We start from the raw sequence: 220,443 nt of genomic DNA, 5'->3' as shown, positions 1-220,443 counted from the left end.
ATATCTGAAGTTCTTTTCTTTTTTTCTTCTGTACCATCTGCTTCAAAATTTTAGACCCATTACAGGCGTTATCAAAAAAAAAAAAAAGAAGAAAAAAGGAAAAAAAATTCTAGATCTTTAGAGACCCTGTATGGTGACTTACAGGTTTGATTCCCTTTGTGATAGTCATTTTAAATGTTGCCTGTTTATATGGTCATGCAAATCTTTGTCCTGTTTCGAACTTTAGAATTTATTTTAAAGATCATATTATATCAATCATCTCTTGCCTTGTAAGTTTCTAAGCTTTTCTTACCCTAAAATATTTGCTAAAAACTATTTTAATCAAAACCTTCTCTTGAAAGAATAATTTAAAAGGATTTCTACCAGATTCTCTTTTCATTGCCTGTATTGACTGGGGATAGCCTTCCCCTTTTCCAAAGTTCCTTTAAAACCTACCCGTTTTAAAGGTATAAGCAAGAGGTACTGGGAATCGAGGTCCCTATGTTATAAGTTGTCCCCCAAGATTCCAAACGTTGTGACTCAGGGTTCAAGAGAGAAGAAATTAGTGTCCTCCAGCCATGGCTCAGAATGTGAACACAGCAACATTCATTGCAAGGTAAAGTCATGGTTTGGCATTTTTAAAGCTCATAGCCTTTTTGTCCAGATAAAAACCCAAGATGAAGAAAAACACTGAGACCATGTCAGCATGTGCTTCCTCCGCTTTATAATTCATGCTGTGCTCTTGTTGAAAGTAGAGTTAAATCAGTGCAACGCATCCAGCAAGCAAATGTTCCTCTAATGATACAGTCAATGGGAATGAATTCAAGTTTTATTTTGACCGAAGAGGGAGGGAGTTCCTGGGAAAAGTCTGCTCTCCTAGGATGTCAACGTTGTGTGTGAGGGATGAAATCTGCTAGGAGATCTGAGAGGCTCTGGCATCGGGACATTTTGCTGTTTAAACAGATGTCTAAAGCTTCGTAAGTGTGATTGAGGTCCTCCATCTATTTGTTAAAAAGAAAGGTTGGATCATGGCATTCAGTAGGAGAAATATGAGAAAAGTTTTTCTTGCCTGCTGTAAAGTTAAATAAGATATTTAACTTTAAGGATATTCAGTAAGGAGGGGCATTCTAAATACTGATGTTTTGAAGGAAATTATGTTTGTGTTGTCTTATTACTAGAGGTGAAATCTAGCCTAGACTAGAAAGAAGTGAAACCAGACATAGCCTGTAGGGCTCCTAACTGCCGTGTAAGGTCATTTGCACTATTCTCTGTGGACTCTTGAACCGAGAGTTTTCATGTGGACATGAAAAACTGTAAGTTCTTGTTGGAGATCCAAATATGTTTTAATTCACTGCTGGGTCTCATTGCTTTATTTACATAAAAGAAAGAAATGATCAACTTTGGCATCAAAATGTAAATAAGCTTCTCATCCATCATTTTGTGAAGGTAAAACTACATTTTAAGCAACATGAGTAAACATAAAATTTGCTATATTACATAATCCAATTCCACTGTATTAAAAAATTTTAACTTTTTATTTTGAGGTAATTGTAGATACATGTGTACTTGTAGAGAGAATGCCAGGAAAAAAAAAAGAGAATTCCAGAAAAACTTTATTGATTATGCCAGAGCCTTTGTGTGGCTCACAACAAACTGTGGAAAATTCTTCAAGAGATGGGAATACCAGACAACCATACCTGCCTCCTGAGAAATCTGTATGCAGGTCAAGAAGCAACAGTTAGAACTGGACATGGAACAACAGACTGGCTCCAAATTGGTAAAGATATGCAGATGACACCACCCTTATGGTGGAAAGGGAAGAGGAACTAAAGAGCGTCTTGATCAAAGTGAAAGAGGAAAGTGAAAAAGCTGGCTTAAAACTCAACATTCAGAAAACTAAGATCATGGCATCTGGTCCCATCACTTCATGGTGAATAGGTAGGGAAACAGTGACAGACTTTATTTTCTTGGGCTCCAAAATCACTGCAGATGGTGACTGCAGCCATGAACTAAAAGATGCTTTCTCCTTGGAAGAAAAAGTATGCTCAACCTAGACAGCATATTAAAAAGCAGAGACTTTACTTTTGCTGACAAAGGTCCATCTAGTCAAAGCTGTGATTTTTCCCGTAGCCATGTATCGATGTGAGAGTTAGACTATAAAGAAAGCTGAGTGCCGAAGAATTGATGCTTTTGAACTGTGGTGTTGGAGAAGACTCTTGAGAGTCCTTTGGACTGCAAGGAGATCAAACCAGTCACTGGTAAAGGAAATCAGTCCTGAATATTCATTGGAAGGACTGATGCTGAAGCTGAAGCTCCAATACTGTGGCCACCTGACGCAAAGAACTGACTTCCTTGGAGAAGACCTTGATGCTGGGAAAGATTGAAGGCAGGAGGAGAAGGGGGCGACAGATGATGAGATGGTTGGTTGGCATCACCGACTTGATGGACATGAGTTTGTTCAAGCTCTGGGAGTTGGTGATGGACAGAGAAGCCTGGCGTGCTGCAGTCCGTGGGGTTGCAAAGAGTCAGACACAGCTGAGCAACTGAACTGAACTGAACTGATGTACTCATAGGAAATATCACAGAGAGGCCATATACCCATCACTCAGCTTCTCCCCATGGTAACATCTTACATAATTTATAGTACAATATCATAACCAGGAAATGAACATTGATATGCACTATTGACCTTATTCAGATTTCAACAGTTTTACATGTACTCGTGTGTGTGTGTGTGTATTCAGTTCCATGCAGTTTTATCACATGTGTGTAATGGTGGGACCACCACCACATCCAGCATAGAGAACAGGTCCATCACAAGGAGCCCTTGTGCTACTCTTTTACGACCACAGCCACTCTGCTTCCTGCCCTACTCCATAACTCAGGTTACCACTAATCTGTTCTTTATCTCTAAAATTTTATTATTTTGAGAATACTATATAGATAGACTCCTACAGTATATAAGTTTTTGAGATTTTTTTTTTTTCAGTTCTGTCATAAGTCTCTTGAGATCCTTTCAGGTTTTTACCTGTATCAGTAGTCATTCCTTTTTATTGCTGAGTATTAAGGCACTAGAAATGGCAGGAACATTTAGAAGTACCTCAACATATCTGGTGGAAAAGGCAATGGCAACCCAATCCAGTACTCTTGCCTGGAAAATCCCATGGATGGAGAAGCCTGGTAGGCTGCAGTCCATAGGGTTGCGAAGAGTCAGACATGACTGAGAGACTTTACTTTCACTTTCATTATTCCATCATATGGATATACCACCACTTGTTTATTTTCTGATTGAAAAGCATTTGGATTGCTTCCACTTTGGTGATATTATGAGTAAAGTTTTTTTGGGTATTTGTGTACACATTTTTGTGTGAATATAACTTTTCTTTACTCTGCGATAAATGCCTAGTAATAACTGCTGGATAACATGGTAAGTGCCCAAGGATAACTGCTGGATCAAATGGTAAGCACATGCTACTTTTTGTAAAAAATTACCCTCCTCTTCTCCAGAGAGGCTCTACTATTTTACATTCCTACCAGCAGTGTATGAGTGATCCACATTCTCGTCAGCATTTGGGGTTATCACTATTTTTTACTTTAGCTATTTTGGGAGGTGTGTAATGATAGCTCATTGGGGTTTTAATTTGCATTTCCCTAGTGGCTAATGGTGGAGAAGGCGATGGCACCCCACTCCAGTACTCTTGCCTGGAAAATCCCATGGACGGAGGAGCCTGGTAGGCTGCAGTCCATGGGGTCACTAAGAGTCGGACATGACTGAGCGACTTCACTTTCACTTTTCACTTTCATGCATTGGAGAAGGAAATGGCAACCCACTCCAGTGTTCTTGCCTGGAGAATCCCAGGGATGGGGGAGCCTGGTGGGCTGCCATCTATGGGGTCGCACAGAGTCGGACACGACTGAAGCGACTTAGCAGCAGCAGCAGCAGCAGTGGCTAATGGGACTGAACATTGTTTCGTGTGCTTATTTGCCATCTGTTTATCCTCTTCAGTGAAATGTCTGTTCATGTCTTTTGCCAATTTTCTAGATGTTTATTTCTGTTTTTTTTTTTAACTGAGTTTTAAGTGCTCTTCATGTATTCTAGATACAAGTCCTTTGTCAAATATGTGGTTTGCAAATATTTTCTTCCAGCTTATAGCTTATCTTTTCATCTTCTTCATAGGATATTTTACAGAGCAGAAGTTTTTTTTTTTCTTTGCTTTTGATGAAGGTTTTTTTTTCAATTTTTTAATCAATTTTTCCTCTTATGGATATGTTTTGATATCACACTTTATTTTTATCCCCGTCTTTTTTCTTGAGTTACGTGTATTTGCAGCTAAAAGGAAAACTTTGAGTAAGGCATTATTGTGAGTTACCTGTGTTTCCATACTTTCAGCAATTTACGCATGTTGGGTAGATTTAGATTATTTGCTTTATAGGAGCTGAGCAGTGCAGGTAATGAGTGGATTCTGGAAAGTACAAACTACATTTATTAAGACATTTTCCTCCTTGTTCTCACAACTGATATTCTTTCTCAGGCTTTGTAGCAGTCCTGGTTTTGGGGATTGCACTAGTTGGTCTGTGCTCCAAGCTACAAACCTAGGAGATGTACAAAGGCTGTTTTATTTTGTTGTAAGGAGTCTCTGTAGCATAGGGGAAAGTGCACGCATAGAATTACACGCCCAAAGGCAGTCATGCCCAAACTTGAATCTTCCAAGCTGTGTGGTTTCTCCCTGCTTTTTCTCACCAGGAAAGTGGGGATAGCAATCTTCACTACTGCATAAAGTTGCTGTGAGAAGAAAAGGAAGTAGTAATGTATGCAAGGCATATTACAGAGGATCTGATATGCAAATGTGCTAAATGAATTACTGGTTATGACATAACCTTTCCTTTCTGCATGCATTCATGTTCAGATTATTTCCATCTAAAGTGAAAAATTTCAAAGTTCCATAGCTGCTACCAGTCCTTTATCGAGGAGAACATGGAGATCTAAAGGAAAAAGCTCCACCTGTATTTGGTCCCTTAAGGAGGAGATGAACAAATGAATTTACACATGAGAGAGGAGTGAATCTACTTTGCTTATTTACAGAAGGGATGTTATCCAGTAGCTACCTCTTCCTTTGCAATTGTTTAGCAGAATATACATCCCCAACAAGTGTGTACCCCTCAAAAACAAATCTGAGATAAGAATTGAAGTTTATTTGGAGTATGATCAAAGCAAACACTTTGGAGGATTAGGCAAATGAAAGAAGAAGGAAGTGAAAGTGAAGTTGTTCAGTTGTGTCAGACTCTTTGCGACCCCGTGGACTGTAGCCTACCAGGCTCCTCTGTCCATGGGATTTTCCAGGCAATAGTACTGGAGTGGATTGCCATTTCCTTCTCCAGGGGATCTTCTCAAACCAGGGATTGAACCCGGGTCTCCCACACTGTAGACAGACACTTTACCGTCTGGAAGGGTAGCCCAAAAAGGATGTGTTATCAACAGGATACCACCCAAGGCAATAGGAGTTTAATTCCTCGGAGAAGCCTGTGAGCTGGTGGAGAAGCTGAGACTCAGAGTTATCTCACTGGAGGAAGGAGGGATATGAGTATTTGTCTGCCAGTTCCCCTTGGTATTGGAGGATGGGTGCTCCAGGGTGGGTTGGTTAATTCCCTGGCACGTCCCACATCTCTGCAGAGTAGAAAAAGCCCTCAGGCGGGGTGCTGACAGTTGAGTGAAAGAAATGGCTGATTCACGTCAATGTATGGCAAAACCCACCACAATATTGTAAAGTAATTAGCCTCCAATTCTAATAAATAAATTAAAAAAAAGAAATGATGTCAAGGGGGTGCAGCAAGGCCTTGATGGTTTCTGCTACAGTCAGTTCTTTGCCTCTCAGGTGTCTCATTTTAACTTTATCTCATACTGTTTCTTCAAGTTTGAGGCTGGTCACTAGGAGTCAGTGGACAAGCTATGATCCCTGCTGTTGCCCTTGGTTTCAAGGACATAACTGCTATTTATCATCTCCTTCCTTCATCGTGTACTCTAGATCTCCCTTAGCTAGCACTTGAGAACATGGAGGTTGCTTAGAGAGTTGGGGAACCCACACCTTCATTTCCTAGAGTCTGGGCCCCTGGTTAGAGTCTTAGTGCTTCAGTAGTTAAAACAGCTTGTTTACACTTCCTGGGCAGCATGGACATATCAAGAGGGACTCTGATGAATTCTCTGGGTTCTAGACCTATTCTTTCATGCACCATTATGTAGCAACAACCCCAGCTACTTATAATTATCAGAGACAGTGAGCTCTAATGATGTAGACACTCTTTTCTTGACCTGCTCAGGAAAAGAGAGTTTGGTGGAACCTTTACTGTTTCTTCTGGTAGAAGCCTTCCCATCACCATTGGCCCATCCACATTCTTACTCACAGACCTAAACTAATGTGGGAGTTTTATCTAGGATAAGGATATCATCTTAATTACACACTTGGGAATGGAGACGACAATCCACTGAGAGACAGACTTGAGCCAGTTCTCCATTTGTCACCTAGTTTCCTCTTCGCTGCCTCCTCCCTCCTAGGGGGTCATTTGGTGATTCACTCAGACCCAGTACCAAGCAGTCTTTGAATGATCTGGTCACTCTCTTCTCCTCGGTGTACAGTTATGTGGGTAAATGGCTATAGGTCCTTTTGGGATAGGATTAGGGGAACTCTTCTTGTGTGCTTGCTCTGGTTTTTCAGGTCAAATGCCTTTAATGGCTTCAATTGGTTGGCTCTGGATCTGAGAGCTGATTGGTCTAAAAATGAGGCCTGAGTTGGAGTGTCTGTTCATCAGCTCCTGTCAGTCATTGGTTGAAGACTGTCCTGGGGGAGCATCAATACCCTGGTATTCCTGGTTGGCCCAGCAGGAGCAGAGAAGGTTCCTGTGGTCAGAGAAAGCCCTCAGGCAAAGAGCTGTGGTGTTGGCGGTGGCAATCTGAGCAGACAGGCAAGGAAATGGTTAGCAAGGAGGATCCACCGGGTATGGGTCACCAACCACATTGTTGACAAACTTATTCCTGCCAGTTTGGAATAATTTGCACATAGTATTACCCACTAGTATCAGAGAATTCAGTGGATTAATCTTTCAGCTAACTTCAGGATTTATCTTTCCCTACAATCCCAGTTTGTAAATACTTGTGGCTTAGAATTATTTTTTCCCCTCTAAATTAAAAAAAAAAAAACACAAACCAGCTCACTAATAAAAATCATTATAAAAGCCAAGTAAATTAGAAAACAACAACAAAAAAGAGACAAAAGTAAATCGAATATACGTCAGTAAAGTTTAAAAAAATACATAAAGCAACACATAAATCATTGAGAAAATACTGTAATGCAGGCATGGAGTAAGAGGCATAAGTGCACTGGAGATAATTTATTATTATGATGAACAAGTTAAAGGAAGGAAATAGGCAGAGACCTTGAGTATCTCTGCCGATTCCCTGGTGTCTGGCCTCATGTCCTCCAGCATTAGAACATCTCCAGGAGAGAGAGAAGACGTGGAATATCATTCTCACTTTATCAAAAGGGAAGATGAATAATAAAAAGTTAATATGTTTGAAGTTACATCGTGAATTTTAGGAATACAACTGTGCCTCTTGATTCCCAGTTTAGTATCCTGAACTGTTCTTTATGTCACTGCAACTGTGATCTCAAATTACATCGGTAAGCTCATACGCCACAGTCTGTTTTCTCTGGGGGAATGGAGAATGACAGCCTGTCTGTCATCCATCTTTGCTTTAGAATGAAATGTGACTTTTATGTAACTGCAGTAATATATGTACACTATAAAAATGCCTTGCAGTCTGAAAATGCTGCAAATAAATTGGGAAATGAAGACAAATGTGCCACTGAAAGGTTATAATTTTCAACTCTTTTAGCATGAGTCAGACTCCATGTGCCAATGTTCTCTTGAAATGGGGCTGACAGTTCTTCAGTGTTAAGCAGAAACATGATAGAATTAATCTCACACATCATAAGTGTCTCGTACCCACCACCACAAATGACACATTGGAACTTGGGACCTTTTGTTGGAAACGTGAACCCAAAATGTAGCCCGAGAGCAATGTCTTTCTGTTAATTTTGTTCATACAAAATTTGTTCTTACTGAAATTTTCCTTTCAGGAGTATTTTACATCAAATGGCCCTGGGATGTACTTTCAAGTATATTCCCATGTAGAATGCTGGGGGAGACTTGTGTACTGGGAGTGTCAGACCTTTATTCTCAATATTTAAAGTAGGTTTAGCAAAAGCTGCCGTGTATTTGTATATATGTATATATGTATACATATATAAATGTGTGTGTGTGTATAAAAATTAAGTTTTCAAGTGCTTCATCTACTGTGTACTTATAGATGAGGACTTGGGGCTGAATGCTTATAATCATTCAATGCCCAGAGAGTTTCAACTGCTCAACAGCAACGGTTTTATGGATCTTTGCTCCAAATCCTTGCTTTCTGTGCAGACATGGAGTGAACGTCCACTCCCCTTCCTCTCTACCCACCCCGAAGGAACGGGTTTGATTTCGTCTGTCAGCTCCTGGCCAGCCACGCAGCCATGGCAGCACTAGTAGACTGCATTAAGCCTTCTGTTTCTCTTTGGGTATTTAAGCCACTTAAACCTTGTGGCTCAGACAGTAAAGAATCAACCTGCAATACAGGAGACCCAGGTTCAATCCCTGGGATTGAAGGAAGGAAATGGTAACCCACTCCAGTATTCTTGCCTGGAATATTCTATGGACAGAGGAGCCTGGCGGGCTGCAGTCTGTGTGGTCTCAAAGAGTCAGACACGACTGAGCAACTTAACGCAAACACTGGAGCTCGTAGAATCCACTCCTTTATTTTGTGAGAAAGGGGATTATAATTATACTTTTTCTTCTCTGATTCCTCAGAGGTTACCAACAGCAGTTCTCTGGGATCCCTGCACTGTTCTTTGTCTGCTTGAAACTCATTTGGAACACCTAGGTCCTCATCTACAACCACCTGATCCATCTGTGATTTCAATTTCCTTTTAACAATGTTAGTTTCACCTTTCCCAGCGTGACAACAGTGCTTTAGGTGGAGTAGATGGAAGTAAAGCAGAAGCGGAATGAATGCATTTCTTTTTGTGGTTTGCTAGTATTAAATCTTTGCCCCTAGAGCAGATTTAAAACAACTTATTTAATAACCTAAAACAAAGTGAGCAACAGAAAATTGAAAAATAAAAAAGTTATTACCAACATCTTCTCCCTTCTACCCCCACACCACAATTTGAAAAGAATCATCATTAGCTAATCAAAATATTCATTTCACTTTGGCTCTTACCTGTTCTTATTTATTAGTTACAGTTCTTAGTAAACCATTCCCCAATTATACATTTTTTAGTTTTCCCATTCTACTGAAGAATATTATGCCATCTTGCTTTTTAAATATTTTCAAAGCCTGCCCCTGATCCATTTATTTATTTTTTGATCCATTTATTTTGAATAATGATTAGTAATTGAAGCTGCTGAATGATTAGGACTTTATTATTCCAAGCACGTGCTTTGGAATCTAAAAGACTATCTTCTCTGTTTTAAACGCTTGCATAACCTTTAGCAGACAGAGCAACATCTTTGAACTTTGGTTTCCTCCTGTATAAATAAGCTGTGAGGATTCAGTGAAATAAGGCTCCATGTGCCTTACACAGGATAGAAAATCTGTGAAGTATCATCTTTCCTCTGCTTTGAATAAACTGTGATGAGATTGAAGCAATCAATTTTTATTATTTTTTATGGGAATATAGTTGATTTGAAAGTGAAAGTGTTCATTGCTCAGTCGTGTCCCACTCTTTGTGAACACATACACCAGGGAAGCCCAAAGCCAGCCATTTCCCCAGCAAGCAGGGTTCGAACCTGCATGGGGAGACTTCATTGGATTTCAAGTCTAATGCTTTAACCACTGAACGATCACTGCCGCCAAGGGGCTTCCCTGGTGGCTCAGATGGTAAAGAATCCACAGTGCAGGATAACTGGGTTCGATCCCTGGGTCAGGAAGATCCCCTGGAGAAGGGAATGGCTACCCAGTCCAGTATTCTTGCCTGGAGAATCCCATGGACAGAGGAGCCTGGTGGGCTTCAGTCCATGGGGTTGCAAAGAGTCAGACATGACTGAGCAACTAAGCATGCACACATAGATAGTTGATTTACAATGTTGTGTTAGTTTCAGGTGTATGGCAAAGTGGTTTATTTATGCATATATTGGTTTTGTTTTTTCCCAGAAGGTATTTCAGAGTATTGAGTAGAGTTCCCTGTGCTATACAGTAGGTCCCTGTTGATAATCTATTTTATATATAGTAGTGTATATATGTTAATCCCAATCTCCTCATTTATTCCTCCCCAACCTTTCCCCTGTGATAGCCATACTTTGTTTTATAAGTCTGTGAGTCTGTTTCTGTTTTGTAAATAAGTTCATTTGTACCATTTTTTAAAAATTCCACATAAAAGTGATATTATATGGTATTCGTCTTTCTCTGCTGACTTACTTTAGTTGGTATGATAATTTCTAGGTCCATCCATGTTGCTGCAAATGGTATTATTTCATTCTTTTCCATGACTGAGCAATACTGCATTGTTTGTCTGTCTGTGTATGCTACATCTTCTTTATCCATTCCTCTGTCAGTGGACATTTAGGTTGCTTCCATGTCTTGGCTGTTGTATATAGTGCTGCAATGAACATTGGGATGCATGTATCTTTTTGAATTGTGTTTTTTCCAGATACATGCTCAGGAGTGGGATTGCTGGATCATATGGTAGTTCTATTTTTAGTTTTTTAAGAAACCGCCATATTGTTTTCCACAGGGGCTGCACCAATCTACATTGCCACCAAAAGTGTGGGAGGGCTCCCTTTTTTCCACACCCTCTCCAGAGTTTATTGTTTGTAGACTTTTTGATGATGACCATTCTGACTTCTGTGAGGTGATACCTCTTTGTAGTTTTGATTCGCATTTCTCTAATAATTAGCAATATTGAGCATTTTTTTCACATGAAGCAATCAATTTTGATCATTATGGAGAATTAATTGTTTTTATAGATCTTTATCTGTAAAATAAAGGCAAGAAAACTAAGGCAGCTTCATGGATCATTATTCTGAATATTTTGAATTCTGAAAAAGTGTCAGGACTTCAAGCTGTCAAGATGTATTACCCAATTTTTTCCTAACAAGGCTCATTTTTCCAAGTTTATAATTTATAATGACTGATATCAACACTGAATAATTTGTCAGAGAGCCTTTTAATCAGTCTGTACTCTTTCTCATAACCAGTTCATACATCAAAGACTCGGATAGTTAAGGAAATAGTTTTAATTGCCAGATCTACCAAACTAACATACTTCACCCTGGGAAATTTTCTCAAAGGATGTAGAATGGAGATTGGTTCTGATCTCCTGTTATTGTTATAAATCAGGCTTGTGGGAAAATTCCTTCTTTTGTCTAATATGTTATTTTCATTACCGAACTAGAAGTATCCTAACACAAATATCTTGTGAATTTAACACAAAATGAGACTTCTTTTGAGTAGAGAATGAGTGAAAAAAGTAAACTTAAAATTGATACTTTAGCTCTTTAAAAAATTGCTGATTAAAAATCCAGTTCATACCAGGTGAAATAAAAAGACATTTATTGAAAGGGTACCGGGGTACTCATGGGAAAAGCAAGCCATGTGGATGGTAGAAGTGCCATTAAGCCTTAGGAAGTAGCAGCTGGAAACAAGGACTGAAACACAGTCAAGACTCAACTGCTGTCTTCAATCCCTGATTCTCTGAGTCTCATCCTTTTCTCTTGCAATGACTCACTTTCTCCACATGGCATAAACCATGAGCTGGTAACTCCTGAATTTATATCTTACTGCTCCATCCAGCAAAGAAAGAATAACACTGCTCTCATCACCTTGATGGAGAAGGCAGTGGCACCCCACTCCAGTACTCTTGCCTGGAAAATCCCATGGGTGGAGGAGCCTGGTAGGCTGCAGTCCATGGGGTCGCGAAGAGTCGGACTCGACTAAGCGACTTCACTTTCACTTTTCACTTTCATGCATTGGAGAAGGAAATGGCAACCCACTCCAGTGTTCTTGCCTGGAGAATCCCAGGGACGGAGGAGCCTGGTGGGCTGCCGTCTATGGGGTCGCACAGAGTCGGACACGACTGAAGCGACTTAGCAGCAGCAGCAGCAGCAGCATCACCTTGAAGACCTATAGTCCTAGGGAACGTGGTCATTGGTGCAGCTTGGGTCAGTGCCTGCTTCAGGACTAATCAACTGTAGAGAGGGAGTGGGATCTGGTGAACACAGGGCAGGTACTATAAAAATCATTTAGGTACAGTGAGAGGCAGGTTGGTGGTTACTGGGTAGAAAAAAGCAATAGGTATCTTTATGACTTGGCCCTGCTCTTTTTCCACAACTATCTCTTGTAGCCTTCTTATGCTTTTAGCACTGTGAATACTGCCCTCGTGTCTTTCATTCATGGGCTTTTGCTCATAATGATCTTTCTGCTTGAAGTACTATTTTTCTTCCCTTCTCCTAGTGACTCCTACTTCCCCTTTTATTTGCCACTTAAATACACTGGCCACAGAAAGCTTTCTGTGACCCTTAAGTTCAGGTTTCAGCCTAACCTGTGCTGCTGCTGCTAAGTCGCATCAGTTGTGTCTGACTCTGTGCGACCCCATAGAGCCTGTGCAGCCCAACAGGCTCTTCTGTCCCTGGGATTCTCCAGGCAAGAACACTGGAGTGGGTTGCCATTTCCTTTTCCAATGCGTGAAAGTGAAGTTGCTTAGTCGTGTCCGACTCTTCATGACCCCATAGACTGCAGCCTACCAGGTTCCTCCGTCCATGGGATTCTCCAGGCAAGAGTACTGGAGTGGGGTGCCATTGCCTTCTCCGTAATCTGTGCTAGGTGATGCAATTATAGCCTGAATTTCTCACAGCAATTCAAATATCATACTGTATGGTCTTTGGTCTTCAACACTAAATAGGCTATAAAATCATAAGGGTGGAGAACCTATTTATCATGTTTATAGCTATGTCTTTAGCCTTTGGCCCAACATCTGGCAAGAATAATTGTTCCATAAACAATTGTTAGGTAAATGAAGGCATAAACAAAGGAATAGGGAATGAGCACAATTTGAGAGCTGTGCTAGCCTGGAGAAAGGGGCAGTCATGGTAAACTGCATAGAGAGTTCGAGGGTTTCTTGGATAATCCTTTTAGCCAGTTTAGAATACGGTATGTCTGGCACTGGGCCCAAGACTTAACACATACTATTTTATTTAATCTCTATGGGTTGGTTTTAGAATTCTTATTTTACATTTGAGGGAGCTTAAATAATGTGCTAGTGATTCCACTCGGAGAATACACAGTAGCTGGGTTTAAAGCTCAGTATCTGCCTCCGATTCCTATGTTCTTAACCATTACTCTGCCTTGATTCCTTCACTGGCAGTTCCAGGTGAGAGAATGGATTCCTAGGTCTTCCAGCCCTTGAAGTCCGTATGTCACCCTTTTTTTAAGAAGGAAGTAAGTTTTCCCGATACCATTAATATATTGACCTGTAGGTTCTTTGGCAGTTGAATAGATTGTTAAATTCTTATTCTTCCTGGTCGTGATTGAGACTGTGAAAAACAAATTAGCAATCATAGTTTAACCATGAGAGAGAGCAAGAAAAGTTATTAACGGATTGGTCATTTGCTGAAGCTTGCTGAATTTCAATAGGTATAAATTATGTAGAATAAAAAATCTGCTAAATTTGATAATTATTTTCATTCTCTGATTCTATTATGGGCAGAAGTAAAACTTTCCAGAATCTCATAAATGACAAGTATGGAATGATGCTTAATTTAGAAACAATGCCATAATTATCTAGGTTTTGAAATTTTCTCTACTTTCAGAGTACATGTTTACATATAACAATCTTGTTTTAGGTAAAGTGACTCAGGTGACTCCTAAGTATCTGAAATTCTTCCAGTTCTATTCTTGATTCAATCTGATGGAAAATTTGTCTTGAGTAGCTTCCCTAGGAGGGAAGTTTCTTCTATTTCCCTCTGTTCTGTCCATATGACGGAATTCAAAGCGCAGGTGGGACAAGTGAAAATGTAGCCCATTATTCAGATGCCTTTTCTTTTGGGTGCTGGGTAAATTCAGCTCTAGAATAAAACAGACTGATGAGCCTGCCATTCAGAGTGACATGCCATTATATAACTATGAAGGATAAAGATGGGCGTGTGAATCGACTTCCCTCTGTGCATTAATATTTTTAACTGTGATCATTTCCTGATCTTGTAATTATAAACCACTGAGTTGGATGTTTGAGTGTAATTTACTAGAGGTATAATTCTTGCTGAAACCGCAACAAGCACAACAGCCTCTTTTATTAGAGTATGCATTCGTGTCAGCGATCAAGCATATGAAGTCACATTTATATTTATCTTTGTTTTTGTCCCATCTCAGCTATAAGTTCATAAACTTTAAGAGAAAAAGATTCATCCCATCCATTTCTTTTATACTCTGTTTCACAGCATTCCCCCTGGTTGTGCCTTAGCTCCCAAAGGACACTTGATAACAGTGAGTAACCAACACGTCTCTCTTTGGGGTGTAGCTGACTTTGGAGAAGTAATGTGGGAGTCCCAGTGTCACGTTCTAAGTGTGACACTAATCCAGAAACTTCCATATGACTTGACAGTAATTTCCTTTATTTCTCTCTCTTTTTTTTTTCCTTCAGCTGCCACCACCAGTTCATTAGCAAGTCTGGTTAGTTCTGCCTTTAACATAGATCCAGAATCTTCACACTTCTTTCCTTCTCTACTGTTATTAACCCAGACCAAGTCATCTTCTTAGGCTTACGTATTAGCTTTTTTCCCCCTCCGCCGCAATGCCCAGAGGCTTGCAGGCTTTATTTCCTGACCAGAGATTGAACCTGGGCCCTCAGCAGTGAATGCGTGGACTCCTAACCACTGGACAACCAGGGAATTCCCTATGTTAGCCTTTTTTTTTTTTTAGTTTATTTATGGTTGTGCTGGGTCTTCATTTCTGCATAGTTTTTCTCTAGTTGTGGCAAGTGGGAGCTACTCTCATTGTGCGTGGGCTTCTCGTTGTGGTGGCTTCTCCTGTTATGGAGCATGGACTCTAGGGCATGCAGGACTTCCATAGCTGCAGCACCTGGGCTCAGTAGTTGCAGCTCCCGGGCTCAAGAGCACAGGCCCAGTAGCTGTGGTGCACGAGCTTAGCTTTTCACAGCATGTGGAGTCTTCCCAGATCAGGGATTGAAACTGTGTCTCCTGCATTGGCAAGCAGATTCTTTACCACTGAGCCGCAGGAAAGCCCTGTATTAGCCTTTTTGTCTGCTTTCCATGCTGGTTCTATTGCTTCCCTCCACCCCTCAGTGCACCCTACCCAAACCCTTTCATTTTTTGCACAGCGGAAAGAGAATGTAAATCAGATTCTCACTGTGCATCAGATGTTTCAGGTTCATTGCATCCTGGAGCCTTTTCACCTATTCTTTCTGCCTGGACAGTTTGGGAAGTTCTCCCCTTCTATGGCTGGCTCGTACTGTCATTTACATCGAGCTCAAAAGTAATTTCTGGGAGAGATTCTGAAATCTTCTTTTTTCTCTTGCAACTCTTCTGTCATCTTTGCCTACTCATAAATATATATGTCATTCACTTAGTCCTATTTCAAGCAGAGAATAGTGAATTTCAGAGGAACTTACCTTTCAGTACTTTAGAGCTGAAAACAACATAAAAATTTTTTTCTAGTTGTAATATTAATCCATGCTTATTAAGGAAATTTGAAAATAGAAAGTTAAAAAAAAAAAAGAAAAGAAAATAGAAAGTAAATGAAATAATTAAATTACCTGAAACTCTACCTCTACCTTCTAGTTGTTCAATCACTAAATTGTGTCTGACTCTTTGCGACCCTGTGGACTGCAGCACACCAGGCTTCACTGTCCTCCACTATCTCCTGGAGTTTGCCCAAACTCATGCCCATCAAGTCAGTGATGCCATCCAACCATCTCATCCTCTGTCATCCCCTTCTCCTGCCTTCGATCTTTCCCAGCATCAGGGTCTTTTCTAATGAGTCAGTTCTTTGCATCAGATAGCCAAAGATGGCGCTTCAGCATCAGTCCTTCCAATGAATATTCAGGACTGATCTCCTTTAGGATGGACTGGTTTGATCTCCTTGAAGTCCAAGGGACTCTCAAGAGTCTTCTCCAACACCACAGTTCGAAAGCATCAGTTCTTTGGTGCTCAGCCTTCTCTATGGTCCAACTCTCACATCCATACATGACTACTGGAAAAATAATAGCTTTGACTATACAGGCCTTTGTTGGCTAAGTAATGTCTCTGCTTTTTAATATGCTGTCTATGTTGGTCATAGCTTTTCTTCCAAAGAGCGAGCATCTTTTAATTTCATGACTGCAGTTACCATCTGCAGTGATTTTGGAGCCCAAGAAAATAAAGTCTGTCACTGTTTCCATTTTTTCCCATCTATTTGCCATGAAGTGATGGAACTGGATGTCCTAATCTTAGTTTTTTGAATGTTGACTATTAAGCTACCTTTTACACTCTCCTTTTTCACCTTCATCAAGAGTCTTTTTAGTTTCTCCTTGCTTTATGCCTTTAGGGTGGTGTGATCTGCATACCTGAAGTTGTTGATGTTTCTCCCTGCAATCTTGATTCCAGTTTGCAATTCATTCAGCCTAGCATTTCCCATGCTGTACTCTGCATATAAGTTAAATCAGCAGGTTGACAATGTACACCCTTATGTACTTCTTTCCCAATTCTGAACCAATCCGTTGTTCCATGTCCATTTCTAATCATTGCTTCTTGAACTGCATGCCGGTTTCTTAGCAGACAGGCAGGGTGGTCTGGTATTCCCATCTCTTTAAGATTTTTTCACAGTTTGTTGTGATCCACATAGTCAGAGGCCTTAGCATAGTCAGTGAAGCAGAAGTAGATATTTTTCTGGAATTCTCTTTTTCTATGATCCAGTGGATATTGGCAATGATCTCTGGTTCCTCTTCCTTTTCTCAACCCTGCTTGTGCATCTGGAAGTTCTTGGTTCACGTACTACTGAAGCCTAGCTTGAAGGATTTTGAGCATTACCTTGCTAGCATGTGCAGTGAGCACAATTGTACAGTAGTTTGAGCATTCTTTGGCATTGCCTTTCTTTGGGATTGGAATGAAAACTGACCTTTTCCAGTCCTGTGGCCACTGCTGAGTTTTCCAAATGTGCTGACATATTGAGTGCAGCACTTTAACAACATCATCTTTTAAGATTTGAAATAGTTCAGCTGAAATTCTATCACCTCCACTAGCTTTGTTCATAGTAATGCTTCCTTAGGCCCACTTGACTTCAGACTCTAGGATGTCTGGCTCTAGGTGAGTGACCACACCATGGTCCTGGTTATCCAGGTCATTAAGACTTTTTTTGTATAATTCTTCTGTGTATTCTTGCCACCTCGTCTTAATCTTCCCTGCTTCTGTTAGGTCCTTGCTGTTTCTGCCCTTTATTGTGCCCATCTTTGCACAGGTTTATCAGGAGACAGGTAAGGTAGCCTGGTATTCCCATCTCTTTAAGACTTATCCACAGTTTGTTGTAATCCATACAATCAAAGACTTTAGCATAGTCAGTGAAGCAGAAGTAGATGTTTTTCTGGAATTGTCTTGTTTTTTTTATGATTGAGCAGATGTTGGCAATTTGATCTCTGGTTCCTCTGCCTTTTCTAAATCCATCTATAGTCTATAGATAGAGCATATGCTCTTTGCACAGAGCATGTAGTGATATAGTATTTCATCCATCCATCAAGCGCTCAGTTGTGTCTGACTCTTAGCAACCTTACGGCCTATAGCTTGTCAGGCTCTTCTGTCCATGAGATTCTCCAGGCAAGAATACTGGAATGGGTTGCCATTTCCTCCTCAAAGGGATCTTACCGACCCAGGGATTGAACCCATGTCTCCTGTGTCTCCTGCATTGCAGGCAGATTCTTTACCACTTGAGCCGTCGAGGAAGCCCAATGCAGTATTATTGATTACTAAATATTAAGTCCATGTTCTCTCCTTCTTCTTTCTTGATATTTTCTCAGTCATGTTTACTCTGAAGAATGAAAAGAGTTAAACAGTGATACATATACCATTCCTTTGATTGCTCAAATAGCTGTTTTAAAAATACATAAATATGTTTTGAAATTTCATCTGAATGTTGCATATGTAATCAGTGCGTAGCATGTGTTTTATTGTAATGACAAGCGGCATCTGTTAAAAATGATTCTCCATAATGCCATTCCAGCTTGCCTAAATCTTAATGTATTCAGCATATTTCTGTTCAGATAGTGCTGTGCTTCACTATGGAAGTGCTGACCTGATTACTCACTCCTACCCCAAAAGCAGCCCGTCCTTGGTTTCTTGTCCCTCGGCTCTCCCTGTCTGTTCTACTGCCGAGGAGCTATGTTCTCAAGCCTACCTTCCCTCTCCCCATTCCCGGTCCAAATCTTGGCTCTCCAAGAGGCCTCAGGTGAGTAGCCAGACCTGAGCCAGACCTCAGGTGAGTAGCCAGGCAGAGGGTCAAAGCCAGCTACAGGGGAGAGAGTCACAAAGACCATTCCAAGTCTGTGTGTGTGCATAGTTACTCAATCATGATGGACTTTTTGCGACCCCATGGATTGTAGCCCGCCAGGCTCCTCTGCCCACGGAATTTTCCAGGTAAGAATACTGGAGTGGGTTGCTATTTCCTCCTTCAGGGGTTCTTCCTGACCCAGGGATTGAACTCAAATCTCTTGCGTCTCCTGCCTAGTGATTCCTAATTTCTGAGAGTGGGCTTTAGGAATCTGAATTTAACCAGGAGCTCCATGGGATTCTGATGCAAATTAATGTTCGAGAGCCATCAATTAATTTGCCAAGATGGGTATACAGGATGGCTCAGGCTGGCCAAGCACTGCGGTGTTAGAATTACGTCAGGTGAGCGTCGCAATGGTTACACAGACTTCTTGGGCTGGCTGAAGGAGGTTTTGTTTTTGCAGCCCCTTCAGTTTTGTGCCCCCGCAGGGAGTCCCTCACTTGCTTCACCCTAGTCCTGGCCCGGCTTGGAATCTGTACTTCCAGAGAAGGCATGATCAAACGCTGCTAAAGGGCATGGGACCGGTGGCACTGCCGCCTAGCTGTATTACCTGCTGCTGCTGCTAAGTCGCTCAGTCGTGTCCGACTCTGTGCCACCCCATGGACTGCAGCCTACCGGGCTCCTCTGTCCGTGGGATTTTCCAGGCAAGAGTACTGGAGTGGGTTGCCATTACCTTAGGCAAGTTACTTATATACTCTGTACGCCAGTTTTTCCCTTGGGAAAACAGGAGTAATAATGACACCAACTTTACAGAATTTGCTGTGAGGAATAAATGGAATAATCCATGTGAAGAGCTTAGTATGGCGCCCATTAGAGAGCAGGGTACAGGCCCCGTTGGCTGCCACACTGCTTGTCCTATGGGCCAGTTTTGTTTTCCTCTATGGGAAACTCGGCCTGACTTTCACAGGAGACATTCACATGTTTCCAGAACGCAACCCATTCATAACTTGGGGATGTCCAACCTAAATGGTTTTGGCTTTGTCACTGTTTGGAGGAGTTAATCAGAGGCCATATTATTCTCATGCTAATTAAAAGAATAAAGCCCCAGGCAGCAAACCAACCCCAGCTGCCTGTGGTTGCTTTTATATCACCCAGCATCTTTCTTTAGAGGAGCCCTAAAAACTCAACTGATATTGTCAGCTTAGTAAACAACCTCATAAAGCCTCTTTGAGGAAGATGTATTATTAAAATTGAGATTGTTTAAAACAAAGCCTCTTTCCAAATAGGATAAAATGTAAAAACTCCAAAAAATATACCAAAAAAGGAAAGCCAAATCAAAGAAAATTTGAGCATATAGGATCAGTGAGAGAAAAACTGTTTCAGTCTAGTTTTTCTGTTACTTTATTGTTAATGAGTAGAAACATCAGTAAGAAATTACAGATAATTTCAGAGGCACACTGAAGATAATTTTAGAGGCAGAGGGAATTGTGGGTTTATTTCTTTTTGTTGGCATCTGAACGGCCCTCTATTTTGTGTTCCCATAGGCCAGTCCTACGGTCTGTATCTGCCTTACTTAACGAGAGACCATTTCCCCAGACTCTCCCTGTCTCATTCTGCACAAGCTCTCTGGTGATCATCCCGAACACCCTCAGTATAGATCCCACTCCCACTTCAGAATCTTACCTTAGGGGCATCCTCTCTGAATTCTGACCTGCACCAGGAATGTGCTGCCTCCTCTTTCTGGCTTTCCTTCTCTGTCCCAGCCTGTCTCCTGTAGCACCTGTTATCTGGGGTGATTTCTAATATCCGTTGCTACTTTTCTCTCTTGAAGCCCCTTCAGAAGAGGAAGAGGGCCTCAGGTTTTGTTGTATTCCCAGCAACCAGTGTCCTAGATGCTCAATAAACATTTGTTGATGGTGATGATAATGATGTTGACTAAAAACTGGACTGATTATCTGGACTCTTCTTGTGATTAAATTGTGAATTAATTTCAGGTTTATTACAGCAGTGAATGAAATGGAAATCGCTCCCTACTTGGGACAGCAGGGCTGTGATGAGGTAGAGTAACCCCCAAACAAGTTCTAAGTTAGTTTCCCTTTTCCCTGATGCTAGTTTGCACCAGGATTTTGAGAAAATTCATGGACCTGCCACAAGAAGGTTTTTTGCTATTTACTACCATGTGCTGCCAGCTGATGGTTAAACACTAGATAATTTTAAAGTCCTCCCAAGAATTTCCGATTCCTTTCTTTGTCTCACTTGCAGCAGGACACTAGTCTTAATTTGCTACTTTCCCCTCATTGCCCCCTGATTCACAAGGATAAATTTAAGAGGGGAGCTGGCAGGGACTAATTTGTACAAGTCAAAGGCATGTTAAAAGTTAATGTATTTCCCTAGCCAGGTTGGGGACTAATGTAGCAATAAATTTAATGAAGATGACAGATGGTTTACATAATGAGAAACCAGCTAATGTGGAACTAGAGAACCCTTTGTTTTTCTAGGGGGGAAGGACAGGAGCTAAGCAGTGTTCGACGTTTGTTTACAAAGCATCCACAGTAGCACAAGAATCCAAGAGATGGGGAAGGGTGCCTTTGTTGTCAAGCTATCCCCAATTCAGTCTCTTCCTCTTATAGTCTCACTGCTGTTTTTGGATTTGGGGTCAGCATGCCATGTTCCAGCTGACATTCCTGGGCACCTATGGAAGCTGGTGCTTCAGGCCCCTGGTTCCTGTTATGTCAGGGTGGAGACCGAGAGTTTTTAATCTCAGTCTTCTTACTTACTGACTCTGATAAGCTGTTCACCCGCTAGGTCTCACTTTTAGTCCTTTGGGACTGAGTACCCCATTGGAGTTGTCAGGATGAAATATAGTCATAGTATAACAAGGAAGGGTTCCTTTGCCCGCAGCACCGAAAGCCAAACTCTGACAGCAGGTATTTGCAGCAAAGTCAGTGTTTATTTGCCGGAGAAGGCGATGGCACCCCATTCCAGTACTCTTGCCTGGAAAATCCCATGGATGGAGGAGCCTGGTGGGCTGTAGTCCATGGGGTTGCGAAGAGTCAGACACGACTGAGCGACTTCACTTTCATTTTTCACTGTCATGCATTGGAGAAGGAAATGGCAACCCACGCCAGTGTTCTTGCCTGGAGAATCCCAGGGATGGGGGAACCTGGTAGTCTGCCATCTGTGGGATCGCACAGAGTCAGACATGACTGAAGTGACTTAGCAGCAGCAGCAGCAAGGGTTTATTTGCAGGCTCCAAGCAAGGGTGTGGGAGACAAGTCTCAGATCTGCTCCAACTTGGTCTTTGAGTGAGAGGTTTTTAAAAGAGGAAGAACAGAGAAGCTGGGGCTGATCATCATCTCGTGATATTTTTGTGATGTTTCTTAATTGTAGTTTGGGGAGTCAGGATGTCTCTGGTTTAGGATTATCAAGCCATGTGGTCCGTGGCTTAGGGGTCTGTTTAACTCATCTTGCCCTCGAAAGACAATCTGTTTGTATGTTAATAATGTTATCTGTAAAAGCAATTTTAGTACTTTCATAATGTTATCAACAACAGCAGTTTTGGTCATCTGACTCTGACTGATGAGGGTTCATTTAGCATGGGTTTGGAGACAAGAAAGTTTCGGATAGAGATGTTAATAAGTAACTCAGTAAGGGAACTTCATTTTAAAGGGCTTAATTTCAATAGCTGGAGAATGTGTAAGAGTGCCCAATTCATGGTATATTCCCAATAAATGGTAGCTCTTTTTACTGTTACTATTGAAGAATTTTAATCAACTCCACTCCTTCTGAATTGATGAAGATTCTGTATTTTCTCCTTCCTTTTTTTCATTTTCCGTTTCTCCTTGTTTCACTTCATCTCTTCTTTAAGTCTTAATAAATCTTCTAGGCTTCCTAGAGAAATAGGATATGTTACAGGGTTGGGTTTTATTTATTTTTTTGTTACTGTTGAATGTAATAATAAATAAATGATGATAGTGTTGCAGGGTATAACAGAATGGGCTAAAATTTCACTTCAAGAAACTTAGGGCAGCTGTTACACAGATCTTCCGACCGTGAGAAGAAAGGGAGTGGACCCTTTCTGGACCTTGCAGTGTCACCTAAAATAAAAGGCTGAGCTAGGTAATGCATGAACAGAGAAGACCGTCACCCAGAACAAGAGGGAGAAGTCACAACCCACTGCAGTTGCCGAACTACAATGCCCCATGAGAGGAATTCAGGATGAAAAGCAGGATAAGGCAGTCTGTGCTTTGGATGTATGGGCCTCTAGATAGTTAGATGCCTATTTAGGGAAGAATTTCAATGACCTTTGATTCTTGTGTCTTCCCATACATAGAAGAGCAGTAAAATCATTACCTTGGGATATTTGTTCTTTGTGACTAGCAGTAATCTTTTACCAAGATGTAATCTTGACTACATGTATTTAGTAGCCAAAAAAAGTCATCCATATATTGGCCCTTCCCCTACCTTTCAGAGCAGTTCCTCAACATTAACCGAGTGGCTGTTTCTCAGCCTATAGTGCTTAGGAAGACCCTGAACAAAACTTAAATACACAACTCTTGTGTTGTGTGTTTTTCTTTAAGTTAACACTTGTAACAGGGCTTCAAATGTGTCGGTATTTTCCCCTCAGCAGGAGAAGGCAATGGCAACCCACTCCAGTACTCTTGCCTGGAAAATCCCATGGACGGAGGAGCCTGGTAGGCTGCAGTCCACGGGGTCGCTAAGAGTCAGACACGACTGAGCGATTCACTTTCACTTTTCACTTTCATGCATTGGAGAAGGAAATGGCAACCCACTCCAGTGTTCTTGCCTGGAGAATCCCAAGGACGGGGGAGCCTGGCGGGCTGCCATCTATGGGGTCGCACAGAGTCGGACACGACTGAAGCGACTTAGCAGCAGCAGCAGCAGCAGCAGGAATGGGTCAGATGTAGTGATAAATTGTACTGAGTCAGCTCTGACTCTTTTCATAAGAAACTACTTTAGGAGCATCCAGGGATCTAAAGTGGAGAAGGCAATGGCAACTCACTCCAGTACTCTTGCCTGGAAAATCCCATGGACGGAGGAGCCTGGTAGGCTGCAGTCCATGGGGTCGCGAAGAGTCGGACACGACTGAGCGACTTCACTTTCATTTTTCACTTCCGTGCATTGGAGAGGGAAATGGCAACCCACTCCAGTGTTCTTGCCTGGAGATTCCTAGGGATGGCAGAGCCTGGTAAGCTGCTGTCTATGGGGTTGCAGAGTCGGACACAACTGAAGCGACTTAGCAGCAGCAGCAGGGATCTAAAGAGGCTTGGAAAGGGCAAGCCCTTTCCTGGAGAGTTTTCAGGTGAGGCTGGGCTTGACCTGCAGGGGAAAAGGTATAATCAGTTACCAGCAGTGAGCTGGTTGTAGTGAAGCCCTCTGGGCACCAGGGGGCAGTCAGCTCCTCAGAGGGCTGCTGAATCAGGGTCTGAAGAGCTTGTGCCTCTTAGGGATGGACAAATGGATGCACTGAGGCAGGAAAGGAGCTGAAAGCAAGAACAAGGGCTTCTTCAGAGCTGACTGCAGGGAGGTCGTGGAACACTGCTGGTTAACGTGTCTGTTGAGGAAACCGCGGGGTCAAGCTTGAAGCTGACTAAGAGCTGAAGCCACAGGCTGTGTGACCAGGTAGCTGCAACCAGAGCTCCTGCCCCTGGGACAGACCACTGCTAACCCGTACCTCCACAGGAGACTCAAACATAGGTCTGGCTCCGTCTCTGCAGGATCTCTGGGTTCTGGTGCGTACAAGGTTTTGTTTGAGCCGCCTGAGCATGTCTGGCTGGTATGGGGTTTGATTGTAAATGCGATTTTGCCCCTTCTACCATCTTGCTGGGGCTTCTCCTTTGCCCTTCGATGTAGGGTATCTTATTTTGGTGGGATCCAACATTCTCCTGTAGATGGTTGTTCAGGAGGGAGTTGTAGTTTTGGAGTTCTTGCAGGAGGAGATGAGCGTACATCCTTCTACTCTGTCATCTTGCCAGAGTCAGTAACTGGACATGGAACAACAGGCTGGTTCCAGATTGGGAAAGGTATACGTCAAGGCTGTATATTGTCACCCTGCTTATTTAACTTATATGCAGAGTACATCATGCAAAATGCCGGGCTGGATAAAGCACAAGCTGGAGTCAAGATTGCCGGTAAAAATATCAATAACCTCAGATATGCAGATAACACCACCCTTATGGAAGAAAGTGAAGAGGAACTAAAAAGCCTCTTGATGAAAGTCCAAGAGGAGCGTGAAAAGTCTGGCTTAAAACTCAGCATTCACAAAACTAAGATCATGGTATCCTGTCCCATCACCCCATGGCAAATATATGGAGAAACAATGGAAACAGTGACAGGCTTTATTTTTGGGGGCTCCAAAATCACTGCAGATGGTGATTGCAGCCATGAAATTAAAAGACGCTTGTTCCTTGGAAGAAAAGCTATGACCAACCTAGACAGCATATTAAAAAGCAGAGACATTACTTTGCTGACAAAGGTCTGTCTAGTCAAAGCTATGGTTTTTCCAGTAGTCATGTATGGACGTGAGAGTTGGACCATAAAGAAAGCTGACTGCCAAAGAATTGATGCTATTGAACTATGGTGTTGGAGAAGATTCTTGAGAGTTTCTTGTACTGCAAGGAGATCAAACCAGTCAATCCTAAAGGAAATCAGTCCTGAAGATTCATTGGAAGGACTGATGCTGAAGCTGAAGCTCCAGTACTTTGGCCACATGATGTGAAGAACTGACTCCTTGGAGAAGACCCTGATGCTGGGAAAGATTGAAGGCAGGAGGAAAAGGGGATGACAGAGGATGAGACGGCATCACTGACTTGATGGACATAAGTTTGAGCAAGCTCCGGGAGTTGGTGATGGACAGGGAAGCCTGGCGTGCTGTAGTCCATGGGATTGCAAAGAGTTGGACACGACTAAGTGATTGAACTGAATTGAAGAGCTGAAACATCCCTGAGGTGAGAAGCAGCATAGTAAGAAGAAAAGGGATTATCTTAATGAAACAGGGAAGGTCTGTCCTGCCTTGGCTTCTTAACTAAACCAATGGGAAGCTGTTTTATTGTTTTGGCCTTGGCTTCTTGATTTGTAAGTTGGGAACACCAGCCTTTCAGAGCTGTCGAGTGTGGGAGGCAATGCGTACCTGGCGATGTGCTCACAAAATGAAAGTGATTATTGACAACTCCTTCATTTTTCCAGGTAAGAAAATCAATACTAAAGGAAGCTATCAGTTTGTGAGCTACATCAGTGTGTTTCCAACTGGAAAATGCACAGAAATTGCCTGGAGAGCTGGTTTAAATTGAAGAATCTGGCTTAGAAGGCCTGGGTGGGGCCGAAGATTGCAACTCTTAACATGCTTCCAGGTCAAGCCCACACTGCCTATCCTCGGGCCAAATTCTGGATGGCAACAACCTGCAGAACACAACCTGCCAGAGTTGTGGTGAGCTTTAAGTGTCATGTAGATAAAAGCCCTTAGCAAATAGTCTTCTTAGGGAGGCCTCCAGTGAATTTGTTTGAGGAGCTGTGTGCCTTTAAGTCTGAGCAGAGCTGGGAGGAAGATGCTGCAGAGTAGAAGGAAATTGGTGGAGACCCTCTCAGGCAGGGTCCCCAGGTGGTTTCTACTTTGAGTTCTCTGGGGGGAGAGTCATTTAATGGGTCTGTCTATAGCAGCTCCAGTTGGTAGGATATAAGCCAGGTTGGGCAGTCAGTGCTATTGGAGAAGGTTTCCTGAAGATGGTGCCTGAGAGGCCAAGGGAGAGGAAGGCCCACCAAAGGAAAGGATGGCCCTCTTTTTTGGACCTCCACATCAGCAAGTTTATGACCCAGCAAAGTGCGGACTGTTCTCTGTGGGCCCAGCAAGCACAAATTTTTGAGTTTTATGAGGACATTCCAGCACTTACAGTGATTTTAAAAATTTAATGTCTGTGCTTTGCTCAGCGAACAGTGTTCTTTTAGAAATGGAACTAGATACCAGCCCAGGCTTCTCAGACATGTGCTTAACTGGCACCTGTTTAGGCCCTTCTTGCGGCGGGCTGCTGCTGACTGCTTAGGGCAGACACTCATTTGCTGTCTGGCCTTTGCTCATTTCATAACGCCTTCACCCTCCACAGATGTGGCCGAGCACTAGGAGGCTCCTTTCAAGGGTCAGCTTATGGAATAATTTCCCGTCATCTTTTATCCCAGTGTCTTAATGGAATTCTCAATGTGTTGTTCTTGCTTTCTGTTAAGAGTCACAGCAGGATTAAGGGAAGAGTCTTGAATGTACTTCACCTAATAAGATCAGGTACCAAGGGCATCTGACATAAATAGGAGAGACTCATTGCTTTTCAAGGCAATTGATGAGCTTTTAGGCAAAGGCACTGATTATACAAAAATAAATTAATCCCTGACCCAAACGCAAGGCAAAGTTATAAAGTCAGTGAAACCCAGGTTCTGTGTTTTGTGCTCCTATTTTCAGTAAAACCAACCTTAAGAATTGAATTCTTTTACATTTTTCCTAATATCCTAGCTCCGTGTTTCTCAGAGAGTGGCCTGAGGAACCCCTACGTCAGAATCACCTGTGTAGTATTTATAAATAGTGGATATCACCTGGCACCAACCCCAAGCCATCTGAAGTTGTGGCAGTAGAGTCCTCAAGAGACCTGTGTTTTCAGCCCCTAAGGTTTGAGAACCACTGACATATTCTTTTTAAAAAAATTTTATTGGAGTACAGTTGATTTATAAGAACCACTGACTTCTTTAAGGGCATTAGCTGGGTTGGTTAAGAGGAGACTATGAATGGACTTTTAGCTGTAGTTTATCTCTTTATCTACATAAAATTTTATTTGCAGAAAATGTTTCCATGACTAAAAGAAGAATTAGAAAAATCTCTGGTTGTAGTGTATAGAGAATGGGTTTTCTTAGGTTCAGATCCTGACTGCCAATTTTTTGCCATCTTAGGCTGCTGCTGCTGCTAAGTCACTTCAGTCGTGCCCGACTGTGTGACCCCATAGACAGCAGCCCACCAGGCTCCCTGTCCCTGGGATTGTCCAGGCAAGAACACTGGAGTGGGCTGCCATTTCCTTCTCCAATGCATGAAAGTGAAAAGTGAAAGTGAAGTTGCTCAGTCGTGTCCGACTGTTAGCGACCCCATGGACTGCAGCCTACCAGGCTCCTCCATCCATGGGATTTTCCAGGCAAGAGTACTGGAGTGGGGTGCCATTGCCTTCTCCGCATCTTAAGCTGGAGATTGGCAAATGACTGCTGGTTGCCAAAGGCCAGTCAACCTATTTTGGTCAATAAAGTTTTATTGAAACACAGCCTTGCCCATTTATTACATGTTGTCTATGGCTATTTTCAGCTATAATGGCTGAGTTGAGTAGTTATGACAGAGATTATAAGGCCTGCCAAGTCTAAAATGTTTGCTCACTGGCTTTTTAAGAAAAAGTTTAGCAACCCTTGGCTTAGGTGAGTTAAAGCCCTTCTCAGCCCCAGTTTTTCTCATCAATAATGTGAGATTAATAGCACCTATCTTGTATAATGTTGAAATAATTAAATGATATAATGTAAAATTTCTTGTCTGGCTTCTAATAATAATATTGGCTAAAATTTATTGATGGCTATGTGGTAGGCAAAAATTTAAACACTTTACATGGCTCTTCTCATTTATTCTTTATTATAATTCTGTGAAGTCTAATTATTATTTCCATTTTTCTGAGAAAAGTGGAGGCCAGGAGACTGAGTTGTCTGTCCACGGTGACACAGACTACAGTTGGCCGAGTCTGGATTTGATCCCAGAGCCTGTGTTCTTCATCACTGTGCTGAATTTCTTCCAGTAAAGTTAGTTTCCTACCTTTCCCTCCCCCTCCTGAGGTTGGTCCTGCTTGTACCTCTCCTCGCAAATCTTAATCCCAAGAGGATTCTGAAATGGGAAAAAGACTGCAGAGTTTATTCCACAAAACTCATTGTTTTAAAGTTGAGGAAACTAAGGCCTTGTCCAAAGCCCCATTGTCAGATATGTGTAAAGCCAAGACTGGGGCCCAGGGGAGCCCTTGCTCACCAGTCAGCTGACAGCGCTGAACCATGGACTAGCTCTCCTCTGTGCTGGAAAGCATGGCTTGTTCTTTGGAGAGCTGAGTAAGAAGTAAACACTTAAGTGCTTACTGTCCTCAAGGTTCATAACTTTCAAATACATATCAGTATGTAAGTATTGGACGGCCTTAATTTTAAATGCCTGTTAAACCCAGGCCACCTGCTAAGGTGGCCATATTGTGTTTCTCACATCTCTGTTTCTCCCCACTCGAAGGGATTCCGAATTTATAGCAGTATGTACCAGTCTAGCCCTACTGGTTATTGAAACATTGAGATATTTCTGTATCCATTCGAAATCATGACTTTCCTGAGTCTGCCTGGTGCCCTTCAACTGACCTATCTTAACCCTCTCTCCACTCAGCTTCCCGCAATCTAGCAATTAAAGAGTTAAGCCCAGACAGACCAGTGGTTTAGAGGACCTTGCTCTAGGCCTCTTGGGCTGTGCAGTGCAGGTGTGGAGCTCATGGCTAAATTCAGTCCTTTGACTGTTCCCTGAGCCTGGTGTTGGCTTCTTCGGTTCAATAGGATGAGCTGAGTCAATGATATACTCTCTCTCCAGAATTTGTACCTAGAAGACAGGACAGTGGGACCTTTAAGTGGGAGTTGGAACAGCAGGAGGATTGTGAAGACGGTCGTGTCCAGGGTGGGCTCCAGGCAAGGCTGAGATGTGAGGGAGCTGAGGAGGGTGGAGGGAAACCCAGAGAGAGACCGACAGCATGAGACAGAGCAGATGGCCAGGAGAGGGACACAGGGAGCCGTGGGTCCCAAGACCCACTTCGGTTGTTGAATACGTTCTAGGTCCTAAGACTCCCTACATGTGCCCAAACCAAACCCCTTTTTCCTGAACACGTCTGTTCTTGAAATACAAGAGCCAGAGAGATAAGAGTTTCAAGCCAATAGTCATTCATTCCATTGAAATTAAACCACAGCAAGAGACCCGTTTAAATCCTAAGAGCTATTGCAAGCGACACCACGCCGCGGAGAGCATCTGCATGACTGGCCCAGCCTCTGAGAAGATAAAGCTTCACTGTGATGAGGTTAGATGAGGTTAGCAGCTGAAACCTAGCGGCCTGAAGAATGCTCTCCTCTCTCAAATTGGCCTTGATTCAGGGCTGCTGCCCGTGAGCGTGAAGGATCACTTTTAATAACCAAATGGACATTGAAATGGTAATGAGAACATTATGGTTTTCCAAATGAAATGCCTCAATCTAATACATTTTCCTTTGAAAACACTAATTTGAAAATAAAATCATAGTTAATTTAAGCTGAGTTAATTACAAGGAACCATGGAAAGTAACCAGCAAACGCCATGTTTACCACTGCTTCCATATACCGGTGCTCAAGTACCTATAGAGTCTATAATTTCTGATTTCCTGGGAAACTGAGGGTGGCTGGCGAGAGTTCTGTCATAACTGAATGTTTTCAGATGATTATAAAATGTATTGGAAGAACCACAGACTGATGGGGAATGAGAAGAGTTTAAGTAGGAATATGGATCATAGGCAAGACGAGTCCAAAGGCTAGGCCAGAAACGGAGTAGCAAGGTGGTGTGTCAGCAGGAGAGAGAAAAAAAATCCTTTAACGTGATACTCAAAGCCCAGTATTCTTTTTCACATGCTCTGAGCATCAGTCTCATGAACAGTCCTGGGGTTCATTTGTCTGTCTCTACTTGTTCATTCCTTCTGCTGAGAAGGCTGAAGTCTCTGATGGAAATTCTTTTGAGTCCTTCAAACCTACGCCCTCATACTTTCCTAATTCCTGTTCTGCCTCTAAATTTTTATTACCCTGTGTATGGCCTCCTGCCCCCATGATATTTAAAATATATTACCTTGTTTTCCAACATTTGACATACATGTTTCTGCTTTTACTATATGCTCCCTTGAACTTTTGCACTTTTTTTTTTTTTTTTTTGCCTTGTATGCCAGGAATATCTATGTCCTCCCTTCTCCACCATTTCTGATGAACTCTTGTTTATCTTCAAGGAACTGTTCAAAAGACACTTTTCTGGGGAGCCTTCCTGGACTTCTTAAAGTAAGGTGCCCACATATCTTCTTGTTTTCTTTTGGTTGATATTTGTATAATTGTCTAGTAAATGTCTATCTCCCACTGTAGACTGGCCAGGGCGATGTGAGGCATACAGATTCCCAGTCCCTGGAGATTCTGGTTCCGTGGGTCTGGGGTCGGTTGTGGGGGCCTGGGAATTTCTGCATTAACAAGGATGCAGGTGATTCTTATCATCAAGAAAACTTGGCTGGTGTAGGTCCCCAGAGACTCATACTCAGTCTGGAGCAAGGCCTTGGCAGAATGTGAGAAGAGATAATATTTTCCAAGTCCAGTTTCTATTTTAGTTTCATATTTTGTAGGAAGCCTTGCCCTGTTTTTTTCCCATAATGTGTTACTTTTAGAATCCAGACTGATGAGCGTATCTAGCTGCTGGATGAGAAAGAGACTCAGAGCAACGACCTTTTCTCATTAAGGGCCTGGATCATGCCTGTTCTACCCGATATTCCTTCCTGTCCCTGCACATATGCTGGTAGGTATCCTCTGCATTTGTAGAGTCCGTTATAGCTGAGATCTGCCCCACGTCCCTCCAGATTGTGCACTCGGGGAGCCCTAAGTAAGAAATTGGGGCTTTTGGTCAAAAGAACTTGGAGAGAGTTTATTGACGATAGAGTATTTCCCAAGGAATGGGCACTAAGCAATAGGCTGGGCTGAATCTGATGTGGAGAGACAGCTTTCGGAGTGATTTTAAAAGCTTATGTAATCACTTTCCAATATCCTACCATTTCCACCTCCCTCTTAACACAGAAGGGTCAGTGAACACATTTGAGTGATCAATGAAGGATAGAGAAGACAAGACTTGAAATCTTCAATATTTGCCTGAACAGCTGAGTCTACCTTCCCCTTTAGAGTACTTATATTTTCTGCCCTTCTGCCTCTACTCATAAACACTGAACCCAGAAATGAGTTTCAGATTTTTGAGTAGCCAGTTGCAGTACTTTTCTTTGAGCTATCTATCTTATCCAGTTTTGGCTGCATCGTGCAGCAAGTGAGATTCTAGTTTCCCGACCAGGGAACCTATGCCCCTGCATCGGAAGCTTAAACTCTTAACCACTGGACCTTAGGGAAGTCCCCTTTGAGATATTTTGATTAAAAAATTTATTTCCATTTTGAGCACATTATTGAGATTTCTCAGAATTTGTTTTTCAGAAAAAATTCAAATTACAACCTAAACTTCAGATTAGTGACCTTAAACCATCTACTCTGATAGTTGGAATTTTATGTGTGTGATGATTTAATAAGACATTTATCAGAAGGCAAATGTTCTTTCATGAATCACCACTATCTTTTATATCAAAACCCATTACAGATAAAGAACTCAATGTACTTGTTTTTCCCAAGCATCTTTAAAGCAGAGCAGGTTTGTCTTGAACATGGTGTTTCTTTTCTATCAGAGCTTGTGGCTCTCATCTCTGCTGGGACATTAAGTGTCATTTAGGTTTCCTTCCACTTGGGGTCAGTATTGTGCTCCTGATAGTCACTGTGTTCTTGTTTTTGTTAACTTAAAAATGTTAATTTGGGCATTTCAGTGGAAATATCCACATAGTAACAAAATTGGAAGATGCCAGGGCACTCGAGCCCTGGCTGCTGCCACCCCTTTGATGGCCAGCTGCAAACTCACATTGTAACAAATGCAGTGACCAATTCATTATAACTCCTTTGTCCCGATATCTTATTTTAATATTAATATCTTCTGAACCTTTTGAATGCTTTAGAGACTCCACCAGCAGCGACAGCTTATCATCACACAATGGTGACAAAGGCTCAGCAACACGGGGGCTGAGAAGACAGTATTTTACCTCCAGCTGTTTCCCCTTGTTGCTCTTAGCAAAATCCTCTGGATTTTTCCTTAAAAGAGAGCTATTACAGTTACTCATTTGAGGGTAGAAATTAGACACAAAAAAAGTGGTTCTCATCCTTAGCTGCACATTACGATCACCTGGAGAGATGAAGTGAAATGCTGATGCCTTAATGTAGGACAGAGATGGAAATCTCTCAGAGGAGAAGGAGCTTGGGAATCAGCATTTTTAAAAAGCTCTCCATATAACTTCAGTGTGGAACCAGATTGAGAACCACTGACCCAAAGGAAAATTTGGAGTGTTGGAGCTACAAGTAAATACGGAAAAATTGCAGAGTTTTAGTACTCTTGCCTGGAAAATCCCATGGACGGAGGAGCCTGGTAGGCTGCAGTCCATGGGTCACTAGAGTCGGACACGACTGAGCGACTTCACTTTCACTTTTCACTTTCATGCATTGGAGAAGGAAATGGCAACCCACTCCAGTGTTCTTGCCTGGAGAATCCCAGGGACGGGGGAGCCTGTGGGCTGCCGTCTATGGGGTCACACAGAGTCGGACACGACTGAGTGATTTAGCAGCAGCAGTAGGTTAAAATTAAGCCCGAAATCAGAAAATCTGGTTTCTAGTTCCTTCTCTGAAAGGTAGAGAGAAGAGGGTGGACTGTTTAGGGACCCCAGGATTCAAGGAATGACATGACAATGAGTTCTCTGGGTTTTCTTTTTCCCTCTTATGTATGCCAGACTTCTTTCTCGAAAAGCCCCAAAGCTAGGAACTTCACTGAGTACAAACAAAATCCCAGGAAAAGTCTGCTCTCTCTGTTGTTAAAGGACTGGGAAGTGTGCAGCCTGACAAGAACTTTTGACAATGGATGCCCTCCTCTAGGGAGACAGCAGGGAAGAAACCATGTCACGCCCTTACATTGTGGAAAATATTGAGCATTCTGGGTAGAGGACCTAGACTTCCGCCCGCTGGGCTGGACTAATGGGTGTGCACTCTTGCCCCTCATCCCCCAATGCTGAAGTGGTGTTTGTGGAAGCCAGGGAGGGAGCCTGTATTCCTACCCCGTCCTGTAGTGATGAGGCAGCATTCTCTATACCCTCCACCCCCTGCATTGTTCAGTGGAGGCCATCCATGGAACTACAGCTGGTGGTATTCACTGAGGGAGTCTGGACTTTTACCTCCTTCCAGTGGTAAAGAGGAAGAGAGAGAGTGCCTTCCTGCCACCATCAGCCCAGTCTCAGTGTAGGTCAGCTAAAGCAAAACATTTAAGTAAGGTCTAGAGTCTTAAGACTTATATAATACTCAGAATGTCCAAAATACAGTTTTAAAAAAATCACTCGTGCCAAGAACCAGGAGAATCTTAATGTGAATGAGAGAAGAAAATCAATAGATGTCAAGATGGAGGTGACACACATGGGGATTTTTGATGAGTATTTTAAAGCAGATCTCTTAACAATACTTCAGTTAGCATCTATGAACATGCCTGAAACAGAGGGAAGCAAACTGTTCAGATGACTTCTGTGCACCCTGCTGTTTGAAGATCACCAGTTCAGAAAGTTTAGGCTTCTTTGAAGACATGAGGCAGGCAGCTGGCCAACCAGGTCTTTGTTTCTTAAACTCGAAACATTTATTTCTGCCAGAGCCTAAGCCTGCTTAGTCCTAAATGTTTCTTGAATGCTTTTGACTTATTTCTTGTTAGTATCATGTAAACCTAAGTAGGCTGAATATCAGCAAATAGAAGATCCAAACTCATTGATTTTTATGGCTAAAGATTTAAGGAACCAAGAATTACTATCGCTTTGTAGGCCCAGAATCCAGGGATGCCGTCTCTGACTACTCCTACCTACCTTAAACTGCGTCTTTTATTAAGGGTGGGACCACCGTTTCATTTCTCTTTCATATTGGCTGCAGCTCCCATATGCTATCTGTGCTCTGCTTACTGCTTCACTCCAGGGTTGGTTTAGGGGAGTTTGGTGGGTGATTTGGTGGTAGCTGTTCCAGTAGCATTTGGTAAAAAAGGGGAAGAAGGATAGGGGTTTGGGTGCCCCTCTTTCCTCTTCTACTTCTGCCATCTTTAGCAGGAGCCCTAACAGCAGTCCTTAGCAGCTTCCATGCTTCACTTTTGTTGAAGTCTTCCACCCACCCCAGAGCCCCATCAACTGCTCTTTACAAAAGTCCCAAACTCCTACGATAAAAATGCCCATGAAAGCTTGCGGCTGGGTTTTCTTTTGAAATGTAGGTCCGTGTTATTAACCCAATCAAGCATAGGTCCCATTCATAAAACACCTTTCATCTGGTGTCCTCCTCCTTTAGGATTCAGTAAGAAAAGGAAGAGAGGAGTGAGTTCCATTTTAGTTTCCCACCTTTGATGGTAATAAAATTGAGGAAAAACCTGAAAGGACTCCATGCTTGGGCAGAAAGGAACAAGCCTGTCACAGTGCCTCCTATCCTCTCTCTTTCCAGTTAGGACCAGAGCCACTGTTCTGTTGTCTTTTCAGTAATCCATAGTCCCTGTGACTAAAAAGGTTCCTTCCTACCATTCTAGGGAACATGGTAGGTCATTGAGAAGCACTGATGTTTGCTGATGTACCTGGACAAGTTGTTACCTGGATACCTCACGTTCTCAATCTTCTGAATTTCCTGCCATCAGGTTATGGGGTGAGGACATCGGTTCCTGTCAAATGTTTCTCAAACAGAAGTAGAATTGTTCTTAGTCTTGTCAAGCCCCATGGTGATTCCTAAGGCTCTGTTGTACAAAATTTTCTGGATAATCAGCGCTTCTCTAAACAACTGGCTACTCTTCCAGAGAGGAAGCTGGGGGTCAGTTTAACCCATTCTGATAATGTTCCTCTATCAGACTCTACTCGATAAGTACAGCTAGTTGATTGCTGATCTTGCTTATTCTTATAGTTGCTGTTTTTGGCAAAAGCCTAAATCTGCTTTTGAATCTGCTAACAGGAGCAGGCAGGATTTAGGAACAAAAAGAGGAAGCAGTGCAGTTGAGGCTCATGGGTCTGTTTTTTCCCCCAAGTCTCTCTGCATATGGATATTTGCATATGCAGGGATGAATGACTAAGGTGATTCTTCCTCTTTTGTGACACAGGGCTTTGCTGAGCCTGTGGCAGCCATAGCTTTGGATTCCCAATTCAGTGTCTTTCCTTTACACCATCAGGTGGATCTTCAGAAAATCGATAGATTGGAGGAAATTTGTGGTGGGGTTTTAAAATGTCATAAGCTGTAGCTTCAAAGAGGAGAGAGTAATGAACTAGGGACTGTCATGATCCAGACTTAATGGGAGATGAGATTATCACTGAGAGCATGAGGACAGTGTTGGTTAATGTGATCACACAGGGGATGAGGGCTCGGATAATGAGCCACGTGAATAAAACATAAATGTCACACAGTGATATATTGTTTCAGGAAAAAAATCGAAGACCTCTTTAGTAGAGAGTTTTAAGGAATGTTCTAGACAGGCAAGCGTGGTTATTGAGGATATGTCTTACTCTGTCGGATGTAACAGGAATCCCCAGAAAGGGAGGCTGAAATCTCTAGAGTCCCCTATCTTCCCATCCCATCCCTAGTAACCAGTGGGAAAGTGCGGCCACAGCACCGCACCTGTCCATTTCACCCTCGCCCAGGAAATTGTTTCTGGTCATGAAATGTGGTATCAGCCAACAAATGGATTAGGGTTTACCCTGAGTAATTTTCCAAGTGAGCATTATCTAGAAGTTGAGTTGTCTGCCTTGGCAAATACAAATTATAATTAAAAAGACAGCGTACTCAGGTTGAGTTCATTGGCTAATGTGAAAAGATGTGTTAAACCTACACTTGGAACCAGGGCTATAAAACATGTAAGAAGTAAGATCCAGGAGCTGGGAACAAACAGATGAGTCCCATTGTCTGTTCCTTTGCTCTCCATCGAAACCGTGTGTTTTGTGCTTGTAAATTAATCGCTCTCATGGACATCCACCTCTGCACAAAAGCCCATCATTTTAATGCAGTTTTTTTTGTTATACTTCACCTTTGTGAAATCTGGTCTCTTTTCCTTTGAGAGGATAGAGAACAGATGACAGATGATCATTCCCCTCTGACTAAATAATGCTCTGTATACAACATTCTTAACAGAATAATGCTGAGATTCTGCTTCAGAATAAATAATCCCTCTCTTTCTTTGTCCTTATTTAACTGTCTCTGTTCCATTATTTAATTTAAGATTGAGAAATCAGACTGAACGTAGAAATGAAATAAGAGAAATGAATGCAAAAGAAAAATAACCTGTGTGAGTGTATATTTCCAGGTACAGTGTTAGGAGCATCCTAACTTAATTCTAAGTACCATACGAGACTTTCCTAATTTCTACACATAGTCAGTCTGAGTTACTGGTATATTCTGAATTGATCTTTAAAAAATAGCTTTATTGCAGCATAATTGACATTATAATGAATGACATAGTTAAATATGTAAAATTTGATCAGTGTGAACAAATGTTACACCTGTGAAACTAGCACAGCCTCAAGATAATAAACATAAGCATTATCTCCCAAAGTTTCCTTTTGCCCCTTGGTAACTCCTTTCTTCTACTCCTACCTGCTTCCCCCACCTACCACTGATCTATTTTCTGTCCCTATAGATCGTTACATTTCTCAGTTTATTTAAGGTGCTTTTAATTTATTTTGGTGATATTTTGTAGTTTTTAGGATAACATCCTGAACATCCTTTCTCAGATTTATTCTTGAGTATTGCACATTTTTTATACTATTGTAAATTTCTATGTAAATTTTTTATTTTAGTTTATTTCTAGTGTATAGAAATATAGTTGATATTTCTACATTGCCTTGAATCTTGGAATCTTTCTAAATTCCCTCACTGGTGCCACTGCATTTTTTGTAGGTTCCACCAACTTTTTCTATATGGACAACATATGTCAGTGAATCAAGGAAATGACCTTTCTTCATTTTCAATTTGGCTGTCTTGTATGCTTTTTCTTGCCTCATTGTGTTAGTAGGGATCTCCAGTACAGTGTTGAATAGAAGCAAGGAGAGTGAACACTTTTGCCTTGTTTTGGATTTTTTGGGGAAAGCATTCACTCTTTGACTGTTAAGTGTGATGTTAGTTGTAGGGATATCAAAAATGCTCCCCTTTTCAGGCTGAAGAAACTCTTTTTTATCTCTAGTTTGTTGAATGTTTTAATGAAGAATGGATATTGGGTTTTGTCAAAGGTTTTTGGGCTTATGTTGAGTCATCATATGGTTTTTCATCTTTTTAGACTTTGCATTGTGATTTTCATCGATTTTTCAAAACTTACATTGACACCCCATAATTATGATATATAATTCTTTTAATATATTTCTGAGTTTAGTTTGCTAACCTTTAAAATAACCTTAGATATGTAGATGATACCATCCTTATGGCAGAAAGCAAAGAGGAACTAAAGAGCCCCTTGATGAAGATGAAAGAGCTGGCTTAAAACTCAACATTAAAAAAACTAAGATCATAGCATCTGGTCCCATCGCTTCATGAAAAATAGATGGGGAAACAATGGAAACAGTGACAGACTTTATTTTCTTGAGCTCCAAAGTCACTGAAGATGGTGACTGCAGCCATAAAATTAAAAGATGCTTGCTTCTTGGAAGAAAAGCTATGACCAACCTAGACAGCACGTTACAAAGCAGAGACATTACTTTGCCGACAAAGATCCGTCTAGTCAAAGCTATGGTTTTTCCAGTAGTCATGTATGGATGTGAGGTTTGGGCCATAAAGAAGGGTGAATGCCAAATAATTGATGCTTTTGAACTGTGGTGTTGGAGAAGACTCTTGAGAGTCCCTTGGACTGCAAGGGGATCAAACCAGGCAATTCTAAAGGAAATCAGTCCTGAATATTCATTGGAAGGACTGATGCTGAAGCTGAAGCTCCAATACTTTGCACACCTGGTCCCAAGAGGCGACTCATTAGAAAAGACTCTGATGCTGGGAAAGATTGAAGGCAGGAGGAGAAGGGGATGACAGAAGAGGAGATGGTTGTATGGCATCACTGATGCAATGGACAGGAGTTTGATCAAGCTCCGGGAGTTGGTGATGGACAGGGAAGCCTGACGTGCTGCAGTCCATGGGGTCGCAAAGAGTCAGACCCGACTGAGTCTGACTGAATAACAACTTTTAAAAAGAATTTTTGCAATCTGTGTTCATGAAAGATACTGGTCTGTAGTTTTCTTTCTTGTAATGTCTTTGGTTTGGTATCAGAGTGTCCTTATAGAATGAGTTGAGAAGTGTTCCCTCCTCTGTGATTTTTCTGGAAGAGTTTGTGTAAAATTGGTATTATCTCTTCCTTTGGGGGAATTTACCAGTGAAGTTCTCTGGGCCTATAGTTTTCTTATTAGAATGTTTTATAACTGCAAATTCAATGTATTTAATGGATATAGGACACTTTAGGTAATCTAATTTTTTCCACATTATTTTTTCTAGTTTTATTAAAATATAATTGACATACATCACTGCATAATCTAATTCTTCTTGGGTCACCTTTGGTAACTTGCCTTTAAAGGAACTCATCAGTTTTATCTAAGTTGTTAGTTTTATAGACATAAAGCTATTCATATTATTTACTTATCATTCCTTTAGTATCTATAGAATCTGAAGTGATATCACCTTTCTTCTTTCTGATATTGGTAATTTGTGTCTTTTCTACTTTTTTCCTGATCACTTTGGCTAGACATTTGTCAGTTTTATTAGTCTTCTCAGATACCAATGTTTTGGTTTAATTAAATTTCTTTATTGTGATTGTTTTGTATTTCATTCATTTCTGTTTTCATCTTTATTTCTTCTGAGTTTTATTTGCTCTTCTGCTGCTGTTTTTTAAAGGTGGAAGCTGAAGTTTTTTATTTGAAAACATCTTTTCTAATACAGGCATTTAATACTGTAAGTTTCCTAAGTACGGATTTATTTGCATCTCACAAATTTTGACATGTTGATTTCATTTTAATTCTGCTTATAATAGCTCATAATTTCTTTTTATTTCTTCTTTGTCTCATGGGTTGTTTTGAATCATGTTTTTTTTAGGATACAAGTATTTATAGTTTTAAGTAATTTGCTCCTGATATGCCTTGTTGCAGTTTCCTTCATGTTTTATTTGCTTGGACTTGATTGAGCTTCTTGAATCTTTGGGTTTATAGTTTTTGTCAAATTTGGGGAAATTTCAGCCCAATATTTCTTTAAATATTATTTTTCTGTTCTCTTTCCTCCTTTGGGACTTCAATGACACATGTATTATGTGGCTTTGAACTCTCCCACAGTTCACAGATCCTCTGTTTATCTTTTAGTGATTTTTTTGGTTATGTGCTTTATTTTGGATAGTTTATATTGCTGTCTTTATTTTTTTCTTTTTCCCCCCACAATGTCTAGTTTTTAGTTCTATCCAGTGTATTTTTCATCTCAGATACTGTAGTTTTCACCACTAGAAGTTCAGTTTAGATTTTGTATGTCTTTATCTGTTCAGTGTTTCCTTTAGCTTCTTAAATATATGCATGTAGTTCTAATCACAGTTTTAATGTCCCTATCTGCTTATTTTATCATTGGTCGCTTGTGGGTTCCTTTTTTTTTTGATGGAGTTTTCTCCTGATTCTGTATCATATTTTCTTTCTTCTTTGCAAGCCTGACTTTTTTTAAATTGGATTCACATATTGTGAATTTTACAGATGCTAGAATTTAGTTAAGTTAGTTGAAAACAGTTCAGTCCTTTTAGGTATTGCTCTTTGAGACATTTGACTGGAACCAGAGCAGCATTTATTCTAGGGTTAATTTTTTCATGACTGAAGTAACCTATACTTTTTTAGTGCATTGCCCAATGCACCTGTGGATTTTGAAGCTTTTCTACTCTGGCGGCTGTGAACAGTCACCATTCCTGGTCCTATTTGAATGCAAGAGATTATTCCCTCTCATCCATTTGGATAGTTTTTTCCTCTGGCTTCAGATAATTTTCCACATTTCATGCACTGGTCAGTACTCAATGAATACTTAAGGGCAACCCTCTTCAAGTATTCAGAATTCTCTCTTTGTGTATCTTTCTCCTGTTTTTCACGGGACTTAACAAACTGTACTGCTGTGATCTTCTCAGACTCAATTCAGTTTTCCCATCCCATAAATAATGCTAGCCTCTGCTTGAGTCTCTCTTCCCTGCTCTGTGAACTGGAAACTCTCCCCGGATTATTATTACTGGGATTGTTGGGATCACTGTCTTTTGTTGCCTAGTGTTAAATGTCTTGAGAACCATTGTTTCTTATCTTTTGTACCTTTTTTAGTTGTCTCGTGTGGAAGATTGAATGGTATCTTTGTTGTACCATAAATCTGCAAAATGCTAATCCTTTTCAAAAGTTACAAACATATGTGTCTTAGTGCTTATGGGCTGCTATAACAAAGTACCATAGACTAGGTTGTTTATGAACAACAGAAATTTATTTCTCACAGTTCTGGTGGCTGGGAGGTCCAAGATCAAGGCACTGGCAGATTCAGTGTCTGGTGAGAACCCTCTTCCTGGTTCATGGATGGCACATTTTATCTGTAACTTCACATGGCAGGAGGGGAGAAGGATCTCTCTGGAGCCTCTCTTGTATGGACACTAATCCCATTCACGAAGACTCCATCCTTACTACCTAATCACTTCTCAAAGATTCCACTTCTATATACTGGGGGTTAGGATTTCAACATATGCATTTTCATAGCAGTATGCAATTAAAATGAATGCTGAATATACTTCACTCTTTATTCATCATTAGTATGTAAATTGTTCACATACAGAGTAGGGGCCCCTTTATCATGATGCAAAGCAGCAAAACAGAATAAACAAATGGAATCAAGACATATGCTGCTCAATGAGGTGAAGCCAAATTCCACATTCACCAGGTCTGATTCTTAGTTCTAGGCTTTCACACAAACTGGGATAAGATCACCTACCAGCCTGGTGGGTTTGCTTTTTGAGTTTTTCAGACAGTCTAAATACATATCAGTGACCTGAAGGTAGGTAGGAAGTTGAGAAATGATAAAGAGGTTCCTCTCTAATATATTATTTCCTAGTGTGTGTTCCATGAACCTAGTGTTTCACGTGATGTTAACAAGTATTCAGGAAAAATACCAACACAAATTAAATGTTATATTCACATAAGACAGGGGAATTTAGAAATAATTTTGTCCTCATTGAAGATTCAGTGCACTTGAACTTTGAGAATTTCCACAGTTAACTTTATGTCAGATAACCACAGTTCATTCACTCAATATTTATTGAACACCTTTCATGTGTCAGCTCATGTACTAAGCAGTAGATATATAAATATCTAACTAAAACTCATCTCTGAATCATGAGTTTGCAGTCCATGGGAAATGATATTAAATAAGTAATCATCGCTCAGTAATCCAGAAAGACTTGTTAGTTTACTCATGCACAGATATTTGAGAACCTACCATGTACCAAGCACTGTTCTGGGATCTGGGAGATGCAGGGAAGTGTCTGTCCTAAGGAGCTCATGATTTGATGGTGGAGACAATTTAGAAAATGATTGCAAACCTCAGTGAGCAGAAGAGGAAACGGAAACCTACAGAGGCTATGTAGACGCTAGCTCGGAGAAAGAAGATGGGTACCATGGGTGTATATATGCTTATGTGGAAAGACTTGCATAGGCCTATCCTGAAGGTGGGAAGGAGGATGTCTGTCCACCAGAGGATAAACAGCTGGGCTAGAGTAAAAAGCAAATAACAAGGGGCAAAAGCTGGAGAAAGAGATGGGCTAGGTCATGTTTAACTTGCAGGGCAGATGAAGGATTTTGGTCTTTACCTTAAAAGTGGAAGGTCAAAAGAGAACATCAGGAGCAGATTTGCTTTTTAAAATGGTCACCCTGTAATTGTGCTGCGGTTACATGAGATAATGTCTCTGTCATAGGAAACACACTCTGAAGAGTTTAGTTAATGGGCCATGATGTATGCAGTTTACTTTTAAATGATTTTGAAAAAATGCACACGTGTATGTGCTTGTAGGAGAGAGAGAATGGGTGTGAGTGAAGGGACAACATGCAAGCAATTGGCGCAGCCGATGAAGGATATATACAAGGTTTTTGTACTGTTCTTGCAACTTTGAGTTTGATCCTCTGTCAAAAAAATTATACAAAAAAATTGCTTTGATTGTGGCACAGAGTAGACTGTCAGGGTTGAAGGTGTGTCAGTGGAAAGAGAAATTAGGAGGCTGTTTTTGTCAGTAACAGGCAAGAGGAGCCCATGGTGTAGGGTGGTGGTGGCCGTGCTGGGGAGGTCACTGGAATGACAAGTGCTGGATGTGAGGAGGAGGGTGGGGTGGGTCTGTGAAGTTGAACAAGTTAGTTTGGCCACAAGGAGAAGGACCAGGAGGCAAAGAGGTGGGTAAGTCAGTTAGACACAGGTCATTGAAGAAACAACCATAGCATTGTTCACACCACACATTTTGGAAGGTGTTAGTGTGAGTCCTTCTTTCTGTGAGAAGAAGTAATGCTTAGGAACATCTCAGTATCAGCCTTGGTTTTTCACATTGCTCTCTCAGCCCTCCTTCTCCCTCCTCATGAATAGAACCCATTTTAGTGGCTGGAGGAAATGGTGGGCATTCTCTAGAGTGTTCTGAGAACTCTGACCATGGAGAACTAGCTCCTTGCAATGATCACTCCTCAGTGGCCTGATATTTCTGGGGTGATCAATATTCAACAACCATTGTGAGGTATAGTCAAGGCTGTATATTGTCATCTGCTTATTTAACTTATATGCAGAGTACATCATGTGAAATGCCAGGTTGGATGGAACACAAGCTGGAATCAAGATTGTCGGGAAAAATATCAATAACCTCACATATGCAGATGACACCATTCTTATGGCAAAAAGCAAAGACGAACTAAAGAGCCTCTTGATGAAGGTGGAAAAGGAGAGTGAAAAAGCTGACTTAAAACTAAACAGTCAAAAAACAAAGATCATGGCATCCGGTTCCATCACTTCATGGCAAATAGATGGGGAAACACTGGAAACAGTGACACTTTATTTTCTTGGGCTCCAAAATCACTGAGGATGGTTAGGCATACAGAATCACAGTTATTTTTTTTAATGTTTGCAGTGGTGGTTTAGTTGCTAAGTCGTGTCTGACTCTTGTGACCCCATGGACTGTAGCCTGCCAGGCTCCTCTGTCCGTGGGATTCTCCAGGCAAGAATACTGGAGCAGGTTGCCATTTCCTTCTCCAGGGAATCTTCCCAAGCCAGGAATCAAATCTGGGTCTCCTACTTTGCATGCAGATTCTTTACTGACTGAGCTATAAGGGAAGTCTGCAGAGCCCCTTCAATAAATCATATCCTTCCACTTTCATCCTTCTCTCTATTAAAGTTAAGGAAAGGGAATTCTCTGGTGGTCCTGTGGTTAAGGCTCAGAGCTTCTACTACTGTGGGCCTGGGTTTGATCCTTGGCCAAGGAACTAATATCCCACAAGTTGCACAGCATAGCCAAAAAAATAAATAAATAAATTTAAGGAAAATGAACTTATATGCAGAGTACATCATGTGAAGTGCTGAGCTGGAAGAAGCATAAGCTGGAATCAAGATTGCTGGGAGAAATATCAATAATCTCAGATATGCAGATGAAACCACCCTAATGACAGAAAGCTAAGAGTGACTTAAATAGCCTCTAGATCACAGTGAAAGAGGAGAGTGAAAAAGCTGGCTTAATACTCAGCATTCAAAAAACTAAGATCATGGCATTTGGTCCCATCACTTCATGGCAAATAGATGGGGAAAAAGTGGAAACAATGACAGACTTTATTTTCTTGGACTCCAAAATCACTGTGGACAGTCACTGCAGCTGTGAAATTATTTCAGGCAAGATGAAATTTCTTCCCTGTGTGGCCCCTGACCTGTTTTCTGTGATACAAGGAGACAGTGCCAGGATTTCCCAGTAGCTCATATAAGGCAATTCCAGCCATGAGTGGGCTGTGGGTTTATCTTTCAGCAATTCCATGCCCTGCTGCCCAGCTCTGCTTTGAGTTTATTCAGTGTGTATTTCCTCCCCCCTTTATCAGGACTGATCACTACAATCAGCTGTCAATGCCATAGGACAGATGGAGCTGATGGCAGTGAGCATCTACAGCCTTTAGCACAGAGACTGAGCCTGTTACATGCTTGTTGAGGCCACCCCAGACTTCTTGTAGGCATCAGGATCAAAGGCACCGGCTTCCTGCAGCTCCAGATCACTGGTTACTCCTCCATCATAGTCCTCTATGTCTCCAGGCTTGATGCCTTCCTCCTCCTCCTCTGCCCCTTCTTCCTCTTCCTCTTAATTTGGGCCAGAGTCCTCTTCATTGCTTTTACATCCCTGGCTATTTGTGTTCTGGGACAAGTTAGGGACCAGCTAAATTTCAGATCAGGAATGTAGTTTCTTCTTCCCACCCCTCCAAATTTTGCCAGTTTCTCGAGTGTGTTAATCATTCTGTCCTATGCAGTCCTTGAGTATCTTTCAGGGAGATGTCACTTTGTTATTCTGTGTCATACAATTTCCAACTGGAGCTTTAACCCCTTGACTTTTGAGCCCACACAGGCCGACCCGGGCCTCAGGTTGGGACACAGTAGCAGAGGCATCAGGCTGACGTTGATACAGGCCAGTGCTGCCTCTCTGCAGTGCTCTTTGAAGGAGGGACACAAGACATTACAGCTGATGAGTCCTATGCCATCCTCCTCTCCAACAGATTGAAGACAGTAGGAGAACAGAGCCCATTTCCTGCCTTGCCCTTTGTTCTCTCATAGTTTCTTTTCTAATAATCTTCTTTAGAAAAGTCCTCAGTAAACATTTATTGCAGTGAATAATGATGGTTTGTATGTTCTTTATGATCCTAAAATCTTTTCTGAATCTATCATGTAGAATTATACAGCTGGAAGGAACGTCAGAGACTTTAAAAATTCCCCATGATTTGGAAAATGACAAAATTGAAGCCCAGAGCAGTTAAGTATCTTGTCCCAGATCACACAGCTAATTGGTTACCAAATCCGACCCTGGGAGCCTAGTCTTCAGGCTCTTGGTTTGGTGCTCCTTAGGAAGACTGAGCGTTAATTGAGACTTCTCTCAAGTGCCAGCTTCCATAGAAATAGAGCACAGTGAGGCTTACCCACCACAAATTAACCAAATGAAGGCATTTAGCCAATATTTGCAGTCTTTCTGAACAGTTATTGTACAACGTTGCAAATTCAACTAAACTTTTTCAAGAGATTTGAAAATATTCTTGAATGACACTAAGGACTTGAACATTTTGCAGTTTATCCATCATGAGTGTTTTGATGCTGCTATAGCTCAGAGGTTGAAAGATTATTCTGAGTTTGGAAGGTTATTCTTTTGAGAAGAAGTAGAGAAGATTGGAACAATGAGAAATGTTAAATAGTTAACAGTATGAATCACACAGAGTCATCTGGAAAGTATCCTGAAATACTCAGAAAACTTTTTAGGGGCTTGATTGCTGGAAAACCTGTGATTGCAGAGGGCGTCTCTTTGTATGTTGTGCGAGGGAGATAGAGAAGCAGGAAAATGGAAGCAGCCGTGGGAGATTGTCACCATCCTATGAGTAATGAAGGAGGTAAAAAAAAAAAGAAAAGTAGAGAAAAAAGCCAAGAACACTCAATGTATCAGCAGAGACTGAGTGGGAGATTGAAATCAGAAAATCAGAAAGTTCACAGTCGTTATCTCCTTTTCTCGCCAGCTAAAAATAAGATATGACAGAAGCAGCTCTGCTTAGCGCTAGAGAAGTGAAAACCCTGTGAAAGAAATGACTGATTTTGTACACTACCCTTTATCTCGATGTAAACATAAGTCAATCCTTGAAGATAACCCTGGATGGTGTCCCTAGTTGCGAAGATCAGGGTGGGAACATGGCATCACAGAAGCTCTGTTAGTCTTGATAAGTCTCCGAAGCATCATGCATCTACTTTTGAAATACCAATGCACACATGTAGATAAGACACTCATGTTTACTTCAGCAAGCCTTATTTCTAAAATGTTGGTCTTGGGGATCTTGATAAAATTTTGTCAATGGCTAAATGAGACGGTGATATGGAGCTGGGTTTTGACAAGAGTTGTGAAGTGCAATGGGGAGGGTTTCAGCCTGGGAAACAACAGATGGACTTGAATTCTGCTGCTGATTCCTCTTCTTATGGTGGTGTGTCCTGGAGGACAAGTCTCGTGACATGCCTGTCATGTCCGTTTTCTTTTTGGATCATGGCATTGGGTGGAAGAGATGACCTCAGGTTTCATCTGGTTCTAACATTTTATGGCGCTTTCTTCTGTGCCTTTTCTGTGGACTGTGGTAATATTTGATCCACAAATTAAAACCGGACATCCACTGTCCTGGGTCTTTGGTTGGTTGGTTGGCAATTCAACTGGTCTTGAAATTCCCTTAACCCTACTAAGCTACCCCTCCATCGATAGGTTGCTATTTTGTATATTCGTTATTTTGACAGATAGGAAAAGGTCTAGTCAAATAAGCAGATCCCTTTTAATGAATTGGCCTTTCCCTGGTGGCTCAGAGGGTAAAGCGTCTGCCTGCAATGCAGGAGACCTGGGTTCGATCCCTGGGTCAGGAAGATCCCCTGCAGAAGGAAATCACATCCCACTCCAGTACTCTTGCCTGGAATATCCCATGGACAGAGAAGCTTGGTAGACTACAGTCCATGGGATTGCAAAGAGTCAGACATGACTGAGCGACTTCACTTTTAGCCAATTAGTGTATTGCCTCCCTAAACGGGGTAAAAATTATTAGTCTAGCATATGATATATTGATTCTGGAAACTTAAGGCAATAGTATAGGGGCGTATGTGTGTGTGTCTGCATGTAAGTATGTGTTGCTTATGAGGGAGAAGAATATTACACAAATCTGGGCAGTCAAATCAAGTGTTACTACAGTACTTAAGCAAGTGTGAAGGTTTTAGTTTTTGTAAATTTGTGACTCTTTGGTTATGGAAACCTATTCAAATTGGCTCCTGTAAAGTAGGTTTAAGAATTTATGTTTAGGAGTGTTCTTCACCACTTCTGGTTTGCCTCTGTCTGATTTGAATCAAATTTTGCTCAGAAAAACTCTTAAAAGGGCTTCCCTGGTGGCTCAAAGGGTAAAGCAGCTGCCTGCAATGTGGGAGACCCGGGTTCGATCCCTGGGTGGGGAAGATCCTCTGGAGAAGGAAATGGCAACCCACTCCGGTACTCTTGCCTGGAAAATCCCATGGACGGAGAAGCCTGGTAGGCTACAGTCCATGGGGTCACAAAGAGTCGGGCACAACTGAGCAAAAACTCTTAATATGCCTCAGTTTATCTTTTAGCAGTTATGGTGTCAGAAAAATGAATTAAAGGAGACCCAGTTGGTCTCTAGGAGCAATAAGCAACAGGTGTGGGTACCTGCTTGATTCTTGCTCACTGTCTCTGGAGGTCATGGGTAAGACCCTCTAGGATCTTGGATAGTAGGTCCACGGCTTTTGCAATATGAGCTTTCAGACTATTTGAGCATTTCCTTTTTGACTGATCCTGGAAACTAGCTAAAGGTGAACTGGGGTCTGGATTTGGATTGGTTCCAACTTAAAAACTGGCCTGGGTGCAAGGTCAAACTGTGTCTGACTTGAACTGGGGTCAGTGTGAGGCCTCAGATGAATCAAATTTTGGTATAAGGCTGAACAAATAGGTTAACTGTACCAAAGATTGTCTTGAATTACAGCAGTCACAATGGAGGACTTGTTTGGTGGGAGTTTTATTTATTACAAATTCATTTTCACTACCAATGATCAGTTTGTTAAGTCTGTTTCTTCCTGATTTAGTCTTGGCAAGTTGTATGTTTCTAGAAAATTTCCCATTTCTTCTAGATTGTCCAGTTTGTTGGCATATAACTGTTCTTAGTATTCTTTTATGATTTTTTTTGTGTGTGTTTCTGTGGTGTCAGTTGTTATTTCTCTTCCTTCAATTGTTATTTTTTAGTTCTCTCTCTTTTGCTCTTGATGAGCCTGGCTAAAGGTTTATTAATTTTTTTGGCTTCCCTGGTGGCCCAGATAGTAAAGTGTCTGTCTGCCTGCAACGAGGGAGAACTGGGTTTGGTCCCTGGGGTGGGAAGATCCTCTGGAGAAGGCAATGGCAACCCACTCCAGTACTCTTGCCTGGAGAATCCCATGAATGGTGGAACCTGGTAGGCTTCAGGCCAAGGGGTTGCAAAGAGTCAGACATGACTGAGTGATTTCATTTTCAAAAGAAGCTCCTGGTTTCATTGTTTTTTCTATTTTTTAATCTCTATTTCACTTATTTCCTTTTTAACCTTTATGTTTCCTTCCTTCTGCTGACTTTGGCCTTTGTTCTTTTTTCTAATTCTTTTAGATGATAGGTTAGGCTGTTTGCTTTTTCTTGTTTCTTGAGGAAGGCCTATATCATGATGAACTTCTCTCTTAAAACTGCTTTTGCTGTATCCCATAGATTTTAGAAAATTGTGTGTTCATATTCATGTGTCTCAAGGCATCTTTCTAATTTCCTCTTTGATTTCTTCATTGACTCTCGTTTTTTAGTACTCTGTTCTTTGTGTTTGTTCTCCAAGTGTTTGTGTTTTTCCTGTTCTTTCTGTGATTGATTTCTAGTTTTATACTGTTGTGTCTTGAAAAAATAAATGCTTGCTATAATTTCTATCTTTCTACATTTGTTGAAACTTGTGACCTAGCCTGTGATCTATTCTGGAGAACATTGCTTGTGTACTTGAAAAGAATATCTATTCTGCTGTTTAGGATGGAATGTTCTCTCTCTCTCTGTTTCTCAGTCTCTCTGTCTCTGTCTCTCTATATATATATTAATTTCAGCTGGTATACTGTATCATTTAAGACCACTGTTGCCTTATTGTCTGTCTGGATGGTCTGTCCACTGATGTAAGGGAGGTGTTAAAGTTCCCTACTGTTACTGTATTATCATCAGTTTCTCCCATTGTATCTGTTACTGTTTGCTTTATATATTTAGGTGCTCCTGTATTGGGTGCATATATGTTAACAAGTGTGATGTACTATTCTTGTACTAATCCCTTAGTATAAGGCCCTTTTTTTTTCTTATATACTTTATAAAACAAAATTATATACTTTGTTTAGTATAGTATATAGTATAAAGTTATAGACTTTGTTTTAAAGTCTATTTTGTCTGACATAGAATTGCTACCCCTGCCTTCTTATCTCCTTTTCATTAGGTTTTTGTTGTTGTTGTTGTTGTTTGTTTTTTTAATTGTTCTTTCATTGTTCAGAGGGTAAAGCATCTGCCTGCAGTGCAGGAGACCTGGGTTCAATCCCTGGGTTGGGAAGATCCCCTGGAGAAGGAAATGGCAACCCACTCCAGTATTCTTGCCTGGAGAAACCCATGGACAGAGGAGCCTGGTAGGCTACAGTCCACGGGGTCGCAAAGAGTTGGACACGACTGAGCAACTTCACTTTCAGTTTCATTTGAAACAAATGCATCTGTCTTCTCACTTTGACTGACTTTATCTGTCTCTATGAAATAAGGTGAAACAGTTACCTATCCCAGTCATGAAGGGGTGTCCTATGTGGGAACATCCCTAAATAGTCTGTGCCCAATGGCTTTGTTAAGGGAGATGATCTGAGGTGAACAAGCACCCTGTCTCCCCCCAGGATGTGCTGGCAGCTGTTGCCTTGGGGAAGGTAGGCTAGGGATGGAGGGGTTAGAGTCAGAGCCAGAGTCTCCTGTGCTCAGTTCCTGACACCAGTGTGTTGGGGGTGGAGTGGGAGTCTCAGGGTCCTGGAATGGAGCACTTAGGTTTGGTCTGAGTGGTTCCCATCCCCTCTTAGAAGGAATGTGTACTCCCTACCCCAATGTCGGCATTTTTGGCCCACTGTGGAGCAGCACTGGAGCTGGGGGGTCCAGAGTAGGTGTTCAGTGTGGTCCTTATTGTGTGCTGGGTTAGTCCTGGCACACTATTCAGAGATCCAGACCACCTCCAACCTGATGCCTCTACAGATGCCAGTAATGATCACCCTCTCCCTGTTCAGTGGTCGTGCCAGGTCCAAGCCAGCTCCAGTCCCCCAACTACACACTATCCTTGGCAGTGGTACCCTTTATCCTAGTGAGCTGTGCCAGTACTCGAGGGCTAAAGTGGGTACTTGGTTTGGCTGGTGTGCATGCTCGGGTGATCTGAGTCCCAGGCTGTTTCAATCTGCTTCCTCCACCTTGCACCTGGGATTAAGCAAGCATTTGTGCACTCTTTACAAATAGAGTCTAGGTTTCTAGCAATCTTCTTGTTAGTCCCACTGGTTTGCAAAACAGCTAAGGTGACTTGTCTTCCTGGTTTTGAACTGCAAGGCTGGGAGCCTGATATGTGGTTTTAACTGCTCACTCCCTGCGGAAGATCTCTAAACCCATGTAATCCACCTTCTCTTATGTGTCCCCTGCCAGGGGCACAGCTCTTAACCTGATTGCTTCTCTTCCCTTCCTACCTTGACACCATGCTGATCTTTCTTTACAGCCTTGGTTGTACAGGAGTCATTCAGCCAGTCTCCAGTTTGTTTACATTGAAATTTGCTCTGCATGTAGATGCATATTTTTTAATAGTACAATGTATTTGATAAATGGATGTTACAAAAGCCATCCCGTAAAGGACACTCATAATGTGTTGAACAGGATCCTGGGAAGAGGATGATGAGAAACGTTGCTGTTGCTGACATCATTTGCTCTTTGGCCTCTGAGGTTCAACCTGCTCAGCCTTGCACATTGGTTAATTTGCCCTCTCTTTCCTTCCAAACATGAGAGATTAATTTCAGTGCTAAAGTCTCATGTGGCCATAGGGCTCTATGTCTAAAGAGATAGAAGAGGAGCCTTTTGACAAGTCACCTGTAGCCATGGAGATTACACAGCCATCTTGAGATTGACCTGCTTTTTCAAGACAAAATTGGAAATTCAAATATTGTGTTGCAGTCCTGTGTCTCTGTGCCGCCACCCACCCTACCTCCTTCCTTGCCCTCTCTTTCCACATGTAGATTTATTTTTAATGCATTCTTGGGGGATAGGTGAGCTCAGCACCCTTCTGCTCTACCATTTTGATCTCTTCTCTCTAGCTCTCTAGTTTTCCGGATTTAATGAAATCACTTTCTTTTTTTTTTTTTAAGAGTCGTCCAATTTTTAATTTAATTAATTAATTTATGGATGTCGCGGGTCTTCATGGCTGTGTGGGCTTTTCTTTAGTTGCAGTGAGTGGGGCTACTCTTTAGTTGCAGCGCACGAGCTTCTCATGGGGGTGTCTTCTCTTGTTGTGGAGCACACACTTTAGGGCACTCGAGTTTCAGTAGCTGTAGCACATGGGCTCAGTAGTTGCAGCTCCCGAGCTCTGGAGCAGAGCTCAATAGTTGTGGTGTATGGGTTTAGTTGCTCCATGGCATGTGAGATCTTCCTGGATCAGGGATCAAACCCAGGTCTCCTGCATGGGCAGGTGGAGGCAAGACAATGGCGATAACACTGAGCCACCAGGCAAGCCCTGAAGTCATTTTCTTTTCTCTTAAGCTGTATATGACTTCCAGTAATTTTGTAAAGTATATATAAAGTATATTTCTATAAATGAAACCGAACCATCTACCTTTTCTCCCTATTTGATTCCCCCAGAATCCAGAAGCTTATTGAGTATTCTTATTTTTATGGCACTATAGTTATTTGCATAAGTTCAGTAGGAATCCGTGCTACTTGTAACAGGAGACAATTGGAATCATTGGTTATATCACTAAGGCTTTTTGACTGGAATGTCATATTTGAGAATATGCATAAAGTCAGATATGACCAGATAGTTTTGAGGAACTAAGGTTGATTTTATGAAGTCAATAAAAGCGCCTTAGAAAAACTGGCTTGGTACCTTGCTTAGAGGGTTCCTAGCAGCCTTACCCCATAAGTAAGGAAAGTCACTTCCTGGTAAGCCCATGAACATCAGAATATTTTGAGTACCATGAAAAGAGAGGAATTTGCCCAGATCTGTAGTATTTCAGATGGAGTCTGATGGTGAATTCTTGCCTTGGCTTCTTAGCCTGAGAAGGCTTTTTAAAAAGTCCAATCTATGATTCCTTCTGAAAAGTCCTAGAAAAGCAGATTTTAAAATGTTTATATGGTCAATCACTGTAGTTGCTACATTTAAGTGATTAATCAGGTCAAATTTAATGAGACTAGGCTTATTTTGCAGACAGATTAGTCTTACTGTGATTATTTTTGATAGATTTGAGGATGACTGTAGAGGAAAGAATGTTTAAATAAAATGTTATAACATAAACTTGTGTTTATCAGATTCTAGCTTTGTTCATTGTCTTTAACGTTTTATTGTATATCTGTAAACTGAACTAAATCCTGAATTCTAGTTTTCTCATATATCTGGTTACAACTCTGCAAACTTACATTTCCAGTATTCTTCCACCCTTGTTTTATGGAATCACTAAGAATAAAGACTGCCCCAGAATCTTTTTGGACGTGACCTTACCAGATACTCCTCACTACCCGCCAAATGGCAGAGATTTGAGCCTTGTGTCCACATTCCCTAATTAAAAAGGGGTCCTCCAGACTTGAAAGTGCATACCGATTGGAAATCTAAATATAAGTTACTAGGACAATTCCTCCTCAGAAGCAGACAGCATCCTGTGGTAGACAGTTCTTCCAAGATCATGGATCAAAGTCTTCATCTCCAGTGTAAAATATTTCTTCCTTTTGCCTTTTTTGCTAACTTGTTTTTTTTTTTTTCTTTATTTTAATGCACAAGAAGACATTGTACCTTAACTCTGGCAGCTATTGCTGCTAAGGCCATAGCTGCATAACAGAAGTCCCTGTGTTTTCTTTTTAAGGTGATTTTAGAGGATAGAATTGTCTTGTTATTTACTGACTGAACAAGAAATAGTCTGTGCTGTGGAATATAACCTGATTGATCAACACCTCTGATATTGTAGCAAATACAAAAGAAGATAACAAACAAACCACTTGGCTAGAGGAGGTTGATGCCCCTTTGGGTACATTCTTTGATTTATTTGATAACCAACTGATTTGGTTCATGGGGTCCCTGGCTGAGGCGTGTACTTCAGTCTCTTGGTATTATCCTCCTAATAGTTTTCATCATAGTCTCCATGGTGCACTATGTTCTGCCAGAGGTCTTAAATGCATGTTCATAACCATCAGCAGTAAATCAGATGGTCTCACTGTGCTTAGTGAAACCAAAACAAGATGAACAATGAGATAAATAGCAAAAACAGTTTTTCCACAGATTTATCATAACCTATGAGTTTCGCAGTGAGGAAAGAGCAACTTAACTCTGTTAGTGACTTATAGTGATGCTAATAGCACATTTGGGGCCAGTCTCTCACATAGGAGTGGATGATCCAAAGCGGGGAATTGTTAAATTAATTAAACAAGGAGGCCATTAGACTGAGGTGGCTCTAATGCCTTGGCAGCCTACATAAACAAACCGAAATCTCAGCCTGTAATCACCTCAAGGTTTTGAAATCAAAACACCAAGAACAGCCAAATCACAAACAGCCAGCCAGGCTTTAAGCTATAATTTAAGCTAGAATTAATAATTGCCTTACTTTGATTCTGCCTTTCCTCTATGAAAGTTTCTCTCCAAGTTCCTATTCGTGGGACCTCCTAACCACTTAGGAGGTATTGCCCAATTTGAGTCAGTTTTTTTGCTTAAACTCTTAAGAAGGTAATTTACTTTGAGTGATTAGGGGTTGTTAATCAATAAATTGAATAAACAACTTTATTAATATAACAAAGAACCAAAATAGCAGTGGAGAAGACCTAGAGGACTATTTAGGAAGTAAGATAAACAGGACTGGTGAGTCATGTTTCCTGCAAGCTTTGGAGAGATTTCCTGGGTCTTCTACTCCAGTGTTTTGCTCTCAGTGGAACTCAGTTACCCTCCTCACATCTCTTTTCTGTTCTTATACCAACTGACTTCTCCTTCCTCATGCTTCTTGACCAGTTCAGTCCATCTGGACCTTTTTGCTACAGTTCCCTCTACTCACACACTATTTTTTTTTTAAAAACTATGTGTCTTGGTTCAAATTTCTGGGAAAGTTGGTCTGATTTATCTAGTTTCTTTTTGTGAGCAGGCCATACAGGTCTTTGCCCAGACCTTGGAGTGGTGGTCCTTTGCATCAGCTGAATGAGAATGTGAAAGTCAGTAGGGTTACATGAAAAGACATGGCCACCTGTTTAGTAGAGGCTGTGGGTAGGAAAGTGTCCCTTAGAAGGACATAGAGGGAGGGCAAGCACACTGGCTGTTACATCCACTTAATCACCCGGGGTAAGTTTCATGATAAATCAAAATTTCCAATGACAACCTCATTTCATCCACATTAAAACATTGTGAGGTATGCTTGGTTGGTTGGGATTATCTCCATTTTGTGAATGAGAAGACAAAAGTTCAGAGAGAATGGTTTGTAGAGATGAGTACAGCATTTTATTTGTACATTTTAGTCTCAAAATATTAGAGATGGACAATAAGATTCTGGTCCAGCCATCTGTCCCTTCAGTTCAGTTCAGTTGCTTAGTCGTGTCCGACTCTTTGCGACCCCATGAATCGCACCACACCAGGCCTCCCTGTCCATCACCAACTCCCGGAGTCCACCCAAACTCATGTCCATTGTGTTGGTGATGCCATCCAACCATCTCATCCTCTGTCGTCCCCTTCTCCTCCTGCCCTCAATCGTTCCCAGCATCAGGGTCTTTTCAAAAGAGTCAGCTTTTCGCATCAGGTGGCCAAAGCATTGGAGTTTCAGCGTCAACATCAGTCCTTCCAATGAACACCCAGGACTGATCTCCTTTAGAATGGACTGGTTGAATCTCCATGCAGTCCAAGGGACTCTCAAGAGTCTTCTCCAACACCACAGCTCAAAAGCATCAATTCTTTCATGCTCAGTTTTCTTTATAGTCCCACTCTCACATCCATACATGACTACTGGAAAAACCATAGTTTTTGACTAGATGGACCCTTGTTGGCAAAGTAATGTCTCTGCTTTTTAGTATGCTGTCCCATCACTTGGACCAAATACCCTCTTTACATGTATGCAGAGACCCAGAGAAATCACCATGAATTGTCCACTGTGGAATCTATTAAATTTATTTGAAACAAAATGAGTTTCAGATTTCGTTTAGTGTAAACCTTGGGAGAGTAGCAGGAGTTCACTGTTTTAACAATGTTGGCTGAATTATAATCCTGTTCTGTTTCTCCTTATACCATTTTATCGTCCCTTTACAAAGAAATCACTTGAGATTACAGAATGAAAATTTGAGACTGCAGTAGAATTTTCCTGAATTTTTCAAGAATTTTTAGCTGCTCTGTATTCCTAATCCTCAATTTAACTACTACAAGGCTTTGTTCTTCCCCACCAAGTTCCTATAGCAATCTCAAACATTCTGTGATATTGATGCTACTGAGAAATCCTGTTTCTGTAGACAGCAGGCACTTTTCAAGGTCAATGACTAGACAGTGGAGAGAGAGCCCTGAGAAGGAATCCATCAAATGAGCCTGGAATTTTCACTTCAGCCACTGTTTAGATAGTTCTTTCTTTCTGCAACTCATCCTCCTTTATTATATCACAGTCTCTAGGTTCTCACAATACCACAGAAAATGGAACCAAAACACCGTTTTAAAAGCATGGGGAAGATTTCTATTTGTAAGATTTCCTTTTGAGACTTGGATTCAGAACAGCCATGATGTCTTTTTTATTTTTTTGTTATTTTTTGGCTGCACTCAGTGGTATATGGGACCTCAGCTTCCTGACCAGGGATTGAGCCCACACCCCATATACTTGAAGTGCAGAGTCTTAACCTCTGGACCTCCAGGGAAGTTCCCTATTTTTTCTTGATATCTTGTGTGGATTTTATGTCAGTTTCTCTGGTTGCCACTCTCTTTCAGGTTTCTTTTAACACAGACTACATGGGATACACAGAGGAGCATGTGGCTGCCAATGAATATGGGGCTTCTGGCCTGTCAGATAAAACAGGTAAATAACAAATTCTATAAAGTGTGTTCTTTTTTTTTTTTTTTTAAATAGCAAAGCTGAAGTTGCTTGCTAAATGTGAGTGAAATTAAGAACTTAGGTGGAGTGTGCTGAAATAAGATTCATTTGGTTTTACAAAACACATGAGATCATCTGCAGTAATCTAGGGATTAGAGCTCAACAGTTGGAAACTACTTGGTTGGGTGTGTCCCTAAATTTTGCATGTGAAAAGTGAAGGAGAAGAGTGGAATGTAGACTGCAGTACAGGCTGTAGTCAGGGATTTCGGATTCTAACCATGGTTCTGCTGGTAACTGGTTCCCTCACCTAAATGAGGGAACTGACTTAATTTCTCAAGGCAAGTGTTTTTGGTGATAAAAATCAAGGGTTTTGCCATATATCAACATGAATCCGCCAATTGTAAAGTTATAAAATAAATTAATTTTTAAAAAAATCAAGGGTTTTGACTAGGTGATCACTTAAGGTCTTCTTCAGTTCAGTGATTTATGACATTTGTCACAGGAAAACCATCTTCACATTTTCTTCCTTCAGCCTGATTGCAATTTCTGAGATCATAAGTAAAACCTAATTAGCTGGCGTTGAGAAGATTATTCACAGTACACCCTAATCATCCCAGACATCTTGTTCTGTTGTTTTAATCTCTCCTGTTTTTCCCTCTGAGGAATTTGAGACTTACTCAATGCACTTCATAAACTGAGAAGTGGTACATTTTTAAAAAATTGAAATCACCTTTAAGCATTTTGCAAAAATGTATATAATTCAAGAAAGTGAAAAACTAATCTTATTTATACTTTCTTTTGTATCAATATAATAATTTAAATGCAGCACAGATTGCTTATTGTGACTCACGAGACAAGGTAGACAAGAACTATATTTATGTACTTATCTTGCCTTTAAATTAACTGCCCTCCCCCCACTTTTTGCCTGAGCCTTTGGTTGCTATAGAAACTGACATGGCCTCCAACTGAGATTCCCAGGAGACTTAATTGCAGTCCCAATTTCATAAACTCTCTATTAACCTTTGCCTAACAAATAGATATGTATACAGTGTAAAACAAGTTGGATGAATAGTTTAAAGTGATGCGTATATTTTTAGGTTTTGTGTGCCCAATGTTCTCTTTCAGTCCGTTAAACATATTTATAATCCGTGTGTTAGTGTTACTGTCTCTTCCTTTTTAGAAAATGCTGGGTTTAATATATGCATATCTAAGAGATCAGGATATTTCTCAGGAAAGGTTCAGAATGGAAATTGAATGTGTCTGTATAGATTTGGATATATTTAGATATGCTGTGTGTGTGTCTCTACAACGTGTGTTTGTCTATGTTGGGCACTGTGCTTAGCATTTAATGTGTCATCTCATTTAGCTCTCTTGTCAGCTTTATGTAGCAAGTTTGGGGATGTCCACTATTTCACAGCTGAGGGACCCGAGAGGGAGTGACAACTCCCATGGCTAGTAAGTGTCAGAGCTGGAATGAGAACCCAAACTATTAGACCCCGTGTGTGAGTGCTTAGTCACTTCAGTTGTGTCCGACTCTCTGTGATGCTATGGACTGTAGCCTGCCAGGCTCCCCTGTCTATGGGGATTCTCCAGGCAAGAAGACTGGAATGGGTTGCCATTTCCTCCTCCAGGGGGTCTTCTCAGGGATCGAACCCACATCTCTTACGTCTCCTGCACTGGCAGGTAGGGTATTTACCACCAGTGTCATCCGGGAATCCCTGTTGGAGCCCAGCACTCTTAAATGTTCCATATGTATCCGTTTCTATGTTTCTAGAAGCTGCTTGGGGATTGTGTGCAGGGTTCCAGAGAAAGTCTCCTTTTCCAAGTGAATCATTCATTCATAGAGGCAGGGCAGATGGGTAAACAAGGCATAGTCCTTGGTCTCAAGGAGAGCCTGGAGGCAGGGTTGGGTTTGAATGAGAGGAGAAAACAGACATGAAAGTATAATTACAAATTGCTAAGACTTAGGAGACAGATGTCACTAGCTTAAAACCTTAGCCTTACCACTCAGTCATGTTCAGAGACACAATAGCTTGAATGTGAAATGACTGAAAAACCATTTAATCTCTATGGAGGTTTCTCTAAGAATGCCAAAGGCAGTCCTGTTTGTACAGCCTAATAACAGCGTGTTTCCTCCCCTTCCCCTACATCTCACACCTGAATTAGCTGCCATGGCATCAGGGTACAACTAATGATTCAGCACCATTTGTTGAAAGTTCTACCCTCTTTCACTGTAAGTTCCCCCAGACTGTCTCACAAACTTGGTGTGTGCTGTCTGTCTAGTTGCTCTCCAGTCCCCTCTCAGACTCATCTCTCTATTAACATCGATTGGCTTAACCTCTCTGATGACTTTCACTTTCCTTATTCTGCCATCACTCAAGTTTTGTACAATGGCTTGCTTGGGAACTGGCTAAAGGCTGGGGTTTTTCCTTAAAGGAGAGATGGGTTAGGGGAGAAGATGGCAGACACAACTCAGTATCTTAAAATCTGTGTCACAGAGGAATAAATTTTATGCAGTGGGAGACAGAGAAGGGCAGACAGACATTCTTACCTGGGGAGTGAGAGGGAGGGATTCACAGAAGCTGATCTTTTGAAGGATGATTGGGAATTTTCCAGGTAGCAAGGGGAGAGAGGTGAGAGGTCAACATATGTCAGAGTTCATTGGCATACACAGGTATAGTGTGTTTGAAGAATGTATAAATGATTCTTTTTGAGAAAAGTTGCAAATATTTAGAAGTAAGAGAAAAATATAAATGAGTTATTTTGAAAAAGACAGCTGAACTAAGAGAATGAGAGGGAATTTAGTCCAGCCTTCTTCATTTTACTGTCTAGGAGATGGAGACCTAACAATGCATTATTTTTATAATTATTGAAAAGTAATCTATTTTTCAAATGCTTTTTTAATTGAGGCATAATTAATGTACAGTTTTATATGTTTCATAACACAGTGATTCACATTTTTAAAGGTTATATTCCATTTATAGTTGTTATAGGATATTGGCTATATTCCCTGTGTTGTACTGTATATGTATCCTTGTAGCTTATTTATTCTGTACACAGTAGTTTATTCCTCTTAATCCCTTACTGTCTTGCCCCTTCCCCCTTCTTCTCCCTATTGGTGACCATTAGTTTGTTCTCTGTATCTGTGAGTCTGTTTCTTTTTTATTATATATGCAGTAGTTTGTTGTATATTTTAGATTTCACATATAAATGCTTATCATAAAGTATTTTTTTTTCCGTCTGCCTATTTTCAGTTAGCCTAATACCCTCCAAGTCCATGCATATTTTTGCAAATAGCAAAATTTCATTCTATTTTATGGCTGAGTGACATGTATAGTGGGCTTCCCGTGTGGCGCTAGTGGTAAAGAACCCTCCTGCTAATGCAGGAGCCTTAGGAGACGCAGGTTCAATCTCTGGGCCAGGAAAATCCCCTGGAGGAGGGCACGGCAACCCATTCCAGTGTTCTTGCCAGGAGAATCCCGTGGACAGAGGAGCCTGGAGACTACAGTCCATGGGGTCTCAAAGAGTCGAACATGACCTGGTGACTGAATAACATCAACAACCCAGGAGTATAATTATTGAGCCATATGGTCATTCTATTTTTAGTTTTTTGAAGAACCTCCATACTGTTTTCTATAGTGCCGGCATCAATTTACATCCTCACTATTAATGTAGGAGGGTTCGTTTTTCTCCACATCCTCACCAGAATTTGTTATTTGTGTTCTTTTTGATGGTAGCCATTCTGACAGGTTTGAGGTGATTTCTCACTATGGTTTTGAATTGCATTTCTCTGATGATTAATGAATGATGCTGGATGTCTTTTCATAAACTTATTGGCCATCTGTATGTCTTCTTTTGAAAAATGTCTGTTCAGGTCTTCTGCCTCTTTTAAAATCAGATGTGTGTGTGTGTGTGTGTGTGTTTCTGATGTTGAGTTATATGAGCTGTTATATATTTTACATATTAGCCCCTTGCCAATCATATTATTTAGAAATATATTCTTCCATTCTGTGGGTTGTCTTTTCATTTTGTTTATGGTTTCCTTTGCTGTGCAGGTGGTTTTAATTTTAATTAGATCCCATTTGTTCATTTTTGTTTTTATTTTCATTACTCTAGGAGGTAGATTTCAAAAGATATTGCTGTGATTTATCTCAAAGAATATTCTTCCTCTCTTTTCCTCTAGGAGTTTTATAGTATCTGGCCTTGCATTTAGATATTTAATCTATTTTGAGTTTATTTTTGTGAATGGTATTAGAGGATGTCCTAATTTCATTCTTTTTCATGTAGCTGTCCAGTTTTCCTACCACCACTTCCTGAAGAGACTGTCTTTTCTCCATTGTATATTCTTGCTTCTCTTGTTGTAGATTAATTGATCACAGTCACATGGGCTTATTTATGGGCTTTATATCCTGTTCCATTGATCTGTATTTCTATTCTTGTACCAGTACCATATTGTTTACATGACTGTAGCTTTGTAGTATAGTCTGAAGCCAGGGTCTTCAGATTATATAGTATAGTCCTCCAGCTCAATTTTTCTTTCTCAGGATTGCTTTGACTATTTTGGGTCATTTGTGTTTCCATACAAATTAAAAATTTTTTTTGCTCTAGGTATGTGAAAAATGCCACTGGTAATTTGATAGGGATGACATTGAATCTGTAGATTGCCTTGGGTAGTATAGTCATTTTGACAATATTGATTCCAATCCAAGAACATGGTATATCTTTCAGTCTGTTTGTGTCATCTTTGATTTCTTTCATCAGTGTCTTACAGTTTTCAAAGTACAAATGTTTTTCCTCCTTCAGTTCAGTTCAGTTCAGTTGCTCAGTCATGTCCGACTCTTTGCGACCCCATGAATTGCAGCATGCCAGGCCTCCCTATCCATCACCAGCTCCCGGAGTTCACCCAAACTCATGTTCTTCGAGTTGGTGATGCCATCCAGCCGTCTCATCCTCTGTTGTTCCCTTCTCCTCCTGCCCCCAATCCCTCCCAGCATCAGAGTCTTTTCCAGTGAGTCAACTCTTCGCATGAGGTGACCAAAGTATTGGAGTTTCAGCTTTAGCATCAGTCCTTCCAAAGAACACCCAGGAATGATCTCCTTGAGAATGGACTGGTTGAATCTCCTTGCAGTCCAAGGAACTCTCAAGAGTCTTCTCCAACACCACAGTTCAAAAGCATCAATTCTTCAGCGCTCAGTTTTCTTCACAGTCCAACTTTCACATCCATACATGACCACTGGAAAAACCATAGCCTTGACTAGATGGACCTTTGTTGGCAAAGTAATGTCTCTGCTTTTGAATATGCTGTCTAGGTTGGTCATAACTTTCCTTCCAAGGAGTAAGCGTCTTTTAATTTCATGACTGCAATCACCATCTGCAGTGATTTTGGAGCCCCCAAAAATAAAGTCTGACACTGTTTCCACTGTTTCCCCATCTATTTGCCATGAAGTGATGGGACCAAACGCCATGATCTTAGTTTTCTGAATGTTGAGCTTTAAGCCAACTTTTCACTTTCCTCTTTCACTTTTATCAAGAGGCTTTTTAGTTCCTTTTTACTTTCTTCCATAAGGGTGGTGTCATCTGCATATCCGAGGTTATTGATATTTCTCCCGACAATCTTGATTCCAGCTTGTGCTTCTTCCAGCCCAGCGTTTCTCATGATGTACTCTGCATATAAGTTAAATAAGCAGGGTGACAATATACAGCCTTGATGTACTCCTTTTCCTGTTTGGAACCAGTCTGTTGTTCCATGTCCAGTTCTAACTGTTGCTTCCTTGATCTGCATATAGGTTTCTCAAGAGGCAGGTCAGAGGTAGGCTTATTCCTTGGTATTCTTTCTTTCTTTCTTTCTTTTTTTGCCACTCCATATGGCATACAAGATCTTAGTTCCTCTGTGGGGAAGTCCAGAATCTTAACCCCTGAACAACCAGGGAAGTCCACCTAGATATTTTATTCTTTTTGATGTGATGGTAAGTGGGATTGTTTCCTTGATTTCTGTTTCTGATCTTTTGTTTTTACTGTATAGGAATACAAGAAATTTCTGTGTATTAATTTTTTATCCTGAAATTTTACTGAATTCTTTGATGACCTCTAGTAGTTTTCTGGTAACATCTTTAGGATTTTCTATGTAAAGCATCATGTTATCTGTAAACAGTGACGGTTTGACTTCTCTTCTAATTTGGATTCCTTTTATTATTATTATTATTTTTGTCTTCTCTGACTGTCATGGCTTTGACTTACAAAACTGTGTTGAATATAAGTAGTGAGAATGGACATCCTTGTTTCATTTCTGATCTTAAAGGAAATACTTTGTTTTTCAGTATTGATGATGATGTTATCTGTGGGTTTGTCATATATGGCTTTTATTATGCTGAGGTAGATTCCCTCTATGTCCATTTTCTAAAGAGTTTTTAATCATAAGTTGGCATGGAATTTTGTAAAAGCTTTTTCTGCATCTTCTGAGATGATCTTATGGTTTTTGTTCTTCACTTTGTTAATGTGTATCACACTGATTGATTTGCAGATACTGAAGAATCCTTACATCTCTGGGATAAATTACACTTGATTATAGTGTTTTGTTATCCTTTTACTGTATTATTGGGTTCAGTTTGCTAGTATTTTGTTGAGGATTTCTGCATCAGTGTTCATCAATGATATTGGCCTGTAATTTTCTTTTCTTGTCATATCTTTGTCTGGTTTTGGTATCAAGGTAATGGTGGCCTCGTAGAATGAGTCTGGATGTGTTCCTTCCTCTGCAATTTTTTGGAAGAGTTTTAGAAGGACAGGGGTTAACTCTTCTGTAAATGTTTAATAGAATTTGCCTGTGAAGCCATCTGGTCCTGGACTTTTGTTTGTTGGAAGTTTTTAAATCACAGTTTGTATTAGAGTACTTGTTATTGGACTGTTCATTTTCTTTTTCTTCCTGGTTCAGTCTTGGAAGGTTGGTTACCTTTCTAAGAATTTGTCCATTTCTTCTAGGCTGTCCAATTTTTTGGCATGTAGTTGCTTGTAGTTGTCTCTCATGATCTTTGTGTTATTGTGGTATCTGTTGTAACTTCCATTTCTGATTTTATTGACTTGAGCCCTTTCCTTTGTTTTCTTGATAGGTCTGACTAAAGGTATTTTTTCCTTTTTCTTTTTTTATTGAAGGATAATTGCTTTACAGAATTGTGTTGTTTTCTGTCAAACCTCAACATGAATCAGCCATAGGTATACATATATCCCCACCCTTTTGAACCTCCCTCCCATCTCCTTCCCCGTCCCACCCCTCATACATATATCCCCACCCTTTTGAACCTCCCTCCCATCTCCTTCCCCGTCCCACCCCTCTAGGTTGATACAGAGCCCCTGTTTGAGTTTCCTGGGCCATACAGCAAATTCCCATTGGCTCTCTATTTTACATATGGTAATGCAAGTTTCCAGTTACTCTGTCCATACATCTCACCCTCTCCTCCCCTCTCCCTGTGTCCATAAGTCTGTTCTCTATGTCTCTTTCTCCATTGCTGCCCTGTAAGTAAATTCTTCAGTACCATTTTTCTAGATTCCATATATGTGCATTAGAATATATTTATCTTTCTCTTTCTGACTCACTTCACTCTGTATAATAAGTTCTAGGTTCATCCACCTCATCAAAATTGACTCAAATGTGTTCCTTTTTATAGCTGAGTAATATTCCATTGTATATATGTACCACAACTTCCTTTTCCATTCATCTGTTGATGGACATCTAGGTTGCTTCCATGTTCTAACTATTGTAAATAGTGCTGCAATGAACAGTAGGATACTTGTGTTTGTTCCTTCATTTGTGTAGTATTTCTCTGCCTTTTCATTTTTTAAAAAATTTATTGTGTTTGAGGTCTCCTTTTCCCAGGCTTCAAGGTTGAATTCTTTCTTCCTTTTGGTTTCTGCCCTCCTAAGGTTGGTCCAGCAGTTTGTGTAAGCTTTGTATGGGGTGAGATTTGTGCTGAGTTTTTGTTGTTTGTTTTTCCTCTGATGGTCAAGGCTGAGTGAGGTGGTAATCCTGTCTGCTGATAATTTGGTTTGTATTTTTTTATTATTATTTTTTTTAATTAATGCTTTTATTCATTGAAATCTATTATTTCTCTAATGTATTTGTTTTCTTTTTTCTTTTTTACTTTACAATATTGTAGAAAGCTGTGGTACATATACACAATGGAGTATTACTCAGCCATTAAAAAGAATACATTTGAATCAGTTCTAATGAGGTGGATGAAACTGGAGCCTATTATACAGAGTGAAGTAAGCCAGAAAGAAAAGCACCAATACAGTATACTAACACTTATATATGGAATTTAGAAAGATGGTAACGACAACCCTGTATGCGAGACAGCAAAAGAGACGCAGATGTATAGAACAGTCTTTTGGACTCTGGGAGCAGGGGGGGATTATTTGGGAACGGCATTGAAACATGTATGATATCATATAAGAAATGAATCGCCAGTCCAGGTTTGATGCAGGATAGAGGAAGCTTGGGGCTGGTGCACTGGGATGTATTTTTTTGTTGTTGTTTAGATGAGGCATCCTGCACAGGGTGCTATTGGTGGTTGGTTGATGCTGGGTCTTGTATTCAAGTGGTTTCCTTTGTGTGAATTCTCACTATTTGATACTCCCTAGGAATGAAGCACAATCTGGAATCAAGATTGTCAGGAGAAATATCAATAACCTCAGATATGCAGATGCTGCTGCTGCTAAGTCGCTTCAGTCGTGTCCCACTCTGTGCAACCCCATAGACGGCAGCCTACCAGGCTCTTCCGTTCCTGGGATTCTCCAGGCAGGAACATTGGAGTGGGTTGCCATGTCCTTCTCCAATGCATGAAAGTGAAAAGTGAAAGTGAAATCCCTCAGTCATATCTGACTCTTCACGACCCCATGGACTGCAGCCTACCAGGCTCTGTCCATGGGATCTTCCATGCAAGGGTACTGGATTGGGTTGCCATTGCCTTCTCCAGATATGCAGATGACACCACCCTTAAGGCAAAAAGCGAAGAACTAAAAGAGTCTCTTGAGGAAAGTGAAAGAGGAGAGTGAAAAAATTGGTTTCTGAGTTCAGCATTCAGAAAACTAACATCATGGCATCTGGTCCCATCGCTTCATGGTAAATAGATGGGAAAACAGTGAGAGACTTTTTCTTTTGGAGTTCCAAAATCACTGCAGATGGTGACTGCAGCCATGAAATTAAAAGATGCTTGCTTCTTGGAAGAAAAGCTATGACCAACCTAGCTGCTGCTGCTACTGCTGCTAAGTCGCTTCAGTCGTATTTGGCTCTGTGTGACCCCATGGACAGCAGCCCAGCAGGCTTCCCCGTCCCTGGGATTCCCAAGTCAAGAACACTGGAGTGGGTTGCTATTTCCTTCTCCAATGCATGAAAGTGAAGAGTGAAAGTGAAGTCGCTCATTTGTGTCCGACTCTTAGCGACCCCATGGGCTGCAGCCCACCAGGCTTCTCCGCCCATGGGATTTTCCAGGCAAGAGTACTGGAGTGGGGTGCTATTGCCTTCTACAGCATATTAAAAAGCAGAGACATTACTTTGCCAACAAAGGTCCATCTAGTCAGAGCTATGGTTTTTCCAGTAGTCATGTATGGATGTGAGAGTTGGACTATAAAGAAAGCTGAGTGCCAAAGAATTGATGCCTTTGAACTGTGATGTTGGAGAAGACTCTTAAGAGTCCCTTGGACTACAAGGAGATCCAACCAGACCATCCTAAGGGAAGTCAGTCCTGAATATTCATTGGAAGGACTGATGCTGAAGCTGAACCTCCAATACTTTGCCCACCTGATGTGAAGAACCAACTCATTTGAAAAGACCCTGATGCTGGGAAAGATTGAAGGCAGCAGGAGAAGGGGATGACAGAGGATGAGATGGTTGAATGGCATCACCGACTCAAGGGACATGAGTTTGAGTAAACTCTGGGAGTTGGTAACGGACAGGGAGGCCTGGCGTGCTGCAGTGCATGGGGCACAAAGAGTTTGACATGACTGAGCAACTGAACTGAACTGAGGGTTAGTTCTCTGGTAGTCTAAGGTCTTAGAGTCAGTGTTCCCACTCCAAAGGCTTAGGTCTTGATCTCTGGCCAAGAATGAAGATTCCACAAGTGGCTTATTATGGCATTAAGTGAGATTAAGACAAACATCCAAAAACAGGAAACCAAAGATGAACCCCAGACAAATGGCAGTTACAAAATCAGGCAAATAATAATTAAAATAATGGAACATACACATATACATATATACCGATGAGCAAAGTCAAAACAGTCCAACAAAAATAAAGTACAATAGATTGACCTGGAGAACAAAGGAAATCAAAAATTATATTTACCAGTTAATAGCAAGACTAACTAAAGCATGAAGTGGAAAGCAAATCTAAAGCAAGATGCCAAGTGGGTAATAAAGCAATGAAAACAAAACTAACAAATATGTTGAGAGGAAAGGAAAGAAAGAATAGATGTGCAAAGGTAAATAGAGGTAGATGAAGAAGATTTATAATACATTAAAGATTAACTAGAAGGGGAAAAGAACAGTAGGAAGGCAAACAAAGAAATAAATGTAGAGAAAATATAATAGGTTTAAAAAAAATTAAAAGTTAAAATTATAAAAAAGAGAAAAGAAAAAAAATGGAAGAAGAAAGAAAATAGGGGGGGAAAAACCCTCCACAGAACTGCAAAAACCCAACATAGATGCAGAAGTTTATAACAACAATAAAAATTGTGCCTGAATATACACATACACATATACACCCATAAGCAAAATCAGAACAGTCCAACAAAAGTACAATAGATTGACACAGTGAATAAAGGAAACCAAAAATTATGTCTATCAGAACAAAACTAACTAAAGCACAAACTGGAAAACAAAACTAACACACGGTGCCAATTGGGGAATAAAGCAAGGAAAAGAAAACTAACAAATATGTTTGAGAGGAAAGAAAAGAAAGAAACAATAGCTATGCCAAGTTAAATAGAGGTAGATAAAGAAGATTTATATACATTAAATATTAACTGCAAGGGGAAAAGAATAGTAGGAAAAGCAAACAAAAGAATAAATGTAGAAAAAAGAAAAATATGTTTAAAAAATTAAAATTAAAAAAAGAGAAAATAAAAAAGGAAAACTCCTCAGAACTGCAAAAGCCCAATGTAGAGGCAGGAGTTTGTAACACCAATAAAAAAATGTGAATGAGGAAAAAAAAAAAGAGAGAAAGAAAGCTCAAAAGCTTAATTAGATTTCATAGTGCCAATAAAATCAACAACTACAACAGAGGGGGAAAAAAAGGAGAAAAAAGAAAAAAATCAAAAAGAATCTATGCTGCTACTGCTAAGTCGCTTCAGTCGTGTCCGACTCTGTGCGACCCCAGAGACGGCAGCCCACCAGGCTCCCCCGTCCCTGGGATTCTCCAGGCAAGAACACTGGAGTGGGCTGCCATTTCCTTCTCCAATGCATGAAAGTGAAAAGTGAAAGTCAAGTAGAACCAGTCAAAACATAGAATAATAAATGTTTTTCTTGAGTCACTGCTGTCAGAGTCCTTCCCTTGCTGAGAGTCACAATCTACCTTACCTCCCTAGGATGCCCTCCAATGCTGTGGTGATCTCTGGACCTGTTGTGGGGGCAGCTCAGATTCTAATGTGGTCCTACTCCTCTGTGTTCTTGTCTCCAGTGTCCACAGCTATCAGAACTAGTGAGTTTTCTTTTGTGGGAGCTCTCAATGACCTTTTATATATTCCATAGACACAGAGTCTGCCTAGTTGATCATGTGGATTTAATCTGCAGCTTGTACAGCTGGCGGGGAGGTTTTGGGTCTTCTTCCTTAGCCACACTGCCCCTGGGTTTCAATTGTAGCTTTATTTCCACCTCTGCATGTGGGCCATCCACTGGGGTTTGCTCCTGAGGCTGCCCGGGAGGACTCGGGTTTGCCCCTGTGAGGTGTGGAGGTGGTGCAGCTGCTTGGGTTGCAGGGGTTCTGGCAGCACCAGGTACTCAGGGGAGTTGGTGTCTAGGGCAGCAGGAAATATAGTGCTCTAGAGGGTATGGCAACCAGTATTGGCTAATACACTCCAGTATTCTTGCCTGGAGAATCCCCCCGGCCTCCCTGACAGAGAAGCCTGGCAGGCCACAGTCTACAGGGTTGCAAAGAGTTGGACACAACCAAAGCGACCCTGTGTGCATAGATGCAAGACTTTTTTTGCTTGTGGCAGCTCTGCCCCAGTGAGAGTTGAGCGTGAAGGTGGCCCAGCTGCTTGGCTTGTGGGGACCCTGGCGGTGCTGGTGTGCAGGGACACGCACTGCTTTCGCTGCAGGAGTTATGGCCCTATCAGAGTCTTTTTTCGAGCCTCTTGTAGTTGGTGATCAGAAGGCCTCTTTGGCCAATCTTTCTCAGTAGCTCCGCCCATTCAGGCACATACAGGGCCCCCCCGACTGGGGTCCTACTCTGTAGTTCAGTGTATCGGGCATTTAATGGGCCAGCCTCTATTGTTCAGCTGCTAATGCTGGCGTGTGGGGGGACAGAGGCTATGGTGATGGCTCCATCCCCTACATGTGACTCAGCAGTATCGCCTTGCTTCCATGGCTGCCCAGCTTTCCTCCACAGGCATTTCCCACCACAATCTCCTCCCTCACATCCCCTCTGTCAGTCTCTCCGCAGTCAACAGCAGCCCTCACCCTGGGATTGCTCCACAATCCCTAAACTCTAGCTCCTAGCTGCTGCACTTTCCAGGGGATCTATCCCTGGAAATATCTATCCCTGGTTCTCTGAAAAGATAAAAAAAATTGATAAACCTTTAGTCAGAAGAACAAGATGGCGGAGTAGGTGGATGGGATATTTATCCCTATCTGGGGTATGTATGGCTGCAGCAAGGACTGTCTGATTCTCATTCCATTTAGGCTGCCACAGATCAGCTGTTTCACACTCAGCCTTAAATGTTTCTCCTCTGACTCAGACAATTGCCCCAATGTGGGATCAGACCTTTGCTTCAGTTCCCCCACCCACGGAGGGCAGGTCCAGTCCTGCTAACACTCCTGGTTTGCCCCCTAGTTCTTTCATTCTACTGAGTTTTGCATGGGTCTATATATTCTTTTCCTCTGCAGACAGGTACTCTCAGCTGGTGTTCTGCATGCACGTCTGTGTCTGAAGGTGTATTCCTGATGTAGCCATGGAGAGAGACGTACTCCATGTTCACCTACTCCTCTGCTGTCTTGTTCTCCTGACTAAATGTTTATCAATTTTGTTTATCTTTTCAGAGAACCAGCTTTTAATTTCCTTGGCTTCTTTTTGTTGTTGTTGTTTTCTTGATTTCTATTTCATTTATTTCTGCTCTCATCTTTATGATTTGTTCCCTTCTACTCACTTTGTTTTTTTTTTCCCCCTCACTTTGGGTTTTGTTTATTCTTCTGAATCTAGTTGCTTTATGTAAAAAGCAATACTTTTAGTGGGGTGATGAAAAACTGCTTTAGAACTGTAGTAAGTTCAGAAAAAATCAAGATGACTTTAAGTTTTATCTGATTTACATTCAGAATGAGAACACCTTATTTGAATCCTTTGGAAAAAAATGTATGTTTCTACAACCAAGTGTTTTGCAGAACTAAACAGAAGGCTGCCATTAGAAAATAGTCATTATTTTTTGAGCCACTGAAATCTTAACATATCAGCATATTTGAGGTGTAGGACCATTGGAAAGTTTTTCAGATTCTTCATTTAAAGAATGATTGAGCATGAGAGGAAACCAGATGGGCTTCATATAGTCTACCCTTTGGATGTCATAGATACTAAAAATTAAACATTACTATCAAACTTCAGAAACATTACTTTGCTGACAAAGGTCCATCTATTCAAAACAATGGTTTTTCCAGTAGTCATGTATGAATGTGAGAGTCAGACCATAAAGAACGCTGAGTGCCAAAGAATTGATGCTTATGAACTGTGATGTTGGAGTATACTCTTCAGAGTCTCTTGCACTGCAAGGAGATCTGACCAGTCCATCCTAAAGGAAATCAGTCCTGAATATTCATTGAAAGGACTGATACTGAAGCTGAAACTCCAATACTTTGGCCACTTGCTGTGAAGAACTGAGTTACTGGAAAACACACTGATGCTAGGAAAGATTGAAGGTAGGAGGAGAAGGGGATGACAGAGAATGAGATGTTTGGATGGCATCACTGTCTCAATGGACATGGGTTTGGGCAAACTCTGGGAGTTGTTGATGGACAGGGAGGCCTGGTGTACTGCAGTCCATGGGATTGCAAAGAGTTGGATATGACTTAGTAACTGAACTGATCTATTTGTGATTCTGATGCTTGAAGAACTCCACTTCTATGAAATACGAGGCCTTGAGAGCAAAGTTATGTAAACAATAGAGATAGTACAAAGGAAATTAGCATAGATGCGGTCCCTGTTATTACCACATGTGTAAACTCATGTGTAAACAAAAATTTGAACTTGATTTTTTTTTCCCTTCTCAACTGAAGAAATAAGAAATGGATGATTCAGTGGGGAAATGATTGTGCATTTCAGCAGTCTGCCTCCCATGAGAAATTTGTAAGGTCTAACAGAATGTCATAGCATTGTTGTAGCTGAGAAAAAAAATATTAAAGAAATATGTTACTATTGTTGTTTTTCAGTCGCTAAGTTGTGTCCAGCTCTTTACGAACCTGTGGACTTCAGCACATCAGACTTCCCTATCCTTCACTATCTGCTGGGGTTTCCAAAACTCATGTCCATTGACTCTGATGCCATCCACCACCTCATCCTCTGTCGTCCCCTTCTCTTCCTGCTCTCAATCATTCCTGGCATCAGGATCTTTTCCAGTGAATCTGCTGTTCTCATCAGGTGGCCAAACTGTTGAAACTTCAGCATCAGTCCATCCAATGAATACTCACTGTTGATTTCCTTTAGGATTGACTGGTTTGACCTCCTTGCTGTCCAAGAGACTCCCAAGAGTCTTCTCAACCACTTCAGTTGGAAAGCATCAGTTCTTCAGCACTCACCCTTCTTTATGGTCCAAGTCTCACATCCATACATGACTAGTGGAAAAACCATAGCTTTGACTATGCAGACCTTTGTCAGCTAAGTAACGTCTCTGCTTTTTAGCTTGCTGTCTAGGTTTGTCATGGCTTTCCTTCCAAGAAGCAAGCGTCTTTTAATTTCATGCTGTTGTCCGTGTCCACGGTGATTTTGGAATCCAAGAAAATAAAATCTGTCACTGCTTCCACTTTCCCCCTATCTATATGCCATGAAGGGATAGGACTAGATGTCGTGATCTTAGTTTTTTGAATGTTGAGTTTTAAGTCAGCTTTTTCACTCTCTTCTTTCATCTTCATCAAGAGGCATTTTAGTTTCTCTTCCCTTTATGCAATTAGGGTGGTGTCATCTGCATATCTGAGGTTGTTGATATTTCTCCCTGAAATCTTGATTATTCATTCAGCCCAGCATTTCCCATAATGTACTCTGCATTTAAGTTAAATAAACAGGTGACAATATATACCCTTGATGTACTTCTTTTCCAATTTTGAACCATTTTATTGTTTACTGTCTGGTTCTAACTGTTGCTTCTTGACCTGCATACAGGTATCTCAGCAGACAGGCAAGGTAGTCTGGTATTCCCATCTCTTTCAGAATTTTCCATTGTTTGTTGTGATCCACACAGTCGAAAGCTCTAGAGTAGTCACTGAAACAGAAGTAGATTTTTTTTTTTTTGGAATTCCTTTGCTTTTTTTTATGATTCAGTGGATACTGGCAATTTGCTTTCTGGTTCCTCTACCTTTTCTAAATCCAACTTGAACATCTGGAAGTTCTTGGTTTACATTACTGCTGAAGCCTCAGTTGAAGAATTTTGAGCATTACCTTGGCTAGCATGTGAAATGAGCACAGTTGTACAGTAGTTTGAGCATTCTTTGGCATTGCCTTTCTTTGGGATTGGAATGAAAACTGACCTTTTCCAGTCCTGTGGCCACTGCTGAGGTTTTCAAATGTGCTGGCAGATTGCGTGCAGTGCTTTCACAGCATCATCTTTTAGGATTTGAAATAGCTCAGTTGGAATTCCATCACCTCCACTGGCTTTCTTCATTGTAATGCTTCCTAAGGCCCACTTGACTTTGCACTCCAGGATGTCTGGTTCTAGGTGAGTCATCACACCATGGTCCTGGTTATCCAGGCCATTAAGATCTTTTTTGTATGGTTCTGTGTATTCTTGCTACCTCTTCTTAATATCTTCTTCTTCTATTAGGTCCTTGCTATTTCAGTCCTTTATTGTGCCCATCTTTGCATGAAATGTTCCCTTGGTATCCAGTTTTCTTGAAGAGATCTCTAGTTTTCCCATTCTGTTGTTTTCCTCTATTTCTTTGCATTGCTGACTTTAGAAGGCTTTCTTATCTCTCCTTGCTGTTTTCTAGAACTCTGCATTCAGGTGGGTATATCTTTCCCTTTCTTCTTGCTTTTCACTTTTCTTCTTTTCTCAGCTATTTGTAAGGCCTCCTCAGACAACCGCTTTTCCTTCTTGCATTTTTTCCCCTTTGGGTTGGTTTTGGTTTCAGTCTCCTGTACAGTGTTACAGACCTCCACCCATAGTTCTTCAGGTACTCTGTCTACCAGATCTAATCCCTTGAATTTATTCATCACCTCTTCACTGTATAGATTATAAGGGATTTGATTTAGGTCATAAGTGAATGGCTTGGTAGTTTTCCCTACTCTCTTCAATTTAAGCCTGAATTTTACAATTAGGAGCTGATTATCTGAGCCACAGTCAGCTCCAGGTCTTGTTTTTGCTGACTGTATAGAGCTTCTCCATATTCAGTGCAAAGAAAATAATCAGTCTGATTTTGTTATTGACCATTTGTTGATGTTCATACTTGCTCTCATGCATGCTAAATTGCTTCAGTCATGTCCAACTCTTTGTGACCCTATGAACTGTAGCCTGCCAGGCTCCTCTGTCCATGGGATTCTCTAGGCAAGAATGCTAGAGTGGGTTGCTATGCCCTTCTGCAGGGGATCTTCCCGACCCAGGGATTGAACTCCTGTCTCTTACATGTCATGCTTTGGCGGGCATGTTCTTTACCACTGGAGCCATCTGGGAAGCACTGGTGATCCATTTTAGAGTCATTTCTTGTGTTGCTGGAAAAAGGTGTTTGCTATGACCACTGTGTTCTCTTGACAGAACTCTGTTAGCTTTTGCCCTGCTTCATTTTGTACTCCAAGGCCCTTGCCTATTACTCCAGATATCTCTTGACTTCCTACTTTTGCATTCCACTCCCCTATGATGAAAATGTCTTTTTTTGGTGTTAGTTCTAGAAGGTCTTGTAGGTCTTCATAGAAGGTCTTGTTGGTCAACTTCAACTTCTTTGGATTACTGTGACGTTGAATGGTTTGCCTTGGAAAATGAACCGAGATCATTCTGTTGTTTTTTTGTTGCACCAAGTACTGCATTTCGGACTCTTTTGTTGACTGAGGATTTCTGATTAGTTACAGGGAAATGCTAATTTCTGTGGAAGCACATTAATCTTTTGACTTTAAAGCTTCTGAAGTGATGCACCGAAGCCTACAGAAATTGAGGCTAAATATCTATGTTTTACCCTGCGGTTGGAACTTTTCTTCTTACCTCTCCTCAGAGTGCTGATTAAACTCATCATCATTATCAGTTTCTGCTTAATCAAATATTTATTGACCATTGAGTCTGTGTGAGGGATGCAGAACAATATTTTTTAAGACACAATCTTTTAAATAAATGATTTTATAATATAACTGAGGAGATGATTATACTTGGTTGGATAGTATTCCTCCCATCCCCACCCCAAATGTCCTGAAACCTCTGAGTGTGACTTTATTTGGAAATAGAGTTGTTACAAGTGTTAATAAGAAGTCATATTGAAGTGGGCTGGGCACTTAATCCAAAAACACTGGTGTCATTATACAGCACAGAGACACAGAGACATAGGGAGGGGTGCCATGTGAAGAGGGCAGATACTGGAGTGATGAGTCCATAAGCCAAAGAATCTGAGGTTTTGCTGATCACAACTGGTACTCTGAGAAAGGTATGGAACAGATCCTGCTCTAGTGCCTTCAGAGAGTGCATGGCCCTCAGGACACCTTGATCTTAGACTTCTAGCTTCAACCCTGTGAGAGGAAATATTTTCTCTGTTTTGAGCCACTAAGTTTGCGGCACTTTTGTGATAGCTGCCTTAAAAAACAAATACAATAGACATAAAAAATAAAGCTCCTATTATTAAGCACTGGCTCTACTCCAGGTTCCCTGTGTTCTAGCTGTTTTCTGCTCTATGGTATTATCACCATCACCCTTGGAGGAGCAAACTGAAAGTTAAGAGATGCTTAACAATTTTTTCAGTATCACTCAGCAAGTAGTTCGGAGAAGGCGATGGCACCCCACTCCAGTACTCTTGCCTGGAAAATCCCATGGACGGAGGAGCCTGGTGGGCTGCAGCCCATGGGGTCGCTAAGAGTTGGACATGACTGAGCGACTTCACTTTCACTTTCACTTTCATGCATTGGAGAAGGAAATGGCAGCCCACTCCAGTGCTCTTGCCTGGAGAATCCCAGGGACGGGGAAGCCTGGTGGGCTGCCGTCTATGGGGTCGCACAGAGTCCGACACGACTGAAGCGACTTAGCAGCAGCAGCAGCAGCAGCAAGTAGTTCTAACCCTTGTCACCTAACCATGGAAAGAAGCCCATGTGGGCAGGCAGGAGGCAAAATGACAAGCAGGCAGGGGTAGACCTTAAAGCTGGCAGTAGCCTAGGTTCCATGAAGAGTGATGAAACTAACTGAAGTTAGTGGAGAAACTAACTGAAGTCCGTCTATAGGACTGGCCATTTCAGCAACACAAAGGATCAGATTGTGACAGCAGGCAGCTGCATGGACACATCTCTAGTGCGTTCTGCTGAGTGAAAGAAGCCACACACAAACGAGTACGTATACGATTTCATCTATACAAAGTTCCAGACAAGGAAAAACTAGTCAGTAGTGGAAGAAGGTAAAAGCAGTGGTTTCCAACTCTGTAGTAGATGCTCTGTTGGGAATTTGACAGCGAGGTCCCTGACAAAAGGAGGGTGTGTGCCTAATCTTAGGTGGTCTCCTAACCTGGATGAGCCTGATCAGGGTGAGACCCTTTAATCTTGCCTCAGGTGGTTTCCTTGCTGCTTCTCCTTTGATTAGCAACTGTTCTACACTTTGGAACTCAGAGAAGGTCATGGAAGCTGGAGTCTGGCCTACAAGGAATGGGGGACAAAAGGCTTCCATGCTCAGGAGCCTTACAGGGCCCTGCTTGGCATTAATCTGAACATAAAGCACAATTCACATGGTAGAGTCTGCACGAGCCATTGACCTAGCGAACTCATGCTGAAAGTTTGGAACTACCACAGGGACTTCAGCCTCCACTCCCCTCAGGACTCGATTGGGACTGAAATCTCAATAACAAGGCTGACCCTTGGTGAGGCACCATGGATCCTGCAGGGGAGTGGGAGGTGGGCAGCCAGGGACCCTGTAGGGGATGGCTCGGCGTTACACTGATGGGTTCAGTTCAGGCGCTCATGTATGTCCAACTCCTTGCGACCCCACGGACTGCAGCATGTCAGGCTTCCCTGTCCATCACCAACTCCCGGAGCTTGCTCAAACTTGTGTCCATCGAGTTCGTGATGCCATCCAACCATCTCATCCTCTGTTGTCCCCTTCTTTTCCCCCCTTCAATCTTTCCCAGCATCAGAGTCTTTTCAAATGAGTCAGCCCTTCGCATCAGGTGGCCAAAGTATTGGAGCTTCAGCGTTAGCATCAGTCCTTCCAATGAATATTCAGGACTGATTTCCTTTAGGATGGACTGGTTGGATCTCCTTGCAGTCCAAGGGACTCTCAACAGTCTTCTCCAACACCACAGTTCAAAAGCATCAGTTGTTTGGCGCTCAGCGTTCTTTATGGTCTGACTCTCACATTCATACATGACTACTGGAAAAGCCATAGCTTTGACTAGATGGACCTTTGTCGGCAAAGTAACGTCTCTTCTTTTTAATCTGCTGTCTAGGTTAGTCATAGCTTTTCTTCCAAGGAGCAAGCGTCTTTTAATTTCATGGCTGCAGTCACCTTCTGCAGTGATTTTGGAGCCCCAGAAAATAAAGTCTGTCACTGTTTCCATTGTTTCCCCATCTATTTGCCATGAAGTGATGGGACCGGATGTCATGATCTTCATCTTTTGAATGTTGAGTTTTAAGCCAGCTTTTTCACTTTCCTTTTTCACTTTCATCAAGAGGCTCTTTAGTTCCCCTTCACTTTCTGCCATAAGGGTGGTGTTATCTACATATCTGAGGTTATTAATATTTCTCTGGGCAGTCTTCATTCCAGCTTGTGATTCATCTAGCCTGGCATTTCACTTGATGTACTCTTCATTTTTAAGTTAAAAAAGCAGGGTGACAATATACAGCCTTGGCATACTCCTTTCCCAATTTGAATCTATTGTTCCATGTCTAGTTCTAACTGTTGCTTCTTGACCTGCATACAGGTTTCTCTGGAGACAGGTTAAGGTGGTCTGTTATTCCCATCTCTTTCATAATTTTTCACAGTTTGTTTTGATCTACACAGTCAAAGGCTTTGGTGTCAAGGTCTATACTCTTTCTGTTCTTTAATTGTGCTCATCTTTGCATGGAATGTTCCCTTTGTATCCAGTTTTCTTGAAGAGGTCTCTAGTCTTTCCCATTCTATTGCTTTCTTCTATTTCTTCGCATTGATCAGTAAGAAAGGCTTTCTTATTTCTCCTCGCTGTTCTTTGAAACTCTGCATTCAGATTGGTATATCTTTCCTTTTCTCCTTTGCCTTTTGCCTTCTTTTCTCAGCTATTTGTAAGGCCTCCTCAGACAACTATTTTCCCTTTTTGCATTCCTTTTTCTTGGGGATGATTTTGATCATGGCCTCCTGTACAATGTTGCGAACCTCTGTCCATAGTTCTTCAGGCACTCTATCAGATCTAATCCCTTGAATCTATAGTGTATAATTGTTAGGGATTTGATTTAGGTCATACCTGAATGGCCTAGTTGTTTTTCCTACTTTCTTCAATGTAAGTCTGAATTTGCCAATAAGGAGTTCATGATCTGAGCCACAGTCAGCTCCTGTTACCACACAGTTGAGGTTTCTTTGTCTGCCTGCTTGATGTGTTTGAGCAAAGACTTCGCAAGTGAAGCATCGCTGAAAGGGTAACCCAATGGAGGTCTGTTACTCCTCTCACCACAGAATGTCAGGGAAACTGGACCTTTTCTGTGCCAGGAATCAGCACCTCAAGTTGTGTGGGCCACACTGTATCCCACCAGGGAAGCCGTTCCGTCTTGAAGGCCCGAGCCTCTTAGTCTGCTTGCAGGTTTCCAGACATCGAATCTGGACAGACAGTACCTCCAACAGAGCTGCTGTGTTGGCTTGTTTAGAGGTGCATCTGCCAGAATAGGTGGAGAAGAAATTTTCTTTCAAGTTTGGGCCTTACAGGCTTTTGTAGCTACGGAGCCTTGTCTAATGAAGAAGGACTAAGGCTTTTCCTTTCAGCTGGTTTTCAAAAAGAGCAGCAATCTTTCTGTTTCTGCCAACACCAAAGCCTCGTCAGTAGTTCTGTGTTTTGCCTGCCTCTGAGAAGTATAGAATATGGCTTGAGATAAAAAACAAATGTCAAGATTGTTGAGCATGGTGAGGAGGTTTGTCTCAGGAGTTATTTTCTATCCTGCTCTATGGTGTCCTTGGGGAAACTTCCGGATGCCCAGCTTCATAATGTCAGTCTTCCCAGCAATGGCCTGAGTTCCCCAGCTGCTCTCATTCTACTGTCTGAGATTGTAACAGAAAATTTACATTTTAAAATTGGATACTTGCTGATTTAAAGAACAGAGAAGCCTGGCGGGCTACAGTCCATGGGGTCACAAAGAGACAGACACAACTGAGTGATTAACACTTCTTATTGGAGTCCGAGTTTAGGTGAGGGTCAGAGAGGGGGAGATTTTATTGGGAGAGTTTCCACTAGACCAATACTCACATCTCAGAGCCACAACTTATTTTGCTAATCATTAAGATGACCTTGACTTTGATTTCTGAAGCTACTGCATTCATACTTTCCAGTGGGGTCAGTATTTGTATTGAAAAAACTCATTCTCTGCAGTAAAACCTCTTCCCAACTTCCTTTTACTGACTTAATGGCTTTTTCTAGAGCGGATGATAGATGAAGCCAGAGAACGCAGTTTGTCTATAAAGGACATATTGATTCAATCAGATTTGCCAGAACACAACTGCAGGGTAAAATCTAAAAAGTGACTCGAGAAATCAAGCTGCTGCCGAGGCAGTTTCTCAGCCAGGAATTTTTTTGGCTGCTTCTTGTTTTAAATTCCTTCATTTTGCATTTCGGGAAATGACTCTCAAATGAAAGCCAAAATCCTAAGTGCAGAAAGATAAATCACGTGTTGTTGGCTATGAATTCTGATTATTTCCCTTGAAGGAGTAGCCAAGAGCTTATTTCTCACATAAAAATACTTTTCGCCTGTTAATGAGAAACAGAATTAATTGGGTTCTACAGAGGCCAATTTTAACTGAGTTAAAAGACAAATACTTTAGAGTAAGAAAGGACCTTAGAGACACTGAATTTAATACCTTCTTATAGGACCAGAGAGGGTGAAAGCCTTGATCAAGAACGCAGAGCCACAGGGGAAATGCAGTGCATAGGGAAGACTGCGTTTCGTCCAGTGGTCACTCAGGTGGGTCCATTCTCTGACCTTTCTGACTATTACCAGCAAGGCTCACTGCCATTATTTACATAAGAATCTCTTAGGGATGAGGTTTTATTTTTTAGAACGAAGAGCTGAACATAGATAAATCATGTCACATGTGTAGCACCAGCACCCAAAGGACCTCTTTGTTTAAATAAAATGTGAAAGCCAGTGTGCTGTTTGAATGAATTCACCCAATGGCCTAGCTGACCTTGTTTTTGAAGAGAGATTTCTGTGATCTTTGCATGGTGTGGAAGTCTGAATCACCAGTCACAGAGCACCGAACCCAGAGAAAGGCCCTGTCAGAATGAAACATGAAAATAATGTTGAGATCGTATCAAGGAAGCTGAATGGTAAACATTAGCAGGGCTTGCTGCAACAGGATAGCATGTGTGGGGATGGAACAGCGTGTTCCTCAGTTGGCATGGCCCAGGGCATGGGAGGGACCAACCCCCAAAGCCCGTTAGAAAGCTCAGCCTCTCCAAACACTGAACTGAGCCACAGTGCTTCCTGCCCCTGTCATTTGGGAATTGTATGTGGTCAGGATACAAATGATGGCCAACCTTCTGGCCACAAATGATTAGCATAATAATTCAGCTAATGGATTAATTTTAGATTGCTGCAAGTGATCAGATTCATGTTTTCATTTGCATTTTTACTAAAGAGACCAGTTTGCTCCAAACACTTTTCTATTAATATTCATATTGCAATATAGAATAGGGATGTTTTGATTATTTTACTTTAAGGCTTATATTGAAAGAAGTCTAACATCATTGCTCTTCCCATCTATTATTCAGTGAGTGTTTTCCAGCTGGACAGAAAGACAGATCTATCCGTTCAGACAGATCTGTTTTCTGTCTGACTCACTGTTGCTAACAGAGAAAGCAGAAACTTTCTCTGTCGATTGATGAGTTCCAGCTGTGCAACTTTGGAAATCATATTTCCACTGAAAAAATGTTTAGTGACTTTTTTATAATGTTCTTCCATTAAAAAAAAAAGTTTGTTGTCATGGGATACCACTTTTCAATTTTTCAGAAGATTTAAAATTGATGATGAGTTATGGCTTCCCTGGTAGCTCAGACAGTAAAGAATCCACCTGCAATGCAGAAGATCTGGGTTCAATCCCTGGGTTGGGAAGATCCCCTGGATAAGGGAATGGCTACCTACTCTAGTATTGTTGTCTGGAGACTCACATGGACAAAGGAGCCTGGCAGGCTACAGTTCATGGGGTTGCAAAGAGTTAGACATGACTGAGTGACTAACACTACTTTCTTGCAACCACAACTGAGTTGTATTGAAAGGAGGTTCAGATCCTTAGATAATTGCCAGGCTTCATGCCAAAGCTTTCATGGTGGCTCTAGGTACCTAACCTCTAAACCCAACACTGATATTTAATGCACTGAAAGCACCAACAGCTCCTTTTTCTTTTCCCCCTATTCCTATTCCTCATTTTAAATACAGCTTTATTGAGATATAATTCATAGAGCATATAGTTTACACATTTAAAGTGTACAGTTCAGTGTTACTTTAGTATTAGAATTGTGTAACCATCAGTTCAGTTCAGTTGCTCAGTCGTGTCTGACTCTTCATGACCCCATGGACTGCAGTACCCCAGGCTTCCCTGTCCATCACCAACTCCCAGAGATTACTCAAACTTATGTCTGTTGAGTCAGTGATACCATCCAACCATCTCATCCTCTGTCGCCCCCTTCTCCTCCCCTCTTCAATCTTTCCCAGCATCAGGGTCTTTTCAAATGAGTCAGCTCTTCGCATCAGGAGGCCAAAGTATTGGAGCTTCAGCTTCAGCCCTTCCAATGAATATTCAGGACTGGTTTCCTTTATGATTGACTGGTTGGATCTCTTTGCTGTCCACGGGACTCTCAAGAGTCTTCTCCAACACCACAATTCAAAAGCATCAATTCTTCAGCGCTCAGCTTTCTTTATAGTCCAACTCTCACATCCATATATGACTACTGGAAAAACCAAAGCTTTGACTAGATGGAACTTTGTTGGCAAAGTTGTCTCTGCTTTTTCATATGCTGTCTAGGTTGGTCATAGCTTTTCTACCAAGGGGCACGTGTCTTTTAATTTCATGGCTGTAGTTACCATCTGCAGTGATTTTGGAGCCCCCCAAAATAAAGTCTGTCACTGTTTCCATGGTTTCCCCATCTATTTGCCATGAAGTGATGGGACCAGATGCCATGATCTTAGTTTTCTGAATGTTGAGTTTTAAGCCAACTTTTTCACTCTCCTCTTTCACTTTCATAAAGAGGCTCTTTAGTTCTTCTTTGCTTTCTGCCATTAGTGTGCTATCATCTGCATATCTGAGGTTATTGATATTTCTCCTGGAAATCTTGATTCCAGCTGTCCTTCATCCAGTCTGGCATTTCTCATGATGTACTCTGCATATAAGTTGAATAAGCAGGGTGACAATATACAACCTTGATGCATTTGTTTCCCAATTTGGAACCAGTCCATTCCATGTTTTGTTCTAACTGTTGCTTCTTGACTTGCACACAGATTTCTCAGGAGGCAGGTCAGGTGGTCTGGTATTCCCATCTCTTTCAGAATTTTTTCCAGTTGGTCATGATCCATACAAACTGTGGATGGGCTTTAAATTATTTGAGTTTGAGTTGTTTCCAATTTTTAGTTATTTCCATTTTTGGCTCTTATAATCAGTGCTGCTATAAACACTAATGGTCAAGCCTGTGTGGATGCTTTTCCATCTCTCTTGTAAACGCTTCTAGGACTGGAATTGCACCATCATATGTTAGCTGTGTTTAACCTTTTGAGAAACTGCAAAGTGACCACACCATTTTATGTTCCTACCAGCGGTGCGTGTTCTGATTTTTCCACATTCTCTCCAACACTTGTTATTATCAGTCTTTTTAAAAAATTATAGCCATCCTACTGGGTGTGTAGTGGTGAAGCCTCCTCTGAACTATTTTGAAAGTATTTTGGTGATGGATTCAGCCCAGATGGATTCTGTGTGAGAACGGAAAGCAGATTGCACCAGCCCTCCACGTTTCTGCAGGAGGATGGTGACTTTGTTTACTGCTCTGCCTCCAGAGTCTAGAACAAGGCTTAGCACTAGTAGGCATGGAGACATTTGTAGAATGAATGCCTAAATGAGTTCACAAAGAGCCTACTGTGTGCTAGCATTGGTGTAGATACAGAGGTATACAAGACATGGCCCTGCTCCCAAGGAGCTTCACTTTTTGAAGGAAATAGAATGAAAGTATTCCTGAAAGGGAGTTACTGATGGAGAAGGGCACATGCTAGAGGAAAGTGTACTCATTTCTAAGCAACTAAAGTATAGATGACGAAAAAGTGAACTCCTTTGGTCTTAGGCTAATTTATAAAGTCTGGCTTCCAGAAAATGGTAGGGGAAAAAATATCAGTCACTCAAACTGCAATGAGGAAGGTAGCCTTCCACATAATACCAGAAGCCTCCCCAGACGGTACCACATTGCAAACAATCACTCACATATAGTCTTTCTCTCTTTCTCTATGTGTGACTGTGCATCAGAATATGATATAATTCTTCTCTTTAAGTTCAGGTTTTTGGTGATTTGCACATTTTGGTCATTTGCCTTCTATCTTCCTGTCTCCCCCCATTCCTCTTTTATCTGTTTATCTTTTGTCTTTGCCGCTTCTCCAACAACAATCTCACCTCACCTGCTCTAAGGTATATTTTACAGAACTTTTTGCAGATTTAATGCAAAATAACCAGTCTAGGTGAATGTGCCATCATTTCCTTAATTCTCTTGCTATTCAGGTTTATTTCCATTTTTGTTATAAATAATGCTTCAACAGAACCTATTCATGACTTTTCTTTCCAAATTTGCATAATTTAAAAAAGGTAACAGTCCGAATGAGTTCCTGATCTTTAGGCTTTCCCCTCATGGTGATTCAGGAACCCAGGCCCTTCTATCTCTGTTGCCCATCCCCTCAGACCTCTGGGACTGCTTCCAGCTGACAGAAGGGGCAAGAGCATGGATACTTGCTTCCTAACCACATGGCCAAGTAGTGGTACCCAGCCTCTCTGTTTCCGTTCCTCTGATGACAGCTTGCCATATAGCATAACTGGGTGTGGGAAGTTCTGGCAGCGTAGTTTCTGGCTGGGCAGACACTTTCCAGAAACAGCTATATATTTTCCTTGGAGGACCATACATTTTGGGTGGACAGTTAGTCTTCTCTGCCATTATATATTTTTATAGATATGATCACTGTTCATTTTGATGACTTGGTACATTTTGCCCAAAAGTCCCCACCCCTCCATCCCCACTGAAATGTTTTAATTTCTTTCTGATTATTAAGGGAGACATACATTTGGTCTTAGCCAATTCCAATAATTTATCCATGAGACTTTATTATATGTAGAACCAATGTGTCTGCTACTACAATTTTTTCTTCTACTTGTTACTTTTTGTTTTAGTGCTCATATTACTTTGGTTAATTATTTTGACTCATGTTACAATATGGAGAAATTGGTGGAGAGTTTATCAATGGTGGCATGTGAAATAACAGAGGGAGAGGAGATTGGCTCAGTCTCTTTCAAATAGTTTAAAATGGAACCAATAATCAAGGAAATTGGCTTTCCTCCAAGGAGACTGCATGACTGCAGAAATATCCCAGCTTAACTATAGGGTCTTATTAAAAAACAAACAAACAAAAAACCTTAGTATTATCTGGAAATATTTTCATTTTTCATCTTTCCTGAGCCAGTTATTTTGTATATTTCTGCTGTTGCTTTCAAAAATAATTATAATTAAGATATCATTCTTTTTAGATGAGTTTTTTTTGAAGCCTCTTTTTCAGAGTCTCTTAAGACTTAAGCTTTGGTTTAGAATACTGGCCCCCACTTGTTCTACCCATCCCCACCTCTCCCTCCCAAAATCTGAAAATATAATAAAAACGTTTTAAATATTAGTATTACTGTTATAATGCTAAAGAGATGGAATTTTTGCTCAGCCAACTTGACTCTAAATTGATCCAGTCTTTTTTTTTTTTCCTTTGGGGAATTAATGAGGTATAATAAAACCTAATAAAGAAGAAAAAATTTTGATGTCAGCTATAGATATTTAATTGAAATATCTCCTAAAGTTCACAGTTCCTTCCTACGGGAGGAAAACTGACGAGGTGGAATAAGGAAATTATGCAGGATTCATTCATGCATTCAATTCATTTGTTCAACAACTATTGAATTTCCTACACGTTCTGTTTGGAGACTATCTAGATGTGTCTACGGGTCTAGATGTCTCTAGATGCATCTGAGAATAAAACAGAAAGATTCCTGACTTTGAGAAGGCCACATTTTAGCAGGATGAAGTAACAGAATTAATAATAAACCACATGGTAAGTTGAGTTGTGATGGGTCTTACTCAGCTTCATGAAGAGGATGCTATTTATAATTTGTGGTTATATTTTAAATGTATCCTCTCAGAATAAAAATTAGCATGGGGCTGAAAGTTTAAAATAAGGGAGTCAGGTTAGGCCTCATTAAGTAGTTATGTTTAAGACCCAAAGGAGGGGACCAGCTAGGCTTCTATCTAAGGGAGGAGGTTTCCAGGAAAAAGGAACTGGCAAAGGCCCTGAGGCTGAGGTGTACCTATAAATTTAAGTACAGGAGGAAGTTCAGTGTGGTTGGATTGGAGTTAGGGTAGATGGGGAGATCAAGGGGTGAAGAAAAGAAATGAGGGATGTTAGACAAACAATGTAAAGTCTTGTGGATCATTGCTCATTATAAGGACTTTGACTTCATTCTAAGAGAAATGGAAACCCATTAAGGGTTTCAGACGGGATGGGGGTGTGTGTGATTTGATCTGAATTACATTTTTGCAGAATTATTTGTGATATCATGGGGAGAATGGACAGTAAGGAGACAAGGGCAGAAACACAAAGGCCGGTTGATGTACTGCAATATTTGGGCCAAGGAGATGACAGTGAAGGTGATGACAAATGGTTGCATTCTGGGTATATTTTGAAGCTAGAACCTACAGGATTTTCTGATAGAAGAGTCTTACAGGAAAGAAAGAGTTGAAGATTCTTATAGTACTGCCAAAATATTTGTTGACCCTACCTATGAGGTTTGTCCCTCCCAAAGACTTGGACATGGGACTTTCTCTGGCCAGTGAATTAGATGTGGAAAGTAATGTGCCTTTCCTGGCAGAATCTTTAAATGTCCCTGTGCTGGACCTATTCTTGTCTTCACCAGGAGAGAATCCACTGTCCTGGATGGGCTGCTCTTTTAACCTGGACCCTGGAGCAAAGGACATGAAACAGAGCCAGAGTCCCACCCTCTGCTGATATATAACTTGAGCAAGTAGTAAAAGTGAAGTCGCTCAGTCGTGTCCGACTCTTTGCGACCCCATGGACTGTAGTCTACCAGGCTCTGAGGAGCCTCTCAGTCCATGGAATTTTCCAGGCAAGAGTACTGGAGTGGATTGCCATTTCCTTCTAAATTTCCAAGTAGTATAGCTTCAAATCATGCTGAGATTTTGTTGTTGTTGTTGTAATTATAGTAATATAATTCAGTGAAAGCTCATGGATACAGATACCTGAGCAACAGAAAGAATAGAATTTTCATTGACTGGGGTGGAAAGATTATGGGAAGAACAGGAAAGGCAGATTAGGAGGTTAGTTTTGGACATGTCAAGTTTGAGGTGTCTGTCATAACACTCAGGTATGGCTGTTGAGTAAGCAATTAAATTTAAGAATATAAAGGTCAGGATAGAGGTAAAAATTGGGGGAGGCAGTCATCAGCATAGAGTTGGTAGGATTTTTAAAAATTTCACTGAAGTGTAGTATACTTACAATATTGTATTAAATTCTGCTGTACAGCAAAGTGAATCAGTATATACATAGCTCCGTTTATATATATATGTTCTTTTCCATTATGGTTTACCATAGGATATTGAATATAGTTCTCTGCGCTCTACAGTAGGACCTTGTTGTTTATCCATCTTATCTATAATAGTTTGCATCTTCTAATCCCAAACTCTCAGTCTTTCCCTTCCTCACCCCCACCCACCTTGGCAACTGCAAATCTGTTCTCTGTCTGAGAATCCGTTTCATTTTTGTTGATAAGTTCGTTTGTGTTACATTTTAGAATTTACATATAAATGATATCACGTGGTATTTGTCTTTCTGTCTGACTTCATTTAGTATGATAAGCTCTAAGTCCATCCATGTTGCTGCAGATGGCATTATTTCACTTTTTTAAATGACTGAGTAGTACTCCATTGTGTATATGTACCATCTTCTTTATCTGTTCACCTGTTAATGGGCATTTAGATTGCTTCCATGTCTTGGCTATTGTAGATATAGCTGCTATGAACATAGGGCCCTATCTTGTATGTATCTTTTCAGCTTATAATTTTGCCTGGATGTATGCCCAGGAGTGGGATTGCTGGATCATATGGCAAGAGCTGATAGTTTTTATGGTCATAGGATTGGTTGAGATCATGAATGGAGTAATTATATAGAGAAAGAGAGGATGCCACAAGAGGTCATGACCCACCTCATCATGAATGTTTGCTCTTAGTAAGGCAGGCTCGTGACAATGAGCTTGAGAAAAAATATGAACACAGAAATTGGCTACAGCAAAGATAACTAATTCTTTTGGGCTTTTTTCTACGGGAGAACCAAGAAATGGGCAGTTTCTGGGTCAGAAGTTGGATCAAGTGAGGGTTTTCTAATAGAATAAAAGCATAACATGGATGTTTTTCGTGAATATTTGAGCACAACCCTTTCATTTCCCATGGGCTGTTACTCCATTTTAAAGAGTGAAAAGAAACCAGCATTTATTATGCATTTAAAATTTGCTGTACATGGTACTAAGCACATTCACATGGTCCTTTCTCCTCACAACTATCAATACATTGTAAAGTAACTGTGATTGCTTTTCAGGGTCTCACAATTACTATATAGGGGAGTTGAGATTCAGTCCTTCATCTTGCTCTTGACTCAAAACCTGTGCTCTTTTCTCCAGGGTAATTGCCTTCCAAAAAAAGTTTAAATGTTCTCTGGGAGCAAGTTTCATGAACGTTTCCTATATTGCTTCTCAACTAGCAAGGTATAAGCTAAAATTGCTAATAGCCATTGAATTTTTGTTTCCCACACCGTTGTCCAGTGTTGACCACTGAACTATGCTCTGCTACTATTGACTCAAATTAAAAGTTCTTACCCAGCCTTAAGTGTGACTTTAAAAACTCACCTGTGGTGCCTTTTAGAAAACCCCAAAGCCAGCAAATCAGGTGAAAATATCAGTCTCCTTTGTTCAGGGCCAGGCAACCGATTACCAAACTAGCAAGTTGCTTTGAGGTTTGCTGGAAATTTCATAATTCATAATGATAATTAAATACACGTGATGGAAAGTTTCAAAGTGGTGTCGGTACAGAAGCTACTTCTTGTGTTGGCTTGTTTAATTCCTGCCACCCACGATAAACATATGGTTCAAGTAGCCATGGCTGGGTTCTCATAATGTTAGCTTCTGTGATAGTATTCTTTAAAAAAAGAGTCTCTTAATGAGTTGTGTACTTGGAGGCCTAAAAACTCGTCATACATTTTTATTTTTAAAAGATACAGCAAACCCCAGTTTTTGTTGAAATATAAAGAAATGTATAAGGATATAAACTCATACGTTTTTGAAGATTATAGTAACTCCTGCTACTTTAATGTAAACAGTGGTTTCTGATGGCGCATGACAGATAGCGCATGGAAAGGAGTCCAGGGTTTGTTACAGGGCTGTGCCTCACTGCGGAGCCTGAATTTGCAATGGGGACATAGTGTAAAGGCTGGTGAGTTATCAGAAGATGTGGACATTTGCTTAAGATTCTTCACATCCTGAAATTATGTGGTATACCTAGTTCGCATGAGGGGAACAAAACGAACCTTCCATTTGCAGTGGACTGTGATGGCTAACTGGACCTGTGCATCAGGCCTCTCAATCTCTGTTCTGGGAAAGGTTCTGGCCACAGAGATGGCCATGTGACCCAAGCCAGGACAGTCAGAGGGCTTCCTTGAGATTACATTGATTTTTGATGACTGGAAGAACCTTCTTCTTTCTGGTGGGGTTTCCAAACTCTCAGTGGCTGTGTTTCTGCCACCTTCCTAGGGAAATCCTATCTGCAATAAGAGGTAATGAGATTGATGAACACATAAAAACAAGTGAAGATGAGGTGAGATAAGAAAGAAGTATTGACTTTAGTCCCCAGTTGCAATTACAGAAGCCAGGCTTCTGAAATGTGTCCTTAAATTCTGTAATGATTAACTTTTCAAAAATTGCTCTACTGTTCACTAATTTTCATACTTCAACTACAATCCAGGGAAAATAACAAGTGCTCAAATTACTACTATAAAGAAATCTGGTTTAGTTTGGCAACTTAACTTATGCTACTATAACAAAATAGCATAGACGAAGTGGCTTTAAGCAATGGAATTTTATTTCTCACTGCTCTGGAGGCTGGGAAGTCCCAGGTCAAGATGCCAGTAGGTTTGGTGTCTGGTGAGGACTCTCTCCTTGGGTTGCAGATGGGCATCCTCTTGCTGTGTCTTCATGTGGTTCAGTTCAGTTCAGTTCACTTCAGTCACTCAGTCGTGTCTGACTCTTTGCGACCCCATGAATCGCATCACGCCAGGCCTCCCTGTCCATCACCAACTCCTGGAGTTCACTCAGACTCACATCCATTGAGTCGGTGATGCCATCCAGCCATCTCATCCTCTGTCGTCCTCTTCTCCTCCTGCCCCCAATCCCTCCCAGCATCAGAGTCTTTTCCAATGAGTCAACTCTTTGCATGAGGTGGCCAAAGTACTAGAGTTTCAGCTTCAGCATCATTCCCTCCAAAGAACACCCAGGATCCATCTCCTTTAGAATGGACTGGTTGGATCTCCTTGCAGTCCAAGGGACTCTCAAGAGTCTTCTCCAACACCACAGTTCAAAAGCATCAATTCTTCAGCATTCAGCTTTCTTCACAGTCCAACTCTCACATCCATACATGACCACAGGAAAAACCATAGCCTTGACTAGACAGACCTTTGTTGGCAAAGTAATGTCTCTGCTTTTGAATATGCTATCTAGGTTGATCATAACTTTCCTTCCAAGGAGTAAGCGTCTTTTAATTTCATGGCTGCAGTCACCATCTGCAGTGATTTTGGAGCCCCCCAAAAGAAAGTCTGACACTGTTTCCACTGTTTCCCCATCTATTTCCCGTGAAGTGATGGGACCTTATGTGGTGGAGAGAGACAAAGACCTGCTCTCTCTTCCTCTTGTTATAAATACACAAATCCCATGATGAGGGGGCCATCCTCATGACTTTATCTAAACCTAATCACCTCCAAATACTATCACATTGGGCATTAGGGCTTCCACATTTGAACTTTGGGAAGACACAAATATTCTTAACACTTGGGAAGAGACGCTAGTAAAATAAAGGAAGGCAGGCAGAAAGGAAGGAATAAACAAAGAGAAGAAGGAAGTGTAAAGATAAAAGTTTCTATTGCCGTCAGAAATTTTCCCTCCCAATTCGTCGGTCAATAAATTCTCTTTTGTTTCACCTATTTTAAATTGGGTTTTGGTCACTTGCAACTAATTAATTTACCATTCCTTTGAAGGTGTTACATAGAGTATTCCAATGTGTGGAATTATATATTTAAGGAATTAGGGATACATTTGTGATGGAAATTTCTCCAACTCTTGTATTTAAATAGAGATTCTCTCTCAAATGCCATAAATGCCATCTATGATCTCCATTCTTCCTTGGATAAACATGAGGAAGACATCATATTGTAAACTACCAGAAAAGAGCTGATGAAAATTCAAAGTGAAATAAAAGGAAGTAATTACAACTTAATCACTAATTGAAAACAGGGACCAATGACGGTTCTAGGAGATGCTGATTAAAAATGAAAGTGATGTAAATGTAGGAAGTTGTAAACTTTTTGGGAAAATCCTTCATTTTCTCACAAGTAAAGTTAATTTTACGTTCCATTTCGGTACAGCCAGACTCTCTCTCCTATATTTCTCTCATTAATTTTTTTTCATATTAATGTCCTACTCTGTTTCACAAAGAGGATGTTATTAATAATTCGTGGCTGCATTATAAATGTATCATCTCAAAGTTTGGGATTTGATTAATGTTCCTTCCCAGGGTTAAGATCCTGCCTGCTGGTTTCTTGCTTAGACAAAAAGAAAGTGAGCTAAGAGCATGGTGAATGAAGCAATGTAATGTTAAAAATGACTGCATCTTTCTGGTTTTGATTTGAGTTAAATAAGAGAAGGAAAATTGGAACTGTGAGAATATTTAGAAAAACATAAGCAATAGATAAAATTCCAAGCAAAATTAAATGTGTAATCTAAGTTGATGCATGCAATTACAGAAAAAATTGAAAGATTGTTCCTAGTTCAGAGAACACTTAGTAGAGTAGATGCTGATTTTTCAAAGCATGGCATTTTCCCGAGCCCGTAAAAAAAGACAGAATGTCGTACTTGTTTATCATTTCTCTCCTTATTGAGATGATGTTAGCTGTCCTTTGGTTGCAAATAAGTTCCAATGTGCCCCCACCCTGCTTAAGGAAGGATGAATCAGACAACTAATGGTGTTGCAGAGGTGGAGAAAATTCAGGCCAGAGGCCAAAATGCAGCTTGACAGAGCTTCTTTTCCTTCTCAAATGTTACTGAGTCTCAGATTATAGATTGCATGTTCTAGCATCCTTTTAAGGCTAGGATGATGTGGTGAGAAAGGTCTTGTTTTTTCACCCCACTGGGATGTGAATTCTAGCTTTCCCCTCTCGCTAGTTAGGTGTATTTTGCAAATACCTTAACCTCTCTGAACCTCTGTTACCTTTTTATAAAAACAAGGATGACATTTTCCCCATCCCACCCTCAAGCTCGAAAGATGTAAACCGCTGTGAGCTGCTATATGATGCTAAATGTGCAAGATGACTTCTTTATTTTGTAAGTCAAATCAGGCTCTGAGCTCCACTTCCTAAGGTGTCTACAAGTCTAGTATTAAGACAGTGAGGGTAGAGGCCATGTGTTATCAGTCTGTTATCATCTTTACTGGAGTTTATGTGGGTAACTGGCTCTAATCATACTAAGACAACTGCTTTATGCCAGGGTGGTCAGAGGGACCCTCACTAATGCTCCCCTGGGATTCTTGCAGCTCCCATTCCAGAGCCTATGTCCCTCTGTAGGACTTGCAGCCCTCCCATTCCTGTCCCCCAAATTCTCAGGGGAAACCCCATTGACTGGTTAGGCTCCGTTTAACCCTTTAATATCAGAGCTTCCTTCCTATCTACTCAGGCTAATCAAAGATCTTTTCAGAATAGAAGAGACCTGATCATTCTTCTCAGGAGCTAAGAGATCTGCAGTCTCCAGCCCCTCCCTCCAGTTCATGATGCCAAATGAGAGAACAAAGTAGTTAACTTTTGAAGCAGGTCATTCAGTCATTCCTTAACTTTAAGGAAAATTGCCCTGCTGTGAGAGCTACAAATTTTCCCATGCTTTTCCAGCTAACGTCCAGTGAGAATTAGTGTCATTTAAATCATAATTTTGTTTAGGAAGACATTTTTCAGTTAGAGGACAGGAGGAAGAAAGGGACAGAGAGAGGAAAAGATAGAGAAAAAGAAGAACAAAAAAGGAAAGAAAAACAAGATAGAAGAAAAGGGTGAAATTTCTATTCCCCTTAGAAATGTTTTATAATGTAAGAAAAATTAGATTTTAAAAGTAAAGGAAACTTCATGCATTGCTGGTGGGAATGTAAACTGGTATAGTAGTAGTGGAAAACAGTTTGAAAAAGTTAAACATCGTCACCATATAATGCAGTATTTCCACTTCTAGGTATATTGCCAGAAGAGGCAGAAACATATGTCCATATGTACACGAATATTCTTGGCAATATTATTCATAATAGGTGAAAAGTGAAACAACCAAATGTCCATCAGCTGATGAATGGACAATGAGAAAATGTGGCATGACTATACAATTGAATATTATTCATCCATAAAAAGGCATGAATTACAGATATATGCTGCAGCATTGAAGAACCTTGAAAACACTGTGTTGTGTGATGGAGGCATACACAAAAAGCCATGTATTATATGATTCCACTTATATGAAATGTTCAGAATAGGCAAATCCATAGAGACAGAAAGTAAGCCATTAGTTATCTAGGATTGAGGGGATGGAGGGAAAGAGGAGTGACTTTTAGTGGATATGAGGTTTATTTTTAAATGCACTATAATTAAAGTGTAAAATGTACTAGAATTAAATGATGGGTGATGGTTGCACAACCTTGTGAGTACACTAAAAACAATTGAATCAGACAGTTTAAAATGGTTAATTTTATAGTATGTGGATTATAGCTTAATAAAAAACTATAGCATAGTTTAGAATAGAATATATAGAATAGAATAGCATATATTTTTGAGTTCCCACTAAATTAACAAAAACTGCATTTAGAAGGGACCTCAGCTAATAACAGTTATCCATTGCTAAACTTCATGTTCTCTTCCATAAATGAGAAATGGAGGTGTCTCTGAGAGGATAAGTGGCTTGTCTGAGATTTCTCCATTGGAAGCTGACTCTAGACCTGAGATTAATGAACTATTCTTGGGAACACAGGCCTTGTGAATTCTACTCTGTTGCCATGTCTTTGAGTTCAGTAGGATCTTACTCAACATACCAAGAAGAAACAGTTAGACAGCTGCTTTTACACCCCTTTCCGACCTCATGGATGGAGGCCACCTGCCTTTCAGCATCCTCCCCTGCACACCCCTAAGCTCAGTTGCCTGTCAGAATTTCAGCCTTCAGGAAGTGACTTGGCAGGAGAATTCTACAAGTTGAGAATTCTCCTACAAGGTTGTATTGTTATTTGGAAAGTGAAGTGATGAGCAGACTAATTGTCATGATGGATTTGGAAATTAGCATCAAGGTTTTGTTGAAGAGAATGTGGAGTCAACATAATGCTTGTCAAAATTGCCTTTCTCTAATAACAAGCAATATGTGCTTCTGGGTTGCTGAGAACACTGCAAATTATTTCCTTCTTTTTGAGGTACAAGTTAAAATGTTCATCTTGGTTTGCTGCATGTTATTAAAAAGTGTGTTATCTGGGTGATGAGTCTGTAAGTAATGAAGGATCATTTGAACCATGAGAAAAGCCACAGAAATGGAGACAGACTGGTATCAGTGGGACACTAATGAGGTAGAAATAAGTATATCTGAGGTCAGGAAAGCCAAAGGCATACTTTTCCAGTAGCTTTCCTGTGCTCTCCGATACCTGGTCATGGTACTGAACTTTGCATTTCTATAATAACCATCAGCTTTCAAGATTCTTGAGACTTCCTCAAGGAGAGGAAGGGGTGAATAGAAAGGAGAAGGGAGGGTCAAGCAAAACATCCATGATGATGGCTTAGAAAAAGGAAATATAAAATATATTCTTTTTGTACCCTAAAACAGAGTAAAGCAACAGGATAGAGTAAAGCATGGGTCTTAAATGATTCATTCATTCATTGAACACTTGAACTATGAATTAGATCCCTTTCTAGGCATTGGAGATGCAATTAATAAAGCAGAACAAGACCCTGCCCTCAAGATCTCATTGTCTACAACTACATATTTAGAATTGATTTGTTTTAGAATTGTCCTAAAATTAGACCTGTATTTGTCTTCAATTAAGTGGATTTTTTTTTTTAATGAGAATTTAGCTTTTCTCAAAATCTGTACAGAGACAGAAGTACTTATCAAATGCTCTGGGAAAACCAAGAAGGGAAAAATTGCCTAGATAGATGGAACAAATAGAACATTCTGCACAGAGACACAGAGGACTGGTATGTCTGTGAGAAATGCTAAGCAGGTCCTTTTGGCTGATAAACAGTGGGTGGAAACGTAAAAGTTGTAAACTGTATATTAAACAAACAGACTCTCTGTTAGTGGAAAGGACGGAAACGATGACTTTAACCTGCTGTAGGAGGAAAATTTTCTGTTGAAAAGCACATCTCAAGACATTACTAAAATTTACTTTCAAATTTGCATTTATCACCTGCTTTTGGTTTTTGGTGGCTGCAAGCTGGCTGTGAAACAGCTTTTGGCAGGAGTAAATGAGTTGGGATTGTAGAAATCCTTCACTATAATAAAGCAAAGGAATTGCTTATGGTCACAAAGAGATTATATATATGTGTGTTTGTGTGTATGTGCGTGTATGTATGTTTATATGTATATATATATTTTTTCTGACGTAATATAACATGCAGCTTTTATGTTTTAGTTTTACTTAAAAAGTCTGCCATGGAGCTCAGGATAAAGTACTAATTACAAATACAGCTTAACGTGGAGGACATCCTCAGGGTTCCTAGCAGTTTGTTGAACATCAGTTGGTCGTTGGAGAGTCTATCCCTGGCATTCTGCCACACCTTGTCCTAAGTGTCAGAGAGGCTATTGTTCTGGGTTTGTCTGAATTACTTCCTTGCTTTTCTTCTACTCTTGCTATCCCCCTCACTCCATACAGGGGAATTTGAGACTGGTCTTCTGAGTCCTAATCACACACTGTCTTACTTAGTCTCCTTCTCAACTTATTTCTGTTTCTTTCAAGTATAAATCTTAGTCCACAAATCCAGCTTTGAATGGAATTTTTAATTAGCATGGTATTAAGTCTGAGCCTGTAAACCTGCAAGCAAGGACAAGTTAAACTTCAGTTCCCACTGGGGAGCTCCCGTCAAGGAGTTGCCATCTGACACACCCCAGGGAAATCCCATGGCCATTCCATGCTGCCAGCCCCAGGGCACTGCCAGGGTGTGGCCCCAGGTCTCTCCAGACCCAGAGTCTCTCTCCATGTTGTCTTCATCCCTAGAAACAGGGAGAATTGCCTTCCTCTCTCTTGAGATTCCTGCTTGCTTCTCTCCTCAGGAGTATACAGCATACCTGATAAGTGAGTTTAGGCTTTTGAAAACAACAGTCAGGAAAAGAGAGGATCTTGAAGGCCATAAATCTCCTCTGAGCAAAGGGTACAGAGAGCCTGCTTGTCTGTGCTGACTCCTTTTCTCCTAAGCTGATCTCTCAGGGCAGCTGTGACAGCAAATAGGGAGGAGACAGCATGGAGCCATGAATGCTTGCTCTGTTTCCTAAAGATGGAAGCAGCCCGCTTGTCCATCCGCTGAGCAATGGTTAAACAAAATATGGGACCTCCATGCAGCGTCAGCAGTTTATTCATCCAAGAGAAGAAATGGAATACTAGACGCACTACAACATGGAGGAACCTTGAAAACACGTGGAGTGAAAGAAAGAAGCCAGAAACAAAGATTTTATATTGTATGATACATTTAAATGAAATGTCCGAAATAGGCAAATCTATGCAGACAGACAGTAGATCAGTGATCAGCCAGGGCTGAGGGGATGGAAGATGACTGTTGAAAGGTACGGGCTTTCTCTGTGGGGCGATGAAAATGTTCTAAAATGGGCTGTAGTGATGATTTCACAACTTAAAAAAAAACTTTGTTATTATCGGCTTTGCTGGGTCTTTGTTGCTGCATGCAGACTTTGTCTAGTTGCAGTGAGGAGGGGCTGCTCTCTAGCTGTGGTGTGTGGACTTCTCACGCGGTGGCTTCTCGTTATGGAACTAGGGCTTGTAGGCTTCGGTAGGTGCGGCTCTCGGGCTCTAGGGCGTGGGCTCAGTAGTTGTGGCACACGGGCCCAGCTGTCCTGCAGCAGGTGGAAACCTCCCAAACCAGGGATCAAACCCATGTCCCCTGAATTGGCAGGTGGACTCCCAATCACTGGACCACCAGGGAAGTCACACAAATTTTGAATATACTTAAAAAAAATCATTGAATTGTACATTTAAATATGTGGATTGTATGGTATGTGAATTCTATCTCAATAAAGCTGTTACCAAAAAAAGGCATTGGGTTGTAATTGGCCTACTCCTACAGTCCATGGGGTCACAAAAGAGTAGAATACAACTTAGTAACTAAACAACAACTACAACAGCAACAATTCTGTACACTTGGGTTTCCATGGTGGCTTAGTGGTAAACAATCTGCCTGCCAAGCAGGAGATGCAGGTTCAATGATCCTTGGGTTGGCAAGATTCCCCAGAGAAGGAAGTGGCAACCCATTCCAGTATTCTTGCCTGGGAAATCCCATGGACTGAGGAGTCTGGTGGGTTACAATCTCCATGGGGTCTCAAAGTCAGACAGGACTTAGCTACTAAACAACAACTCTATGCACTATAATCAAAGAAGTGAATGTTATCTTTTGGTCATGTGTTTCATTAATATTAATGTTTCATTGTCATGAATTCCTGATAACTGGCTGCTCTTCCAATAAATTCCCTTTTGAGGATGCAAAACAGTCTTTTTTCCAAGTATCTCTCAGAACAAAGTGAGAGATTTCTCCCCAGGCTCTTGAAAGAAGGGAGGGAGCAATTTCCAAGTTATACTCATGGAGCTTACTCTGAACACCAAAGAGCCAACTTTAATTTGCTCAAGTTTTGTGACTTTGATGATATCTAAGTCATCTATCTATGAATCTTGCACTTGGAAGACATCCTAGAAACAATCCAGCCCAGTGGTTTTCAAATTTGTTTAGTAGAATCTAGAGCTGCAGAGCAGGGACCTCAGGAGCAACCACAGGAGGAAACTGGGGTGGGGGGTGGGGTCAGCTGTGTGTTCTAAACTGGGCTGACTGAGCTCTGTCTCAGCTTCAATCAAGGCATCCCTGATTTCATCTGATGTAATCACTGGGCTTCAGCAAGATTTTGTTTGAAGAATTTAGCAGCTAACATGTTTAAGGCTCCTCTGATTTCTAGTTCTATGGAAAATGGAGACAAGATCCTGGGAAAAGACTCAGAGTCTCTATATCCATCTGGTGAGAGAGCAGGATCTGGAATCATAGATTCCTGAGGATGGGCATGGTGGTTGGGATCACTGAATCAAGCATGTGAAGCTTGACTTCTCACGACTCCACCACTCCTGTCTAGTGAAGGCAGGAGAGCATGATGGACAAACCTGTGGACTCTGGAGCCAAGTGGCCTGTACTTGAACCATGATCCACCACATCCTAGCTGTGTGATCTTGAGCAGGAAATTCATCCCTGCCCAGCCTTGGCTGCTCGTGTGTAAAACCGGGCTAATGGCTGTATCTACAGCAGAAGATTAAGTGAGGTGATGTCAAGTGTCTTGCACATAACTGGGGCCAAGTAAATAGTAGCCACAATTATGACATGTCAGTACAGACTATCCACATGCTTTGCTCTCCACAATTTCAGTGGCTAAGAGGCACATCCTGTGAAATTTCTGTCTCCATCTGCCTTGACTGAAAAATCAGTGTTGGTTTCACATGGCCATTCTCTGTACCCTCATATGACCTACCTGTAAGATTTTTCGTTTGTTTCAGTTCAATTTCACCTATCTGTTGGGGTCATTTAACTCAGACTGATGGGCTGTTTTCCAATCCTAAGTGTGAGAAGACTGTAGCCAGGTCTGTCTGACAGCTTGGTCTCAATAGGAGTCTGTACTTGGTCTCAGAGTTTCTGCCGGCTTGTGCATAAGAATGCTATATGGTAGATGGTACTCTGTAACTCTTCTTTTTGGGGAGCATGCTTGAAATCGCTCAGTCGTGTCCGACTCTTTGTGACCCTGTGGGCGGTAGCCTACCAGGCTCCTCCCTCCATGGAATTCTCCAGGCAAGAGTACTGGAGTGGGTTGCCATTTCCTTCTCCAGGGGATCTTCCCAACTCAGGGATTGAACCCAGGTCTCCTGCATTCCAGGCAGAAGCTTTAACCTCTGAGCCACCAGGGAAGCCTCACTCTGTAACTCTTCTTTTTGGGGAGCCATGCTTCAAATTGTGGCTTGCTGTTGACCCTTAATTTTTTTTTTTTTAATTCCTGCTTTGTTCCTCTCACCTGAGGCCCAATTTCAATTACTTTGTCTTTCTGCTTTATTTTCCAAATATGGTCTTTTACGTCCCCCCACTCCCTCCTCCCTGAATCCCCTACATGGAGTCATCTCTGTATAGACCCCTTCTGAGCATGACTCCCTTTAAACGTAACACTTGTGAATTTCTCCAGTAAGGTGTAAGCAACCCTGCCTGACACTACCTGCCTGACCCTACCTGACAGATTCTGTACACTTAACTCTAAATATGTTTTCTTTATATTCAGGACCAAAAATAAAGCCATTGAACTACTATTTCTCAGCTTTGGGGACTCTGCTAATATTTTAAAATGTCTTGATTTACAAATAACATATATCCCTTTGTGAAAATAGAAGATCATCCATTCCCACATGTATGCCAGAGTTGTAATGCAAATTCCATAGACTCACACACCCACAGTTCAACTGAATTTTTAAATAAAAATACAGATAAATCAGTCTTCACCCATTATGATAATGATTTTAGTTAGTTCCCTGTGCCATTGAAAGTGTCTTCATTAAATGACTCAGTACATTGCTTTTCTAAAGGGCACCAATCGATGGCCTCAGCATCCCAATTAGTGACTTTTTTAGCTTTAGAGAACATTAGATTTGGAGCAATCATAAAGGGCAGGTCATCCACATACCTTATTTTGCACATGGGAAAAGCTACTCCCTGAGAGGATAAAACTGAGCCAAGATCACACAGCATTAAGCAGCAGGGCCGAGAGCAAGTCTTTGGTGTCTCGATCAAGTCCCAGCAGATCCCATATCTACATTCTAACCACCTAGGAAGCTACTTAAAAACAGCAACAACAAGAAGAAGCAAACAGATGCCCTGGTGAGCTTGACATGTTCTGAAGTAGAGGAGGTCTGGAGTAGGGTTGGAAAATGTGTGTTTTAGAATACCTCCCACAAGGGTGGCAATACACTCTGAGGTTTAGGCATGACCATTCAGGAATGCTCTCTGAGCAGAATTCAAAACAAGTGTTGACCTCAAACTTAAGAAAAAACTGGATTATATAAAACTTCCCCACCACAGTTTTCCTAAGGGGAAAGAGGCATAGCATAGGTCACTTGACCCATATTCAGTCCAATTCCCCAAACTGAATGACCAGGAAAAATGCTTCAGTAGTATGAAGTCCATGAGGTCGCTAAGAGTCGGACACGACTGAGCGACTTCACTTTGACTTTTCACTTTCATGCATTGGAGAAGGAAATGGCAACCCACTCCAGTGTTCTTGCCTGGAGAATCCCAAGGACGGGGGAGCCTGGTGGGCTGCCATCTATGGGGTTGCAGAGTCGGACACAACTGAAGCGACTTGGCAGCAGCAGCAGCAGTATGAAAGCAATATATATGTATATGAAGAAGCAGACTTCAAGAACTTCTGCTGGACAGATCCAATAACTCAGCAGAGAGATCTGCAGAGTAGGCTTGTAAAGGCATTCGTTTTGTGAGCTGGAAGCATTGCATACATTGTGGGGCCAGTAACCACAGTCAAGGCCTTAGCAGCTTGCCCTGCTTCTCATAGTGTGAGTTGTAGTTGCTGGTTTACCTCCCCTCACCCCTTCCTTCACTTTTTCTTTCTCTTGTCAATTCTTTCTGGTGAAAGGAGCACCAAAGCAGAATGAATGCTCTGTTTACCACCTAATCTTAGGCCTTGGTGACCTGTTTGGAGCACATTTACTCAGCATACAGCTTGAAAGTGAAAGTGAAAAGTGATAGTCGCTCAGTCATGTCTGACTCTTTGAGACCCCCTGGACTGTTCCATCCAAGGAATTCTCCAGGCTAGAATACTGGAGCGGGTAGCCTTTCCCTTCTCCAGGGGATCTTCCCAACCCAGGAATCAAACTGGGGTCTCCTGCATTGCAGGTGGATTCTTTACCAACTGAGCTATCAGAGAAGCCCTGAGTGCAGCTTAGAAGCTATAAATCATGTTATGAATTTTATGAATCATAAAAATGTTATGAATGCTGGGTAGTGTGATGTCTCACCGTTATCCATCTAATTTCTGACCAGGTCAAATATTGTTGATTGCTACCACTGCAAATTGTCGCCATGAATTTTGCAGAGCATAGTATCTCAAAATGTAGAAAAAATTGGAAGGTGTTTGTTGAAATGGATGATTCTTAAGACATCAAAAGGATAATCTATATCATGTCAGCATCTTCATCAGAATCATTTAAAAGAGAAATGGAAGAGCATGTGAAGGGGATTTGGAGTTGTCTTATTTCTTTTGGGCTGCTAAAACAAATTACTATAGACTGAATGACTTATAAACAAACATTTATTTCTCATAATTCTGGAGTTTGGGAAGTCCAGGATCAAGGTGCTGCCAGATTTGGCATCTAGAGAGAGCATTCTTCCTTGTCCATAAATGACTGTGTTTTTGCTGTGTCCTCATGTGGTGGGGCTATAGTCCATGAGGTCACAAGAGAGTCAGACACAATCTATCGACTAAACAACAATAACAACATATGACAGAAGGGGTAAAGGGAACTCTCTGGAGCCTCTTTGATAAGGGGCTACCCTTGATGAGGGCCCTATCCTCATGACCTGCTCACTTTCCAAAGGTCCCACCTCCTAATATCACTGCATTCAAGATTAGGCTTCCACATAAATTTATGGGAGACACATTGAGTCTATAGTAGGAGTGCTCAGTGTTATTTTTCTTTTTTTTAAATTTTATTTTATTTTTAAACTTTACATAATTGTATTAGTTTTGCCAAATATCAAAATGAATCCATCACAGGTCTAAGTATTCACTAGATTAAACCCAAAATAATGAATTGGTGGGAAAGCTTCAATTCATTTACATTCTTGTCTCTTAAATGTAGTTGCCATTAACATGTGATTGATTGTCCTTTTAAGAGAAAGGGGAATATATATCATGGTAAATTCTTGCACATGTTCTTCACAAGATATTTTTTTAAAAAGTTGAAAAGCTTTATTTTTTGTCCCTTTATTATTAATGATGAAAGTAACTTTGAAAAATTTAATCACTCCCTAATTTTACAATTCAAGAAAGGAATCTGAGCCCCTGAGAAGTTACATGTCTCACTCAAAGAATATTAATTTCTGACTGACTGATTCATAATTTAGCATGTGTTTCCTCCTACTGATGACTTCTCCTCCTGCCCTTAATCTTTCCCATATAAAAGCTATATATTATGTCAGAAAAAATGCATACGCATAGGAACACACACACATACACATACACACACACACACACACACACACACAATCTGCTTGTGACCATAAGTGATTCCTGTGCTCTGGGATAGTGATGTATTTCTATAATCCCAACTAATTTACTTCTGCCAAAGCCTATTTCACAGCTAGCTTGCAGACACCAATGAAACAACTTGAAGTTTTGAAATTTTGTCAAATGTTTGTTTACAAGATAGGAGTATTTTTTGACAGAATCTGCAAGTTATTTATTTTTTTTATCTTTACTTTTAAAGTAATATGTTAAACATTCTTTATTTCGCAACTGGGCCAGCTAGAGTTTAGAATGAACAGATGTTTAACAGTCATTAATATTACAGTATAGTCTCTAATCAGCTTTGAAGGTGAGACTCTGTTGACTTCACTGTTTTCTCTTGATGAAAGTTATTAAAGTGACAGATTATGAATAATTAATATTGGTATAGATTGAGCACTCACTGTTGGTAGAGACTTAGAATATAAAGTTCACAGTGGCCACCTTCTGTTCCCTATGAAGAAAATTACACATGCGCCATGTGAAACTCAAGGTCCCTTGAGCTTTGATATCCATTTACACACAAAGGAATGGTGGTCGTGAGAGAGGATGCCTGATCATCCAAGAGGACCCGAAGTATCAGTTTCTATCCTTTTCAAGTAAGCCACTGCTGAGGCAAGAGTGTTGGCATTTGGGACCACATGTAATCTAATCATAAGGTTTGCAGAAGTCAAATTCCATACTGTGCAGTGTTGGCTGGGTATGAAATCATGTGCAGTCTGGTTATCAGGTCATGCAATCATAGGTTTTTAGTTACTTTTTCTTCCTCAGTTTTGTCTCATACAGTAACGAGTATTTATTGGATGCGTAGGGCCTCTTGGGGAAAATAATTTATATTTTCTTCCTGTAACTGGCTTTACAGTCTCATTATCTCTTTTCAGAGACTTCTTTATTTATTTATTTTTTTTGCTCTTCAGCTTTTGTGAAGTTTAGTTGATGAAATTGTAAAATATTTAAAGAGTAAAACAAGATGATGTGATACACACGTACATTGTGAAAAGATTCCCACCATCAAGTTAGTTAACATGTTTATCATAGTTACTTAGTCATTTGTTTTGGTGAGAATATTTATATTCTACTCTCTTAGCAAATTTCGATTATACAATAGCGTGTTATCAGCTGTAGTCACCATGTTGCATATTAGATCCTTAGACTCTAGTTATCTTATAACTGAACATCCGTACCCTTTTACTGTCTTCTCCTTATTTTCTCCTCCTCCTCCTCCCAGTCCCTGGCAACCACTTTTCTACTCTGTTTCTATGAGCTGACTTTTCTCTTTCTTTTAGGATTCACTTATTAGTGATATCATGTAGTATTTGTCTTCCTTAGTTTGGCTTATTTCATGGCCTCCAAGTTCATCCATGTTATTGCAAATGGCAGAATTTTCTGGATTTTTGCTGATCATATGGTAGTTTTATTTGTTAATTTCTTGAGGGACCTCCATACTGTTTTCCACAGTGGCTACATGAATCTACATTCCCAGCAACAGTGCACAATGGTACCCTTTTTTCCACACCCTCACCAACACTTACTACTTTAGTCTTCTTTGAGCATAGCCATTCTAACAGGTCTGAAGTGATATCTTATGGTGGGTTTGAGTTGCATTTCCCTGACAGTTATTGATGTTGAGCACCTTTTCAGGTACATGTTGGCACTTTGTATGTTTTCTTTGGGAAAAAATGTCTATTCAGGTTCTGGGTTATTATTATTTTTTGCCTCTGAATTGTATAAGTTCCTTATATATCTTGGATATTAATGCCTATTGGGTATATGATTAGTAGATATTTTCTCCCTTTCCATAGGTTGCCTTTTTATTTTGTTGATGGGTTCCTCTGATAAACAGAAGCTTCTTAGTTTAATATAGTCCAACTTGTTTATTTTTGCTTTTATTGCTTTTGCTTTTGGTGTCAAAAAAAAAAAAGTCATTGTTAAGACCATTGTGAAGGAACTTACTCTCTATGTTTTCTTCTAGAAGTTTTATGGTTTCTTGCCTAAGTTCAAATCTTTAATCTGTTTTGAGCTGATTTTCATGTGTGGTCCAGATTTATTCTTTTTCATGTGGATATCCAGTTTTATCAGCACTATTTATTGAAGAGACAGTCATCTATCCATTGTATATTCGTGGCTCCTTTGTCAAAAATCAACTGACCATATGTGGATGGGTTTATTTCTGACTTCTTTGTTGTGTTCCATCGATCTATGTGTGTATTTTTATTCCAATGCCATATTACTTTGGTTAGTATAGCTTTGTAATGTAGTTTAAAAACAGGAACTATGATGCCTCCATCTTTGTTTTGGAGGATTGCTTTGGCTGTTTGTGGTTGTTTGTGGTTTAATACAAATTTTAGAATTTTTTTTCTATTTCTGTGAAAAATGGCATTGGAAATTTGATAGAGATTGTATTGAATCTGTAAATTGCATTCAGTAGTATGGCAATTTTAACAATATTAATTTTTCCACATAAGCATGGACTATCTTTCATTTATTTGTTTCTTCAGTTTCTTTCATCAGTGTCTTACATTTTTCAGTGTACAGATCTTTTCGCTCATGGTTAAATTTATTGAGTACTTAATTCTTTTCAATGCTGTTGTAAATGGGATAGCTTTCTTAATTTTTCTTTTTTATATAGTTCCTTGTTAGTGTATAGAAATGCAACTTATTTTTGTGTATTTATATTTTATCTTATAACTTTACTGAATGCATACATTAGTTCTAATAGTTTACTGATGGAAGCTTTAAAATTTTGGCACATAGAATTTAAGTCATGGTTAAGACATGGTTATCCTGCTGCCAGCCCCACTGGAGCACTCTTGTGGCTGTCAGAAGCACTGCAAGATTTGACATCTGGCATCCAGAGGCACTGCCAGCTGGGGGAAACCATGTGCCATGAGGGTCCTTGCCCCACCGCCGAGGGAAAGTGACCCTCACACGTTTTTAATGTATGCATGTATGCATGTACCAAAACATGCGTGTTTTATAAGTTATTAATAAACTCACAAGTACAGTGTGGTGATAGAGCCCAGGCATTTGGTTATGCTTTAACTTACACAATCTTGGGCAATTTAGGAAGGGCAGTGTGCTTTCACAGTTTCTAATGGAAAAGAAATTTGGTAATAGATAATAAGAATAAAAAAGACATATACATGAGCTGCTTTATCAGAGAGAAGTTTTGAGCTTTAGCACAGATTTCTATACTTAAAAATACTGCCACTCAATTTTATAGTCTCTCCTGTAATTTAAAATGTAAGACTTGTCCAATTTAAGACTTGGACATTCTACTTCCCTTTCATACTCAGACACCAAGAGGCACCTACAAAAATGCTCACTGCAACATTGTTAATTGTAGTTACAAATGGCAAGCAGTAGAAATGTCCATTAGTAGAAGGATGATTATATGAACTATGGCATAGCCATTACAGTACAAAAACAATGAGATAGATCTGTATATATTGACACAAAACATCTTCAAGGTAAACTCGAGTGAAAATAGCCAACTATAAAATCACACAAAACTATAAAACAGTATGATAATTTTCTTTTAAAAACTATGCCACATGTTTTCAGTTCAGTTCAGTTCAGTCGCTCAGTTATGTCCAACTCTTTGTGATCCCATGAACTGCAGCACACCAGGCCTCCATGTCCATCACCAACTCCCAGAGTCCACCCAAACCCATGTCCATTGAGTCGGCGATGCCATCCAATCATCACATTCTCTGTCGTCCCCTTCTCTTCCTGCCCTCAATCTTTCCCAGCATCAGGGTCTTTTCAAATGAGTCAGCTCTTTGCATCAGGTGGCCAAAGTTTTGGAGTTTCAGCTTTAGCATCAGTCCTACCAATGAACACCCAGCACTGATCTCCTTTAGAATGGGCTGGTTGGATCTCCATGCAGTCCAAGGGACTCTCAAGAGTCTTCTCCAACACCACAGTTCAAAAGCATCAATTCTTCAGCACTCAGCTTTCTTTATAGTCCAACTCTCACATCCATACATGACCACTGGAAAAACCATAGCCTTGACTAGACGGACCTTTGTTGACAAAATAATATCTCTGCTTTTGAATATGCTGTCTAGGTTGGTCATAACTTTCCTTCCAAGGAGTAAGCATCTTTTAATTTCATGGCTGCAATCACCATCTGCAGTGATTTTGGAGACCAGAAAAATAAAGTCTGACACTGTTTCCACTGTTTCCCCATCTATTTGCCATGAAGTGATGGGACTGGATGCCATGATCTTCGTTTTCTGAATGTTGAGCTTTAAGCCAACTTTTTCACTCTCCTCTTTCACTTTCATCAAGAGGCTCTTTAGTTCCTCTTCACTTTCTGCTATAAGGGTGATATCATCTGCATATCTGAGCTTATTGATATTTCTCCCAGCAGTCTTGATTCCAGTTTGTGCTTCCTCCAGCCCAGCGTTTCTCATGATGTACTCTGCATGTAAGTTAAATAAGCGGGGTGACAATATACAGCCTCGACGTACTCCTTATATACATATAAATGTATATAAACCCATAGTAGAAGGTTTAGAAGGATAGATGTCAATTGATAAAGTGGATATCTCTAGTAATTGTGGCTTATAGTCAGAACTTTAGTTTTTTCATTTTTAAAATATGTTTATTTTTAAATGGATAATTGCTTTGCAATATTGTATTATTTTCTGCCATACATGAACATAAATTAGTCATAAATATACATATGTCTCCTGCCTCCCACCCCATCCCACGCCTCTAGGTTGTCACGGAGCACCATGTTTGAGCTCCCTGCATGATACAGCAAATATCCATTGACTATCTGTTTTGCATATGGTAATGTATATGTCTCAGTGTTACTGTCTCAATCCATCCCTCCTTCTCCTTGCCCAACTGTGTCCACAAGTCTGTTCTCTGTGTGTCTCCACTGCTGCTCTGCAAATAGGATCATCAGTACCATCGTTTTAGATTCCATATATGTGTTTTAATATATGATATTTGTTTTTCTTTTTCTGACTTCTGGCTCTAGGTTCATTCACCTCATTAGAACTGATTCAAATGCATTCCTTTTTATGGCCAAGTAATATTCTTTTGTATATAAGTACCACAACTTCTTTATCCATTCAGCTGTTGGTGGACATCTAGGCTGCTTCCATGTCTTGGCTATCATAAATAGTGCTGCAGTGAACACTGGGGTACATGGGTCTTTTTCAATTACAGTTTCCTCAGGATATATGCTCAGTAGTGGGATTGTTGGGTCGTATGTCACAGTGTTTTAACTTTATGAAAATTGTGGCAGGCGGAATTCTGAGGTGGTTCCTGACCCTGCCTCCTAGTGTACACATCTTGCATAATCCCTGGGGCTGTAAATTTGATGGATTTTATTCCCATGATTAGTGTATGTTTCCTGCTACAGTTAATTAAGAAAAGGAGATTGTTCCAAGTGGTTCTGACCTAGTCACAAGAGGCTTTTAAATCTAGATCTAGAGGTCAGAGGGGGGAAAAGCCAAAGATTCAAAGCAAGAGGAGTTCTTCCATGCTGGAGAACTTCTGAACTGTTGAAGACGGCCACATGTCAAGGAATGCAGGCAGCTTTTGGGATCTTAGCCTCTAGCTGACAGCCAGCAAGGAAATGAGCACCTCACTCTTACAACTTCAAAGAACTGAATTCTGCCTCAAGGATGTAAGCTTAGTAAGCTCCCTGTCTCACACCTTGACTTTAGCCTTATGATACTCTGAGCATTGGCACATACATCATTTATCACTGTGACATTTCCATTTCTCATCAATTCTCAGACACCAGGAGAACCTAGAACCTAGCCATGCCAAGCCAAGACTTTAGAGTGCAGAAACTGAGATAATAAATGGATATTGTTTTTATGCTACTACATTGCTGCTGCCGCTGCTAAGTGGCTTCAGTCGTGTCTGACTCTGTGTGACCCCATAGACGGAAGCCCACCAGGCTCCCCCATCCCTGGGATTCTCCAGGCAAGAATACTGGAGTGGGTTGCCACTTCCTTCTCCAATGCGTGAAAGTGAAAAGTGAAAGGGAAGTCGCTCAGTCGTGTCCGACTCTTAGTGACCCCATGGACTGCAGCCTACCCGGCTCCACCGTTCATGGGATTTTCCAGGCAAGAGTACTGGAGTGGGGTGCCATCGCCTTCTGGGACTACATTGCTAGTAATCTACAATGCAGCAGTAGAAAACAAATACAAAGTTATTTTAGTATTAGTTGCTTGATTAAACATAATTTGTTATAATAATAAAGTTTAGTTACTCTTAATAACTTTCTTAGTAGGTTATGAGTATTAATTGCACTTATAAAATAAACCTTGGGAGCTGTGTGTTATTTGTCCAAGAAAACAGTAGAGGAATTGTGTGTATGGATCAGTTTTAGGTTGTCAGGAAACCCTCTAAGCCCACCATGATTAGTGGACCTACCCTTGGAGAATTGGCATCTTAGAAGTCATCTGGTTCAACCCCCAGGGGCTGGTTCTAATTTGTAAGTGGGCTGAGCATCCTCAGTGATGACAAGGAACTTGCCACTCCACAAAGAACTCCATTCCATTTCAGACAGTTCTAATTGCTGTAAAGTTTTCTTCTGAAATCTTGTCAGCTCTAGCTTGGCCCTTGTGATCACTAGAGCTCTCATATAAGTGATGGTCCGAATAGTCTAAGGCCTCACTCATGTCCCTGTGAACATTTTCATAGGGTTTCCTTATTGTTCTTCAGTGTAAAGAACAAAACAAAACACCCCAAATACTGCTTCTTCAGAGCTCTCACTCTTATTGGAGAAGTAGCCTTGATTTCCAAGTTGAATATGAATTTCTCAAGTCGTGCCTCAGTGGAGAGCCACATTTCTCAAGCATTTGAGGAAGCTGAGCATCAAAGTCATCATGTGGCTGAAAGATTTATGAATCACTGATGTACATTCTGTGCCATCAGAGTGGGGAAAGCAGGGTTCGTCCAAAATAAGTAAGAATAAGACGTTTCCACTCTATTTGGCAAATGTTTTTATAATTGACTGCTTTCACACGTGATTTTGTGGCCATAGTCATAACCTGGAACAGAATCAAAGTATTTCAGAAAGGAAAGAAACTGGAAGCTTTCATAGTCCAGTTATCTTGCCGATATTTTAGTTCTTTTTAAAACAACCCCAGATTTGCTCGAATACTTCTGGTGACAAGGAACCCACTACCTGATGATGCATCCAGATGTATTCATTTTTTCTTACAATTACAAGCATTTTTATATTGATTTGAAATCTATGTTCTTTTTTAACTTTTTAAAATTTTTCATTTCAGTTCTGTCTTTGGAGTCTAAACATAGATCTATTCAATCCATCTTCCTTTCAGGTACTTAAAGGAAACTGTCACAACCCCTTAGTCTCCTGTTCTTTAGCTGAACATCTTCAATTCTTTTACATTGAAAGGAGCCTAAAGTTATAGGACATTTTATTGTGTCTCTGTGTGTGTGTGTGTGCAGCCCTTTTCACATTGTCGCTTAACTGAAGTTATAATCAGCAAAGAACCCTGGTCCTTTGCATCCGAGCTGATAAGAGGAATTGGCTGAATCTTCTTGGCCTGGCTCGCTGCAGGGAACCAGGGAGAAGTGCAGGGTGCAGTGATAATAGTTATCAACCAGTGCAGAGACGTTTAAATGACAGTCATTTCATTTTCTTCCCAGTTTCTGTGTGGACCTCAAGGTCTACCTCACTTTGCCTCCAGAACATCAAGTTCTAGTTTCTAGAACTTTGAGAAGTTTTAGCCCGTGGTACAAAATGTACTTTAGATAGCATATCTAAATGTAAATTTCTGCACTTATATTTAATAATATTATTTAAAAGTAAATATCTACACATATGTTTAGATGTAAATTTCTACACATATGTATTTAATCACAAATGATAGGACATTATACACATTGTTCTACAATTTGCTTCTTTTTTCTTTTAACTCTATATTCTAGAGATCTCATGGTATCAGAGCATATAAAGCTATTTTGTTCTTTTTAATGTGTGCATAATATTCTATTGCATAGATGTGCTTTAATCATTTAATGGATTCCTTTTGATGGACAGCTAGGCTATTTCCTTTATTAAAAAAAATTTAAATTATAAATAGCACTGTGAAATACTTCTGTTTACATTAATTTTCACACAGAAACAAGATATGTCTAGAGCAGTAGTTCTCAGACTTTAGCATGTACAGAGTTATCTAGAGGGCTTGTCCAAACATGGATGGTTGGGCTTCACCCCCTGATTTTTTAATTCAGGAAGTCTGAGGTAAGACCCAAGACAGTATTTTTTAAACAGGTGCTCAGGTGGTGCTGGGGCAGCTGGTCTGAGGAGCCACACTTTGGGAATCACTGCTCTAGGAGCTCCAGGAGTGACACTGTCCATTGAAGTCTCTGTGTTAATCCTCTTCATCTCTGTCTCTTAGTGCAAATGTGAATTATGGGTGCCAGGTAGCTCTTGGTAAAGGAGGACTCTGAATGAAACTGCCTCTTCCCTGTCCTATGGTGGGAAAGGAGGTCAGGGCCGAATAACCAGAAGCACAAGTCTTGGGCCCTCATGCCAAGTCTAGGGCCTTTATTATACTCCAGGACTTTTGTTCTGCCATATGAGATGTCAGCCAGGGTACCACTGTGTGCAGGCTCTCGAATGTTGTCATTTGCTCTTTAGTGTTCTTCCTGTCTGCCTGTGTGGCACAGGAGAGCACCACTGGGCACTTACATTTATTCTGGACTCTGGGGCTCTCTGCACAGCAATGGAGTCAGACTCTGTAAATATTTTTATGAGGTAGATCTATATCAGGAGAGAAAGGACAGTTTCATTGCTTATGAAGACAGGGTGTCCATGCATGTGCTCTCCTTCATTTTCCATGACCCCATGGGCCCCCATCCCATGATGCATTTCTTCTTCCCCTTTTCTCTGACCTGGGGGGGCGGGTCTTGGGTGTGGGGAAGGAATTTGTTGAATATCTGCTGTGTGCTGGGCACTCAGTAACGCAAGAGGATAGCTGTGTGCTATTGCTTCCGGCTGAGAGATGCCGAGCCTGAGGCCAAGATCTGAGAGGTAATAAGTGGGCGAGCCAGGATTTGAGACCAGGTCTAGTTGGTTTTAGAGCCTGTGTGGTGTGCTGTCTGTTCTTTTCCACCTCCTCTCCTGTAGCAGTGGTAAAGCCCAAAGGGAGTGCTTTGGGCTAAATGTAGTGTGTGTGGTTGTTGAGTTTGCAGTGTCAATTGTACTCAGCACAACTGAGGTGAGTTCCTTGGTGTCTGTTCTCCTTGTCTCCAATGTGACTCTTAAGTCAGGACTGTGTCAATGAGGCTTGTCATAGTGACTAGAATGCCGGAAAGAAGAGAATTTTCAGATGACGCACCGTCTGTCCGTTTCAGTGCTCATGCTTCAGTTTGCTAAAGGAACCAAAGGGGATGAAAAGGGCAGAGGAATAGTAGACCCAGGCACACAGAGAGCTTGCTCTTGGCTCAGACTCAGTCCTATCTTTTATTAGTCCCAAGACCTTGGGCCTTGGTAGCTGCATAGCACGTCTTTTCTGTAAAATGGCTACCAAACAAAAAGGCACTGTCCCCTAATGCAGGGTTTCCCAGTTTGCCTGATATGACTATTAGACGTTCAGATTCTTAGGTCCTTCCCCTAGAAAATCATGGTCAGAAGAGGGAAGATTGGGCCCGGGAATGAGACTGGCCAAGATCAATCATGGACACTGCCTCCTTGAGTCAGGAGCACCCTGTCTACCTCAGAGTTATATAATCTGATGAAAGAGTAGGTCTTATCAATTGTGCCTGACTCAGAAACAGAAACAGTCATTGTTGAAGGCCCTCAAGACCTTCCTAGCTCCAACTCCTAGGCAGATTAAAATTTTCCCAAGGCTAAGTATTTTCCTGAACTTATTGCTGCAGAACCCAAACATCTTTGGGAAATAACCACACACAGGCCTTTAGACCAGCAATAGTGCTTATACAGCTGGCACACAATAGGGAGTTTGAGGCACATATGTCACCGTGGAGAAGACGGGAGCCTGGAACTAGGGTGGAGACCCTGAACAGAGCAAAGTGCTGAAAAGTGCTTAGGATGAACTTTTATTCCATGACCGTATCAAGGATTGGCCCCATAATTTTAAGTTTAAAAAAGAGAAATGGAAAATTCCCTATGGTTGGTAGGAAATTATACTAGTAAGAATGATTTCTAACATTGATTAAGTGCTTAGTCATTGCTGAAATTGATTTCCACAAGATGGAGGGAATTTGTAACAGTCAAAACAAATTCCTTATCTCTCATTTTCATTGATGATGCCTCCAAAGGCAAATGGTTTTCTGTTCAGGTAGAAAGAACTGATCTTGATCTTGCCTGTCCCAAAGCAGTCTGGTCTCTGGTTTTCCTGCATATGATTTATGTTTTCTCTGGTTTGGTGTTTCTCTGGTTTTGTGGCAAAGGCTTCAGGAAGAGATTTCTCCAGGGCATGACCTGCGTATCATCTGCTCATTCTCAGAAAACCAAGCACAAAACAATAACAGAAAGACCCAAATGTGGTCATTGCATTGTGTAACTGATGCAAAGTGAATAGCACTTGACAGCAGATGATGGTCTAGGAGAAAGAATGACTATATTAGGAAATAACTTTTCGACCTATGGTTCTTGCTGCCACCTCAGGAATGAAAGTGGGAAGGAATCACAAGAATTCTAGCACCCTTGGGATAATCATTTTTGTCCTGTGTCTGTCTCACATTAGCACTGTTATTTTATGGGCTGCCTGGAGGTGGGAGGTAGCTCCATTTGGATGCTGATGACAGCATCAGACGGAGTAAATATTTGAAAACCTGTGATTGAGTATTAAGTCTAAGAAATTTATTTTAAAATAAAATACAAATAATGAATAAATTATAAAGAAAGTGGAAGAGGATTTTATTTTATTATTTTATTGAAGAGTAGTTGATTTACAATATTGTATTAGTTTCTGATTGATGGCATAGTGGTTCAGTTTTATATTATTTTTCATATTCTTTTCCAATAGAGTTTATTGTAAGATATTGACATTGTAAGATATTGAATATAGTTATTCAATATCTTGCAATATTCTCTGTGCAATAAAATAGGTCCTTGTTTATTTTACATATAGTAGTTTGTATCTGCTACTCTCAAACTCCTGATTTATTTTTCCCTCACGACTTTTCCCCTTTGGTAACCATAAATTTGTTTTCTGTCTGAGTCTTATTTCTATTTTGTAAATAAGTTCACTTATATAATTTTTTAGATTCCACATAGCAGTGAATATCACATGATATTTACCTTTCTCTATCTGACTTACTTAACTTAGTATAATAATCTGTCAGTTCAGTTCAGTTCACTCGCTCAGTCGTGTCCGACTCTTTGCGACCCCATGAACCGCAGCACTCCAGGCCTCCCTGTCCATCACCAACTCCCGGAGTTCACTCAGACTCACATCCATCGAGTCAGTGATGCCATCCAGCCATCTCATCCTCTGTCGTCCCCTTCTCCTCGTGCCTCCAATCCCTCCCAGCATCAGAGTCTTTTCCAATGAGTCAACTCTTCGCATGAGGTGGCCAAAGTACTGGAGTTTCAGCTTTAGCATCATTCCTTCCAAAGAAATCTCAGGGCTGATCTCCTTCAGAATGGACTGGTTGGATCTCCTTGCAGTCCAAGGGACTCTCAAGAGTCTTCTCCAACACCACAGTTCAAGAGCATCAATTCTTCGGCTTTCAGCTTTCTTCACAGTCCAACTCTCACATCCATACATGATCACAGGAAAAAACCATAGCTTTGACTAGACGAACCTTTGTTGACAAAGTAATGTCTCTGCTTTTGAATATGCTATCTAGGTTGGTCATAACTTTCCTTCCAAGGAGTAAGCGTCTTTTAGTTTCATGGCTGCAATCACCATCTGCAGTGATTTTGGAGCCCAGAAAAATAAAGTCTGACACTGTTTCCACTGTTTCCCCATCTATTTCCCATGAAGTGATGGGACCGGATGCCGTGATCTTCGTTTTCTGAATGTTGAGCTTTAAGCCAACTTTTTCACTCTCGTCTTTCACTTTCATCAAGAGGCTTTTGAGTTCCTCTTCACTTTCTGCCATAAGGGTGGTGTCATCTGCATATCTGAGGTTATTGATATTTCTCCTGGCAATCTTGATTCCAGCTTGTGCTTCTTCCAGCCCAGCGTTTCTCATGATGTAGTCTGCATATAAGTTAAATAAACAGGGTGACAATATACAGCCTTGACGTACTCCTTTTCCTATTTGGAACCAGTCTGTTGTTCCATGTCCAGTTCTAACAGTTGCTTCCGGACCTGCATTTAGGTTTCTCAAGAAGTAGGTCAGGTGGTCTGGTATTCCCATCTGTTTCAGAATTTTCCACAGTTTATTGTGATCCACACAGTCAAAGGCTTTGGCATAGTCAATAAAGCAGAAATAGATGTTTTTCTGGAACTCTCTTGCTTTTTCCATGATCCAGCGGATGTTGGCAATTTGGTCTCTGGTTCCTCTGCCTTTTAAAACCAGCTTTAACATCTGGATGTTCATGGTTCACATATTGCTGGAGCCTGGCTTGGAGAATTTTGAGCATTACTTTACTAGCGTGTGAGATGAGTGCAATTGTGCAGTAGTTCGAGCATTCTTTGGCATTGCCTTCCTTTGGGATTGGAATGAAAACTGACCTTTTCCAGTCCTGTGGCCACTGCTGAGTTTTCCAAATTTGCTGGCAGATTAAGTGCAGCACTTTCACAGCATCATCTTTCAGGATTTGAAAGGGCTCCACTGGAATTCCATCACCTTCACTAGCTTTGTTCGTAGTGATGCTCTTTCTAAGGCCCACTTGACTTCACATTCCAGGATGTCTGGCCTTAGGTGAGTGATCACACCATCGTGATTATCTGGGTCATGAAGATCTTTTCTGTATAGTTCTTCTGTGTATTCTTGCCACCTCTTCTTAATATCTTCTGCTTCTGTTAGGTCTATAACATTTCTGTCCTTTATCGAGCCCATCTTTGCATGAAATGTTCCCTTCGTGTCTCTGATTTTCTTGAAGAGATCTCTAGTCTTTCCCATTCTGTTGTTTTCCTCTATTTCTTTGCATTGATTGCTGAAGAAGGCTTTCTTATCTCTCCTTGCTATTCTTTGGAACTCTGCATTCAGATGCTTATATCTTTCCTTTTCTCTTTGCTTTTCGCTTCTCTTCTTTTCACAGCTATTTGTAAGACCTCCTCAGACAGCCATTTTGCTTTTTTGCGTTTCTTTTCCATGGGGATGGTCTTGATCCCTGTCTCCTGTACAATGCCATGAACCTCAGTCCATAGTTCATCAGGCACTCTATCTATCAGATCTAGTCCCTTAAATCTATTTCTCACTTCCACTGTATAATCGTAAGGGATTTGATTTAGGTCAACCTGAATGGTCTAGTGGTTTTCCCTACTTTCTTCAATTTCAGTCTGAATTTGGCAATAAGGAGTTCATGATCTGAGCCACAGTCAGCTCCTGGTCTTGTTTTTGTTGACTGTATAGAGCTTCTCCATCTTTGGCTGCAAAGAATATAATCAATCTGATTTCGGTGTTGACCATCTGTAGGTCTATCCATATTGTTACAAATGGCATTTTCATTCTTTTTTATGGCTGAGTAATATTCCATTTTATATATGCACCACATCTTTATCCGTTCTTCTGTTGATGCTTCCATGTCTTGGCTGTTGTAAATAGCGCTGCTGTGAACTTTGGGATGGATGTATCTTTTCCAGTTAGAGTTTTTTCTAGATATATGCCCAGGAGTGAGATTTCTGGATCATATAGTGATTCTAATTTTAGTGTTTTAAGGACCCTCCTTACTGTTCTTACTATAGTGGCTGCACCAATTTACATTCTCATCAACAGCACAGGAGAGTTCCCTTTTCTCTATACCCTCTTCAGCATTTATTATTTGTAGAATTTTTAATGATGGCCATTCTGGTCTGGGTGAGGTGATCCGTCAGTGTAGTTTTCATTTGCATTTTTATGATAATTAGCGATGTTGAGCATCTTTTCATGTGCCTGTTGGCCATCCATATGTTTTCTTTAGAGAAATATCTGTTTAGTTTTTCTGTCCATTGTTTGACTAGATTGTTTGTTTTTTCTTATTTAGTTGTATGAACTGTTTGTATATTTGGAAATTAATTCCTGGTAGGTCACATGATTTGCAAATATTTTCTCCCATTCTGTGGGCTTCTTTTCATTTTGTTTATGGTTTCGTTTTCTGTGCAGTTCAGTTCAATTCAGTCGCTCAGTCGTGTCTGACTCTTTGTGACCCCATGAATTGCAGCACGCCAGGCCTCCCTGTCCATCACCAACTCCCGGAGTTCACTCAGACTCATGTCCATTGAGTCTGAGATGCCATCCAGCCATCTCATCCTCGGTTGTCCCCTTCTCCTCCTTCCCCCAATCCCTCCCAGCATCAGGGTCTTTTCCAATGAGTCAACTCTTCATATGAGGTGGCCAAAGTATTGGAGTTTCAGCTTTAGCATCAGTCCTTCCAATGAACACCCAGGACTGATCTCCTTTAGAATGGACTGGTTGGATCTCCCTGCAGTCCAAGGGACTCTCAAGAGTCTTCTCCAACACCACAGTTCAAAAGTATCAATTCTTCGGCGCTCAGCTTTCTTCACAGTCCAACTCCCACATCCATACATGACCACTGGAAAAACCATAGCCTTGACTAGATGGACCTTTGTTGGCAAAGTAATATCTGTGCTTTTCAATATACTATCTAGGTTGGTCATAACTTTCCTTCCAAGGAGTAAGCGTCTTTTAATTTCATGGCTGCAGTCACCATCTGCAGTGCCTTTTCTGTGCAGAAGCTAGTAATTTTGATTCGGTCCTATTTATTTTTACTATTACTTCTGTTGCCTTGGGATACTGATCTAGGAAAACACTGGTACGATTTATGTCAGATCACTTTTTGCCTATATTCTCTTCTAGGAGTTTTATGGTGTCGTGTCTTATAAATAAGTTGTTAAGCCAGTTTGAGTTTCTTTTTCTGTATGGTGTGAAAGTGTGTTCTAACTTCATTGATTTACATACAGCTGTATAGCTTTCTTGACAGCATTTGTTGAAGAGACTGGCTTTTCTCCACTGTTTATTCCTGTCTCCTTTGCCTAAGATTGGCCCTAGGTGTGTGGGTTTATTTCTGAGCTCTCTATACTGTTTCACTGATCCCCGTGTCTCTTTCTGTGCTAATACCTTGCTGTTCTGATGACTGTAGCTTTGTGCTATTGTCTAAAGTGTGGGAGGGTTATGCCCCCAACTTTGTTTTTTTCCCTCAGGATTGCTTTGCCAATTCTTTCTTTTGTGGTTCCATATAAATTATAGGATTATTTGCTGTAGATCTGTGAAAAATGTCATTTTGGTATTGTTGCACTATTTATAACAGCCAGGACATGGAAGCAACCTAGAAGTCTGTCAAAAGATGAATGGATAAAAATGTTGTAGTGCATATATATAATGAAATATTACTCATCCATAGAAAGGAATGAATTTGAGTGAGTTTTAGTGAGGTGGATGAACACAAAGCCTGTTATACAGAGTGAAGTCAGTCAGAAAGAGAAAAACAAATATCATGTATTAATGCATATATTTGAAATCTAGAAAAATGATACTGATGAACCTATATGCAGAGCAGGAATAGAGATGCAGACATAGACAATAGACTAGTGGATGCACAGGGGAAGAAAAGAGTGGGATGAATTGAGAGAGTAGCATTGAAACATATACATTACATATGTAAAATAGATAGCTGAAGGGAAGTTGCTGTATAACACAGGGAGCCCAGCCCTGTACTCTGTGACAACCTAGAGGATTGGATGGGGAGTGGGAGGGAGGCTCAAGAGAGACGGAAATATGTATACTTATGGCTGATTCATGTTGTTTTATGGCAGAAACCAACACAACATTGTAAAGCAATTAGCCTCCAATTAAAAAAAATTTTTTTTAAATGTCATGGGTAATTTGATAGGGGTTGCATTAAATCAATAGATTGCTTTGACCATTTTAGCAATGTTGATTCTTCCAATTCAATAGCATGAGGTATCTTTCCATCTCTTTGAATCAGCTTCAGTTTCCTTTATCAGTGTTTTATAGTTCTCAACATGTAAGTTTTTCACACCCTAGGTCAGGTTTATTCCCAAGTGTTTTATTCTTTTTGATCCAATTTTAAAAGGGATTTTTTAAACCTTTCCTTTTCTGATATTTGTTAGTGTAAACAAATTTGACAGATTTCTGAATGTTAATCTTATATCCTGTTACCATGGTGAATTCATTTATCACTTCTAGCAGTTTTTGTGTGGAGTCTTCAGGGTTCTCTGTATACAGTATCATGTCATCTGTGTATAATGACAATTTTACCTCTTCTCTTCCAGTTTGGATACCTTTTATTTCCTTCCCTTGTTTGATTGCTGTGGCTACAACTTCCAATATTATATTGAATAGAAAAAGTGAGAGTGGGCCTCCTTACCTTGTTTCTTGTTTTAGAGGGAAGGCTTTCAGGTTTTCACTGCTGAGTATTATGTTGATTATGGATTTGTCATAAATAGCTCTTATTATGTTGAGATATATTCCCTCTGAACCAACTTTGGTAGGAGTTTTTATCATGAATGGATGTTGAATTTTATCAAACGCTTTTTTTTTTTTTTTTGCATCTGTTGAGATGATCATGTGGCTTTTGTTAATGTGGTATATATAGCACCTTGATTGATTTGCATATGTTGAACCATCCTTGTGACCTTGGGATGATTCTAACTTGATTGTGGTGTATTTTTTTTTAATGTGTTGTATTTGTTTTGCTAGTGTTTTGTTGAGAATGTTTTCATCTGTATTCTTCAAAGATATTGGCTTGAAATTTTTGGTAGTGTCTTTTTCTAGTTTTAGTATCAGGGTGATGGTGACTTCATGGAAAAAATTTGGAGGAATTCCCTCCTCTTCAATTTTTTGGAAGAGTTTGAGAAGAATCAGTATAAGTTGTTCTTTGTATGTTTGGTAGAATTCCCCAGTGAAGCCATCTGTTATTGGACTTTTGTTTGTAGTGAGTTATTAAAATTAAAGTTTCTATTTTACTTCTAGTGAGTGGTTTGTTCAAATTATCTATTTCTTCTTGATTCAGTTTTGGTGGACTGTATGTTTCTAAAAACTTGTCCATTTCTTCTAGGTTGTCCAGTTGGTTGGCATATAATTGTTCACAGTATTCTCAGGATTTTTTGTATTTCTGAAGTATCAGTTATTTCTTCTCTTTTATTTCCTATTTTGTCTATTTGAGTTCTCTCTCTTTTCTTTTTGGTGAGCCTGGCCAGATGTTTGTCAATTTTGTTTACCCTTTCCAGATCTTTGGAGAAGGAAATGGCAACCCACTCTAGTATTCTTGCCTGGAGAATCCCACGGACAAAGGAGCCTGGTGGGCTACAGTCCATGGGGTCGCAAAGAGTTGGACACGACTGAGTGACTAACACACATTCCAGATCTTGGTTTTATTAATTTTTTTATATTTAAAAAATCTCTATTTCCTCCTTCTAATGACTTTATGTTTATTTATTCTTTATCTAATTATTTTAGGTGGCAGGTTAGGTTGTCTATTTGAGATTTCCTTGTTTTGAGGGGAAGGTTTGTATCACCATGAACTTCCTTTATAGGACTGCTTTTGCTGCATCCCTTAGAATTTGTATGGTTGTGGTTTTTTTGGTCATTTTTCACAGTGTGTTTTTTAATTTCCTCTGATTTCTTTGTTGACCCCCCTTTTTTTTGTAGCATGCTGTTCAGACTCCATGTACTCTTTTTTTTTCCTTATTTCTCTTCCAATGGTTGATTTCCAGTTTCATGTTGTTGTTATGAAAGAGGCTTGAAATAATTTCTAGCCTCTTAAATTTGTTGAGGCTTGTTTTCTGTCCAAGTCTGTGGTCTGTCTTAGAGAATGTTGCATGTGCACTTGTAAGAAATGTGCATTCTGGGTTTGTTTTTTTTTTTTTTTTTTGATGTAATGTCCTGAAAATACCAGTTAAAGTCCGTTTTATTGTATCATAGGATTTCTGTTGCTTTATTGATTTTCTGTCTGAAAGATCTATCCTTTGATGTGGGTGAGGTGTGAAAGTCTTCTACTATTACTGTATTCCTGTCAGTTTCTCCCTTTTTGTCTGTTAGTAGTTGTTTTATGTATTTGAATGCGCCTTTTGGGTGGACATATGTTAATAAGTATACTCTTCTCTTCTTTAATTGGTCCTTTTATCTTTATATAATGTCCTTCTTTATCCATCTCTATGGCCTTTGTTTCAGTCTATTTTGTCTGGTATGAATATTGCTACCCCTGCTTTCCTGTCATTTCCATTTGCCTGAAATATTTTTTTTCCATCCTCTCACATTCAATTTATATGTGTCCTTTGCCCACTTTGGGTATGTTGTAGGCAGCATATTGTAAACTTTTGTTTTATTATCCAGTCTGCCACTCTGTGTCTTTTGATTGGAGCATTTAGGCCATTGACATTTAAGGTAATTATTATAGCTATGTGTGAATATCTATTGCCATTTTAAGCCTCCAGTTGATTTTGTAATTCTTCTCCATTCCTTTTGTTTTTCCTTCTGTGGTTTGATGATTTTTTTTTGCTTGAGTTCTCTTCTTTTTGTTTTTTTGTAAAAATATTGTATGTTTTTGATTTGTGTTTACCCTGTTTTTCAGGTATGCTAACCTGTTACTGTATCTGCTTGCTTTAGGCTGATAGTCTTGTAGACTCAAATACATTCTTTAAAAAAATTCTGCATTTCCTTATCCCCCTCATCCACGTTTTATGATTTTGGTGTCTCTTACATCTTCTTGTTTATCCGTTTGCTGTTCATTATCATTACTTTCACAATAATTAAAATAATTTAAAAAAATTCTGTATACTGACATGTTCAAGTGATTTACTTTCCCACTGCCATTTTCTCTTTCCTGCAGATTCTTGCTTCTTTTCTATTTAGTGAAGACTGTTTAGAAGAATAGGTTTAGTATTATTATTATTATTATGAACATTTCTATATGGCACTATAAAGCCTTGGAAACATTATATTCCAATTAAAAGAAATCTTAGTGATCTGCTAGAGAAAGTTGAATGGGCCCAGAAAAATGATGGAGAAGCCAAGAAGATTGCAAATGAAGGACAGCTGTCTGCTAGGGATCTGCTACAGCCATGCTGGCTTTACTGCTACTGCTACAGAGTACTACAGGTCAGTTCAGAGGATCCATCATGCTTGATTGAATGTCCCCAGACCAAATACATGGCCTGAGTGCTTGCTTCCTGTGAGGTTCAAGAGTCAGCCTGTGGAACTCTGGCTACACCAAGACACCAACCTATAGAAAGATAGCACTGAGTCACTTTGTGGCCACCATATTTTTTTATCTCCATTCAGTTTTAAGAAAAACAGTGCTTAGAGACCTTACAAATATATAATAAAAGCTCTGAACTTCAGAGAACATCTTTCCTTATATGAAAAATTAGAGAGTTGGACGAGAGATCATTAACATCGCCTTCTGCTCAAAATATCCACCTCTTTGTTCTCCTTACTAATTAGGATCCATGCTTTTGCTGTCAGTACAAAATGGAAAGCAGATATTTAATTTGTTGTATAAAACAAGCATGAAAAATGCAGTTGACCCTTGAACAACATGGGTTTGAACTGTGCAGGTCCATTTATATGTGAATTTTTTTTTTTTTTTAGTAGTAAATATTACAGTACAGAGGCTTCCCTAGTAGCCCAGTGGTAAAGAATCCACCTGCCAATGCAGGAGATGCAATAGATGTAGGTTTGATCCTTGGGTCGGGAAGATCCCTTGGAGAAGGAAACGGCAACCCGCTCCAGTATTCTTGCCTGTAGAATCCCATGGACAGAGGAGTCTGGTGGGCTACAGTCCATGGGGTCGCAAAGAGTTGGACACGACTGAGCACCCACATGTACATGTGGGAGGAAGACAGCTCCATGTCCCTTTATTCCATCATCTTGGTCTCCCTTGAAGGTTTTTTAATTATAAAATGCACAGTGAAATATGTCTTCTATTATAAGTTTTCTCTAAGTGGGCTTTTCTGGTACTCTAAGTCTCAAAGAATGTGGATCTCCAAACACTATTTAAAAACAACATAACACAAAACAGTGTCACATCAGTGGGACAGCTCTCACATGATACTGCTTCAAGTTTTGGCTCCATATGGCTCAGTGGACAGAAATCTTTTTGTCAGACCAGGACTTGTCTCACCTTCTAGAAAGAGTGCTAGTGTAGAATAAACTTCTCCTTTGATTATCAGAATTGCTTCCTGTATCTTGAAAGTTGAAGCATAAGATGTTTCTTTAAAGCAGAGGATCTACTAGAATCTGAATTCCACCAACAGGCTTAGACAGAGGAATTTCTCATATAGAACACTCTTCTCCTTTGATTTTTTTTTTTTTTTTAAACTAGAGAAATACCATCCAATTGAAGGGAAAGGTGCAGAAGACTTCCAGTATTAAAAGTCTTTTTTTCCCTGATGTTAGATCTATTATGTTCTTGTTTAGAGTCTGAAATTTGTATGAAAAGAGAAAGATTTATGCATGAAATAATCAGAGCAAGGCAACGAGTGACTAAGAATGGACATTAATGGTGCAAAGAGTTTACTTACTTTTCATTCATTCCCCACATTGCTTCAGAAAGAGAATGATCCAGGCTGAGTTTAGCCAGTCTTCTAAACATGGGGGTGTCATTTGAAGCTGGAGTGGTTAAGGAAGCCTTTTGGGAGGAGGTGGAAGGTGAGGTGAGTCCTGTTGGTTGAGGAGAATTTCCATGGAGATGTGTATGACGAAAGAGAAGGGTGGTCTCGGGAAAGGCAACAGTGTGGACACAGGTAAAGTGGTAAAATGACTTGGTGGATGTAAAAAGGAATGATATGGCAGGACTGCACTCAATATGCCAGCAAATTTGGAAAACTCAGCAGTGGCCACAGGACTGGAAAAGGTCCGTTTTCATTCTAATCCCAAGGAAAGGCGATGTCAAAGAATGATCAAACTACTGTACAATTGCACTCATCTCACACGCTACTAAAGTAATGCTCAAAATTCTCCAAGCCAGGCTTCAGCAATACGTGAACCGTGAACTTCCTAATGTTCAAGCTGGTTTTAGAAAAGACAGAGGAACCAGAGATCAAATTGCCGATATCCGCTGGATCATCAAAATAGCAAGAGAGTTCCAGAAAAGCATCTATTTCTGCTTTATTGACTACACCAAAGTCTTTGACTGTGTGGATCACAATAAACTGTGGAAAATTCTTCAGGAGATGGGAATACCAGACCGCCTGGCCTGCCTCTTGAGAAATCTGTATGCAGGTCAGGAAGCAACAGTTAGAACTGGACATGGAACAACAAACTGGTTCCAGATAGGAAAAGGAGTATGTCAAGGCTGTATATTGTCACCCTGTTTATTTAATTTATATGCAGATTACATCACGAGAAATGCTGGACTGGATGAAGCACAAGCTGGAATCAAGATCACCGGGAGAAATATCAATAACCTCAGATATGCAGATGACACCACCCTTATGGCAGAAGGTGAAGAAGTGAAGAGCCTGTTGAGGAAAGTGAAAGAGGAGACTGAAAAAGTTGGCTTAAAACTCAGCATTCAGAAAACTAAGATCATGGCATCTGGTCCCATCACTTCATGGCAAATAGGGAAACAGTGGCAGACTTTATTTTTGGGGACTCCAAAATCACTGCAGATGGTAACTGCAGCCATGAAATTAAAAGACACTTACTCCTTGGGAGGAAAGTTATGACCAACCTAGAGAGCATATTAAAAAGCAGAGACGTTACTTTGCCAACAAAGGTCCGAAGAGTCAAGGCTATCATTTTTCCAGTAGTCATGTATGGATGTGAGAATTGGACCATAAAGAAAGCTGAGCGTCAAAGAATTGATGCTTTTGAACTGTGGTGTTGGAGAAGACTCTAGAGAGTCCCTTGGACTGCAAAGAGATCAAACCAGTCAATCCTAAAGGAAATCAGTCCTGAATATTCATTGGAAGGACTGATGCTGAAACTGAAACTCCAATACTTTGGCCACCTGATGTGAAGAACTAATTCATTTGAAAAGACCCTGATGCTGAGAAAGATTAAAGGCGGGAGGTGAAGGGGACAACAGAGGATGAGATGGTTGGATGGCATCACCAAGTCATTGCATATGAATTTGAGTAAACCCTGGGATTTGGTGAAGGACAGGGAAGCCTAGCATGCTGCAGTCCATGGGCTCACAAATAGTCGGACATGACTGAGCAACTGACTGACCTGAACTGAACTGGTGGTAGGACTAGAGCAGATATCCAGTTGTAGGGAGTAAAGGGATATTCATGTGTTTAGGAAGAATGGAGATGTATTATGAAACTCTTTCAGTGTCTTATCACTTTAGTGTTTGTCGCTAAACTCATAGGCCATGTGAAACCACTAAAGTTTTCCTAGCAAAGAGTAACAGAAAATGGATTCTATCCCCCGATGTGGTAACACATCACTGTATGTTATTTGTCCTGCATAGAAACAAATCTTCACCGTATATTCTCTTCCTGCCTTATAGGAAGACAGTTTAATGCTTTCTGTGATTTTAGGTTTGAACACACACTCTTCCAGTTGAGTCCTCCCTGTCTCTGTCTCTCCCTTCCCTTCCCTGTCTTCTCCCTCTTTCTCTCATCTTGGCCCTTCTAGTATGTCCCCACCTTTCCCTCCTGCCTTAATTCCTATTCTTCAGAGCCCATGGTCATATTGCTCCAGCAAGGCCTGTCAGCTTCACCAGCTGACATTGCATTTCATGTTTTTGTGTCACAGTGGGACTCTCTGTAGCTTTCTTTATCTCTACAAATAGAGTGTGCAATGACTTTGCAAATACATTCTACATTTAAGAAATGAAAGCTATAAAAACATCAGTAAGGTAATGGGGAGGGCTAGCCTCAGGACTCCTGAGGGTATTCTGAACCGACCCTATTCTTGCTACCTTCTGAAGAAACAAATTTCAACTGCTGCTCTGCTTACCTTTATCTTGTAAAGCTTAGGATATAAATTCGTAAGCTTCCAGATTGTTTTCTTCCAGGTTTAGTACTTTAAATTGTTGTCTGTAAAAAATCCAGGAATGAAGATATGAGTTTGCCAAGGTCGTTTGACTCTGAAAGCATTAGCTTGGTAAGGATGAACTAGGTAAACCCCTAGCTCTTTAATTCAGCTCTCTTCCGTCAGTGTTCTGTTTAGGACTCAGGATGGCACTGGGAAGGTGTCACAGACTGAGTTACTGTTCCAACAGCAGAGGAATGGATGGCAGTGATCCTTTGGGGTTGGCAGAAATAGCAGCAATAATGAGGAGACCTTTATGTAAATATGTATATCATTTTTTTGAATGTAAGCTTTTCATAATGCTTGAAAACTCATGATCTTTCTTGAAACAATCATTGGTGGTAATGATCTTATGGTTAAAAAAAATGGCAAGTTCTTATGTACTTAGGTCTTATCCAACAAGACTTCATTTATCTAGTAACTTTGAAATAGAAACATAAACATAAATTTATTTTCCTGATGACTGAAACTATCTGAATTGTATTATAACCATGTATGATGAAAAGACTTTGAAACCCATTCTAATGCCGTGACTTTTAAATGAAATCCATTAGTTAGATTGTATATATGTGTGTTTGTATATTTATATAGATGTGTATATATGAAAGTTATGGCAAACCCATATTGTCTCAAACAGTGATAAGAATTTTATTGGTTTTTACAACTGAAAACTATAAAGTATGGATGTGTCAGACAGGTATTAATCCAGTGGCTCAGTGATACGGAGCGCCCGGTGCTCTTCTGTATTCCCTGTGGTGTTGGATTGAGGCCAGCTTGCTTCATGAACATGGGGTAGCTGCCAGCAAGTTATGGGGATGCATGCTGCCTTGTTTGCTCCAATAGGAGAAAGAAAGTAGCTTTCCACACCTGTCTAACAAACTGCTGGGCTACAGTCTGAGCAGCGGATGGGACAGGTCTGCCCATCCAAAGGTCATCCTTGCCTGGGGTGGGGATTGGGTGAGTGAGTTGGAGGAGGGGAGAAGACCAGGCCCTGAATTAGGTCTTGAGTACACACCAGTCCCCTCCAGTCACTATGGTAAGCAGGGGTAGCATCAGTTTTCATTTTAGAGTCAGTTTTCTGATTGGTACAATGCATAGGTACGTTTATGCTAATAGTTAGGCTGTCACGGTAATCAGAGCATCTCAATATTTATCATCAGCTAACAAGATACCTTTAAAAAAAATCTGCTGGAATAGAGAGAACTCTGCTCATTAAGCTAGTATTTTAGCCTGTATCCCTCCATAAAATAGAGCCTGGGTCCAGGTCTTATGTGGAGGTTATTTGTTTAGCAAAGAGAACCCAAAGTAGAAGAGTGAGAGTCTGTGAAGAAGGTAATTGAGAAGCTGGGGAGGTTTTTTGGCCACTGCTGTGGGCAAATGGACCTCAGTCCTGCTCAGAGCCCTCTGAGCATCCGGGTAGCATGCATGTCCCTCTAGATAGGAAAGAGGACAGTGTTTATTCAGGGACTTCTTTTGGTCCAGGGTGTCTTTATTCCCAGATGTACATTTGCGTCAGAATGACTGAGGAGATTCCAGCAGATGCCAAGAAGCCACATATATAGCGGAGCAAGGTGCTGTCAGGTCACACCCATGCACAGCTGGTTAGCTGGTTGCCACAGCAAAAGCTGAAATAAAAGGAGTGAGTAACATGGCATGTGAGGTGTCTGAGATAGTGAATGTGGTCTGATTGCTTGGTTTTCTGTTTACAAGTGTAGATCTGCTTCTGAGAGCACTCCTAGAATAAAGAAACAGAATCTAGCTTTCTCTTCCTGCTCAGTGAAGGGGATCATCCATAATGAGATTTTCTCTGAATATGGAAAACTTTGATGTAGTTTTTTAGTGTCCCATCTGCTTCCTCCTTCTGCCACCCCAGGCAAGAGTTCAGCTTTTGAATTTTGCTTAAGGGCATTGATGCTCCAGGATACACTATGATATGAAAAGGTCTAGCTCCGTGATGGAGGGATGATGGATTGCCTCCAAGAGAGCATGGGAGATGAATCACTGCTGCTGAAGACAAATGTCACATCCTAACTGGGATTTCACCAAATATTAGAACTGACATCCAGAAACCACAGGTCATACATCTCACAGTTCCCCTATCGTCTTTCTACTTCCCCTGAAGTAGATGAATTACAAATGATGTGGTTGAAATTATTTGGTAAGAAAAAGGAAGGGGTAGAAAAAGAAATACCTTGAGCTGGTACTGTTTATATAACTGATTATATTTTGGAATTTGGAGTATACAGTAATATATAATAAGGTTATTTTAAACTTATTTATTTACTTATGTTGAAAGGTAGGGGTTCCAGATCCTCATCAGCCCTCGCATTGGGCTGGGAACAGACCCAAGGAGTCTGGGAGAATCAGTACATGAGTTTCATGAATGGTAACCCAATGATCCCCCAAATACAGGGCTCCCTGGAAAAGCAGAACTGAAGAAAGTGGCTGAGGTCAAAATGAGGGCATCCTATTAACATCTCCTCATTCCTAGAACTTTTAACTCACTGGTGGGGAGATTGGAGCAAAAATAGACCTTGAATTCACTCATCTAAAAGTGGTGGATCATAGCCCTCACATATAGCGCTGCTAACAGATTCAGAAGCCCCAGGGAACTGCCTTCAGCCTTGTGTCTAGAAGTCAGGCCACACCTAGGTGGGCCTTCTGCTTGGAACAAGAGAGGAGGGCCATTGACCTTGTGGCTGATCTGTGAGGTGACAACATAGAATAGGCAGAAGGTCCCTGTTACCTGTTCCACCTGCTTACTCTGGTAAAAACAACAGAAGCAGCAGCAAAATCAACAAATCAAAAGAAAACAAGGTCCCTGGAAAATACCTCCATAGATACCTGTCAGAAGGGGTGAACTAGCAGAGATGGAAAGAATTTGTTAGATGTTAATTTTTTTCAGTCTTCTTTGCCTGGGGATTCTCCCATATATAAGAACAAGTCTCAGGATCTCTAGCAGAGTGGCAGAAATGGTTAACATCCATCAAAGATGCATATTCTGCCTCTGTGATATAAATCAGTGGCTGGAAACTGCTGCCCAGATAGGAACTACATTTCCCAGCCTGCCCTCACACTCCTCCCTTTCCCACCCCTGAATCGGCCTGTGACCATGTGACTAGTTCCCACTAATGGAATATGAGCAGAAGTGCTACGCCGCTTATAGGCTTACCAGGTGATAAAGCCTGTCTTCTTCCCATCTACCACCTATAAATGAAAGGTTTAAGAACCCTAAGGAAAGTGTAGCCACAAGATTAGAGGAGCCGGATTCCTGAAGTGCTTCCTGCCCTAAGTTAAATGAGAGAAACTCTGTCTCATGAGTTAAATGAGAGAACACATTTCCCATTATGTGAGGCCACTCAGACTTTGTAGTTTGCTTTCTCCAGCATAGAGCATTATTGTAATGACCAGAGCCATTCAGGTTTGTTCCCGGAAGTAGTAAGTGCTCGATGTTTTTGAATAAATGAATGAATGCACTTACTTCCTTTTGGAAGTTTGTTTAATGAATCTACATATAAAGAAACAAAACGGTTAAAGAGTAAAATTACAGATGTTGCAGAGAAAGATTTTGTTGTAAAAGCAACATAGGAATTAAGCATAGAGTAAATTACTTATGAATATTAAGAAACACTATTTCCAAATAGCACCCAAGTTAGAAGTTGTCATTTATCTGACAATAAACATGGAACTCAGTTAACTTTCTTTCATCCCACAGAGGAAAAAGCACTCAAGTCAACTGCAGCGGTCATTTTGCAGTAATGGAAAGGAATTGCATTTTTAGCATGTGTGTAGGTACAAGGAAAAAAATACATTATAATGAGGCAAAAATAGCCAGAGTTGTAGACACGCATTCACTTCCACTGTAAAAGACAGGTTGAGAATTCTCTGCTGTCGGTTCCATTAGTGAGAAATAAAAACCAGCCTCGTACTGATTGGGCAGGCCGCTGCACAAAACGGCCACCTTCGCACCTCACCACAACCCAAGTTTCCCATATAGCCTGTGCTGCCATAGGCTGCTGGGCTTGTGTGGTGGCTCAGCAGTAAAGAAGCTGCCTGCAGTGCAGGAAACCCAGGTTCAATCCCTGGGTCAGGAAGATCCCTGGAGGAGGGCATGACAACCCATTCCAGTATTCTTGCCTGGAAAATCCTTGGAGAGAGGAGCTTGGTGGGCTACAGTCCATAGGCTTACAAAGAGTTGGACATGACTGAAGTGACTAAACACACACTCACCATAGGCTGCAGGACCTTCGCATACATTCTTCCCACTACCCAAACAATTGGTCTCTAAAGAACATTCTAGTCTCACCTGTAAAGTCTCATGTATTTCCGCTCAGTCTTGGAGGCTCAGTTAAAATATCACTTGTTCTTCTTCCAGTCTCTCTTTGCCTCTTTCTCTTCTATGTGCCCACAGCACAGTCTCATCCTACAGTTAGAGATCTGATTGTATTGTTGTAATTTTCTGTTTAAAATTGGTTTCCCCCCACCAGACTCAGATCTGTGAAGTTGCACGCTGAATTCAATGAATCATTATATCCTGAGACATGCCACAGTGTTAAATTCATAAGAGTTAAATTATGGTTCCAAGTGAATGCATGCATGCTAAGTCACGTCAGTCATGTCCCACTGTTTGCAACCCTATGGACTGAGCCTGCTCCTCCATCCATAGGATTCTCCAGGAAAGAATACTGTAGTGGAGTGCTGTGCCCTCCTCTATGGGATCTTCCTGACCCAGGGATCAAACCCACGTCTCTAACATCTCCTGCGTTGGTAGGTGGCTTCTTTACCACCTGTGCCACTGAAATGATGAATTAATAATTAGGAGTTTGGAGGACATAATCTAAGAATATCTCAGTTCATCTTAATGTACAGTAGAATTTGTTTCTTTAAGCTAAAAGTGAATTATTTTGAGAAGTTCTGATAAAGACTTTAGATTGTTGGTTTGTTTCTGTAAAACTATGCAGTGTTTATTCAATTTGGAGACTTTCCCTTCTTATAGCTCCTAACTCTTGAGTTTCTGAAAATAATTTCAGCACATTCGTCTTTCACATTGTTCTCAATATGTTAGTATTTGCTTTTAAAATGAGACAGGGTACTCAAGGCTGATGCACTGGGATGACCCAGAGGGATGGGATGGGGAGGGAGGTGGGAAGGGGGTTCACGATGGGAAACACATGTAAACCCATGGCTAATTCATGTGAATGTATGGCAAAACCCACTACAATATTGTGGAAAAAAAATGTAAATACCCATCAGTTCAGTTCAGTTCAGTCGCTCAGTCGTGTCTGACTCTTTGTGATCCCATGAATCGCAGTACGCCAGGCCTCCCTGTCCATCACCAACTCCCAGAGTTCACCCAAACTCATGTGCATTGAGTCAGTGATGCCATCCAGCCATCCCATCTTCTGTTGTCCCCTTCTTCTATTGCCCCCAATCCCTTCCAGCATCAGGGTCTTTTCCAATGAGTCAACTCTTCACATGAGATGGCCAAAGTATGGGAGTTTCAGCCTCAGCATCAGTCCTTCTAATGAATCAACACTCAAGACTGATCTCTTTTAGGATGGACTGGTTGGATCTCCTTGCAGTCCAAGGAACTCTCAAGAGTCTTCTCCAATACCACAGTTCAAAAGCATCAGTTCTTCAGCGCTCAACTTTCTTCACAGTCCAACTCTCACATCCATACAAGACCACTGGAAAGACCATAGCCTTGACTAGATGGACCTTTGTTGGCAAAGTAATGTCTCTGCTTTTGAATAGGCTATCTAGGTTGGTCATAACTTTCCTTCCAAGGAGTAAGCGTCTTTTAATTTCATGGCTGCAGTCACCATCTGCAGTGATTTTGGAGCCCCCCAAAAATAAAGTCTGACACTGTTTCCACTGTTTCCCCATCTATTTCCCATGAAGTGATGGGACCAAATGCCATGATCTTCATTTTCTGAATGTTGAGCTTTAAGCCAACTTTTTCACTCTCCTCTTTCACTTTCATCAAGAGGCTCTTTAGTTCCTCTTCACTTTCTGCCATAAGGGTGGTGTCATCTGCATATCTAAGGTTATTGATATTTCTCCTGGCAATCCTGATTCCAGCTTGTGCTTCTTCCAGCCCAGCGTTTCTCATGATGTAGTCTGCATATAAGTTAAATAAGCAGGGTGACAATATACAGCCTTGACGTACTCCTTTTCCTATTTGGAACCAGTCTGTTGTTCCATGTCCAGTTCTAACTGTTGCTTCCTGACCTGCATATAGGTTTCTCAAGAAGTAGGTCAGGTGGTCTGGTATTGCCATCTCTTTCAGAATTTTCCACAGTTTATTGTGATCCACACAGTCAAAGGCTTTGGCATAGTCAATAAAGCAGAAAAAGATGTTTTTCTGGAACTCTCATGCTTTTTCCATGATCCAGCGGATGTTGGCAATTTGATCTCTGGTTCCTTTGCCTTTTCTAAAACCAGCTTGAACATCTGGAAGTTCACGGTAGAGCACAATAAACCTATTATGTGGTAAATTAAAAAAAATTTTTTTAGTTTTTCGATTTGTAGAATAATGGAGAAGATAGTAGTACAGTGTGTTGCCTTTTACCCTCAGTTTCCCATATTTTTAATATTATACGTAAGTGTCATACTTTTGTTACAACTAATGAAACAATGTTGTCATTTAGTCCCTAAGTCGTGTCTGAGTCTGCAGTCCCATGGACTGTAGCCCACCAGGCTTCTCTGTCCATGGGATTCTCCAAGTAAGAATACTGGAATGGGTTGCCATTTCCTTCTCCAGGGGATCTTCCCAACCCAGGGATCGAACCCATGTCTCCTTCATTGGCAGACAGATTTTTTACCACTGAGCCACAAGGGAAGCCCAGTGAATCAATACTGATATGTTGTTATTAACAAAGAAAGACCATAGTTTATTCATATTTCTTTAGTTTTTAACCTAATTTTCTTTTCTGTTATAGAATCCTATCTAGGATACCACTTTCCATAGTTTTCATGTCTCTTTAGGTTCCTCTTAGCTATCAAAGTTTCTCTGCATTTCCTTGTTTTTTTTTTATTGTCTTGATGGTTCTAAGAAATGTTGGTCAGATGTTTTGAAGGAGGCCCCTCAGTTGTAATTTATCTGATGTTTGCCTCACAAATAGACTTGTAAAATGAGTTTCAGGGAGAAAGACCACAGAGATAAAGTGCCAAATCATTGAGTGCCTTCTTTCACCTACCCCTACGCATTTTAGATATATCTGTGTCTTCTTATGGCTTGATAGCTCATTTCCTTTTTTCCACCTGTTCCGTTCCATTCAGTCGCTCAGTCACGTCCGACTCTTTGAAACCCCATGGACTGCAGCACGCCAGGCCTCCCTGTCCATCACCAACTCCCGGAGCGTACCCAAACTCATGTGCATTCAGTTGGTGATGCCTCTAACCATCTCATCCGCTGTCGTCTCCTTCTTCTTCCACGTTCAGTCTTTCCCAGCATCAGGGCCTTTCCCAATGAGTCCTTCACATCAGGTAGCCAAAGTGTTGGAGTTTCAGCTTCAACATCAGTCCTTCCAATGAACACTCAGGTCTGATTTCCTTTAGGATGGACTGGTTGGATCTCCTTGCAGTCCATGGGACTCTTAAGAGTCTTCTCCAACACCACAGTTCAAAAGCATCAATTCTTCGGCGCTCAGCTTTCTTTATAGTCCAACTCTCACATCCATACATCACTACGGGAAAAGCCATAGCCTTGAGAAAACAGACTTTTGTTGGCTAAAGGTCCACCTGTTTTGTTCCACCTGTTAACAAATATTTATTGCATTTACTGTGTCATCCATATTGTGGTCAAATATCCATAACATCAAATATGTAATTTTCTTTGAATCTGTGTATCATTTTGGAAAAATTGATGCGTTAACAACACTGAATTTCTAATCCATGAACATAGAATATCTCTCCATTAAGTTGGTCTTCTTTGATTTCTTTGTCTGTTAATCTTTTCTTTGCTCTGAAGTCTGCTTTGTCTGAAATTAATATAACTCTTTTATCTTTCTTTCAATTTATTATTAACATTAGTGTTAGCCTGATCAGTTTATGTTTTTCCACCCCTTAACTTTTAAACTCTTTTTAAAGTGGATTTCTTATAGACAACATTGTAGTTGGGTCTAGTTTGTATCATCTTTGATAATCTCTGACTATTAATTATAGTGTTAGAGAATTCAGATTGAAAGTGATTATTGATATAGAGTAATATGTACCATATTGGAACTTCATTTGCTGCACTTTTTCTTTTTTTTTCCATTCCAATTTCTCTTGCCTTCCATGATAAATAGGAGATTTATCATAGCTCCATTTTTTCCTTTCTTAGTGTATCAGTTATGCTTCTTTTAAAAAAATTTTAGTAGTTGCCCTAGAGATTACAATAAATATTTACAGTTAATCTGCATCTACTTTTAAATAACATTAAGTTGCTTCTCCAGTAGGGAATAACACAGTATTCCCAGTTCTTTCCTCCTGTCCCAAATACAATTATCATTTATTTTGCTTATTGATGTTATAATGACATAATATGTTGTTGTTATTGTTATTTTGAACAAACATCTATTTTTTAAATTAGTAATATGAAAGATAAAAAGATTCTATTTCATATAAATTTATGCCTTCTATGGTGCTTTAATTTTAAATGTAGATCTGAGTTTCTGAACTATATCATTTTGCTTATCTCTGAAGAACTTATGATAAATTCTGTCAGCATTTTTTCTTCTAATGTTAGACTTTATTTTCAGCTTTACTGACATATAATCAACAAACAAAATGAAGATATTTGCAGTGTACAATGTTATAATTTGATATACATATACACTGTGAAAGAATTTCCCCATTAAGTTAATTAACACATCCATCACCTCACATATTTATCCCTCCCCACTTTCTGGAGAAAATTTAATTTATACTCTCTTATCAAACTTACTTATACAATACATGTATTGCATTGTATGTTATGTTATGCATAACCATGTTATGCATTGTATGTTATGTTATGCATAACCATGTTATGCATTGTATCTTAATATCTTACTCATATTATAATTAAAAGTTTGTACCTTTATCAACATCTTCCCATTCTCCCACTTTCCAATCCAATTGTAGTCTCATTCTGTGAGTTTGACTTCTTAAGATTCCATATGTAAGTGATATCATATACTATTTGTCTTTTTTTTTTCCTTCTAGTTTTATTGGGATGTAATTGACATACAGCACTGTATGAGTTTGAGCTTCCCTGGTGGCTTGGCAGGGAATTAGCAACTAAACACGATTTAGCAACTAAACAGCAACAACTGTGTAAGTTAAGGTGTATGTGTGAGTCACTCAGTTGTGTCTCACTCTTTGCCATCCCATGGACTGTAGCCCACCAGGCTCCTCTGTCCATGGAACTCTCCAGGCAAGAATACTGGAGTGGGTAGCCATGCCCTTCTCCAGGGGATCTTCCTCATTCAGGGTTCAAACTTGGTTCTCCTGCATTGCAGGCAGATTCTTTACCAGCTGAGCTGCAAGTTGTATAGTATAATTATTTGACTTAAACATCTTACTACATGATACCACATTGAGTGGTAGGAATACCCACCATCTCAGATAAATATAAAATTAAAGAAATATAATGGTTTTCTGTTGTAATGAGAATACTCTCTAAACAACTTTAATATATAATATATAGCAGTGTTAATTATGTTTATCATGTTGTATATTACATTACATCCATAGTACTTATTTTATAACTGAAAGTTTTTACCTTTTGACTCCCATCATCCAATTCCCGCCCCCAGGAGTTCCCATCTCTTGTAACCATAAATCTGATCTTTTTTTTTCCTGTGAACTTGTTTTTTTGTTTGTTTTTGAGGTATAATTAACCTACAATATTGTGTTTGTTCCTGGTATACAGCATAATGATTTTATATTTCTACATATCACAAAATGATCACCATGGTAAGTCTAGGTACCGTCTAGACTATGTGATACAAAGCTATCACATAATTATTGACTATATTCCCCACACTGTACATTTCATATGTGGGACTCATTTATTTTGTAACTGAAAGTTTGTATTTCTTAATCTGCCTCACCCATTTCTCTGTTCCCTTTAACCTCTTGCCCTGTGTCAACCACTTGTATTTTCTCTATGACTCTCTTTTTAATTCTGTCCAATAATTGTTTTCTTTTTAAAATTCTGCATATGAATGAAATCATGCATTATTTATCTTATCTCACTTATTTCACTTAGCTAAAGCCCTCTAGGTCCATCCATGTTGCCACAAATGACAAGAGAGTTATGCTGAGTAATATTCTTGTGTATGTGTGTGTGTATCTCACATCTTCTTTATCCATTGACCTGTTGATGGGCACTTAAGTTTGTTTCATATCTTGACTATTGTCAACAATGCTATGATGAACATAGTGGGGCATATATCTTTTTGAATTAGTATTTTCATTTTCTTCAGATAAATACCCAGGGGTGAAATTGTTAGAATGTGGTAGTTCTGTTTTTAATTTTTTTGAACAACCTCTGTACTGTTTTCCATAGTGACTGTACCAATTTATATTCTCACTGATACTGCATGACAGTTCCCTTTTATCCACATCCTCACCAATGTTTGTTATTTGTTGTCTTTTTCATAATAACCATTCTGACAAGTGTGATGTAGTATTTCATTGTGGTTTTGATCTGCGTTTCTCTGATAATGAGTGACACTGGGCATCATTTCATGTGCCTGTTGGCCATAAGTCTGTTAATATTTGCTTTATGTATTTACACACCTACCATAGGACCCCTGGTTGTGGCATGTGAGGTCTTTAGCTGTGGCATGTGGAACCTAGTTCCCTGACCAAGGATTGATTCTGGGCCTCCTACATTGGGAGCGAAGCATCTTAGCCACTGGATCACCTAAGAAGTCCCTTTCCTTCACTTTTGAAGGCTAATTTTGCTGGATATGTAATTATAGATAGTTTTGTGTTTTTTTCCTTGCATCATTTAAAGTATTTCACTCCACTATCTTATTGCTTGCAAGGTTTTATTCTCCCCTGACTTATTTCAAGATTTTCTCTTTTTTTCCCTGGACTTTGAATATGACATTCTTAAGGTATTTATTCTATTGATGTTCTCTGAATTTCTGGATCTGTACATTGCTATCTTTGGTTAAATTTTCAATCTTCTTGACCATAATTACTTCATTTTTTTGTTTGTTTGTTTGTTTTGTTTTTTCTGCTCGTTGTTGCTTCTTTTTCTGGTTTTCCAGTTGTGCTATGTTACACATTTTGGGGTTGCCCCACAGATCTTGGCTATTCTATTCTTTTTTTTTTCTACATTTCATTTTGGAAGAAGAGTCCATCAAAGGCATTCTTCATTTCTGATACACTTTTTTTTCTTCTAACATTTACTTTGATTCTTTCTTACGGTTTTCATCTCTGCTTACATTCTTTATCTGCCCTTGTATACTGTCTGCTTTTTCTTTTTTTTTAATTTATTTATTTAATTGGAGGCTAATTACTTTACAATATCGTAGTGTTTTTTGCCATGCATTCACATGAATCAGCCATAAGTGTACATGTGTTCCCCATCCTGAACCCTCCTCCCGCCTCCCTCCCCATCTCATTCCTCAGGGTCATCCCAGTGCACCAGCCTTGTCCCATGCATTGAACCTGGACTGGCGATCTGTTTCACATATGATAATATACATGTTTCAATGCTATTCTCTCAAATCATCCCACCCTCGCCTTCTCTCACAGAGTCCAAAAGTCTGTTCTTTACATCTGTGTCTTTTTGCTGTCTTGCATATAGGGTCATCGTTACCATCTTTCTAAATTTCATATATATGTGTTAATATACTGTATTGGTGTTTTTCTTTCTGACTTACTTCACTCTGTATAATAGGCTCCGGTTTCATCCACCTCATTAGAATTGATTCAAATACATTCTTTTTAATAGCTGAGTAATAGTCCATTGTGTATATATACCACAGCTTTCTTATCCATTCATTCGTCTGCCAATGGACATCTAGGTTGCTTCCATGTCCTGGCTATTGTAAACAGTTCTGCGATGAACACTGGGGTACATGTGTCTCTTTCAATTCTGGTTTCCTTGGTGTGTATGCTCAGCAGTGGGATTGCTGGGTCGTATGGCAGTTCTATTTCCAGTTTTTTAAGGAATCTCCACAATGTTCTCCATAGTGGCTGTACTAGTTTGCATTCCCACCAACAGTGTAAGAGGGTTCCTTTTTCTCCACACCCTCTCCAGCATTTATTGTTTGTAGACTTTTGGATAGCAGCCATTCTGACTGGCTTGAGACGGTACCTCATTGTGATTTTGATTTGCATTTCTCTGACAATGAGTGATGTTGAGCATCTTTTCATTGTTTGTTAGCCATCTATATGTCTTCTTTGGAGAAATGTCTGTTTAGTTCTTTGGCCCATTTTTGGATTGGGTCATTTATTTTTCTGGAATTGAGCTGCAGGAGTTGCTTGTACTGTCTGCTTTTTCCATTAGACTCCTCAACATGTTAATCAAATCTATTTTAAATTCCTAGTCTGTTAATTCCAAATTGTGTGTCATATCTGAGTCTGGTTCTGATGCTTGCCTTACATCTTCAGACTTACTTTTAGCATTCTTTGTGATTTTCTGTTGTTGTTATCAAAAGCCAGATGTAACATACAGTAAGAAATAAGATCCATAGATCTTCAGTGTGAGGTGTTATATTAATCTGGCTTTGAGTTAGTCTTAATGTTTGTTTGTAAGTGTTGATGACATGGACCTCAACTTTCCCTCGTGTTCTTGACTTTGCCTTCACCTTTGCCTTTTGATTTCCCTGAGGACTCCTTTCTAAAGAGTCTGAACCTTGCAGTCCTTTGAGTTGTAATCTGTTATCCTGAAGCTGTGGTGATGTTGTGTTTAGGAGCGTGTTAGGAGTAGTATTCTGTAATCTTAAGATTAAATCCCAGTTTTTAGTGAGACTGTATTACTGGGATGTGAGTTTCACAAGAATTTAACTTTTTTTTCACTCTCTCTGCTCTCTTTTGGTGGCACAAGAGGCTTGTAAGGATGGGGGCTGGGTAATTGCTCTTCTGCTTGTGTAAGATAAGGCCATGCTAAAGTCTTTTTCAGTGGAGAATAAACCTTTGTTATGGAGAACACAATGAACATATTTAAAAATGATTATTTCCCCCCTACACTTGCCAAATTTATGAGGTGATTTTTCTTGGCTCAGCATTGTGAGAACCTGGTGAAGTTCCTGGAGGTAAAATCTATGAAAGTGTAAAGGTTTTCCTAAAACTTCAGCCCCTAGGAACTTCTCATTTTCCATGCTAGTCTGCACTTAGCCTCCAGCAATTTATCAAAATAACCATTGCAGTGTTCCTACCAATTTATGGCTCCAATGGCTTTTTCTCTGGATAAGCTGATGCTGGCTGTATTTCTTTGTATTCTTCCGTCTCTCTAGATTTCTCTGGATAAGCTGATGCTGGCTGTATTTCTTTGCATTCTTCTGTCTCTCTAGATTTCATAGTGGCTGTCTGCTTGTGATTTTAATTCTCTGATGGTCCAAGAAAACACATTGATTTTAAGTTTATTCAATTTTTTCTTATTCTAAGAATGGAAGTGCCAACTTCTAAGCTCTTTATGTGTCAGAGCGAAAACCAGAAATCTCTTAATGTTTACTTTTTAGATTTTAAAAACTTCTTCAAGCAAGAGACTTTCCTAAGTGATCCTCTACGAATCTAAGGTACAATTATTGTTAAAATTTTGTAAATTTGATAGACTGTCATCTTGAAAAAGGAGGAATGGTATTGCTGTTTGAATGATGAAAGAGGGTATCTTTTTTCTGCTGTCTGTGTGGGCTTGATAAAGATGTGCCCTCAGTATAGATTACATTTGGGTCTTCTGAATCTGAAGTGAATTAATTGGAAAGATGTGATGTTTTGTCTTAATTAGATGATAAGTGTCACTGCATGAGTCATTTATCCCCTTCTGGAAGCTTGCAGGGAGGAACCATTAAAAACCTTCCACCTTTGACAAAATGTGGAGCAAATAAAGTGGCATTTCCCCTGAGCCTTTCCCAACCTGCAGGCATCAAAAAAAAGAGAGAAGTGAAAATGGAAAATAATGGTATATCTGAACTGTTAGAAAATTCTCTCAAGCTTACTGGTTGGAAAATTACAAGTGTGCACATACAGAGGTCTTTAACAGAAAGCAGAATCTCCCTAATTTATTTCAAATGTGTTTGCATCCCTGTCTGAGAAATAAGACATGCCAATCTGATAAGAGGAGTAGAATTTCAGCTAGGCTGTAGGACAACCACGAAATTCCACATGGAGAAATACCTGTAGGGGAGCATGGTACCAGTTTCTTCTGTTAGATTTTTTTTTTTTTTTTTGTCAGAAGCAGCCAGAGGGCAGCACAACAGTTTGGTTTTAAATGCCAAAAATCTCTCTAAATGGACCCTTATGCCAAAGAAATGAACTACAGATGGTGTTTCTTATTCAGGGTTCACAGACACCTCCCACAAACACCAGACAAAGATATAGTCAGGCATTCAAATGAGAATAAGAATAAACATCTAAAATCTAGAGAAGCTATCTGAAAAAAAATGGCAATAAAACTTTGATCAGCCAATCATAGCAAGTAGTGGAAGACAGAATGTATGGAAGGTAAGCAGATTTATTAAGTGGCATCCTACTAAATAGAACCTTTAATCCTAAATAAAGTGAAAATCCTTTTAGACAAGTTAAAAAACAAACTATTTTTGTACAGATATAATTTTTTTTATTTTATTTTATTTTCTTAATTTTATTTTTAAACTTTACAAAATTGTATTAGTTTTGCCAAATATCAGCCTGAAGGCGCCCGATCTCGGCTGATCTCAGATATAATTTTTTAAAGCTCGTTGCTGCAAATGTCTTTTAGAAACTGTTTTAAAATCAGTTCACATTTAGTCCAGTTGCCTACTCTGTCTGCTAGTCTATTTTAAGAATTAATCCCTGAAAAATTAAAGTCTAGAACAGTGACCCTGAACTCATAAAAATAGACTTAATTCCATTCACCATATTTATACTTTTAGGAATGACTCATACATTTCAGAAATTCTATTTTTTCAAAAGTTGTTTCTGCCTAATCCTTAGGTAATCAGAAAATCTGATTAGCATGAACATTTTATTATTGTTAAGTATTTTAGTTAATGTTTTCCTTTTATCTATTGTCCTTTAGCCTGGACCACAGTTGTGTAGCAAGTCTGTCATATTCAAGGGTATTTCAGAACATAGCATTCGGTCTATGAAAAAAGTAGGTCAACATCAAGATAAATTCTCTTTAGTTTATAGCAACATAACGAATTTAAACCAAGCTAACAATCCTATTGCATCATTCTATAATCATGAGCTATTGTAGGGGAAGAGACTTCATCCATAAATACACAGGTAATTTTTTCTGAACCCTAAATCAGGATATATGGTAATACCTTTGGGGAGAATGATCAATTATTTAAAATGTTGGTCTCTGCTAGAAAATTCAGAATCAAGAGTCATTGTATCCACCATTATTTTTTTCCACTGACTTGGAAAATTTCAGAGATTGTGAAGAAATTGTCAAATCCATTCATTCATTCATTTAAAGTTCAGCCTTTCCAGATGCCCTGTTCAAATACAGCAGAAAGTCTTCGGGTTTGTGTTGCTTGATTTCTGCTTGACACGTGCAAAGCACTTTTCTTAAATGGAAAATGGGCCTGTTCTCACATATCACTCTTGTGGAGAAGCACGTTTTCCTATTCTGGAAGATGCCTAACTTATGTCTGGGTTTCAGGCCTTGTCCCAAATGAAGTTTTTGACCAGTCAAGAATCTTTAATTAACAAAAGCAAAAATCTTTGGTTGCCTCTGATTTATGTTAAGGTCAACTGGTGGAAATAAGTTCTCTAGGCCAATTTATTGGAGAAGGAAATGGCAAACCACTCCAGTGTTCTTGCCTGGAGAATTCCAGGGATGGAGGAGCCTGGTAGGTTGCCATCTATGGTGTTGCACAGAGTCAGACACAACTGAAGCAACTTAGCAGCAGCAGCAGCAGCAGCAGGCCAATTTATGAGTGCCCTAGAATATCCATAGTTATTCATTTTGAGACAGGGAACAAATAAGATAACAAAGATAGAGGCAAGTATCCAAGAGTTGGTATTTTGATTTCTTTGTTTGTTAGATTTTTATTTTCCATCAAGGAAGAGGCAGCATGTCTTGCAGTCTTTTAAAACATGAATGTGAAGACAAGAGTATGCTTAATTTGGTGATATATAAAATGCTACTTAGGAGTTTTTATGCTTTTGCATTTTAAGGTGATTATTGGTGTATTAATAATGTTACCATTATCATGTCTGGCTTCATTCTTTTCATATATTTAATTCTTTTACTCAGTAAGTATTTCTTTAAACAAAGTACCGACAGCATGACTGCTCTCCTTTTCCTCTGCCCATCCACATTCCCCTTTCAGGTAAACCTTAATAGCCACTTTGGCATTCATTATTATCCATTAAAAAGCAAATGTTTACTGTTAAACTGTGAGGGAATATAAATACAGACATTTCCATGCCTTGAGTCAGTCCTGGGCACAATCCTGGGGTTTAGAAAAAAATGTGTGTGTATATCAGTTCACCGTGTTTTCAGCATCTTCAGCTATACCCTCTCCTGGTACCCAGTTTCTTCTTCCTTTCTCTGCTGAATGGCTGCATCCAAGACTCAGAGGGCTTGACTAATTTCTCCAAGATGTGAGCTAATGGTGGTTTAGTTGTTGTTACTCAAAGGTGATTTCCTGTTCCTGGGGAACATTTGAAGGGTAGAAAATCTTTGAAATTGGAGGCAATACATTTCTAACATCAGTATTTCAGGATACTTGAGTTCTTGGTGGAGATAACTTTCTTTTTGCCCAGTGGGTAGCTTGACATATGCCACCTCACACCAAGCAATCTATCATCCATTCTGCCTGTAATGAAAGCTCAATTGACCTTCTTTGTTTATAGAATTTGACAGCTGAATTTTTTTCTGACTATGGCAGGCACACCTTCTGGATGCAGTGTGTTCAGCTGAGGTGGAAGAGGAAGGTAAGAGTTAACTAAAATTACACTTAAGAGTTCAAGTGTTGATTCTCCTGGGAGCAGATTCTTTTGGGCTTGGATTCCACACCAGCTCCAAGCTTGACATCTGGAATTTACAGATTTTATAGTGCTTTCTGGGCAGAGGCTGTGTTTTAAGAATCTAAGTATCCTTCAGTACAGTTTATTCAGATAGGCGCTCAATAATTCTTTAATGATTGAGCATATAAAGGCAATTAGTGGTTGCTCTCTTCATTAAAGAGAATATATATGTCCTCTGTTTTGTGTCTTTGTGAATCTAAATATCAAGTACCAATAAACTAGAAATGGTTCCTTTCAACTTATCAAAAATAATGATCAGTACGTAAGTAGTCAAAATAGAATATACCAATGGAGTTAAAAAGCAATACATTTAAAAAACAATTTGAATTTTTAATCTTTTGATAAAACATTAAAATAAAAGCAAAAATCTAGACATTAATAGTTTGGATGTAATATGAGCTATTATCTTTCTAACAGTTTGGATGTAATACAAACTTTTATCTTTCTAATGAGAACGGTTTTACATATTTTTATTTCCGATTATGGAAATAACACATTCATTGGAGGAAAAATTAAGAATCCAGAGAATTTTTTAAAAATTTACCATCCAGAAATAGCCACCATAGTATTCTGCTATATAGCCTTCCCTTTTTATTTCAATGAATATTGACATATATTTCCTTTTTCAATTTTTACATGGATGAATCATGTTAAAACATACTTTTGTAACCAGCCTTCTTATTCTGCATATACTTGACTTTGCATGTTGATTGCTAGCAGTCTAAATTGCCCCATGGAAGTTCCACGATACAAATTTACAGAGACGTATGGGCATTTCTGCTGTTAACATAGTTGTACTATTACTAAGACAATATTTGTTGAAACGTCTTGCTCTTGACCTGCTTTGAGAATGTACTTTCAAGGTCTCTGAAGTGAGATGTTGGGTGAACTTTACAAATCACCGAGCAGAAAAGAAACCATATATGCTGGGCCTGCCGCTGCTGCTAAGTCACTTCGGTCATGTCCGACTCTGTGCGACCCCATAGACGGCAGCCCATTAGGCTTCCCCGTCCCTGGGATTCTCCAGGCAAGAACACTGGAGTGGGTTGCCGTTTCCTTCTCCAATGCATGAAAGTGAGAAGTGAAAGTGAAGTTGCTCAATCGTGTCTGACTCTTCACAACCCCGTGGACTGCAGCCTACCAGGCTCCTCTGTCCATGGGATTTTCTAGGCAAAAGTACTGGAGTGGGGTGCCATTGGGTTGCTACAAATTCTGGTTGTTCAGAAGTATTTGCATTATCAGGCCCCTGCCTTCATCAGGAAAGATTATGCTACCTCTCACAAATGAGGTAGTGCATTTTGAGAAACTGAAATTGGTTTTTCAGGCAACTTGAAGAAGTGTGTATCTTTCTTCTTATCCCCTCCTTCATATCCTGCTTACTGTGAAGGATTGGAAGTCCTTTCACATTTATCTATATAGCTTTTACTTTCCTACAGAAACATTCCATTTTTCAGAAATACCAAATAAATATTTGTTGAAATCTGTGTCACGATGAATTTTCTGCTTGCTAATAATAATATTATCTTATGTGCAGTAGGAGTGGGACATTTCAAATTTAGGAACAAGAATTTTTCTGCAGGAGAACTTGCCATGTGGGTTCAGCTTGTGGGTTGTTCAATTATCTTTTTTTGGAAATAAAATCCATTTGCTGATTTAATTCCAACTTGGATTACTCTGATTTTGCTGCTGAAGCTGAAGGAAAAACTAGTTTCTCTAAATATTTTCATAAATACTTCATTGGTTGCATTTTGACATCCCAGAATTCTAGCTTCTGGAGCCAAAAGGAATTTAGAGAGTGCATAGATCCTTAACCTGGGGTAATGGAATGAACTTAAGGAGTCCATAACCTCCCAGAAATAATAATTTACAAATGTGTGTGTATCCACTTTTCTTACGGACAATGTCCAAAGCTTTCATTAGATTCCAAAAGGAATCCATGGTGGGAGAAAAAAAAATGTTAAAAACACTCAAAGCCCTCATTAAAAAGGAAGAAAAAAAAAAAAGAAAGAAAATTTCCCTAAGGTCAGAGAGCTAGTTGATGGAAGAGCACAGTTTAACCCCTCTCCTAAATTCTTTTAAGCAAGTGGAGCCCAGGGTTTTGTGCAGTGATGTGATTGATAGCTGACATTTAACTCAGCTCTCAAGAAAAGTATGCATATAGGTAAAAACATAACTTTATTATAAATTTTATAAAGGATGTATATCACATCGTGTACAAATAGTATAATGGTGTAATATACTTTCATATAAATTCCATACACCTGTGACTTCAGTGTGACTTGCTATTTCTTGCAAAATCTATCAGTTTTCAAAAATTCTGTTGCCAATAGTAATGTCACAGAATCATTGATGACTATCCAGTCAAGAAGTCACTCACCTCACTGACAATCAAGTGTAGTTCTGATATAAACGTTGATTATACAAAAGTGAAGTAACACTTTCGACAATGAGGTGCATGACTCTTTGGTTGAAACTGACAGTAATTTTCAAATACTGTAATACTGAGAATCTAATTTTTTTTGCCGACAAAGTTCTGGCTAGTCAAAGTTAGTCATGTATGGATGTGAGAGTTGGACTACAAAGAAAGCTGAAGGCCTAAGAATTGATGCTTTTGAACTGTGGTGTTGGAGAAGGTTCTTGAGAGTCCCTTGGACTGCAAGGAGATCCAACCAGTCAATCTTAAAGGAAATCAGTCCTGAATATTCATTGGATGGACTGATGTTGAAGCTGAAACTCCAATACTTTGGCCATCTGATGCAAAGAACTGACTCATTGGAAAAGACCCTGATGCTGGGAAAGATTGAAGGCAGGAGGAGAAGAGGACAAGAGAGGATGAGATGTTTGGATGGCATCACTGACTCGATGAACATGAGTTTGAAGAAGATCTGGGAGTTGGTGATGGACGGGGAAGCCTGGCGTGCTGCAGTCCATGGGGTTGCAAAGAGTCAGACACAACTGAGCAACTGAACTGAATTGAACTGAGAATCTGATATCCACACTTTTCAGTTCAGTCTGAATTATTAACTGAATTATTTTCTTCATCACATTTTTAGTCTAGACCGTCAACAAAACTCTACATCAAACCCCAGTTTGTATCCTTTATTGTTTTCCATAGTATAAGTATTCTCATCATGGCAGATTTCAAACTACCAATGAAACCTAGCTGGCTGACGAGTTGGGAAGAGATGCCTGACAGCACACTATTGTGTAGCGTCTTCACTATTCAGAACCAATAGACATAAATAACTTCATGCTGCTGCTGCTGCTGCTAAGTCGCTTCAGTCGTGTCCAACTCTGTGCGACCCCAGAGACGGCAGCCCACCAAGCTCCCCCGTCCCTGGGATTCTCCAGGCAAGAACACTGGAGTGGGTTGCCATTTCCTTCTCCAATGCACGAAAGTGAAAAGTGAAAGTGAAGTCGCTCAGTCGTGTCCGACTGTTCGCGACCCCATGGACTGCAGCCTACCAGGCTCCCCCGTCCATGGGATTTTCCAGGCAAGAGTTCTGGAGTGGGGTGCCATAAATAACTTCATAGCAGATGTAATAGTAAAATGTAATGAAAGATTCAGAAGAGATAATCTTTTAGTATCTGTCACCCTTGTTTTTTGATGTAGCATGTTTCTGTAAGTTTGTGTAATTTAATTTTTAAAAGTGACTGAGTTTAGCAATCACCTTCCAAAATTCCTGAAATTTTAACAGTTGGCTTTCATGATGTAGTTAGAGTTAAGTCCAGCCCACCCCTGGTTCTGTCTCTGCAGTGGTTTTCAAGGCCCTGGGTTGCAGTGAGAAAGGAGCAGTGGTGAGCTAACTGAATCCCACTACTTCAGAGCAGGAGGGAATTGAAACAATATGTGTGGCAAAGACAGGCTCCAAAGTCAAGAACTTTTTCCAAAAAGAGTTCTGCAACACACCACCAGATCATAGGGATATTTTGGTAGTGGTGATGGTATATTGGAGTTTCTTTTTTGGAAAATTTATTTACTTTTCTTTAAGATCTGTTTTGGTAATTCTGATAATGTTTCCTTGAGTGCTGCTCAAAAGATGTACAGATATTGATATCAGAGTAACCCTGATTATTGATGTTGTTCGTATTCTTTTCCCACTACTAACATTATTTGTATATTTTGAAACAATGCTATCTGGTTCATAAGGGTTCATGATAGCTATATAGTTTGGAAAATGATTTATTTTATCAAAAACAACAACAAAAAATAAAGTCAAGGAGACTCTGAGTAAAGTGCCCCATTCCAAGAGGTTATTAAAGAGAATGAGATATATCTGTAAGCACCAAAGGGGAAAGCTGTCCATGATTTATTAGGAAGTAGAAATTTGCTTATTGTTTTTAAGTGTCCATGACTGTGTATGTGTGTGTGTGTGTCTGAGTACGATGTGTGTGTGTATGTAGTGATCAGTATATACATACACCCTGAACTGTGTGTAACTGTGTCTAACTGGAGAATTGGTTAGCTATTCTTGACATTACAGTTGTTTTTCAGTGAATACTTGTATGTAAAAAAATGGAAAATACAAAAATAAAGCACCCAGGGAAAAAAATGAAAGACTAAGCTAAAATATAAACAAAGCAACAGACAAAAACTATGAGTCTGTAACTAAGGAATATCCATAGGGAGTAAGGAAATGAGAAGATTCTAAAAGGCAGCAGGAGACAAATCCCCAAGAACTTTCATTTGTAGTGAAACGTGGAGATCCAGATCACTTCTATCAAGAAGCTGGCAGCCTTCATGCTGGGAAGACTTGCTAACAGTAAAATTTCCTGTTGCTCTAGCCAGCTGCCCTGCCTTCTTGGTTCTTTTAACCATTTGAACAAAAAACATCAGCATCAACAGCATTTTAGAAACTAGAAGAATGTTACTTTCAAAGAGGTGCAAGGGAGTTGGACATCAGAAAGATTTTCTCACCAAATAAAAATATAATATTCATTGAAGGGAGAAACTGCAAGATGTTAGTGATTGCTAATTAATAGTGGACTGCATATGTTGACAAAACTAGAAATTTCTCACATTTATCACACAAAGGCCTGGGCCTGTCTTCAGATGTTAGTGTTATAAACACCAGGAATAAAATTGTTTCCTTTAACAGGAAATGCTCAATGTTTTATTTATTTTAGGGAGCAGAGCTTAACAAACTGACCTGTTATTTTCGGTTTATCTCAGTGCACAGTGTTCTTTCTTCCATTCTGAAGATGGTCATAATGTACGTACTTACTTTTAATGACAGAGGGCAATGTGTCCATTTTGCTTCCACACTCCTAAACAAAGTAATTCAGAAAGACAGATTGTGAAGGAACAGAAAAATTATCTGGCAACTGAAAACCAAAGCACGTCACATTATTAATATTAGAAAAAGTTTAATTCTAACCTATGCGGATAATGAAGCTGATGATCAACCAAATTGGAAGAATAAGTTTCCCATAAGATATTCTTCTGATGGAAACCAAATAGGCAGAGAAAGAATGAGATTTTGTTAATAATCAATTAATTATTATTTTGAATCAAGCTGTTGATACTTTCATGAAGTTCAAATTCAGTAGTAGAGGGATATATGCGAGTTGCCCAGCCTATGCACTATTAAGAATAAGTTTGTGTTACTGTATATAAAATAGATAAAAACAAGGTCCTACTGTGTAGCACAGGAAATTATATTCACTATCCTGTAATAAGCCATGTGGAAAAGAAGATGCAAAAGAATGTATATATATTAACCCATATATGGAGAAGGCAATGGCACCAGACTCCAGTACTCTTGCCTGGAAAATCCCATGGACGGAGGAGCCCGGTGGGCGGTAGTCCATGGGGTCGCTAAGAGTCGGACACAACTGAGCGACTTCACTTTCACTTTTCACTTTTACGCATTGGAGAAGGAAATGGCAACCCACTCCAGTGTTGTTGCCCGGAGAACCCCAGGGACGGGGGAGCCTGGTGGGCTGCCGTCTCTGGGGTCGCACAGAGTCGGACAGGACTGAAGTGACTTAGCAGCAGCAGCAGCAACCCATATATATATATATATATGTATGTATGTATATATATATATAAAACTAACACAACTAACACAACATTGTAACTAACACAACTAGCACAAGATACTTCAATTAAAAAAATTTGTTAGAATACATGCTAAACTAAAATATTTCTCTAAAGCTGTCCTAAACGTCACTCAATGTTTATCCTTCTGCTTTTTCTATTTTATAAGTTTTATCAAAGATGCAGGAGAAATGACAAGCAGTTATAATTAAGAAGACTTAACCAAGTATCAAGGATTGAGGCAGAGGCTGGGTCAGTACTGAGTTAATCTCAGCTGTGCTCATCTCTGGGTATGCCTGGAATCATGATGCAGATCCTTGGCTAAACATAAGTGCAGCGTCCTGTATTCTATTTTCTTTGTTCTACTATTGAGACTTGTCAGTGTCCTGGTTTTTGGCTATGTGACCAGAGACGTACAGAAGACTCCTCTTTGAGTAAGTGGTTCTTCTGAGACCAACTATCTTGCAAGTATCTTAAGTGGTTCTGGAAAGTGAAAGTGAAGTCGCTCAGTTGTGTCCGACTCTTTGCGATCCCATGGACTGTAGCCCACCAGGCTCTTCTGTCCATGGGATTCTCCAGGCAAGAACACTGGAGTGGGTTTCCATTTCCTTCTCCAGGATCTTCCCTACCTAGGGATCAAACCCAGGTCTCCCGCATTGCAGGCAGACGCTTTAACCTCTGAGCCACCAGGGAAGCTGGACCTGAAGACAAAACCTATCCTGTGAAACTGAGAAAGGACACTAGAGTCTGTGCCTGAAACTTGTTACTCTCTGATGTTTGCCTGGGCTTTATTTCTACTGCTGTACTGTAATCTCTTAACTTCATTGAAACCTTTCCTGAGTACAACTTGAGAAATCCATGTATTTTTTCAGTTATTTGACCCTATATAATTACTGCAGCAATGCTAGTTTTTCTTCCATACATCTTAACAAAGCGATTCAGCAAGATTGAAAATTAGGCGAAGATATATCGGGCAACTACAATAACAAAGGAATGCAGACATCACGACTAATAGCAGGAACCCTCCATTTATGGGTGAAAGTATTTAATGGCACAAAGAAGATGAGTTTATAATGACAAATTGTACAATTCACAATGGTAAGTAACTGAATCTTTTGGAGCAGATTACATCATTATGGGAACATTAACACAAATCTTCCAGATAGTCAAGCTGGATTTAGGAAAGTTGGAGGAACCAGAGATCAAATTGCCAACATCTGTTGGATCATTGAAAAAGCAAGAGAGTTCCAGAAAAACATCTACTTCTGCTTTATTGACTATGCCAAAGCCTTTGTGTAGATCACAACAAACTGGAAAATTCTTAAAGAGATGGGAATACAAGACCACCTGACCTGCCTCCTGAGAAATCCGTATGCAGGTCAAGAAGCAACAGGAAGAACTGGACATGGAACAACAGACTGGTTCCAAATCGGGAAAGGAGTACATCAAGGCTGTATATTGTCACCCTGCTTGTTTAACTTATATGCAGAGTACATCATGCGAAATGCCAGGCTAGATGAAGCACAAGCTGGAATCAAGGTTTCCAGGAGAAATATCAATAACCTCAGATATGCAGATGACACCACCCTTACGGCAGAAAGTGAAGAACTAGAGCCTTTTTATGAAAGTGAAAGAGAATAGTGAAAAAGTTGGCTTAAAACTCTACATTCAGAAAACTAAGATCATAGCATCCAGTCACATCACATCATGGCAAATAGATAGGGAAGTAATGGAAACAGTGAGAGACTTTATTTTCTGGGGCTCCAAAAATCACTGCAGATGGTAACTGCAGCCATGAAATTAAAAGACATTTGCTCCTTGGAAGAAAAGCTATGACCAACCCAAACAGCTTATTAAAAAGCAGAAACATTACTTTGCCAACAAAGGTCCATCTAGTCAGAGCTATGGTTTTTCCAGTAGTCATGTATGGATGTGAGAGTTGAACCATAAAGAAAGCTGAGTGCCAAAGAATTGATGCTTTTGAACTGTGGTGTTGAAGAAGACTCTTGAGAGTCCCTTGGCCTGCAAGGAGATCGGAGCAGTCAATCCTAAGGGAAATCAGTCCTGAATATTCATTGGAAGAACTGATGCTGAAGCTGAAACTCCAGTACTTAGGCCACCTGATGCAAAGAACTGACTCCTTGGAAAAGACCCTGATGCTGGGAAAGATTGAAAGCAGGAGAAGGGGACAACAGAGCATGAGATGGTTGGATGGCATCACCGACTTGATGGGCATGAGTTTGAGCAAGCTCCCGGAGTTGGTGTTGGAGCGGGAAGGAAGCCAGGCGTGCTGCATTCTGTGGTATCACAAAGAGTCAGACATGACTGAACAACTGAACTGAACACAAATCTCAAAATCAGAAAGGAAGGAGGCATGTGATCACTGAACCAGAAGCTCTATCTGTGTCTTTTTTGTCCTCATACAATTGTGGCACAATGATTATTGGTTCAGGCTCTGCAGACAGAAAATCAAGGTTCACATCCTAGCTCTTTACATCTTCACAAGATTCACATCAGCTCTGTGATGCTGTTGAAATTATCTCATCGCTTTAGTTGCTTTCCATGGAGCAAAAACCCATTTGTTACTCTTTGGATTTAATGAGATAAAACATGTAAAAGTGCTTGGCATTTAGTAAGAGCCAAATGAAACTCACATGTTTTTATTCTCAAAATTATTAGAGCAACCTTGTTTGAAGTTTAGTTCTTTTTCTCCCAAAGTCTTCTTTCTGATTATCTTGACCATTCAAGTAATAATCAATGAAGTGAAGTGCTGGAAGGATGGTGGTGGTTTAATTGCTAAGTCTTGTCTAACTCTTGCGACCCCATGGACTATAAACTGCCAGGCCCCTCTGTTCATGGGATTCTTCAGGCAAGAATACTGGAGTGGGTTGCCATTTTCTTCTTCAGGGGATCTTCTGAACCCAAGAATCAAACCCAGGTCTCCTGCATTGAAGGCAGATTCTTTACCAACTGAGCTATGAGGGAAGCACCATCTTGACCATTAGGGTGAAGGAAATGAAGATTTACTCTTTTGACTTCTCATGTTCCATTGTTTAAAAATCTCATTTTGTATATGGGGGCTTACATAAAAGCAATGTGTTCTTTGGATGTATGATTAAAAAACAACAACAGCAACTTTGTATTGGAGAACTATAGCTCACAAAGAGAATCTGTTCTATTTCTGTTGCCCTGTTTAGACAGATGTATAGCAATATTTAAAAATTTTTACTTTATATTGAAATATAGTTGATTTACAATGTGTTAATTTCAGCTTTACTACAAAGTGGTTTGGTTCCACATATACATGTGTCTTTTCTTATTCAGATTCTTTTCCCATGTAAGTTATTGCGGAGTATTGAGTTCTCTGAGCTATACAGTGGACCCTTGTCAATTACCTGTTATATATATATAGTATATAAACCTCAGATATGTGGATAATACTGCTTTAATGGCAGAAAGCGAAGAGTAACTAAAGAACTTCTTGATGAGGGTGAAGGAGGAGAGTGAAAAAGCTGGCCTAAAACTAAATATTAAAAAAGCTAAGATCATGGCATCTGGCCCTATCACTTTATGGCAAGTAGAAGGGGAAAAGATGGAAGCAGTGACAGATTTCCTCTTTTTGGGCTCTAAAATCACTGTGGATGGTGGCTGCAGTCATCAAATCAGAAGACGGTTGTTTCTTGGCAGGAAAGCTATGACAAACCTAGACAGTGTGTTGAAAAGCAGAGAAATCACTCTGCCAACAAAGGTCTGTATAGTCAAGACTATGGTCTTCTCTGTGATCATGTAGGGTTGTAAGAGCTGGACCATGAAGAAGGCAGAATGCCAAAGAATTGATGCCTTCAAACTGTGCTGCTGGAGAAGACTCCTGAGAGTCCCCTGAACTGTGCAGAGATCAAACCAGTCAATCTTAATGAAAATCAACCTTGAATACTCATTGGAAGGATTGATGCTGAAGCACCAGTATTTTGGTCATCTGATGTGAACAGCCAACTCATTGGAAAAGTCCCTGATACTGGGAAAGATCGAGGGCAGAAGGAGAGGAGAGCATCATGGGATGAGATGGCCAGATGGCCTCACTGAAGCAATGGACATGAACTTGGGCAAACTCTGGGAGATGGTGAGGGATACGGAGGCCTGACATGCTGTAGTCCATGGGGTTGCAAAGAGTCGGACATAACTGGGTGACTGAACAACAACAAAGTGTGTATATGGGGCTTCCCAGGTGGCCCAGAGGTAAAGAAACCACCTACCAGTGGAAGAGGGGAAACAAATCCAGTTTCAATCCCTGGGTCAGAAAGATCCTTTGGAGTAGGAAATGGCAACCCACTCCAGTATTCTTGCCTGGGAAATTCCATGGACAGAGGAGCCATGGCATCACGAAGACTTGGACATAACTGAGCACACACGCCAGCCAGCAGGAGTGTGTATATGTTAATCTCAACCTCCTAATTTATCCCTCTCCCATATTTATCATTTTCTTTTTAAAAACACAGTTTTGAATTTTATATTGAAGGATAGTTGATTCAGGGCTTCCCAGGTGGCAATAGTGATAAAGAACCTGCTTGCCAATCCAGGAGTTGTAAGAGATGCAAGTTTGATCCCTGGGTCAGGAAGATCCCTTGGAGGTGGGCGTGGCAGCCCACTCTAGTATTCTTTCCTGGAGTATCCCATGGACAGAGGAGCCTAATAGGCTACAGTCCATAGGGTAGCAAAGAGTCAGACACGACTGAAGCAACTTAGCATTCATGCATGCATAGTTGATTCATAATGTTGAGTTAGTTTCAGGTGAACAGCAAAGTAATTTAGTTATCTAATTCCTTTTCAGATTGTTTTCTCATATAGTCACTACAGAGTAGTGAGTATAGTTCCCTGTGCTATACAGTAGGTCCTTGTTGATTATCTATTTTTACACATAGTAGTGTGTATATGCCAATCCCAACCTCGCAATTCATTCCTCTCCCCTACTTTTCCCCCTTGGCAACCACAAACCCACCCTTTATGTCTGTGAGTCTACTTCTGTTTTGTAAACAAGTTCACCCTTATAATTTTAAAAATTATATTCCATATGTAAGTGATGTCTTTTTCTGACTTACTTCACTCATTATGATAATTTCTAGGTACATCTATGTTGCTGAAAATGGCATTATTTTATTTTTTAAATTGCTGATTAATATTCCAGTGTATATGTATATGTACCACATCTTTATCTGTTCATCTGTCGATGGATATATAGGTTGCTTCCGTATCTTCGCTATTGTAAATAATTCTTCTGTGAACATTGGGGTGCATGTATCTTTTCAGATCATGGTTTTCTGCGGATACATGCTCAGGAATGGGATTGCTGGATCAAATGGATTTATTTTTAGTTTTTTAAGGAAACTCCATACAGTCTCCATAGTGCCTGTACCAAGTTATATCCCCATCAACATTGTAGGAGGGGATTTATTGATTGTGGACTTTTTGATGATGACTATTCTGACAGGTGTAAAGTGTAGTAGTATGGTAGTTTTGATTGCAATTCTCTAATAATGAGCAATGTTGAGCTTCTTCTCTTCTCATGTGCTTTTTGGCCATCTGTCTGTCTGTCTTCTTTGGAAAAATGTTTTTTTAGATCTTCCCATTTTTTGATTGGGTTATTTTTTTTATATTGAGCTACTTGAGCTATTTGTATATTTTGGACATTAATCCTTTGTTGATCAATTTGTTTGCAGATATTTTCTCCCATTCTGTGGGTTGCCATTTGGTTTTGTTGTTCATGTTTTCGTTTGCTGTTAAAAGCTTTTATATTAGGTCTCATTTGTTTATTTTTGTTTTTATTTTCATTACTCTAGGAAGTGGGTCAAAAAAGATACTGTTGTAATTTATGTCAAAGAGCATTCTGCCTATGTTTTTCTCTAAGGATTTTATAGTATCTGATCTTAAATTTAGGCCTTTAATCCATTTTGAGTTTATTTTTGTGTATGGTGTTAGATAATGTTCTAGTTTAATTCTTTTATGTGTAGATGACCAGTTTTCCAAGCACCACTTATTGAAGAGACTTTTACTCCATTGTATATTCTTGCCTCTTTTGCCAAAGATAAATTAACCAGAGGTTCATTTGTTTATTCCTGAGCTTTCTGTCCTGTGCCATTGAACTTGGTGTCTGTTTTTGTGCCAGTTCCATACTATTTTGATTACTGTAGCTTTGTAGTAACCATAAGTTCAATAATATTTTAATCAATATGTTTAAGTCCATAGAGCATAGTAACTGGATTCCCTTCATGTGACCTAGATAACAGAAACAGATAAAAAATCTATTAAAAGTATGTAACAATTTGACTTTTGGAGTTGGACTCCAAAAGGCATAATTTAGTACTTAAATAACATTCTAATCTATTTGTACCTGTTTTATTGAACAGATTATTTGAACGAAAATATTCTGCTGTGAAAATGATATACCACCTTTAAGTGCTTCATTGGTTTAAATAGCATTTAAAAGACTAATGACGAGCATCCTCTTCTACTTAGCCCTAATACTTTAATTCCACCTATAAATCACTACTAAATGATTTTTATTTTATTTGGAGGCCTACATATGTGAATTAAAATGCCATTGCTCCATTTTGCTACATATAACCTTGTTGACTTGTTTTTCTTTGGAGATGTGTTAAGCAAAGTCTTTGGGGAAATTTTAATTTGAGATAAAACTTGTATTTCCATTCACAAAAAATTAATTTCACACTGGCTGTGTCCTAAAGGAACTATAAACAATGTAAGATAATTATCATTATTAAGGAAAAGGAGTTTTAGATTTTCAGTGACTTAATTTTTTATACCAAAAAAGGTAAGAAATCAGGGGAACTGATCCTGGGTTGTAGTTAGAAATATTCTTCCAAATTAGGATATTAGAGTCCCATAAATTAAAATATTTATAAGGAAATTTCATTATACTGTCCTTGAGAAGTAGTCAAAGCTATGGTTTTTCCAGTGGTCATGTATGGATGTGCGAGTTGGACTATAAAGAAAGCTGAGTGCCGAAGAATTGATGCTTTTGAACTGTGGTGTTGGAGAAGATTCTTGAGAGTCCCTTGGACTGCAAGGAGATCCAACCAGTCCATCCTAAAGGAAATCAGTCCTGAATATTCATTGGAACGACTGATGCTGAAAGTGAAACTCCAATACTTTGGCCACCTGATGTGAAGAACTGACTCATGGGAAAAGACCCTGATGCTGGGAAAGATTGAAGGCGGGAGGAGAAGGGGGCGACAGAGCATGAGATGGTTGGATGGCATCACCGACTTGATGCACATGAGTTTGAGCAAGCTCTGGGAAATGGTGAAGGAAAAGGAAGCCAGGCATGCTGCAGTCCATGGGGTTGCAAAGAGTTGGACACGACTGAGCAACTGAACTGAATCGAACTGATCCTGGAGAAGGAAATGGCAACCCACTCTAATATTCTTGCCGGGATAATCCCATGGACAGAGGAGCCTGGCAGACTACAGTCCATGGAGTCACAAGAATCAGACACCACTTAGTGACTAAACCACCACCAACACATTATACTATAACATAAATAGCATTTGCTTTGAGTAATTGTAGAACTTCAAAGAGGTAATTGTCTATAATAGATTGGATAGTTTTTGAACAAAACACTGTGCCTAGACAGAGCATTGTTATATATCCTGGAAGTGAGGGAGCTGGAAACAGATAGTAGGAGGAAGAAAGATAGAAGATTTAAGAAAGCTTCTAGTACACCTAAGGAGATTTGGCAGTTAGAATAATGAAGGCCTTCTATTCTGTGCCAAATGAGTGATAAAGAGAGTTAATGAGGTCACATTTTACATGAACTTGGCCTTGAACAACACATAACACTCAAGTTTTGGCCTCTCAATATTTTTTGGCCTCCAAATCTTTAAAAAATATGCCCAAATATCACAGTTGGCTCTCTGGGTAGACTATAAATTGTGTTTCATGTTTTGACTGTGGCAAATTGCTGGTACCCGTTTAGTTGGTAAATTTTGTCAGAGTTGCTTCAGATTATATACATGTTATTTTGATGATGACTGTATTGTACTATTAGTTTAACACTCATAATTTAAAATGTTTTCTTTCTGTAACAAACCATTTAAGTATTCATTATGTGGTCATGCTTGTATAAAAGCTAATGCTGATGCTTTTTAAAAATGCCCCAAACCAAAATCTTTGGAACAAAAAAATGAAGGTGATGAATAAAATACAGGAAAGAAGCTAAAGCAATCCCCAGCTGCCAAGACTTTCTTCTAAAGATTAGAGATGGATGATGGTTAAAAAAAAAAAAAAAGGCAGAATTAAAGAAAATCTACAGTACTTTGGGCACCTCATGCGACGAGTTGACTCATTGGAAAAGACTCTGATGCTGGGAGGGATTGGGGGCAGGAGGAGAAGGGGACGGCAGAGGATGAGATGGCTGGATGGCATCACTGACTCGATGGACGTGAGTCTGGGTGAACTCCGGGAGTTGGTGATGGACAGGGAGGCCTGGCGTGCTGCGATTCATGGGTCCGCAGAGTCGGACACGAGTGAGCGACTAAACTGAACTGTACTGAACAGGGGTTATAGATTTATACATTAAAAGTATGCATCTCTTCTATGAGAATATTTGTATGACAGTGTATCAGTTTGATTTATGTGAGGTCCTCAGATATATACTCCTCACATCAAACATTATTGCTAGTACCCTAAAGCTTCATAGGAAAGATGACATATCTAGAAAAGGTAAATTTATAGAGACAGAAAGTAGATTAGTTTTTCTTGAAACTGGGGATACAACTGGGATTAACTGTAAAGGAGCATGAAGGATCTTATTGGAATGATGAAATGTCTAAAATGAGTCTGATAGAGTTAAAATCAAGGTGTTAGCAGGGCTGTTTTCCTTCTGCAGGCTCCAGGAGCAAGTCTGTTCCTTACTTGTTCCAGCTTGTAGAGGCCGTACCGCTCTAACCTCTACTTCCATTGTCCCATCAACAACAGTCCCATCCCTACTAACTCTTTCTGCCTCTATCTTGTAAAGATCCTTGTGATTACATTTAGGGCCCACTCAGTTCACCCAAGCGTAATCTCCCAAATCAGGATCCTTATTTTAATGACCTCTGCAAAGACCCTTTTGCCTTATGTGGTTACACATTCACAGGTTTTGTGGGTGAGAAGTGGGCACCTTTGAGGGTCGTGATTCAGCTGACAGCAGGTGGGTAGAGAGAAGAAGGCAAGGACTTGGGTTCACTCAGCTTTACTTTTTCCACGCTTAGCACTGCACTCAGTGCCTGGTGAATATGCATTTGCCAAGGTGAGGGAGGACATGAGGAAAAGTACAAAGGTGGGAATGAGCAATATGTGTCCTGGGAACTCTGACTAGATTGTTAGATGTGGACTGAAGGATTCTAGAATTAAGGGTGGGTGGATGAAAATGGAGCAGAAAGACAGGTTGGAGCCACATTGCTGAGTGTCCTAAATAAGAGGTCATACTTTTAGACTTAAACTAGTGAGGAATTATTAAAGACTTTTGATTATGGAAAATAAATAGTTATGGGCATTTTGATAAAAGGTTAATCTGGTGAAAACCAACCAAATGTGAGAGGAAATGTTGGAGGCAGATACACATTTAGAGGTGAATTCAGCAATCCATCCATGAAATAATGAGATTGCGGCTTTAGTTGGAGTGGTCCTAAGAATGACAAGGCAGAACTGAAACAGCAAAAGAGACACTGATGTATAGAACAGTCTTATGGACTCTGTGGGAGAGGGAGAGGGTGGGAAGATTTGGGAGAATGGCATTGAAACATGTAAAATATCATGTATGAAACGAGTTGCCAGTCCAGGTTCGATGCACGATACTGGATGCTTGGGGCTGGTGCACTGGGACGACCCAGACGGATGGAATGGGGAGGGAGGAGGGAGGAGGGTTCAGGATGGGGAACACATGTATACCTGTGGCGGATTCATTTTGATATTTGGCAAAACTAATACAATTATGTAAAGTTTAAAAATAAAATAATATTAAAAAAAAAAAAAGAATTGCCAGCACTTAATAGCTGAGTCACTATAAGGGATATAACTGTTAAGATTAATTGTATTTGTGCTACAAGGAATATAAATTCCAATATAGTTAAATAAAAGTTGTTTATTTTCTTTTATCACATAGAGACTGAAGGTAGGTGGCTGTGAATTCACATTAGCAAATTTTCCTATGATCTACTAGCAAAATCCAGATGGGAGTATTGGGGCTACTGGGAGTTAGAACAACTTTTTGAAACAAAGAAGTGGGAAATGTGAATACCAGATAAACAGTGTTTCCCCTGCAAAGCAGAATGGATTGAAAGAATGTTATTCTTAGGAACTTTCAAGGGTTTCTCAACAGGAAGTGATATTTGACTATGTGCTCACCATCCTTTGAATGACCTTGAGAGAAGACAGACTATAAAGTCAGGACTCATATAAACCTCACAGCCTTGGATCACTTCAGATCCTTTGTTGTCTATTGATTGTTATCTGCCATTGGAGTTGGAAGGTATGAGGAATAGGAAATGTATTTTTTAATGGCTGTTTAGTGCCTATTAATTTTTGGCAATGACCATATCTCATTTTTCTCTAATATCTTAAAAAAAAAAAAAAAGAAGAGAGCTTTGAGGTCATCTTTGGTGGTCACAAATGGGCAGGAAGCAGAGTAAAAAGCCTTTCTGTACAAATGTTTTTCCTTTATAATTGTACACAGTTGTTCTGAAAATCTTCTTAAGTTCTGACTACATTGCAGATATGATAAACTCATAAATTTCACAGATAAGAAGAGATTGAATACTGGCAGTTTTTTAAAAAAATAAGATATAAACTAATAATCCTTAAAATAACCAAGTTATTGACAGTTTGAAAAAATAGACTAAATTACATTGAAGGTATTCTAGGATTATACATATGATAATACAAAACATTAATTACACTCTTTACTATAACTTAGAGAGGAATCTTCCCAGAGCAGAAACTTTGGCTGTTTATACATGGCTTGTTAACCCCTGCCTCAATTTCCTAATCAGTCCCTTTTATTGCTGAAAGTTTTTATAATTTCATAGTGGAAGAAGACATGAAAATCTCAGCCACTACCATGCTTTTATAAAAAACTTTTAAAACAGTTGTTTATCAGTGTGATAAAGAAAATACCCACAGGCATATGGGAACTCTGCCCTGGTCAATTCTGAAATATTCTCTCCCACACATGAAGAGTCCGTCTTCCTTTCAGAGGGGAACAGTTTCTTGTATTTTGATCACCAGTTAGAGCTCCTTTTCCAAAGGGCTATGTCTTGCAGACTCTCAGCTCTTTCTCCTGCTCTGTGCAGGTGGTAGGTAGGTAGGTGAGTTGAGAGGTTTTACTCTCCTGATTTGAACTTCTCTTTCCAGGTCATGTGGGCTCAGGCCCTGTCCTGCTAATTGACTCTCTCTACACATGCATCTGAGAAGGAGTTGAGGATTTAGATTCAGGAGGCAGAAGACCTAAGCCTTCTGCTCCAATTCCATTCTTTACCAGGGGTCATCAGATGCTGGCTTGAAAGGTACTATTTTTTTTTTAAGTACAATTGATTTACAATGTTGTGTTAATTACTGCTGTCCAAGAAAATAATTCAGATATATGTGTGTGTGTGGGGTGTGCTTTGTGCTTAGTCATCCAGTCCTGTCTGTCTCTTGTGACCCCATAGACTGTAGCCTGCCAGGCTCCTCTGTCCATGCATTCTCTAGGCAAGAATATTGGAGTGGGTTGCCATTTCCTTCTCCAGGGGATCTTCCGGACCCAGGAATCAAACCCAGGTTATCCTGCATTGGAGGCAGACTCTTTACCAACTGAGCTATGAGGGAAGTCCATATATATATATATAACCTCTATCTCTCTACAGACTCTCTCGCTCTCTCTGTGTAAAAACACACACACACACACACACATTCTTCTTTTATATTCTTTTCCATTTTGGTTTATAGTAGGATATTGAATATGGTTCCCTGTGCTTATAGTCGGAGAAGGCAATGGCACCCCACTCCAGTACTCTTGCCTGGAAAATCCCATGGATGGAGGAGCCTGGTGGGCTGCAGTCCATGAGGTCGCTAGGAGTCAGACACGACTGAACGACTTCACTTTCACTTTTCACTTTCAAGCATTGGAGAAGGAAATGGCAACCCACTTCAGTGTTCTTGCCTGGAGAATCCCAGGGACAGGGGAGCCTGTTGGGCTGCTGTCTACAGGGTCTCACAGAGTCGGACACGACTGAGGCGACTTAGCAGCAGCAGCAGCAGTGCTTATAGTAGGACCTTGTTGTTTATCCATTCTATGTATAATGGCCAATATCTACTAATCCCAACATTCAACTCCATCCCTCATTCAGCCCACTTCTCCCTTGGTAACCACCAGTCTGTTCTCTGTGTCAGTGATTCTACTTATGTCATATGTTCATGTGTGTCGTATTTTAGATTTCACATAAAAGTGGTTTCAAATGTTCTTTGTCTTTCTCTTACTGATTTATTTTACTTAGTATGATAATCACTAGTTGCATCCATGTTGTTGCAAATGGCATTATTTACTTTTTTTGACTTTAACTTTTTAAAAATTTATTTATTTTTAATTGAAGGATAACTACTTTACAGAATTGCATTGATTTCTACCAAACATCAGTATGAATCAGCCATAGGTTTACCCATGTTCCCTATTTCTTTCTTTTTTATGGCTGAGTAGTATTCTATTGTGGAGAAGGCAGTGGCACCCCACTCCAGTCCTGTTGCCTGGAAAATGCCATGGACGGAGGAGCCTGGAAGGCTGCAGTCCATGGGGTCGCTGAGGGTTGGACACGAATGAGCAACTTCACTTTCACTTTTCACTTTTATGCATTGGAGAAGGAAATGGCAACCCACTCCAGTGTTCTTGCCTGGAGAATCCCAGGGACGGGGAAGCCTGGTGGGCTGCCGTCTATGGAGTCGCACAGAGTCAGACATGACTGAAGTGATTTAGCAGCAGCAGTATTCTATTGTGTATATGTACCACATCTTCTTTATCCATTTACCTGTCAGTAGACATTTAGGTGAGCACCATATGTTGGCTGTTGTGAGTAGTGCTGCTATGAACATAGGCATCATGTATCTTTCTGAATTACAGTTTTGTCTGGAACATATGCCTAGGGATGGGATTGCTGGGTCATATGGTAATTCTATTTTTAGTTTCCTGAGGAATCTTCATACCGTTTTACACAGTGGCTGCATCAACTTACATTCTCACTAGCAATATAGGAGGGTTTCCTTTTCTACATGCTCTCTTCAGCATTTGTCACTTGTAGACTTCCTAATGATGGCCATTCTGACTAGTGTGAGGTGGTAGGTACCTCATTGTGATTTTCATTTGTGATTTGAGCATCTTTTCGTGTGCTTATTCGCCATGTGTATTTCTTCTTTGGAGAAATATCTGTTTAGGTCTTCTGCCCACTTTTTGATTGGGTTATTTGTTTTTGTTGTTGTTGTTGTTGTTGAATTGTATGAGCTCTTTGTATATTTTGGAAATTAATCCCTTGTCGGTCTCATCATTTGCAAATATTTTCACCCATTCTGTAGGGTTACTTTTTTTGTTGTTTATGGTTTCCTTTACTGTGCAAACACTTGTAAGTTTGATTGGGTCCCATTTGTTTATTTCTGTTTCTATTGCCTTAGGAGATTGACCTAAGAATAAACTTTGGTACAGTATGCCAGAATATTTTGCTTATGTTCTCTTTTAGGAGTTTTATGGTGTAATGTCTTATGTTTAAGTCTTTAAGCCATTTCAAGTTTATTTTTATGTATGGGAAGAGGCTGTCTTCTAACTTCCATCGATTTACATGCAGCTGTTCAACTTTACCAACACCACCTGTTGAAGAGACAACATTTCCCATTGTATGTTCTTGCTTCCTTTGTCAAAGATTTACCATGAGTGTATGGGTTTATTTATGGGCTCTCTATTCTCTTCTGTTGATTCTTATGTCTGTTTTTGTACCAATACCCCACTGTTTTGATTATGGTAACTTTGTAGTATTATCTGAAGTCTGAGAGCACTATGCCTCCTGCTTTTATTTTCCTCTCAGGATTGCTTTGGCGATTCTGGGTCTTTTATGGTTCCATATAAATTTTTTATTATTTGCCCTAGTTCTGTGTGAAGGGTACTTTTTAAATTCAATTTCACTCTTGTCCCCTCAGTAGGAAAGAACCTCCATATAAATTTTTCTTTATTATTTGCCCTAGTTCTGTGTGAAGGGTACTTTTTAAATTCAATTTCACTCTTGTCCCCTCAGTAGGAAAGAACCTGGTAGGGATAAGAAAGAGGTGGTGGTCAGCAGATCATTGTTTCATACCTGGCTGGGCCATCACTGAATACTTTCACATTTAATTGTCCTCCATGTAAATTGATTTTACCAGTGTGGTGAGCCATGTGGCTATATTAGGTAAAGATAATGTTGCGTATACCCCATCCTCTGGCCAGCAGTTTCACTCTAGATATTGTGCTGGAGAAGCTTTCATGTTTAAGATAAGAAGGTACATACAAAAAGTTTGTTGTAGCTTTGTGATAGGAAAAAATAAAATAAAAAGGAAATTACCTAAATGTTTATCATTGGGAGAAGGGATCAATTGTGACATGTTGATAGAACATAGTTTTATTAAGCAGTAAAAAGTGAACCAGCTAGAATTCCTTATAGAACCACTCTCTCATTTATAGAAATACTATGTATGCATAGAAATGCATACATAATAGGAACAATGATACATATTTCAGTGAAAGCATACACAGTGAAATGAAAATTGAGTTAAATTTACATTGAATCATTTTTTGAAAATTGAATAGCTTTTCAAAAATTGAGTAAATTAAATTGAAGATGAGAGACACTAAATTCAGGAGAATGATTAATTCTGGGTAGAGATACCAAGAAACAGAATTGTGGAAAGGTACAAAAAGGTGTTAATTGTAATATTTTAATTCTTAAGCTATGTGTAGGATACACATATGCTCATTACATTGTTTTATATACACTTTCAAATGCTTGAAATATTTTATTTCTAAGAATTTTCTAAACCCCAACAAATGCCAATAATATCACACATTGAACATTTACAAAATGATATTTTTTAGATTAAAATTTGAGGAATAACTGATTTGTCTTGAGAAACTCCTGTGTTTTCTTTTCACTAACAACTTAAATCAGTCACTCTTAATACTTCATCTCCTTTGCCTGTCTGGAAGCTCAGAAACAAATTTGAGCGCCAACTTTAATAACCAAGTAGTATCTATACACTTTCTCCCTGAACTTGATTTTCTATCACAAAATGAATTTTTCCTTGTTTTTTTTCTATTTTATGGTGCTATAAGCCTCTTCTCATTCTTTGAGGAGGAAAAAGAGTTTTAAAAATATAAAAATATTTTTCATTCTAGTTCTCTTTCTGTTCACACAAATAAACAGCGTTCACACACAGCAGGACGTGCATCTGCTAAGTTTACCTTTATACCCCTCTGTGTCTAGCATAGCATCTGGCATGCAATGAACATTTCATTGTTCACTGATTAAATGAGTTTAATCAATCCACAAATTCATCCTTAAACAAATCTTGATTTTTCACATTTCAGAAGTGTCCAATTTGTTTTGTTATAAATTTAGGCTTAGTAAACATCTTGATGAATAGGGTTTTGGGTTATTTCCTAAGATGGTTTTTCCAGAAGTAAAATTGCATGGGTGAAAAGAGATGATCGCATAATGGCTATTAAAATGTTTTTCCAAATGGCTCTCCAGAAAAGCTTTTACCAGTTTCTACAGCAACGAGCAATGTCTGAGGGTAACATTTCCCCATAATACTGTCTGTGTTCATGCAAAATTTTGTTTTGTTGTGTTTTGAAATGTAATAGGTGTAAATTTATACCTTGATGTAGAGTTAATAATTTTTTAAATGTTAGTGTACCTAGAGTTTTTATGGTGAATTTTATGTGCTCTTGTGAAAAATCACTTGACTTTTCCAGATCTCATCATAGATCTTCATCATTTCATATAAACCAACAGAGAAAAATCACCCATGAAAACTCTTGAGGCTTCTTAATTTCCCCAAATTTCCTTTATGACTTATGGATAATGAACCTCTTTGGGGTTTAATTGCTCATCTGTAAACTCTATAAACTGGAGGTGAGAACATGTACCTTGGATGCCTATTGCATTACAAATCATGTTTCTAAAATACTACCACATGGCAGGGGTCCATTAAATAATAACTGTTACTGTTGTTTTTAATTTTAACCTGTAAAATTAGGTTCATGATCTGGATGAACATTGGTTGCGTTCATTTCCTGGTCTGCATGTGCAGGAAACAAATACATACTAACGATGGATTCTTTTCATAAACTATCTTGAGCTATCTTAAGCAAAAAGTGGAATTTGCCAATAGAAGGGTAGAAAAATGAGGAAAAAGGAAAGGGCAGGGATCCAGTAAGATCTCCAAGTAGAGAAGCCCTGAGTCCTGATGTTGCCAGAATGTTCTTTCATCAGCTCCCATATCTGGTTTTCCTTGCACCTGAGTGTCATTCTCTTTCTCCACAAGTGGGCTTTCCCCACACAACTGTTGAAAGTCCCTATGTTTTACACCTTATAATTTCAGTTTTTGAGGAAGGATTGTCTGATAGTCCCTCAGGTTCTGAGTCCAAATAGGGAAGGGGCTTTTTGACCTAACTTGGCTTAGGTGCCTGTATCTCCAAGTTCTCCTCAGTTCTGGCTGAGGTAAGAGTGTGGTTGGTTCACCTGAGAATATAACAGCTTCCATAGAAATTGTCAAGAAAAAAAGAGGTATTTTCAGAAGGAATAAGGGATGAACAAAACTTTCAGTGTTGACCATAAATTTGAGTGGTCGCAAACCTCTTGACTGGGAGCAGTTGATCTTTTGGAGATGGACATTCTTACCAGACCTGGGATAAAAACATGGTTAGAATAAAATAATAGGCTCTGAGTGGCAGGAGGGTGAGACAGTACTGAATAAGAAGAGAGAGAGAGAAAGAGTGTGTGTGTGTGTGTGTGTGTGTGTGTGAGAGAGTGCTTTGAAAGTCTTGCAAAATATCCTACCTTAAGGTGCCCAAGGAATAATTGTTGAATGAGGAGAAACATTTAATAAACAGCTAACCACAATACTTGGCTCATAATATGTGCTCAAGAAACAGGAGTTGAATTGAGTAACTACAAGCGTGGGTTATACTCTGGTGTAATTCTAAAATTGAGTGTGAAATAGTAGTCTGATGGTGACTGGAGGACATAATCGAAGAAATGGGCACCACAGGAAACAGCAGAATTTGTGCCAATAGCAAGTTGACAATCAGAAGCAACTCCACTTAAGAGCACTGGACCTCAGTGAAATAGTGTATCGGGATGGCAGTGGGTTCTGGTGAAATACAGGCTAAACTTCCTTAATACAGCTCATTATGTTGTCTCCAGGGACTTGAGGGTCCTGGATCTTATAACCAGATAAAACTAACCAGCAGTGGTTCTGCAGGGAACTATTTTCTATCATCAGTGTTAGATGATGATGATAACAAAGAAATATCAATAACTCCAAAAGAAAACATATATCTGAGCATTTGGTTCATTCAGTGAAGACTTTTCTCAGTCTAGGCTCATGGACTGTAATCTAGACTATGGAGTGCAGCACCTCAGCGATTGTTCTGGTTCTTTTGGCCCTTCTGCTTCCTTAACATATCTATCCCTGGACAACCCTAAACATACCCCTTTTCTGCTCGTATGTACAGGTGCTCCTGGAGATGATCACAAAGTGAAATTGGGGTCACCCAAAGCTAAGAGTTTTCAATGCCGGCTGGGCTCATTGATCTATTTTACAGCTGTCTTGTCTTGGTCTCTCTCCCCTTCATTCGCCACTAGTGCTGTCCTCAAGTTCAGCCTTTCTCCTCAAGCATTATATCCTTAGTTCACCTCCTCAGCCTTGACATGTATCCTAGAAATCTAGTTTCTCAGAGAAAGCAGAAGCCATCTGCTGTAAGGCATCTAGATATCCTGCCTTTCCACCTTAAACTTACCTCTCCCTGTGTCCCTGGTTGTCAGCACGAGGTGCACACTAGCACTAACTGGAGGATTTTAAGACTGTGTCTTGCCTTTGGATTCTGATTTAATTGGTCTGGGATGGGAATTGGTATTTTTGGAAAGCTTCCCACATGATTCCATGTTCAGCCAGGGCTGAGATCCACTGACCTATATCCATTCTTCTCTCATGTTCCCAAATCTCTGAAATACATGTCCTAGTCCCTTCAAATTTATTGTTTCTCCCTTTTTTGGTGAATGAGGAATTCTTGGCAGGAGTGCTAGACCTCTGGGCCTGCACCTGAGTCTTGTCCTAGGAGCAGTTCAGGTGACTTACTCTTCCCAAGAAACTTGAATAATAAGTGCCAATTGTGCCTGAGGAGGGCAGTGGGGTACATGAGTAGTGTTTTAGAGACTCTAGATCTCTCATAGAGTCAGGAACACAGGCTCAGAGTCCATCAAATCAGTTTACTTCCTGCTCTGCCACCCACCAACTGTGTGACTTTGGCAAGTTCTTAAACCACTAGACCTATGTTTCTCCTTATGTAAAATGTACTTCCTCCTGTGGTTCTCTGAGCATAATTAATATAAAGTTCTTTACCCAGAGCTCATAGGACATGATCAATAACTGGTGATCATGGACAGATTTGTTAAAGCTACCATCTTTTTTTGGATTTCTTCACTAAGCGCTCTGAGTGATTTCCTCTGCTTCCATAGTTTCCCAAGAATATATCTCCACTCTGTATGTAAATCTTGACTTCAACCTATCTCTGCCTTGGTAATCCAATTTAGATTTCTGATCTCTCATGTAGGACATGTCATTAATCAACAACTCACTTATTCACTAATTCATTCAAAAATGTCTCTTGATAGCCTACTAGATGCCAGACCCTGTTCTAAGTACTGAGGATATAGATATGAATAAAACAAAGTCCCTGTCTTCAGGTATATATCTTTTACCATTTCTTTTCCGTCTTCACAGTCACTGAATTAGTTAAGCCCATGGTACCAGTTTCCTGGCCCACCTAGACTCCTCACTAGCCTCCCTGCCTCTCATGCTTTCTTCTAATATATTCTTCACAGAGGAGTGGGGTCATAATTTTAAACTTGAGCTCTTTACAATCCAACATCCTGCTTAAAATGCTTAAAAAATTCCCAATAACTTGCTGGATTAACTTCTTAAAAATACCCTAATTCCTTTCCTATCTGCTTCTTTAGCCTCATTTCTTCCCATATTCCTGCAAATCTGACTCAGCAGCAGCAACACTAAACTTCTGTGGTTCCATAAATACGGTATGCTTATTTGTGTGTCTGCATAGACTTCTAACTATTGCTTTAACCTGCATACAGGTTTCTCAGGAGGCAGCTAAAGTGGTCTGGTATTCCTGTCTCTTTCAGAATTTTCCACAATTGGTTGTGATCCACGCAGTCAAAGGCTTTAGCATAGTCAGTGAAGCAGAAGTAGATGTTTTTCTGGAATTCCCTTGCTTTTTCTATGATTCAATGAATGTTGGCAATTTGATCTCTGTTTTCTCTGCCTTTTCTAAATCCAGCTTGTACATCTGGAAGTTCTTGGTTCACGTACCATTGAAGCCTAGCTTGGATGATTTTGAGCATTACTTTACTAATGTAAAATGAGTACAGTTGTGTGGTAGTTTGAACATTCTTTGGCTTTGCCTTTCTTTGAGATTGGAATGAAAACTGACCTTTTCCAGTCCTGTGGCTACTGCTGAGTTTTCCAAATTTGCTGGCATATTTAGTGCAGCACTTTCACAGCATCATCTTTTAGGATTTGAAATAGCTCAGCTGGAATTACATCACCTCCACTGGCTTTGTTTGTAGAGATGCTTACTAAGGCCTGCTTAACTTCACACTCCACAATGGCTGGCTGTAGTGAGTGATCACACCATCATGGTTATCTGGATCATGAAGATCTTTTTTGTACAGTTCTTCTGTGTATTCTTGCCACCTCTTAATATCTTCTGCTTCTGTTAAGTCCATTCCGTTTCTGTTCTTTTTTGTGCCTATAAATGCATGAAATATTCCCTTGGTATCTCTAATTTTCTTGAAGAGATCTCTAGTCTTTCCCATTCTATTGTTTTCTTCTGTTTCTCTGCATTGTTCACTTAGTAAGGCTTTCTTATCTCTCCTTGCTATTCTTTGGAACTCTGCATTCAGATGGGGATATCTTTCTTTTTCTCCTTTTCTTTTTGCTTCTTTTCTTTTCTCAGCTATTTGTAAGGTCTCCTTAGACAACCATTTTGCCTTTTTGCATTTCTTTTTCTTGGGGCTGGTTTTTATAACTGCCTCCTATACAGTGTTACCAACCTCCATCCATAGTTCTTCAGGCACTCTGTCTATCAGGTTTAATCCCTTGAATCGGTTTGTCACTTCCACTGTATAATCATAAGGGATTTGGTTTAGGTTATGCCTGAATGGCCTAGTGATTTTCCCTACTTTCTTCAATTTAAGAAGAAATTTAAGTTAAATTCAATTTAAGTCTGAATTTGGCAGTAAAGGGTTGATGATCTGAGCCACATTCAGCTCCTGGTCTTGTTTTTGCTGACTGTATAGAGCTTCTCCATCTTTGACAGCAAAGAATATACTCAATCTGATTTTGGTATTGACCATCTGGTGATGTCCATGTGTAGAGTTGTCTCTTGTGTTGTTGGAAGAGAGTGTTTGCTATGACCAGTGCGTTCTCTTGGCAAAACTCTGTTATCCTTTGCCCTGCTTCATTTTGTACTCCAAGGCCAAACTTGCCTGTTACTCTAGGTATCTCTTGACTTCCTACTTTTGCATTCCAGTCCCCTATGATGAAAAGGTCATCTTTTTTTTTTTTTTTTTTGGTGTTAGTTCTAGAAGTTCTTGTAGATCTTCATAGAACCATTCAACTTCACCTTCTTCAGCATTAGTGGTTGGGGCATGGACTTGTATCACTGTGATATTGAATAGTTTGCCTTGGAAACAAACCAAAAGATCATGCTATCATTTTTGAGATTATACCCAAGAACTGCATTTCAGCCTCTCTTGTTGACTATGAGGGCTACTCCATTTCTTCTAAGGGATCTTGCCCACATTGGTTAAATGTTATTTCTGGTGTGTCTGTGAGAGTGTTTCCAGAAGAGATTAACATCGGAATTGGTAGACTGAGTAAAGCAGATGGCCCTCCTCAATGTGAGTGAGCACCATCTAATATTTTGAGTGTCTGAACACAATCAAAAGGTAGAGGAAAGGAGAATTCTCTCTGCTTGAAAGTTTGAACTGAGACATTGGTCTTCTCCTAGTGTTGAACTGGGACTTATCCCATCAGCACTCCCTGTTCTCATGCCTTTGGACTCAGATCAAAACTACCCCACTAGTTTCCTGCATTTCCATTTTGCAGATGGCACATCATAGGGCTTTGCAGCCTCCATGATCCTGTGAGTGAGTTCTTTATATATTGTATCTTTTTATTATTAGATATAACATATATAGTAAACACATTATATAACTATATAAATATATATATATTTGAAAATCCTATTGGTTCTGCTTCCCTGGAGAATCCTAATATGGAGTCATAAGCAGCCAACTATAGGCAAGTGCCACCCAAATATAGGAACCTCAAATAAAAAATGAGATTGCTTCTGAAATGGAGAGGTCTCTGAAGAACTTGTATATAGGCTCCAAGATAGAGAATCCCTTTAAGTATTCAGCAAGCTCAGAGAGAGTTACTTAAACTGTCTGCACAGCCAGAGGAAACCGATACTGGGTCTATCTTTGCATTTTAGCTAGGATATTGCCTGCCCTTTTCTTCTTTTAGTTTGGGTTCCCACAGAAGTAGACCCTTAGATATGGATGTAAGTGTATTTAGTTTATTTGGGAGGTGAATTCAAGAAGCACAGGCAGAGGGGTGGGTAGTGAGATAAGGAAAGGAAGGAAGCCAGTAACACATCAGAGATTGAGCAGGTTACTGCTATGGGTTTGAAGGTCAATCCTCCTGCTCTGGGTATGGTGAAGAATGTATTTCAGATTCCAACCAAAGGATCTGGCTCTCCATCACTTCTTGTCAGGCATGTGATGAGGGCTGCTCCTCGAAGCTTGAATTCCTTAAAAGTTCTGGCCTGTTCTGGATGCATAAGGAGTGGGCTCCAGTGGCCAAAGCAAGTCCTCAGCTTAGTGTCGGCACTTGGAGATGGAAGCCACGGGTGCCCTGCACTGAGTGTGATGGCAGAGAAATGACAGCGGTTGCCTCCCCTCTTCTGCCCCCAACCACTTGAGTCCTGGAGGTCAGAGGCAGGCTTGTAGGTGGGGAGAGTGGAGGAGCAACACCCTACTGGGAGATAGAATCCCACTGCATGAAGGCTTCCCATAGGTGGTAGCCCCAAACTGAAGGAGAGGAGAAGCTCTATATTTGAGTGAAATTTTGAGTTTTTACTTTTTCCAGAACTGAGTGTTTCAGATGCCCAAAATGAACACTCCTGGGACTAAAAGTGTAGACATCAGGAATGTCATGGGACCTCTCCTAGATTTCATTGAATAAATGGAGAACTGCTCCAAGAAAAGGGCTTAGAAGGCAATGGCACCCCACTCCAGTACTCTTGCCTGGAAAATCCCATGGATGGAGGACCCTGGTGGGCTGCAGTCCATGGGGTCGCTAAGAGTCGGACACGACTGAGCGACTTCACTTTCACTTTTCACTTTCATGCTTTGGAGAAGGAAACGGCAACCTGCTCCAGTGTTCTTGCCTGGAGAATCCCAGGGACGGGGGAGCCTGATGGGCTGCCGTCTATGGGGTTGCAGAGAGTTGGACACGACTGCAGCACCCTTTATATGTAGTGTAAAACTCGTTAGTTTTCTCATTGCATGAGTTCCACTCATGTGCTGCTGCTGCTGCTAAGTCGTTTCAGTCGTGTCCGACTCTGTGCGACCCCATAGACAGCAGCCCACCAGGCTCCTCTGTCCCCGGGATTCTCCAGGCAAGAATACTGGAGTGGGTTGCCATTTCCTTCTCCAATGCATGCATGCATGCTAAGTCGCTTCAGTTGTATTCGATTCTGTGCGACCCTATGGACAGCAACCCACCAGGCTCCTCCGTCGACAGGATTCTCCAGGCAGGAATACTGGAGTGGGTTGCCATTTCCTTCTCCACTCATGTGCTATTCAGCTGAAAAATTTAAGGACAGGGAAGCCTGGTGTGTTGCATCCATGCGGTTGCAAAGAGTTGAACATGACTGAGTAACTAAACAAAATCAGGTTTACTGTCTGTAGAATAGCAAGTACTCATACTAATAAGAAGTATTTATTGAGACATTTCCCTGTGACCAACTCTGCACTAAGAACTAAGATATTGTACAGGATAGGTCCCAGTCCATAAGTAGTGTTCACTATAGTGTCATTGGGAATCCTGGTTATTGGCAGAATTTCTCATTTTAATTGAGCAATTAAGTCATCTCAAGGATTTTTTTTCCATCTATTACTTACATATTGTGTGTTTTTTTTATAACTATTAGTAATCTTGAAATAGGCCTTTACTTCCTGTCATTCACTTATATATTTACTATTACACTTACTGACTGTTGATTTCTTAAACTGAGTGGGAAGGAGGCTTCAGGTGAAGTAAAATCACAAATCTGTATATAAGATTGTTAAGTGTGATATATTATTTCACTAATTTGAGTTTATGGGTCACCTATATGATTATATAACTGAGAATTCCCAAAGCAGCTGAGATATTTGTTAGCTCCAAAAGTATCATGAGGTCAGCACAAGCAAAGGTGATAGAACATTTAAAATAAATTTTCCTTAAAATTAATATCAATACATTAATTAAAAATAAAGTTATTGAAGTTAACATAAAAAGTGCAAAATGGGGAAAATGCTATTCTTCTAACTTATTAGACCAATTGACATAAAAGTATTTGGTGGAAACAGTCTCAATCATGCCTGTGGGGAGGTCCTTGAGAAAAAGTTTATTAGACAGAGTATCTCTTTTTCTTGGCCTGCTTCAGAGTGGTCTGATGTTTTCCTTGATGGACTTGAGACTACCTGGTTATCTATGGTGGGTAGGGGCAAGGACTAGGGGGAGGGGGTCAAAGCCCCCGTTGACCTGGACTTGTCAGCCATGCTGGGGAGATCAGATGCTTTGGATGGGGGAGGAGGATCCTGTGACATAGTGAAAGGGCAGGGATTTGTCATGAGGAAATCAGGGTTTGAATCACATCTTTGTCCCTTGCTGTGATTTTAGGCTATTCACTTATCTGTTAGTCTCCCTTTCTACACCTGCAGAATAGAGATGCTAATTAAACTGGAAGTAAGGTCTTAGGTTCTGGCTCATGGGCTCCACGTGCCTGTCAGATTGAAGTGATAATCAGTCAATGGATTTTTTTTTAACCTGAAGGGAAAGACATTAGGTCCCGAAGTTGAGAAATGAACTAAACATCTTGATGATCTTTGATTAGTATTTGTTAGCCACCTAGTCATTGTTAAGGCAATATAACATATTTTTACTACACTGAACACTTTTAACTTTGCTACAAGGTGGATGGCATTGTTTTCCCTATTTTCTGTGTAAGGAAACCAAAATTGAGGCAAAATGTCTTGCTTAATGTCGCAAAGCCAATAGGGAACAGAGTCCAAGTTAGATAAGAATCCAGTTCTGTCAGAAACGAACACAACATTGTAAAGCAGTTATCCTTCAACTAAAAATAAATAAAAGAATTCAGTTCTCTTTGTCCTAAATCCCGTGTTCTTATGATTATAAGAAAACTTGCTCAAGAAAAGAACTGGGCATGTCCGAAAGCAGAGTCAAGGTGCTACACAATGAGAACAAAAGTAAGACAGGTCACTAGAGAGGTAAAGAATGCAGAAGATTGGGAATTCCCGTGGGGGACAGAGAGGCCAAGCAGAACCATCTAAGACATCAGTCATAGTTAATAGTAGAAAATAAGGGGCAAGCCAGAAATTGTCTGTCATCCAATAAAGTAAGTCAGCAAAAAGCTGGAAAGCCCTTATGTTGTGATTTTATGCCTGAACAGATATTAAAGTCGATATTGGGGAGGACACTCGCACCCTGACTGAATGAAAATAGCCTACTTGACATTAATTGTTATAATTAAATTCACTGTGTCAGAGGAAATATCAGTCATTTTTTTGAATAGGGGTTTCTATAAAAAACAGTTGAATTAACTTTTTTTTTTACTTTTAAAGTAAATGCTTGGTATTATATAGACAGAATTATATAGGTTTTATAGAAATAATTGCCTGACTTTTCTACTCCACCTCCTCAAAAAGTAATATTTAAATGTCACTCTCTTAACCACAAAAACCAGGCCAACCACATTCTGATTTTGTCATGGTTACCATCAGAGTCCAATGCACAGTTTGGTCCTCCATCACATCCGCAGAGGAAATAAGTCCAGAGATGTTTAGGAATTTATCCAGAAACAAGACTTGAACTAATGTTCCCACAGTAGGTTCTTGTTATCAACTAGTCTTTTATTCCTGCAAGCCAATCAAATAAATGCTTAAGGATATTAGATAATAGTGAGGATTTGGATTATTCTGTGAAAATCTTTTTAATATAAATAATAAATGCAGCTGAAGACAACCTTATTATAAATGTGCTCCATGTAGGGGATAGTGATTCATAGCTCATTTGTGTCATGACTCATAGCTCTTGGAAAAGAACAAGATTCCAAGAAAATAAAGATTTTTATTCAGATCTGGTCAGTTACTTAACCACTTTCATCTCCATCTTTTTGAAAAACAGCAACAACAAAAATACTGCAGCCAGGTAGAGTGCTTATAAAAACAACAATATATAAATCTTCATTATGTGAATCACATGATAATAGAATTCCTCTGCTGTATTAATAAAATATGAGAAATTGATAATAGCTGTTTCTGGAAAGAATAGCTATCGATGAGAGGCTTTAAAAAGTAAGAATTAGGAGTGCATTATAACAGATCGTGATTATTCATTATAAGCTTTTCCATTGCTATGACTCAATCTTAATCCAGGTGTCATTCAGAACCTACAGTGAGTTTTGAAGATTAGCTTGTCATAACACAAATTGAAGAGGGTATCAGAATTCATTCAGGCTGAAAGCGTACTAGATGATGGGATGAGTAATAAAATGTGCAGAAGAAAATTCTCTTGAGATAATAATCCTCCCCCAGCAGCTTCAAGGGAAAGATAAACTGCTCACTGCAAAAAATACATCTTCTCTTGGTTTTCCAGCTAGGAGATTATTTGAACGATACCTGTTACTTGAGACTAATGCAGACTCTCTCCTTATCCTTTTCGTATTTCTTTTTCCTTTGTCTTCCAACTATTATAATCCAGGATGAAGATGAAAATAGATAACTTATATAAATCAAGTCAGTTGCAAGTAATAATAAAGTCAACAAAAGCTCAGCTCAGAATAGATTATAGAGTGACTGATTTATTGGCTTATGTAACTGGAAAGTTCAAGGGAAATCAGGCATGGTTTGGATTAGGGACTCAAAGGATACTAGTGTATTTATGTGTCTGTGTGGTTCTGTCACTCAGGTCTACTGTTCTCCATATTGGTATTGTTCTGAGGCAGACTCTTCTCTAGAAGTGAGGTTTACTGAACCCAGTTTCCAATCTACCAGTTTATCAAGCTTAGGGAAAATGGGGAAAAATTCCATTAGATCTTTTCCAATAAATCCGGAGAAGCACTTAGACTTCCATTGCACCAAATTGTGTTGAATGCCCAGACCTGTGTTGAATGCCCAGCTTCAGTGAATCAAACACTAAAGCTAAGGTCATAGATTGTGTTAATGTTCAGACTCGGGGGGGGATCTTGTGACTGCCATGCTTGGTGAGGAGTGGGGCAAAGAGGTGAGGTCAGCCTTATGTGATCCACATGGACTGAAAGTGGGGAGGAGAGCCGTGTTTTCTGTTACTGGAAAAAGAGATGGGCAAGCAAAAGCAATCGATACTTACTGTATAATGTACCAGTTTACATTCTTTGAAACCAAAAGGGTTTTCTGGGGCTCAGAGCAAACTCTTTTTTTTCTTTGATGTTGTTTCTGATGGGCAAAATGGATCCTGGAAGTCATCTGGCTTCTCCTCTCAACATCCTCTGCTCTGCCTCCATCTTAATCAAGTCTTGGGGCCAAATTCCCTCTTATTAGCCTGCCCCTTACTGGTTTCAACACATCCCATTTAGTCAACTAAAGAACCATTTTCTCTAAATTGCCTGAGGTGCATCACTATTCAACTTGAGAGGAAAGAAGCTTAGCAGAGAGTGAAGGGGAAAAATAATTTTTCTTCCCAGTATATTATAGGGATTCATGTTGATTACATTTCCTTTTCTCAAGAAAGTCTAATTCCTCCATCAATCTGGAGCTATTAACACAAGTACAAGGGACTGTAGTGGGTAAAGGATTAGATACAGGATGGTAGCTGGTTTGCCTTTGTATACAGTCCTGATGTGCCAGACTTACCTTTGTCTAATAGATATTGAAGCATTTTTCTTAGGTTTTAAAAAAACTAAATCCTTTCAAGAAATAGAGCTCAAAATCAAATGAGACAATTGGAGAAGCTGAATTAATAAAAGCTCTGCTTATGATTGTACTTTTTACTCCTAAGGAATTTATGGGGAACTGAAATTCTCTAGTCTGGAAATGGAAAACAGCTCAATGAATATTGACATTTATTTAACATCTAGTTCATGTTTTCTCTGCAAACCAGAATTCAGCTCACTATTCAGCTAAATGTCTGCTTTGTTACATCCCTGCTGTTTTAAATGTTTGGCAATTGAATTGAATTCAAAACGAAGGTGCTAAAGCATTTTGCTCATCTGGAAACTGAATATAAAACCATAGACATGACAATTTTAAATTTCTTTTGGCTGCAGCTCTCAAGATTGTCATGTCCTATGTATACAGATGCCAAGCACCTTCTTCCAAAGTAAAAGATGAACTGGGCAGGTGGCCAGTGGATTGGACTGGAAGATTTTTCCTGAGTGGGGCTGAGATGAGGCCCCAGTCACTGGCATAACACTGGAACTTGATTTGAGTGATGACTTACAAAGAGACAGCCTTAAACAACTGACTCACCATGAGTCACTCTTGCTGAGCCATGCACTTTCATTATCCTCAGAAAACTATCAAGAAATTGTCTCATTACTTGCCTAATGCAAATGGAAATGTCTAGCATATTGATTCCACTCCCAGTTTATGCTCTGGATAGGGACCAGTTTACACCTGGGGAGTCTGCCAGGATCCTGCTGGGGGGAAATTGTGAAGCAGGCAGAAATTGTCTTCCTGCAGTTCTTCTCATGCCCTCTTCTAGTACAGTTACCCTTACCTCTCAGAACCCAAGCTTTTCGCTCTCCTCCCCTCTTCCTCTCTCTGTGTGTCTCTCCTTTCCTCTCTCCCCCTCTTTCCCTCACATGTACCCCACGCATGCACGCACATGCGCGTGCACACACACATACATGTGCATTCCTCATCACTTACTAGGTTCTCGTGGTGTTCCACGGTGACTCTCTCACAGGATGACACCTTCTGCCCTTAAACTTTCCCCAGTTTCTCACTCCCTCCCTCTGCACCACACCAGTCCTCTACATTCCTCTCCCTTGGGCCTTGCTAAGGGTTGAAGTTAATCTGATAAATGTGGATTGTGTATTAGACAAGGTAGTTGACAGGAGATATTTACATAATATTTGCTGCTAAGTCACTTCAGTCGTATCCGACTCTGTGTGACCCCATAGACGGCAGCCCACCAGGCTCCCCCGTCCCTGGGATTCTCCAGGCAAGAACACTGGAGTGGGTTGCCATTTCCTTCTTCAATGCATGAAAGTGAAAAGTGAAAGTGAAGTCGCTCTTCGAGACCCCATGTACTTCAGCCTACCAGGCTCCTCCATCCATGGGATTTTCCAGGCAAGAGTATTGAAGTGGGTTGCCACTGCCTTCTCCTACATAATATCAGAGAAACCTAATTCATGGAAGACTCAAAGCTTTCCTTCCAGCCAATATATGCATACTTGGCACCCAGATAACTACTATTTTGGAAAGGCATCACGGTTTGGTAACTCCCGGAGTATGGACCAGGAGTTAGACAGATTGTGTTCTCCATCTGGGTAATCTTGAATAAGTCCTTTAACTTTTTTCAGATTAGGTATTCTTACCTCTAAAAAAGGAAGAACCAGTACTTTCTTTTCTCACTGTGGTGGCCATCTGCTGGTTATGCTTGCTTGGCAGATATTTCCCCTCCTTCCTGATTTTCCTTTGTAGAAACACCTCTCCCCAAACTCAGTCCTTGTGCTTTGTTTGATGGTATCCTGGACGCCACTCAATGCAGCAATTAACTCAGAGTTAGTCTTGAGGCTTTTGCTGAACTACTAGAAAAGAAGTGAGCTCTTTCCACTGGTAACTTCAAGTGCCCAGTGGCCATCTTTGCCACCACTTGCAGAGAGACCTACAGGCCTGACACACCAGGTTGGCAACACCTCAGAAGGATGTGATCAACTTCTTTCACTTGGGATCTGCCCATTAATCACAGAAAAGATCACTGGCTGACTCTGATCTTCCAAGAGCCCATCCTTAAATCTGGCCATGCTTGCTGGCAGATCTGTTCCTAAGTTACAGGATCCAGCACGTCCTCCTGTTTGCTTAAACTGTATTTGAGTTGGGCTTTTGTCACTTATGGACAAGAGAGTTCCAACAAATCCAACTTGAAAACAGTAAAATGAATTCCGTGAACAACTGGCTCTTATTCTATAGCAGGGTTTGGCAAACTTTTTCTGTCAGGGGCCAGATAGGAAATATTTCAGGATTTGTGGCTGCTGAGCCGTCACAGCTCTCCAGCTCTACCACTCTAGTAACAGAGTGTGCCTGTGTGCTCAATCGCTCAGTCATGTCTGACTCTTTGCGACCCCATGGACTGTAGCCTGCCGGGCTCCTCTATCCATGGGATTATCCATGCAAGAAACTGAAGAGAGTCACCATTTCCTCCTCCAGGGGATCTTCCTGACCCAGGGATCGAACCCAGGTCTCCTGCGTCTCCAGCATTGCTGATGGATTCTTTACCACCACACCATCTGGAAGCCCTAGTAAGAGAGCCGTCGTAGGCAGTACAGAGATTACTGAGTGTGGCTGTGTCACACTCATGTTTTAAAAACCTTTTTATTTTTAAAAAGAGTATTAGAGTATAGTCAATTAACAATGTTGCAATAATTTCAAGAGAACAACTAAGAGACTCAGGCAGACATATACATGTTTCCATTCTCCCCCAAACTCCCCTTCCATCCATGGTGCCACGTAACATGGAGCAGAATTCCATATGCTATCCAGTAGGTCCTTGTTGGTTATCCATTTTAAATACAGCGACACATTCATTTTTATATGGATCATATTTTATCTATAAATACTATTTATGGACACTGAAATTTGAATTTCATATTGTTTTCAAGCACCTTGAAATGTTACTCTTTTTATTTTTTTCAGCAATTTATAAATATGAAAATCACTCTTAGTATGAAAACAAGAGACATGCGGTGGTTTTCTCACCATTGCTCTGCAGGAATACTTGACTGCAGGACGCCCAGCAGCTGCCTTTCTGGAAATTAAAAAAAGTGATTCAGTTGACAGAGAACACTTACAGCCCTCTGTATAGTCACTGAATCAATAATTTTCAGTGATTCTAGGGGTTTTGTTTTTAGCTATCCTTAGAGCTAATTTCTGACCAGTTAATAGAATTGGCCACAGAGTGAATTTGATATGAATGTTAAATGGCCCAACTATTAGGTTTTCTAACATTTGTCAAATTGTATTTTTCTCTAAGGGACCTTTTAACTTACAAAATCGACTTGGACATTGAATTGAAGAGATCCCTAAGTTAAGTAATTGATCAATGTAGTCAATAAAAAATAAAGACTCACCTAATGGAGAATACACTGAAGAGTACTTTTCCATAGAAAGGATTGTCTGCAACTGATTTATGTTCATGACACGAATATAAAGATGGTGGCTAAGAGAGGAAGGTAAAATGTGGTAGAAGAAATTCCAAATACTGAAATAGCAGGTGTGCCAACGTACAGTGTTCATTATTATTGTTGTTAACACTCTCCTAGTATACGGATGCCTGTCTGCTAGAGGCTCTTTATTATTATTACATATTATTTTATATGTCTAGAACAGAAATCATGTGAACATCATTTTAAGTTAGTAAATTATGTGATGCCAGTTGAAAGTTGTTCAAAGACAGGAAGAAACAAAAATATTAAACTCTGGGGGTAACATTCAAGCATGTGAACATAAGTAACCCAACACCTCAGTAGTTCTCTTTTCAGATTGCTCAGAGTACAGTGATTATTTTTTAACATTGTGAATTATTTACCTAAAACAGTTATTGCCTATGAATTACAAAATCACTGAATGAGTGTTATTGAAAGACATTCCAAATACTTGAAATGACTTACAGGTAATCTTCAAGAAGTAACCCTGAAGGTCCTGCTTTCATATAGAAGAGTTCCTTAGATGAAATACACCTTTAAAATGACTGTTTGAGAAAAGCAAGGTAAAGATACCTGAATGTCCAATTACCCTGATACCAAAGTGAAAAACAATTCCACTTAAAAGTAAAAATCTGTGTCTTCCATAGCACTTAAATTTTATTGAGATACTTGTATTCATGTATACCAAATCCAACCTGATTCCCATATAAAGCTGAGTGGGACAGTCAGTTCAGTCACCCAGTAGTGTCAGACTCTTAGTGACCCCATGGACTGCATCACGGCAGGCTTCCCTGTCCATCACCAACTCCCAGAACTTGCTCAAACTTACGTCCATTGAGTTGGTGATGGCATCCAACCATCTCATCCTCTGTTGTCCCGTTCTCCTCCTGCCTTCAATCTTACCCAGCCTCAGGGTCTTTTCCAATGAATCAGTTCTTTGCATCACCGTGGCCAAAGTATTGGAGCTTCAGCTTCAGCATCAGTCCTTCCAGTGAATATTCAGGACTGATTTCCTTTAGGATTGACTGGTTTGATCTCCTTGCAGTCCAACAATGCAACCCTCCATTTCCTTTTGCTGCAGAGAGGAACTGATTCGGGAGAAAATGGGTGGTTTTCTGTTTGGTTTTGGTTTTTACTTTGTTTTCAGATGCTTGAACCTACAAGCCTTAATTGCTGTTGGGGCAAAAAGATTTAGAGAGGTAGACATCAGTAAAATCAGCATCAGGCTGCACTGTCTCCACATGAAGATGGCTCCAAACAAAAGAGATTCTTCTTACATGTACATTAAAAAAGGCATGTTCTTTCAAGTAGGATGAAAACAGCGATAAAATAATTTTAAGTACCAATATCTTTCCTCTTCATTTTCTATTATTTCTAGACCTCAGTGCTTATTCAAGAAAAGAAATTTGTCCAAAGTTGCCTCTCTCTCTTTTCTATTTATTTTTACCCTATTCTGTTCTAAAATCACTGCTCTGACCTTATTACTTCCCCCATTGAAAACTCTGAAGAGGTCCCAATGGCAAAGAGCAAATGAAGTCTAAACTCTTAGCATAATATTCAAGGTGGCTACTTTTGAATGTTCAAGGATTCAGAACTCCACCGGAGATTTAAACTTGCCTTCCCAACGTGTATTTATATCCACCAGTGCCCTTCAGACATTGTTAGATGATCAGGAAATTTCACAATTTCTGGTTCATGCTCTTTCTTCCCTCCTCCCACCAAACCTTTTAGCAAATGGATTCTTCTCATACCATCTGCTGAAATTCTCTCTGTTCTTCAAATATAGTCACTTTCTCTAAGACACTTTCCAATATCCCCAGGTGGGGTTTGAATATTATTGTGTTCCCACAGCACTGTTTTATAATGCTCATTCTAGTCTATTGTGGATTATATTAATGCACATGTTTTTTATACATCATATTTCCTACTAGAGAACAAAGAATTTTCAGAGAATAATGAGATTTCTTTTCAGTCATTGAATCCCTAGGATTTTGCTTTGAAACACATGTGCTGTGCTTAATTGCTCTTGTCTGACTCTGCAACCCCATGGTTTGTACCCATGGGGATTCTGTCCATGGGGATTCTCCAGGCAAGAATACTGGAGTGGGTTGCCATGCCCTCCTCCACTGTAACACATAGGCAGTTCATAATATGTTAGCTGTATTAGAAAACAAAATAATACTTCTCTCTTTACTTCTCCTTTTTATTTTCTTCACTTCTTTCTTTCTTTCTTTTTTTGGCTCTTTTTTCCCTGTCTGTAATAATGTAGACTTTCTTCTTTGTCATTTCCATTTTCTTCCCATTTCTCTTCATTCATTTTTCTATGCCTTCACTTCTTTTGCTACCCCTTATTTTCATTTTTACTATTGTGGATTTAACATATATTTCCCACCATTTATTTACCTGTCCTTTTATGTTTTTTATTGTAAAATGAACATATTCTCAAGCAATTTTTGGCAGTGCATAATTATTTAATAACTCACTCACTGGGCTTCCCTGGTAGCTCAGTTGGTAAAGAATCTGCTTGTAACGCAGGAGACTCTGATTCAACTCCTGGGTTGAGAAGATCCACTAGAGAAGGGATAGGCTACTACCCACTCCAGTATTCTTGGGCTTCCCTGGTGGCTCAGCTGGTAAAGAATCCACCTGCAATGTGGGAGACCTGGGCTCAATCCCTGGGTTGGGAAGATCCCCTGGAGAAGGGAAGGGCTATCCACTCCAGTATTCTGACCTGGAGAATTCCATGGACTGTGTAGTCCAGAATCAGACAAGAGTCGGACACAACTGAGTGACTTTCACTTTCATTTGTTTTACTTCATTTTATTCAATAAATATTTGTTGTTTAATCACTAGCACCACTCCCTGCTCTAAGCACTGGAGGTGCAAATTGGTTAAGATGAACAGAGTCACTTTTCTCTTGGAGATTATGTTACTGTGGGAGGAGACAGAAAAAATTAAATCTCTCCAAGAAACAAAAAGTATTCTGTAATGCTGAGTGTTAGGTATAGACTTTGAAAATAGACACAGAATAGCAAATTGTTCATCCCAGCACTGATAGTTTTGAGTGTTAGGTAGTTAGAATAGGAAACAGGAGTCCAGAATGGTGCTGGCTAAAAGACAAAGAAGGTAAAAGCCCGCAAAAATAGAACAAAGGAAGGTCCGAGGACCGGAGTGAGAACCTCAGGTAAAACAAACAGCCCTCCTGGCTAACCCAATTTACACAGGGCAGGCTCAAGGGGAGAAGAGAAATCATATAAAAAGAGGAGCCAAAATTGGACTGAAAGCTTCTCTTCTCTTCGCGTCTTTTGGGTTGGCCCACCTTCACACTTCGAGGATTTATTTTCCTTTGCTTTCTAAATAAAACTGAGCTGTAGGAGCTGTAACAGTGTTCCATCCGAGGAAATTACTTGGGGCTGTAACACTGGTCTGTCCATCGCTTCAAATTTTTGTTGTGTTGAGACAGAACTGAGGAAATTACAAACTCCCCCAACATCTATGGTGCCGTGACTCAGATTTAACCTGGCTGAAACAACCTCAGCTTGGCCCCCACGTGGTGGAGGCCAAGCCCAGCAGAAGCCCAACTCGGTGAAAGCTCCCGTGGTAGAAGCAGAATGCAGAGAAAACCCAGTACAGGGGAAGTGACAAGAAGTCCTGCATGCTGGGAACTGTGACAGCAAAAAACAGACTCAGCAGATAGCTCACGCGGTTCAGTCTCAGATTCCAGAAGACCTCTGGTTAAGGTAGAGGTCCTCGCTCCTATGGCTGGAAGGACATATGGCTAACAAAATCTTAATTCCTTTACAGTCTCTCCTTTCTTGTTTTCTCGAACCCCCTCGAACAGGTGAGCAGCAGTGAGTGCAACTGAGGGACTCTGGCAGGGGCTACTCCTCCGTGTGTCCCAAAGGCTCCACTACCTGCTGAGCCCCAGTAGCTGTTGCCCAAGCATGTGGGGGTTCCTCTGTCCTTAATCTTTGTGCCAAGGATCAGGCAATGAAAACTGTGAGCACAGGTCAGGTATTTAGCAGATTTCCTGGCAGATTATGCAGGGGATTCTTCAGCACGTTTTTCCCACTGCTTTTTCCTCCCACCCTTCAGCTCCCCTCTCCCGGGATTTGAACCCAGCCAAAACCCATGGTGCCTGGCTTCAGGACCTAATGAAGCTCAGGCTTTAATGTCTCATTGCAAAAATTCAGTGAGAGACACAGTGATAGTTAAGAGGTGGGTTTGTTTGGATTCAGAGAGAAGCACACTCCACAGGGTGTGAGCCATCACAGAGGAGAGAGCAGTGGCCATGGAATGTGGTGTGGTTAGTTTTTGCAAACTGGGTGATTTCATATGAGTGAGAAGATCATTCCAACAATTAGGGAGACACCCACTCCTAGGTCTTTTGACAGTGCCTTGGAACTGTCCTGGTTCCTCTGGGTGTGTCATTTAGCTTGCAGATGGAGGATCAAAGTTTTGTTGAATTCTGTCATCTTGGACCCATCTGATTTTAATCTGTTTATGTTATGCCCTTGGGTTATGCCATTCTTTCAAAAGTTGTACCCTGTCCCCTTCCCTCCTGTTTCATGCTCTTTTCCTGAGCCCATAATGTTGCCTCCACAATCTTCTGGAGGGATAACCAGAAAATAGCTGGCCCTTGTGAGAGAAATACTGTATAATATCCAATCCCTCTAGATATTCAGGCCTTCATCTTCCATGTTTCCTACAACATGTGCAACAACAGCATCTCTCAGTGAACCCACTAGGGCGGTGACAGACACGCAGTGCCTGCTAGAAGTCCATCTGTTGGTGGCATCCCTTCAAGGGCAGTTTGACTTCCAGGGATAATGTTTGCCACTTTGGGAGTTAGCCCTGCAGGCTGTTGGGCCCAAATCCTTGCTGGCCTTCTCCTAAAGTTACAAACATACCCCTAGATCAAATCTCCACTCCACTTTTATGGAACATCTGGTCTGTTGCCTCTTATCAATTTGTTCTTAAGTCGCTTACTAATGCCTACAACAAGGACTCTGCCCCCTTGTAGGCAACATTGCTCCACCCCACTTATTATTATTATTATTATTAAAATACTCCTAATGCCCTCAACAGGACCAGATAGCCCACTCTTTTGTCATTACTTCAGTTATTACCTAAAGTGGGTCTATGTCAGTGAAATGTTTACCATTGGAGGCACTCTAACCTGCTCTTATGGAGGACTAGGGGAGAAAATCAGTGACTTACATTCCCTCAGAGCAATTAGAGGATAAGTCTTATGGCTGTTTCTCCAGGTTCCCAGTCTCAGGGCACAGGCTTGGATTGCTTTACATCATGATATCTATTCCCATAATGAGTTAAGATTACAGCCCAGCACTGGTCACGCAGAAGACCTTGGGGACGCCCAGCTCCAGTCCAGGAGTCCCATGAGGTCGACCTGCCTCAACCTGCCTAGGAATCTGGTCCTCAAAAGGTTGTCACACCTCAACCTCCTTGGGGATTTGCCAGTCCAGGGGTTCCAGAAGGCCGACCTGTCTCGACCTGCCCACGGACCCAATTCTCTGGAGGCTGACCTGCCTTGACCTGCCTGGGGATTCGATCTCCAAGAGGCTTTATGCCTCAGCCTGCCTGGGGATCTGCACCCTGACCCGGGGACGCCTCAGGTTGCAACAGTACTGGCTAGGATAAGCTTCAGAAAGACTCACCCCTAAGGAAGCCCACCTGTGGAAATAGAAGGAAGCCTAGCTGTGGGACTATACCCAGTCTCAGCAATAACTCAGGAGTCCAGTGAGAACCACATTGCCTTTCTGGAATGGCTAAAAGTAGCCCTCCAAAACTTTACCAATTTGGACTTAGACTCTTACAAGGGACAGGTGATTTTAAAGGACAAATTCCTGTCCCAATGTGCATCAGACATCAGGATAAAGTTACAACAGCTACAGCAACAGAACCCTGCTGCTTCTTCAGATGAGATGGTCCAGACAGCCACCAATACCTTTTATAACAAAGAACAGGAGTGGGAAGCCAAGGCTCAGGAAAGGGAGAAAAGGAAGGAGACAAGGCATGCCCACATGCTGGCCTCCCTCCAGGAAGTCCCCATGGCAAAACCCGAGTCTTTGAAGGACACTGCCTAATCTGTAGGCAGGCAGGACATTGGGCCAAAGTGTCCAAACCATGAAAGTCTCCTAAAACAGCTTGCTACAAATGCCATCAATTGGGACATTAGGTAGCACTCTGCCCTCAGGACCCAAGAGCCTCAAGATCAAATGCCAAGCCTTCCTTCACAATGGTTCAACAGGACTGAAGTGGCCCACTCCAGCCAGCCCCCCTGTCACAGATAACCATGACGGAGCTGGAGCCAAGGGTGCACCTGGATGTGGCAGGTAGGTCCGAGAATTTCTTGATTGACACAGGGACTACCTACTCTGTCCTGACCTCCTACTCTGGAGCCTTCTCCTCCCAAACCTGTATCATTTTGGATGCTATAGGAAAAACAATTGCTAAAAGATTCACCCAAGCACTTCTTTGTTGCTGGGATGCACAAATATTTTCCCACCAGTTTCTGGTGGTCCCTCAGTGTCCTACTCCCTTATTGGGAAGAGATATATACTCACTAAACTGTGGACCATGCTTGTAATGGGAAGCTTTTCAGCCCCTAGAGCCCTACAGCTTCTGGTTACTACTGAGGACACCCTCTTACACCCTCTCCAATAGAGAGGGACCAAAAACAATAGGAGGACAAAATTAACCCCAGGTGTGGGACCAGGGGACTCCTGGACGAGCCCACCAAGCTGAACTGGTCATCATTGTCCTCTGAGATCCCACTCAGTTTCCAAACTGGAAACAATATCCCCTCAGAAGAGAAGCTCAGGAAGGACTACAGCCTCTAATAAATTCCTTGCCTGTGGGCTGTTGGTCGCCACCAGTTTGCTGTGTAACACCCCGATCCTCCCTGTACAGAAAAAGGATGGGACCTGGTGAATGGTTCAAGATCTCTGGATCATAAAATCATCCCACAGTACCCAATTCCTATGTAATCTTGGGAGAAATCCCGCCCAGTGCCAAGTGGTTTACAGTCTTGGATCTCAAAGATGCATTCTTTTGCATACCATTGGCTAAAGAATCCCAGTATCTTTTTGCCTTCGAGTGGGAGGCTCCAGGAGAAAAATACCGACAGATGACTTGGACAGTATTACCTGAGGAGTTTAGAGATAGCCCCCAACCTGTTTGGGCAGGCTCTTAGCCAGGATCTTCTAGATCTGGACCTGGGACCTAATGGGAAAATGTTACAATACATAGATGACCTACTAATCTGCTCTCCAGATGAGAAAAATGCCCAACAACATGCACTTAGGTTATAAACTTTTTGGAAGACAGGGGATATAAAGTCTCCTGTGCTAGGGCACCGATGGTGACAAAGGTCACTTATCTGGAAGTTCAGATTACCCACAGGTCCAGAGGGCTGTCCTCTGATTGAGTACAAGGAATCCTCCAGTTGCCCTCCCCATGACTCGAAAACAATTGTGAGCTTTCCTGGGGCTAACTGGGTACTGTAGAATCTGGATATCTAATTATGGTCCAATTGCCCAGCCCTTATATGAAAGCTTGAAGGGATGGGATGATTCAATCCCACTGATGTGGGGAACTCCTCAAAAGAAGGCAGAGGCTACATTAAAACAAGCCTTAACTCAGGCACCTACCTTGAGGTTGCCAGACCCAGAAAAAGCATTACAACTTTATGTTCACAAAAAAAGAAGGACTAGCATTGGGAATATTAACTTAAAGGTTGGGACCTGAGCCCCAGCCTGTAGCTTACTTATCCAAGAGGCTCGACCCAACAGCCTGAGGCTAGCATCCCTGCCTTCAAAATCTTGCAGCTATTGCAATCCTGATAGAAAATGCTTTAAAACTCTCTTTGGGGGGCAAACTAACTATTTTTTTACCAGCCACTAAGTGAAATAACTCCTAAATGGGAAAGCCATTTATGGATGTCTAATCAAAGAACCCTCAGATATCAAGTAATGTTGATGGAAAATCCAGGCCTGACTATATCCCCTTGTGAGGTTCTTAACTCAGCCACCCTCATGCCTGCCCCTGAGGGATCTCTCCCCTTTCACTCTTGCCTAGAAACCTTGGACCACTGGACAAACCCTCGAGAGGGATTGTCAGAAGATCCTCTGACCAATCCTGAGGAAATCTGGTACACTGATGGAAATAACTTTGTCTTGGATGAAAAAAGAAGAGCTGGATATGCAGTAGTCTCCCAATTTTGAGACCATAGAGGCTAAATCTTTGCCACCGGTACTTCAGTCCAATTGGCTGAGTTCATAGCCCTGACTCGAGCTTTAGAGCTGGGAAAAGGAAAACTAGTAGCCATTTACACTGATTCCAAGTCTGCCTTTCTGGTGCTACATGCACATGCTGCTATTTGGAGAGAAAGAGCCCACTTGACCACCTGAGGGTCCCCACTCAAATATGGTGATCAAATCCTTAGGCTCTTGGAGGCAGTTCATCTGCCCACTGAGGTTTCAGTCTCCCACTGTAAAGGACACCAAAAAGGGCATATGGAAGTGGCACGAGGAAACCAAGCAGCTGATCAGGCAGCTAAGAGAGCAGCATTGAACAATGACCTAATGGGGTTGCCACTTTAGTTCCACAGACTAATTTGCCAAAAACTCCTTCATATACTGAAGATGAGACTCTTAAGGCTAAGAGTGAGGGCTTTCAAGAAGATCATATGGGGTGGTTCCAAAAGGAGGGACTCCTTTTTCTGCCTGGGAACCTCCAATGGAAGTTGGTTAACTCCTTTCATGCCACCACTCATTTAGGGGAAAAGACCCTACAAAGATTACTAGAAAGGTCATTCAGAGGAACAGGCCTCCAAATGACTGTAAGGCAAGTGGTCTCCTCTTGTCCCACTTGCCAATTAAACAACCCCAAAGGAGCTCGAAGACGCCAGCTGGCCCAGCCCATCCAACGACATGGGACCTACCCAGCAGAGGACTGGCAGATGGACTTCATCCAGATGCCAGTTTCTCAAGGGTATAAATACTTATTAGTCATGATAGGTACATTCACAGGATGGATTGAAGGCTTTCCCACCCAGACTGAGAAGACTGAGGAGGTGGTAAAAAAACTGCTCCATGAAATCGTTCCAAGATTTGGTCTGCCCAGGTCATTACAAAGGGACAGTGGGACATCATTTACTTCTAAGGTCACCCAAGGGGCCGCTAAAGCATTGGGCATTACTTACTATCTCCATTGTGCCTGGAGGCCTCAGTCTTCAGGAAAAGTAGAAAGAGCCAACCAATTCTTAAAATCACCGATAATAAAGATAACCCAGGAGACCTCCCTGGGATGGAAGGAGGCTTTACCTATAGCTCTTCTCTGCACCTGTATTGCCCCTAAGGAACAGGTTGGTCTTAGCCCTTATGAGATGCTATATGGGAGGCCTTTTGTTTATATCAGTGACCTCTTCCTAAATCCATAGGCTCAGACCCTCCAGTCTTATACCATGGCCATTGGGCAATTCCAACAGGATATACATTTGTGGGGTGTCAACCAGGACCCAAAAGATTCTAAAGAGCCACCACTATATGCTCCAGGGACTCAAGTCCTGATTAAATTCTGGAAAGATGGGTCCCCAAAGGCTCAACTGCAGCCCACATGGAAGGGCCCCTACCCTGTGATACTTTCTACCCCCACAGCAGTCAAGGCACCAGGACACGACTCTTGGATTCACTACTCATGAGTCAAGCTGTGGAAGAAAACAGAAGAGGACACTCAATACACCTGTGAGACCCTGGGAGATCTCAGATACCTATTCAGGACTACAAATGAGTGCCATTCTAATGAACACCCTCCAAATTAAGTTTCTGGGGATAAGATTTCTCAGGATAGCTCTAAAGAGCCAAAGCTTGGCAGGGGTTATACTCTAAAACAGACAAGAGATAGATCTCCTGATCCCTGAACAAGGAGGGACTTGAGCCATCTTGAATGAGATGTGTTGTTTCTGGGTAAATACCTCCAACTAAGTTAAAGAAAGTCTCACAGTCCTCAAGAAAAGCATTCAGACCCTACAGAATCTCAAAGAATGAGCTGGAGAGTTCTTGGGGTGGCTACAGTCTGTCTTTGGGGGATCCTTCTTCTGGTGAGGGGGAATTTGGAGTTGGCGAATGCCCCTACTAATCCCTGTTACTACCATAACGATGCTGCTTATGATTGCTCCATGTATTATCAATTGTCAAACCTGTTTTGTCTCTGCCCAGGGCAACAAGCTACAATATGCAGTACTAGTTCAACAAGGATATATAAAACTACAGCTGACCATGGAAAATAACACTCACCCTTAGATGGACACTGCTGTAAGGACTCTGAGGCTTGAGACTAGCAAGAGGGGGAGGCCCAATGCCCCTTGCTGTCCTAGTTCAGCAGGATGTAGCCAGAAAGACGTCGACACCCCTATTCCCAAAGAACTGGGCCTCCCATCTCTTGAGGGGGGCATGTCAGGTAGTAAGAATAGGAAAAAGGAGTCCAGAATGGTGGTGGCTAAAAGGAAGGGAAAAGCCCATGAAAATAGAACAAAGGAAGGTCTGAGGACCAGAGTGAGAACCTCAGGTAAAACAAAGAGCCCTTCTAGCTAACCCAGTTTACGTAGGGTAGGCTCAGGGGGAGAATAAAAAACATATAAGAACATATAAGAAAAAACATAAAAAGAGGAGCCAAAATTAGGCCAGGAACTTCTCTTTGTGTCTTTTGGGTTGGCCCACCTTCACATCTCAAGGATTTATTTTCCTTTGCTTTCTAAATAAAACTGAGCTGTAACACTGGTCTGACGGAGGAAATTACACTGGGCTGTAACACTAGTCCGTCCATTGCTTCAAATTTTTGTTGCATTGAGACAGAACCGAGGAAATTACAAACTCCCCTGAAATAAGTGTCAGACTTATCCTTCAGCCACAAACAAATGTGAAAGTCAAAAAGTAATGGTCAGCAGCTCTTTTCATGCATTCAACAGTAGATGTACACAACTCCTATCATTAAAAAGAAAGAAATACATGAGCTGAACAACACATTTACCCTGGCTTTCTGATCATGAGCACTTTCCAAACCATAGTACAATGAAATAGAAAACAGAGAACAATAGTGTCCACAGTAACAGTTTAGAGATGTGTGGTGGATGGAATTTGTGAAGCAGGTTAGTAGAGAGAACATAGCAATTTAAAGATGAAACTTCAGAAATCTTTACCAAAGTTGTTTTCAGCCACTGGCTCTGCAGGTCCAAGACTCCATGCAACTCAGAAGTGAATTCCTTATGGGCTGTGAGATGAATAGAGATTTTAGAGGTTGAATAGTGTTCAGAATCATTAAAGGTCCATTGAGGCAGGATAATGGGACCTTGTTCTGAACAAATACACTGGGTTTTGGGAATTCAATTCAGATGCCAAGAAAACCACATATTAGGGCTTTCATCTATTCTTGCCATGGATCAGGAGTTTCCTTTAGACATGTTCTAATGAGGCCTAAAGTGAAGCCCCAAGAGGATGGAATGGAGCCATTATCAGCCAGAAAGAAACTCAACACACTTCAAGGAAAAAAAAAAATAAGGATTTTTTAAAATGTTATGGTAAATCTGAAGTTGTACACCTAAAACTAACACAATATTGTAAATCACCTACAGTAAAAGAAAATTGTCATAAAAAACTTACAAAATTTACTATCTTAAGCATTTTTCAGTGTGTAGTTATATGGGGCTTACTATATTCACATTCTTGTGCAACAAATCTATAGAAATTTTTTCATTCTACAAAACTGAAAACTCTGTACCAGTTGAAATTTCCAATTTCCCTCTCCTTTCAATCCCTGGAAACCATTATTTATCTCTCTATGAGATTGATTATTTCCCTGATAGCTCAGTTGGTAATCTGCCTGCAATGCGGGAGACCTGGGTTCGATCCCTGGGTTGAGAAGATGCCCTGGAGAAGGGAAAGGCTACTCATGCCAGTATTCTGTCCTGGAGAATTCCATGGACTCCATGGGATTGCAAAGAGTCAAACATGACTGAGCGACTTTCACTTCACTTTCACACTTTCACAGTGAGAGCAGAATCTAATAATATGTCCTTTTGTGACTTCCTTATTCAATTGGCATAATGTCCTCGAGATTCATCAATGTTGTCTAATATGATAATATTTCTTTCTTTTGAGCTGAATAGTATTCCAATGTAGGTAAAACCACATTTTCCTTTTAAAATATTTTTTATTGAATGATTTTTCAAATTCTATAGTGCTCTACAATTTTCAAAACTTTCATATGCATGATGTCATATAATACCATAATAACCCCTTTCCCCCATTATTCCTGTCTTGCCTTACTCTCCCCACTGGTAATCACTGTAGTTTCTTCTCTGTATCTGTGAGTTATCTTCTTTTATATTGTATTCACTGTTTTATTTTATAGATTCCACATATAAGTGATATCATTCATATCATTCAATATTTGTCTTTTTTGTCTTAGTTCACTTAGCATAATGCCCTCCAAGCTCATCTATGTTGCTACAGTTGGCAAAATTTCATTCTTTTTTAATTTTTTAAAAATTTTTATTTTAATAATTTTAATTTAATTTTTAAATGCCTGAGTAGTATTCTATTATATATATATATATATACCACACCTTCTTTGTTCATTCATTTTTTGATGGACATTTCAGATCAGATCAGTCGCTCAGTCGTGTCCGACTCTTTGTGACCCCATGAATCGCAGCACGCCAGGCCCCCTTGTCCATCACCAACTCCCGGAGTTCACTGAGACTCAAGTCCATCGAGTCAGTGATGCCATCCAGCCATCTCATCCTCTGTCATCCCCTTCTCCTCCTGCCCCCAATCCCTCCCAGCATCAGAGTCTTTTCCAATGAGTCAACTCTTCGCATGAGGTGGCCTAAGTATTGGAGTTTCAGCTTTAGCATCATTCCTTCCAAAGAAATCCCAGGGCTGATCTCCTTCAGAATGGACTGATTGGATCTCCTTGCAGTCCAAGGGACTCTCAAGAGTCTTCTCCAACACCACAGTTCAAAAGCATCAATTCTTCGGCGCTCAGCCTTCTTCACAGTCCAACTCTCACATCCATACATGACCACAGGAAAAACCATAGCCTTGGCTAGACAAACCTTTGTTGGCAAAATAATGTCTCTGCTTTTGAATATGCTATCTAGGTTGGTCATAACTTTCCTTCCAAGGAGTAAGCGTCTTTTAATTTCATGGCTGCAGTCACCATCTGTAGTGATTTTGGAGCCCAGAAAAATAAAGTCTGACACTGTTTCCACTGTTTCCCCATCTATTTCCCATGAAGTGGTGGGACCGGATGCCATGATCTTCGTTTTCTGAATGTTGAGCTTTAAGCCAACTTTTTCACTCTCCACTTTCACTTTCATCAAGAGGCTTTTGAGTTCCTCTTCACTTTCTGCCATAAGGGTGGTGTCATCTGCATATCTGAGGTTATTGATATTTCTCCCGGCAATCTTGATTCCAGCTTGTGTTTCTTCCAGTCCAGCGTTTCTCATGATGTACTCTGCATATAAGTTAAATAAACAGGGTGACAATATACAGCCTTGACGAACTCCTTTTCCTATTTGGAACCAGTCTGTTGTTCCCTGTCCAGTTCTAACTGTTGCTTCCTGACCCGCATACAAATTTCTCAAGAGGTAGATCAGGTGGTCTGGTATTCCCATCTCTTTCAGAATTTTCCACAGTTTGTGGTGATCCACACAGTCAAAGGCTTTGGCATAGTCAATAAAGCAGAAATAGATGCTTTTCTGGAACTCTCTTGCCCTTTCCATGATCCAGTGGGTGTTGGCAATTTGATCTCTGATTCCTCTGCCTTTTCTAAAACCAGCTTGAACATCTGGAAGTTCATGGTTCACATATTGCTGAAGCCTGGCTTGGAGAATTTTGAGCATTACTTTACTAGCATGTGAGATGAGTGCAATTGTGCGGTAGTTTGAGCATTCTTTGGCATTGCCTTTCTTTGGGATTGGAATGAAAACTGACCTTTTCCAGTCCTGTGGCCTTCCATACCTCAGCAATTGTAAATAATGTTGCTATGAACATTGAGGTGCATGTATCTATCTTTTCAAATTAGTTTATATATATATATATATTCTTGGTGTATATGGTATATGGTAATTCTATTTTTAGTTTTTTGAGAAACCTCCATAGTGTTTTCCACAGTGGCTGCACTGACTTAGGTTTCTACCAATAGTGGAAATCCTCTCCAGCATTCATTATTTGTAGACTTGTTGTATGTTACTTATATACACTCCACATTCTCTCCAGCATTTGTCATTTAAGGACTTTCAAATGTTGGTCATTCTGACTGGTGTGAGGTGGAACCTCACTGTATATTTGATGTGCATTTCTCTAATAATTAGTGATGTTAAGCATCTTTTGATGTGCCTGTTGGCCATCTGGATGTCTTCTTTAGAGAAGTATCTATATAGGTCCTCTCATTTTTGATTGGACTGTTTGTTTCTTTCTTGTTAAGTTTTATGAGTTGTTTGTATATTTTGGAAGTTAAAGCCTTGTTAGTTGAATCATTTGCAAATTATCTCATTCGGTAGGCTGTCTTTTCATTTCTTTTTTATGGGTTCCTTTGTTGTGCAAAAGCTTGTAAGATTCATCCAGTTCAGTTCAGTTGCTCAGTCATGTCTGATTCTTTGCAGCTCCATCGACTGCAGGATGAAAGGCCTCCCTGTCTATCACCAACTCCCAGAGTTTACTCAAACTCATCCATTGAGTCGGTGATGCCATCGAACCATCTCATCCTCTGTCGTCCCCTTCTCCTCCTACCTTCAATCTTTTCAGCATCAGGGTCTTTTCAAATGAGTCAGATCTTTGCATCAAGTGGCCAAAGTATTGCAGTTTCAGCTTCAGCATCAGTCCTTCCAGTGAACAGCCAGGACTGATTTCCTTTAGGATGGACTGGTTGGATCTCCTTGAAGTCCAAGGGACTCTCAAGAGTCTTCTCCAACACCACAGTTCAAAAGCATCAATTCTTCAGTGCTCAGCTTTATTTATAGTCCAACTCTCACATCCATACATGACCACAGGAAAAACCATAGCCTTGACTAGATGGACCTTTGTTGGCAAAGTAATGTCTCTGCTTTTTAATATGCTGTCTAGCTTGGTCATAACTTTCTTTCCAAGGAATAAGCGTCTTTTAATTTCTTCCAAAAACACAAGAGACAACTGTACACATGGACATCACCAGATGGCTGACACCAAAGTCAGATTAATTATGTTCTTTGCAGCCAAAGATGGAGAAGCTCTGTAAGTCAGCAAAAACAAGACTGGGAGCTGACTGTGGCTCAGATCATGAACTCTTTATTTTCAAATTCAGATTGAAATTGAAGAAAGTGGAGAAAACCACTAGACCATTCAGGTATGACCTAAATCAAATCCCTTATGACTATACAGTGGAAGTGAGAAATAGATTTAAGGGACTAGATCTGATAGACAGAGTGCCTGATGAACTATGGATAGAGGTTCGTGACATTGTACAGGAGACAGGTATCAGACCATCCCTAAGAAAAAGAAATTCAAGAAAGAAAAATGGCTGTCTGAGGAGGCCTTACAAATAGCTGTGAAAATAAGGGAAGCAAAAAGCAAAGGAGAAAAGGAAAGATATACCCATTTGAATGCAGAGTTCCAAAGAATAGCAAAGAGAGATAAGAAAGCCTTCCTCAGTGATCAGTGCAAAGAAATACAGGAAAACAACAGAATGGGAAAGACTAGAGTTTTCTTCAAGAAAATTAGAGATACCAAGGGAACATTTCATGCAAAAATAAGCTCAATAAAGGACCGAAATAGTATGGACCTAACAGAGGCAGAAGATATTAAGAAGAGGTGGCAAGAACACAGAACTGTACAAAAAACTTATCATGACCCAGATAATCACGATAGTATGATCACTCACCTAGAGCCAGACATCCTGCAATGTGAAGTCAAGTGGGCCTTAGTAAATATCACTATGAACAAAGCTGGTTGAGGTGACGAAATTCTACTTGAGTTATTTCAAATCCTGAAAGATGATGCTATGAAAATACTGCATTCAATATGCCAGCAAATTTGGAAAACTCAGCAGTGGCCACAGGGCTGGAAAAGGTCAGTTTTCATTCCAATCCCAAAGAAGGCAATGCAAAAGAATGCTCAAACTACTGCACAATTGCACTCATCTCACATGCTAGTAAAGTAATACTCAAAATTCTCCAAGCCAGGCTTCAGCAATATGTGAACTGTGAACTTCCAGATGTTCAAGCTGGTCTTAGAAAAGGCAGAGGAACCAGAGATCAAACTGCCAACATACGGTGGATCATCAAAAAAGCAAGAGAGTTCCAGAAAAGCATCTTTTCTGCTTTACTGACTATACCAAAGCCTTTGACTGTGTAGATCACAATAAACTGTGGAAAATTCTGCAAGAGATGGGAATACCAGACCACCTGACCTGCCTCTTGATAAATGTATATGCAGATCAGGAAGCAACAGTTAGAACTATACAGGGAACAACAGACTGGTTCCAAATAGGAAAAGGAGTACGTCATGGCTGTATATTGTCATCCTACTTGTTTAACTTATATGCAGATTACATCATGAGAAACACTGGGCTGGAAGAAGCACAAGCTGGAATCAAGAGTGCTGGGAGAAATATCAATAAGCTCAGATATGCAGATGATGCCAGCCTTATGGCAGAAAGTGAAGAAGAACTAAAGAGCCTCTTGATGAAAGTGAAAGAGGAGAGTGAAAAAGTTGGCTTGAAGCTCAACATTCAGAAAACTGAGATCATGGCATCTGGTCCCATCACATCATGGGAAATAGATGGGGAAACAGTGGAAACAGTGGCTGACTTTATTTTTCTGGCCTCCAAAATCACTGCAGATGGTGATTGCAGCCATGAAATTAAGACACTTACTCCTTGGAAGAAAAGTTATGACCAACCTAGACAGCATATTGAAAAGCAGAGACATTACTTTGCCAACAAAGGTCCATCTAGTCAAGGCTATGGTTTTTCCAATGGTCATGTATGGATGTGAGAGTTGGACTATAAAGAAAGCTGAGCACCGAAGAATTGATGCTTTGAACTGTGGTGTTGGAGAAGACTCTTGAGAGTCCCTTGGACTGCAAGGAAATCCAACCAGTCCATCCTAAAGGAGATCAGTCCTGGGTGTTCATTGGAAGGGCTGATGTTGAAGCTTAAACTGCAGTACTTTGGCACCTGATGTGAAGAGCTGACTCATTGGAAAAGACCCTGATGCTGGGAAAGATTGAGGGCAGGAGAAGAAGGGGACGACAGAGGATGAAATGGTTGGATAGCATCACCAACTCAATATACATGGGTTTGGGTGGACTCTGGAAGTTGGTGAAGGACATGGAGGCCTGGTGTGCTGTGGTTAATGGGATCACAAAGAGTTGGACATGACTGAGCGACTCAGCTGAACTAAACTAGGTTGGTCATAAGTTTCCTTCCAAGGAGTAAGCATCTTTTAATTTCATAGCTGCAATGACCATCTGCAGTGATTTTGGAGCCCCCCAAAATAAAGTCTGACACTGTTACCCCATATATTTGCCATGACGTGATGGGACCAGTTGCCATAATCTTAGTTTCCTTAATGTTGATCTTTAAGCCAACTTTTTCACTCTCCTCTTTCACTTTCATCAAGAGGCTCTTTAGTTCTTCTTCACTTTCTGCCATAAGGGTGGTGTCATCTGCATATCTGAGGTTATTGATGTTTTTCTGGCCATCTTGATTCTAGCTTTTGCTTCCTCCAGCCCAGCATTTCACATGATCTACTCTGCACATAAGTTAAATCAGCCGGGTTACAATATACAGCCTTGACGTACTCCTTTTCCTATTTGGAACCAGTCTGTTGTTCCATGTCCATTTCTAACTGTTGCTTCCTGACCTGCATACAGGTTTCTCAAGAGGCAGGTCAGGTGGTCTGGCATTTCCCTTTCTTTAAGAATTTTCCACAGTTTGTGGTGATTCACACAGTCAAAGGCTTTGGCATAGTCAATAAAGCAGAGGTAGATGTTTTTCTGGAACTCTCTTGCTTTTTTGATGATCTAGCGGATGTTGGCAATTTGATCTCTGGTTCTCTGCCTCTTCTAAGACCAGCTTGAACATCTGGAAGTTCACAGTTCACCAATCGCTGAAGCCTGACTTGGAGAATTTTGAGCATTACTTTACTAGCGAGTGAGATGAGTGCAATTATGTGTTAGTTTGAACATTGTTTGGCATTGCCTTTCTGTGGGATTTGAATGAAAACTGACCTTTTCCAGTCCTGTGGCCACTGCTGAATTTTCCATATTTGCTGGCCTATTGAGTACAGTACTTTTACAGCATCATCTTTTAGGATTTGAAATAACTGAAATTCCATCACCTCCACTACCTTTGTTCGTAGTGATGCTTTCTAAGGCCCACTTGACTTCTCATTCCAGGTTGTCTGTCTCTAGGTGAGTGATCACACCATCATGTTTATCTGAATCATAAAGATCTTTTTCATACAGTTTTCTGTGTATTCTTGCCACCTCTTCTTAATATCTTTTGCTTCTGTTAGGTCCATACCATTTCTGTCCTTTATTGAGCCTATCTTTGCATGAAATGTTCCTTTGGTATCTCTGATTTTCTTGGAGAGATCTCTAGTCTTTCCCATTCTATTGTTTTCCTGTATTTCTTTGCACTGATCACTGAGGAAGGCTTTCTTATCTCTCTTTGCTATTCTTTGGAACTCTGCATTCAAATGGGTATATCTTTCCTTTTCTCCTTTGCTTTTTGCTTCCCTTATTTTCACAGCTATTTGTAAGGCCTCCTCAGACAGCCATTTTGCTTTTTTGCATTTCTTTTTCTTGGGGATGGTCTTGATCTCTGCCTCCTCTCAATGTCATGAACCTCCATCCGTAGTTATCAGACACTCTGTCTATTAGATCTAGTCCCTTAAATCTATTTCTCACTTCCAATGTATAATCGTAAGGGATTTGATTTAGGCCATTCCTGAACAGTCTAGTGGTTTTCCCCACGTTCTTCAATTTAAGTCTGAATTTGACAACAAGGATTTCATGATCTGAGCCACAGTCAACTCCCAGTCTTATTTTTGCTGACTGTATAGAGCTTCTCCATCTTTGGCTGCAAAGAATATAATCCAATTGATTTCGGTGTTGATCATCTCATGATGTCCATATGTAATGTCTTCTCTTGTGTTGTTGGAAGAGGGTGTAAGATTGATTAGGTTTCATTTGTTTATTTTTGTTTTTATTTCTATAACCTTGAGAGACTGACCTAAGAAACATTAGTACAGTTTATATCAGAGGATGTTTTGCCTATTGTCTCTGCTAGAAGTTTTATGGCGTTATGTCTTTAAGTCATTTAAGCTTATTTTAGAGGGTGTGTTTTAACTTCATTGATTTATGTGTGGCCCTCCAGCTTTCCCAACAACATTTGCTGAAGAGGCTTTTTCCCCATTGTGTATTCTTGCTGAATTTTTCAAATATTAATTGACTGTTGGTCAAAACTGTTGGTTTATTTATGGGCTCTCTATTCTCTGCTATTGATTTATGTCTCTTTTTGTGTCAGTATCATGCTGTTTTGATTATTGTAGCTTTGTAGTATTGTCTGAAGGCGCTAGCCTTCTGCTTTGTACTTTCTCTTCAGGATTATTTTGGCAGTCTGGGTCTTTAATGGTTTCATATAAATATTAGGATTATTCTAGCTCTCTGAAAAATGTCAAGGGTTGTCTGATAGGGATCACAGTAGCTTTGTAGAATGCTTTGGCTAGTATGACCAATTTAACTATGTTAATTCTTCCAATCCTAGGGCATGAATTGTCTTTCTATTTCTTTGAATCATCTTCAGTTTCCTTAACTAATGTTTTATGGTTCTCAGCATATAAATCTATCACCTCCTTGATCAGGTTTTTTCCTTAGTATTTTATTTTTAGGGGTGTGATCTTAAAAGTTATTTTTCTTACATTCCCTTTCTGATCTTTTATTGTTAATATAGAAAGATGAAACTAATTTATTTATGTTAAAGATGTATCCTATTACCTTGCTGATTTTTTGTTTCAATTCTAGTAGTTTTGTGCGGCACATTTTTCTATATACAGTATCACATAATCTGCATATACCTTTTCCCTTCAAATCTGGATACATTTGATTTCTTGTCTGATTGATGTGACTAGGGCTTCTAATACCATGTTGAATAGAAGAGGTGAGAGTAGGCATCCTTGTCTTGTTCCAGATTTTAGCAGAAAGGCTTTCAAGTTTTTACCATTGTGTATTATATTGTCTTTGTCATAAATAGTTTTATTATCTTGAGTTATGTCCCTTGTATACACCCACTTTGGTAACAGTTTTTATCATAATTGGTGTTGAATTTGGTCAAGTGCTGTCTCTGCATCTATTGAGATGATCACATGGTTTTTGTTTTTTTATTTTATGTGGTGTATCACATTGATTTATTTTCTTATGTTGAACCACCCTTGAATTTAGGATGAATCTTACTTAGTTGTAGTTATATGATCTTTTTTATGTGTTGTTGAATTCAGTCTGCTAATAGTTTGTTGAGAACTTTTGCATATATATTCATCAAAGATACTGGCCTGTAATTATCCTTTTTGGTAGTGTACTTGTCTGATTTTGATATCAGGGTGATGGTGGCTTCATAGAATGTCTTTGGGAGCATTCCCTCTTTCTTCAGTCTTTTGGAAATTCTTTGTGTGTTTGGTAGAATTCACCCATGAAGCTATGTGAGCCTGGATTTATAGGGAGTTTTTTTTGTTGGTTTGTTTTTCTTATTATAGATTCTCTTTCACTTCTAGTGATCAATCTGTTCAAGTTATTTATTTCCCCTTGCTTCACTTTTGGTAGTATATATAAATGGCAACCCACTCTAGTATTCTTGCCTGGGAAATCCCATGGACAGAGGAGTGTGGTGGGGTAAAGTCCATAGGGTCACAAAAAAATTGGATACAACTTAGCCACTAAAGAACAATGTTGGATGTTTATAGAAATTTGTCCATCTCTTTTAGGTTGTTGAATTTGTTGGTGTATAATTGTTCATAGTATTCTGTTATGATTTTTTGTATTTCTGTGGTATCATTTCTGATTTCTCCTGTTTCTCCTTATTTTGTTCATTTGAGTCTTCCCTCTTGTCTTCTTGGTGAGCTTGGTCACAGGTTTATCAATTTTGTTTACCATTTAAAATAACCAGCTCTTGATTTTATTGAGTTTCTTCTTTTGTTTTTTAATCTCCATGTTATTTATTTAATCTCTGATCTTTAATATTTCCTTCCCTCTGCTAAATTTAGGTTTTGTTTGTTCTACTTTTTATAAGTTTTTAGCTGGTAGGTTAGGATGTTTATTTGAGATTTTTCTTGTTTCATAAAGAAGGCCTATCACTATGTATTATATGTATCACTATGAACTTCCCACTAAGAACTGCTTTTGCTGTATCCCATAGATTTTGTGTAGTTTTGTTTCATTGTCGTTTGCCTCAAGGTATTTTTAAATTTGTTCTTTGATTTCATCGTTGACCCTATGGGTTTTTAGTAGCATATTATTTAGTCTCCATGTAATTTTTTTTTTGTGTGTGTGTGGTTGATTTTTCCTTTCATATAGTTGTGTTCAGAAAAGATACTTGAAATATTTTCTGTCCTCTTTAATTTGTTGAGGTTTATTTTGTGCCTAGAAATTAAAAGATGCTTGCTTCTTGGAAGAAAAGCTATAACAAACATAGAGAGCATGTTAAAAAACAGAAACATTGCTTTCCAACAATGGTCCATAAGGTCAAAGCTACGGTTTTTCCAGTAGTCATGTATGGATGTGAGAGTAGGACCATAAAGAAAGAGGAACTCTGAAAAATTTACCCTTTGAACTGTGGTGTTGGAAAAGTCCCTTGAGAGTCCCTTGGACAGCAAAGAGGTCAAACCAGTCAATCCTAAAGGAAATAAGTCCTGCATATTCATTAGAAGGGCTGATGCTGAAGCTGAAACTCCAATACTCTGGCCACCTGATGCGAAGAGCTGACTCCTTGGAAAAGACCGTGATGCTGGGAAAGATTGAAGGCAAAGGAGAAGGGGATGACAGAGGATGTGAGATGGGTGGATAGCATCACCAACTCGATGGACATGAGTCTGAGCATGCTGTGGAAGTTGGCGATGGACAGGGAAGCGTGGTGTGCTGTAGTCCATGCTGTCACAAAGAGCTGGACATGACTGACTGACTGAACTGAACTGATACTGTGCACATACGTGTGGATGAGTGTAATATTTTTTCCTATATTAATCCTTTTTATCATTATATACCTTTAACCTTTGTTTTAAAGTGCATTTTGTCTGATATGAATATTGTGACCCATGCTTTCTTTACAGTTTCATTTACATAAAAAAATTTTCCCACCTGCTTACTTTCAGTCTATGTATGTCCTTTGTCCTGAAAGGGATCTCTTGTAGGCAGGATATTGTAGGCTGTCAGTTTTTAACCCAGTCTGCCACTCTCTGTCTTTTGATTGGGACATTTAGTCCATTCACATTTTAGGTTATTATTGATAGATATGTATTTATTGCCATTTATTATTATTGCCACCTTGTTTTCCTATTGATTTTATATTTCTTCTTTTTCCCTTTTGATGATTTTCTTTTGTATTATGCTAGAGTTCTTTTCTTTTTTGTTTTTGTGAATCTATTGTATGTTTTTGATTTGTGGTTGCCTTGTTTTTCAATTATATAACCCATTCCTATATCTACTTGCTTTGGAATGGTAGCCATATAGCGTCAAACACGTTCTCAAAAAAGAAAAATTTACATTTTCTTACTTTCCTCCCCCATGTTTTATGATCTTGATGTCCTTTTCCATATCTTCATGTTCATCGTTTTGCTGTTCATTGTGATTATCATCACTTTTGCAGAAGTTTTTTTATTTGTTAAAGTCTGTGTATATTAGCCTTATTGAAGTGATTCACTTTCCAGTTATGCAAATCACCTAAATATTAAACCTAAGATAATAACAGGTACAGAGGAAGACATTAAGCAAATATTTCTTAGCTGTTATCAGAACACCAGTACATAAAAAATTGATAAATTGGGCTTTATCAAAATTTTAAAATTCTGATCTTTGCTATTCTTTTAAATACTCTAATAAGCTAATGAAATACCAAGCCATAAGTTGTATATAATATATTTGAATACGTACTTTACCTGTAATTTCTTTAAATGGACAAATGGTTTACACAAACACTTCACTTTTGAAGATATAAAGGCAACATATAAGCACATGAAGGGATATTAACATAATTAGGCATTGTTGTTGTTCAGTTGCTAAGTTGTGTCCAACTCTTTATGACCCCATGGACTACAGCACACCAGTCCTTCCCTGTCTCTTGCAGTTTGTTCAGATTAATGTCCATTGAGTTGGTGATGCCATCCCACCGTCTCATCCTCTGTTGCCTCCTTTTCCTCCTGCCCTCAGTCTTGTCCAGCATCAGGGTCTTATCCAGTGAGTCAGCTCTTTGCATCAGGTGGTCAAAGTATTGGAGCTTCAACTTCAGCAACAGTCATTCCAATGAATATTGGTTTTCATTGTTGAAAATAATGAAACATTCAGGGTCGATTTCCTTTAGGATTGACTGGTTTGGTCTGTTTACTGTCCAAAGGACTCTCAAGTCTTCTCCAACACCGCAATTTGACAGCATCAATTCTTCTGCACTCAGCCTTCTTTATGGACCAATTCTCACATCTTGCATGACTACTGGAAAAACCGTAACTTTGACTATATTCATCTTTGTTGGCAAAATGATGTCCCTCCTTTTTAATAGACTCTTTAGGTTTATCTAGGGCTTCCCTTGTGGCTCAGCTGGTAAAGAATCCATCTGCAGTGCAGAAGACCTGGGTTTGATCCCTGGGTTGGGAAGATCCCCTAGAGAAGGGAAATGCTACCCACTCCAGTATTCTGGCCTGGAGAATTCCATGGACTTTATAGTCCATGGTGTTGCAAAGAGTCAGACACAACTGAGCGACTTTCACTTCACTCTAGGTTTATCATAGCTTTAATTCTAAGGAACAAGCTTCTCTTAATTTCATGGTTGCAGTCTGTCTGCAGTGATTTTGTAGCCCAAGAAAATATAATCTATCACTGCTTCCCCTTTTGCCCGTTCTATTTGCCATGAAGTGATGGGATCAGTCCATTTCAGTTCACTGATTCCTAGAATGTCAACATTCACTCTTGCCATCTCTTGTTTGACCACTTCCAATTTGCCTTGATTCATGGACCTGACATTCCAGGTTCCTATGCAATATTGCTCTTTACAGCATCGGACCTTGCTTCTATCACCAGTCACATCCACAGCTGGGTATTGGTTTTGCTTTGGCTCCATCCCTTCATTCTTTCTGGAGTTATTTCTCCACTGAGCTCCAGTAGCATATTGGGCACCTACTGACCTGGGGAGTTCCTCTTTCAGTATCCTATCATTTTGCATTTTCATACTGTTCATGGGGTTCTCAAGGCAAGAATACTGAAGTGGTTTGCCATTCCCTTCTCCAGTGGACCACATTCTGTCAAATCTCTCCACCATGACCCGCCCGTCTTGGGTTGACCCACAGGCATGGCTTAGTTTCATTGAGTTAGACAAGGCTGTGGTCCTAGTGTGATTAAACTGACTAGTTTTCTGTGAGTATGGTTTCAGTGTGTTTGCCCTCTGATGCCCTCTTGCAACACCTACCGTCTTACTTGAGTTTCTCTTACCTTGGGCGTGGGGTATCTCTTCACGGCTGCTCCAGCAAAGCGCAGCCATTGCTCCTTACCTTGGACGAGGGGTATCTCCTCACCGCGGCCTTCCTGACCTTAGATGTGGGATAGCTCCTCTAGGCCCTCCTGCACCCACGCAGCTATGGCTCCTTGGACGTGGGGTTGGTCTTCCCGGCCACTGCCCTTGGCCTCGGTTGAGCGGTTGCTCCTCCCCGCCGCCGCCCTTGGCCTCGGGCTTAGGGGCGTGGGGTAGCTCCTCCCAGCTGCCGCCCCTGACCTCGGAGGCGGGGTAACTCCTCTCGTCACAGCCCCTGGCCTCCGGCGTGGGTTGCTTCTCCCGGCAGCCACCCCTGGCCTCGGGCTTGGGGGGATGGGGTAGCTCCTCCTGGCCACTGCCCCTGACCTCGGACTCGGGGTAACTCCTCTCGTCGCCACCCCTGACCTCGGATGCTGGGTATCTCCTCTCGGCCGCCCCCCCCCCCCCCCTCCCCGACCTCGGACGCGGGGTAGCTCCTCTCAGCCGTTCCTGCGCCGTCGCAGTCTGGTACTCTTGGCCGCTGCCCCTGAAAATCAGAGATACCAAAGGAACATTTCATGCAAAGATGGGCTCTATAAAGGACAGAAATGGTATGGACCTAACAGAAGCAGAAGATATTAAGAAGAGATGGCAAGAATACACAGAAGAACTGTACAAAAAAGATCTTAACGACCCAGATAATCATGATGGTGTGATCACTGACCTAGAGCTAGACATCCTGGAATGTGAAGTCAAGTGGGCCTTAGAAAGCATCACTACGAACAAAGCTAGTGGAGGTGATGGAATTCCAGTTAAGCTATTCCAAATCCTGAAAGATGATGCTGTGAAAGTGCTGCACTCAATATGCCAGCAAATTTGGAAAACTCAGCAGTGGCCACAGGACTAGAAAAGGTCAGTTTTCATTCCAATCCCAAAGAAAGGCAATGCCAAAGAATGCTCAAACTGCCGCACAATTGCACTCATCTCACACGCTAGTAAAGTAATGCTCAAAATTCTCCAAGCCAGGCTTCAGCAATATGTGAACCGTGAACTTCCAGATGTTCAAGCTGGTTTTAGAAAAGGCAGAGGAACCAGAGATCAAATTGCCAACATCTGCTGGATCATGGAAAAAGCAAGAGAGTTCCAGAAAAACATCTATTTCTGCTTTATTGACTATGCCAAAGCCTTTGACTGTGTGGATCACCATAAACTGTGGAAAATTCTTCAAGAGATGGCAATACCAGACCACCTGATCTGCCTCTTGAGAAATCTGTATGCAGGTCAGGAAGCAACAGTTAGAACTGGACATGGAACAACAGACTGGTTCCAGATAGGAAAAGGAGTTTGTCAAGGCTGTATATTGTCACCCTGCTTATTTAACTTATATGCAGAGTACATCATGAGAAACGCTGGACTGGAAGAAACACAAGCTGGAATCAAGATTGCCGGGAGAAATATCAATAACCTCAGATATGCAGATGACACCACCCTTATGGCAGAAAGTGAAGAGGAACTCAAAAGCCTCTTGATGAAAGTGAAAGTGGAGAGTGAAAAAGTTGGCTTAAAGCTCAACATTCAGAAAACGAAGATCATGGCATCCGGTCCCACCACTTCATGGGAAATAGATGGGGAAACAGTGGAAACAGTGTCAGACTTTATTTTTCTGGGCTCCAAAATCACTACAGATGGTGACTGCAGCCATGAAATTAAAAGACACTTCCTCCTTGGAAGGAAAGTTATGACCAACCTAGACAGCATATTGAAAAGCAGAGACATTACTTTGCCCACAAAGGTTCGTCTAGTCACGGCTATGGTTTTTCCTGTGGTCATTTATGGATGTGAGAGTTGGACTGTGAAGAAGGCTGAGTGCCAAAGAATTGATGCTTTTGAACTGTGGTGTTGGAGAAGACTCTTGAGAGTCCCTTGGACTGCAAGGAGATCCAATCAGTCCATTCTGAAGGAGATCAGCCCTGGGATTTCTTTGGAAGGAATGATGCTAAAGCTGAAACTCCAGTACTTTGGCCACCTCATGCGAAGAGTTGACTCATTGGAAAAGACTCTGATGCTGGGAGGGATTGGGGGCAGGAGGAGAAGGGGACAACAGAGGATGAGATGGCTGGATGGCATCACTGACTCGATGGACGTGAGTCTGAGTGAACTCCGGGAGATGGTGATGGACAGGGAGGCCTGGCGTGCTGCGATTCATGGGGTCGCAAAGAGTCGGACACGACTGAGCGACTGATCTGATCTGATGGGATCAGATGCCGTTATCACAGTGGTATAACATTAGAAATCTACAGCAAAGCGAAATTCTGAAAATTCACAGATATGTACAAATCAAATAATACAGTCTTGAATGGATCAGAGACAAAAATCACAAGAGAAACTAAAAAATACTTTGTTCAGTACAGTTCAGTCGCTCAGTCATGTCCGACTCTTTGCGACCCCATGAACTGCAGCACGACAGGCCTCCCTATCCATCACCAACTCCTGGAGTTCACCCAAACCCATGTCCATCGAGTTGGTGATGCCATCTAACCATCTCATCCTCCGTCATCCCCTTCTCCTCCTGCCCTCAATCTTTTCCAGCATCAGGGTTTTTTCCAATGAGTCAGCTCTTCCCATCAGGTGGCCAAAGTATTGCAGTTTCAGTTTCAACATCAGCCCTTCCAATGAACACCCAGGACTGATCTCCTTTAGGATGGACTGGTTGGATCTCCTTGCAGTCCAAAGGACTCTCAAAAGTCTTCTCCAACACCATAGTTCAAAAGCATCAATTCTGCACTCAGCTTTCTTCACAGTCCAACTCTCACATCTATACATGACCACAGGAAAAACCATAGCCTTGACTAGATGGACCTTTGTTGGCAAAGTAATGTCTCTGCTTTTCAATGTGCTATCTAGGTTGGTCAAAACTTTCCTTCCAAGGAGTAAGCATCTTTTAATTTCATGGCTGCAGTCACCATCTGCAGTGATTTTGGAGGCCAGAAAAATAAAGTCAGCCACTGTTTCCACTGTTCCCCATTTATTTGCCATGACGTGATGGGACCAGATGCCATGACCTTAGTTTTCTGAATGTTGAGCTTTAAGACAATTTTTTCACTCTCCTCTTTCACTTTCATCAAGAGGTTCTTTAGTTCTTCACTTTCTGCCATAAGTGTGACATCATCTGCATATCTGAGGTTATTGATATTTCTCCCAGCAATCTTGATTCCAGCCTGTGCTTCCTCCAGCCCAGCATTTCGTGATGTACTCTACATATAAGTTAAATAAGCAGGGTGACAATATACAGCCTTGACGTACTCCTTTTCCTATTTGGAACCAGTCTATTGTTCCCTGTCCAGTTTTAACTGTTGCTTCCTGACCTGCATATAGGTTTCTCAAGAGGCAGGTCAGGTGGTCTGGTATTCCCATCTCTTGAAGAATTTTCCACAGTTTGTTGTGATCCACATAGTCAAAGGCTTTGACATTGTCAGTAAAGCAGAAATAAATGCTTTTTTGATGATCCAGCAGATGTTGGCAATTTAATCTCTGGTTCCTCTGCCTTTTCTAAAACGAACTTGAACATCTGGAAGTTCATGGTTCACGTATTGCTGAAGCCTTGCTTGGAGAATTTTAAGCATTACTTTACTAGCGTGTGAGATGAGTGCAATTGTGCGGTAGTTTGAGAGTTCTTTGGCATTGCCTTCTTTGGGATTGGAATGAAAACTGACCCTTTCCAGTCCTGTGGCCACTGCTGAGTTTTCCAAATTTGCTGGCATATTGAGTGCAGCACTTTCACAGTGTCATCTATCAGAATTTTAAATAGCTCAATGGCATTCCATTACCTCCACTAGCTTTGTTTCTAGTGAAGCTTCCTAAGGCCCACTCGACTTCACATTCCAGGATGTCTGGCTCTAGGTGAGTGATGACACCATTGTGATTATCTGGGTTGTGAAGATCTATTTTGTACAGTTCTTCTGTGTATTCTTGCCACCTTGTCTTAATATCTTGTACTTCTCTTAGGTCCCTACGATTTCTGTAATTTATTGAGCCCATCTTTGCATGAAATGTCCCCTTGGTATCTCTAATTTTCTTGAAGAGATTTCCAGTCTTTCCCATTCTGTTGTTTTCCTCTATTTCTTTACACTGATCTCTGAGGAAGGCTTTCTTATGTCTCCTTGCTATTCTTTGGAACTCTGCATTCAAAGGGTATATCTTTCCTTTCTCCTTTGCTTTTTACTTCCCTTTTCTTCACTGCTATTTGTAAGGCCTCCTCAGACAGCCATTTTGCTCTTTTGCATTTCTTATTCTTGGGAATGGTCTTGGTCCCTATCTCCTGTACAATGTCACGAACCTCCATCCATAGTTCATCAGGCACTCTATCAGGTCTAGTCCCTTAAATCTATTTCTCACTTCCACTGTATAATCATAAGGTATTTGATTTAGTTCATACCTGAATGGTCTAGTAGTTTTCTCCACTTTCTTCAATGTCAGTCTGAATTTGAGTCTGAGTTTATGATCTGAGTCACAGTCAGCTCCCATTCCTGTTTTTGCTGACTGTATAGAGCTTCTCCATCTTTGGCTGCAAAGAATATAATTGTTCTGATTTCGGTGTTGACTGTCTGGTGATGTCCATGTATAGAGTCTTCTCTTGTGTTGTTGGAAGGGGGTGTTTGCTATGACCAGTGCGTTCTCTTGGCAGAACTCTATTAGCCTTTGCCCTGCTTCATTCTGTACTCCAAGGCCAAATTTGCCTGTTACTCCAGATGTTTCTTGACTTCCTACTTTTGCATTCTAGTCCCCTATAATGAAGAGGAAGTCGGTTTTGGGTGTTAGTTCTAGAAGGTCTTGTATGTCTTCACAGAACTGTTCAACTTCAGCTTCTTCAGTGTTACTGGTCAGGGCTTAACTTGGATTACCCTGATATTGAATGGTTTTCCTTGGAAACGAACAGAGATCATTCTGTTGTTCTTTTGAGATTGCATCCAAGTAATGCATTTTGGACTCTTGTTGACTGTGATAGCTACTCCATTTCTTCTAAGGGATTCCTGCCCACAGTAGTAGTTATAATGGTCATCTGAGTTAAATCCACCCATTCCAGTCCATCTTAGTTCACTGATTCCTAGAATGTCAATGTGCACTCTTGTCATCTCCTGTTTGACCTCCTCCAATTTGCTTTGATTCATGGACCTAACATTCCAGGTTCCATCACCAGTTCCATTCACATCTAGGTGTTGCTTTTTCTTTGGCTTCATTCCTTCATTCTTTCTGGAGTTATTTCTTCGCTGATCTCTCGTAGTATATTGGGCACCTACCAACCTGGGAAGTTCATCTTTCAGTGTTGTATCTTTTTGCCTTTTCGTACTGTTCATGGGGTTCTCAAGGCAAGAATACTGAAGTGGTTTGCCATTCCCTTCTCCAGTGGACCACATTCTGTCAGACCTTTCCACCATGACCTGGCTGTCTTGGGTGGCCCCACACGGCATGGCTTAGGTTCATTGAGTTAGACAAGGCTCTTGTCCATGTGATCAGTTTTGCTAGTTGTCTGTGATTGTAGTTTCCATCTGTCTGCCCTCTGATCCCCTCTCTCAGGTCTTCCCGTCTTACTTGGGTTTCTCTTACCTTGGACGTGGGGTCTCTCTTCCCAGCTGCTCCAGCAAAGCACAGCTGCTGCTCCTCCTATCTCAAAAAAATACTATGAAGTGAGTGAAAATAAAAAGTGTGCTAAAATTATAGGATACAGCTAAAACTGTTAATAGAAATTATTGTTGTCAATATCTATATGTAAAAAGAAGAAATATCTTAAAGAATAAATATTTTTTGGCATCCCTTATATGTGGAATCTAAAAAGAAATGATACAGATGAACTTACAAAACAGAAACAGACTCAGACTTCAAGAACCAACTTATGGTTGAGGGATGAGAGGGGCTAGGATGAGGGGAAGGGAAGTCAGGTAATTTGAGATCGACATATGCACACTGCTATTTAAAGTGGATAATCAACAAGGACCTGTGGAACTCTGCTCAATATTATGTGGCAGCCTGGATGGGAGGGGAGTTTGGGGGAGAATGGATAAATGTGTATGTATAGCTGGGTCCCTTTGCTGTTCACCTGAAACTATCAAAACATTGCTAATTGACTATACCCCAACACAAAATAAAAAGTTAAAAAATAAAAGGAACCAGAAAAGAGAAAACTAAAGCAATCAAAAAGAAAAAAAATAAGATTAAAGGATAATCTTTAATAAATAATACATAAAATTGAGGATAGAGAAATAGGTGAAATCAAGTTTGTTCTTTGAAAAGGTCAATAGAATTGATAAATCTTTATTTAGTTAGACCCACTATGAAAAAAAAGAGATAAGATTCAAATTACTAAAATCAGAAATGGCAAGAAGGGCACATTATTTCTGACTTTACAGAAATAAATCCAGCGATTTTAGAACTGAAGCTTTTATAAGTGCACTTCTGCCTTGAGCCAGTCAGACTTTGGAGAGACCTACACTATCCTTTGAGGCAGATGTATTGACTAAGGTATTACAGGTCAGTAGAGTTTGAGAAGGAGAAGGCAATGGCACCCCACTCTGGTACTGTTGCCTGGAAAGTCCCATGGACGGAGGAGCCTGGTGGGCTGCAGTCCATGGGGTTGCTAAGAGTCGGGCACTACTGTGCGACTTCCCTTTCACTTTTCACTTTCATGCATTGGAGAAGGAAATGGCAACCCACTCCAGTGTTCTTGCCTGGAGAATCCCAGACACAGAGGAGTCTAGTGGGCTGCTGTCCATGGGGTCGCACAGAGTCGGACACAACTGAAGTGACTTAGCTGCAGCAGCAACAGAATTTGAGAAGAGGCCAGAATTTGAGAATTTGAGAATTTGACTCACAGGCCAGACTGAACTGGCAGGTGTTTTTCAGCTGTCTCACTTAGTAGTTTTTTAAAAAATTTAAATAAGTTAATTATATGTAAAACTCAGGAGTAGATTTCATGTTTAAAATTTTATGACTTCTATAGAAAAACCTGAAGATTTAGCTGTCTACATTTCAGCATAACAACTATTAGATATAGCTGAGAAGGACCCTGATCTTCAGAGGAGCCATGTATTTCTATGTCTTCATAGTCCTGTCTTATGCCTCATCATTGCTTTCATTTACTCCATCTTCTAGCCCTCCTAAGAATATTTTCATCTCTGTTAACAGACCTAGATCCATGACCAATTCAGCCCAATATTCAGTGTATGACAGAAGCTCATTTTCTTAATATTAGCCATTTTATTTCCTCTTGTAGATATATGAACAGAGATACAAGAACATAAAAAGCTTTACTTAAGTTCACACAACCAGCCAGTGGCAGATCTGGAACTAGAAGCTTAGGCATGTCTGTCAATTCTTTTACACTGCATCCTGCCAATTTTAAGTCTTCCAAATCTTTCTGACAACTATTTAAATATTACCTGTACTAGTTCTTTGAGTTATGAATTCTGTGTTTGTTAACCTCTGTATAAAAATGCCTTCTCATGAATTGTCTGAGCTTTGCCTCTTTGCAAGGCTGATATGAAGAAGTTTGGTTTAAAAAAATTCATATTCACCCCTTCTCCATGACCTCTTTTAAAATATGCTTTGGTCATTTCTTCTCCAGCCTTTGTCTTTTTTTTTTTTTTATGATTTAAAGGAGAAAAGTGTTTATTTCTCTTCCATATTTCCACTCTGAGTTGAGCAGTTTAGGTTCATGGGGTAGTTCAGCTCCATGACATCCTTCAAGTCCTCCAATTTCCCTGTCTTCTTCACTAAGGACCACCTGGAGCCGAGGAACTGCAGCTCAGGAGCTAGAGGCCAGCCTGCTTCCTGTGTTAGTGTAGAGAGGTTCACTAGGACGCAAACACACCTGTGTATGTATATGTTACCTATGACTGCTTTGAGGTTGCAAGCACAGAGATGAGAATTTCAGTGACTTCATGGCTGCAGAGTATGCAGTATTTACTATCTGACTCTTTAGAGACAATGTCTAGCCTTTGTCTTTTAAAGAGCCTTAACTTCTTTATGGGGCTTGCCTAGAGTCTAGAGGTCAGTTGGCTGTAGGTCTCTGTTTGATGCTTTAGGAAGACTCAAGGAATATGTTTGTTAGATTGCTTTCCACTCTACCTGCAAAGCCCACTCCATTTAAAAGGAAGCTTCTTATGAGGGGAAAAAGGCTCAGCCCAAGAACTGTTGAGAATTTCCACATCGCTCTCTACTAGGTCCACTCTCATGTTCTACCATTTCTTTCCAATGACTTTTCTAAACTTCAACTTTTCATTTTCATACCTTTACACAAAATTGTCCTTAATCCTTTTATAGTGATGTTTTCCTGTTTATTTTTTACTTTTGCTTTTTTATCTCCTAATTCCTGCTCTTAATCCCAAATCGTCTATATTTATATGGGTTTTGTCTAAAATTTTATCTCATGAGTTTTTGTCCTTTATCTCTTTTGCTTTTAGAGTTTTAGCCTTTAATCTCATTAACCTCTAGCCTTTTATATAGTATTTTACATGTCATTTATTTTCTTTTATGATTTTGACTGTTAATCTTTTGCCTTCATTAGACTTTTTAGTCTCCCACTTTAATCCATACTTTATTTTTCCTCCCTTCTCAATGTTTTAATGTTACTGTCTTTCTAACCTCCCATTCTTCGTTAATTATTAAAAATTGATCATATATGTTTCCTCAATTAATTTTTTAAATCATGGCTGACAGAGAGTGTGATCATAGTGGGAACACCCACAGAGTTCAGTACTAGAATCCAGGGGAAGGGGGAGCTTTCATTTCTGCCCATGTTGCCTTCATGGGTCTCCTCTTTTTTAAGAATTTTTATTGGAGTATATAGTTGATTTGATTGGAGTGTAGTTGTGTTAATTTCAGGAGTACAGAAAAGTGAATCATATATATACACCTGTTTTTAGATTCTTTTCCCACATAGATCATCAGAGAATATTGAATAGAGTTCCCTGAGCTATACAGTAGGTCCTTATTAGTTATCTGTTTCATATGTAGCAGTGTGCATATGTCAAGTCCAATACCCCAATTTATCCCCCACCTTACCCCCGATGATGATGTTTATTCTCTACATCTGTAACTCTGTTTCTATTTTGTAGATAAGTTCATTTGTACTCTCTTTTTAGATTCCATATATAAGTGCTATCATATCGCTTTGTCTGTCTTATATTACTCAGTATGACAATCTCCAGGTCCATCCAGCTGCAAATAACATTATTTCATTCTTTTCTATGGCTGAGTAATATTCTACTGTATATTTGTACCACATTTTCTTTATCCATTCCTCTGTTGATGGTCATTTAGGTTGCTTCCATGGTCTGGTTATTGAAAATAGTATTGAGTGACTTCACTTTCACTTTTCACTTTCATGCATTGGAGGAGGAAATGGCAACCCACTCCAGTGTTCTTGCCTGGAGAATCCCAGGGTCAGGGGAGCCTGGTGGGCTGCCGTCTATGGGGTCGCACAGAGTCAGACACGACTGAAGTGACTTAGCAGCAGCAGCAGCTGCTATGAATATTGGGATGCATATATCTTTTGGGATTATGGTTTTCTCTGGATATGTGCCCAGGAATGGGATTGCTGAATCACATGGTAGGTCTAGATTTTGTTTTTTAAGGAATATTCATACTGTTTTCCAAGGGCCTCCCTGGTAGCTCAGCTGGTGAAGAATCCACCTGCAGTGCAGGAGACTCTGGTTCAATCCCTGGTTTGGGAAGATCCCCTGAAAAGGGATAGGCTACCCACTCCAGTATTCTTGGGCTTCCCTGGTGGCTCAGATGGTAAAGAATCTGCGTGCAATGCAGGAGACCTGGGTTCAATCCCTGGGTTGGAAAGATTCCCCAGAGGAGGGCATGGCCACCCACTCCAGTATTCTTGCCTGGAGAATCCCCATGGACAGAGGAGCCTGGTGGGCTACAGTCCATGGAGCCACAAAGAGTTGGACACGACTGAGCGACTACTCACAGCAGAGCACAACATACTGTTTCCCTTAGTGGCTGCATCAGTTTATGTTCCCACCAACAGTGTAGGAGGGTTCCCTTTTCTCCACACCTCTCCAGAATGTATTGCTGTAAATTTTTTTGATCATGGCCATTCTGATTGGTGTGAGGTGATACCTCATTGTAATTTTGATTTGCATTTCCCTAATAATTAATAATATCATTTACTTGTATTTCTCCCAAACTTTTCATCTTTTTTTGTGATTTCATAAGAGTGTTGAACATTTATTTATTATAATTTCCTATAGCAGAGTTGTTTTTCTCTGGGGACCTGAATTTGAGGTTAACAGTGGCCGTACAGGGTTCACCTAGAATCAAAAGAAACAAAAAGTTTGATTCCATGTGGAAAATTCTTTTATTGATATTTATTTCAATTACTTCATCTTTAAAGTGTAATCTGTCATTTTTTAAAATGTGAACAAAGTTCACAAAGTTTAAAGTTTAATATGATCTTCTGAATGCAATATTATAAGAGAAGTAAATAATTCTAGTTTACCTTTTCCTTTCTTGCTTTCATACTCTTTGCTAATCTGTAAAAATGAGGATTATAGTGCTAATTCTATAAACTTACAATGAGAATTAAGTGAGAAAAATACATGTTCCTATGTACAACATAATGCATAAACTATAGTAGCTTCTCAGTGAAAATTTCCCTTTCTTTTTCTTCCTAGTCAATTAAAAATCATATCAAATAAATTGCATATATTAAGCAGAGGAATTAATTTGGAAACCAGAACTTCATCGCTTATAGAAATAGCCAAAGCAGATTCTTATTATCAAATACAATTCAGTTTAGTTCATTTCAGTTGCTCAGTCATGTCCAATTCTTTGCAACCCCATGGACTGCAGCATGCCTGGCTTCCCTGTCCATCACCAACTCCTGGAGCTTGCTCAAACTCATGCCCATTGAGTTGGTGATGCCATCCAACCATCTCATCCTCTGTCGTCCCCTTCTTTTCCTGCCTTCAATCTTTCCCAGCATATGGGTCTTTTCAAATGAGTCAGTTCCTCACATCAGGTAGCCAAAGTATTGCAGCTTCAGCATCAGTCCTTCCAATAAATATTCAGGACTGATTTCCTTTAGGATGAACTGGTTGGATCTCCTTCCTGTCCAAGGGATTCTCAAGAGTCTTCTCCAACACCACAATTCAAAAGCATCAATTCTTCAGCGCTCAGCTTTCTTTATAGTCCAACTCTCACATCCATACATGACTACAGGAAAAACCATAGCTTTGACTAGACAGACTTTTGTGGGCAAAGTAATGTCTCTGCTTTTTAATATGCTGTCTAGGTTGGTTGTATCTTTTCTTCCAAGCAGCAAGTGTCTTTTAATTTCATGGCTGCAGTCACCATCTGCAGTGATTTTGGAGCCCCCTAAAATAAAGTCTGTCACTTTTTCCATTGTTTCCCCCTCTATTTGCCATGAACTGATGGGGCAAGATGCCATGATCTTAGTTTTCTGAATGCTGAGTTTTAAAGCAACATTTTCACTTTCCTCAAGAGGCTCTTAAGTTCTTCTTCACCTTCTGCCATAAGGGTGGCATCATCTGCATATCTGAGGTTATTGATATTACTCCTGGAAATCTTGATTCCAGTTTGTGTTCAATCCAGTCCAGCGTTTCTCATGATGTACTCTGCATATAAGTTAAATAAGCCGGGTGACAGTATACAGCCTTGGCATACTCCTTTCCCAATTTGGAACCAGTGTGTTGTTCCATGTCCAGTTCTAACTGTTGCTTCTTGACCTGCATACAGATTTCTTGGGACGCAGGTCAGGTGGTCTGGTATTCTCATCTCCTGAAGAATTTTCCACAGTTTGTTGTGATCCACATAGTCAAAGGCTTTGGCATAGTCAATAAAGCAGAAATAGATGATTTTCTGGAACTCTCTTGCTTTTTTGATGATCCAGCAGATGTTGGCAATTTTATCTTTGGGTCCTCTGCCTTTTCTAAATCCAGCTTGAACATCTGGAAGTTCACGGTTCATGTACTGTTGAAGCCTAGCTTGGAGAATTTTGAGCTTTACTTTGCTAGTGTGTGAGATGAGTGCAATTGTGTAGTAGTTTGAGCATTCTTTGGCATTACCTTTCTTTAGGATTGGAATGAAAACTGACCTTTTCCAGTTCTGTGGCCACTGTTGAGGTTTCCGAATTCGCTGGCATATTGAGTGCAGCACTTTCACAGCATCATCTTTTAGGATTTGAAATACAATTAGCCTATGGAAATTGTACAAATGTAATTAGTCTATGGAAATAAAAGACCTAAAAAACACACAGCAATTGATTTTGTTAGTAGGTATTTTTTCACTTTGAAATATGTTCTTTTAATGATGATTGGTGTCCTTATTTTGGATTATACCAGGCCAGAACAGTATTTTTCTCCATCCGAGTAAACTTAAGAACCAAAGATCCAGTGTAGGAACTTTTTTTTTTTCTTTTAAGATGCATCAATTTGTTTCTTAGGGTGATTCCATGATATAATGAATATGCTTTTGGACTTCTAATATTGGGCTTCCCTGGTGGCTCAGATAGTAAAGCATCTGCCTGCAATGTGAGAGACCTGGGTTTGATCCCTGGGTTGGGAAGATCCCCTGGAGAAGGAAATGGCAACCTTCTCCAGTACCCTTGCCTGGAAAATTCCATGGACTTAGGAGACTGGTAGGCTACAGTCCATAGGGTTGCAAAGAGTCGGACATGACTGAGCAACTTGGACTTCTAAATAAAAAATCCGTCAGAACACATACCTAAAAACTGATGATGATGGTGTATATGGTAAAAATTCCAGAGAATGTCTATCCCAGAGCCCACAGTGGAAAACTTCTGGGGCATGACCCTGTGTGGAGAACATCCATACAAGTTATAATGTAAGTGATGCCTCCTGGGCTCATGTGACTTTTAGCAACCTGCATAGCTAATTTTGATGTCAGCACCATTTACTGTGTCAAATTACCCTCTCTACTTCTTGCCATCTTGCCGTGCCAAGTCACTTCAGTCATGTCCGACTCTTTGTGACCCTGTGGACTGTAGCCTTCTAGGCTCCTTTTTCCATGGGATTCTCCAGGCAAGACTACTGGAGTGGGTTGCCATTTCCTTCTTCAGGGGTTCTTCCTAACACAGGGGTTGAACCCTAGTCTCCTGCATTGCAGGCAGATTCTTTACCATCTGAGCCACCAGGGAAGCTCTTGCCATCTTAGTATGGTTTATTTTTCCCAAAATAAACACGACATTTTTAATGTGTAGCCTCACTCTCCCAGAGTCCATTACTCATTCTCAGCTCAGGAGCTGAGAGAAGTCAGGTGGCCCAAGGCTTTGACACTGTTCTGACCTATTGCTATTCAAAGCCTGTTTAAAACTCTGATCCTGATGTCTCAATGGAAAGTCTGTTCCTTCTCCTTTTATTAGTGATTTATTTGAGCTTAAATAGGTCCATCTTTGTTATGTCACATCAAACGTGCGTCATGCAAGTGCCTGTTTTAAAATAAATGGCGGCCAGTTTAGAGTGACCTAAAAAGACTTCCAAATTCTTTCCATCAAATTTAAATGTTATGACAGTTTTCTTATCACTTTGAAGAACCACTTTAATAAATGAAAGTAGGAAGAACTGAATTTAGATAGCATCATTGGCCACAGAGCCAGGTTCTGGATGTGTGAGGCTAAGATCTTGATGACTATTTGGCAGGAAGGGTTCATTTTCTCTGTTTTCACAAATCAAACTTGAAACTCCAAACTTTGAGGATCAGAACCTGCTTGCTAATCAGTTATTCAGTTGCACAGTTAACCAAACAAACAAGCAGACAGCAGAAAATCTTGCAACTGAGTAAAACACCTTTGGGAGGTATCTTGCCAATGCAATCACTTTTACCCGTATGATGGCAAAGTCTCATTTGACTGAACCCAGAATAAGATCTCCTCCAGTGTTTCTCAAACTATGTCCAGACACATAGACAGTCTATATATTTTTGTGCAAGAATTTAAAAAATACTTTGTATCTATTTCAACAAAAACAATTTAAAAATAAAATTAAACAAGGCTCTCCACAGGAGCACATTCTGGATTTTCTGGATGACATCCTGTTGACCAGGGATAGCCAGAGAAGCTCAGGGCCCATGCTAGGGATTGTATTAATGTCCTTGTGGCAGCGTGCTAACTGGGAAATTTACACTGAGGTATCAAGAGGTGGTAGAATCAGATTTTTTAAAGAAGGGAGTATGGAGACCAACCACCAAGATGCAAATTTTTAAAGAAAATATTTAAGAATTGGCTATGACTTTTGGGCTTCTCATCCACGTTGGAGATAGCAAAAATGGAGGTTTGGTGAGAATATTTTGAGAATTTATTTGGAGAAAGCTGTGCTGTGAATCTCTCTCTCTCTCTCTCACACACACACATACACAAACACACATGCAAGATGGAGGTGGTTTCATCGTCACAAGCATTGTAAAGGATTGAAGAGGAGAGATTGTAATAGCTTATATTATTAAATATTAAAATATGAGTGCAGAGTGGATTAGTTCATGTCTCATAGGTAAGAGTCAACACTAGGAGTTCACTATATCTTTTCTTTATAATGAATACATGTATTACTCAAGCTGTAAAATAATAATATATATATATATATAATTTTTTTAAAGGTTAGCTTTAATTCTTCAGAAATAAAAGCTTATTACACAGTTACCCTAAAATATATGTTTCCCTCTTGATTGCAAGTTTTGGCTTTTGGGGGATGGGATTCTAATTAATGAACAATTAAGACCTCTTTTACTCATCATCATGTGGGGGCAGGTTCACTGCTTTTACTCACTTTCCCTAGTCTTTGATTAAATGTACAAATATCAGTTATGGGCTTGGTTGATTAGCTTAAAATAAGTCCTTTGTTTCTGATACATGTACTGACTTCAAGTGTCAGGGTTGATTGTTATATTATTTTGATTAATCACACCACTTTTCATCTCAGTGGTTTTCTGTTCATGGTACCCACCCCCCCCCCCTTTTTTTTTAAACTTTCTTGGCCATGCCCTGTGCTATGTGGGATCTTAATTCCTCAACCAAGTATCCAACCTGTGGCCCCTGCAGTAAAAGTTCACAGTCTTAACCACTGGACTGCCAGGGAATTCCCTATTCATGGTTCCTTTTTAATTCAAAGCTTTATGTCCTGAAATGACTTTTGCCTGGGACAGAGATATACCTCTTCCATAGAGTGTAGACAAACATTCTTTGATGTGCAGATGTCATAATTTTATTATCATGAGCCAGCATGCTCCTAATACATAATCAAGTTGGCTCTGTAATTACTGCTGAGAAAAAAAAAGGGGAGGATTGAGATGAAATATTTTAATACCCAAGATTTTGTTTGGGGAGGGAGAGATTTACTCTGACATTTAACTTAACTCTTTTTAAATTTAACAACATTTCTATATGGCAAGTTTTAACTCTTCAGTTAATGTTGTGTTATCTTTTGCAATGAGTTTGTTTTTAGAGGCAATATATCAGAGTACACAATTTTTAATCTGTAGTGTGAAATTTAGGGGCTTAACTACCTTTGCTTGTCTGTACTAAAGAAGAACCAATATAATCTTTTCCCCCCACTTTATATTGAAGTATAGTTGATTTCCAGTATTATATTAGTATTAGGTATACAGCATAGTGTCAGAGAAGGCAATGGCACCCCACTCCAGTACTCCTGCCTGGAAAATCCCATGGACAGAGGAGCCTGGTGGGCTGAAGTCCATGGTGTTGTGAAGAGTCGGACACGACTGAGTGACTTCCCTTTCACTTTCATGCATTGGAGAAGGAAATGGCAACCCACTCCAGTTCTTGCCTGGAGAATCCCAGGGACGGTGGAGCCTGGTGGGCTGCTGTCTGTGGGGTCGCACAGAGTCAGACACGACTGAAGGGACTTAGTAGCAGTAGTAGTATACAGCATAGTGATTCAGTATTTTTGCAGATTGTACTCCATTATAGATTATTACAAGATAATGGCACTAATTCCCTGTGCTATGAAGTATATCCTACTTTACACATAGTAGTTTGTATCTATTAATATCATACCCCTAACTCGTCCCTTCCCCCTTCCCTCTCTGCTTTGGTAACCACAAGTTTGCTTCCTCTATCTATTGCTTTGTTTGTCAAGCACCATTTCTCTATTCTGGATGTTGTTTATTTGCTAAGTTGTGTCCAACTGTTCCCCATGGACTATAGCTCGCCAGGCTCCTCTGTCCATGGGATTTCCCTGACAAGAATACTGGAGTGGTTTCTCCAGGGCAGCTTCCTGACCCAGGGATTGAACTTGCATCTCCTGCATTGGAGGTGAATTCTTTTTTTTTTTTTTTCTTCTTTTACATTTCATATTTTTTTTTAATTTTATTTTATTTTTAAACTTTACATAATTGTATTAGTTTTGCCAAATATCAAAATGAATCCACCACAGGTATACATGTGTTCCCCATCCTGAACCCTCCTCCCTCCTCCCTCCCCATACCATCCCTCTGGGTCGTCCCAATGCACTAGCCCCAAGCATCCAGTATCATGCATCGAACCTGGACTGGCAACTCGTTTCATACATGATATTTTACATGTTTCAATGCCATTCTCCCAAATCTTCCCACCCTCTCCCTCTCCCACAGAGTCCATAAGACTGTTCTATACATCAGTGTCTCTTTTGCTGTCTCGTACACAGGGTTATTGTTACCATCTTTCTAAATTCCATATATATGCGTTAGTATACTGTATTGGTGTTTTTCTTTCTGGCTTACTTCATTCTGTATAATAGGCTCCAATTTCATCCACCTCATTAGAACTGATTCTTTACCACTGAGCCACCTGGGAAGCCATTCTGAAAGCAGCAACCTTTTTTCATTAGAAGTTATGGGCCTACCCTGTTGTAAACTAAATGTCTGTGTCTCCACCCTCTTCCCATTTATA

The 220,443-nt window shown here is 40.3% G+C and overlaps 2 long non-coding RNA genes across 2 annotated transcripts; one reads left to right on the top strand and one right to left on the bottom strand.

Moving 5' to 3' along the window:
- Positions 1 to 31,026: 31,026 nt before the first annotated feature.
- On the top strand, positions 31,027 to 178,249 carry LOC123327554. The gene is made up of 5 exons (XR_006641003.1): positions 31,027 to 31,148; positions 56,395 to 56,482; positions 141,522 to 141,567; positions 159,107 to 159,258; positions 177,745 to 178,249. It is a non-coding gene; the product is annotated as an uncharacterized LOC123327554 (long non-coding RNA).
- Positions 177,777 to 190,026, bottom strand: LOC123465724. Its single transcript, XR_006641004.1, has 4 exons — positions 189,961 to 190,026; positions 178,665 to 178,753; positions 178,294 to 178,342; positions 177,777 to 177,833 (listed from the first exon to the last, which is right to left on the bottom strand). It is a non-coding gene; the product is annotated as an uncharacterized LOC123465724 (long non-coding RNA).
- Between the last annotated feature and the right edge of the window lie 30,417 nt (positions 190,027 to 220,443).

This window comes from Bubalus bubalis, chromosome 4, assembly GCF_019923935.1.
Source record: "Bubalus bubalis isolate 160015118507 breed Murrah chromosome 4, NDDB_SH_1, whole genome shotgun sequence".
NCBI lineage: Eukaryota > Metazoa > Chordata > Mammalia > Artiodactyla > Bovidae > Bubalus > Bubalus bubalis.
Note: the sequence above shows the minus strand (reverse complement) of the source record. Positions and strands in the feature narration are given on the sequence as shown.